This window comes from Bufo gargarizans, chromosome 1, assembly GCF_014858855.1.
Source record: "Bufo gargarizans isolate SCDJY-AF-19 chromosome 1, ASM1485885v1, whole genome shotgun sequence".
In the NCBI taxonomy this organism is placed as follows: Eukaryota; Metazoa; Chordata; class Amphibia; order Anura; family Bufonidae; genus Bufo; species Bufo gargarizans.
The window spans coordinates 274,181,860-274,428,942 of NC_058080.1; the positions used below are offsets into that span (position 1 = coordinate 274,181,860).

The 247,083-nt window shown below is 44.1% G+C and overlaps 3 protein-coding genes across 18 annotated transcripts; 1 reads left to right on the forward strand and 2 right to left on the reverse strand.

Annotated features, from left to right (window-relative positions):
• Positions 1 to 48,713: 48,713 nt before the first annotated feature.
• Positions 48,714 to 49,112, reverse strand: LOC122926380 (uncharacterized mitochondrial protein AtMg00860-like). The gene has a single exon (XM_044277758.1). The coding sequence runs from the start codon at positions 49,110 to 49,112 to the stop codon at positions 48,714 to 48,716; it is 399 nt and encodes a 132-aa protein (XP_044133693.1).
• Positions 49,113 to 55,942: 6,830 nt separating this feature from the next.
• RUFY3 (RUN and FYVE domain containing 3) lies at positions 55,943 to 186,758 on the forward strand. Of its 14 annotated transcripts, none has more exons than XM_044303377.1 (19): positions 55,943 to 56,580; positions 116,075 to 116,248; positions 116,370 to 116,487; positions 117,534 to 117,635; positions 121,642 to 121,765; positions 122,865 to 122,926; positions 127,567 to 127,632; positions 133,445 to 133,514; positions 134,154 to 134,234; positions 134,598 to 134,681; positions 136,275 to 136,442; positions 139,381 to 139,478; positions 143,901 to 144,020; positions 154,383 to 154,509; positions 161,364 to 161,437; positions 168,373 to 168,406; positions 172,829 to 172,903; positions 183,090 to 183,346; positions 185,989 to 186,125. In XM_044303377.1, exons 1-18 carry the CDS (start codon positions 56,187 to 56,189, stop codon positions 183,288 to 183,290), a joined length of 2,172 nt encoding a protein of 723 aa, XP_044159312.1. In that variant the 5' UTR covers positions 55,943 to 56,186; the 3' UTR covers positions 183,291 to 183,346; positions 185,989 to 186,125. The 14 variants fall into 14 exon arrangements, with proteins under 14 accessions (XP_044159312.1, XP_044159320.1, XP_044159327.1 ...); XM_044303385.1 differs by having other exon boundaries at positions 183,090 to 183,342; positions 185,989 to 186,123; XM_044303447.1 differs by lacking the exon at positions 55,943 to 56,580 and adding an exon at positions 81,346 to 81,469.
• Positions 186,759 to 205,294: 18,536 nt separating this feature from the next.
• Positions 205,295 to 242,987, reverse strand: GRSF1 (G-rich RNA sequence binding factor 1). 3 transcript variants are annotated; one of them, XM_044303519.1, is made up of 11 exons: positions 242,593 to 242,731; positions 236,568 to 236,711; positions 235,240 to 235,393; positions 234,210 to 234,365; positions 231,423 to 231,611; positions 230,636 to 230,774; positions 229,038 to 229,219; positions 227,999 to 228,120; positions 227,758 to 227,896; positions 212,272 to 212,313; positions 205,295 to 205,977 (listed from the first exon to the last, which is right to left on the reverse strand). In XM_044303519.1, exons 3-11 carry the CDS (start codon positions 235,307 to 235,309, stop codon positions 205,949 to 205,951), a joined length of 1,068 nt encoding a protein of 355 aa, XP_044159454.1. In that variant the 5' UTR covers positions 235,310 to 235,393; positions 236,568 to 236,711; positions 242,593 to 242,731; the 3' UTR covers positions 205,295 to 205,948. The 3 variants fall into 3 exon arrangements, with proteins under 3 accessions (XP_044159454.1, XP_044159437.1, XP_044159445.1); XM_044303502.1 differs by lacking the exon at positions 236,568 to 236,711 and having other exon boundaries at positions 242,593 to 242,987; XM_044303510.1 differs by lacking the exon at positions 236,568 to 236,711 and having other exon boundaries at positions 212,230 to 212,313; positions 242,593 to 242,987.
• Between the last annotated feature and the right edge of the window lie 4,096 nt (positions 242,988 to 247,083).

Consider the following 247,083-nt stretch of genomic DNA (forward strand, 5'->3'; position numbering starts at 1 on the left):
CATGTCAGAGCTGCTGTATAAAGTGCGGGCCGTCTGTTCGCGCTTCCGGCGTTCACATCCTGCCTCTGCTCGCCTGTCTGCGCTACAGCGTAACTTCGGCCTTCCCGCTCACCACCTCATATGCGACGTGCCCACCAGGTGGAACACATGCTTGACAGACTGTGCGAGCAGCAGCAGGCCATAGTGGAGTTTCAGCTGCAGCACGCACGGGTCAGTTGCACTGCGGAACAGCACCACTTCACCACCAATGACTGGGCCTCCATGCGAGACCTGTGTGCCCTGTTGCGCTGTTTCAAGTACTCCACCAACATGGCCAGTGGCGATGACGCCATTATCAGCGTTACAATACCACTTCTATGTCTCCTTGAGAAAACACTTAGGGCGATGATGGAATAGGAGGTGGCCCAGGAGGAGAAGGAGGAGGAGGAAGAGGGGTCATTTTTAGCACTTTCAGGCCAGTCTCTTCGAAGTGACTCAGAGGGAGGTTTTTTGCAACAGCAGAGGCCAGGTACAAATGTGGCCAGCCAGGGCCCACTACTGGAGGACGAGGAGGACGAGGATGAGGAGGAGGTGGAGGAGGATGAGGATGAAGCATGGTCACAGCGGGGTGGCACCCAACGCAGCTCGGGCCCATCACTGGTGCGTGGCTGGGGGGAAAGGCAGGACGATGACGATACGCCTCCCACAGAGGACAGCTTGTCCTTACCCCTGGGCAGCCTGGCACACATGAGCGACTACATGCTGCAGTGCCTGCGCAACGACAGCAGAGTTGCCCACATTTTAACGTGTGCGGACTACTGGGTTGCCACCCTGCTGGATCCACGCTACAAAGACAATGTGCCCACCTTACTTCCTGCACTGGAGCGTGATAGGAAGATGCGCGAGTACAAGCGCACGTTGGTAGACGCGCTACTGAGAGCATTCCCAAATGTCACAGGGGAACAAGTGGAAGCCCAAGGCCAAGGCAGAGGAGGAGCAAGAGGTCGCCAAGGCAGCTGTGTCACGGACAGCTCCTCTGAGGGCAGGGTTAGCATGGCAGAGATGTGGAAAAGTTTTGTCAACACGCCACAGCTAACTGCACCACCACCTGATACGCAACGTGTTAGCAGGAGGCAACATTTCACTAACATGGTGGAACAGTACGTGTGCACACCCCTCCACGTACTGACTGATGGTTCGGCCCCATTCAACTTCTGGGTCTCTAAATTGTCCACGTGGCCAGAGCTAGCCTTTTATGCCTTGGAGGTGCTGGCCTGCCCGGCGGCCAGCGTTTTGTCTGAACGTGTATTCAGCACGGCAGGGGGCGTCATTACAGACAAACGCAGCCGCCTGTCTACAGCCAATGTGGACAAGCTGACGTTCATAAAAATGAACCAGGCATGGATCCCACAGGACCTGTCCATCCCTTGTGCAGATTAGACATTAACTACCTCCCCTTAACCATATATTATTGTACTCCAGGGCACTTCCTCATTCAATCCTATTTTTATTTTCATTTTACCATTATATTGCGAGGCTACCCAAAGTTGAATGAACCTCTCCTCTGTCTGGGTGCCAGGGCCTAAATATATGCCAATGGACTGTTCCAATGTTGGCTGACGTGAAGCCTGATTCTCTGCTATGACATGCAGACTGATTCTCTGCTGACATGAAACCAGATTCTCTGTTACGGGACCTCTCTCCTCTGCCTGGGTGCTGGGCCTAAATATCTGACAATGGACTGTTCCAATGTTGGGTGACGTGAAGCCTGATTCTCTGCTATGATATGAAGACTGATTCTCTGCTGACATGAAGCCAGATTCTCTGTTACGGGACCTCTCTCCTCTGCCTGGGTGCTGGGCCTAAATTTATGCCAATGGACTGTTGCAGTGGTGGCTGACGTGAAGCCTGATTCTCTGCTATGACATGCAGACTGATTCTCTGCTGACATGAAGCCAGATTCTCTGTTACGGGACCTCTCTCCTCTGCCTGGGTGCCGGGGCCTAAATATCTGAGAATGGACTGTTCCAGTGGTGGGTGACGTGAAGCCAGATTCTCTGCTATGGGACCTCTCTCCAATTGATATTGGTTAATTTTTATTTATTTTATTTTTATTTTAATTCATTTCCCTATCCACATTTGTTTGCAGGGGATTTACCTACATGTTGCTGCCTTTTGCAGCCATCTAGCCCTTTCCTGGGCTGTTTTACAGCCTTTTTAGTGCCGAAAAGTTCGGGTCCCCATTGACTTCAATGGGGTTCGGGTTCGGGACAAAGTTCGGATCGGGTTCGGATCCCGAACCCGAACATTTCCGGGAAGTTCGGCCGAACTTCTCGAACCCGAACATCCAGGTGTCCGCTCAACTCTACCCATATGCATATAAGTGGTGGTTGTGATTTAAAGAGGACTTTTCACCGGTCCTGACATTATCATATAACTAGCTGGCAGTGTAGGGCATACTGATGGCATGTTACAGTGCTCACTAGTTTCTTTCTGTGCCGCTCTGTTCGCCCACTGTGCACCCGTATTGTTTTCCAGTCTGGTAGGTAAATTCATACAATTGGTATGGGGAGGAAGAGAAGGCTGTCAGCTGCCCAGTGGCGTCTCTAGCTTTCAAATTTTGGGGGGGGGCACACTGGGGGCCAGGACAAAAGTAGGGGGGGCAGCTATAACAACGATACATTTACACAAGTACGCTTATAAAATGCTGCTATACTTTAACCAATACCTAAAACCGCAACAGGGAAGAAAAGTACAGCTGTCTGTGGATGACACTTTTATAGAGAGGGGGATCTGTGGATGACACTGCTATGGGGAGGATCTGTGGATGCCACATACCGTATATAGCATCTTATGCTATATGTGTCATCCACAGATCCACCCCATGACAGTGTCATCCCCATTTCCCTCTCCATAACAGTGTCATCCACAGATCTCCCTCCCTATAAAATGCCCCATATATCGTGCCCCAGTAGATGCCCTCAGTGTCCCCCATAATTTGCAAGTATAAAATACCCCTTCTTAGTGCCCCCGTAGATGACTCCATAGTACTCCTCTCCCCCAGGGATCCAATATTTGAATTCGGTCTATTTTTTGGGATGATACTAGGAAAAAGTTAAAATAGAAAGAACACGATTTAACCCCTTAAGGACACAGCCCTATTTCACCTTCAGGACCAGGCCATTTTTTGCAAATCTGACCAGTGTCACTTTAAGTGCTGATAACTTTAAAACGCTTTTACTTACCCAGGCCGTTCTGAGATAGTTTTTTCGTCACATATTGTACTTCATGACACTGCTAAAATTGGGTCAAAAAAGTTTATTTTTTTGCATAAAAAATACCATATTTACCCAAAATTTTGAAAAATTTGTAAATTTCAAAGTTTCAGTTTCTCTACTTCTGTAATACATAGTAATACCCCCAAAAATTGTGATGACTTTACATTCCCCATATGTCTACTTCATGTTTGTAGCATTTTGGGAATAATATTTTATTTTTTGGGGATGTTACAAGGCTTAGAAGTTTAGAAGCAAATTTTGAGATTTTTCAGAAATCTTCAAAATCCCACTTTTTATGGACCAGTTCAGGTTTGAAGTCATATTGTGAGGCTTAGATAATAGAAACCTCCCAAAAATGACCCCATTCTAGAAACTACACCCCTCAAGGTATTCAAAACAGTTTTTTCAAACTTTATTAACCCTTTAGGTCTTCCACAAGAGTTAATGGCAGATTGAGAAACAATTTAGAAATTTCTATTTTTTGGAAAATTTTCCAATATAATAAATTTTTTCCTGGAAAAAAACAAGGGTTAATTGCCAAACAAAACTCAAAATGGGTTTCCCTGATTCTGTAGTTTGCAGAAACACCCCATATGTGGTTGTAAACTACTGTTTGGCCACACGGGAGGACATAGAAGGAGGGGAAGACCATATGGGTTTTGCAAGGCAGATTTTGCGGGACTGGTTTTGTTTATACCATGTCCCATTTCAAGCCCCCCTTGCACCCCTAGAATAGAAATTTCAAAAAAGTGACTCCATCTAAGAAAGTACACCCCTCAAGGTATTCAAAACTGGGTTAACAAACTTTGTTAACCCTTTAGGTGTTCCACAAGAGTTAATGGCAGATGGAGAAACAATTTAGAAATTTCTATTTTTTGGGAATTTTTCCATTTTAACCCATTTTTTCCAGCAATAAAATAAGGGTTAACAGCCAAACAAAACTCAATATGGGTTGCCCTGATTCTGTAGTTTGCAAAAACACCCCATATGTGGCCGTAAACTACTGTTTGGCCAAACGGGAGCACATAGAAAGAGGGGAACACCATATGGGTTTTGTAAGGCAGATTTTGCAGGACTGGTTTTGTTTATACCATGTCCCATTTCAAGCCCCCCTTGCACCCCTAGAATAGAAATTTCAAAAAAGTGACTCCATCTAAGAAAGTACACCCCTCAAGGTATTCAAAACTGGGTTAACAAACTTTGTTAACCCTTTAGGTGTTCCACAAGAGTTAATGGCAGATGGAGAAACAATTTTGGAATTTCTATTTTTTGGAAAATTTTCCATTTTAACCCTTACTTTATTACTGGAAAAAATTGGTTAATAGCCAAACAAAACTCAATATGGGTTGCCCTGATTCTGTAGTTTGCAAAAACACCCCATATGTGGTCGTAAACTACTATTTGGCTAAACGGCAGGACATAGAAGAAGGGGAACGTTTGGAAGGCAGATTTTGCTGGACTGGTTTATTTACACCATGTACCCTTTCAAGCCCCTGATGCACCCCTAAAATAGAAACTCCATAAAAGTGACCCCATCTAGGAAACTACGGGATAAGGTGGTTGTTGTTTTGGGACTATTTTAGGGTAAATATGATTTTTGGTTGCTCTATATTACACTTTTTTGAGGCAAGGTAACAAAAATTTAAATTCTAAAATTGTTTCTACATTCGCTATTTAGTTTTGTGGAACACCTAAAGGGTTAACAAAGTTTGTAAAGTAACTTTTGAATACCTTGAGGGGTGTAGTTTCTTAGATGGGGGTCACTTTTTTGGAGTTTCTAGTCTAGGCTACATCAGGGGGGGCTTCTAATGGGACATGGTGTAAAAAAAAAAAAAACTGTCCATCAAAATCTGCCTTCCAGAAACCATATGGAGTTCCCTTCGTTCTATGCCCTACCGTGCGGCTATATAGCCATTTACGACCACATATGGGGTGTTTCTGCAAACTACAGAATCAGGGCCATAAATATAGAGGTTTTTTTGGGCTGTTAACCCTTGCTTTATTACTGGAAAAAAGGATTTAAATGGAAATTTTGTTTTCGCACGTTTTTATTTTATATTTTTAACGCTGTTCATCCGAGGGGTTTGGTCAAATGTTATTTTTATAGCGACGACTTTTATGCACGCGACGATGCCCAATATGTATGGCTCTCAGACTTTGGAGACACTAAGCAGGCATCCTAAAACTGCGGCCCTCCAGATGTTGTAAAACTACAATTCCCACCATGCCCTGGTGATGGCTGTAGGTTGTCTGGCCATGCTGGGAGTTATAGTTTTACAACATCTGGAGGGCCGCAGTTGGAGGATGCCTGCTCTAAAACTAATATTTTTTGGGAAAAAAATTGTTTCTGCGTCTCCAAAGTCTGAGAGACATAGTTTTTCATGTTCTCTAGGGGACTGTTGGGTAAATTTAGTACTCCATGAAAGTGTGATACTCCCTGAAGCAATCGATAACGCAGAGGCCCGGATGATCGGGGCACGTGTCACATTGAGTAGTGGTGTCCTTCCGTATCCCCCTCTTGTGACACACTCTGCATATTTTTTGGGTTCGTCCCTTCTTTCCAGTATGGGGGACCACACCTGGAAAGTGTTGGCCAGGGACGATCCGGGCGCCTCCAGTTCCCGAGGTACTCCGGCTTGCTCTTTCCCGGTCCGAAAAGATCAGGGCCTTGAGGACTGCCTCATAGAATTGGAGGAATGTCCCTGTGCTGCCAGCGCTTCGGGATAGTACAAAAGAGTTGTACATGGCAACCTGCACCAAGTAAACCGCAACTTTTTTGTACCATGCCCGGGTTTTGCGCATGGCGTAATATGGCTTGAGGACTTGATCAGAGAGATCAACTCCTCCCATATACCGATTGTAGTTGACGATACAATCGGGCTTGAGGACCGTTGCCGTGGTAACTCGCACAGAGACTGGGGTGGTTCTGTTACCGTGGATTGTGGACAGCATAAGGACATCCCTCTTGTCCTTATACCTGACCAGCAACAGGTTTCCACTGGTAAGGGCACGGGTCCCACCCCTGGGGATAGGTACCTGGAGGGGGTGGGCAGGGAGGCCGCGTTAATTTTTCCGCACGTTCCCACACATCGAACGTGGATCTGGCGGCAAGGGACCTGAACAAGGGAATGCTTGTATAAAAGTTATCCACGTAGAAGTGGTAACCGTTATCCAGCAGTGGGTACATAAGGTCCCACACGAGTTTCCCGCTAACACCCAGAGTGGGGGGACATTCTGGGGGTTGAATACGGGAATCTCGCCCCTCGTACACACGAAATTTGTAAGTGTACCCTGAGGTACTCTCACAAATTTTGTATAGCTTGACGCCATACCTCGCCCGCTTTGTGGGAATGTATTGGCGGAAACTGAGTTTCCCCTTGAACGCAACGAGAGACTCATCAACCGCGACCTCCCTTCCAGGTACGTAGGCCTGCTCAAATTTGGCCCCAAAGTGATCGATGACCGGCCGTATCTTATACAGACGGTCATAGGCAGGATCACCTCGGGGGGGACATGCTGCATTATCGGTAGTGGGGGGCTGGTGGGGGGGGCAAGTGGCAGGTGGGGGTCTGGGGTCTGATAGATGGATCAAAGAAAGTTCTTTTTTTTTTCCTAACTAACTTTTTTCCTAACTTTTCCCTTCCTAATGGTGCCTCTCCCTCACTGACCCTAACCTACCTGGGTGGCTATGGGTGCAGGAGGGTAATGGATTATTATTAGGGGGACGCAGGAGCTGGTGCTGGACGGTGCTGCCGGGTGCTCGTGCAGAACAGGAAGAGAAGGGGAGAGAGGAGCGCAGGAAGTTTGAATCTCGCGCCTCTCTCCCCTGCACCAATCAGCACCCTGGACAGCGGCGTTCAGCACCAGGGCCAGAACCGCCTCTTCAAATCTTCGTACTGTGATTGGTGGTGTATAATCACACCACCGATCGCAGTCTTTTTCCGGTTCATCAGGTCAACGGATACCCGAATGGACCGGAAACGCAGAAAACTGCAGGTCTGAATTGACCTGCGGTTTTCTGCGATCGCCGATACGGGGGGGTCAAATGACCCCCCCTGGCGTTGTTACAGGATGCCGGCTGAATGATTTCAGCCGGCATCCCGTTCCGATTAACCCCCGCGGCGCCGGAATAGCGATTTAAAGCCATGACGTACCGGTACGTCATGTGTCCTTAAGGACTCGGGAAACATGCCGTAACGGTACGTCATGTGTCCTTAAGGGGTTAAAGGGGTTGTCTCACTTCAGCAAGTGGCATGTCCATATTGCCATATTCATTTTTCCATCACATTATAAAGTGCTTGTTTCCATGGTTATGACCACTCTGCAATCCATCAGTGGTGGCCATGCTTGCACACTAAAAGAAAAAGTGCCAGCCTCTCTGGTGGTCGGAATCGGGGGAGTGCACATAGGCACGCAAGCAAGCACAGCACATCCTATCCACCTTGTATCTGTGCAGAAGCAGTGGTTTTAACCCTGGAAACCAACAGTGTATAATGTGATGAAGACATAAACCAAGCTAGGAAAGGAGACAAAATGGATAATAACAATACATTAGTAAGTGCCTTCTATTAACTTTCTCTACATGATAAATGCCATTTACTGAAGTAAGACAACCCCTTTTAACAAAATTGATCCACTGAGGAAAAAGTCCAATCTGACTTCGAAAAGTGTCTGGAGTATTTATTAATCTGTATCTGGTTGTCCAAATCTGAAGAAAAAGCCTACTGTTTATAATTTGATGGTAAAATATCAACTATAGGCAAGGTTCAAAGTAGTACTGCATCTAAGCAAGAAATGCAGACTAGACATAGGAACGCCGAATGGACTACAACTCCCCTCCACGGCAGGAAGCAAGAAACCAGCACCAACCATCTAAAGTAATCCAGAGGATTATACCAACTGGTCAGGTGGTGAGTGGTCTAAACACACTTTAGTAGTGGGCGCTGCATCTAAATAATAAGTAGACGTTACATTACATCGATGATTGTCATGTGAGCGCACATTATATGGATTGCTATGTTTGTAGCGCAATCTAAATGCTAGTTTAAAAGACATAAGTGCACTGGCTTGTTTTAAAACTCAACAAGCGGCAACTGATACAAACCTATGTGATTGACGGCTTCTTTACTGAGCATTTATTGACTGTTTTACAAAAAACTACTTCTTACTGAAAGTGGAACAACACCACAGATACAGTACAAACTAAATGACAGTGCAAGGGCCAAGTGTCCTAGTGTCCCAATATCCTGACATACATATACTTTTATTAATTAGTATCTATTTTTATACTATTAATATATATCCTTATTTTTTTTTATTATGTGCAATTTGTATGTATTTTCAACAATTGATATATTTCCATTAATAAACAGATTTAATGTGTAGCCTTAACCCCTTAAGGACCAGGCTCATTTTCACCTTAAGGACCAGGCAATTTTTTCCAAATCTGACCAGTGTCACTTTAAGTGCTCATAACTTTAAAACGCTTCGACTTACCCAGGCCGTTCTGAGATTGTTTTTTCGTCACATATTGTACTTCATGACACTGCTAAAATTGGGTCAAAAAAGTTAATTTTTTTGCATAAAAAAATACATTTTTTACCAAAAATTTTGAAAAATTAGCAAATTTCAAAGTTTCAGTTTCTCTACTTCTGTAATACATAGTAATACCCCCAAAAATTGTGATGACTTTACATTCCCCATATGTCTACTTCATGTTTGTAGCATTTTGGGAATGATATTTTATTTTTTGGGGATGTTACAATGCTTAGAAGTTTAGAAGCAAATTTTGAAATTTTTGAGAAATCTTCAAAATCCCACTTTTTATGGACCAGTTCAGGTTTGCAGTCATATTGTGAGGCTTAGATAATAGAAACCTCCCAAAAATGACCCCATTCTAGAAACTACACCCCTCAAGGTATTCAAAACTGTTTTTTCAAACTGTATTAACCCTTTAGGTCTTCCACAAGAGTTGATGGCAGATGGAGAAACAATTTTGAAATTTCTATTTTTTGGAAAATTTTCCAATATAATCAATTTTTTCCAGGAGTAAAACAAGGGTTAACTGCCAAACAACACTCAAAATGGGTTGCCCTGATTCTGTAGTTTGCAGAAACACCCCATATGTGGTCGTAAACTACTGTTTGGCCGAACGGTAGCACATAGAAGGAGGGGAACACCATATGGGTTTTGGAAGGCAGATTTTGCAGGACTGGTTTTGTTTATACCATGTCCCATTTGAAGCCCCCTGTTGCACCCCTAGAATAGAAATTTCAAAAAAGTGACTCCATCTAAGAAAGTACACCCCTCAAGGTATTCAAAACTGGGTTTACAAACTTTGTTAACCCTTTAGGTGTTCCACAAGAGTTAATGGCAGATGGAGAAACAATTTAGAAATTTCTATTTTTTGGAAAATTTTCCAATATAATCAGTTTTTTCCAGGAGTAAAACAAGGGTTAACTGCCAAACAAAACTCAAAATGGGTTGCCCTGATTCTGTAGTTTGCAAAAACACCCCAAATGTGGTCGTAAACTACTGTTTGGCTAAACGGCAGGACATAGAAGAAGGGGAACGCCATACGGTTTTTGGAAGGCAGATTTTGCTGGACTGGTTTATTTACACCATGTACCCTTTCAAGCCCCCTGATGCACCCCTAGAGTAGAAACTCCATAAAAGTGACCCCATCTAGGAAACTACGGGATAAGGTGGTTGTTGTTTTGGGACAATTTTTGGGGTAAATTAGATTTTTGGTTGCTCTATATTACTCTTTTTTGAGGCAATGTAACAAAAAAATTAAATTCTAAAATTGTTTCTACATTCGCTATTTAGTTTTGTGGAACACCTAAAGGGTTAACATAGTTTGTAAAGTAATTTTTGAATACCTTGAGGGGTGTAGTTTCTTAGATGGGGTCACTTTTTTGGAGTTTCTAGTCTAGGCTACATCAGGGGGGGCTTCTAATGGGACATGGTGTAAAAAAAAAAAAACTGTCCATCAAAATCTGCCTTCCAGAAACCGTATGGAGTTCCCTTCATTCTATGCCCTGCCGTGCGGCTATATAGCCATTTACGACCACATATGGGGTGTTTCTGCAAACTACAGAATTGGGGCAATAAATGTTTAGTTTTGTTTGGCTGTTAACCCTTGCTTTATTACCGGCAAAATGGATTTAAATTAAAATTTTGCCCAAAAATAGGTGTTTTGGCACTGTTTTTATTTTATATTTTTAACACCGTTCATCCGAGGCGTTTGGTAAAAAGTTATTTTTATAGCGACGACTTTTACGCACGCGACGATGCCCAATATGTATGGCTCTCAGACTTTGGAGACACTAAGCAGGCATCCTAAAACTGCGGCCCTCCAGATGTTGTAAAACTACAATTCCCACCATGCCCTGATGATGGCTGTAGGTTGTCTGGGCATGCTGGGAGTTATAGTTTTACAACATCTGGAGGGCCGCAGTTGGAGGATGCCTGCTCTAAAACTAATATTTTTTGGGGAAAGAAAAATTGTTTTCGTGTCTCCAAAGTCTGAGAGCCATAGTGTTTTATGTTCTCTAGTGAACTGTTGGGGATTATAAAAATTTAGTACTCCATGGAAGTGTGATACTCCCTGAAGCAATCGATAATGCAGAGGCCCGGATGATCGGGGCACGTGTCACATTGAGTTGTGGTGTCCTTCCGTATCCCCCTCTTGTGACACACTCTGCACTTTTTTTGGGTTCGTCCCTTCTTTCCAGTATGGGGGACCACACCTGGAAAGTGTTGGCCAGGGACGATCCGGGCGCCTCCAGTTCCCGAGGTACTCCGGCTTGCTCTTTCCCGGTCCGAAAAGATCAGGTCTTTGAGGACTGCCTCATAGAATTGGAGGAATGTCCCTGTGCTGCCAGCGCTTCGGGATAGTACAAAAGAGTTGTACATGGCAACCTGCACCATGTAGACCATAACTTTTTTGTACCATGCCCGGGTTTTGCGCATGGCATTATATGGCGTGAGGACTTGATCAGAGAGATCAACTCCTCCCATATACCGATTGTAGTCGACGATACAATCGGGCTTGAGGACCGTTGCCGCGGTACCTCGCACAGGGACTGGGGTGGTGCTGTTACCGTGGATTGTGGACAGCATAAGGACATCCCTCTTGTCCTTATACCTGACCAGCAACAGGTTTCCACTGGTAAGTGCACGGGTCTCACCCCTGGGGATAGGTACCTGGAGGGGGTAGGCAGGGAGGCCGCGTTGATTTTTCCGCACGGTCCCACAAGCGAACGTGGATCTGGCGGCAAGGGACCTGAACAAGGGAATGCTGGTATAAAAGTTGTCCACGTACAAGTGGTAACCCTTATCCAGCAGTGGGTACATAGGGTCCCACACGAGTTTTCCGGTAACACCCAGAGTGGGGGGACATTCTGGTGGTTGAATCCGGGAATCTCGCCCCTCGTACACACGAAATTTGTAAGTGTACCCTGAGGTACTCTCACAAATTTTGTATAGCTTCACGCCATACCTCGCCCGCTTTGTGGGAATGTATTGGCGGAAACTGAGTCTCCCCTTGAACGCAACGAGAGACTCATCAACCGCGACCTCCCTTCCAGGTACGTAGGCCTGCTGAAATGTGGCCCCAAAGTGATCGATGACCGGCCGTATCTTGTACAGCCGGTCATAGGCAGGATCACCTCGGGGGGGACATGCTGCATTATCGGAATAATGCAGACATTTCCGGATGGCCTCAAACCGGTGACGTGTCATGACCATACTGTACAGTGGGGTCTGGTATAGGACGTCCCCACTCCAGTATTGCCTGACACTGGGTTTTTGGACTAGACCCATATGCAGCACGAGGCCCCAAAATGTCCTCATCTCGGCTGCACTGACCGGCGTCCAGCCACCGGGTCTAGCCAAAACTGAGCCTGGGTTTTGAGCGACGAACTGTTGGGCGTACAGATTCGTCTGCTCCACCATCAAATTCACCAGTGGGTTACTGAAAAAAAAACGAAAAAAGTCTATTTCAGTAAACCCCACTGTGGGAATCTGGATTCCAGGATTCCAGGATTCCAGGATTGCCAGCTGGTGGTGGGGGGGATGCGGGGGGGGCAAGTGGCAGGGGGGGTCTGGGGTCTGAAAGTTGAAAAAAAAAAGTTTGGAATAAATGTGCTTTTTTTTTTTTTTTTTTTTCTAACTTTTCCCTTCTTTCCCTGCCTAACGGTGCCTCTCCCTCACTGACCCTAACCTACCTGGGTGGCGATGGGTGCAGGAGGGTGATGGATGCCGATTTAGGGGGACACAGGAGCTGGTGCTGGACGATGCTGCACGGTCAGGGTGCTGGACAGGAAGAGGAGGGGAGAGAGGAGCGCAGGAAGTTTGAATCTCGCGCCTCTCTCCCCTGCACCAATCAGCACCCTGGACAGCGGCGTTCAGCACCAGGGCCAGCTCCGCCTCTGCAAATCCTCGGACTGCGATTGGTGGTGTAAAATTACGCCACCGATCGCAGTCTTTTTCCGGTTCATCGGGTCACAGGACACCCGAATGGACCGGAAACGCAGAAAACCGCAGGTCTGAATTGACCTGCGGTTTTCTGCGATCGCCGATACGGGGGGGTCCAATGACCCCCCCCTGCGTTGTTACGGGATGCCGGCTGAATGATTTCAGCCGGCGTCCCGTTCCGATTAACCCCTGCGGCGCCGGAATGCAGATTTTAAGTCAGGACGTACCGGTACGTCCTCGGTCCTTAAGGACTCGGGAAATAGGGCGTACCGGTACGTCCTCGGTCCTTAAGGGGTTAAGAGCCAATCACTATCATGTTAATATATCTGCTGTGGATTTCACTCTTTGAAATGCAGACGGTGAAATCCAGTACGCCATGATTTGGTCCTTATTTTGCCACTGCCGACTTCAGCTGCCGACTTCAGCCAGATTCGCTGCAGATCACATGAGGCCGTACCCTTACGTCACCTGCAAACGTGTGCGGGTGAAGGTATATAAGATCCACACGAATTTCCATGCCTTTCTGCAGCATATCCTCATCAAAATCTGCGATTTCTAATTGCGGATTTTGGTGCGGATTAGATGCAGTTTTGCTGCAGATCTCACCCTTCCATTGAAAAGGGTGAAATCCGAAACTAAAACCGCATATATATTTGACATGCTGTAGATTTGGAAATCCACATGGCAGGTCAATTTCTGCACGGAAACAATCCACAAAGTGTACATCAGATTTGTGTACACAATCGCATACACTTTGCTGGTACTGGTACAAGTTTTAGGGGAAGGAATGAGGGGGAAAATGTTTCCCACCAGAGAGTAAAAGGGACAAAAATACAAATGGACAAATTAGAAACAAATGTAAAGAAAAAAATATCTGAAGAAACAATACTAAATTCCAAAACTCCTCAAAAAAGAAATCTGGCAGAGGCTGTAGAGGACAAAGAAAAATCGCACAGTCCAACAGCAAAAAGATGGAAGGAAATTTAAATGAGATCTTTAACCTTAGTTCCTATCCTTTGACTGAACTAGAAAGTGTAAGGCTGAGTTCACACGGGCGAGATTTCCGCGAGGGTGCAATGCAGTAGGTGAACGCATTGCACCTGCACTGAATCCTGACCCATTCATTTCAATGGGGCTGTGCACATGAGCGTTTTTTTTCATGCATCAGTTCTGCAATGCTTTAAAATCGCAGCTTGTTCTATATTCTGCGTTTTTCACGCAGCCCTAGCTCCATAGAAGTGAATGGGGCTGCGTTAATAACGCATTGCACCCGCGCGGAAAAAACTGAACAACTAAACGCAATTGCAGCCAAAACTGACTGAACTTGCTTGCAAAATGGTGCGAGTTTAACTGAACGCACCCTGAACGCATCCGGACCAAATCTGTCACGCTCGTGTGAACTCAGCCTTAGGGGCAAACATGAGGCCTTTTCCTAACAAAAAGTTTAATCAATTTCAAACATATCTAGATATACATAGGTACATACATAAGTTGAATATATGCAAATATTCTATATGTAATCCAAAAATGTAAATTAAACCTACCGGTGATTGCATTATACACTCCAACCTTAGGGAGAAGAGTAAATTCTAGCCCTTGAATAAGAACAATCAATGTATATAGGCTTTTAAAAGGGCAAATTACACCTCATCAGAGTAGACAGGGAAATTTAAATAAAGAAGAGAAATGAGTGTTGTGCAATTTGAAAAAAATACTAATATTATTATAAAGCAAGCAGATAAAGGGGGTGGTGTGGTTGTGATGAATAGGGAGGATTATGAAAAAGAAATGGAGCGTTTATTGGCAGATAAAAATACATGTAACATACTCAAAAGAGATCTGAGATGGAATTATTGCTGAATAAAGGCCTGAAAAATTGCATTCTTAATAAGAAAGAATTTGAGTATCTGAATATTCAATATCCGGTAGCACCAATCATTTCCCTAAAGTGTGCAAAAGTATGGACTTTTGGAAAATATGGAAAAATATGCCCATTCAGCTCAGCCTTTTCTGGAAGATCCAGAACATACATTGAAGGAGTTGAAAAATAAGGGAAAACTTGAGGCAGATACATTTGTAGTAACTGTGGATGTGACCTTGCTCTACACCGTTATTCCCAAAACAAAAGGGCTGGAGGCTGCAAAATTTCTTTGGGGTGAACCAGCCTCAGTGTGTTGCTGGGTTTAAAGCAAACAGGAATGTGATGTTTATTAAACCCAGCAACACACTGAGGCAACAACTGGTTCACCCCAAAGACCCAACGCCTAAACACAAGATGGACAACATTGTGTACGCAGTCCAGTGCAATGAGGAATGCTCAGAACTGTATATCGGCGAAACAAAACAACAACTACATCAGCGTATGGCCAGGGCCGGTGCAAGGATTTTTGCCAACACAAGCGAAGCTACATTTTGGCGCCCCCCCCCCCCCCCACGCTTCTCCTCTGTGTGGTCCTGGTATCTTCTCTCTGTTTCAGACAATGGCTGGTTTAAGGACCAAATTTTCGCCCTCTAAGACACACCTAGGTTTTAGAGGAGGATAATAAGAAAATGTTTTTTTCCATTATACCTCAGGTCAGACCAGCAATCAGACCCCCAATGTTAATCAGACCTCAGCTCACAGCCCCAATCAGACCCCCAATGTTAATCAGACCTCAGATCAGAACCCCATGTCAGACATCATCCCCCAGCCATCAGCCCCCAATGTCAGCCATCAGCCCCCCATGTCACATTTCTCCCCCTCCATGTCACATTTTTCCGCCCTCCCCCAGGGTGCGCCCTAAGGCGGCCGCTTGGTCTGCCTTATGGTAGCACCGGCCCTGCGTATGGCCCAGCATAGAAGAGCCAAAACCTCTGGTCAAGATTCAGCCGTGTACTTACATCTAACAGGAACAGGTCACACCTTTGAAGACAGTTAAGTACGTGTTTTGGATAAGGAGGCCGATTGGTACAAACGAGGCGTGAAGGAGGCCATCTACGTAAAAATGGAGAAGCCAAGCTTGAATAGAGGTGGGGGGGGTTAGACATCTATTGTCTGCCACATACAATGCTGTCTTGACACCTTTTTCTGGGAAGTCTTTATCACCTACTGACTCCAATTAGGATAATGGAATCAACACCTTTGACCCAATGCTGGGTCTAATTACCAGATGTGGATTCAGTTACATATTTATTCCCAGAATTTTTGTACAATCACTCAGAATTGAGAAAGCTCGTTGGAAGAACGAGTGAAACGTTTTCAAGAAATCTACAGTACGTCCAGTTGCCTTGATTTATTCTTTACAGATATATACCATGACCTGGATAAATGAGAATCTTCACAGACATATAAGGAATATAAAAAAAAAGTCTTATGATGCACAATGTTTCTCTACATTTTAAAGCCCAGCACAACAGCAAGGGGGTTAAAATTAATGGGGGTGGAACATGTAAGGATAAACTGGAGAGGTGATGAAACCTATTAAACAAATTAATTATAAAGAAATAGAGTGGACCTATCGGATGAATAGTTTACAACTAAAGGGACTTAATATCGCGATTTGAAACCGTGCCTCAGTTGAATGAGGTCTGCTGAATGAGGTATTGAAGGGTTTTTGGTTTGGTTTGATTAATAAGTTATGGTAAGACGGTGATTTCTATTTATGCATTATTTTTATCATTTGAATTTATTTATCATTTTTGCTATTTTTTATTAATGGTAGCTATTGCATTTATTATGCTGATTCCCTGTTGTGAGTGTATAAATTACCACCCACAGTAGGAGGGACTAAGCCCTTCAGGAAGCATAACACAAAACCTGGGTCGGGCAGTTTATGGCTGAATAGAGCTTGTTATTTATGCTCTTTTACCCTGAAAACTTGTGAGTATAATAAACATTTTCTCATATCCTGTTTCTCTCTGTACTTCACTATCCTGCCCCGTATTCTATGTTCTTAGAAGGGGCTGGACGAACGTTTTGGGAGACTATCGAGAGACAAAGTGGAGACTAGTGATTATCTGTGGCACATTTGAATAACCATCAACTTCATTTCTGATGTCTCACCTGCTTTGCTCTAAACCATATTGGGCAGCGCGAATCCCTCTTGTTTGTAACTGTCATATGCTGTGGTTTTTCCACAATGTGTGCCAATGGCCTAAAGCAAACGCTGTGGCCAGATGTTAATGGAAAGCTTATGGTAGTATATAAAACTCACTGCAAACACATATAAAAAAAACTTGTGTGAAAGAGGCTAAAGGGAAGTTGTTCATTTTGTTTTTTCACGTATCACACATACCCATTGATTTTATTGTGTTTATTCACACATACTTGAATATACTAGTCACGTTTACAAGGGGGCATGGTTTTGGGAGCGTAACGTAACACAAGGGTGGTTATTTGACACCAATCACTTGATCATATTAAGATTTTTGCTACCTAATTTTTGTTGTGTCAGTTTTAAATAAAATGTAGCCAAAAACGATGCACTAGCCTCATGTGTAACCAATGAGCTATTATGGAGAAGCAAATAACCACAAAGTCAGGAAAAATCCATCCCCTACACCAGTGTTGAGTGAATTGGGTTCAGACTGCTGCATCCGAACTAAACCTGATTAGTTTGAAAACTTCATTTACAATATAACCTCCATACTACCATTAAATGTATGGGCTCCTCGGAGGTATTTATGATCTTGCTGCAAATATTGCAAGACTTGCTACATTTTGAGTCTATGATGTGACATTTCGGTTATACACATAAATTACAGTGTCAAAATCTAAAGCTGAACTCTGATTCGTTAAGGAGGCACAAAGCCGAGTTCAGCTTCGGATTTTGACACTATAATTTAAGCGTATAACCAAAGTGTCACGAAGCAAGTCTTGCGATATTTGCAGCAAGGTCGCAAAGACCTCTGCGGAGACCATACATTTTACAATAGTACGAAGGCTATATTATTAACTACCTCCGGACCGCCTAATGCACGGATGTGTCCTGGAGGCGGTCGATTCATTCCTCCTGGACGCATCCGTGCGTCATCTTGCGAGATTTCGGTCTGAGCCAGCCCGTGCATGCGCATTGCGGGCCGGCAAAAGTTGAAGCACCATTTCGTCACCAGCCTGCCAGCCAATGATCATTGCTGGCAGGCTGGCGATTTTTAAAATCTCTAATCAGAAGCCATCCAACACATTATATTTGTAAATATAAGGTGTTAAATGGCTTCCCTTCTCCTCTGCTGGTCCTTTTCGTTGGTTGGTCTCAGCAGAGAAGCAGGCATCACAGTGAGTACACCAAACACTACACCTTAGCCCCAGATCACCCTCCAGCACCCCAATTAACCCCTTGATCACCCCTTCTCACCCCTGTCAATCACCTAGTGAAAGAGAAAAAGTGATCAGTGTAAACTGTCACTTTTTTTTCCACTGGTATTGACTGTTAGGTATTAGGATAGTTTAGGCCCCTTGGTTAGGTAGTTTAGCGATCGTTTAGCGCCCAGCCCACCGCACCGCAGTCACTGATTAGCGTATCGCTAATCAACATTTGTACTTTTATAGTATCTGTAAGTGATCAAAACGGATCACAGTCAGATCTATAATAGTATTAGTGTCACCTTAGCTCGCCCTCCACCCAAAACTGCAGTGTTCGCCCGATCAGGCCTGATCGGTCACCCACACATGCGTTCACCCACGCCCGTCCCGCCGCAGTGACAAAAAATATATATTTTTTTATCACTGCACAATCACTTTACAAGCGCTGCGGCGATAAAAAAAAAATCCGTTTTGATATTTTTTATCAATCGCAGCGGCCTCCGGTACTTTGCTAGCCTCCCATTTGTAAGACAGGCTTGCTTTTTTTCTTGGGTAGTCTCAGGGAATACCCCTAAATTTAGTAGTCCAAATGTCAAACAGGGGGTATTCTTCTGAAGAGGCCTACAGGCTTCTGACCCAGTCGGATGAGGAATGGGAACCCTCATCTGATGAATCTAGCGGGTCAGAATATGAACCTGTAGAAAGCAGTGGCAGTCTGACCCAAAGTTCGGACGAGGAGGTTGAGGTCCCTGATAGCACCAGGCGTACCCGGCCCCGTGTCGCTAGACCACAGGTTGTGCAGGATCCGCTTCAAGGGCAGCAGAGTGGGGCTGGCACTGTCGGATTACGTGGTGAGGCATACACCAGCAGCGCAGCCCATCCTGGACCTAGTACCAGCACTGCCGTACAACATGGTGAAGTGGCGAGCACCAGAAGGGCAGTTGAAGCTGGTATGGTGGCACGTGCAATAGTTACCCCATCGCAGCCACCGCACAGACAGGCCCGTAGAGGCCCTAGAATCCCTGAGGTGCTGGCAAACCCTGATTGGCAGTCCCCCTTTCACCGCCCAGTCTGGAATTCGGGTTGAGACAGATTTTTTGAGCTGTTCTTGACTGCGGAGCTCTTGGACTTAGTTGTGGCAGAAACAAATCAGTATGCCACTCAATTTATATCCGCCAACCCGGGAAGCTTTTATGCCCAGCCTTTCCGGTGGAAACCAGTCCAAGTTTCCGAAATTAAATTTTTTCTGGGCCTTCTCCTCAACATGGGTCTAACCAAAAAGCATGAATTGCGGTCATATTGGTCCACGAACCCAATTCATCACATGCCCATGTTCTCTGCTGCTATGTCCAGGACACGATTTGAGACCATCCTGCGTTTCCTGCACTTTAGCAACAACACCACCTCCCGTCCCAGAGGCCATCCAGCTTTTGACCAGCTCCACAAAATTCGGCCCCTCATAGACCACTTCAACCAGAAATTTGCAGATTTGTATACCCCTGAGCAAAACATCTGCGTAGACGAGTCCCTAATACATTTTGGTATGGGGTCAAATTGTATAAGCTCTGTGAAAGGGCCACAGGCTATACCCACAAATTTCGAATTTTTGAGGGTAAAGATCAGACCCTGGAGCCGGTCGGTTGCCCTGACTGGGGAGCAGTGGGAAGACAGTCTGGGACTTGGTGTCACCCTTATTTGGCAAGGGGTACCATCTTTATGTGGACAATTTCTACACAAGTGTGGCCCTCTTCAGGTATTTGTTCCTAGAACAGATTAGCTGCTGTGGCACCGCGAGAACTAGTCGCGCGGGCTTCCCCCAACGGCTCGTTACCACCCGTCTTGCAAGGGGGGAAGAGGGCTGCATTGTGTAACCAAGAACTGCTCGCGGTGAAATGGAGAGACAAGCGTGACATTTACATGCTCTCCTCCATTCACGCAGACACGACAATACAAATAGAACGGGCAACCAGTGTCATTGAAAAGCCTCTCTCAGTCCACGACTATAACCTTCACATGGGAGGGGTGGACTTCAGTGACCAGATGTTGGCTCCGTATTTAGTTTCCCGACGCACCAGACGCTGGTAAAGGAAGGTGTCTGTATATTTGATTCAATTGGCTGCATATAATAGTTTTGTTCTCTACAGTAAGGCTGGGAGAACAGGATCCTTCCTCAAATTTCAGGAAGAGATCATCGAGAACCTCCTGTATCCAGGAAGTTCCGTGGCCCCATCCACCAGTGTAGTTAGCCGTCTACACGAGCGACATTTCCCCAATGTCGTTGCTGGTACCTCAACCCAACCGTCACCCCGAAAAAGATGTAGTGTCTGTAGCAGGAGTGGAATAAGGCGTGACACCCGCTATTTCTGTCCTGACTGCCCTGACCACCCTGCCCTATGCTTAGGGGAGTGTTTCCGGAAGTACCACACACAGATACACTTAGCATAGGGATCACATCTCACAGGACAGGTACACAGCTGCTGCAAACCTCTCCTTTCACCTGGGACAAAGTGCATAATGCACTTCGCCACATCTTTGGGAGATTTGCGCTTTGCACATTGTCCCATGGGGAAGGAGAGGTTTGTCCTATAAAAGGTAAAAAAAAAAAAAAAACACCAGTAAGCAAAAAAGTTAACGTTCAGTTCCAAAAGTTAAATAAAGTTTATATGTTCTGTTCAAATGTTATTATAAAGTTAATAAAATTTATTGCATTGCGGCATGGTTTTTTTCTTTTTTGTTCTGTTTTTTTTACCTTCCAGGTGGACCAGCTGGTCGACTAGCTGCAGCACTGATGTGCATTCTGACAGAAGCATTGCGCTGCTGTCAGATTACACAAAAGTCGGTGTATGCGGCACTGCAAGACGAGATTTCTCCTCTGCAGTAAAAGATACGTTTGCCGAGGCATATGAGCTGAGGAGGCGGCGGTGTTCATATGCTTTGGCAAACACTTTGTATGTAAAAAAATAAATAAAAAAATCCCGGCAATGATTTAATCATCCACATCGATTGATGTGAATGGAGAAATCGGGTTTGCCAGGGCATACGAGCTAAGTTGGTATGGATGTTGGGCGGAGCTCCAATCTCCTGGCAGACGCCTTTCCCCTCCTTTTTTGTGAAGAAATCTGTGCCGTTCATTTTCATCTCATTACCTGTATGCTCAATATAAGGAGAATAGCAGAAACTCCTAATGCTGGCCACACATGTAATGATTGTGGAGACCCTCAAATGCCAGGGCAGTACAAACACCCCACAAATGACCCCATTTTGGAAAGAAGACACCCCAAGGTATTCGCCGAGGGGCATATTGAGTCCATGAAAGATTGAAATTTTTGTCCCAAGTTAGCGGAAAGTGAGACTTTGTGAGAAAAAAAAAAAAATCAATTTCCGCTAACTTGTGCCAAAAAAAAATTTTTTAGATAAACTCGCCATGCCCCTCATTGAATACCTTGGGGTGTCTTCTTTCCAAAATGGGGTCACATGTGGGGTATTTATACTGCCCTGGCTTTTTAGGGGCCCTAAAGCGTGAGAAGAAGTCTGGGATCCAAATGTCTAAAAATGCCCTTCTAAAAAGGAATTTGGGCACCTTTGCGCATCTGGGCTGCAAAAAAGTGTCACACATGTGGTATCGCCGTACTCAGGAGAAGTGCTAGGGCAGTATAACTACCCCACAAGTGACCCCATTTTGGAAAGAAGACACCCCAAGGTATTCAGTTAGGGGCATGGCGAGTTCCTAGAATTTTTTATTTTTTGTCACAAGTTAGCGGAAAATGATGATTCTTATTTTTCTTACAAAGTCTTATATTCCACTAACTTGTGACAAAAAATTAAAACTTCCATGAACTCACTATGCCCATCATGAAATACCTTGGGGTGTCTTCTTTCCAAAATGGGGTCACTAGTGGGGTAGTTATACTGCCCTGGCATTTTAGGGGCCCAAATGCATGTGAAGTAGTTTGAAATCAAAATCTGTAAAAAATGGCCTGTGAAATCCAAAAGGTGCTCTTTGGAATGTGAGCCCCTTTGCCGACCTAGGCTGCATAAAAGTGTCACACATGTGGTATCGCCGTACTCAGGAGAAGTTGGGGACTGTGTTTTGGGGTGTCATTTTTACATATACCCATGCTGGGTGAGATAAATATCTTGGTCAAATGCCAACTTTGTATAAAAAAAATGGGAAAAGTTGTCTTTTGCCGAAATATTTCTCTCACCCAGCATGGGTATATGTAAAAAGACACCCCAAAATACATTGCCCTACTACTTCTGAGTACGGCGATACCAGATGTGTGACACTTTTTTGCAGCCTAGGTGGGCAAAGGGGCCCACATTCCAAAGAGCACCTTTTGGATTTCACAGGCCATTTTTTACACATTTTGATAGCAAACTACTTCGCACGCATTTGGGCCCCTAAAATGCCAGGGCAGTATAACTAACCCACAAGTGACCCCATTTTGGAAAGAAGACACCCCAAGGTATTTCATGATGGGCATAGTGAGTTCATGGAAGTTTATATTATTTGTCACAAGTTAGTGGAATATGAGACTTTGTAAGGAAAATAAAAATAAAAAAAATCATCATTTTCCACTAACTTGTGACAAAAAATAAAAAGTTCTATGAACTCACTATGCCCATTAGCGAATACCTTAGGGTGTCTACTTTCCGAAATGGGGTAATTTGTGGGGTTTTTCTACTGTCTGGGCATTGTAGAACCTCAGGAAACATGACAGGTGCTCAGAAAGTCAGAGCTGCTTCAAAAAGCGTAAATTCACATTTTTGTACCATAGTTTGTAAATGCTATAACTTTTACCCAAACCATTTTTTTTTTACCCGAACATTTTTTTTAATCAAAGATATGTAGAACAATAAATTTAGCGAAAAATTTATATATGGATGTCGTTTTTTTAAAAAAAACTGAAAGTGAAAAATGACATTTTTTTGCTAAAATTTCGTTAAATTTCGATTAATAACAAAAAAAGTAAAAATGTCAGCAGCAATGAAATACCACCAAATGAAAGCTCTATTAGTGAGAAGAAAAGGAGGTAAAATTCATTTGGGTGGTAAGTTGCATGACCGAGCAATAAACGGTGAAAGTAGTGTAGTGCAGAAGTGTAAAACGTGGCCTGGTCATTAAGGGTGTTTAACCACTTCAGCCCCGCTAGCTAAAACCCCCTTCATGACCAGGCCACTTTTTACACTTCTGCACTACACTACTTTCACCGTTTATCGCTCGGTCATGCAACTTACCACCCAAATGAATTTTACCTCCTTTTCTTCTCACTAATAGAGCTTTCATTTGGTGGTATTTCATTGCTGCTGACATTTTTACTTTTTTTTGTTATTAATCGAAATTTAACGATTTTTTTGCAAAAAAATGACATTTTTCACTTTCAGCTGTAAAATTTTGCAAAAAAACCGACATCCATATATAAATTTTTCGATAGATTTATTGTTCTACATGTCTTTGATTAAAAAAAAAAAAATGTTTGGGCAAAAAAAAAGAATGGTTTGGGTAAAAGTTATAGCGTTTACAAACTATGGTACAAAAATGTGAATTTCCACTTTTTGAAGCAGCTCTGACTTTCTGAGCACCTGTCATGTTTCCTGAGGTTCTACAATGCCCAGACAGTACAAACACCCCACAAATGACCCCATTTCGGAAAGTAGACACCCTAAGGTATTCTCTGATGGGCATAGTGAGTTCATAGAACTTTTTAATTTTTTGTCACAAGTTAGCGGAAAATGATGATTTTTATTTTAATTATTTTTTTCTTACAAAGTCTCATATTCCACTAACTTGCGACAAAAAATAAAAAAATTCTAGGAACTCGCCATGCCCCTCACGGAATACCTTGGGGAGTCTTCTTTCCAAAATGGGGTCACTTGTGGGGTAGTTATACTGCCCTGGCAATTTAGGGGCCCAAATGTGTGAGAAGTACCTTGCAATCAAAATGTGTAAAAAATGGCCTGCGAAATCCGAAAGGTGCACTTTGGAATGTGTGCCCCTTTGCCCACCTTGGCTGCAAAAAAGTGTCACACATCTGGTATCGCCGTACTCAGGAGAAGTTGGGGAATGTGTTTTGGGGTGTCATTTTACATATACCCATGCTGGGTGAGAGAAATATCTTGGCAAAAGACAACTTTTCCAATTTTTTTTATACAAAGTTGGCATTTGACCAAGATATTTTTCTCACCCAGCATGGGTATATGTAAAATGACACCCCAAAACAAATTCCCCAACTTCTCCTGAGTACGGCGATACCAGATGTGTGACACTTTTTTGCAGCCAAGGTGGGCAAAGGGGCACACATTCCAAAGTGCACCTTTCGGATTTCGCAGGCCATTTTTTACACATTTTGATTGCAAAGTTCTTCTCACACATTTGGGCCCCTCAATTGCCAGGGCAGTTTAACTACGCCACAAGTGACCCCATTTTGGAAAGAAGACACCCCAAGGTATTCCGTGAGGGGCATGGCGAGTTCCTAGAATTTTTTATTTTTTGTCGCAAGTTAGTGGAATATGAGACTTTGTAAGGAAAAAAGAAAAAAAAAAGAAAAATCATTTTCCGCTAACTTGTGACAAAAAAAAAAAAATTTCAGGAACTCGCCGTGCCCCTCACGGAATACCTTGGGGTGTCTTCTTTCCAAAATGGGGTCACTTGTGGCGTAGTTATACTGCCCTGGCAATTTAGGGGCCCAAATGTGTGAGAAGTACCTTGCAATCAAAATGTGTAAAAAATGGCCTGCGAAATCCGAAAGGTGCACTTTGGAATGTGTGCCCCTTTGCCCACCTTGGCTGCAAAAAAGTGTCACACATCTGGTATCGCCGTACTCAGGAGAGGTTGGGGAATGTGTTTTGGGGTGTCATTTTACATATACCCATGCTGGGTGAGAGAAATATCTTGGCAAAAGACAACTTTTCCCATTTTTTTTATACAAAGTTGGCATTTGACCAAGATATTTTTCTCACCCAGCATGGGTATATGTAAAATGACACCCCAAAACACATTCCCCAACTTCTCCTGAGTACGGCGATACCACATGTGTGACACTTTTTTGCAGCCTAGATGCGCAAAGGTGCCCAAATTCCTTTTAGGAGGGCATTTTTAGACATTTGGATCCCAGACTTCTTCTCACACTTTCGGGCCCCTAAAAAGCCAGGGCAGTATAAATACCCCACATGTGACCCCACTTTGGAAAGAAGACACCCCAAGGTATTCAATGAGGGGCCTGGCGAGTTCATCAAATTTTTTTTTTTGCATAAGTTGTGTCCCGTAAATCCCGCACCTGTGCCGTCTCATTTAGTATTCGGCACAGGCGCAGTAGCGGAAACTGATTTTTTTTTTGTTTTTTTCTCACAAAGTCTCCCTTTCCGCTAACTTAGGACAAAAATGTAAATCTTTCATGGACTCAATATGCCCCTCACGGAATACCTTGGGGTGTCTTCTTTCCGAAATGGGTTCACATGTGGGGTATTTATACTGCCCTGGCTTTTTAGGGGCCCTAAAGCGTGAGAAGAAGTCTGGAATATAAATGTCTAAAAATGTTTACGCATTTGGATTCCGTGAGGGGTATGGCGAGTTCATGTGAGATTTTATTTTTTGACACAAGTTAGTGGAATATGAGACTTAATAAGAAAGAACAAACAAAAAAAAAGTATATATTTCCGCTAACTTGGGCCAAAAAAAATTCTGAATGGAGCCTTACAGGGGGGGTGATCAATGACAGGGGGGTAATCACCCATATAGACTCCCTGATCACCCCCCTGTCATTGATCACCCCCCTGGTAGGGCTCCATTCAGACGTCCGTATGATTTTTTCGGATCCGCAAAACACATGCGGACGACTGAATGGAGCCTTACAGGGGGGTGATCAATGACAGGGGGTGATCAGGGAGTCTATATGGGGTGATCACCCCTCTGTCATTGATCACCCCCCTGTAAGGCTCCATTCAGACGTCCGCATGTGTTTTGCGGATCCTATCCATGGATCCGTAAAAATCATGCGGATGTCTGAATGGAGCCTTACAGGGGGGTGATCAATGACAGGGGGTGATCAGGGAGTGTATATGGGTGATCACCCCCTTGTCATTGATCACCCCCCTGTAAGGCTCCATTCAGACGTCCGCATGTGTTTTGCGGATCCGATCCATGTATCCGTAAAAATCATGCGGACGTCTGAATGGAGCCTTACAGGGGGGTGATCAATGACAGGGGGTGATCAGGGAGTGTATATGGGTGATCACCCCCTTGTCATTGATCACCCCCCTGTAAGGCTCCATTCAGACGTCCGCATGTGTTTTGCGGATCCGATCCATGTATCCATGGATCCGTAAAAATCATGCGGACGTCTGAATGGAGCCTTACAGGGGGGTGATCAATGACAGGGGGTGATCAGGGAGTGTATATGGGTGATCACCCCTCTGTCATTGATCACCCCCCTGTAAGGCTCCATTCAGACGTCCGCATGTGTTTTGCGGATCCGATCCATGTATCCATGGATCCGTAAAAATCATACGGATGTTTGAATGGAGCCTTACAGGGGGGTGATCAATGACAGGGGGGTGATCAATGACAGGGAAGTGATCAGGAAGTCTATATGGGTGATCACGCCCTTGTCATTGATCACCCCCCTGTAAGGCTCCATTCAGACGTCCGTATGCGTTTTGCGGATCCGATCCATGTATCCGTGGATCCGTAAAAATCATACGGACGTCTGAATGGAGCCTTACAGGGGGGTGATCAATGACAGGGGGGTGATCAGGGAGTCTATATGGGGTGATCAGTGGTTCATAAAGGGTTAATAAGTGACAGGGGGGGTGTAGTGTAGTGGTGTTTGGTGCTACTTTAGTGAGCTGCCTGAGTCCTCTGGTGGTCGATCCAAACAAAAGGGACCACCAGAGGACCAGGTAGCAAGTATATTAGACGCTGTTATCAAAACAGCGTCTAATATACCTGTTAGGGGTTAAAAAAAATCACATCTCCAGCCTGCCAGCGAACGATCGCCGCTGGCAGGCTGGAGATCCACTCTCTTACCTTCCGTTCCTGTGAGCGTGCGCGCGTTCACAAGAAATCTCGGCTCTCGCGGGAGGACGCGTATATGCGTCCACCCAGAAGAGCAGGGCCGCCGGCAGGACGCAATCCTGCGTACGGCGGTCCTGAGCAGGTTAAGCTAGGGGGGCTGAAGTGGTTAATTAAGTTTTCAAACTAATCAGGTACAGCAATCCAAACCCGATTCGCTCGAAAAACACTACCCTACACCTACAGACGTTAATTTTTGTTTTACAGAACAAAGTATGTAAAACCAGGGCAAACTAGTCTCCTGCATAGTAACATAGTACATAAGGCCGAAAAAAGACATTTGTCCATCCAGTTCGGCCTGTCATCCTGCAAGTTGATCCAGAGGAAGGCAAAAAAAAAACTGTGAGGTAGAAGCCAATTTTCCTCACTTTAGGGGAATAAAAAATTCCTTCCCGACTCCAATCAGGCAATCAGAATAACTCCTTGGATCAACGATCCCTCTCTAGTAGCTATAGCCTGTAATATTATTACACTCCAGAAATACATTCAGGCCCCTCTTGAATTCCTTTATTGTACTCACCATCACCACCTCCTCGGGCAGAGAGTTCCATAGTCTCACTGCTCTTATTGTAAAGAATCCTCTTCTATGTTTGTGTACAAACCTTCTTTTCTCCAGACGCAGTCCTGGGGATAACCAGATGATGGGATAGATCTCTGTACTGACCCCTGATATATTTATACATAGTAATTAGATCTCCCCTCAGTCGTCCTTTTTCTAAAGTGAATAACCCTAATTTTGATAATCTTTCAGGGTACTGTAGTTGCCCCATTCCAGTTATTACTTTAGTTGCCCTCCTCTGGACCCTCTCCAGCTCTGCTATGTCTGCCTTATTCACTGGAGCCCAGAACTGTACACAGTACTCCATGTGTGGTCTGACTAATGATTTGTAAAGTGGTAGGACTATGTTCTCATCACGGGCATCTATGCCCCTTTTGATGCAACCCATTATCTTATTGGCCTTGGCAGCAGCTGCCTGACACTGGTTTTTGCAGCTTAGTTTGTTGTTTATTAAAATTCCTAGATCCTTTTCCATGTCAGTGTTACCGAGTGTTTTACCATTTAGTATGTACGGGTGACTTGCATTATTCCTTCTCACGTGCATAACTTTACATTTGTCAGTGTTAAACCTCATCTGCCACTTATCTGCCCAAGCCTCCAGTCTATCCAGATCGCTCTGTAGTAGTATACTGTCCTCTTCAGTGTTAATTACTTCACACAGTTTAGTGTCATCTGCGAAAATTGATATTTTACTATGCAAGCCTTCTACAAGATCATTAATAAATATATTGAAGAGAATAGGGCCCAATACTGACCCCTGAGGTACTCCACTAGTGACAGTGACCCAATCTGAGTATGTACTGTTAATAACCACCCTCTGTTTTCTATCATTGAGCCATTTACATACCCACTTACAGACGTTTTCTCCCAGTCCCAGAGCATTCTCATTTTTTATACTAACCTTTTATGTGGTACAGTGTCAAATGCTTTGGAGAAGTCCAGATACACGACATCCATTGATTCGCCGCTGTCAAGTCTAGAACTTACCTCCTCATAGAAACTGATTAAATTAGTTTGACATGACCGATCCCTCACAAAGCCATGCTGATATTTTGCTTATTTCCGTTAAGATGCTCTAACATAGCATCTCTCAGAACAGTGGTGGGCAACCTTATTAGTAAAATAAGCCAAATATCGACAAAACAGTGATTTTTTTTTTTTGGAGAGCCACATTTTTTAAACTTCAAATATATAGGAAGGTACATTGTTATTTACTTCATAAGGGTATTCCTAACCATCTGAACATACCTTTCTCAATCCTCGACACTACATCTTCTTTCACTCCACAGCGTTTTACCCTATAAGACGCACATAGGTTTTAGAGGAGGACAATATGGAAAAAAATATTTTTCATTACACCTCAGGTCAGACCACTAATCAGAACCTCAATGTTTGAAATCTCTTTTGAAATTTGAAAAAAAGGAACTCGGGGGTTCTGTACCAACGCAACGCTGTCTTAACAGAGTTTTCTTGAATTTTTATGCACTTGGAAAAGCCGTGCGAAGATTTCTGAATCCATTTACTGTCAGTGTCACTAAATTCAAGGTGGAGTTCTTTTCCCCACTCAGCAACCCAGGGCGGTACGCTAGAATAGCTCTCATTTAGAATCTGCCTATAAATGAGGGTGGTGCATTTATGAGGTAAATTTGGCAGCAGAACATAATTCTCCAACCATGATGGATCAGGGAGAGTGGTAAATTTGGAAATCATAAACTGCCTACAAGCATTCTCAAAGTCATTTCTTTGAATGAAATCTTTACCAAGGGCAGGTACACCCGAGAGGGCAGGATAGAAGTCGGAAGTGATCTGTAACCCTTTCAAATCTCCTAATCTGTGATGTGACATTGATAGCCAAATGTCTGATGGAGATTTAATTTGTGGGAACAGTAGTGTGGGGATAACTGAGATAGGAGCTAAGGGAGAAATCTTGTCCTGAGCAGATGTTAAGACCAAAGACTTATGGCAAATATGCAGCATTCCTCTGGTGAGTACGCTATCTACTTTGGTCCCTTCTCCTGTCCTCTCAGGTGTCCATAACCTATGGAACAATTCCTTACCCAACAGGGCCAATTCTAAATCTACATGCATACAGAATGTCTCTTGTCTGGCCAGTTTAAGCCACCTTTCCAAACTAATAGCCTGTATATAGGTTGATAGGTCAGGGAGGGAGATACCCCCATGTTTCTTTCTTCGGGAAAGAAGGCGAAAGGACATTCTAGTGTGCTTCTTATCCCACAAATAACTGCTCATGATGGATTGTAGTTTATTAATGAAACTAACAGGTACCGATATGGGTAGGGCTCTCAAGGTGTACATTATCAGCGGCAGGATGTAGGTGGTGAGGACATTTTTCCTGCCTAGCCAGGTTAGGAAAGGAGAGCTGCTCTTAGAGAGAATAGAGGTGACTTTGGAGAGTAGCGGGGGGAAATTAAGACAACAAAGAGACAATTAAGAAAACAACAACTTGGGGTCCATCGGGATCGTCACCCCCAAATATTTTATTGCTTGTGTAGGCCACTTGAATGGTGTGAGGGCTTTGACCTTAGTACGCAGGACAGCTGGGAGGGAAACGCCAAGGGCCTCCGACTTATCGAAATTTATCTTAAAATTTGAGATAACCCCAAAAGTTTCGAAAATCTGCATAACCTCCAGCAAAGCCTCTTCAGGATTTGACAACAGGAGCAGTAAATCATCAGGAGCAGTAAATCTGCCTAGTTTCACTCCTTTGATCGTGGGGGATTGGCGGAACTTAAGAAGAAGCGTCTCTAGGGTGAGTACAAACAAGGTGGGGGATAATGGGCATCCTTGACGAGTACCGTTTCTAATTTGGAAGGCGTTCGATAGGTTCGATAGGGTGCCGTTGACTAGTACTCTCGCAGATGGTGCAGAGTATAGAGTATAGATAGCTCTGATGAGGCCTTCAGGGAAGCCAAAGGCTTGTAGTACTTTCTCCATATAGGCCCAGCTAACCCTATCGAACGCCTTCTCCGCATCTGTGCCCAGGAGTACAAGAGGGGACTTAGATTTGATGGCGTGGGTGATCGCATGTATGACTCTACTGATATTATGCCTACCCTCTCTACCTGCAACGAAACCTACCTGTTCTTCACCCACAAGCCCAGGGAGCAACCCTGACATCCTGCTGTTAAGCAGTTTAGCCCACCACTTCAAATCGGTGTTCAGCAGTGAAATCGGCCTGTAACTTCCACATGCTTCCTTATCCTTCCCTTCTTTATGGATAATCGTTATGTGCGCTTCCTAGGCTTGTGGGGTCAGAGAGCCACCTGTAAGGAGGAGATTGCATGCCGTGACAAAATGTGGGACTAAAATATCTTTATACTTTTTGTAATATGAGCTTGGAAAACCGTCAGGTCCGGGACTCCTACCTGAAGGGATAGACATTAGAACCTTTTCTACCTCTTCCGTTGTAAACGGTTGAAGCAGCTGATGTATATCGACCTCAGAAATTCTTGGGATGTTAATAGAGCTAAGGAACTCTGACGTGCGTGTCTCGATTTGCTGGCTGGTGAGGGGTATTGGGAGGTTATACAGATTTGAATAAAAGGAGCAAAACTCCTGAGCTATCGCTGGAGTATTAATAAGTCGGGGGCCTGAGGCTGATTTGATGGCTTGAATAAAGGATTTATTTCTTTGGTTCTTAATAAGGTTGGAGACTAACTTAGAACCCCTATTCCCATGAAGGTATTGTTTGAAGCGCAATACGAACATTCAAAAAGTCAATGACCTTATGCCGTAAGCACTTAAGCAGAACCTCAATGTTAATAAGACCTCCCTGAGATCAGATGTCAGCTCAGACCCCAAAGTAAATGACCCCCTCAATCAGACCTCAGATAAGAGCCCCATGCCTCTCATCATCCCCATTATAAACCATGATGCCTCTCATCATCACCATTATCATCCATGATGCCTCTCATCATCCATGATGCCTCTCATATCCCCCATTATGATTCTCATCACCTCATTGCCTCAGATCAGCCCCAAGTTTCATAAAATAAAAAAGCACTTACCTCTCCGGCTCCTGGATGCCGCTGCTCCTCACCACCCGCGCTCTGTGTTCCTCCTGCTGTCGGCTGTGCTGTGAACTGGCGTGCACAGAGTGACGTCACAGAGCGCCTCACACTGTGCGCAGCCTACAACCGAGGACCAGGAAGCGGTGAGTACAGAGCTTTCACCGCTTCCTGGTCTTCACCCTCCTACCTATTTTTGCTACGGGCAACGAAAATGCTATCGCACTGTACATGTGAGCCCGCACCTGGAAGAGCCAATATCAGGGGGCTAAAGAGCCGCATGTGGCTCTAGAGCCGCAGGTTGCTGACCACTGTCTCAGAAAACCTTCAAACAGTTTACCCACAACAGATGTTAAACTTACCGGCCTATAGTTTCCAGGCTTTGTTTTTGGACCCTTTTTGAATATTGGCACCACATTTGCCATGCACCAATCCTGTGGGACATTCCCTGTCAGTATAGAATCTGCAAATATCAGAAATAGTGGTCTGGCTATGACATTACTTAATTCCCTTAGGATACTGGGGTGTATGCCATCTGGTCCTGGCAATTTGTCTATTTTAATATTTTTTAAGTCGCTGTTGTACTTCTTCCTGGGTCAGACAGGACACTTTTAATGGGGAATTTATTTCAACAGTCAGCATTTCATTTGACAGTTTATTTTCCTCAGTGAATACATTGGAGAAAAAAAATATTTAACAGCTTTGCTTTCTCCTCGTCGCTCTCTGCAACTCCCCCCTCATTACTCTTTAAAGGGCCGACACCTTCACATTTATACTTTTTAACATTTATATAATTGAAGAACATTTTAGGCTTAGTTTTACTCTCTTTGGCAATTAATCTAGTAGTCTCTAGTTTGGCCGCTTTTATTTGTTTTTTACATGTTCTATTTTTTTCCTTATAGTTTTTCAGTGCTTCCGTGTTACCCTCCGGTTTTAGTGTTTTATATGCTTTCTTTTTGTCATTTATTGCTTTCTTTACAGTTATGTTTATCCACATTGGTTTCTTTTTGTTCCTTAACCTTTTATTCCTGTACCTCTCACAATGAGATTTTAGGATGCTTTTAAAGATATCCCATTTTGTGGCTGTATTTTTATTTGTGAGGACTTTATCCCATTTAGTCAGGCCTATAGCCTCTCTTAGTTGGCTAAATTTAGCTTTTTTGAAGTTTGGTATTTTTGTTCCTCCCTGTAGAAACGCTCTTTTGAATGATAATTGAAAGGTTATTACTTTATGGTCACTATTTCCCAGGTGTCCCCCAACCTGCACATCTGTTGTTCTGTCAGGCCTATTGGTTAATACTAAGTCCAGTATGGCCGTCCCTCTAGTCGGGTCCTGAACCAGTTGGGAGAGGCAATTGTCTTTGGTTATTGCCAGGAACCTGTTTCCTTTATGAGATATACAAGTTTCAGTTTCCCAGTCTATATCTGGGTAGTTGAAGTCCCCCATAATAACCACCTCATTATGATTTGCCGCCTTGTCTATCTCATTTAGTAGTCGATTTTCTGTGGACTCTGGTATATTAGGTGATTTATAGTAAACTCCTATTAGCAATTTATTATTGTTTTTAGCTCCATGTATTTCTACCCACAGTGACTCCACATGTTCATGTCCCTCACTTATATCTTCACGGAGGGTGGGCTTTAGACAGGACTTTAAATAAAGGCAGTCCCTCCCCCTCTACGGTTTTGATAATCCTTTCTAAACAGACTGTAACCATGTACATTAACTGCCCAGTCATAGCTATCATCCAGCCATCTCTCAGTTATTCCCACTATGTCATAGTCCTCCTCACACATCACTAATTCCAGCTTAACAGTTTTATTAGTCAGGCTTCTGGCATTAGTATACATACATTTGAGAGGTTTATGTATATTTTTTACCCTACACCTTTCCTTCTGAACTGTTCTAGTCCCTCCTTCCATTCCTCCCCCAGTCCCACTACCTTGCCCCCGGTCTCTATCTGCACTATCTTCCCCTCCTATAATATAATTACCCTCCCCCCAGTCCCTAGTTTAAACACTCCTCCAACCTTCTAGCCATCTTCTTCCCCAACACAGCTGCCCCTTCCCTATTGAGGTGCAGCCCGTCCCTACGATAGAGCCTGTAGCCGATAGAGAAGTTGGTCTAGTTCTCCAGGAACCCAAACCCCTCCTTCCTACACCAGTTCTTGAGCCACTTGTTAATCTCCCTAATCTCCCGCTGCCTTTCTTGTGTGGCCCGTGGTACAGGTAGCATTTCGGAAAATACTACCTTTGAGGTCCTTGCCCTAAGCTTTTGACCTAAATCCCTGAAATCATTTTTAAGGACTCTCCACCTACCCTTAACTTTGTCATTGGTTCCGATATGAACCATGACCGCTGGATCTCCTCTAGCCCCTCCCAATAATCTGTCAACCCAATCCGCGATGTGTCGAACTCTAGCGCCAGAAAGACAGCACACTGTTCGGCGATCACGGTCTTTGTGACAGATTTCCCTGTTCCCCTAATAATTGAATCTCCCACTACCAGCACCTGTCTGGCCTGCCCTGCTCTCCTGCTTACCGGAGCTGACATTCCCCTGACCGGCAGAGGAAGTGTCCGGCTGCGGCAGTGCCGTCCCTGGACTGACATCCCCCTTATCTGCCAAACATGCAAACTTGTTGGGGTGTGTCAGATCAGGGCTAGCCTCCCTGGCACTCTTCCCTCTACCCCGCTTTCTAACTGTTACCCAGCTAGCTACCTTACTTTCCTCTACCTCCTCTCTGTAACCCTCCTCCTCATCTACCCCAAAGAGTGCTTGCTCGGTGAGAAGCAAACTCTTTTGCAAATTGTCAATGCCTCTCAGTGTTGCAACTTGCCCATTTAGAGACTCGATTTGCGATTCCAAACGGGTAATTTCCTCACATCTTGAACAAAGATATACACCCTTGAACGGCTGTTCCAGGACTGCATACATCATCCAAGATGTGCACTGGACTGCATTGTCAATTGTGCAACACATACTAAATGGTGATTATACCACAAAAGCGAAAAATACAATATAATGTAGTACTAAGAAACTGGCTAATTGTAGTCCCCCACTGAAGTCCCTGAATCTAAAGTCACTTAATCTTAAGTCACACACTTTACGCAACCACACTTAATCAACCACGTGTCGCGGTCAAACTCGCGTTATATATCTCCTTATATAAATATAAATGCAGCTCACTACACCAGCCTGGTTTGTTTTCCCTCTAGATTCAAAAAAGGGCTGGACAGTTCAGGAGCAGCACAGACATACATGTGCATATCAATAACTTAGAATATATTTGATAAGTTAATTGATTTCAGTAATTTAATTTAAAAAGCGAAGCTCATATACTCTATAGATTCATCTATTTCAAGAATTTTTTTCTTATAATGTTGATGGCTTACAGCTAATAAAAATCCAAGTTAGGATCTCAGAAAATTTGAATATTGTAAATAAGTTAAAAATTCAGTGGGCTACACAATCATGGGGAAGACTGCCGACTTAGCAGTTGTCCAGAAGACAGTCATTTTATTATTTACAAATGGCCACTTTGACCAAAATGTCCCTTGGTTGACACGTGCTGCTTATTTATTTCCTAAAATTTAACATTTATTGATATACTTTTAAAATTGAAATAAATCTCCTAAAGCTATCTAATTTAGTTAAAACTTTCAGTTAGGTGCATTACCGCTAGTATCCTAGTGGTGTCTGTGGATGAGACTCCCTGGCTCTCTCTTAAGTGTTTATTCAGTGCTCAGCACTTGACTCGTGTGCTCTCTGTTCATTTCACAGTGAGCTGCCTGTTAGTTTTGTGAAATACCTGTCTAACATCCACTTTGCTATAGTTAGCTGTCAGTCATGACTGGTACCGCGGCACTCTAACTGGCTAAAAACAATGAAATCACACTCTGCCCCCCGGCATGTTTCGCCAAGCTCGTTGGCGTCTTCAGGGGTATGGGCAGCAGTGTGAAAATGGGCGGGACCAGGCTTATATAACCTCCCTTTGCAGGCGTGATACCTCTTGTTGGCAAGTGTCTATTGATGTTGTTACTGTGTTGTGATTTTCCGCCTATCAGTGCCTGCCTCGGAGTGATGATGTCACTGCAGTACCTCCCATTGCATCCTCATCCAGTACCATCTCGCGACGTCACTGCTTACGTCGGTCTTAATGCGCATCGGGGTTGTTAGTTACTGCGCATGTACTGCGCCTGTCTGGACACTTAGATACTTTTTTCCTCTGATCTGGTCATGCAGTGCGCATGTGCGTCACGATTATTCATAGCTACTGCGCCTGCGCATCCTGTTAGGCTCCGGGGCTCGTCTCTTCTAAATATTGTAGGTACATTTATAGTTAGAATTTTTAGTTGGAAGTTTATAACTGAGGAAAGGTGTTCCATTCTTCATTAGTACCTGCTTGGAGGGTTTTTCGCCATGATTTCATTGTTCATTGACTACATGTTTCTACCTGGGTGGCTACGATTCTATCACTAGGGACGATTATTTTATATCTATAGATCTTACTGGCGCTCTGCTATAGAATGGCATATGTATATGTATGTCTAAGCGGACTATAGTCTGTTATTGTTATTTACAGGGTTTTTCCTATGCCATTCTGTAATATACCATATACGGATACAGTTCTTCACACTGTTGGAATAATGCTCTCTACATGTTACCACTCATCTACAATAAGTGGTATTGCCTCACTCTATATTGGATATGTTTCTTTCTTGTGTATTTAGATGGCTGTGTCTAATAATGGTTTCTCTCTGATTCATGCTTAACACTAGTGGATCTTTACATCTCTGTCATCCAATTATGTGAGCATTATTACCAACTGTTCTTTATTACCTAATATATTATTGAATTTATTTTTAGATGTATCCGGGTCATCCCGCCAGATTCCATCCTCCAAAGAGGCCCTGGTATATATTGTTTACAGTTTATTGCAGTTCTATACTATGATATTTCTATAGTCGCGAACCTGGTGTTTAACTGGTCATATCACAGGTTTGTCACGCCTGGCCTTCCGCCTCCTTATAACTCCTAATATAGTTTTAGTTCTATTTATGATTTGATTTATTTGTTTATTTATTCTATATATTATTCACATTATTCAAATTCCTGGAATTCCTTTTAAAGAAACGACGCATATGTAAAGCCTTTGTTTAGTCCATTTGGGGCTAGGCTGTCTAGTCGGTATATCCAACGGATTTTAACTAAATTAGATAGCTTTAGGAGATTTATTTCAATTTTAAAAGTATATCAATAAATGTTACATTTTAGGAAATAAATAAGCAGCACGTGTCAACCAAGGGACATTTTGGTCAAAGTGGCCATTTGTAAATAATAAAATATAGAAGTCTCAACACGTGCGAGTGGGTCTAATGTAAATGTAGTGAAGACAGTCATTGACACCATCCACAAGGAAGGTAAGCCAAAAGGTCATTGCTAAAGAAGCTGGCTGTTCACAGAGTGCTGTATCCAAGCATAATAATGGAAAGTTATTCAAGAGTGGAAATTAGAAGTGTGGCAAAAAAGCTGCACAAGCAACAGGGATAACCGCATCCTTGAAAGGATTGTCAACAAAAGGCCATTCAAGAATTTAGGGGAGAGTCACAAGGTGTGGGCTGTGGCTGGAGTCAGTGATTCAAGAGCCACCACACACAGACGTATCCAGGACATGGGCTACAACTGTCATATTGCTTGTGTCAAGCCATTCATGACACAGAGACAACATCAGAAGCATCTTCTATAGACTAAGAAGAAAAAGTACTGGACTGTTGCTCAGTGGTTCAAAGTCCTGTTTTCAGATGAAACAAAACTCTGTGAACAGCCAGCTTCTTTAGCAATGACCTTTTGGCTTACCCTCCTTGTGGATGGTGTCAATGACTGTCTTCTGGACAACTGCTAAGTCAGCAGTCTTCCCCCATGATTGTTTAGCCCACTGAATTTTTTACTTATTTACAATATTAAAATTTTCTGAGATCCTAACTTGGATTTTCATTAGCTGTAAGCCATCAACATTATAGATGAAAGTAAATTTAGCATTTCATTTGGAAATAAAGGTCTCAGTCTGGAGGAAGAGTGGAGAGGCACACAATCCAAGTTGTTTGATATCCAGTGTGAAGTTTCCAGTCAGTGATAGTTTGGGGAGCCATGTCATCTACTGGTGTTGGTCCACTGCGTTATGCACGCTTCATGCTTCCCTCTGCTGACACGCTTTATGGAGATGAAGATTTAATTTTTCATCAGGACTTGGCACCTGCCCACACTGCCAATACCTGGTTTAATAACCACAGTATCATTGTGCTTTATTGGCCAGCAAACTCGCCTGCCCTGAATCTCAGAGAGAATCTAAGGGTTTTGTCAAGAGGAAGATGATAGACCCCAGACCCAACAATGTAGAAGAGCTGAAGGCCGCTATCAAAGCAACCTGGGCTTCCATAACACCTCAGCAGTGCCACAGGCTGATTGCTTCCATGTCACACAACATTCATGAAGTGATTTGTGCAAAAGGTGCCCCGACCAAATATTCAGTGCATATACTACTGTACATACTTTTCAGTAGGCCATCATATCTGTATGAAAAATCATTATTTTTTTATTGGTCTTATATAATATTTACATTTTCTGAGATCCCGACTAGGTTTTATTAGCTTTAAGCCATAATCATCAACATTAAAAAAATAAACACTTGAAACAGATCACTCTGTGTGTAATGAATGTATAATATATGAGTTTCACTTTTTGAGTTGAATTACTGAAATAAATTACGTTTTCGATGATATTCTAACTTATTGAGACGCACCTGTATGTCTGTGCTGCCCCTGAACTGTCCAGCCCTATGCAGAAAACTAGTTTGGCCTGGTTTTACATACTGGTTTGTTCTGTAAAACAAATAAAAAATTTACGTTTATGGCTAGAGATGATCGAATTTCATATTTTGAAATTCGTTCACACTTCGTTTGTTGGTTACGGGTGAATTGCATTATAGATTCCATTACTACAGGGCATAATGCAATTCTATGATGGAATGCCTTTAGAGGAGTCCTCTGCTGTATAACGGAAAAGGGACGGATCCGTTTTGCAGCCCATAGACTTCTATTATAACGGAATAAATAAGGGAATGCCTCTAAAGGCACTCCGTTATGCATTCTGTCGTAGAATTGCCTTATGGTCTGTGGTAACGGAATCCATAACGCAATTCACTTTTAACCAACAAACGAAGTGTGAACAAATTTTATAAGCAGAAATTCGCTCATCTCTTTTTATGGCAACAGTCAGTAAAAAAAAAAAAGAGATAATGAGGGTCATGTACTAAACTTCTACACCTGTTTTTTGTAATAGAAAAGTCGCAGATTTTGATACTAGTGCCATTTTGAGATACAATTTGCAATGTTTAGTTTTTTTCCAACATCCTTGCTCACTTTTCCCAAAAGTTGATTGGGTGTGGAAGAAAGAGGTGGGGTGTAGGCAGAGCTCTGTAGCCCGACTTATTTAATAAAATGTGTGCCAGAAAAATCCAGCTTCTGGCTGGAATAGATTTCTGTTCTGTTTTTTTATTAAGAGGCAGAAGGGTTTTTCCTGAGTGTGAAATGTGGTCTATGGTAAATGACCCCCCCCCCCCCCCCCCCCCACCAATGTCTTTTCTGGCTGATGTAAACCTTTTCCATCTGTCAGAAATATATTTGATTCTAGATATACTAGGAATATATTAGATATCTTAGTATAGCTAGAAAATCGGTCCACATATTTTACTTGAAAGGGAACCGGTCATCAACTTTGTGCTGTCCATGCTAACGGCAGCATAAAGTAGATACAGGTGAGTTGATTTCAGCGGTCTGTCCTTTAAAAGTTAAAAGTAAGTGGTTGCCGAGAACCAACATCACAATCATTGCAGACTGGGCCTGGAAAATAGTCATGGCCTCCTGAGAAGAGTTATGGTTATTCATAAATTCCTGCTTTCCCTGCCGATGACTGACTTCTACCTAGTTTTCTTCCTTTCTCTCTAGGAGAGAACTGCCAATCATCAGCAGATGGGCGGGGACAGCAGGAGATTATGAATAACCATCACTCTTCTCAAGTAGATTTGACTATTTTCAAGGCTTGTGCTATAATGATTATAAAGCTGGCTCTCAGTGTTGCGGGCAGCGGATGTGAACCCACTGTGCTACGGACTGGCTGTACCCCGGAGGGGCATGACTAAGCAGCTACCTGGTTTTCGCCAGAGCCTTTGATGGTGAGGATAGACTTTGCTGTTAGGGTAGTTGCCAGGTACCAGTCCGGGGCAGTCCCAGAGTCAGTAGCAGCTGGACCAGGTATCTGCAAAGACAGGCAGGGTCGTTGCCAGGAGTAACAAAGACAAGAACTGGAGGATGAGACATAGTCGAGACAAGCAATAGGTCAGGGCAGGCGGCACAGGAACGAAGTCAGACAATCAGGGTCGGCAACAGGAGCAGCGATGCAAGCAGGCAGGGATCAGACGAAGAGCGTAGTCTAGGAACGAGGCACGTAGTCAGGAACACAAGTGGTAACAGGTTCAATTGCACAGGATAGGACCTTGACTCTGAGGCGCTTGAGTAGAGGGTTGAGCCACTTAACTACCTCCAGGAGAGCCAGGGTAGGTCAATAGAATCACCTGACACAACACAGCCCTGATGGAGTGATGTGTACAGCAGCAGAGACAGGGAAGCACAGATCATGATCACAGGTGAGCACGGCGTCTGGAACTGTGGCAGAAGGAAAGCGTCACACCGAGAACTCTGTTACAGTACCCCCCTTACGCCCCCTCTTCTTGAGTCCACGGCGAGACAGAAAACACTTGATGAGATCCGGAGCCTGAATGTTCTCCTGTGGCTCCCAGGACCTCTCCTCTGGACCAAATCCCTTCCAGTGCACAAGATAATAGGTCCTGCTGCCCCGTTTCTTGACGTCCAGGATGTCCTTGATTTCAAAGCCATTGTCAGCATTCTCAGCCACTGGAATAGGTCTAGAAGGAGCCTTTGAGAAGCGGTTAAGGACCACTGGTTTACGCAACGACATATGGAACGCAGGCGTAACTTATATGTCACCTCGTTGATCTTCTTCAAGACCTCAAAAGTAGGGATGAGCGAACCCGAACTGTATAGTTCGGGTTCGTACCGAATTTTGTGGTGTCCGTGACCCGGACCCGAACATTTTCGTAAAAGTCCGGGTTCGGTGTTCGTCGCTTTCTTGGCGCTTTTTGAAAGGCTGCAAAGCAGCCAATCAACAAGCGTCATACTACTTGCCCCAAGAGGCCATCACAGCCATGCCTACTATTGGCATGGCTGTGATTGGCCAGAGCACCATGTGACCCAGCCTCTATTTAAGCTGGAGTCACATAGCGCCGCCCGTCACTCTGCTCTGATTAGCGTGGGAGAGGTTGCAGCTGCGACAGTAGGGCGAGATTAGGCTGATTAACTCCTCCAAAAGACTCCATCCAGTGATCGATCTGCAGCTGTGGATCATTGAGCTGCTGATACTCAATTGCTCACTGTTTTTAGGCTGCCCAGACCGTTTGTCAGTCACTTTTTTCTGGGGTGATCGGCGGCCATTTTGTGTCTTGTGGTGCGCCAGCACAAGCTGCGACCAAGTGCATTTAACCCTCAATGGTGTGGTTGTTTTTTGGCTAAAGCCTACATCAGGGTGAAGCTGTCACACCAAGTGCATTTAACCAGCAATAGTCTGTTTATTTTTTGGCCATATACTACATCAGGGGCAAGCTGCGCCTGTCACCAAGTGCATTTAACCCTCAGTAGTGTGGTTGGTCAAGCTGTCACACCAAGTGCATTTAACCAGCAATAGTCTGTTTATTTTTTGGCCATATACTACATCAGGGGCAAGCTGCGCCTGTCACCAAGTGCATTTAACCCTCAGTAGTGTGGTTGGTCAAGCTGTCACACCAAGTGCATTTAACCAGCAATAGTCTGTTTATTTTTTAGCCATATACTACATCAGGGGCAAGCTGCGCCTGTCACCAAGTGCATTTAACCCTCAGTAGTGTGATTGGTCAAGCTGTCACACCAAGTGCATTTAACCATCAATAGTGTGGTTATTTGTTGGCCATATCCCAGTCTAATTCTGTCAGTAAACGTATACCTGTCACCCAGCGCCTAAATACTAGGCCTCAAGTTTATATCCAGCTAAATCTGTCGTTACTGCTGTACTGTTGTGGCTGGGCAAGTTATTTAGTGTCCATCAAAGCACAGTTTTTGTTCTGGGTTGAAATACAATTTTTTGGCCATATACTACATCAGGGGCAAGCTGCGCCTGTCACCAAGTGCATTTAACCCTCAGTAGTGTGGTTGGTCAAGCTGTCACACCAAGTGCATTTAACCAGCAATAGTCTGTTTATTTTTTGGCCATATATGTAAGGTACCTGTAAAAGGTAGTGTCCGAAGTGGAAATAGTGTGCTTGAGATCCAGGCAAAGCGTCGTCAGGCGAATAGTTCAGAATCAAAATCCGGAGAAGAGTCAGGCTGGCTAAGGTCATTCACGATCTGGCGGCAAGGTACAAAATCAGCAGGCTGTAGAATAGTCGAGATATCAGGCAGGAGTTCAATACAAGGAAGATCACTGAAGTCAAAACACCCAGGGAAGAAATCCAAATAAACGGGCACTGAGTGATGACCTCACTTCCTATTTAAAGGCTGTCCAGATTGAGAATTGTCCACAGCTGGCAGCAGGTGGAGCTAGAGAGTATGATGTAGTGTTGAACACAGTAAGGACATTCCCAAAGTCTAGATCTCTTCTGTAGCACAACAGGTAAGGCTATGGTTTAAGAGACCAGGAAGATCCCGGTTCGAATACAACCCGGATCATGACAATATACTACATCAGGGGCAAGCTGCGCCTGTCACCAAGTGCATTTAACCCTCAGTAGTGTGGTTGGTCAAGCTGTCACACCAAGTGCATTTAACCAGCAATAGTCTGTTTATTTTTGGGCCATATACTACATCAGGGGCAAGCTGCGCCTGTCACCAAGTGCATTTAACCCTCAGTAGTGTGGTTGGTCAAGCTGTCACACCAAGTGCATTTAACCAGCAATAGTCTGTTTATTTTTTGGCCATATACTACATCAGGGGCAAGCTGAGCCTGTCACCAAGTGCATTTAACCCTCAGTAGTGTGATTGGTCAAGCTGTCACACCAAGTGCATTTAACCATCAATAGTGTGGTTATTTTTTGGCCATATCCCAGTCTAATTCTGCCAGTAAACGTATACCTGTCACCCAGCGCCTAAATACTAGGCCTCAAGTTTATATCCAGCTAAATCTGTCGTTACTGCTGTACTGTTGTGGCTGGGCAAGTTATTTAGTGTCCGTCAAAGCACAGTTTTTGTTCTGGGTTGAAATACAATTCCCAATTTAGCAATTTCCTAATTTAGTGGTTTCTGCTGTATCAGAGCTATTTGAAATCTATCCCTAAAAGGGTATATAATATTCAAGGTGCACATAGGGTCATTCAGAATAACTTCACACACACGCTACTGTGCATTTCCAAGTCTAATTCTGTCAGTAAATCTATACCTGTCACCCAGCGCCTAAATACTAGGCCTCAAATTTATATCCAGCTAAATCTGTCGTTACTGCTGTACTGTTGTGGCTGGGCAAGTTATTTAGTGTCCGTCAAAGCACAGTTTTTGTTCTGGGTTGAAATCCAATTCCCAATTTAGCAATTTCCTAATTTAGTGGTTTCTGCTGTATCAGGCCTACTTTAAATACATCCCTAAAAGGGTATATCAGAATCAAGGTGCTGATAGGATCATTCTGAATAACTTCACACACACGCTACTGTGCATTTCCAAGTCTAATTCTGTCAGTAAATCTATACCTGTCACCCAGCGCCTAAATACTAGGCCTCAAATTTATATCCCGCTAAATCTGTCATTACTGCTGTACTGTTGTGGCTGGGCAAGTTATTTAGTGTCCATCAAAGCACATTTTTTGTTCTGGGTTGAAATCCAATTCCCAATTTAGCAATTTCCTAATTTAGTGGTTTCTGCTGTATCAGAGCTATTTGAAATCTATCCCTAAAAGGGTATATAATATTCAAGGTGCACATAGGGTCATTCAGAATAACTTCACACACACGCTACTGTGCATTTCCAAGTCTAATTCTGTCAGTAAATCTATACCTGTCACCCAGCGCCTAAATACTAGGCCTCAAATTTATATCCCGCTAAATCTGTCGTAACTGCTGTACTGTTGTGGCTGGGCAAGTTATTTAGTGTCCGTCAAAGCACATTTTTTGTTCTGGGTTGAAATACAATTCCCAATTTAGCAATTTCCTAATTTAGTGGTTTCTGCTGTATTAGAGCTATTTGAAATCTATCCCTAAAAGGGTATATAATATTCAAGGTGCACATAGGGTCATTCAGAATAACTTCACACACACGCTACTGTGCATTTCCAAGTCTAATTCTGTCAGTAAATCTATACCTGTCACCCAGCGCCTAAATACTAGGCCTCAAATTTATATCCCGCTAAATCTGTCGTTACTGCTGTACTGTTCTGGCTGGGCAAGTTATTTAGTGTCCGTCAAAGCACATTTTTTGTTCTGGGTTGAAATACAATTCCCAATTTAGCAATTTCCTAATTTAGTGGTTTCTGCTGTATCAGAGCTATTTGAAATCTATCCCTAAAAGGGTATATAATATTCAAGGTGCACATAGGGTCATTCTGAATAACTTCACACACACGCTACTGTGCATTTCCAAGTCTAATTCTGCCAGTAAACCCATACCTGTCACCCAGCGCCTAAATACTAGGCCTCAAATTTATATTCAGCTGAATTTGAATACAATACATTGGGCCAAATAATATTTTTGTTGTTGTGGTGAACGATAACAATGAGGAAAACATCTAGTAAGGGACGCGGATGTTTGGGGGACAGGCCCCACACCGCACAGGAGTTGTGGCGGGGTATAGAACAACAGACCGACGAGTGGTTGCTGCCGGTGAGCCTCAAGCCCGGCCTGGTGGTGTGCGATAATGGGCGAAATCTCGTTGCAGCTCTGGGACTAGCCGGTTTGATGCACATCCCTTGCCTGGCGCATGTGCTGAATTTGGTGGTGCAGAAGTTCATTCACAACTACCCCGACATGTCAGAGCTGCTGCATAAAGTGCGGGCCGTCTGTTCGCGCTTCCGGCGTTCACATCCTGCCGCTGCTCGCCTGTCTGCGCTACAGCGTAACTTCGGCCTTCCCGCTCACCGCCTCATATGCGACGTGCCCACCAGGTGGAACTCCACCTTGACAATGGACAGACTGTGCGAGCAGCAGCAGGCCATAGTGGAGTTTCAGCTGCAGCACGCACGGGTCAGTCACACTACGGAACAGCACCACTTCACCACCAATGACTGGGCCTCCATGCGAGACCTGTGTGCCCTGTTGCGCTGTTTCGAGTACTCCACCAACATGGCCAGTGACGCCGTTATCAGCGTTACAATACCACTTTTATGTCTCCTTGAGAAAACACTTAGGGCGATGATGGAAGAGGAGGTGGCCCAGGAGGAGGAGGAGGAGGAGGAGGAAGAGGGGTCATTTTTAGCACTTTCAGGCCAGTCTCTTCGAAGTGACTCAGAGGGAGGTTTTTTGCAACAGCAGAGGCCAGGTACAAATGTGGCCAGCCAGGGCCCACTACTGAAGGACAAGGATGAGGTGGAGGAGGATGAGGATGAAGCATGGTCACAGCGGGGGTGCACCCAACGCAGCTCGGGCCCATCACTGGTGCGTGGCTGGGGGGAAAGGCAGGACGATGACGATACGCCTCCCACAGAGGACAGCTTGTCCTTACCCCTGGGCAGCCTGGCACACATGAGCGACTACATGCTGCAGTGCCTGCGCAACGACAGCAGAGTTGCCCACATTTTAACGTGTGCGGATTACTGGGTTGCCACCCTGCTGGATCCACGCTACAAAGACAATGTGCCCACCTTACTTCCTGCACTGGGGCGTGATAGGAAGATGCGCGAGTACAAGCGCACGTTGGTAGACGCGCTACTTAGAGCATTCCCAAATGTCACAGGGGAACAAGTGGAAGCCCAAGGCCAAGGCAGAGGAGGAGCAAGAGGTCGCCAAGGCAGCTGTGTCACGGCCAGCTCCTCTGAGGGCAGGGTTAGCATGGCAGAGATGTGGAAAAGTTTTGTCAACACGCCACAGCTAACTGCACCACCACCTGATACGCAACGTGTTAGCAGGAGGCAACATTTCACTAACATGGTGGAACAGTACGTGTGCACACCCCTCCACGTACTGACTGATGGTTCGGCCCCATTCAACTTCTGGGTCTCTAAATTGTCCACGTGGCCAGAGCTAGCCTTTTATGCCTTGGAGGTGCTGGCCTGCCCGGCGGCCAGCGTTTTGTCTGAACGTGTATTCAGCACGGCAGGGGGCGTCATTACAGACAAACGCAGCCGCCTGTCTACAGCCAATGTGGACAAGCTGACGTTCATAAAAATGAACCAGGCATGGATCCCACAGGACCTGTCCGTCCCTTGTCCAGATTAGACATTAACTACCTCCCCTTAACCATATATTATTGTACTCCAGGGCACTTCCTCATTTAATCCTATTTTTATTTTACCATTATATTGCGAGGCTACCCAAAGTTGAATGAACCTCTCCTCTGTCTGGGTGCCGGGGCCTAAATATATGCCAATGGACTGTTCCAATGTTGGGTGACGTGAAGCCTGATTCTCTGCTATGACATGCAGACTAATTCTCTGCTGACATGAAGCCAGATTCTCTGTTACGGGACCTCTCTCCTCTGCCTGGGTGCTGGGCCTAAATATCTGACAATGGACTGTTGCAGTGGTGGCTGACATGAAGCCTGATTTTCTGCTATGACATGCAGACTGATTCTCTACTGACATGAAGCCAGATCCTCTGTTACGGGACCTCTCTCCTCTGCCTGGGTGTTGGGCCTAAATATCTGACAATGGACTGTTGCAGTGGTGGCTGACGTGAAGCCTGATTCTCTGCTGACATGAAGCCAGATTGTCTGTTACGGGACCTCTCTCCTCTGCCTGGGTGCTGGGCCTAAATATCTGACAATGGACTGTTGCATTGGTGGCTGACGTGAAGCCTGATTCTCTGCTATGATATGAAGACTGATTCTCTGCTGACATGAAGCCAGATTGTCTGTTACGGGACCTCTCTCCTCTGCCTGGGTGCTGGGCCTAAATTTATGAAAATGGACTGTTGCATTGGTGGCTGACGTGAAGCCTGATTCTCTGCTATGATATGAAGACTGATTCTCTGCTGACATGAAGCTAGATTGTCTGTTACGGGACCTCTCTCCTCTGCCTGGGTGCTGGGCCTAAATTTATGAAAATGGACTGTTACAGTGGTGGGTGACGTGAAGCCTGATTCTCTGCTATGACATGAAGACTGATTCTCTGCTGACATGAAGCCAGATTGTCTGTTACGGGACCTCTCTCCTCTGCCTGGGTGCTTGGCCTAAATTTATGAAAATGGACTGTTGCAGTGGTGGCTGACGTGAAGCCTGATTCTCTGCTATGACATGCAGACTGATTCTCTGCTGACATCAAGACAGATTCTCTGTTACGGGACCTCTCTCCTCTGCCTGGGTGCCGGGGCCTAAATATCTGAGAATGGACTGTTCCAGTGGTGGGTGACGTGAAGCCAGATTCTCTGCTATGGGACCTCTCTCCAATTGATTTTGGTTAATTTTTTTTTTTTTTATTTTAATTTTAATTCATTTCCCTATCCACATTTGTTTGCAGGGGATTTACCTACATGTTGCTGCCTTTTGAAGCCCTCTAGCCCTTTCCTGGGCTGTTTTACAGCCTTTTTAGTGCCGAAAAGTTCGGGTCCCCATTGACTTCAATGGGGTTCGGGTTCGGGACGAAGTTCGGATCGGGTTCGGATCCCGAACCCGAACATTTTCGGGAAGTTCGGCCGAACTTCTCGAACCCGAACATCCAGGTGTCCGCTCAACTCTACTCTAAAGGTCCAAAGAATCTCGGAGCAAACCTAAAACTGGGGACTCTTAAGTGCATGTTTTTGGAGGAAAGCCATACCTTTTCCCCAGAGGAGAACTGAGGTGGTTTCCTTGTGATAACCGGAAGAGAGGTCCAGATCTATTTCTAGAACACGACAGAGGGCTCTCTAGAGCTTGGACGTAAACTGAACTCCTCGATCGGAAACAATATGTCCAGGCAAGCCATGTAAATGAAATATATGTTTTATGAACAGTTTGGTGAATTCCGAAGCCGAGGGTAATCCAGTCAACGGAACGAAGTGCACCATCTTGGAGAAGCGATCCACAACAACCCAAATCACGGTACATTCAGCTGGAAAAGGCAGATCAGTAATAAAGTCCATAGCATTAGGAACGGGTAGAGGTAGCAACAGGCCTGGAAACTTTATTTTGAGCACAGACGGTGCAGGCCGAAACAAAGTCACGTACGTCTTTGGATAATGTGGGCCACCAGTAGTGGCGAGACACTAGTTCAGTGGTCTTGCGGATCCTGGTATGACCGGCTAGTTTGGAGTTGTGTCCCGATGACAGGATGCTTTTCCTTTTGGCAGAGGGTACGAATGTTCTCCCGGGAGGAATGTCTCTTACCAGGATAGGAGCCACCGTGATGAAGCGAGCAGTATCTATCATGTATTGAGGCTTCTCCTGCTGGACAGAAAAATCAAAAGATCGGGACAGAGTATCTGCCTTGATGTTTTTCTCAGCCGGGCAGAAGTGTAACTCAAAGTTAAAACGGGAGAAGAAAAGTGCCCACCTGGCTTGGCGAGGGTTCAGATGCTGAGCTGTCTGCAGGTATGTGAGATTTTTGTGGTCGGTGAAAAATATTACCGGATGCTGGGCTCCTTCGAATAGATAACACCACTCCTCCAAGGCAAGTTTTATGGCCAGGAGCTCTCTGTACCCAATACAGTAGTTCCTCTCAAACATCTTGCCCATGGAATTCTTTTGCAGTAAGACCGCACCAGCTCCTATGGAAGAGGCGTCCACTTCCACTAAAAAGAATTGGTGGAAGACATCGGGATGTCACAGAATAGGTGCAGATGCAAAGGAGCTCTTTAATTGGATGAAAGCGGCATCTGCCTCAGGAGGCCAGTCTTTGGCATTCACCCCTTTTCGAGTAAGGTCGGATATCAGAGATGTTAGGGAGGAAAAGTTCAGAATAAACTGCCGATAAAAATTGGCTAATCCCAGGAAGCACTGTATAGCGCGCAGCCCCTGTGGACGAGGCCAGTACTTTACCGCATTCAGTTTTTCAGAATCCATCTGTAATCCAGCATCCGAGATGATGTATCCGAGAAATGGTACTGTCATTTTCTCGAAGGTGCATTTCTCGAGTTTGGCATAGAGTCTATTCTCCCTCAGGCGCTGTAAGACGAGTCGTACATGCCTTCGATGAGTGTTCAAGTCTGGAGAGAAGACCATCCAGATACACAATCACGCAGGTATAGAGCAGGTCCCGAAAGACATAATTAATTAGCTCTTGGAATACCGCAGGAGTATTGCATAGACCGAAGGGCATGACGAGGTACTCGTAGTGTCCATCGCGAGTGTTGAAAGCGGTCTTCCGCTCATCACCTTTTCGAATGCGGACCAGATTATATGCACCGCGCAGGTCAAGTTTGGTGAAGACTCTAGCCCCCCGGATCCTGTCAAAAAGTTCAGAGATCAACGTTTATTAACTGTGATCTTATTCAGACCTCGATAATCGATACAGGGCCGCAAGGACCCATCTTTCTTCTGTACAAAGAAAAAACCGTCCCCAGCTGGTGAAGTGGACTTACGAAATAAACCCCCTCTCAAGATTCTCCTTGATGTAGTCAGTCATTGCCTGAGTCTCTGGGAGTGAGAGTGGGTAGACTCGACCACGAGGAGGGGTAGCACCGGGCAGAAGATCGATCGGACAGTCATATGGACAACGAGGAGGCAGAATTTCAGCATTCTTTTTACTAAAGATGTCCGCGTAGCCGGCATATTGCTGCGGTAGTACAGGCAGGTCTACTGGTAAGCGTAGGCGGGGAGGCCGGTCGGACCTCCACTAAGCATGTGGAGTGATAAGATGATCCCCATTGCAGAATCTGACCGGAGTGCCAGTCCACAATTGGTGAATGAAGACATAGCCAGGGTAGCCCAAGAATAATGGGATTCACAGAGACTGGCAGGACATAGGAAGAGATCACCTCTGAGTGCAGAACCCCAATTTGTAGTTTGAGGGGCACAGTAACAGTGAGTACTGGTTTAGAAAGCGGTAGTCCATTTACTGAAAATCACTGACAAAGGTCTCTGCAGCCGCATGGTGGGAAGCCGATACTGATGCTATTGGAAGGACTGGCCTCTGAAATGAAGGAGCCAGACGAGATGGTCTTCTGGTGCATGCGACCTGCTTAGAACATTCCCTGAAATGCACATCAATCCATGTAGCCAATGTAATCAGGTCGTTCAGAGACGACGGGCAGTCGCACCCAGCCAATTCGTCCTTAATATGGACACCAGAACACCGCCAGTTGAGCCTCATCATTCCACGCAAGTTCGTCCGCTAGCGTACGGAACTGGATGGTGTACTGACCCACAGTCGCAAAACCTTGACATAGATGTAGCAGAGCTGAGGCAGCCTAGGACGTACGAGCCGACTCCTCAAAGACCATCCGGAAGGTAGTCAGGAAAGACTGCAGATTAGTAGCCTCTGGACCTCTATGTTCCCAAAGAGGATTTGCCCAGGCGAGAGCAGGGATATTACGAATGCAACCTTGGACTGCTCCATAGGGAACCTCTCCCCATTTAACTCGAAGTGGATCAGGCAATGGTTAAGGAATCCCCGACACGTTTTAGGATTACCACCATAGCGGGTTGGCAGCGGGAGTTGCACTCCGGCGAAAGTCTGTTCCGGAATCACTGGTGGCAACGTAGCAGGCAGAGGAGTGACTGGAGTGCTTGCCGTGCCCGAATGAGAGACAGAATCCAAGCCAACAGCAACATTTTGCATAAACTGCATCAATATGTCTTGTCGTTCACTCTAGTATTTAAATTCCTGTAAGAGATCATGAACAGTGGTCTTGGGATGACCAGAGGGGTCCATGGCCTCAGATTACTGTCGCAGGCAGTGGATGTGAACCCATTGTGCTACGGGCTGGCTGTGCCTGGTTTTAGAGCCTCTGATGGTGAGGATAGACTTTGCCGTTAGGTTAGCTGCCAGGTACCACTCCAGGGTAGTCCCACCCTCAGTAGCAGCTGGTCCAGGCGAACCAGGAGGTACCTGCAAAGGTACCGACAGTACATGCGTGGTTAGACAGTACAAATTTGAAAACAACTACGATACGTCGTTATATATTTCAGCGCTGCAGTCCAAACTGTGACGTGGGTAAGTCTCACACTTTAAAGAGGACCGTTCACTAGAATAAAAAATCTAAACTAAGCATACAGACATGGAGAGCGGCGCCCAGGGATCTCCCTGCACTTACTATTATCCCTGGGCGCCACTCCGTTCTCCTGGTATAGGCTCCGGTATCTTCAAATGTTCGGCTCAACTGGGTGGAGCCTGTCGGCGTCTCCTTCTCCCAGGCTGTAGCGCTGGCCAATCGCAGTGCTCAGCTCATAGCCTGAGAGTTTTTTTTTCTCTCAGGCTATGAACTGAACGCTGCGATTGGCCAGTGCTACAGCCTGGGAGAAGGAGACGCCGGCAGGCTCCACCCAGTTGAGCCGAACATATAAAGATACCAAAGCCTATACCGGGAGAACGGAGCGGCGCCCAGGGATAATAGTAAGTGCAGGGAGATCCCTGGGCGCCGCTCTCCATGTCTGTATGCTTAGTTTAGATTGTATTCTAGTGAAAGGTCCTCTTTAAAAGCAATAAAGTCAAACAGACCGTGCTGCTGTACACCAATATGAATCTCCTCGTCAATCATAACAGGCTATTTTTCATCTGAGATTGAAAACACCATCTAGCTCCCCAGGAAAGTGTCTGTCCTCTTCCAGACTCTCCTATAGGGATCAAGGATTCGCCACAATTGTGAAGTATTGCCAGACTCTGTGAATATAAAAAGGCTTTATTCTACTTACAAACACATCCTTGTTAAAAGCACATCAAAGTCTTAAAACCGCATGCACATCAATGCCCTGAGACAGAGGAGGAGGTATTAAGGGTGGGCCAGAGGGCTGAAAGAGGTGTGTTTTTCTGGGCACATCGCCGAGGGGCCTGGGCACTTGCGGCAGTAAAGCCACTTCTGGGCACTTGCAGAAGCTCATTTGCATACATTTAAAAAGTGTCTTTTTTATGATCTCGACGAGGGACACAGAAAAGAAAGGTACCATTGCAATGAGGGTCAAAGAGTCTATAACTTGATCTGAGTGGTCTAAAAAACTCAGATTAGGTGACAGACTCCCTTGCTGGTGTTTTTTTTTTTTTTTGTTTAGATGACAGGTTCCCTTTAACATGGACATGTGAATAAGGCCTTACTGGTATAAATTTACACTACACAGTGTAAAGATGCGCCAGATTTATCACTCAGCATTACCCACTCGCTGTCTAACATAAGTTTTACACTGTCAGTATACGTAAATGTGCCCCAAAGTGTTTTGTTCTATGGCATTTTGTGCATTGCATTTGTGAATTTTTAGCATTTATGATGTCCCCCCCCCCCCCAAAAAAAGCAGCAAGAATGGTGTTTTCCATGCGGATTTTTATTCAGCAAGCGTAATACAATACCAGGAAAGTGAATGAGATTTGCCAAATCTCATGTACAATACAGACCAAAAGTTTGGACACACCTTCTCATTCAAAGAGTTTTCTTTATTTTCATGACTATGAAAATTGTAGATTCACACTGAAGGCATCAAAACTATAAATTAACACATATGGAATTATATACATAACAAAAATGTGTCAAACAACTGAAAATATGTCATATTCTAGGTTCTTCAAAGTAGCCACCTTTTGCTTTGATTACTGCTTTGCACACTCTTGGCATTCTCTTGTTGAGCTTCAAGAGGTAGTCACCTGAAATGGTTTTCACTAAACAGGTGTGCCCTGTCAGGTTTAATAAGTGGGATTTCTTGCCTTATAAATGGGGTTGGGACCATCAGTTGCGTTGTGGAGAAGACAGGTGGATACACAGCTGATAGTCCTACTAAATAGACTGTTAGAATTTGTATTATGGCAAGAAAAAAGCAGCTAAGTAAAGAAAAACGAGTGGCTATCATTACTTTAAGAAATGAAGGTCAGTCAGTCCGAAAAATTGGGAAAACTTTGAAAGTGTCCCCAAGTGCAGTCACAAAAACCATCAAGCGCTACAAAGAAACTGGCTCACATGTGGACCGGCCCAGGAAAGGAAGACCAAGAGTCACCTCTGCTGCAGAGGATAAGTTCAGCCGAGTCACCGGCCTCAGAAATCGCAGGTTAACAGCAGCTCAGATTAGAGACCAGGTCAATGCCACACAGAGTTCTAGCAGCAGACACATCTCTAGAACAACTGTTAAGAGGAGACTGTGTGAATCAGGCCTTCATGGTAGAATATCTGCTAGGAAACCACTGCTAATGACAGGCAACAAGCAGAAGAGACTTGTTTGGGCTAAAGAACACAAGGAATGAGTCCAAATTTGAGATCTTTGGTTCCAATCACTGTGTCTTTGTGCGACACAGAAAAGGTGAACGAATGGACTCTACATGCCTTGTTCCCACCGTGAAGCACGGAGGAGGAGTTGTGATGGTGTGGGGGTGCTTTGCTGGTGACACTGTTGGGGATTCATTTAAAATTGAAGGCATACTGAACCAGCATGGCTACCACAGCATCTTGCAGCGGCATGCTATTCCATCTGGTTTGCATTTAGTTGGACCATTATTTATTTTTCAACAGGACAATGACCCCAAACACACCTCCAGGCTGTGTAAGGGCTATTTGACCATGAAGGAGAGTGATGGGGTGCTGCGCCAGATGACCTGGCCTCCACAGTCACCGGACCTGAACCCAATCGAGATGGTTTGGAGTGAGCTGGACCGCAGAGTGAAGGCAAAAGGGCCAACAAGTGCTAAGCATCTCTGGGAACTCCTTCAAGACTGTTGGAAGACCATTTCAGGTGACTACCTCTTGAAGCTCATCAAGAGAATGCCAAGAGTGTGCAAAGCAGTAATCAAAGCAAAAGGTGGCTACTTTGAAGAACCTAGAATATGACATATTTTCAGTTGTTTCACACTTTTTTGTTATGTATATAATTCCACATGTGCTAATTCATAGTTTTGATGCCTTCAGTGTGAATCTACAATTTTCATAGTCATGAAAATAAAGAAAACTCTTTGAATGAGAAGGTGTGTCCGAACTTTTGGTCTGTACTGTATGTACACATTGAGTATTTTTCTATGCGCGGAAATTGACCTGCCAGGCGGATTTTAGGATCCATAACATGTCAACAGTTTGCGTAATTCTGCACTGTAGGGTACATTCACATCACTGTATGTACTTTACAGTCCGCAAAATATAGATGATATGCATGTTGCATTTTTTTTTTGCAGATCCATATGCTTCAGTCACTCCGTGAACCGCATTTTGCAGTCAAGTATAGGACATGCTCTATCTTTTTGCAGAATTGACATATGGATGCGAAAAGCACACGGATGATCCGTATTTCATCTGCGTTTGCATAGTTCCCAACTGTCCCGAATTGGCAGGGCCTGTCCATGATTTTAATTTCCAGCTCATAATTGGATGTTTCTAGGAAGAGTGTGGGCATTCCCAGGGGAGGGGTTTTGGATCCCCTTATTTTACCAACCTAAATGTTGGCAAATATGTGTTTTGTGGATCGCAAAGTACATACCGTGTGTGAATATACCCTTATGTATAGTGATTTCCCCCATAGACTTTAATGGGGTCGATAACATAAACAGAAATTCTGCACAAAAAAAGGGGTAAAAACTGCAATAAATGTGCATTTTTTTAGGGCCCCTGATGAAGTGGAGGCGAAACCCGGGTTGGGCGTTTGACAAGAGAACGTGCACATTTTAAATGAATGTTATTTTATGGATCTTGTGAGTACAATTAATTACTAGATTTATACTCAGCCGTACTTCACTATGTCGGGCCGTCTCTTCTTTTATTCTTAGGAGACTAGAGCATTGATTTATGTGAGAACCGAAGCTTTATACCTGAGGACCTTTATCTGAAGGACACTCTGAATGTGAACTCTACCTAAGCTTGAGCTGCGCGGTCTTCTTTCTTCTATACTCATTTTTAGGACCCATTCACACAACAGATTTTGATGCTGCCGGCGGCAGAAACCTTTAGATGCTACAGTCTAGTTTGTGGCTTAGGCCGAGTTCATACCATTTATTGAATCAGTTGCTTCCATAAGTTGGGTCCATTCACACGTCCGTAAGTGTTTTACGGACCGCACATGGCTGGCTGGTCCTATGATAGAAATGCCTATTGTCCATGATTGCAGACAATAGGACATGCTCTATATTTTTTGCTGGGCCACAGAACAGAACGAGTCCACATCCGTTCTGCAAAATTGCAGAACGGATGTGAATGCAGAAATACGGATGTGTGAATAGACCCTTATTGTGAGTCAAAGCCAGTAGTGAAGCCTCCACAGAGATAAGGTATAATGCCCCGTTCAGCGTTTTTGACCTGCACTTAGTTTTGGCTCGCACACCGTATGTATTTCGCGGTTGGGTGGGGGGGAGAGCGGACATGCGGAAATATAGACATGGAATGCACACAGTCATTTCCGTTTTTTTAAAAAGCCCCGTTGAAATGAATGGTTCCGCATACAGACCTGTAAAAAACTAAATGGAAGAAAAATATGTTTGTGTACAATACCCCTAAGAAATAACTGGTGTGAACACTGAATGTGTGACCCACTCAAGCGGCAGGGGTCCACACCAAGAAGGGTCGGCATGCCTCTTCTTGTCATGGTGGCAGCTTTTAACCGGGTTGCCCCCTACTGAAAACCAATGAGAGCCATACACCAAGCAGCTGAGTTTTGGCGCGGTGTCCACCCGTGTAGACGGGACCTTATTGCGTTTTTCATGCTTATTTACTGCATATAAATCCCCACCGTCTACAGGTCGCCTGGACTGGCTGCTCCTAGAAATAACCTTCGGTAATAAACCCCCACTGATCTCCACACACGGACACATCCTATCACTAGGGCGCCCGCCTCACATGACTGCTGCTCAGTGTGTGCGCTCTCCCCGCGGGAAAAGGCGGGACGACGTGCTCGCTGCCACTAAAGGGTTACAGCTTGAGGGAGGAGCGGCCGCTGAGGAAGAGTCCTGGCTCTGCTTCCTCCTCTGCCTGACTTAGCTGTGAGGGAGTTCCGGGCTACTAGTGGGCTGAGGGTGGCAACCAGGAGACTGGACGTGGTCACCGGAGCCATTGTCAAGCCTCATGTCTTGGGGTCAGGCGACACTATATAATGTGAAAGCCCTCATAAGCGCATAGGTCTGACTGAGGGGACAACTCTTTTCCCTGAAGGCTTTCTACACAAGTGACATTACTGTGAGGAAACATGGAAAAGCAGCAGCGTAGTAATGGTGGCCCCCAAGGCAAGGGTCTGCGGGACCTGGAGATCATCCCTCTACACCTGGACCAGAAGGGATGTCAGGAGCCTGAAGAGTCCCCTCCAGCATCTCCATTGCCACCACCCATATTCCTTTATCCAGGAGCCAGGAAGCAAAAGCAGGAAGTGAGGTCTTCTCCTGGAAACAGTCAAGGAGCAGGGGTCAGGGAGGAGTACTCTGGCACTTCTCCATCATCCTCATCCCAGCAGGGGTACCCTGAGCCAATGTCACCTGGTTCTGGGGGGCTTTCTCCAACGTCTTCTCTTCAGCTCATGATGCTGATGATGAACTACAGGGGAGCCAGCAGTGGAAGCAATGGCGGTGGGGACAAAGTCCAAAAAAGTGAGTAAAGTTGGTGTCGGGGAGGGTTGAGCAGGCATATAACTTGTAGGTAAAGATCTAAATAGTAGTGCATCCTTACTGACTCCCCATTAAAGGGATTGTGACACCGAGGGGTTTGGGTTTGGCTTAAAGGGTTTCTACCACCAGAATTTCACCTACTTAGCTGTCTGACACTAGCGATCTGCTAATGCCTGCTGTACCTAATCTTGTTCATGTATTACCATTGTCTGGAGCGGTTAAGCTTAAAAACGTAGTTTTATTGATATGCAAATGAGCCTCTAGGTGCTATGTGGGCGTCTTTTCAGCACCTAGAGGCTCCGTCTACTCACCATGTCTGCCGCCCATCTCGTCCCTCCAGCCCGCCCCTCTCCTCTAGATTGACAGCCTACTTCTCCCCATCTCGGCCAAATTCTCGCGCCTGCGCCGCGTGATTCTGTATTCGGCGCAGGTGCAGTGACTGTCGGACCGCTCCCTGCGCCGGCATCTTCACTGCGCCGATTACTAGCAGATCGCTAGTGTCAGACAGCTAAGTAGGTGAAATTCTGGTGGTAGAAACCCTTTAAGGTCCTTTTACACAGACCAATAATTAGAAAATAATATTTTCAGGGGTATTTGTAGATACGCTCCTTACCAATAACTGGTCCATGTAAAGGTGCCGGTGATCAAGCGCCCATTCGTCGGGTGCTCGTGTATTTCATCTGGCACCTAAAATCCTTGTCCCCGTGCAGCAGGTTGTGCTGTGTGAACAGGGATCTGCTGCTTATTTTCTATGGGCATGAGCTCGTCCCCATACAGCGGAGGTGATTGCTCACACAAGTGAGTTCAATGTGAGGAACTTGCAGGTGTCAGTGTGAGTTCTCCTCTGGCAGGATCGCACATAATTTTGATTTATAAGGCTTTGTGTCCCTGAGAGTCCTGAAATCGACAGAATTACACTGACCTAATGCAATATGACATAATATATATTGACGTATGACATAGTACAATAGATTCCTGGACTCTCAGGGTTACACATCATTATATATCGGTATGATGTTGTGCGATCCTGTCAGAGGTCAGGACGGGACCTCTCACTGACAAACTGCAAGCTCCTCGCTCGTGTGTGTGGTCTCAGTCAAATCTGCTGTAGATTTTTCAGAGAATCTGTGGCAGAAATACGAAGCAAAAACTTTGATTTATGCTTGCAGATAAAGCTACGTCTAAATCTGTGTTCGAGCTTTCCAGCACTCTATTCCAGCAGAGGAACAGAATACCTGAATTGCTGTATGCATTATAGCCTGACCCGGCCGGGTGCCTGTTCACTTGACCCGGCCGGGTGCCTGTTCACCATCATGGGATCCGTACGGTTTCTGGAACAGGTGTCCGGCCTTGCCGGATAGGCAATGCCAGTATTCTGTTCGTCTGCTGGAACGGCTCTGTCAGCTTAAAAGTTTTTTCGGGGATTTTGATGTTGAGAATCATCTATATTTGATCAGTGTCTGCCTCCTGGGAATACCACTGATCAGCTGTATGAAGAGGCCACAGAGTTCCGTGAGGGCTTAGGGCTCTTCCTGGGCCATGTGACATCACTGTCATCGGTCTCGTGGTGTAGGCCCAGTCTGCCCCATGCAAGTGAATTGGGCTGAGCTGCAATACCAAGCAGAGGTGCTATCCAATGGCCGGCACCGTATTTGTCAGGAGTGGGACCCCCGCTGATATTATATTGATGACCTGTCCTGAGGGTAGTCTGTCAATATGAAAGTCTCAAGGAACCCCTTTAAGATGCTATCTTGTGTAAGATCCTTACTACTGCTATGGTGCAGTTTGCCTACTAGCAGCACTTACAGAATAAACTGAACACATACTTATGAGTCCGGTGTGTGCATGATGGTGCCCCCCGCCTGTCAGGGTAGTGTTTGGTGGGCTGCTGGGTACAGGTGCAGTCAACGCCTCTGGGCCACTAGAAGTATAGACCTGTGGCTGAAATAGGCCACCCTTACATGGGACAGGAGAATACCACGTTAAAGAACATGACTGTATTACTGGCAGAATGTCTGTGCAAAATCCAGGCCCAAATCCACGAGTTTGTGAACATGGCCTAGAGATGCCATAAGAAATGAAAATCAGTGGGTGCCCATCACAAGCACCAAGGCGCTCCCTGTGTGTAAATATGAACACATAGGCACTAAGGGAGTGGGCACACAGGTTTGGAAGTGAGGGGATCATAAAAGGAGAGCTGTATAAAGGACAGAAAACACTTCTCCACTTTTCTGAATTCACTGCTTTGACTTTCAAAACTGCATTAAACCTGACTGTGTGGCCGCACCCTAAGGTGCTGTGGATATGATGTATCGCTGTCTTGATCTGTCATGGCACACATACATGTCTTTTGATATGATATGACATTTTAGGATTGCCCCCAAAAATGACCAAAACAATCCAACATGGACACTCAACTTTTCTGAATACCTGCTTTTGGTCTGTGCCTTTCAGGCTGCCCTGCCTCATGAGGAGGCAGTGACAGGCAGCAGAAATGCTCTAAATGTCCTGTGTGGGGTTAGCTAATCTGCAGTATTCACATCTCCATGTGAGTGAGGTGTGGTGGAAGTCCGCCTCCTGCCGATGGGGTCACGTCCACCCCACTGGTCGGTTATCACTGCAGACCTTCACCGTGTGCCTGAGATTGTGGGAACTCTCATTCTCTTTGCTGTTCTCATCTGCAATTCCATAGCTCAAAATCTCCAGCGTAAAGCCCTGTGTGAACACACCCTAAATCCTGATTAAGGATTCCTTCGAGGGCCGATTTGTATGCAGAACCCTGATAAAAAAAAAAAAAAAACACACCCAGATCCACACTCTTTATTGCATTTTTGAGCAGGTTTTCTGCTTTAAAGGGGTTGTCCAAGTGTTTAGAATGGATGACCTATCCTCAGGATAAGGCCTCTTTCACACTACAGTTTTTTGCGTTCCGTATACGGTCCGTTTTTTGCGTTCCGTATACGGTCCGTATACGGAACCATTCATTTCAATGGTTCCGCAAAAAAACTGAATGTGTTCCGTATGCATTCCGTTTCCGTATTTCCGTTTTTCCGTTCCGTTGAAAAGATAGAACATGTCCTATATTTGGCCGCAAATCACAGTCCGTGGCTCCATTCAAGTCAATGGGTCCGCAAAAAAAACGGAACACATACGGAAATGCATCCGTATGTCTTCCGTATCCGTTCCGTTTTTTGCGGAACCATCTATTGAAAATGTTATGCCCAGCCCAATTTTTAATATGAAATTACTGTATACTGTATTTGCCATACGGAAAAACGGAACGGAACAACGGAACGGAAACGGAACCACAACGGAAGCAAAAAACGGAACAACGGATCCGTGAAAAACGGAACGCAAAACACTGAATTCAACATACTGTAGTGTGAAAGAGGCCTAAGAGGCAGAAATACTAGTGAACATGACATTCGCCCTCCACTGGCACCACCTATGTTGTCTGGAGTGCAGGTGTCACTACTTTCTTGCCTATCCTCAGGATATGCATCACTATCAGATTGTGGGGGTCCAACTCTCGGCACCCCTGCCGATCAGCTGTTGGAAAAGCCCATGGCGCTCTAGTGAGCGCTGCAGCCTCTTCGTAAGCCAGTGATGTCACCGTACGTCAATCACATGACCTAGGCGCAGCTCAGTCCCATTCAAGTCAGCCGGTATACAATGCAATGGCGCTTTGGTGCAAGGAGGGTGCGGTGCTCACAACAGTGCTGCATCCTCCTTAAACAGCTGATCGGTGGGTGTACCTGAAGTCGGACCACCATTATCAGATACTGATGCCCTATCTTGAGCATAGCTAGCTCATCAGTATTAAACATTCATAAAACCCCATTGAAATACATTAGCCATGGAGCCACAAAAATAATTGACATGCTGTGGATTCTAAAAGCCCAAAGGGTCCGTCTCCTGGTAACCCTGCCAGTCAGCCCCAATGGATGATGAACATATGATGTCACGTACATCGGTCACATGGCCTGGATGCAGCTGTCCTATCCTCCTGTCAGTACTTGTCACCTGACTATTGATGGTGACAACTTCAGATTTCATAGGTTAAAAGGAAACAAGCGGATGGCATTTGCTCACTTGCAGTTATAAAATGGTTATTTTTAAAGAGCATATGTCAGCAAGATCAACCCTGTTAAACCAGGAATACTGTCTGGTAGGGTTGATTTTGCTGATCAAAATGACCCTTGGCAGGTGAAAATCAGTTGTGCTGTTTCAGAGAGAAAAAATACTTTTATTTATGCAGATCAAGGCTTCAGTGCACCAAGGAGTGCTCCCTAACCCTTTGGTGCACCTCGGCTCCTCCTTCTAGTGTTGGCCACTTCCTTTGACTGACCGGGCTAGGCATCATCATTGTTCTTTTGCCTGGCCATGCACAGTATATGCTTCTAGTTTCTACAGTTGGCGCATTCGCAGTAAATCTCCTTCAGCTTGAGGACTGCACATGTGCTGATAACACCACCCTCCACCTAGAAGGAGTCCATAGTGTCTTTCCTGTGATGTCAGTGATGGTTACACAGTAGTCATTTCAGTGGTGGAGCAAACTGAAGGAGATGTACCGCGCATGCACCAATTGTGGAATCTACAGCACAGAGTCAGAGTTACAGGGCCAGGCAATGATGTTGTCTGGCACCGTCTGTCGAGAAGAGGGGGATGTGGCCAACACTGGAAAGTAGAGAAGCTGAGATGGACTAAGAATGGGCTAGATGGGTATCCTTCTAATCAGCAGGATCAATCCTGCCAGGCAGTATGCCTTATTTAATAGGGTTAATCCTGCTGACAGATGCTTTCATTTGTGTCAACCTCTTTTATCTTCTAAAATCTCTTGACAGACACTTCTATTACAGCTTGCATCTTATGGAAGATAATAGAAGTAGATGAAATCCTACTTTTTTCCTGACGTTAGTAGGGTTGTTTTCATACAGACCCATAGCCGGCTGACATGTAGATGTTTTAAAGCCAACCTGTCATCTCAAAATGGCTTGGCATCAGGTGGCATCTCCTTAGGGTACAGTCACACGGTCAGGTTTCTTGATGCAGTTTTGGAAGCCAAAGTTAGAGGTGAATAAAAAAAAAAAAATAGGAGAAGCCATATCTGTCCTTTTATACTTTCCCCACTTTTATGATCTGCTGCAGATTTTGGCTTCCAAAACTGCATCAAGAAACTTGATTGTGTGGCTGTACCCTAATAATACAATAAATATGGTGGAGTTTTTAAAAAATTTCTCATTGACCAAGCAATAGGAACCTGCAGTTCTATGCGGCCCCCACACATCAGGACACAAGCATGCTCACCTGTCTCCAAACTGTTCAAAAAGACAACCAAATCTCTGGAAGCTCCATAAACCACAAGAATTTGGGTCCCCTGATCCCATTGGCGATGTGATGGATAGATGGCCACGCACACATTCTGCTCTCCGTTGTAGTTTATAGTAGTTATGAAGCAATCAGTTGTTTCTGGCATCTCCCAATAAGGGCTTGTTCACACCACCGTGTGAAGCCCGTGTTGTGGACCGCAAATTGCGGGTCCGCAATCCGTCCACTCCGCAAAAAGAGAGCAATTCCGTAGTGCTTCCGTGGGGTTCTGTTCCGCACCATTCCGCATCTCCGGATTTGCAGACCCATTTAAGTGAATGGCTCCGCATCCGTTATGCGGAATGCACATGGAACGGTGCCCTTGTAGTGCGGATCCGCATATGCGGTCCGTGTGAATGAGCGCTAAGTTGGAATCCCAAAAGTGGAGCCCCCACTCACGAGACCTTTATAGTATAACTGGTCAATGGGTCAGGAATAGCTCAAATGTTAATACCTTTTTAAGCTTTAATGTGGCCATTAGGGTTGGTACAACACAACAATTGTGTATCCCTGATATAGCACAGACCACCAACTCTGTCATCATCAGTAGCATCCTGGGCCCTGGCATGTGTCTAGCGTTCGCATAATATTAATTTCTTAAATTATCCATGCACCCTTACGTTGAAGACGAGTCCAAAGCAAGTGCTGAGGTTTTACATGTCCGTGTATTTATAAGCCATGCTACCAAGCAGGGGTCATACAACTTTTTTTCTGGAAGAGTAAAAATACTCCTTATACCATTTTTTTTAGCCGAGGAGGAGTACGAAATTTTCTGTAATTCATATACAGTATATATAATACGTAGGCCTAAATAATTTTCAGATGATGCTATTTCTGCAAGGAAACCATTACCAGTCTCCTCTATAATGTATTCCATGCAGAAATAGCTAATATTTACTATTTAAAATTTCTCTCTCAGAAGAGTAAATTCCTACCTTTCTTGAAGCACCAAATCTGTCACGCAGGGATTGGAGCGGTAGATTGTACAAAACTCAATGCAATAAGAATTGAACAGGGATGTCTGGTCGTTGTGGCAGGGAGCAGTGGGTGGGGTCTGGGGCGAATGCACAGGAGGCAGTTATAGGACAGTGTTATACACAATATATTGTACAGTATAGTGTACTTGACATCTCTGTACTTCATATCTATGAGCCCTGTGGCTTTCACTATAAGGTCTCAAGCACACGACTGTATCCGTTTTGCGGTACACAAATCACGGATGCGGTCCGTGTGCAATCCGCATTTTCTTGCAGATCCATTGACTTCAGTGGGTCCGCCAGAACAGGACATGCTCTACCTTTTGCAGCATGGAGATGTGGATGTCCATATTTTGTGGATCAGCGATTTGCAGACCTCAAAATGGATACGGTCGTGTACATGAGTCCTAATGGGGGCAAAATGGCTGTCCCTATATCTGGGACAATCTATTGCCTATTTGCCAACCCTCCTTGGTTTTTATGGAGTCTCCCTAAGGGTCCATTCACACGTCCGTTGTTTCTTTCCTGATCTGTTCTGTTTTTTGCGGAACAGATCTGGACCAGATCTGGACCCATTCATTTTCGATGGGTCCTGAAAAAAAATCTGACATTGTGCTGTCCGATTTTTTTCAGGACCCATTGGAAATGAATGGGTCCAGATCTGTTCCGCAAAAAATGGAACAGATCAGGAAAGAAACAACGGACGTGTGAATGGACCCTTAAAATGTAAGCCCTCTTAGATCCCAGCAGGACATATATAACATAACCAAAATTTTTGAAAAATTAGGAAATTTCTAAGTTTCAGTTTCTCTACTTCTGTAATACATAGTAATACCCCCAAAAATTGTGATGACTTTACATTCCCCATATGTCTACTTCATGTTTGTAGCATTTTGGGAATGATATTTTATTTTTTGGAGATGTTACAAGGCTTAGAAGTTTAGAAGCAAATTTTGAAATTTTTCAGAAATCTTCAAAATCCCCTTTTTATGGACCAGTTCAGGTTTGAAGTCATATTGTGAGGCTTAGATAATAGAAACATCCCAAAAATAGAAACTACACCCCTCAAGGTATTCAAAACTGTTTTTTCAAACTTTATTAACCCTTTAGGTCTTCCACAAGAGTTAATGGCAGATTGAGAAACAATTTCGAAATTTCTATTTTTTTTTGAAAATTTTCCAATATAATACATTTTTTCCAGGAGTAAAACAAGGGTTAACTGCCAAACAAAACTCAAAATGGGTTGCCCTGATTCTGTAGTTTGCAAAAAACACCCCATATGTGGCCGTAAACTACTGTTTGGGCAAACGGGAGCACATAGAAGGAGGGGAACACCATATGGGTTTTGGAAGGCAGATTTTACAGGACTGGTTTTGTTTATACCATGCCCCATTTCAAGCCCCCTGATGCACCCCTAGAGTAGAAACTCCATAAAAGTGACCCCATCTAGGAAACTACGGGATAAGATGGTTGTTGTTTTGGGACTATGGGTAAATATGATTTTTGGTTGCTCTATATTACTCTTTTTTTTTTTTTTTAGGCAATGTAACAAAAACATTAAATTCTAAAATTGTTTCTACATTCGCTATTTAGTTTTGTGGAACACCTAAAGGGTTAACATAGTTTGTAAAGTAACTTTTGAATACCTTGAGGGGTGTAGTTTCTTAGATGGGGTCACTTTTTTGGAGTTTCTAGTCTACATCAGGGGGGGCTTCTAATGGGACATGGTGTAAAAAAAAAAAAACTGTCCATCAAAATCTGCCTTCCAGAAACCATATGGAGTTCCCTTCGTTCTATGCCCTGCCTGCCGTGTGGCTATATAGCCATTTACGACCACATATGGGGTGTTTCTGCAAACTACAGAATCGGGGCCATAAATATTGCGTTTTGTTTGGCTGTTAACCCTTGCTTTATTACCGGCAAAAAGGATTCAAATGGAAATTTTGCCCAAAAATGGGTGTTTTGGCACCGTTTTTATTTTACATTTTTAACACCGTTCATCCGAGGCGTTTGGTCAAAAGTTATTTTTATAGCGATGACTTTTACGCACGCGACGATGCCCAATATGTATGGCTCTCAGACTTTGGAGACACTAAGCAGGCATCCTAAAAACTGCGGCCCTCCAGATGTTGTAAAACTACAATTCCCACCATGCCCTGCTGATGGCTGTAGGTTGTCTGGGCATGCTGGGAGTTATAGTTTTACAACATCTGGAGGGCCACAGTTTGAGGATGCCTGCTCTAAAACTAATATTTTTTTGGGGAAACAAAATTGTTTCCGTGTCTCCAAAGTCTGAGAGCCATAGTTTTTTATGTTCTCTAGTGGACTGTTGGGGATTATAAAAATGTAGTACTCCATGGAAGTGTGATACTCCCCGAAGCAATCGATAACGCAGCGGCCCAGATGATCGTGGCAGGTGTCACACTGAGTGGTGGTGTCCTTCCGTATCCTCCTCCTTGTGACACACTCTGCATCTTTTTTGGGTTCGTCCCTTCTTTCCAGTATGGGGGACCACACCTGGAAAGTGTTGGCCAGAGACGATCCGGGCGCCTCCAGTTCCCAAGGTACTCCGGCCTGCTCTTTCCGGTCCAAAAAGATCAGGTCTTTGAGGACTGCCTCATAGAACTGGAGGAATTTCCCTGTGCTGCCAGCGCTTCGGGATAGTACAAAAGAGTTGTACATAGGAACCTCCACCAAGTAGACCGCAACTTTTTTGTACCATGCCCGGGTTTTGTGCATGGCATTATATGGCTTGAGGACTTGATCAGAGAGATCAACTCCTCCCATATACCGATTGTAGTCGACATTACAATCGGGCTTGAGGACCGTTGCCGTGGTACCTCGCACAGGGACAGGGGTGGTGCTGTTACTGTGGATTGTGGACAGGATAAGGACATCCCTCTTGTCCTTATACCTGACCAGCAACAGGTTTCCACTGGTAAGGGACTCACCCCTGGGGATAGGTATCTGGAGGGGGTGGGCAGGGGGGCCGCGTTGATTTTTCCGCACGGTCCCACAAGCGAACGTGGATCTGGTGGCAAGGGACCTGAACAAGGGAATGCTGGTATAAAAGTTATCCACGTACAAGTAACCGTTATCCAGCATTGGGTACATAAGGTCCCACACGAGTTTCCTGCTAACACTCAGAGTGGGGGGACATTCTGGGGGTTGAATACGGGAATCTCGCCCCTCGTACACACGAAATTTGTAAGTGTACCCTGAGGTACTCTCACAAATTTTGTATAGCTTTACGCCATACCTCGCCCGCTTGGAGGGCACATACTGGCGGAAAATGAGTCTCCCCTTGAACGCAATGAGAGACTCATCAACCGCGACCTCTCTTCCAGGTACGTAGGCCTCCATGAATTTGGCCCCAAAGTGATCGATGACCGGCCGTATCTTATACAGCCGGTCATAGGCAGGATCACCTCGGGGGGGGGGGGGGGACATGCTGCATTATCGGAATAATGCAGACATTTCCGGATGGCCTCAAACCGGGGACGTGTCATGGCCATACTGTACAGTGGGGTCTGGTATAGGACGTCCCCACTCCAGTATTGCCTGACACTGGGTTTTTGGACTAGACCCATATGCAGCACGAGGCCCCAAAATGTCCTCATCTCGGCTGCACCGACTGGCGTCCAGCCACCGGGTCTAGCCAAAAATGAGCCTGGGTTTTGAGCGATGAACTGTTGGGCGTACAGATTAGTCTGCTCCACCATCAGATTCACCAGTGGGTTACTGAAAGAAAAACTAAAATAGTCAATTTCAGTAAACCCCACTGTGGGAATCTGGATTCCAGGATTGCCAGCAAAATCCGGAATCTCACAAGTGGCGGAAAGAAACAACGGACGTGTGAATGGACCCTAAGGGTGCCTCCTTCTCACTGTTCCTAACCTACCTGGGTGGCGATGGGTGCAGGAGGGTGATGGATAACGATTAGGGGGACGCAGGAGCTGGGGCTGAACGGTGCTGCACGGTGAGGGTGCTGGACAGGAAGAGGAGGGGAGAGAGGAGCGCAGGAAGTTTGAATCTCGCGCCTCTCTCCCCTGCACCAATCAGCACCCTGGACAGCGGCGTTCAGCACCAGGGCCAGCACCGCCTCTTCAAATCTTCGTACTGCGATTGGTGGTGTGTAATCATGACGATCGCAGCCTTTTTCCGGTTCATCGGGTCACAGGACATCCGAATGGACCGGAAGCGCAGAAAACCGCAGGTCTGAATTGACCTGTGGTTTTCTGCGATCGTCGATACGGGGGGGGGGGCACCCCATTCCGATTAACCCCCGCGGCGCCAGAATTGCGAATTAAAGCCATGACGTACCGGTACGTAATGGGTCCTTAAGGATTCGGGATCCATGTCGTACCGGTACGTCATGGGTCCCTAAGGGGTTAATAAGGAGCTTTGTTCTTGGTCATTTCAGGCACAGGCAGAATCGCTGCGCTGCCCGCACTGTTCACACCGCTCACTGCGCTGATGAAAGGCATGGAAAAGTCTAAGCCGTATCTGTACGCCTTAGACTTTTTTTTAAGGAGTAAAATTGCCTGAACACGCGTCTATGACGCTTGTACAGGCGTTATTGCGACCTCTGCTACCAAGATTGTTATATTTGGGGGCCCTTTAGAGCTGACTGGACACTGGGTCTCCACCCTGAACAGATAAGCAGGTAGTATAGTATCTCCTGAAATAAATTCTCCTTCACGTGTTGCCTCCATGTGTCCAGTAAGACCTCATGTGCACCACCATTGTTTGGGTCAGTGCCTGATCAGCCATCACACGGATGACATTCGTATGCTGTCTGCATCCGTTCAGCTTTTGGGCTAATTGTAGTACATGCCCTATTCTTGTCCGTTCAATTTGAAAAATACACCATGCACAAGGCTGGTATCCGTATTTTAGAAATCCGCGGTTTGTGGAAAATCTATCCAGTTGTGTGTGTGTATAAGGCCTTTGGCCTCATGCACACGACAGTATTTTTTCACGGTCCGCAAAAACTGGGTCCGTAGGTCCGTGATCCGTGACCGTTTTTTCGTCCGTGGGTCTTCCTTGATTTTTGGAGGATCCACGGACATGGAAAAAAAAGTCGTTTTGGTGTCCGCCTGGCCGTGCGGAGCCAAACGGATCCGTCCTGAATTACAATGCAAGTCAATGGGGACGGATCCGTTTGACATTGACACAATATGGTGCAATTGCAAACGGAGCGGATCCGTCTGCATTATATTGTTAAAACATTTCTAAGTGAGAAAGTAGCCTCAGACGGATCCGTCCAGACTTTACATTGAAAGTCAATGGGGGACGGATCCGTTTGAAAATTGAGCCACAGTGTGTCATCTTCAAACGGATCCGTCCCCATTGACTTACATTGTAAGTCTGGACGGATCCGCTTGCCTCCGCACGGACAGGCGGACACCCGAACATAACTTGAAGCGTCCCCATCACCATGGGAACGCCTCTATGTTAGAATATACTGTCGGATATGAGCTACATCGTGAAACTCAGATCCGACAGTATATTCTAACACAGAGGCGTTCCCATGGTGATGGGGACGCTTCAGGTTAGAATATACAGAAAAACTGTGTACATGACTGCCCCCTGCTGCCTGGCAGCACCCGATCTCTTACAGGGGGCCGTGATCAGCACAATTAACTCCTCAGGTGCCGCACCTGAAGGGGTTAATTGTACTATCATATCCCCCTGTAAGAGATCAGGGCTGCCAGGAGGGGGCAGACCCCCCCCCCCCTCCCCAGTTTGAATATCATTGGTGGCCAGTGCGGCCCCCCCATCCCTCTATTGTAATAAATTGTTGGTGGCACAGTGTGCGCCCCCCCTTCCCCTCCCACACTGGCCACCAATGTTGTTACTGCTATAGAGGGAGGGGGGCCGATGGGGGGCGCACACTGTGCCACCAACGATTTATTACAATAGAGGGAGGGGGGGGGCGCGATGGGGGTCGCACACTGTGCCATCAACGATTTATTACAATAGAGGGAGGGGGGGGGCCGCACTGGCCACCAATGATATTCAAACTGGGGAGGGGGGGGTCTTCCCCCTGCTGCCTGGCAGCCCTGAGCTCTTACAGGGGGATATGATAGTACAATTAACCCCTTCAGGTGCCGCACCTGAAGGGGTTAATTGTGCTGATCACTGCCCCCTGTAAGAGATCGGGTGCTGCCAGGCAGCAGGGGGCAGTCTTGTACACAGTTTGTAGTGTATTCTAACTAGAAGCGTCCCCATCACCATGGGAACGCTTCTGTGTTAGAATATACTGTCGGATATGAGTTTTCACGAAGTGAAAACTTAGATCTGAAAAAGCTTTTATGCAGACGGATCTTCAGATCCGTCTGTATGAAAGCAACCTACGGATCACGGACACGGATGCCAATCTTGTGTGCATCCGTGTTCTTTCACGGACCCATTGACTTGAATGGGTCCGTGAACCGTTGTCCGTCAAAAAAATCGGACAAGTCATATTATTTTGACGGACAGGATACACGGATCACGGCCTCGGCTGCAAAACGGTGCATTTTCCGATTTTTCCACGGACCCATTGAAAGTCAATGGGTCCGCGAAAAAAAACGGAAAACGGCACAACGGCCACGGATGCACACAACGGTCGTGTGCATGAGGCCTTATCTGTATGAACGTCTTGTCCAGGATTTCATTCTTCTAATGAATAAGCCTATTGATTAGATGTTGCTCTACGATATATTTTATTTGCTTTCTCTGCTTGCATGTTTTATGAGCCTCGTGAGTATTTTTTTGGATGAGAGGAAGTGTTTATGGTGTACTAGAAGTCATTCTCAGAACCGTTCTCTTTGGTCTTCCATCCACTATAATTCAAAATCAGCGCCATTTCACGATTAAACTGGATGTTGGGCACGCTTTTTTTTTTTTCTTCTAAGAAAGAATTTGTGTTGTATGCAAGTAAGGGTACTTTCACACTAGCGGCACAGGCTTCCGGCAGGCTGTTCCGTCGGGTGAACAGCCTGTCTGATCTGTCCTGCCGCTAGTGAACGTGTGCCCCCGGACTGCCGCTCTGTCCCCATTGACTATAATGGGGGCGGAGTTCCAGCGGCAGCACACGGCGAGAGGCAGCCGGACTAAAAGTACTTTTAGTCCGGCTACCTCTCGCTGTGCTGCCGCCGGATATCCACCCCGCCCCCATTATGGTCAATAGGGACGGAGCTGCAGTCCGGGGGCAGGACTGACTCGACAGGCTGTTCATCTGACGGAACAGCCTGCCAGAGGTCCGTGCCGCTAGTGTGAAAGTAGCCTAAGGATTGTCAATTATTGTTTTGGGCTCATGAATTTTGATCTCGGTAAAATATTTTTAGCAGAAAAGGTGATATACCAGTATTTCTACTTTGATTTGTTTGTACTTTTGAGTCCTCATTAAATATAGGTTTTGGTTGTGAACTGTGCATATTTTAAAGAGGACCTTTCACCTTGAAAAACATTGTGAACGAAGTATGCTGCCATGGAGAGCGGAGCCCCGGGATCTCACTGCACTTACTATTATCCCCGGGCGCCGCTCCGTTCTCCCGTTATGCCCTCCGGTATGTTCACTCTCTAAGTTATAGTAGGCGGAGACTGCCCATGTCCTGTGGGCGTCTCCTTCTCCTAGGCTGCAGCGCTGGCCAATCGCAGCGCACAGCTCACAGCCTGGGAGGTTTTTTTCTTCCAAGATGTGAATGCGGCCTTAGCTTTTCAGTCCCTCACCCACTGACCTCCATGACTCCCCAGCCCCCCCCCCCCCCCCCCCCCCAAAGGACTCATGCACACAAGTGTGTCCCCTGTGGCCATATTGCAGACCGCATACAGCGGGTCCGCAATACACAGGGCACCGGCTGTGTGCATTCCGCATCATGGATGTGGACCTCAAATCCAGAGTTGCGGAACCGAAGCATGGATCGGAACTCTATGGAAACACTATGGAGTGCTTTCGTGGGGTTCTGTTCTGCAAAAAGATAGAACTATCTTTTTGCGGGACGGACGGATCGTGGGCCCCGTTCAAGAGAATGGGGTCGCGATTCCGCATGCGACATCCCCACGGTCGGTGCCCATGCATTGCGGACCGCAATTTGCGGTCCGCAGCACAGGAGCAGCCAGCACACGTTCGTGGGGGGGATTTAACACAACGACCAGTGTTGTTCAGCAGTTATCACTCTTTGAACTAGTATCTTGTGTCTATATAGGATTAGCTGCTGTGACTTGAAGGTGTTATCCTGGAATTCGATAATAATGGCCTATCCTCAGAATAGGTCATCAATATCATATTAGTGGGGGTCCGGCACCTGAGACCGCCGCCGATCAGCAGTTTGAAGAAGCTGCTGTGCTCACCGGTTCCATAAATTTCACAGCTTGCCAAGCACAGTGCATGGTATTCAGCTGCACCATGTGACCAATGTACTTTGAGGTAAGTGGCCTACAAGAGACCTACAGTGGAGGAAATAATTATTTGACCCCTCACTGATTTTGTAAGTTTGTCCAATGACAAAGAAATGAAAAGTCTCAGAACAGTATCATTTCAATGGTAGGTTTATTGTAACAGTGGCAGATAGCACATCAAAAGGAAAATCGAAAAAATAACTTTAAATAAAAGATAGCAACTGATTTGCATTTCATTGAGTGAAATAAGTATTTGAACCCTCTAACAAAAAAAGACTTAATACTTGGTGGAAAAACCCTTGTTTGCAAGCACAGAGGTCAAACGTTTCTTGTAATTGATGACCAAGTTTGCGCACATTTTAGGAGGAATGTTGGTCCACTCCTCTTTGCAGATCATCTCTAAATCCCTAAGGTTTCGAGGCTGTCTCTGTGCAACTCTGAGCTTGAGCTCCCTCCATAGGTTTTCGATTGGATTAAGGTCCGGAGACTGACTAGGCCACTCCATGACCTTAATGTGCTTCTTCTTGAGCCACTCCTTTGTTGCCTTTGCTGTATGTTTTGGGTCATTGTCGTGCTGGAACACCCATCCACGACCCATTTTCAGTTTCCTGGCAGAGGGAAGGAGGTTGTCGCTCAGGATTTCACGATACATGGCTCCGTCCATTTTCCCGTTTATGCGAATAAGTTGTCCTGTGCCCTTAGCAGAAAAACACCCCCAAAGCAAAATGTTTCCACCCCCATGCTTGACGGTGGGGACGGTGTTTTGGGGGTCATAGGCAGCATTTTTCTTCCTCCAAACACAGCGAGTTGAGTTAATGCCAGAGCTCTATTTTGGTCTCATCAGACCACAGCACCTTCTCCCAGTCACTCTCTGAATCATTCAGGTGTTCATTGGCAAACTTCAGACGGGCCTGCACATGTGCCTTCCTGAGCAGGGGGACCTTGCGAGCCCTGCAGGATTTTAATCCATTGCGGTGTAATGTGTTTCCAATGGTTTTCTTGGTGACTGTGGTCCCTGCTAATTTGAGGTCATTAACTAACTCCTCCCGTGTAGTTCTAGGATGCTTTTTCACCTTTCTCAGAACCATTGACACCCCACGAGGTGAGATCTTGCGTGGAACCCCAGAGCGAGGTCGATTTATGGTCATTTTGTGCTCCTTCCATTTTCGAACAATCGCACCAACAGTTGTCACCTTCTCTCCCAGCTTCTTGCTAATGGTTTTGTAGCCCATTCCAGCCTTGTGCAGGTCTACAATTTTGTCTCTGACATCCTTGGACAGCTCTTTGGTCTTTCCCATGTTGGAGAGTTTGGAGTCTGCTTGATTGATTGATTCTGTGGACAGGTGTCTTTTATACAGGTGACTAGTTAAGACAGGTGTCCTTAATGAGGGTGACTAATTGAGTAGAAGTGTCTAACCACTCTGTGGGAGCCAGAACTCTTAATGGTTGGTAGGGGTTCAAATACTTATTTCACTCAATGAAATGCAAATCAGTTGCTATCTTTTATTTAAAGTTATTTTTTCGATTTTCCTTTTGATGTGCTATCTGCCACTGTTACAATAAACCTACCATTGAAATGATACTGTTCTGAGACTTTTCATTTCTTTGTCATTGGACAAACTTACAAAATCAGTGAGGGGTCAAATAATTATTTCCGCCACTGTAAGCACTCACTGAGCAGTGTTTCCTCTTCAAACAGCTAATTGGTGAGGGACAAAAATCAACTTATTATAATTAACTTGAGACTGACGCAGCGCAATGCAAGGAGGAGTCCTGTGCCACCTCCATGCTACTACTGCAAGCTTGTTTCTTGGAGTGGTATGTCAGTGCAGCTTGCCATCTGCTCCATGATTAACCTCTTTAGCCATCCATACAGTTACATCATTGTGATCATGTGACACAGGAGCTGACTGACAGCTGGGATAGTCAATAAAGCCCCTCCTCAGTGCAGATGCAGAGTTCTGCTGCATTACCATGGCAGCCTGGTACCTGCCATGACTGTGTGCCTTTGTCAGTCTTAAGGCAAAAAAAAAAAAAACGATGACATATTTTTTTTTATTTTTTTATTTTTTTTGCGGATCCGCAATTTTCAGACCACAAATCGCATACGGTTGTGTGCATGTAGCCTTACACAGTGGATCAGGCTGGATGATAAATGTGGTGCAGGGATAGACACGTTTGTCTAAAGGCAGATTTTGTGTACTTGCACATGGGTGCAGAAATTTAGCTTAGATTTTTTGTGGATTTCTGTGCGTTTCAACACCATGTGTTACTTGCGGTTTTAGATGTTAAATCTACACCAAAAAAGAATTGACATGCTGTGGATTTCTAAATCCACAGGGCAGGCCAGTTTTCACCCAGATAAAAAAAAAAAAACTAAGTTGTCTAATCCAATTCAGGCTACTTTCACACTAGTGTTCAGAGCGGATCCGTTCTGAACGGATCCGATCATATTAATGCAGACGGTGGCTCCGTTCAGAACGGATCCGTCTGCATTATATTGTCAAAAAAATGTCTTAAGTGTGAAATTTGCCTGAACGGATCCGTCCAGACTTTTACATTGAAAGTCAATGGGGGACTGATCCGTTTGAAGATTGAGCCATATTGTGTCATCTTTAAACGGATCCGTCCCTATTGACTTACATTGTAAGTCTGGACGGATCCGCTTGCCTCCGCACGGCCAGGCGGACACCCGAACGCTGCAAGCAACGTTCAGGTGTCCGCCTGCTGAGCGGAGCGGAGGCTGAACGCCGCCAGACTGATGCATTCTGAGCGGATCCGCGTCCACTCAGAATGCATTAGGGCTGGACGGAAGCGTTCGGGTCCGCTTGTGAGCCCCTTCAAATGGAGCTCACAAGCGGACAGCCGAACGCTAGTGTGAAAGTAGCCTCACTTTGCTTGCACTGTGGTATGCTGCGTTGTGTAATCTGCAATGTGTGCAGACACCGTTACACTGCCTGACAGAGCAGGCCATTATTGGGAAGGGCCCACTCCTGCTCAATAACTGCCTGCTCGTCACTGGAGGAAAGAGCAGTATAGACATACAGCAATCACCACCACTATATGTGGATGATCGTTGGTGATCGTTACTGCTAACACTCGACCTCATACAGATTTCATTGTTTCTGGGCAGCAAACCTCTGTTCAAAAAGCACAATTTGCTGAGTGCCGATGCACTGTGTTGCCTGAAAGATCATATCACCTGATGAACGAGCATTTTGCTCGTTCATCGGGTGATCGGCGGCACCTTTACACTGGCTCTTTATCTGGAAGAACATTCATAGTAATGTTTGTTCCCGATAATCGGCTGTAAATCTGCTGTCTCCTACTGTGCTTCAAGCAGTGCAGATTCACTGAGCAGCCATCGAGACCTGTCATCTTGTGCCTATGCTGTGTCTTCCAGTCTTAGCGCTTGCTCAGTTGGAATGTGTGCTGCTTGGAGAGCAGCAGGAGAAACACTGAGCAAACACAGAGACCAGAAGATACAGTTCAGGACGGTATAAGAATACAGGTCTCTGCGCTTGGAGAGCAGTAGGCATTAGAAGACTAAGGCTCTATTTACACTTCCGCAATTTCGTACAGAATTGCGGACCGATTCACTTCTATGGGGCAGCACGATGACAATCCAGAAGGCGGGAGGGGTGGAATAAAGAGGATGTAACAAACTGGTACTTCGAGGGCTCTGGCCGTCCCCTCGGTGCTCCAGTTAGGTCTTTTGCATATGTATAAAATATTTTTTTTCAGCAATGGGGCCATGAATAGTTCTAATAAGGGCATCATTTTTATCTCCTCAACCATTCCAGGCTATATTCCTGGTTTAATAGGGTCGATCATGCTGACAGATGCTCTTTAAATCTACAGCATTTCAATTTATGTTGCAGTTTCCCATTGCAATGCGTAAAACCTGCTGCAAATATGCAGCATTTACACATCAAAATCTGCAGCAAAATGCTATGACCTGTGGAGGAATTTCGGCATCCACAGCAGACCGATGTTACGTACCTTACAGGGCCTTATAAACTATTCAGCCTAACAGATCCAAACCTTACTAATTTACTGTAAGTAACCCCCACTCTCCACTCATTGCATCTAGCAACTCTCAGTACACAGATCTAGTACGGTAGACCATGATCATCTCTAGAGATGAGTGAATCAAAGTTGACAAAGTGGAATTCGATCCGAATTTCAGTTTTATTAGTTTTTAAATAATTGTCTTTTTATTAAAGCTTTCTTTTGAAGTGAAAAACGGCAATGAATAATGACATTTCTCTGTAAGAATCAACATGGTAAACACGTATATCTTAACGGATTTCAGGTTTTATTCAATTCGTACCGAATCCAAATTTCCTCACGCTTCGTGGCCATTTTTTGGCTTGTATTAGTGGGAAAAAAGGGCTCATTAGACATTGTGTGGTGAAGTACAAAAATTACAGCCTTTTTTTTGTCACTTATTAGTGGAAAAAAGAAAAATCTATTTCCCATTCGGCGGTGCAGTTATATGTTCGAAAACCTTTTTTTGCATGTATTAGTGGCACAAAAAAAGTATTTGCCGTTGTGTGGTGAAGTGAGAAAATTACAGCCCTTTTTGGCGTGTATTAGTGGGAAAAGGGCTTCTTAGCCGTTGTGTGCTGCACTCACGTTCCACTGTCATAGCTGCTGGGGAGGGGTGGGGTGGCAGGAGCAGTACCAGCTCCATTAGCAGCAGCCTGAGTCTACTAGAAGGGCTGATAAGCAGCTTTCTTCACCCGCATAGTGAAGAAACTACTCACCAGCAGCTAGACATAGAGCAGAACCTGAACCAGCAGGCTGTGGTATACTTGGAGTGCACCCTGCCAGCCATCATTGAAGATCCGCTGGACTACTGAGTACCCAAACTGGATTTGTGGCCGCAACTGCCTGAGTTTGCCCTGGAAAAGTTGTCCTGTCCAGCCAGCAGTGTGGCATCAGAGCGGGTGTTTAGTGCCATAGTTACCCCAAGAAGAACTCTCCTGTCCACCTAAAATGTGGAGAGACCGACCTTTTGTCAAGATGAATCGGGCATGGATCAGTCAGGATTTCCACCCACCAATGCCTGATGCATCAGACTAGATCATTCTTGGTGCCACACCAACACTTTGACAAAAGAGACCGGTTTCTTCTGGCTACCTGCCTCAGCTACTATTCTGATGCTGCCACCCGCCTGATGCCACACATCTGATGCCAAGCGCTCCTTCTTTCACCCACCATCTTCAGCTGGTACTCTTATTGCCACCCACCTCCCCACTCTGTCACCGGATCACTCTGGTCTCCTGATGCTGCTGCCACCTCCACACTATGTCACCTTGCCAGTCTGGTTGTCACGTTGGGGAAACCCTCCACTAGGCCTGGATACCAGGATAAGGGAAGCAGGTCACCTCCTAACGCCACCCTAATCCAATCCCTGACCTCCTAACTGTATGAGCCAGCCTTGATGGTAGGGGGGGCTCATTACCCGGATCTGGGCCCTTCTGACCCTAATGATCCCTGAAATAGGAGACAGGAATAAGAGACAACTGGTTCATCCACAACACGAATGAATCGGAGTCTCCCACAGGCCTAGCAACAAATGAAGGGAAAGCCAGTGAGCAAAAAACAGATTGGCAGGTAAGCACCCAGAGCAAACAACACACACTGGAACAACAGCACTTACCTGCCACAACAACTGGAGATGTGAACTAGAACCCATGCAAATGGACTGCAATCCGAACACCATCCCAGACTCGCTATGTACTGACACACATAGGAACCAGCACTCCAGCAACCGCTCACTGACTTGACTTTTGGTTCCCCCTGCGGGAAACCCTGAGAGCCCCTTCCAGAGGTACAACACACAGGGAAACGCCTTGCATTCATGCTGGACAAACAACACAAAAAGACCAGACATGAAACCACAACAAGACGTACACCACACCCTGAAGATAATCCCACACCAAACATCAACACAGATAAGGTAGGGAACACAGAGGATACAAAAGGAATGACAGACTATGTTCAACAAGGTGGCCCTTAAAAACTGTGATGGTAAAACTGTGATGCCCCGGCCCGACTGGTCATTCAATGCGCACGCGCTGATATCGCGTTCATCGCCGCATGCGCGGGATTACGGTCGGGAGGAGGGAGGTTAGAGCAGAGACTTCCTGAGATTGACTTCCTTCTGATTAGACAGGAAAAACACAGAGAGGTTAAAAACCCCACCCCCTCCCTTCATCGCCAGTGTTTTTCCTGTCCCATCAGGATAGGAAGCAGGGGAGGTGCATGGAGCTCTAGCGGGCTCACCTGGAAGGGAAAAAGGAAACTATAAAAACCCACAGGACCTTCAGAATGGCGCCCTGCACAGCGCGGCTTCTTCTTAAGAGTGCGCCCCTGGAAACGGTCGGGAGTCGAGATGAGTACCCCCCTAAAAGTGTTTTTCTGCAGAACGATGATAGCAAGGAACAAACGGTAAGCAAAGTTTTAATAGGGGGGATGCCGTGGACATAACACTGTTATTAGGTTAATAGGATGAATTGGCGTGAAAGACTCCCTTTAAGCTGGACACATGGAAAGGTCCAGGATGGCAGTATAACTCCAGCTCCACCAGAAGTTGAAATCAACTAAAACCTTAGGCTCCAAACACCAGTACTATAAGAGCCAAGAGGCCCCACCTAGCTCCACCTTGCTCACACCTTAACCCCATACACACCAGAAATGGGACGGGAACCAGACTTAAAGGGAAAGTGTCCAAACATGCTGCAGACTACACGTTGCCACCAGCAACAAGCATCCACGGCTAAAGTGTCACGGTCCACTACCACCAGACCATGACACAGCTGTGACAGTGGTCTCCTGATCCTGCTGCCACCTCCACATTATGTCATCTTGCCACTCTGTGGCCTCCTGATGCTGCTGTTGCCCCCTCAGCGCTGTCATTGTGCAACCCTGTGGCCTCCTCCTGGTGCTGCTGCCACTTCCACACTCTGTCATTGTGCCTCTCTGTGGCCTCCTGATGCTGCTTCCACCTCCAGACCCTGTCATTGGACCACTCTGTGGTCTTATGCTGCTTCCACCTCACCACTAGGTCATAGGGCCACTCTGTGGCCTCCTCATGCTGCTACCATCTCCACACTCTGTAATTGGCCACTCTGTGGTCTCTTGATGCTGCTGCCACCCCTGCACTATGTCACCTTGCTACTCTGTGGCCTCCTGATGCTGCTGCCACCTCTACACGCTGTAATTGGGCCACTCTGTGGTCCCCTCATGCTGCTTCCACCTCACCATGTCATTGGGCCACTCTGTGGACTTGTCATGCTGTTCCCACCCTCCCCACTTCATGACTGGGTCACTATTTTGCCTTTCTGCCTGGCTCACATCATAATTTTTGACCTTTTCTTCTGATCTGTCAGAACATGAGACGCACAACGGATCCTGTCTGTGTAACAGCTGTAAGGCCTGTATGGTCCCATCAGAATTGGCTTATGATTTGGTAGCCAAAAGCAGGAGTGGGTTCAAAACACAGAAGACATGCAAATATTCCTTTCACGTGTCATCTCTGTTTTGCATCCACTCCTATTTATTTATTTATTTTTGGCATTAGCAATACTGATGGATTAGGGCTGCATGATATGGGAATTTTGTGCGATTGCGATTAGGGCCCTAAAAATTGCGATAACTGTATGAGATGCAATATTTTAAGGGACTTGTGCTAGAGGTCTATTTGCTTGGATTTTCAAGGCAAAAGCACACACAAATTTCTGATAATGCTGAAGTGTAGTTATGCTTAACTCAAGAACTGAAATGCACAGTGTTTTTCAAAATAAAACCTCTTTTACTAAATTAAATAACATATTTGCATTACTGCAAAAGTACAAAATGCAAAACTTGCCATTTTCTTAATAGCACTGCACAGAACAGATAAATAAAATAGAATAAATAAAAGAACATTTGCTCATTAAAATTACGACTTGCCTCCAGCCCCTCCTCCCTCCCCATACTGTAACTGATGTATCGCCGGCCGCGCTGTGCAGCACGTAAAAAGTCAGCCATCACTTTATAAGGCGCACTGCCATTTCCCCCCCACTTTTGGGGGGGGGGGAAAGTTTGTCTTATAAAGCGAAAAATATGGTAATATAATTGCAGCATTTTTGGTTAGGCCAATTGGCGATTGCGATATGGCGATTAATTGCGATTGCTTTGGCGATATATTGTGCAGGCCTATGATGGATTATTGAGCAAATGCTGACTGAGTGAAGGCCTATGCTCCACAGATAGGATCCATTTTTTGTGTGTTATTGCTCTGACGGATCAGAGGAAAGGCAAATTATTCAGTGACGTCAACACAAACTTACTGCTAACACCCTTTCCACTCTGTCTAGGGGGGCTCTACTTGTATAAGCGTTTAAAAGAACAGGTTCTGTAGACATCTATGTGGAATCAGCTGGCGACTGTGTAAAAGGAGTGCGCTTCTTCTTGGCACTAACATCGACCTGTAAGGCTGAGTTCACACTTGAGTTATTTGGTCAGTTTTGGCCCCGTAACTGCCCAAATAAGTGAAGTGTGCAGTGATTCTAAGGCCTCTTTCAGACGGGCGTTGCAGGAAAATGTACGGGTGCGTTGTGGGAACACCCGCGATTTTTCCGCGCGAGTGCAAAACATTGTAATGCGTTTTGCACTCGCGTGAGAAAAATCGCATGTGTGGTTCCCAAACCCGAACTTCTTCACGGAAGTTCGGGTCTGGGATCAGTGTTCTGATTGTATTATTTTCCCTTATAACATGGTTATAAGGGAAAATAATAGCATTCTGAATACAGAATGCATAGTAAAATAGCGCTAGAGGGGTTAAAAAAAATAAAATTTAAAATTTAACTCCCCTTAGTCCACTTGATTGCGTAGCTGGCATCTCCTTCTGTCTCCTTTGCTGAACAGGACCTGAGGTGACGTCACTCCGGTCATCACATGATCCATCACCATGGTAAAAGATCATGTGATTGAACATGTGATGACCGGAGTGACGTCACCACAGGTCCTGTTCAGCAAAGGAGACAGACGAGATGCCGGGCAGCGCGATCAAGTGGACTAAGGTGAGTCAAATTATTATTTTATTTTAACCCCTCCAGCGCTATTTTACTAAGCATTCTATATTCAGAATGCTATTATTTTCCCTTATAACCATGTTATAAGGGGAAATAATAATGATCGGGTCCCCATCCCGATTTTCACGCACGGTTGCTTGTAGACAATCGCACCGCATCCGCACTTGCTTGCGGATGCTTGCGATTTTCGCGCAACCCCCTTCACTTCTATGGGGCCTGCGTTGCGTGAAGAACGCACAAAGAGGAGCATGCTGCGATTTTCACACAACGCACAAGTGATGCCTGAAAATCACCGCTCATGTGAACAAGCCCCATAGAAATGAATGGGTCAGGATTCAGTGCGGGTGCAATGCGTTCACCGCACGCATCGCACCCGCACGGAAAACTCGCCCGTGTGAAAGGGGCCTAAGAGTGACGCATGTCATACGAACTCACAGTATTATTTCACTACCACAGCAGACTCCATATGTGTGTAACTGTTTTACACCACAGTGTTTTACACCAGTATAAAGGCTCTCCGCAGCCAGGAAATAGCAGTTTTTAACACTATTCGCCACTAATAAATTTGGATCAATCTGAATCTTTTCGAAAAATTTGGCGAACCGGCCGAATCGAATTTTTGAGAAATTCGTTTATCTCTAATTATCTCTTTAGACCCTGTACTTCATGACTGTGCTAGTTCAGTGTCCATTATTGTGTTTTCCACTGCATTCCATGTTTTTATTGCTTTAGTGACTGATGCTGAGCATTTCATAGATGTTAGTACAGCACACAGTGTCGTACCTGGCGTATGGAGTGAGCTGTGTCTGCAGTACAGAGTTCAGTATTTGGCTGCTGTGCTGCTAGGAGTGGATCCGCCTGCTGCACTTTCCGGGTTAACCCCTGTAGTCCCAGATGATGGTGCTGTTTGCGTGCCATCTGCAGCTGGGTGTCACCGCGTCGGGCATGACAGTGAGCCGAACGTCGTCCTTTAGAAGGTTATAGAGGTGTGTATAAATGAAGGACTGTGGATTAAAGGCACAAGCTATCCTCCCTTCTTCCTTACGAGAGTGGGTGAGTCATTATGCCACCTCTGCCAGCTGTTGATAATGCTGTTTATCTCCAGAATAAAAGAATAAACATTTTTGTAAATATAATGATCGGATTTTGCTTCATATTCCAGTAATTCATTTCTCGACCTTATATGTGTCTGTGGACAATTATGAGCTTGTATTGATCATTTCTTTGTGTTCCTACGTCTCTGTAATCAGAGCGTTGTGCTGAAATAGCAACATCTGTGATAGTGTTTTTTTGTCTTGTGATCAATCATCATGTCCCTTGTGTATTCTTCAGTATTGATTTTTAGAGTATTTTTGTGTCTCTTCTAAAAGCACAGCTCACAAAGAACCAAATGCTTAAAGGGATTGTCCAGCCTTTAAGTGATGATGGCCTATTCTCAGGTTAGGCCATAATTAGCTGATTGGTGGGGTCTTGTACACTGCACCCTCACCAATCAGCTGTTCGAGTATAGTGTCTGTCGGAACTACACTGCACCGTCAACATTGCAGTGGATAGTGCTCGACACTGCAGTGCAGCCCACTACAATGTTGACAGTGCTCTGTAGCTCCAGCGCTGACCACGGTATCTGAGGAGGGGTTAAATGATCAGAGAGCCCCAATCCTGGTCACCTGCTGTGTATGGAGTGGACTCAGCTGCTGAGCCTACTTCACATGTGAAGAGTTTAGGGGTCCGACACCCGCGCCTCTGTGACTACCGTGACAGCTTACAGTTTTTCCTAGACCAGTGACAACACGTTCATCGGTCACGTGGCCCAGGTACAGCTCAGCTCTATAGAAGTGAATGAGGCTGAGCTGTGATACCAGGCACAGCCGCTATACAATGTACGGCGCTTTGCTTGGTAAGAATAGCGAAGGCCGCAGCGCTCACAGGAGTACAGGTGCCTTCTCAAACAGCTGATCAGTGGGGTTTGTATCAGTAGTTTGGAGACAGCACACCAAGGACAGCATATAGCTTTGAATTCAATCTTTATTTTACCAGTGGTACAATCTCATAGTAACATTTATTGCTTATTGCAACATTTCGGGCCCAATTTGGTGCCCTTTATCAAGCTGAGAGGCCGGTCATATCATTTCCACGACTCTTTGGGTGGAAGGAATCTGTAAGGGGACGTGCACCCACAAAAGCCGCTTAACAAGACGTGTGCTGAGGTCTCGTAGTAATTAGAAGCTGATCAGTGGGGGTCCCGGGTATTGGACCCCCTCGATCAGTATTAAAATCTTGGAAAACCCCTTTATGGTAAGTTGTCCAGGATTAAAAAATAAAAATAAAAGCCCATCAGTAGTTAATTTGATAAAGTAAAAAATAACCAGTACTCACCTGATAATCCACTCCAACAGTCCCTATCTGCAACCCGGTGTCTGCCAATCACTGGCCACATTGTCCTTGTGTAGTACATGCAAGTATCACCACTGAGTGACTGCAGCAGTCATATGGAGTGGCAGGGGACTTTAAGGGGCCTGTGTTTTTTTTTTTCTTTCTTTTTTTTTTTTTAACACTTTGCTGTTAGGCTAGTTTGGAAAACCTGCACAACCCTTAAAATATAAACTGCATAGCTGATGTTTGTAATGCTGTACTGTATGTATGGGAGGAGATTTTAGCTCTGAATGATGAGGCTCTGCTCTGAAACGCTGCTTTAAGATTTAATTAGCAGTTGTCATGTGATCCTGATAGTTCCGCTATGTGCTGATCTTTTGACCCCAGAGCAGGGGCTGAACTTCCTTAGGGACAGCAGTCCAGTGGAAAACACTCCATTCTCCCTGAATACTGATACAGTGGATAGATGTGAGCCATGGTAATGGGATGTAATGTTATCCCATGACTAATGTACATCATATAGTACATGACAACTTCTTTCTAACAAAGCTAGAACCAGCCCTGTACCTCACATGGATCCAGAGATCTCCCCATTCAGTGCTCTGCTAGATTGATATCCAGCTGGCAGCTCAAAGGGAGTGTCTTCTCTGCTGCAGCTAAGGGGGCGTGTCCATGCTCTCCCTATCCCAGCTCAAAGGGAGTGTCTTCTCTGCTGCAGCTAAGGGGGCGTGTCCATGCTCTCCCTATCCCAGCTCAGTGAGAGTGTCTTTTCTGCTGCAGCTAAGGGGGCGTGTCCATGCTCTCCCTATCCCAGCTCAGGAGCCAGTTGAAGGATGAAACTGAGCATGTGCGGCCATCTCAGTGAGCAGGTCAAAGAAATAAGAAAAAAAGCAAACAGCAGGTGACGCTACACAGACACATTTTATTGAATAACTCTGTGGCTTTGCTAACTTTTTAATTACATATGAATACAAAAGTATTCAGACCCAGGTGCTGGTTTGAAAACTGTAGAATATTTTTCGTGGGACAACTCCTTTAATGATAGTGCGGTACCCACAGCCCTCCCAGAACACAGCGATAACAGAAATGATCAGTAGAGAAGGTAAATGTATCCGAGCCAAACGATGGATGGCTTTACCTGCCCCTTTTACCAGGAGTGGCGTGAGGGGTTTACCATTCTTCAGTGGGTCACCCTGCTTTAATGCATAAAGTGTACCTGAATGTCAAATCACAGCAGACTTCAATTACATTTCTTCTATACTACCTGAACCCCTGCATTACGGATTGGCTATTGCTGGCACTGTAAATACCAAGTGGGCAGGAGAGACCAAAATGTAATGGTACAAAACTGTAAATATTAGCACCTTCCCTCACCCAGGGGAAGCTTGCATGACTCACTTTGGCAGCACCCATCTCCTTGTTTTATTAGGGTGCAAGTACAAGTCTGAAGCTAAAACCAGAAGTACATTTAGAAAAAAGGAGAATCTGTAAAGAATCTGTTCTTTATATGTTCTCTCCTCTAATGATCCTGACTGTGTACTGGCACCCTTCCAATTGTATTCTAAATTTCCTATACCATTTAATCCCTGGTATACGGTGTTCAGCTCTGTGCTTGGTAACCTGTGGGGAGGCCTCTTCAAACCGCGGATTGGTGCACCCCACCAATGAAATATTGATGACAGGCAGCACGGTGGCTCAGTGGTTAGCACTGGTGCTTGCAGTGCTGGGGACAGATGGACCCGCAGTTATACTGGTACTGTAATACAGTGAGTTTGGGTCAGCCGAGCTGCAGACACTTATGCAACTCTCATGTGATCCATGTTTTATGGACCAAATTGTCTGTAGCTAACCTTACATATATATTGAACATGACAGTAAGTAGATCTGTACATAATGAAGAGGCATTTAATTCTGTAGAGTGAACCTTGAAACGGTTGGGTATAGCGCAAAGCCAATGGCTGATATAAGGGTGAATGGGTATCTCTGGGATTCCTTTCCGCTGAGGAGGGGCGCTGCCCGATGTCACCCCTGTTGATGGAGCCTCTATCATCTCTTATTAATAGTTTTCCTAGAATAGAGGGGTAAGATTTTTCTGGAATTACCGAAGAATCATTGTATCCAGATGACCTGCTAGTGTATTTAGGGATCTTGGGACCCTCCCTTAAGGCATCGTACATAATTGAGGTAGAAGGTCACTTTTCTATATCTAGTTAATGATGTGCCTTTTTGCAGAACCTAAAGCTGTTGGTAGCTTACGAATTTACATATTTAGGCATTGTGGTACACAAACATATTCAGCAATTTTACTCTGTGTGACCTCTGCAATGGAGTCTGTTACCCGCATGGGTGGGTTCACCTCTTTTTCTCGTGGACTGTGTGGTATATATGGTTGGCCATGACTTTGCCTACGACTTACTTTGTTGCTCTTGACAAACTGTTGACTTCCTTCTTGTGACCTAATACCACTCAATGATTGGCCCTATATACCTTAGGGGCCATTCACACAACTGCTTTTCCAGCAGAAACTCGCCAGCGACCATGTCCTTTCTGCGTCCCATACATCTCAGTTGGAGGTAGCAATGAGGATCGTGGAGAGGTGGCGGCTTATAGCCACAGCTGGACCGAGAATGCCCATATCCCTTCTCTGTGCAATTGCAGCTTTAAGCTGCAACTCCGCAATACCCAGCAACGACCCCCTAAAGGTCATGTTCAAACAGGGTATTTTCTGCATTGAAAAAAAAAATTAAAAAATTTTGAATGTGGATTTCATGAGGTTTTTCATTCCTGCCCATTTTCAGGAATTCTGAACACAGAATCCCCATCAAGAATAGACGGGACATTTTTTTTCCCCGCTTTGCAGTTTATAAAACCTCTAGCAAGAATGTATGCGTTTATTTGCACAGAATCCAGGCCAAAAATATTTAGTGTGAACCTACGGCACACGTTGCAGATTATGCAGTTTTTCTGCATGGAGCAGCAAAGTTTAGAACACGTTCCTGTCTGATTTGAGGACAAGGATAGGACATTTTAACAGGAGTTTGAAAAAAATGGTGGCATGTACATGGCCAGGACCCGGGTTTCTCGGACTTGAGATTTGCAGACTGCATAACGGATACGGTTGTGTGCATGAAGCCTTATTTAGAGTCCGTTATTTGTGTCCGTCTTATTTTTATTTTTTTAGATAGGATGCGGACCCATTCATTTCAATGTGTGCTGTCCGCATCAGTATGTCCGTTCCGTAGCCCATCAAAAATATAGATCATGTCCTATTCTTGCCCGTTTTAGGCATTGTTACAACGGATCCGCAAAAAAAAAAAAAAAAACGGTTTGTGGACCGCAAAACACACAACGGTCGTGTACATGTAGCCTAAGCCTGATGGAAATCACTGACCGAACGCTGACTGTGTGAATAAGGCCTTACTATCTAAGGATAGACATTTACGCTATCTAGAGAACAGGGGTCCACCGATTCCCATCTTCATGCTGCTATGAAAGGAATCGGGTCCACTCATAGGTTGCCCACATAGAGAGAGCCACCCATGAGCAGCCATCACAAGAGGGGGACCCCGTTCTTAAAGCGAACCTTTCACCTCAATTTCACTTAATAAACTAGCAACAGTACCTTATAGATCATCTTCAGTGTGTTCTTATACATCCTTGTGCCGCTTTCATGCGCTGTATATGCCTGAAAAAAACGTCTTATAAAGTTATCATTTCCTGCTCCAACAGTCACGCTAGAAGTCAAGGGGGTAGCCCTTCCCTCACTTCAGGCTGTACCTCCCCTGCCCTAACCCCGCCTCTATGCACTGTAATTGACACCTGGCTCAGTCGCTGGGACCGCGCTTGTCAAGGCTGCGCATGCGCCGTCCTCCTCATTCGCCGCGCGATCCCGTCTATCGCGCGGACTCTAACGCGATCCTGTAATTCAGTTACAGGATCACGCTTAAGTCCGCAGGATAGACGGGTTTGCGCGGCGCATGCGCAGCCTTGACAAGCACGGTTCCGGCGACTGAGCCGGCTGTCAATTACAGTGCATAGAGGCGGGGTTAGGGCAGGGGAGGTACAGCCAGAGGTGAGGGAAGGGCTACCCCCTTGACTTCTAGCGTGACTGTTGGAGCAGGAAATGATAACTTTATAAGACTATTTTTTCAGGCATATACAGCGCATGAAAACGGCACAAGGGATGTATAAGAACACACTGAAGATGATCTATAAGGTACTGTTGCTAGTTTATTAAGTGAAATTGAGGTGAAAGGTTCGCTTTAAGAGAGATGGTGTACCACTTCCCGAACCTGCTCCTGTTGAACATTTATAGCATTTCCTGTCGTGAAAATAGGAATGACGTTTTTAAGTCTCTTATTTTTATTTTTGTGGGTTTGAACAATCTATATATATTTTTATGATGTATGCAGGACTGTATTATATCTGTTAGATTTATGTTTTACATACCAGTAATTATAATTTCTATGTGGAAAATGGATGCATATATGGATGGCTAGATGGACACCCAGCTTCTCTGGCTACCACAATGAAAGGTTCTCCTTTGCAGCCATCTTCCCTGCGTGCTCTGCAGAGTTAATGTCAAAAGCCTCATGGTGTTTAGACTGTTTGCTAGTAGAGTCTGAAGCAAGGAGGAGCCGCTGGTGGGGAGGGGGAGGCTGTCACTGAGAAGCCATCGGGGTTGGAGAGAGCTGGTTTTCATCGCTCTCCCTACATCAGCAGCATCCAGACAGCATCCTGGGACTTGCTTACGCTCCTAGCATCTCTGGTCACATGAGTGTGAATTTTCTCTTCTCTTCATTAGTCAGCCATTTTGGTCACCACCCTACTTACTGCGCAGAACCAATCCTACAAGATCACAAGTGCCTCTGTTGTGCAGACCTGCTGCCCTCTTTGAACCTCTTGGATTCCTGTTATTGCCTTTCATTGTCATTTATGTGCTTGGTGGGCGACTGCTTGGAATTTGCACAATCTAGCTTACTAGCTTTGACAAAGATAATCTTAGAACCTGGAGTTTGTGTTCTGAAAGGCAGGTTTGACGCATGACAATTGGCATCAGAGCAGCAGGGAGGCGGAAGAGGCAGGGACTGTCCTCAGGATTCCAGAGCGAACCAGAAAGGAAGAGCTTCCTTTCCGTATTGGTGGAAATCCAGAAACTGTAAGACCTTTCCTAGCTCTCTGCATGTTGATGGTGCCACTTTACGTCTGAGCTCATTGCCTTCCTAACTTGTGCGACCATCTTGGATTGTTGGACGCTGTTGTTTTCTTTTTGGGTGGCTTTTGTATCACCTGAGCCATTATGTCGGCTCTTACTCCTCAAAGCGACATGCCAACCCCCACCACAGACAAGATAACACAGGCTGCCATGGAGACCATCTACCTTTGCAAATTCCGCGTCTCTATGGATGGCGAATGGCTGTGCTTGCGCGAACTTGACGACATCTCGCTTACGCCAGACCATGAACCTAATCCTGAAGGTATGGGCCAAATTCCTGCCATAATTGGTGTGGAATATTTGTTTGTCATCAGATCCAAGTATTGCGTACGATTGATTGTTTTCTACTTACCAAGCCGTTATTACGCCAACAATTTGTCTAAAATGACTTCCGTTCCTTGGAGCAATAATTTCCCTTACAAGTGTATCCATTGTATTGTGGAATGTGCCATTCATTACTTTAGATGTGTCTAGTGACTTAACAGATTTAGATGCTGCTTGGCCAGTTACAGGACAGATTTGTGAAGGTCACGTGTCTCTTGGCTGTACACGATACTTATTGTGCATGCTTCCTGCACTATTGGAAGCAGAAGTATTGTCCTCTCTTGTAAGCTATTGTCCTCTCTACTGTAAGCTTTTTGTTTTTTTTTATGGTTTATAATTCCATAGTAAACCACATTAGGCCTCTCTCTCCCTGCTGTCGGTAACCTTCATATTACCTTTGTAATATGATGCAATAAAATACACCCGAGCCTTAAGAGGAGCTGTGTAGGCCAATTATACCTCCTGCACTGCTGGAGTTAACTGCATTGCTGGCCCATCTGGTTGCAGTAATCTTCTGATGCATGCAGCGGTGAAGTGGTTAAATGGTGTTCCCTATTCCCTTGTTGGAAGGCTCATGCCATTCTGCCTAAATAGTTTTTAGACAAAAGGCAGAGATCTGCTGTCTGCCCATAAAGCCCTGGTCCATTCTCACTGCCCTGTGACTGGTGCCCAGTCTGTAGGGCAGTTTTATACACACTGTTTACATCCATTGCATCTATTACATATGACTAGGGATCTGGATCTTGTAGTATTAGCACAGCAGAAAAGACTATTGGTTTGATCCTTGCCCGGACCATAAGATGCTTCCTCTCTGATGTTCTTGGTCATGTGGTCTTTCTCCTGGAAATCAGTTTAATCAAATTGCCTATTTAGCCTGGCCACCTGGTTGATAGCTATATTGTGGTTGCCTTCAGTCTGTAGTTATGAAGCAGTGTCACTTGTTTTCCGGTACGAGTTCCATCAAAAGAAATCTCTTCCAAGGTGGGGGAAGGACAAAGGGATGTAGACTTCAAGGGTCTGCATTAAAAGGCCTGGCAGTGCAAATCATGTAAATATATACCTTAAAGTACCTAATTTATAGGTTTGTTGCCCATCTGTACTTTATTATCCTTTTTAGGCCTCCACAAAAAGGAAAAGTACATAAACTAAAGTAAGAGATGTGTAACAAGGACAGTCATTGGCCGCAGCAGTCACGTGACATGCAGGTATGCAGAATGTCACTGCTGAGGACCGTTATTGGCTGCAGCAGTCACATGCCCTATCCAGGTTCGGCACCACTGCTGGAGACAGGGATGAGTGTAACGTTGTTTGTTTTAGGCTTTGTCGGAGATTCTATATATAAACTACAAATTGGCATGGTGATGAAAAGCAGGAAGTGCTCAACCCCATATGCAGTGCATCTATACAGGAAGGAGGGGGGGGGGGCCAGATCCTGGAATGTGGTCCGCTGCTAATGGCAATCCCCAGCAAAAATGCATACAACGGAGGATGCCCCCAGCGGACCACAAGTACCACAATGGACATCCTACACAGGATAGCAAATGTGTGGATGTGATAAACAATCGAACAAAATAACAATAACTTTTACAAAGACAGGTGCACTCTGCGGTCTTACTAAACCCTCATACTGATGTAAAATTGAGAATTAGCCAACATATCCTGCTTGGAGGACATGTCTGAGCCCGAGCACCGCGCCAAGGTTTCTCAAGTAGCTCGGGACCTAATGCTAAACCTACCTGTGCCGTATTGGGCAATACCAGAATCCAGTGGGCAAATTACAGGTGCGCAAGGTCTGACTCACAGCAAACTCTGTTACCTTTGTCGGAGATTGGACAACCCCTATAGGTCTACAGCTTGCTTGGTCTTCAAGTTGTCTTGATTAGGGGCTCATTCACATGACCATATGAATGAGTCCGCATCCATTCCACAATTTTTTTGCACAACGGGTGCATACCCATTATTTCAACAGGGCCGCAAAAGATGCAGACTGCACACCGTGTGCTGTCAACATCTGTAGTTCTGTTCCGCTCTCCCGCAAAAAAGATGGAGCATGCCCTGTTCTCTTCCACAATCGCTGACAATAGTCATTTTCTATGATGGCGGCAGCCATGTGTGGTCTGCAAAATGCGTATTTTGAGGATCTGCAATTTGTGGACCACAAAACACTTGGGGACGTGTGACTGGACCCTAATTGTATTATGTTAGTGTCTTATTGTGATGTATTGAAAAAAACAAAACTATGGGGAGCATTTATTAAACTGGTGTAGAGTAGAACTGGCTTAGTTGCCCATAGCAACCAATCAGATTCCATATTTAATTTTAGACAGCTCCTTTGGAAAATGAAAGAAGGAATCTGATTGGTTGCTATGGGCAACTAAGCCAGTTCTACTTTACACTAGTTTGATAAATGACCCCCTTATAACTGCTACTTCTGCCGTCATGATTATAGCTGAGCGAATTTCATGTTATAAAATTCGTTCACACTTTGGTGGTAAAAGCAGAATTCTGTTATGGATTCTGTTACCACGGACCATAATGCAATGCTATGACGGAATGCCTTTAGAGGCATTCCGTCATAATAGTAGTCTAAGGCCTGCATGACGGGTCCGTCCCGTTTCTGTTATTCAGGAGAGGACTCCAGCATAACGGAAACCGGACAGATTCGTTTTGCAGCCCATAGACTTCTATTATGACGGAATGCCTCTAAAGGCATTCCGTTATGCATTCCGCCATAGCATTGCATTATGGTCCGTGGTAACGGAATCCATAAGGCAATTCTGCTTTTACCACCAAACGAAGTGTGAACGAATTTCATAACATGAAATTGGCTCATCTCTAGTCATGATCAGAGTTCAACGTTTTGAATTCAGATTGGATTCAATATCTGATATCTTGGTGCCAAATCACAATTTGTATGGGCTTTCGAATCTGTTGCCCAGAGAGGCAGTTTCCTGTTAAAGGGTTTTTTAAGGAGTATAACGTTGAGGACCTATCCTCAGAATATGTCCTCAATATCTAATCGGTAGGAGTGTGACTCCCGTGACACTGGTGATCAGCTCTTTGAAGAGGCCTCCTCGCCGCTTACTGCAGTGCTCTTCCTAGTGTAGCGGTTGTGCTTGGTATTCTAGCCCAGGCCCATTCACTTGAATAGGACTGAGCTGCTCCTAGGCAAAATGTCCAGTGAATGTGACATCACAGGCCTAGGAAGAGGCCACAGTGCTAACTGGAGCCATGTGGTCTCTTTAAACAGCTGATCACCAGGGGTCCTGGGAGTTGGACTCCCACCGACCAAATATTGATGACATAGCCTGAGGTTAGGTCATATCCCAGAAAACCCCTTTAACCAGTTGTGCACAGGTTATTAACTAAAAAGCTTGCTGTTGTCCTCTTGTCAGCACTAGTAGCTTTTACGTCCTGTTTGTCACACCTAGGAATTACCATATGTTCGCCATGTATGCAGGGAAAATATATACCCAGGGTAAATGTTCCTATTATTGACTATGCATTCTGGTATGCCAGTGCGTACCACCCAAATGTATGCCTGTAGGACACTCTTGGCATACGCCAAGTTCATGGTTGCTGTATGGCTGTATTCAGCATATGCACCTGGAACATGCCCTGGCATGTAGGCTGAATGGAAACCCGAAGTGTGATGTGAACAGAGCCTAAATAGAGCATGGCTCTGTTTACGCTCACCCCAGGCGAAGAGTTTTCTACCCTAGCCCAGATTTTAAATATCCTGGCCAAGGATGAGTGACACCCTTTCCTACCACCTTGGAAATTTTCAACACTCTTGCAGCTTGTTTCCAGAATCCAACTCGGAAACAAAGGGTTAATGTTCATTTGGAAAATGTCGCTAATATCATGTACGCAGCATGTTCCTATACTGGAAGTGCCCTTATATTCAGCAGTTATACTACAGAAAGCAGCCAAGCCCAGTTCTTCACCGTGCGCATATGCCTACAGAATGCTAATGTCTTTAATCCCCTCACAGCCCCCAAGAACGTGTCTTGCGGATATTAGCTATGCCTTGCTCTGAGATTGCCTTGTATTCCCAGAAGTGGTTTAAACCAGCAGCAAGGTTTTAAAGTGATACAGCACATGGATGGCGACAGGAGAATGGATCTAGCGTCCCATGGGAACTGCAGGCCTTACTCAAATAGAAGCCGAAGATGGTACAGATGTCTTACCAAGATACTGTAATATATATTTATATATATTGTGTGTGTGTGTGTGTATATAATATATATATTTGTGGTCGTGGATAAAAATACGAACTTGGGCAGTGTGACTGCCTTGAACCTAAACCAGCTGGGGTGTGCCTGGAGCCGGGTACGAGACCAGCCTATAAGGGGGCTTCCCTAAAGGAGGACCCTTGGAATAAAGGGAATGGGTGGGTGGGTCCATGAACCGGAACGCCTACTAAGGTGAGGGAAGAGGCGGCTTATAAAGGCTAAAGCCCCTCCCACAAATGCAGGCTGAACTTCAGCCTTACCAACTTGTGGTTGTGGCTAAAAATACGAACTTGGGCAGTGTGCCTGCCTTGAACCTAAACCGGCTGGGGTGTGCCTGGAGCCGGGTACGAGAGCAGCCTATAAGGGGGCAAAAAGGAAACCAAGATACTTAAGTACAAGACTTTATTACCGTATAATACCAGTGACCGAAACGCCTGCGAAATCTCCACCTGGGGGTTAGGTATATATCTGGTGAAGCAAGACGAACGCCATCTTCCCATCTTTCGGATGACATGGGTGGGGACCCCATGCCGGGAAGCCGCTCCAATGCGGAAGGAATGGCCGTATATAGCGCCGGGGTCAAACCCCAAGCCAGCAGCAACCGTACGGATGTGGCTGATGAACTGCGCTGCGGTGAGAGCGCCATCGAGATGTGGTCGTAGAGGGCTGTGAGGGGGAGCATCCTGGATGGCGAGCATAAGCTGGCCAAACACCTGTACCGGGCACCGTCTATTACCAGTCGGAAAAAACTCAACCTCCATCGGGGGACCTGTTTGGCTGGTTTTGGTGGAAATTAACTTCAGCGTGTAATGGGCCTGATTCCGCACCAGCTGTTCTTTGTGCAGACTGCACCGTCCTGCCGCACTGCAAGTGAACTCGCCTGGCCTAAGGAAGCCGTAAAAGCCCAAATACATAGCTGCTTTAAAGACCAAGCTGGAGAAGGGCCCAAAAGGAGCACCATCCAGGGCTGAAGACAACCTCTGGAACATCTCCCCAGTGACGGGACGGGGGATTGGCCCTACCCTTCTGGACCCATCGCAAGGTGGCCTTAATCGCGTGCGCAGAAAAAAAAATGAAGCCACCCCCTGGGTTGCGGAGCATGGTGTGGTGTTGGACGCCCGCCTGGTACAACTTAATGGTATTGTAGGAGAGATGTAACTGGTGATGACAATGGGCAATGAAGGCCATGATGTAAGGAATGTCCGCCAGGCCACCCTGCGGGTGCAGACGCGAAAACTCCTGGAAGGTTCTTAGGCGTGAAAGATAGTTCCTGGCCGTATTGGGGGCGAGGGACTGCTGTGCCAGGTCTCTTGCTGAAGAGACGAGCATGCCTAGTCCATTGTCAGGGAACTGAAAGCCGGGGCGGGATATCTGAGCGGATCGGCTTCCGGCATGACCTGAAAAAAGAGGGTGAAATTAAACCGGGATAGTGCGTCAGCCGCCACATTTTGCTGACCCGGAATGTGGCTACAATGCACATGAAAGTTGTGTGACAGGGCCAGCCAAACCAGCTGGAGCAATAGTGCCATGATTTTGGAGGACTTGGCCCTGCCCTTGGCTAAGATGTCGACTAAGGCCGGATTGTCCGTAACGAACATCACTGGCAAGTTAGCCCAGAGGTGACCCCATGCCTGAGCAGCTGGGACAATGGGGTACAACTCCAACAGAGAGGAGGTGTGGATTGACTCGGCTTCCTCTAGGACTGAAATGGGCCAACGGTCAGCTAGCCAACGGGGACCCCAAACGGCCGCGTAACCGCAGGATGCAGCGGCATCTGAAAAAATAGGGCAGGAGGGTGACCATGGAGACACAAAGAAGGAGACGTCGTTCCATCAGGACAGGAGCAATTCCCACATGGCCAGGTCTGCCATGGCCTGGCCGTCCAACCGGATGACACTGTCCTGCTCGGGCGCTGAGGGAAGAAGCTGGAGCAGCCTCGACACGAAAGTTCTTCCCTGGGGCATGATCCTCGAGGCAAAATTGAGCCGGCCCAGAAGAGATTGCAACTCGACTCTAGTGAGGCACCCCGTGGAAGCCGCCTGGGAAATGACCTCCCGACACTGAGCGAGTTTCTCTTCCGGGAGGCTGGCCTGCAACAGAACCGAATCCAGGATGATGTGGATGGTGCAATCAGCGGGACGGATGCCGGGGGCGCCATGGGTGGCCGGGATTCCAGCTCCGATACCCTTGCCCGGACGTCCGCTACCGAGTCAACCAAGGAGTTTAGGGTCGATTGTAGCTGTACCAGTGATAACTGGATGGAGGCTGTCTCCTGCTGCACTGCCGAAGTGCTGGAGTTGGTCATGAGTAGCTTGTACAGCTCTGCCTTCCTTGCGGTGGCCGGGTGCGGGATGCCTCTTCGGTTCAGCTCAGCCAATAACTTTGGTATGGTCCAACTCCGAAGGGATAATGGACCCGTCTGGCCTGACATGACCGACCCGGAGACAGACAGGCTGTCCTCCATATCCGAAGCTCGAGACATAGCAGCGCTGTTTGAAAACAAAAGGCGTGACAAATAAAGGAAAAAAATAAAAATACGAGAGGGTGATGACGGAACAGTATTTGAAGTGGTGCACGATGGAGAAACACGTACCGGAATAAGAACCCGTAACACGGCTTAGTAGAACCTGACCTAGCCGGACAGACGAAGGGACAAATTAAAAACGGGAACATAGATCTGATAGGTACACCGACGGAGTCAGTGTGAACTTACTTTTATTTTCAGGGTTTTCCTATTTTCCGTTACTATCGGTCCTATACAAGTAACAGGTGAAATTTGAAAGCGCAGAAAAAAACGGGTGACCCCATACCTGTTAGAATCAGGCGAACTGGCCAGGATGGGGCACACCCCTAGGCCAAGTAAACCATCTGAGCGTATCAACAGCGCCACCCACAGATCCCCCCTCTCCATAACAGCGCCACCCACAGATCCCCCTCTCCATAACAGCGCCACCCACAGATCCCCCTCTCCATAACTACGCCGTCCACAGATCCCCCTCTCCATAACGACGCCGTCCACAGATCCCCCCTCTCCATAACTATGCCATCCACAGATCCCCCCTCTCCATAACTATGCCATCCACAGATCCCCCATAATAGTGTCGTCCACAGATCCCCCATAATAGTGTCGTCCACAGATCCCCCATAATAGTGTCGTCCACAGATCCCCCATAATAGTGTCGTCCACAGATCCCCCATAATAGTGTCGTCCACAGATCCCCCATAATAGTGTCGTCCACAGATCCCCCATAATAGTGTCGTCCACAGATCCCCCATAATAGTGTCGTCCACAGATCCCCCATAATAGTGTCGTCCACAGATCCCCCATAAAAGTGTCGTCCACAGATCCCCCATAAAAGTGTCGTCCACAGATCCCCCATAATAGTGTCGTCCACAGATCCCCCATAATAGTGTCGTCCACAGATCCCCCATAATAGTGTCGTCCACAATTTGTTTTAATATGGCCTTTGAACATAATTTTTCAAGTAAGATCATATAAACCTCTCTGTTTTGTAATTTTGTTGTTTTTCCCGATTAATCGATTAATCGTAGAAGTTAATCGGCAACTAATCGATTATTCAAATAAACGTTAGCTGCAGCCCTACTGCAAACTCGTGTTTTATAACCTGAAGTAATCCCTGTTCTTTCTGCCCAAGGGGCGGGGTTTCAGCTTCTCTTGTGCCCAGAGAAGCTGAAACCCTGCCCCTTGGGCAGAAAGAACAGGGATTACTTCAGGTTATAAAACACGAGTTTGCAGTATTCATAATGTGGACAGGGGGGATACTTATATGTTTTAAATGCACATTAGAAGACCTGTGCATGGATATGTACAGCTAATTATGGTTATTGGGCCTGTCAGTGTCCCTTTAAGCTGGCCATACACATAAGATTATGGTCAGCCAGAATTTGGCTCATCATTCATCTATCGTATTTTTTATATGAACACAAACTGCATGCCAAATCATGGAGAAAGCAAAGTGCCAAGTGATCGGCTGAATTTGGAGATCAGGCCATCCATGTATCCACCAACAGCTGAAGCCAGTCATTGGCTGCAGTGGAACAGATGACCATGCTCATGCCCAGACTGAAGTAAACAGGCCATAGACCGTAAATCTGCCAGTGTAAATGTGTTGCTGTTCACCTAGGTGAAATGTTCTTTCATGCAGCACATTACACAGGGGTGGTCTCACCTCCTCACTTCTGCACTTTAGGCCAGAACTTCCGGCACTTAAGGGAGTGGTGCCTGCAAATATGACTTGCAGCATCGGCAAGGAGCACTTGAACGCTGTAATCCCGCCCCTTACCTGTGCATGCGCGGCCCCGAGGCCCAGCAGATCAATGGCGGCCTTGGAGGAGATAGAAGGTGGCCGGGGATGGGAGTTACTGCTCATGCGCTCAAGTCTATGTGCGCTTACTCCTCTATACCGGACACCAGCAAGGCCGGTGCTATTTCTGTTTATTGCAGTTACTCCTTCAGACAATAATAGTATAAAGTGAAGCAATGTTCAAGATACCAAGGGAAGGAGCCATTATTGACTCATAAAGTTAATTAGCAGTGATTTATATTAGTGTTTAACACATAATAAAAGTCACAAATCATCATCTGGGCAGCAGATTGTGCAGTGTGCACAGCGATCTGCTTCCCAGAAACAATTAATCTGTATCAGGACTAGGACTGCACGATAAATCGAAAAAATAATCGAATCGCGATAATCGGCAAATGCGATATGGCGATTTGGCCGACCCGAAAATGCTGCGATTATATATAAAGGGGCCCTGCGCACATAACTGCCTTTTGCGTGTAAAGTGTTTTACTAGTGTGTGTGTGTGTGTGTGTGTGTGTGTGTGTGGGTGAAACAATCTCTCTCCTAATAGGTCCGGCCTCTGTACTCACTATGAATGCAATGCACTGCAGCGAGCGTCAGCGAGCTGGCCGGCCGGCGCGTGACTGACGTCACTTAGTAACGCTCCTCCCACTTCAGGAAGCAGGAGCGTTACTAAGTGACGTCAGTCACGCGCCGGCCGGTCAGCTCGCTGCAGTGCATTGCATTCATAGCGCGTACAGAGGCCGGACCTGTTAGGAGAGAGATTGTTTGTTTGTTTGTTTCACACACACTAGTAAAACACTGTACACGCAAAAGGCAGTTATGTGCCCAGTTTAGGACACATGAGGGGGACCAGCATAAGATGCTATATGTCTTAAGCTGGCCCCCCTCATGGCCCTATGTGTCCTCCACACATCCCCTATAACAGTGCCATCCACAGGTCCCCCATAACAGCGTCCTCCACAGGTCCCCCATATAACAGCGTCCTCCACTGATCCCCCATATAACAGCGTCCTCCACTGATCCCCCATATAACAGCGTCCTCCACAGATCCCCCATATAACAGCGTCCTCCACAGATCCCCCATATAACAGCGTCCTCCACAGATCCCCCATATAACAGCGTCCTCCACAGATCCCCCCCCATATAACAGCGCCCTCCACAGATCCCCCCATATAACAGCGTCCTCCACAGATCCCCCCCATATAACAGCGTCCTCCACAGATCCCCCCCCATATAACAGCGTCCTCCACAGATCCTCCCCCCCCCATATAACAGCGTCCTCCACAGATCCCCCCCATATAACAGCGTCCTCCACAGATCCCCCCACAACACAGCGTCCTCCACAGATCCCCCACAACACAGCGTCCTCCACAACACAGCGTCTTCCACAGCGTCCTCCACAACACAGCGTCCTCCACAGATCCCCCACAACACAGCGTCCTCCACAGATCCCCCACAACACAGCGTCCTCCACAGATCCCCCACAACACAGCGTCCTCCACAGATCCCCCACAACACAGCGTCCTCCACAGATCCCCCCACAACACAGCGTCCTCCACAGATCCCCCACAACACAGCGTCCTCCACAGATCCCCCCACAACACAGCGTCCTCCACAGATCCCCCCACAACACAGCGTCCTCCACAGATCCCCCCACAACACAGCGTCCTCCACAGATCCCCCCACAACACAGCGTCCTCCACAGATCCCCCCACAACACAGCGTCCTCCACAGATCCCCCCACAACACAGCGTCCTCCACAGATCCCCCCACAACACAGCGTCCTCCACAGATCCCCCCACAACACAGCGTCCTCCACAGATCCCCCCACAACACAGCGTCCTCCACAGATCCCCCCACAACACAGCGTCCTCCACAGATCCCCCCACAACACAGCGTCCTCCACAGATCCCCCCACAACACAGCGTCCTCCACAGATCCCCCCACAACACAGCGTCCTCCACAGATCCCCCATAACTATGCCATACCCAGCCGCGTCAGCGGCTCATATGGGAAAATCCAAGCAAATAGACCTCTAGCGCAATTCCTTTAAAATATCGCATATCGTTATCGCAATTTTTAGGGCCCTAATCGCAATCGCACAAAATTCCCATATCATGCAGCCCTAATCGGGACCAGTGATGGCATTAGCGATCACTCCTTCCCATACAGCTCTTTACCTCCACTCATGAGCAGGCAATTATCAGGATGGAACGGATGGGTGAGGGTTAGGCAAGTATGAATCTTTCAATAGCGGAGGAATGCTGCAGGTATCACTTACAATGTAGTTATTCCCGGAAAACCCCTTTGAGGATGTGTTACGTTATTCACGTGCTCCATATATTTCCTTTCACACCATATGCATATAACACTGGTACTATATGTATTTTTACCCTAAGGCCTCATGCACAAGACCGTTGTTTCATTCCGTGTCCGTTGTTCCGGTTTTTTTTGTGATTTTCTGCGGACCCATTGACTTTCAATGGGTCCGTTGAAAACTCGGCTAATGCACCGTTTGTCATCCGCGTCCGTGATCCGTGGTTTCAGTCCGTCAAAAAAACATAACCTGTCCTATTTAGGTCACGGAAAACGGAGACTTTTTTTTACTTTCCTTCATGTCTGGTGATCCTCCAAAAATAAAGGAAGACACATGGAAACTGATCACAGAACAACGGAACCCCATTTTGCGGACCGAGGAAAAACAACTGTCGTGTGGATGAGGCCTTACACTGGAGTAGTTTTTTGTGTCCCGATCGGCTGATGAAACAAGTTTCATATGATTTGAATTGGAATAGCTAGAACATCTGCACAGTGTAGCAGCGATGAAATGATTTATATTTAATGCAGTGACCTGGTCTTAAGTGCATGACATGAAGTTATTGTGCTTCTTTTTTCTTCTTTTTTCCATTGTTTGCTATTTGTAAAGACTCTTGGGAGGATTTGACAGAGTTGGTGGAGAAAATGCGTCCTGATCCAGAAGGTGTGTTCCTCACCACCACAAGCACTTCAGTTTATGTCGTCAGATATTTGCTTTAGTGCGCAGTCTCTCACTAGAACGGATAGCATAGTAGACCTTATAAGACTATAATTCCATTAAACCCTCACATATTACTGCATGATGTCAGCAGCTCACTTCAATGCTGCTGGACTGATGATCAGGACGTCTAGTGTGTTTGTCCAATATTAAATGCAGAGGTTTGAGGACCTGTCCGCTCCCCTAACATTATCTGTCTGAGTAAACACTTGATAGAAATTTAGGAATAAATTGCCATCTTGGTGTTTTTGTTACCATAGGGGCTTGTCTCTACACAATCTGATAGTCTGTCAGCTTTGACTGAACACTGCCAGACTGTAGGGACACAGTTGTCCGTTTATTCATTTATTTTTAGGAGGATTAACAGTGGAACAGCACAACATAGAGTTTTAAGGCTACTTTCACACTAGCGTTCGAGCGGATCCGTTCTGAACGGATCCGCTCATATTAATGCAGACGGTGGCTCCGTTCAGAACGGATCCGTCTGCATTATAACTTAGAAAAATTTCTAAGTGTGAATGTAGCCTGAGCGGATCCGTTCAGACTTTACATTGAAAGTCAATGGGGGACGGATCCGCTTGAAGATTGAGCCATATGGTGTCATCTTCAAGCGGATCCGTCCCCATTGACTTCCATTATAAGTCGGAACGGATCTGCTCGCCTCCGCACGGCCAGGCGGACACCCAAACGCTGCAAGCAGCGTTCAGGTGTCCGCTCACTGAGCGGAGGCTGAGCGCTGGCAGACGGATGCATTCTCAGTGGATCCGCCTCCACTGAGAATGCATTAGGGCCAGACGGCTGCGTTCAGGGCCGCTTGTGAGCCCCTTCAAACGGAGCTCACGAGCGGACACCCGAACGCAGGTGTGAAAGTAGCCTAAGAAATTGTAAATTCCTGAAGAAGACCCCTAGGAGACATGGTAAGAATCCTATTAATCGCACCCAGTGATAGACAGCCTTCTGGTACATACACTGATACAGGGAAAGCTCTCAGTCACTGTGGGTGAGGTGCGCAGGACCGTCAGGACTTATTCTGCGTTTTACTCCAAAATGCTGCTCCACATCACATACACTTGCATATCACAGCTCTCTGCTTCCCTCCTTCTGTCATATGCAGATCCACAATATTCAGTCTGGTTCACCCTGTGTTTTAGGCTGGGGCTACCGTGCAACTTTCCATCTAGGGATTGCCAGTGGGGTCGTGATGCCAGGCAACTGCGGTGGGACAATCGCTGAAAACCCAACACTCTGCAGATTTGCCACCATAGACTACAAAGCAAGTCGTGTGCAACTATTCTGTAATTTGGTTATGTTTTACAGCAGAAACATAGCTGTAAAATAGTCATGTCACAGCAAGTTGCAGCCAAGACGCTTGTTTTTGGTCACTTGACTTTTCTGGGACAGGCTGTCTTGTGACCATATGATGTCACGTAACTTCAGGGTGAGAACAGAGAAGACATACACAGTTATGTCAGTAGCATTAAGGTTGGGATGACAGGTATCACCTATATACAGTATCTCACAAAAGTGACTACACCCCTCACATTTTTGAAAATATTTTATTATATCTTTTCCTCGGACAACACTGAAGATATGACACTTTGATACAATTGCAAGATGTACACTGACTACGGTACTTTACATTGTATCAAAGTGGATTATCTTCAGTGTTGTCACAGGATAATATAGAATAAAGTATTTACAAAAAATGTGAGGGGCGTACTCACTTTTGTGAGATACTGTACATATAACATAGGATCCACCATTCAAAAGGTGATATCACAGCTTATCTACTCCCTCCTGACCTCTGTACATGTCACGCAGCTGCCTGGAAAACTCTCCCATAGAAGTCAATGAGTCCGCTCCTGTCCATTGTGTCTATGGCCCATGATGACTGCTGCACAGCATGTCTCTACCTCCGTAATTATGTCCAGGAAATAAGAAATGAAGGCATTTTAGCCAATATGAGCTAGGTACAGTGTATTTTTCTAAGGCTAGATGCATCAGGCTTAGTCTTCTTTACACATCAGTAAATCATGGATGTCTGTGGTCTCCACGGACAGCACACGTATCCCTAAATTTTAATGTGTTTATTCACACGTCCTTGTTTTACCATTGACCGTACATACACACAGACCAACAAACAGCCCCATCACAGACCTCTTCATGGATGAAACATTTGGGATCCGCTCGTGTGAAAGAGCCCTGTGTGTGGAATCCGCTGCGTGAAAGAGGGCAAAGCCCCGCTCCGGACAGCAGACACACCGAGCATTAACATGATTGATAATGCTCTTTGCTTCTGTGATCTTTTTACTACAAAATCACAGTGAGATATAGTTGTCACTGTTATTTTGTAGTAAAAAGGTCAGAGAGGCAAGGAGCATTATCAATCATGTACTGCTCCGTGTCTCTGCTGTCCGGAGCGGACATCCGTACGGCATCCGCTCGTGTGAAAGAGTTCTTATCGTCTTCTCATGGAGGTGTGAAAGAGGCCTAAGGCTGTTGCAAGGCTTGATTTTTAATAAAGACTTAGGCCCCTTTTACACGGGTGGGTTTTCCCGCGCGGGTGCGATGCGTGAGGTGAATGCATTGCACCCGCACTGAATCCGGACCCATTCACTTTAATGGGGATCTGCATATGAGCGGTGATTTTCACGCATCACTTGTGCGTTGCGTGAAAATCGCAGCATGCTCTATATTGTGCGTTTTTCACGCAACGCAGGCCCCATAGAAGTGAAAGTCGCAAGCATCCTCAAGCAAGTGTGGATGCGGTGCGATTTTTCATGCATTGTTGCTAGGATGAAAGTCTATTAACTGTATTATTTTCCCTTATAACATGGTTATAAGGGAAAATAGCATTCTTTTAATACAGAATGCTTAGTAGAAGGTCAATTGAGGGTTAAAAAAATAAAATAAAAAAAATTAACTCTCCTCCTCCAATTGATTGCGAAGCTGCCGGTCTCCTGTTCTTTCTTTAGGACCTGTCAAAGGACCCGTGGTGACCAGAGGTCGCAATAACGCCTGTACAAGCGTCATAGACGCCTGTTCAGGACATTTTACTCCCTCGAAAAAGTCTAAGGCCTCTTTCACACTTGCGTTGTCCGGATCCGTCGTGTACTCGATTTGCCGGAATTGCACACCGGATCCGGAAAAACGCAAGTGAACTGAAAGCATTTGAAGACGGATCCGTCTTCAAAATGCGTTCAGTGTTACTATGGCAGCCAGGACGCTATTAAAGTCCTGGTTGCCATAGTAGTAGTGGGGAGCGGGGGAGCAGTATACTTACCGTCCGTGCGGCTCCCGGGGCGCTCCAGAATGACGTCAGAGCGCCCCATGTGCATGAATGACGTGTCCATGCGATCACGTCATCCATGCGCTGTAGGGCGCCCTGACGTCACTCTGGAGCGCCCCGGGAGCCGCACGGACGGTAAGTATACTGCTCCCCCGCTCCCCACTACACTTTACCATGGCTGCCAGGACTTTAGCGTCCTGGCAGGCATGGTAACCATTCAGAAAAAGCTAAACGTCGGATCCGGCAATGCGCCGAAACGATTTAGCTTAGGACAGATCCGGATTAATGCCTTTCAATGGGCATTAATTCCGGATCCGGCCTTGCGGCAAGTGTTCAGGATTTTTGGCCGGAGCAAAAAGCGCAGCATGCTGCGGTATTTTCTCCGGCCAAAAAAACGTTCCGGTCCTGAACTGAAGACATCCTGAACGGATTTCTCTCCATTCAGAATGCATGGGGATAATCCTGATCAGGATTCTTCCGCCGACGGAACTCTATGCCGGAACAAACGAACGCAAGTGTGAAAGAGCCCTAAGGCGTACCGATACGCCTTAGACTTTTCTCTTCAATTCAGCAGCGCAGTGAGCGCTGTGAACGGCACAGGCAGCGCAGCGATGCTGCTGCTGCCTGAAACAACCAATAACAAGGCTCCTTACAGTGAGGAGGTTTGTTATTGGTCAGTTTGAGCGGGCTGCCGGAGCTTATGGCACACCGCTCTGAAATGATGGAGGTGGCGCGCGATCCTCACTGGCGGGGTTTCGTACTCCTCATCGGTGAAAAATACTCCTCAAAAATGGTAAGAGGAGTATTTTTACTCTTCCAGAAAAAATGTAGCGCGGCCTCTGGTGGTGACATCACTGTGCTCATCACATGATCCATCACCATGGTGATGGATCATGTGATGAGCTCAGTGACGTCACCACAGGTCCTGAAGAAAGAACAGGAGACCGGCAGCTACGCTATTAATTGGAGGAGGCGAGTACATTTTTTTTTTTTTACCCTGTAGAATGCTATTATTTTCTCTTATTTTCCCTTATAACATGGTTATAATAAAATTTACAAAATACTGAACCCAAACCCGAACTTCTGTGAAGAAGTTCGGGTCTGGGTATCAAACATGCAGATTTTTCTCACGCGCGTGCAAAACGCATTAAAACGCTTTGCACACGCGGGGATGTTCCCGCAACGCACCCGCATCTTTTCCCGCAATGCCCGTGTGAACCCAGCCTTAAAGTTTGTTAAAAGTTATACCCGCAGGATTTGGGATGACTATTAGATCTGTTGAGGTCCAACCATGGGGGGCTCCAACTGATCATGAGAATTTGCCCACATACCCCTCAGATCCCCCCAAAATAATAGGAGCAGCCAGTTGGTCATGCAAACTGCCGCTCAATTTATCATTATGGGAGTTCCAGAGATAGGGGACCACTTATTCCTGTTCCCTGAGAACGTCTTTAGGCTGATGTCACACATAGTTTGTCTTTTATTTGTGTGTTTTGCAGCGTTTTGTGCTTTCTTTGGTGCATGTTATTTAGGCAAAAGTAGTGTTTTTTTTGTCCACATTTAGGCCTCATTCACACGAACATTGTTTGGGTCACAGCTGGTATATAAATGCTCCGACTCCAACTCCTCAGTTTTTGGTACTTCCGACTCTGTATTTACGGTAATATGCAAATATTTTTTTTTTTCCCATTCCTTGAAGGAAAGAAAGGCAACATATGTCATTACCACAGAACTACTGGCTAGAAAGCTGCTGCCTTCTCCTTTGTGTGCCGATCTTCTGCTGAAGACAGGGCAGTGGGAGGATCCAGGAAGGGGCATTTATTGTACAACATGATTTCCCTAGTAGAATCCCATAATCATGTTTAAAGTTTAAGCTAACAATCTGAGTTTACAAGTTTTTATAGCCTTAGCTGAATGAGAGCAGTTTTTCAAATGGTTTATTTACAGCTTCAGTCTTGAACTATTGACTATCCATTAACTTCACTTATACAAGTGTCTAGTCCTGCAAAAAACATATTTACTTAATCAGTTATCAGTGAGAGGCTAGGTTAACCATGGGCCTGCAACAGTGGAACACAATGCAATGGAAAGTATAAGTATTGCCGCTCCTTAACTGTGCGTTGCGTGCCACATAGTGAAGCATATGAAAAGCATGCTTCTTCATGGTCACATAATGTGTTCGTTTTGCGGTAACGTGACACACTGCATGCACTGACCTTTATTCTTACAGTAGAGAAGTACCGTATTTTTCGCAAAAGTGGGGGGAAAATAGCAGTGCGTCTTATGGGGAGAATGCTGCGACCGTCTGGTGAATAGGGTCCGGCATCTGTTTCTGTAATGGCAGCGGGGCCCTGTGCAGTCACTGTATTCTACTACACGGGCCCTGCTCACTGTAGTATACGGTAATCATATCTAACTTGTGGGTATTGTTAAAGTAAACTGGATTCCAAAAAAGTTGGGACACTAAACAAATTGTGAATAAAAACTGAATGCAATGATGTGGAGATGGTAAATGTCAATATTTTATTTGTAATAGAACGTAGATGACAGATCAAACGTTTAATCCGAGTAAATGTATCATTTTAAAGGAAAAATACGTTGATTCAAATTTTCACGGTGTCAACAAATCCCAAAAAAGTTGGGACAAGTAGCAATAAATTTGAGCATAACGAAGAGCTGGAAGACCAATTAACACTAATTAGGTCAATTGGCAACATGATTGGGTATAAAAAGAGCTTCTCAGAGTGGCAGTCTCTCTCAGAAGCCAAGATGGGTAGAGGATCACCAATTCCCACAATGTTGCGCAGAAAGATAGTGGAGCAATATCAGAAAGGTGTTACCCAGCGAAAAATTGCAAAGACTTTGCATCTATCATCATCAACTGTGCATAACATCATCCGAAGATTCAGAGAATCTGGAACAATCTCTGTGCGTAAGGGTCAAGGCCATAAAACCATACTGGATGCCCATGATCTCCGGGCCCTTAAACGACACTGCACCACAAACAGGAATGCTACTGTAAAGGAAATCACAGAATGGGCTCAGGAATACTTCCAGAAACCATTGTCAGTGAACACAATCCACCGTGCCATCCGCCGTTGCCAGCTGAAACTCTACAGTGCAAAGAAGAAGCCATTTCTAAGCAAGATCCACAAGCTCAGGCGTTTTCACTGGGCCAGGGATCATTTAAAATGGAGTGTGGTCAGACGAGTCACTATTCAAAGTTCTTTTTGGAAATCTGGGACGCCATGTCATCCGGACCAAAGAGGACAAGGACAACCCAAGTTGTTATCAATGCTCAGTTCAGAAGCCTGCATCTCTGGTGGTATGGGGTTGCATGAGTGCGTGTGGCATGGGCAGCTTGCATGTCTGGAAAGGTACCATCAATGCAGAAAAATATATTCAGGTTCTAGAACAACATATGCTCCCATCCAGACATCATCTCTTTCAGGGAAGACCCTGCATTTTTCAACAAGATAATGCCAGACCACATTCTGCATCAATCACAACATCATGGCTGCGTAGGAGAAGGATCCGGGTACTGAAATGGCCAGTCTGCAGTCCAGATCTTTCACCTGTAGAGAACATTTGGCGCATCATAAAGAGGAAGGTGCAACAAAGAAGGCCCAAGACGATTGAACAGTTAGAGGCCTGTATTAGACAAGATGGGGGAGCATTTCTATTTCTAAACTTGAGAAACTGGTCTCCTCGGTCCCCAGACGTCTGAGTGTTGAAAGAAGGGGAGATGCCACACAGTGGTGAAAATGGCCTTGTCCCAACTTTTTGGGGATTTGTTGACACCATGAAATTCGGATTCAACATATTTTTCCCTTAAAATGGTACATTTTCTCAGTTTAAACTTTTGTTCCGTGATTTATGTTCTATTCTGAATAAAATATTAGAAGTTGGCACCTCCACATCATTGCATTCAGTTTTTATTCACGATTTGTATAGTGTCCCAACTTTTTGGGATTCCGGTTTGTATTGCAATCATCTTAACCCCTTAGTGACCACCCATACGTGTTTTTACGGCGGTCACTAAGGGGCCTTAGGCTGGGCTGCCGCGTTTTTACGGCGGCCCGGTCTAAGCGCTGCACGGCTCCCCCGTGCAGCGGGGAGCACGGACCCGGCTCTCACATGAGAGCCGGGACCCTGCTCTAACAGCCCGGACCGGCAGGAGTGCCGATCCGGGCTGTTTAACCCTTTACATGCCGGGCGCAATGGCGCCCGCTGCATGTAAAGTGGTGACAGAGGGAGCGGACTCCCTCTGTCTCCCATCAGCACCCCGAAAATAAGATTGCGGGGTGCTGATGTGTTCGGAAGCTTACCTCACTTCCGATCAGGGCCCCGAGCCTGTCTTCAGTTATTTCCAGCAGGCCGTGCCTTATAGAGATAATGCATTACATTTTAAAAGCAATCAAAATACTGTATATTATAGTCCCCTTGTGGGACTTTTAAGTAGTAAAAAAATAAATAAATAATAATACACATTTATTAAATAAAAAAAATTCCATAAAATAAAAAAATATGCTTTTTTTTTCATTGAAAATACGCTTTTCAATGAAAAAAATTGCAAAAAGAAAATATCCCCCATATGTTTGGTATTGCCGCGTCCGTAACGACCCGGACTACATAAATATTACATAAATTATCCCCTATGGTGAACGCCGTAAAAAATAAAAAAAAGAAAGAATTTCTAATTTATTCTTAGTTTCCACCGAAAAAAAGTAATAACAAGCGATCAAAAAGCGCCATTTACTCCAAAATGATACCAATGAAAAATACAAGTTGTCCCTCAAAAATCAAGCCCTCACACAACTCCATAGAAAAAGAAAAAAAAAAGTTATGGGTCTTGTGAAGTGGCAATGCAAAATCATTTTTTTGGTTAATAAAAGGGGTTTTATTGGAAAAAAAAAGTAGTAAAACGTAAAAAAAATTATAAGTATTTAGTATCACTGTAATCGTACTGACCCAGAGAATAAAGATATTATGTTATTTGTACCGAAAAATGAACGCCGTAAAATTTATAATGTAAAAACGCAGTGGCAGTATTGCTATTTTCCCCCATCTCCCTCCCAGAAAGAGTTAATAAAAGTTAATCAGAAAGTTATGTGTACTCAAAAATGGTTCCATTAAAAACTACAACTTGTCCCGTAAAAAACAAGCCCTCATAAAGCTATATAGACGAAAAAATAAAAAAGTTATAGCTCTTGGAACGCGACGATGAAAAAAGGAAGAAAAACGCTTGGTCATAAGGGCCCAAACAGGCTTGGTCACTAAGGGGTTAAATCTAGCGCTGTACTACTTACTACTAATTTCTTGGCAGTCAGGAGGCCAAGTGGGCGCTTGTAGCGTAGCTCACTACGTCACGCGCCTGCTCCGCCCACTTTATGAATGAAGCAGGCACTGGGCCCCGCTGCCATTACAGAAACAGATGCCGGCCCTATTCACTATACAGGGACACTGTTATGGGGGGGGATCTGTGGATGACACATAAGATAAGATGCTATATATGTGCCATCCACAGATGCCCCCATAACAGTGCCATCCACAGATGCCCCCATAACAGTGCCATCCACAGACCACCATTAGTTCAAAACCCACCAAAAGCACACATTTTGGTTCAAAATATATTTTTTCTTATTTTCCGCCTTAAAAACCTTGGTGTGTCTTATGGGCGAAAAATACAGTAATTAATTATAACGTTTTGTGAATTGGGACATTTAAACTTGCTTTTTTAAAAAAATTTTATTCCAATTTAAATCTAGTAGGAGTCGGAGTCGGTTCATTTTTTGCCGACTCCGACTCCAGGTACCCAAAATTGCCTCCGACTCCTCGACTCCACAGCCCTGGTTTGGGTCAGTGTCCGATCACTTCAATAGGTCCACTAAAGATGCGGACATCACTCCGTGTGCTGTCTGCATCTGTTGCTCTGTTCCATTGCCCCGCTAAAAAATAGAACATGTCATATTCTTGTCCATTTTGCGGACAAGAATATGCATTTCTATTATGGGCGGCCTGTTCCGTTCTGCTAATTGCGGAAAGCACACAGGCCACATGCACACGACCGTGCCGTGTTTTGCGTTCCGTAATATGCGGATCTGCAAAACACTGATGCCGGCCTGTGTGCTTTCCGCTATTAACGGAACGGGCTGCCCATAATAGAAATGCCTATTCTTGTCCGCAAAAATGCCACGGAGCTGAAATTGTGAAGTGAATGGGTCCACATCCAAGCTGCCAAAAATGTGACTCAGATGCGTACTCAAACAATGTTCATGTGCATGAGGCCTTAGTGCGTTTTTGGGCAAAACACAGCATGGACTGAGTCCAAGTTTCTCTTATTGCCTGGGGTTTCTTCCATAGATTTACATTTGTTTTTTCATTTTTACCAATGACTTATTCCAAACAAAAATCTACAGAGAAAATGACATTATGGGGGGCACATAATGTCCTCTAAAAAACAAAACAAACACTAGTGTTTTATAGTGCGAAAACAGTGTATATGGGCAAAAATGCCTCATAGATGCTGATCAAGCAAGGATAGGCCAATAGTATGTGCTCACTGGGGGTCTGACGCCCCTGCACCCACGGCAGTCATCCCTGCACCCTTTGGCACTGTAACAAGTGCATAGAACTGGAATCGCAGCTCGGTTCAAAGTGTAATGACTGGTTACAGCAGCTCGGCCCTCATTCATCAATAGGAGCTGGGCTGCTGCACCCGGCACTCTGCATTGTACTGTGCTTCCTGAGTGTTAGACCATAACTGATCAGATATTGATGACCTATCCTGAGGATAGGTCATAAATATCAGGAGCCTGGAAAACCCCTTCAACTTTTTCCTATGAGCTTCTTTGACAGCTGGTAAAGGTGGCCATATGCATTTGTCTAATGTTGATCAAAATGGATAATTTCAACCAAAATGAACGTTCGTCGGTTGATATTTAACAACTATCTTTTTAGCCGACCGTTGACTGACCATTATTGTATAAAAAAAAGTCAGCCATGTTCAATACTTTCGTCCGATAGTCAGATGAAAGATTTTTCTTTGAGTGTTCCCAGAAAAATCCTTCGTCCATCGCCCAATTTCACTAAACGTGTACGGCCAGTCTGAACAACTGTAATGATATGGACTTAAAGGGGTTCTGCAGTTTGTTTAAACTGATGATCTATCCTCTGGATAGATCATCAGCATTTGATCAGTGGGGGGGTCTGACACCCGGGACCCCGCCGATTAGCTAGCTGTTTGAGAAGGCCGCGGCGCTCCTGCAGTGCCGCTGCCTTCTTAAACAGCTGATCGGCGGGGGTCTCTGGTGTCGGACCCTCTCTGATCAGATGCTGATGATCTATCCAGAGGATAGATCATCAGTTTAAACAAACTGCAGAACCCCTTTAAGTGTGTTTGGGCATTTCTGTGAAAGGAACGGTCACCAGATGATTGTTTATTCAACTGATGTTCAACCATCAACCAACTTCTATCTAATGTGTATGGCCAGCCTAAGGGCTCATGCACACGAAATCCATAAAACACAGATACCAGCCGTGTGCATTCCGCATCTATAGGCTGGCCCCTATTAGAACAATCCTGTCCTTGTCCATAACATAGACAATAATAGGTCATACGGACACGGAATGCACAAGTGGTCATTTTGCTTCTTTTTGTGGCCCCATTGAAGTGAATGGTTCCACATACGGGCCACAGAATGAACCTGTAAAAAAAAAAACGGTTTGTGTGCATAAGCCCTGACTGTTGACATTTTTATCATTTGCCAAAGTTAATCGGTAAAGAGACCCTCCAGTTTCTGGGCACACCCACCATTCTGTTTCATCTCGGCGATTCTTTATTAAAAATTAACTGGGAGTGAAGAACAGCAGACTTGTTCTTAACCAGTTTAATTGTCCAGATAAATAATGATAGAGATGGGATGACTGATCTGAGCTGATGGATCTCTTCATGGTCTTCAGGTTCTATAGAAGACTTCTCATTTATGTGTTATCTGTGTATTTTATGGTTGAGCTTTTATCTCTTAGCTGCTGTGATAAATGGTAAGATGCTTCTTTGTAACATGTATGTGATTACAGTGCTGTGACCAGTAACTGAATCTCTGGAATGCCAGTCCAAAATAATTCACTAGTTAACTTTTTGGACTTTACTCTCATTCTCCATCTTTCACCAGATTTTCCATTCCAGCAAGAGATGTGGTTCTCCGAGCGTGATTGGAAAACGCACACCATCCATACCCTGAATCTTAACACTAACTGCGCTTTAAGCCTACATTCACACAAACGTATTTGGTTTCCGTTTTTTATTTTTATTTTTTGCGGATAGGATGCAGACCCATTCATTTCAATGGGTCCGCAAAAAATGTGGACAGCACACAGTGTGCTATCCGCATCCGTATGTCTGTTCTGTAGCCCTCTCAAAAAAATAGAACATGTCCTATTCTTGTCTGTTTTAGGAATGCCATGTGGACGTCATCTGTTTTTTTTTTTTTTTTTTGCGGATCCGCAATACGGTCGTATGAATGTAGCCCAAGGGGAATCTGTCACCCTGATTTGAACTATTATCTACATTAGTTCTGCCGACAAGGAGTCTAAATCACTATTTTTTTTTATTTTCTACTGCCCTCTGTTCACTGTCAGCTCTCAAATCGTCATGGAAATATACAGTCTGGACTGCTGTGCTGTTCTAACATAACGGAGAGGACTCATGTGTGCATGAATGGCAGTCCTGACAATGTGTATTTCAGTGCAGCTCTGAGTACTGACAGCTGGACTCTATCTGCAGTACTACTCATGTATTACTGTAGATAATGGTACATTTATTACTAGTTAAAGGGGTTATCCCATGACTAATGTCATATAGTACATGACAACCTCTTTCTAACAAAGCTAGAACCAGCCCTGTACCTCACATGGATCCAGAGATCTCCCCATTCAAAGCTCTGCTAGACTGATATCAAGCTGGCAGCTCAAAGGGCGTGTCTTCTCTGCTGCAGCTAAGGGGGCGTGTCCATGCTCTCCCTATCCCAGCTCAGGAGCCAGTTGAAGGATGCAACTGAGCATGTGCGACCATCTCAGTGAGCAGGTCAAAGAAATAAGAAAAAAAGCAAACAGCAGGTGGCGCTACACAGACACATTTTATTGAATAACTCTGTGGCTTTGCTAACTTTTTAATTACATATAAATACAAAAGTATTCAGACCCAGGTGCTGGTTTGAAAACTGTAGAATATTTTCTGTGGGACAACCCCTTTAAGGAATTGTGTTGATTATAATGGTTAAGTTGATCTTTATTTAAGGCTGCAGTTTAGATATAGATAGCCTCTGTTCACACCAGCGTCGTGGCACCCCCCACAGATCCTTTCAGAAGCATTTGTTGTGCAACTTGTCCCAGGTCTGTTGGGGTATGTTCACGTGGATACGCCTTGTTTTCTGTCCAGATTTTAACCGACAAATCCAGAGAGTATTGCAGTAGCAGGAACATGGATGAGATTGTAGCATGTTGTGGGAATTGATGTGGCAATCTGCAATATGTCCGTTCTTTCTGTGGATTTTCTGCCGCGATATCCGCAACAAAATCTGCATGTAACACAGGTGGATTTTAGAGGGGTTTTGTTGTGGTTTTTGCCACAATTAGGAGGCAAATCTGTGGCTGAAAATGTGTCTGTGAGGTTTCTGTATAACAGTATGCTAACCTGAACCATGGCCTCCAGAGGGTTTGCTAACAGACATTTGTGGGAACTTGTGGATCCGTACAGTAGTGAAATATTGATATTTTCAGTCCAGGGCTGATAAAAAAATCTATGTTTTTTTTTGTTTTTGTTTTTGTTTTTTATAAAATGCTTTTTGAGGAAAATATATTACCATCCAAAGGTTATTCCATCATGAAATAAAGATTAGTTTTTTAAATATGTAGAATAAGGCTGTATATGTAAAAAAAAAATTGGTAAATAAATTCCATTAATCCATTCACAATGTCATGCTCTTCCAGAGGTTTTTGTAAGATTATTGGGCAGTTTCTCTGCCTACAAGATATTCTCACAGATGATTGGTTTACTTTTGCAGTTCTCGAAACTGAATTTGACTCAGCAGAGATCACAGGCCTCTTCTTCACAGCAAAAATGTTATAACATGAACAGAGTTGAGAAAAATACCTTAATCCTAACTTCTACAAACCTATTAATACAATATCAACCTAATCAAACTAATATGAAAAGTTATTCTAAAAATCTACTTGCATATTATAAGTTATACCAGCAAGAATTAGTCTTTATGTAGAAAACTATGATTTAAATCAAGCCTTACTGACTAGTGATTTAAATCAGTTTGATTTAAATCAAATCCACCCTGATCCAAAACGGCTGAACATTTGTAGTTGTCACAGTGGCGGTAACGTTTCCTTAAGTGATGTCAGAGGGTGTGCTCTCAGAAGTGGCCTTCCTTCACACCCAGATCCACTAAGACCAACGTTTCAGAAAACTGGTGTGGAATCCTTCATAAAATTCCTACACATTCTGATTTTGTGGCATTTTTTTCCAGGCTTGTAAAAAGTGCCATAAAATTTATGTAGTTTTTACAAGGACCAAGAGTTGAAAGAATTGAATGGGTTCACAGCTCAACTCACAAGTTACTGCGACCCCAGCAAGGTTGGATTTTCTGCAACTCTGGGGTCGCAACCCATTCATTTCTGTGGCTCTACTGCTACATTGCATTTTTTGGGTGCACAACAGCTGTCTTGCCCAAGATCGCCTTGTAGCCCCAAGAGCCATATGTCCATTTCGCTTCCCCACAAAAAATATAGTATATGTCCTAGTCTTGTCCGTTTTGCAGACAACGATCGGATAGTATTGAAAGAGAGAAAAGAAATGGCAGCAGGCCCTCGGCCGGTAACCGTGTTTTGCGGATCCGCAATCTGGACTGCAAAAACGGCCACGGCCATGTGAACTATAGCCATTGGAAATCAAATTGAAGCTTGCTGAAACTGTTATTTAGAGATGGCTACATATGTAAGTTTTTAAGCAAGTCACCAGATTTCAGATAAGTCATATCAATCATTGTAAACTGATATTAGTCTGATTGGATACACAATTCCCATTTAGTGAGAATCCAGCTTTCCACAGTGCAGTACAGATATTGGACCAGCATTTTCTGTGTGACACATTCCTAGTTTCAGAAGTTGTTCCACTGACTACAGTAGGCCCATCATTTGTAGAGTAGTAGAGCAGCCTTCTATAATATTCTGGGTATGAATGACAGTCAGAACCTGATTTAAAAAAAAAAAAAAGTGATTGAAGTGTGAACAGAGCTGTAGGCCATATTTTGACACCAAGGAAAATGTTCAGAAATGTTAGTCCAGTGTCAGTTGGCCGTGTGTAGTCCAGGAGAAGAAACTGTCTGTCTGGCTCATCTCACGCCTATCCACGGGCCTACTGTACTAAGTAGAGAACAGCACACCCGTGGTAAGGCATGAGCTACCATAAACCACTAGGATCTGTCAGTTTGGATCAGATGTGGCTGTCATATGGACTGTATTTCCTGGACCACACTGGCCGTCTGGTCTAACATGGATTTTGCGGTGGCTTTCCAGGTGCACATAAATATTGTAATCTAATTTGATTACATTTGCACTGGGACTCTGCAACAATTATGCCACATGTGAACATGGTGGATTTTCCCTTTTTACCATTTTTATTGCTGTTTCTTAGTTTATATTTGTGGTATAGTCAAATATTTTTGAGAATAAGTTAATTGTTATGAGGGTGCTTACACACTTAGGTGTTTGGCATCGTAAAAACACCTGCTGCAGATGTTAGCTGAGAGTCTATGGCAATTATGAAACGCAGGCCACACAAACGGTTTTCTTACAGGCACGTTTATTAATTAGGTGGGATTTTTTAGGCTTCTTTTCAAAAAGTCAGCATGCTGTAGTCCTTGGTATTTTTTTTAAGGCATTTTCACATCACTTTATAGTGGAAAAACACCATCAGGAAAACACTAGTAGGCAAGCACACATTTTGCAATAAGCACCACAAAAAAAACTTTACAAAAAAAAGCAGATGGCTAAAAGAACCCTGTTAAAAACTTGTATGTATTTCATGAGTGAGCTTGCCACGTAGCCTCCTTAGTTATGTCCTTTCAAAACTTTTAAATCTACTTTTTCTTCTATGTTAAGTAAGGCTGGTTTAAAAAGCCGCCTCACACACATTGATGTTTGGTTCTGATGATTTTCATTAAAATCATCCTCTGCCATGCCTTTAAGTACTTAACGCTTTGCTGGGCCGCCGACCTGTACTACTCACCTGTGACCCTCAGGTATAGAGGGGAACAATGGCCACCCTGTGAGTGATAAACATGAGTAGACACAGAGTACGTCTGTCCCTCACCAGTATATAATCCCAGCTGCAGAAGAAAACAGTCAGCTCTGATCCTGTGATGTCTGCTCAGGTCCTTAGTTTTGTCTTCTCTTTGATGAAACCAAAGTCTGATCTCTGCTGGTCGAGTATCCAGTGTGATATTCCAACGTCACGTACGAGAGTTGAACTGGCCGAGCTTGCTAGAAAAGGTACAGTACCCCGATTGTTCTCGCGATATGAGGCAGATTTATTAGGTCTACATATGTCCTGCCTGAATTGACTTTACTTTAATCTACGGCCCCTTTTACCGACATGCGCAGCAGGCTCCTATAGCCTTGATAATAGGGGCAATGGCTGCATGACGGTGGCACTTCTTGAGTTGCTAATGTAAAGTTTATTTCTGCACCCCACCACAGTGTTGGTATCACAAGCTTACCATAGTCACTCCTTATATATGCAAAGTGTACACAGGTGTTTTATCAAACATTTTATGTCACTTTCTTTCTAGATCCCAATTATCTCATGGCCAATGAACGGATGAATCTGATGAATATGGCAAAGTTGAGTATAAAGGGCTTGATCGAGTCTGCTCTGAATCTGGGTCGGACTCTGGACTCTGATTACGCACCTTTGCAGCAGTTCTTTGTGGTGATGGAGCACTGCCTAAAACATGGATTAAAAGGTGAGGACTCTGCCCCCCCTCTGATGACATTCTCTTGTAAAGGTAGCGGACCTGCTATCCAGTTTGCAGAATGTCTTTTAGAAAGCTGAGTAGATCTGGATTTTAATGCGCTGTTTGCTAGGTAAAAAGACGTTTCTGGGACAGAACAAATCATTCTGGGGACCCTTGGAACTGGTGGAAAAACTTGTACCAGAGGCAGCTGAGATCACCGCCAGTGTAAAAGACCTACCTGGCCTCAGGTAAGTGATATTAACTGCAGCATGTAGTGATAACCCACTGTGCAGGGAAAATAGGGGTAACCGGCCTCTTCACTCTGCAGATCTTTGGGGCCTACACCTCAAATGACTAGTAAGTGATGGCATATAAAAAATGATAGGTAATTAATTTAGTGGAAGGATCCTTTTAAGGGACTGCTATGGATTAAAGGGTTTATCATTCTACAGGCAGTTGTCCACTTATGATAGTTACTCAAATCCATATTATGTGATCTGTAGCAAGTGGTTAAGTGGCATTTGACATGGTCTTCTATATTATTATTATTATTATTATTATTAAGTTTTCCTCAGCAGTGTGTTTTCTGCATTTGTTCCATCAGAGAAGAATGGAAGAAGCTGTTTGATCCCTATTTGTTTGAAGGCGTTATTTGGAGAATCAGTTTGTATCAGTTCTGTCAGGTTTCAGTTATTGTCTGCCAGAAACACTCTCCATGTGATAGCGTGATTTCCCATCCTGGACTCTGCTCTTGTAACAGGACCTTACAGCATCATAATGATTTATAATGCTGTGTGTACCTGCCCGAAATCCATGTGGTGTGCTGACATAATGCTGTCAGGTATGGACACACAGCATTATAAATCATTAAAGCAGAGTTCAGGATGGCAAATCACGCTCCCATACAGAGTTGTTTTTTTTCCCCGCAGTGAACAGGATTGTCTAAAAATTTCTCCTGTCAAAAGGAACTGACACCCTGATGGACCTGACACATACTGATGCCCACAATAAAATGGATCCGTTTTTTGAGGAATGTGGAAAACACAACGCTTATTTGAACTTAGACTAAGGCCCCATACACATGACCGTTTCAGTTTTGCGGTCCCCAAAACCCTAAATACATCCACATCTTTTGTGGAGCCATTGACTTCATTGGGTCCAAGGTCCACATTTTTCAGACTAGTATAGAGGATGTTCTATCCATTTGTGGAAAGCACACGGCTCATGTAGTGTGCATGGGGCCTTAATGTGTATTTTAGTGCTGTATTTTTCATTGTCTGATCTTTTGTTACAGGACACCCGTGGGCAGAGGCCGGGCTTGGCTGCGTTTGGCTTTAATGCAGAAAAAGCTCTCTGAGTACATGAAAGCCCTAATTAATAGGAAGGATCTCCTGAGGTAACATTACAACTGAGCGTTTTCTTTCTAGATTAAGAGTGGTTGTGTGTTTGCAGGTTTGGCCTTCATGCCCTTGTGAATTTTTTATTTTTTTTGTATTGTTGGTAATCAGGTTCCCCAGTACAACTTAAATCAAGCAAATGACTTCCTGCTCTCTCTATGCTTGGGCTGCGTTCACATCTTCATTTTGGAGATTGAGCTGCCTGACTCGGCACAAATGCTGGCTGTTGGCCAGATCACCGCTGTACCTCATTGCAGACAATAGGGATCTGGCAGTAAAGTAGAGGTCTATGAACGAAGATGTGAACAAAGCTTTACTAGTCTAGTGTGTGGTCTTTCAGTGACAGTCTGGCTTCTATGACTGTTCATGCACAAATATCTGTCAGTCACTGTGTAGGATCTCCCGCATGACTACTAAGCATAGAATGAGTAAAGGCTATTGAAACCTTTTGGGGCAATTATTATATTTTTTTTTTAAATTGCATTTTACTTAATTTTTTTAGTTCTTTATTAAAAATCTTTTGCAGTTTCTGAGATACAAGGGTCAAAAATCAGTCTGTTTGCAAGCTGTCACAGTCTGTTTTCTCAGAATCTACTTTATCTGTCAGCTCATGTGTAGCTCTGATCTTCAAACTGATAAGACTATGGCTTAAATAAGTGTTTATGAGGTCAAAGGTAAGAGCTACAAATACGACCAGATGACTGGATTCAGAGACAACAGACTGACACCTTGCAAACAGACTAATTTTAGGTTTTATCCAATCCTGTAAACACCCTCCGAAATGCCTGGGTCCCTCATACAGAACATACTTGCACTAGCGTCACGTGTGACGTCACAAATGATGCAAGGGGGCAGGTCACCATCGTGGCCTGCTGTTGGCTGCAACCCTCGTCATCAGATGGTGTGACCTGCATGACAGGGAGATGCATCAGCAGCCGTGCAAGGATCCAGAGGCAAGCAGGTTTCGGGGACTAGGTAAGTATGTTCTGTTTGAGGGACCTGGGCATTTTGGGGGGCGTTACAGGATCGGATAACCCTTGTATCTCAGAAAGGGCTGAACAAAGCCCTCAAAGGTATTCATAGCCTTTAGTGAATAAAATAAAAGTTATGCAAAGAATGCTATGCAGGTGGCTCACTGTGATTCGACACGACAGGTGCACAGGTTCAAAGAAGAACCCCCTGATTCTGATCAATGTAATGTATACTGGATGGAACCGGCACTCAAAACAATCGGATTGCACGTGGAAGTTGAATAAAAATGTATTAAACAATCAACACTATATACTAGATGCACCAAAGTAAAATTCATATAAAATATATAAAAAATATAATAAAAAGCATATATCTCAATGTTAGCCAAGTGAGTGGAGTATTCTTAGGCACAGAGGTCTGAAGTGCTACGCACAGAGGGCTGCATCCGTGTCCCCCCAATTGGGTAGGCTATTGGATCACAGTCGTCCGTGACGGAGCTACACAGAGCTTGTTGAATATTGTGCTTGGAATAGTCGCAGGTATTAATCACATATAAATTTCACATAAGCTTAAATGCATGTAAATAAAATGCATGTAAATAAAATCTTATGCCACCGTATGGGGTAGAGAAAAGGTATTTGAAGGTGAGCTGAGTTCATTTATCCATCACCTATAGTGATCTCAATTTCTGAGTAAACTGGAGGTGAGAAAGTCACTAGTCCAGCACGTCTGATGTCGCCGTGCATATACCGCCTTGCGTACAGCGGTTCAGTATGGTTCCACTTGAGTTAATGTTACTCACTGTTTCCCGTGTGAATTCACTCGGTTAGGTCTGCGGGAGGTTTTCTGTCGTGGCGTCCCACGCTTCAGTCTGAAAAATAAAAGTTATATTGGATCTTTTACCACTACACTATATAGCAATCTGCTCAACTCTTCTGCTCTATAACATACTACCTGCAGATTGCACTGCCTTTTTAAGAGCAGATATGCCTGTTTTCACGTCTGCACAACATTTGGTGTGCGACAATAAGTTGCAGTAATGTTGCACAACATTTTTTATAATGACAGTCTATGGTGTCGCACTGCAATCGCGACAAGTTGTATTTTTGTGCGACTGTCGTGTCGCAGTTGCAGGTCAACTCCATAGATTATCATTACAAAAAATGTTGCACAACAAATGTTGTCATGTTGACATACCCTTAGATAGATGTTAACCTAGAAATGAATAATCAATAATCTCTAGTTCAGCTATCCAATGTAACATAGTAACATAGTATATGAGGCCAAAAAAAGAAATCTGTCCATCCAATTCGGCCTGTTATCCTGCTAGTTGATCCAGAGGAAGGCAAAAAAAACGAAAAAAAAAAACCTGTGAGGTACAAGCCAATTGTCCCCACTTTAGGGGAAAAAAAATTCCTTCCCGACACCAATAAGGCATTCAGAATAACTCGCTGGATCAACGACCCCTCTCTAGTAGCTATAGCCTGTAATATTATTAAGCTCCAGAAATACATCCAGGCCCCTCTTGAACTCTTTTAGTGAACTCGCCACCAGCACCTCCTCAGGCAGAGAGTTCCATAGTCTCACTGCTCTTACCGTAAAGAATCCTCTTCTATGTTTGTGTACAAACCTTCTTTCCTCCAGACGCAGAGGATGTCCCCTCGTCACAGTCACCGTCCTGGGGATAAATAGATGATGGGAGAGATCTCTGTACTGACCCCCTGATATAATTATACATAGTTATTAGATCTCCTCTCAGTCGTCTTTTTTCTAAAGTGAATAACCCTAATGTTGATAATCTTTCAGGGTAACCCCATTCCAGTTATTACTTTAGTTGCCCTCCTCTGGACCTTCTCCAGCTCTGCTATGTCTGCCTTGTTTACAGGAGCCCAGAACTGTACACAGTACTCGATGTGTGGTCTGACTAGTGATTTGTAAAGTGGTAGGACTATGTTCTCATCACGGGCATCTATGCCCCTTTTGATGCAATCTTTTATCTTATTGGCCTTGGCAGCAGCTGCCTGACACTGGTTTTTACTGCTTAGTTTGCTGTTTATTAAAATTCCTAGGTCCTATTCCATGTCAGTGTTACCCAGTGTTTTACTATTTAGTATGTACAGGTGACTTGCATTATTCCTTCCCATGTGCATAACTTTACATTTGTCAGTGTTAAACCTCATCTGCCACTTCGTTGCCCAAGCCTCCAATCTATCCAGATCCATCTCTAGCAGTATACTGTCCTCTTCCGTGTTAATTACTTTAAACTGTTTAGTGTCATCTGCAAAAATTTTACTGTGTTTTTATAAATGTCTGCATGTGTATCGTTTTATTACGTATTTAAGTAATGATTATTTTTATCTCGTGCATATTGGCTCGTTGCCATTGCTGTTCAGATTTGGTGGTGATTCATTGTAAATCTTTGTTTCCAAATGCAACATTTGTAAATGGCTTTAAGGCATATTACAAGGAAGCAGGTGCACAAAGCAGTACAGTATATCATCTTAGATAGATCTGGCAGCACAGCAAATGTTCTCACATATTGATCATGAATTGTTTACTGCCAGGCTAATGAGAGAGCCTCAACTAACAGTGGGGTTTAAGAGAACCGCATGGCCTCTCACCGTGATCTCTCATGCACAATTGGAGGTCAAAAAGGTAATTATGTGCTGTATACTGATTGATCTTACTGTGAGGATGCAGCTTTTATAGCTAATATAATCCCTTTATCAAACAATAGGCTTCATTCTAAAGAGAAGCAATGTAAAGCTTTCCTAATGCCATCACAGACCTCGGTCTCACTATCCATTTGACGTTTCCAGCCTAAAATTGGAATTACAATAATACCATATTCTGTACTTGGTGTTCATGTGTGGTGGTTACGGGTTCCTGTGACTTTAATTGTTTGATATCGAAATTAATTTTTTGATGATCATAGACTTGTGCTGTAGAGCAACACATCAGTATCATTGTGTTTGCATCACACTTCATCAGCCATGTTAAACCTTGTGCGCCAATGTCTCCTTGTTGTTGCAGTGAATTCTATGAGCCCAATGCCCTAATGATGGAAGAGGAAGGGGCGATCATTTCTGGCCTTTTAGTTGGACTTAATGTGATTGATGCAAATTTTTGTATGAAAGGGGAAGACCTTGATTCACAGGTATGCATTCCAGTAAAAGCAAAAACAATCATTGCAACAGCACTCTATTATTTGTGTGTTGCAGAGTAAATACTATCGTGCCATACTCACTATTGAAAATGTACTAGTGCTAATGCTAGGTTATAAATGTGGGATTCTTGGCAAATACATTTCTTACAAAATCATTTGTGCTTGCCCACCAGCGTCAAGGCGATCTCTTTAGGAAAGGGACCTACACTAAATACTACCTCCGGTGGTGCCAGGCTGGTCTCTATTAAATTCTGGGAATGCAGGGTCCACATGCATGCTGAGCTCACTCTGTATATTACCTCTCCTAATACCAAATGGCCTCCGATAAATACAGGGAGAGCAGGCTACAGCTTGCACTAATTAAAATCAGCCTATGGGGCGGACAGATTAGTTAGGAGGGCATGGCCAATGAAGTCAGCCACACCTCCAATGCAAACAGCAAAGAAAGAAATGGGGGTTAGTCACCACATCCCAGTGCACTGGGATGTGCTGACTAATCCCAATATCTTTTTTTTGCAGTATGCATTCCAATAGCCTCATATTACAGAATAGCAATCTCAATATTGCAAGCTGTTAGATCTCTCCAAAAAGTTGTAAACTTACTTAAAGGGGTTGTCTCACTTCAGCAAATGGCATTTATTATGAAGAGAAAGTAAATGCTTGTTTAGAGGGGTTATGACCACCCTGCAATCAATCCATCAGCGGTGAACGTGCTTGTACACTATAGGAAAAAGTGCCTGCCTAGGGGCACGTCCGCTGTCCCTGGCCACCAGAGAAAAGGGGGCCTTTTCCTATAGTGTGCAAGCACGAGCACCAGTGCTGGATTGCAGGGTGGACATAACCATGGAAATGAGCAGTGTCTATTGTGACTGAAAAATGAACCCAGCCAGCAGAGGAAGCAATATGCACAATCACAATACATTAGTAATTGCCTTGTATTAACTTTCTCTACATGATACATGCCATTTACTGAAGTGAGACAACCCTTTGAAAAATGTGATAAAAATTATTTTGTGTGGTTTTTTTTGAAGCACTTTTGTTAAGACTCAATCTCTAAGAACTAATATGCACAGTTTCTGTTCACTTTCAGGTTGGAGTCATTGATTTTTCCATGTACTTAAAAGAAGGTCCTATTGCCAAATCCAGTGAAGAGTAAGTGAAAATAAGGCAGCTAAGAATATGATGATTTAGTTTCCACAATTATTAATAATGGCGTATTTGGAAATGGCTGCCTGTTTGAACTTCTTGAGTTTTGTGAATGCTTATTAATACATCAGTACCATATACAAAGACTCATAGATTAATAGAAAGGTGGGTAAATCGAGTTATAGCGGGTATTATATATCAGAGCTGCATTCACATTTCAGCTGTCATTAGAACTATTCTACATGGACATACACTAGGAACACTGGATGGGCGATACACGATCAGTCTGCAGGATTTCCGGCATGTTCCTGAAGTGACCAGTCTTATAGAAATCTTATAGGGAACACAGGAGTTAATTCCCTGCAGATTTCTTCCATTTTATGCTGGCACTGGGGGCCAAGCTTAACTGTCTTCGTATCCTATTGCAGACAGAACAGAGGGAGAGGCATCCTGCTTCAGCCAGTTGTCTCATAGCCAGACACAGGATTGTAAGGAGGGGGACAATCTGATCTCCTAGGAGACACATATAGAAGAAATGGGACAACATGGATTAAGGAGGAGATGCAGGCAGTTTGTGCGTGTACTTAATGTTCCTTTAGAGGCACAAGAATATCTCAAGCCCATCATGTCTGCAGTAGATTCTCTTAATAGCAACCTATCCCATTTTTAGCTATTGATTTTTTTAAAGTGGGTGATCACTTTGCCTTCTTATGTGATTGAAAGAATTAAATATTCATGTGTAAATTGGAAAATTTGTATGCTCATTTGTTAAAAGAAATCTGTCACCACATACCTCAAATAGTGATCCAAGTGAAGTGTTAGATGCATCCTGGTCTCCTTTTTCCATTTTGTCCCCATCCTGATCGGTGACTGCATTGCAGAGAAATCTTAGATTTTTTTTATTTATTCATTTCATTGACCTGAAAATTAACAGTTTGGTGCCACTAGGGCATCACAATTACACGGAAAGCCACTGAGTTACGGAGCGTATTGCTGCCTGCTCGGTTCGCCCAGCTTTAGGTGACAGGACCAGGCAGGGGATTGTTCTCACGTGCACTGAGTTTCAGGATTCTGCAGACACGCAGTACAGGCTTGATGCTTGCTAGGGCTGTGTAGTACAGATGACTTCAGGCCTGTACTGAGCGTGTGTCGACTCCTGAAGCGCCGGGCCCACCCTAAAGCACAAGGTCAGGCTAGATTACATCTCCCTTGCCTGGCTCTGTTACTCAGAGGTGGGGCTGGCAAAAATAAGGAAGGGAGCTTTAGGTGCAACGATGACGCCCTCGTCGCGCCAATAGCTAATTTGCTTATCGCAAAATCTGAGATTTCTCTTGTAATGCAGGCACTGATCTAGATGGGGACAAAATATTGGAATCAGGAGCCTATGGTGCGTCTAGTACTTCCTTTGATTACCGTTGAATAGAATAGGGCATCAATAGCTAAGTACTAGAAAGCACCTTGGTGAAGATAGATTACAATTGCTAAATTTGTGACCAATATTTATCTGAAATATTTTGAAAGAATCAGCTTTAGTGCTTCTTAACGTGCTCTGCACTTTTGGGTATAATTGGCTTTTCCGGCATTCAGAGTACGTATCCCATATGCTTTCTTTGAATAAAAACTCGAAGGAGAAGAGTGCTCAGAGAAGATGTGATTTTGGCAAAGGTTTAGGTCCCCTTAACTTTAGTATCAGAGTTTAAAATGTAGGGTGAAACGAAGAGCAACACTGACTACACTGTGCTGTCTTTGATATCCTTTTTTTCGACATTCATGATGCAAATGTGACTTAATTTACTATCTAGCAAGTAGGGCTGTCCTTTCTTTACATTTTATTTCCAATTTAGTAACATAGTACATAAGGCCGAAAAAAGACATTTGTCCATCCAGTTCGGCCTGTCATCCTGCAAGTTGATCCAGAGGAAGGCAAAAAAAAAAAACTGAGGTAGAAGCCAATTTTCCCCGCTTTAGGGGAATAAAACATTCCTTCCCGACTCCAATCAGGCAATCAGAATAACTCCCTGGATCAACGACCCCTCTCTAGTAGCTATAGCCTGTAATATTATTACACTCCAGAAATCCATCCAGGCCCCTCTTGAATTCCTTTATTGTACTCACCATCACCACCTCCTCAGGCAGAGAGCTCCATAGTCTCACTGCTCTTACCGTAAAGAATCCTCTTCTATGTTTGTGTACAAACCTTCTTTCCTCCAGACGCAGAGGATGTCCCCTTGTCACAGTCACAGTCCTGGGGATAAATAGCTGATGGGATAGATCTCTGTACTGACCCCCTGATATATTTATACATATTAATTAGATCTCCCCTCAGTCATCTTTTTTCTAAAGTGAATAGCCCTAATTTTAATAATCTTTCAGGGTACTGTAGTTCCCCCATTCCAGTTATTGATTTAGTTGCCCTCCTCTGGACCTTCTCCAGCTCTGCTATGTCTGCCTTGTTTACAAGAGCCCAGAACTGTACACAGTACTCCATGTGTGGTCTGACTAGCGATTTGTAAAGTGGTAGGACTATGTTCTCATCACGGGCATCTATGCCCCTTTTGATGCAACCCATTATCTTACTGGCCTTGGCAGCAGCTGCCTGACACTGGTTTTTGCAGCTTAGTTTGCTGTTTATTAAAATTCCTAGATCCTTTTCCATGTCAGTGTTACCGAGTGTTTTACTATTTAGTATGTACGGGTGACTTTTTTTCTTCCCATGTGCATAACTTTACATTTATCAGTGTTAAACCTCATTTTGGCATAAAAAAAAATAGGTGACGTTCAATTTGTGATGGCAACTTCTTTACGGTCTATGGGTAGTTTTCAAAAATCACCTGTAATGTGTGCATCCTGCTAAATTCACAGTTGGTGCATTCCCAAAAGCTGTATGATTAGTTTATGAAATAGCAATGATGCTGCACCAGTAACCTAATTGTTCCCTAGTAACAACTTAAGAGGAATTTAGGTGATTAACATGTAGAAAGTAACAAACAAGCGGTTTTTGTGCTGCCCTAACAAAGTTCTTAGTCTTTTCTGTGCCTGTGATTTAGGAATTTTACTGTAACTGGAAAATGCATTTAAAGGAACACTAAACGTAATTCACAAAAATAACAATGTCCTCTCTTCATCTCCTTTCCTTTGTTCCCTTTTGTATCATACTTCAATGAAAACTGAGAAATACATAAAGAAATCTTCTCAATGTGTCCCAAGAGGTGATCCATGTTCCCCTTCTCCTCGCTGTCATATGTCCCTGCCCCCACCCCACTTCTGTATCCGCAGTAGGACAAAAGCGTTGATAATCCCTGTCCTTCCATCCTTCCCCAGCTGAAAACCGCACAGATCAGCAGGTGATTAACCCCAGTGTTCTCTGCTGAGTTTTCCAAGCCAGTGTAGAAAGCTCTTTATTTCAGGAGCTCCTAACGAAATCTCTTAAAGAAGACTGTATACTGTTACTGGAATTCTTATTAAAAGGGCAGTAGACAGGAGCATTGTGAGGGTACACGTTATGTACAGTAATGTGGTACATTTGCCCACAGATGTGGCAGCTTGGCCTATACATCCTGCACACTTGTAGGTTGCCGAAGCTTGCTTCTGGGCAAGCCAAGTAAGTGTAGCAATATGTTGGAGCATTATCCTGCTGAAAAATGCTAGTTGGAAGACCTGCCATGAGAGGAAACGTGGTCACAGGATGTCCTGCACATATCTCTGAGCTGTCAGTGTCCCTCGTATCACTACTAGGGGTGAGCGACTGTCATATGCCATGGCTCCCCATATAATCACATCAGCAGTTCAAGCAGTGTGTTGCTCCACAGCAAAAGTAGGATTGAAGTGCTCACCATGAGGCCTCTAGATCCTAACCTGACGATCGTCGGATCCCAAATAGAACCTGTATTCGTCGGTTAAAATGATACATTTCCGCTCCCATATCAGTCCAGATTTCTCATTTGCGACAACACTGCAAACAAAGGGGACAGTGGCTGGCTCTCAATGGCAGGACTTGTAATGGGCACCGTGACACCAAAGTTATTTTGTTAAGTGCCTGGAAATGGTGTGGGCAGAGACAGGGGTGTGTATGAGAGTGCCACGACGTGTCTGGACGGTGGACAACAAACTGTGGGAGCTGATTCTGCTTGCTGGCAGATCAAACATGGTGGTTTGTCTGGGTCATCTGGAGCCTGTTCGCTTTGTGTGTGTGCCCTTACATAACCACTGCTCCCAACAACAGCCAGGTCAGAATGGCCTAGATAGCGGGCATTTCCTTGAAATGACAATCCTGCTTCTCTTCGTCTAATAACGTGCATCCTCTTAAAGTCTGTCAACTGGGCAAAATGTCTGTGTGTGTCATGTCTAGCAGTCAATGATCTCTCACCGAGAAGTACACTACCCAAAAGTAGTTTGTAGAGAGTCTTTTTATAGGGCAGCAGGGAAAGAACCTTTATGCCCTGAGTGTGTAATCAGGCTGCACGTGTAATCATCTACATATCTGCCTGAGACATAACTGCATGCAGAGTTTTGCAGCAATCCGACATTTGAGTGCGTTATTACTTTTTGTCAATGAGTGTATACAGGTAGCGAACAACTGTTTTCTCTAGTAAATCTATCCGTTTGGCTTCTGCTTGTATATAACTTTATTTGTATTTTCGCTCTAGAGATGTCCAGATAACGGCTATTTTAGATCAGAAGAATTATGTAGAGGAGCTTAACAGACAGTTAAGGTACAGTATACATATTTAACAATTCACAATAAAGGTTATTAAAGGGATTCTGTCACCTATTTTTACCCTATAGAGATGCGGACATGCACGGCTAGATCGCCGCTAGCATGTCCGCAATATACTTGTCCTATATCATCGTTTTATTTAGGGGAAAAAATTATTTTATATACATGTAAATCAGCCTGGTGAGGTGCCCAAGGGGCGTACTAATTGTTCTGGAGCCCAGGCACGCCCCCCTATGAAGGAGCCCAGCATCGCCTGTAACCAGGAATCTCCTCCTTGCTCAGAAAGTCAGATCGCCGTAATCTTGCGCATCACTAGATTACGGCGATCTGACTTCGTGAGCAATGAGAAGATTCCTGGTTACAGGCCGTGCTGAGCTCCTTCGCAGGGTGCGTGGCTTGGTTCCAGAACGATTAGTACATCCCCTTAGGCTCCTTACCAGGCTGATTTACATATGTACTCACCTAAAGAATTATTAGGAACACCATACTAATACGGTGTTGGACCCCCTTTTGCCTTCAGAACTGCCTTAATTCTACGTGACATTGATTCAACAAGGTGCTGATAGCATTCTTTAGAAATGTTGGCCCATATTGATAGGATAGCATCTTGCAGTTGATGGAGATTTGAGGGATGCACATCCAGGGCACGAAGCTCCCAGTCCACCACATCCCAAAGATGCTCTATTGGGTTGAGATCTGGTGACTGTGGGGGCCATTTTAGTACAGTGAACTCATTGTCATGTTCAAGAAACCAATTTGAAATGATTCGAGCTTTGTGACATGGTGCATTATCCTGCTGGAAGTAGCCATCAGAGGATGGGTACATGATGGTCATGAGGGATGGCCAATTTCGGACTCTACCATTTGAATGTCTCAACAGAAATCGAGACTCATCAGACCAGGCAACATTTTTCCAGTCTTCCACAGTCCAATTTTGGTGAGCTTGTGCAAATTGTACCCCCTTTTCCTATTTGTAGTGAAGATGAGTGGTACCCGGTGGGGTCTTCTGCTGTTGTGGCCCATCCTCCTCAAGGTTGTGCATGTTGTGGCTTCACAAATGCTTTGCTGCATACCTCGGTTGTAACGAGTGGTTATCTCAGTCAACGTAGCTCATCTATCAGCTTGAATCAGTCGGCCCATTCTCCTCTGACCTCTAGCATCAACAAGGCATTTTCGTCCACAGGACTGCCGCATACTGGATGTTTTTCCCTTTTCACACCATTCTTTGTAAACCCTAGAAATGGTTGTGCATGAAAATCCCAGTAACTGAGCAGATTGTGAAATACTCAGACCGGCCCGTCTGGCACCAACAACCATGCCACGCTCAAAATTGCTTAAATCACCTTTCTTTCCCATTCTGACATTCAGTTTGGAGTTCAGGAGATTGTCTTGACCAGGACCACAATCCTACATGCATTGAAGCAACTGCCATGTGATTGGCTGACTAGATAATCGCATTAATGAGGAATAGAACAGGTGTTCCTAATAATTCTTTAGGTGTGTGTGTGTGTGTATATATGTATGTATATATATATATATATATATATATATATATATATATATATATATATATATATATAAAATATATTATAAAAAATCCTTTTTTACACTCAATAAAACCACACAGAGCTATGAGACAAGTATATTGCGGACATGCTAGCGGCGATCTAGCCGTGCATGTCCACATCTCTATAAGGTAAAAAGAGGTGACGGAATCCCTTTAACTTGTGTAAAGAAAAGTATATTGCCTGCAAAGAAGGCACTTTTACAGAACTTCCGGATTTGCTGAAATTTATTGCATCAGTCCTGGAATTTGTTATTATTAGGGTTGGCCCCTTTCTGGCTACTTGTGACCAATGTGTATGTAAGATGACTATATAGAACTTTCTAATATATCATGTGTTGATATTCTGTGCTGTTTGCTACATTTCATAAGCCATGTCCCCTTGTTGGGCATAGAGGTCCTATCCACAAGATGGCCGCTGATGGAGGGTCCTGTGACACATTACTCAGCCTCCTCCATTTAGACACCCTGCACCCGCACTAAACTCCCAACAGGATAAATGCAGATAGCAGGTGCAGTGTATTTGAATGGAGGAGACATCACATGGAGGTGATTTGCCTGGTCCCGTGACCCTCCATTGGTGGCCATTTTATGGACAGGACCTCCGTGTGGACAGCACAAAAGAGGTGGCCAATATAATCAAAAGCTATATTAGTAAGGGCCTTAGAGAGGGGAATTTTTCAAAACTGGTGCAAAGGGAAATTGGCTTAGTTGTCCATGGCAACCAATCATCCCATCTTTCATTTTTCAGAGCTCGTTTGGAAAATGAAAGGTGGAACCTGATTGGTTGCTATGGACGACCACGTCAGTTTTCCTTTGCACCCACTTTGATAATTCTCCCCTATAGTAATCTTACATACACATGGATCAACAGTGACCAGAAAGAGTCAACCCCTTTAATATGAGGTCATTGCCTTGACTGATTGTCACTCGGTTACTGTTTATAGACCTGTCCACGCACTGACCAGCAGTACATTTATTTGTAATGTATACAGCTGTGGCTCCTGCACCACTGAGCATACCTAATTGAAGGGATAATTAGTACTACGGACAGGAGAAATGCATACATTGCCCCAAGCAGACCAGTAATTCTAATTTACTCCATTCAGCCCTTTATCAGTGCACTGCGTAATATCGGCCTATATAATTGGTTTGCTGTGATGATACCCTCTGTTTCCAAAGAGGAGCTGCTATTATACCTCCAGGTAGTGTTTTGTAATGGGATTTTTCAAAGAAAAGCAGTGTATAATAAAATATTTTGAACAAAAATGATTTTAACCCATGAGGGATGCTTGATGTCTTACCCCCCATTATTAACTGTTTACACTCCACTGCTGTATGTTCAGCCACTTGATTCTGAAATCTGTAATGACATCATTGATGGCTTTGTATGTTCAGAGGCAAATAGAAATTAATTCGATTTGACTGTTGGGATAATGTATAAGAGAGGTTGTCAGCCTCTTGTGGTTTGTAAGCTGCTTCCAATGCAAAAATCAGTTCTGAGGCACACTAATCAGTGTAATCATCTGCTGAGGGGGGGCACTGGCTTAGTCACCGAAAGCAACCAAACAGATTAATCCTTTCATTTTCCAAAGCAGCTCTGAAAAATGAAAGGCTGAATCTGGTTGCTGTGGGTAACTAAGCCAGTTTTCCTTTACACCAGTTTTGATAAATCTCCCCATATGTCACCTAGGCCTCATGCACACGACCTATGTATTTCACAGTCCGTAAACTGCATATCCTCAAAATACCGATACTGGCCACATGCATTCCGTAATTTTCACGGGCCCCATTGTCCAAATGCCTATTCTAGCCTGCAAAATGGCCAAGAATAGAACATGTTCTATTGAAATAAATACGTCCACATCAATCCGCAAAAAATGCAGATCAGACGTTAACTGCCAATGATATGGTTTGGCCCTAGTGCCAATTTCTAGTAGTTACCTCTCTGAAAAGTATCTGCAGTGTCCAACAGCTGTGGGTCCAAATGGAGGTGGTTCCAGAACCACAGGTGGATCCTAGTAGGAACAATGGCTTATAGTTACTTGTTCTGTGCTATAAAACTGCTGCTCTATATTCGTATGTATAGCATTCCTTAAAGGGGTTATCCCATTACTAATGTAAAAAATTCGAATCAGACATCATATTGTACATGACAACCTCTTTCTAACAAAGCTAGAACGAGTCCTGTACCTCACATGGATCCAGAGATCTCCCCATTCAATGCTCTGCTAGATTGATGTCAAGCTGGCAGCTCAAAGGGAGTGTCTTCTCTGCTGCAGCTAAGGGGGCGTGTCCATGCTCTCCCTATCCCAGCTCAGGAGCCAGTTGAAGGATGAAACTGAGCATGTGCGGCCATCTCAGTGAGCAGGTCAAAGAAATAAGAAAAAAAGCAAACAGCAGGTGACGCTACACAGACACATTTTATTGAATAACTCTGTGGCTTTGCTAACTTTTTAATTACATATAAATACAAAAGTATTCAGACCCAGGTGCTGGTTTGAAAACTCTACAGGTGAAACTCGAAAAATTAGAATATCATGCAAAAGTCCATTTATTTCAGTAATGCAAATTAAAAGGAATTGCATTAGTGCACCTTACAGTTAGAATTTTGTGAAATGGCTCAATAGTCCAGGCTCAACGTATCAGACTCTAGTCAGCTAATTAATCCATATCCCCTGAGCAAAGGGTACCTCAAAATTGTGACTTTGGGGTTTCATAAGCTGTAAGCCACAATCATCCAAATTATAACAAATAAAGGCTTCAACTATCTCGAGTCTATCTCATATGTTAGTTTCACCTTTTAAGTTGCATTACTGAAATAAATGAACTTTGCACGATGTTCAAATTTTTCAAGTTTCATCTGTAGAATATTTTTCAAGGGACAACCCCACTTTCCGTCCGCCCATAGGATATAAACGTCCTATGGGTGGATCTCTATTTCTGAATGGACGTTTTAAAACGTCCGTTCAGAAACTGCAGCTGCACGCTAATCGTGCAGCTGCTGATCGGGTTGCCCGCTGTCAGTGACAGCGGGGCAACCCAGAGAGAAGGCAGGGACAGTGCCCAGGTGTCCCTGTCTTCTAGATTGCTGCATACACAGCGCTCACCGAGCGCTGTGTATGCAGAGCAGGAAGCGCTGTGCACTTCCTGTTCCGGCCCGGCGGTCTTGTGACCGCCGGGACCGGAGAGTGCAGGAGCTGTGTGAGGTCTTTCACAGACCTCGATCAGCCCTGCACTGAGGCTGTATTGCGCTGTACAGCCTCTCTGGAGGGTGTATTTTTCCTGTAACTGGGGCTACTATGTCAGCCCCAGTTACAGGAGAAATCAACAGTGAAAAAGAAAAAGTGAAGTAAATGTCCCCCAGAGGTCTTGTATGACCTTATGGGGGATGAAAAGTGTAAAATAACAAAATAAATAAAGGGTTGAAAAAATAAAAGAAAAAAAAGTTTCACATGTAAAAAAAAAAAAAAGTCCCCAAGTATGGAATAAAAAAAATAAATGGTAAAAATTGAAATAAATAAAATAGACATATTTGGTATTGCCGCATCCGTTAACACCAGCTCTATAAAAATATCACATGACCTAACCCCTCGGGTGAACACCGTAAAAAAAATTATGGGGGTATCCACTATGTAAGCCCCACAAAGTGACTTCAGACCTGAACTGGTCCTTAAAAAGTGGGTTTTGGCAATTTTCTTAAAAATTTGAAGAATTGCTTCTAAACTTCTAAGCCTTCTAACGTCCTAAAAAAATAAAATGACATTTCCAAAATGATGCCAACATAAAGTAGACATATGGGGAATGTTAAGTAATAAATATTTTATGAGGTATCACTTTCTGTTTTAAAAGCAGAGAAATTGAAATTTTGAAAATTGCGAATTTTGAAAATTTTGGGGTAAATTTGGGATTTTTTTCATAAATAAAGGTGAAATATTTGTACTTCATGATAGTCATAAATTTGAGTCCAATGTGTCACGAGAAAACAATCTCTGAGTGACTTGGATAAATAAAGGCGTTCCAAAGTTATTACCACATAAAGTGAGATATGTCAGTTTTGCAAAATTAGGCCTGGTCAGGAAGGGGGCAAATGGCCCAGATGGGAAGTGGTTAAGATAGGCAGATAATTTACTGCAGAAGTTCAGGAATAGAAAAGCGTAACCAACTTGTGTTGGTATATTCTACCTAAAATATATATGTCATCACTGTGTAAGATCAGATCTTTTTCCGAAATGTGTTACAGTGCCACCGTCAACAACCTGCAGACAAAGGTGGACGCATTAGAAAAATCCAACACCAAACTAACGGAAGAGGTATGTTCATTTCTGATGAAACAACACTACAAACCAGAAATGTAAATTTTTAATAACTTTTTCTAGTAAAAGATATTCCTTATTGTACTATATGCATATATAATTGTAGCAGCTTTTACACTGACCATAGCAAAAAGATTGTGACAGGGCGGAAATCCATTTGTCATATTCAATGAATCTCATGTAAAGCATAAGCTCTCATGGCATGCAGAAGGAAATAAAAGAGCATAGTAATGACTAATAAAACCCATTAAAAAAACACATTGATGGAGTCCAAAACCACCAGTGACAAATGGGGACCATTGATTTGAATGTCTGTTTTGTTGAGGTTCGCTCCTTAATTTAGGATATTATTTGAACTCATCTGCCCCATGTTGTAATCTATAGTTTCAGTGGTATGGTATGGATTTCCCCTTCAACTGTTCTAAATTTTGTAAAACGGTCAAATCCAAAAATATAGTAAATATTATGATATATAATATTGCAAATAAAAACAATAAAGTATATTATAAAAATGAGTTTCAGAGCATTTAGAATACTTTGAAATAAACTTGTCTAAAAGGTTAGTTACCCTTTAAGCAATGTTTCCGAATACACAGATGAAAAGAAAATTCACAGTTAGTTTCTTTCATTTTTCAGCTTGCCGTGGCAAACAATAGAATCATCACCATGCAGGAGGAAATGGAGAGGATGAAAGAAGACAGTACATACTTCTCCAAGGTCAGCTTGATTTAGTAGTGGATCAATGTTCTTATCCAATTGAAGACCACACGCCACAGTTGCAAATAACGGCTGGCCTGCACACACGTGCATCTACAATGCTTGATAAAGGGCTCTGCATTATAAGCCTGAAATGTTTACTACATATGATGCATTCTATCCTGGGCGGAAGAAATTAATTAATATGTTATTTGCAACTGTAGCATGCTGATTTCAGTTGGATAAGATTACAAGTAGGATCCCTTGGTGGAAGGGAACTAAAAAAAAAAAGAGTGCTTTTTCCATTAGTATATAGTGGAGCAATAGTCATGTTCTTTTTTCTTTTTTTCTTTAATTAAGTTTTATTTTCCATGTGTTTTTAAGGGTAACAAACAAGAGAGAACTGCAGATGGACAAACTTTTACTGAAGTCAAGAAACATTTGAAGGAAGAAACCCAGTTGAGACTGGTAAGTTCACATTTCCATGGCACGAAAATGGTTCAAGAACCTAGATTGTCAGATAGATAAATCTTTACGAACACTGAAGTATGTACCTGTATCTTTCTTTCTTTTATTTTTTTCTAAATGAGTTAAAATTCTGCATTCTATTCAAAACATGTGTGTTGGGGTTTGAGCTTGGAATTTTTATTACAGTTTAATGTGTTGTACTCTTTTCCTGCATCCCTTCGAGGAAATTTTTATTTTATTTTTTTACCCTTTAAAAGGTTTTCTAGGACTCATTGAGCCTGGCAAACCCACCTTTAATTACTATTGCCTGTAGTAGAAAGTTTATAGTTACAATTCTGAAGTTGCATGGATCAGCTTGTCAGGAACCTTGACGCTCCTCTTCTGAAAATTAATCTTCTGCAGACATCACATCCTTTACTAGGTTTCGGACTTGTGCTATGGACAGGACATCACCTGCTGTGGACGGGGCCAGAACTATCCCTCTTCCCTGGTGCATACACAGATGAGGTGAATTCAGGAGTTTGCGCATGTGCCAGGGAGAGAAATAGCTCTGGCCCCATCCACAGCAGAAGTGACATCCCATCCGTAGCATAGGCCGTAAACCTGGTAAAAGACATAGGGGGTCATTTTATTAGACGCTAGTCTTAATAATCCCTATACCTGTTGGTGGATGTGCAGCTGTTGTGAAGAGGCGCAGACCTCTAAATAACTTTGCTTTTAAATGTAAGACCGCTTTCTAGCTGTCTTACATTTAGACCATTTTCTATGCCTAAACCAGGCGTAGAAAATGGTAAAGGAGACGGGCCTGCCGGCTCTACCCCGCCCACCTTTTTTTTTAGACATGGCGTGAGCAGGTAAAAGTCTCAATCTGCGTCAGAATTAAGCCTAATATAGGCGTATTTCTGGTTAGTAAATGATCCCCATAATGTCTGCAGAAGTTAGGCCCCTTTCATACGAGCGTAACGGATTGGCTCCGGATGCTTTCAGGGTGCGTTCAGTGAAACTCGCACCATTTTGCAACAAAGTTCAGTCAGTTTTGTCTGCGATTGCCTTCAGTTTTTACCACGCGGGTGCAATGCGTTTTTCATGCGCGTGATAAAAAACAGGTTTACAAACAACATCTAGCAACCATCAGTGAAAAACGCATTGCATCCGCACTTGCTTCCGGATGCAATGCGTTTTTCAGTTAAGCTCCATTCACTTCTATGTGGCCAGGGCTGTGTCAAAAACGCAGAATATAGAACATGCTGCGTTTTTGACGCAACGCAGAACTGATGCGTGAAAAGAACACTCATGTACACAGACCCATTAAAATGAATGGGTCAGGATTCAGTGCGGGTGCTATGCGTTCATGTCACGCATTGCACCTGCGCGGAAAACTCGCTTGTGTGAAAGGGGCCTTAGGAGGAGCGTTACGTAACCAGGTTCCCAACAGGCAAACTTTGGAATGGATTATAAAATGTTCTCCTATAAGCATGTTACATCTAATTAAGGTGGGTTTGTGAAAAGATCTTAGATTTTATTTAGGAAAAAAAAAAATCCAATATTTACTGTGAAATAAAATGTATGTAACTAATGTATTTTATGTCTTAGGACATAGAGAAAGAACTGGAGGTCCAAATAGGAATGAGACAAGAGATGGAAATGGCTATGAAGATGCTGGATAAAGACGTCTGTGACAAGCAAGATGCTTTAGCAGCGCTCAGACAACAACTTGATGATCTCAGGGCTTTAAAGCACGAACTGTCCTTTAAACTTCAGGTAGGAAGAATTACTGAGGCATTAAAGGAACGGTGCAGTAAAAATACTTCTATTATTGGTAATATAGTCTGCTTTATTTTTTCAAAAAGGGCAGCGTTACACTTGCATGAAGGGTAAGCACTGGATTTTCTACAGCAAATTTTCTGCATTTACAGCAGCAACAATGAATTTAATACTGGGGAGGGAGGGGAGGCCCCACTGGCCACCAATGAATTTAATACTGGGGAGGGAGGGGAGGACCCACTGGCCACCAATGAATTTAATACTGGGGAGGGAGGGGAGGCCCCACTGGCCACCAATGAATTTAAAACTGGGGAGGGAGGGGAGGCCGCACTGGCCACCAATGAATTTAATACTGGTGAGGGAGGGAGGGGGGGACGCATTGGCCACTGATGAATTTAAAACTGGGGAGGGGGGTGGGTCTGGCCCACTGCTGCCTGATCTCTTACAGGGGGCTGTGATACACACAATTAACCCCTTAGGTGCGGGGGTGATTTTAATTAGGAAGGGGGGGAGAGGGGGGCCGCACTTGCCACCAATGAATTTAATACTGGGGAGGGAGGGCCGCACTGGCCACCAATGAATTTAATACTGGGGAGGGAGGGGAGGCCCCACTGGCCACCAATGAATTTAAAACTGGGGAGGGAGGGGAGGCCCCACTGGCCACCAATGAATTTAAAACTGGGGAGGGAGGGGAGGCCGCACTGGCCACCAATGAATTTAAAACTGGGGAGGGAGGGAGGGGGGTACGCATTGGCCACCAATTAATTTAATGCTAGGGGGGGGGGGGGGCCGCACTGGCCACGGATGAATTTAAAACTGGGGTGGGGGTGGGTCTGGCCCCCTGCTGCCTGATCTCTTACAGGGGGCTGTGATGCACACAATTAACCCCTTAGGTGCGGGGGTGATTTTGATTAGGAAGGGGGGGAGAGGGGGGCCGCACTTGCCACCAATGAATTTAATACTGGGGAGGGAGGGCCGCACTGGCCACCAATGAATTTAATACTGGGAAGGGAGGGAGGGGGGGAGGGCCGCACTGGCCACCAATGAATTTAATACTGGGGAGGGGGGGGCCGCACTGGCCACCAATGAATTTAATACTGGGGAGGGGGGGCCGCACTGGCCACCAATGAATTTAATACTGGGGAGGGGGGGCCGCACTGGCCACCAATGAATTTAATACTGGGGAGGGGGGGCCGCACTGGCCACCAATGAATTTAATACTGGGGGGGGGGGGGGGGGGTCTGGCCCCCTGCTGCCTGGCAGCACCTGATCTCTTACAGGGGGCTATGATACGCACAATTAACCCCTTAGGTGAGGCACCTGAGGGGTTAATTGTGCGGATCACAGCCCCCTGTAAGAGATCGGGTGCTGCCAGGCAGCAGGGGGCAGTTATGTACACAGTTCTTAGTATATTCTAACTTGAAGCGTCCCCATCACCATGGCAACGCTTCTGTGTTTGAATATACTGTCGGATCTGAGTTTTCACGATGTGAAAACTCAGACCTGAAAAAGCTGTCTAATGCAGACGGATCCGTTCTGAAAGGATGCAAGCGTTTGCATTATAGGTGCGGATCCGTCTGTTCGGATACCAGACGATTCCGTACTGAACGCAAGTGTGAAAGTAGTCTTAGTCAGCGGATTTCACCCATTGTGAAGGGTGATATATGCAGAAAATTTCTGCACCATAATCCACTGCAAAATCCACATTATGTGGTGCAGGTTTTGGGTAGGTACTCTGTGGATATTTGGACCCCGCTATGTATGGCTGGAGGGAAATTGTAACACCCAGCAGCCAATTTAGTCAAAAATGAAGAAGCTGCTCCACACTTTGTATTTTTGGGGGGAATAGATGTATCTACTAAAATAGACAAGTGAGGTAAGGGGCAGATCTACTCTAACATGAACCTGTCAGGCTCTTTAGGCCCCTTGCAGTTGAGCGTTTGTCACGCTGCGAGTCGACAATATAATGCTGTGCTACTCTGTCAATGCTGGGAGGTCAGGCCGGGAACTGCTCTGCGTGACACCCGCTCGTCTGCAAGGGGCCTTACCCTGCCCACTAGGAGTGCAGCATAAAGTAATACAAAAACACAGATTTTAGAGGACTTTCTGCAGAATAATTGGAAGAAAGCTGTCATTCAGAGGCAGGTAGGTAAGATGAGCCTGTATCTCTTGAATATTTTGGACTTCTGGCTTACAGCACTTGTAGCACATTCTGTAATAATTAACCTTAGTTCTCCAAAGCTGCAGTATATTAACACATAAGTGACAGACCTATGAACTCATTGTGTTAATCACTAATTTATGGTGTCCTCCGAAAGCTTCTCTTTCAGGGGGTTGGCCACATTCTGACAACTGTTGATTAGTGGTTTGTAAATTGGCTGCTGATGGAGAGTCATGTGACTGGGCATATCACTAGGTTTCCTCCCTGCTAATACTTTGCAGCTGCTGAGTTTGAATGGAGGAGTGATGTGTCTGATCACATGATCTTCCATCAGCAGCCAATTTATGGAGAGGACCTTCGTGTGGACAGCACAAGAGATTTGTCCAACAAGGGGGCATGCCTTATGAAATAAGAAAATGGTGCAGAATATCAACAAAGGCTATATTAATTAGTGCAATATAGTCATCTTACATACACATTGATCAGCAATTCTCTGACCAACCCCTTTAAGTGCTTCAAATCCTAAATGTCACTTAAAAGTAGAGTCAATCAGCTGTTCTTGAAAAGGGTAGGCTCTTCAGCTAAGCATTAGTTTAACAAAGTATTGTAACGGTGGGGCTTTTCTTTAAAAAAGTAATATATTGCAGTTGGATAAAAGCTGCCCTCTATGTGTGAAACTGATGTGCACTGTAGAGTAGCAACTGATTTGTGCAATGATATTAAATAATTTCCTGAGAGACATTATTTTATTACTGATGGTAAACTTCCATGCAGAGCTCAGACTTGGCTTTGAAACAGAAGACGGAGTTAAACAGTCGCTTAGAAGAGAAAACCAATCAGATGGCCGCCACCGTCAAACAACTGGAGCAGAGGTAACACACGCAGAGTGGAGACTGCCTGATATAGCGTTTACTGAGATATGAAGACTCCAGGCCTAAAAATTCAAAAATGCAATACATTTCATTTTTTTTTTTTCAATATTTTCAGTTTTCATACATTCAAATGTCCTCTTAGTCTCATTTTTGCTGATTTTCAAGGCTTTTAAGGGAAATCATATTTTACACAACCTTCACAGTAAATAGAGATTATAATTTTTTGGTCTTATTTAAAGATTTTTTTTCTGAACATATAAAGACCTGTGCCAGATTTATTCGTAAGTGTTAGTAAGTTGTGGGCACACATACTTATCACATTTTACACTGTGTGTTCCTTGTGCATGCATGCTTTAGTTAAAAAGTTTAAAAGGGTATTCTAATCTTAGACATTTATGTCATATCCTTGGAATAGGTCAGTGGTCTTTTTTTTTTTTTTTAGATCTCTCATAAACTTCACATTAGAGAATGATGCTACAGAAGTGCTACTCTCATCAAATGAGTCACAACACCAAATGCCTAAGCAGAAAAGTTGTGTTGGATGTTTCTATATTTCTACGAGGGTAGTATACAGTAGATTGGCTCCATCTCCCTCATGTCCCAGTAAAAATTGTCCTTTTATTAGAATGTGGTTAAACCAGGGGCATACAGGGAAGTTATGGCCCTAGAAAAGAACCTAAAAGTGGCCCCAAAGTTGTAGGTGGGGCAGCACAAGTAGATAGGGCCAATACAAGTTGTCAGGGTCACTAATTCCACAGTGCTGCACAGAATACCTCCCCGAAGCTGTCCTTTTGTGGTGGCCATTAATAGCTGCCATGTTCTGTCCTCTTCCTCCAATTGTCTATAATAAAGATATGGAGAAGGGGGCTTAGGAGATGAGATGTGGGCCACAACACCAAGCCAGCCCTACCTTCAGCATGCTGCCCGGACTTCTTCTAATAATGACCCCTATAGTTTCCCCAGTAGTATGTACCTGGCCATTGGCAGTGAGGAGGGCTTGGTGGCCCTATGAGCAAAGGCCATTCCGCCCCTGGGTCAAACAAGCGTTGGTATTCTGAGAGTCTGGCTCCAACATTCTGTGCTGGCATATTTAATTTTTTTTTTTTTATGGGGAGTTTCACCGGGGCGTCATTTTGAGGGTCTTTCATACAGCAGCCAGACGATCCAGATGGAGCTCAACTCTTTTATTTATAATCCACTAGACAGCGGGTGCACAGGCGCGAGATCTCAGTGCTAGACCAGAAGTCTAGTGCTGTCAATCTAAAGGGAGGGAGGCGTGATTTGAAGGAGAGGGTCGTCAGTATGGAGCACCAGAGGCGTTGCTGGAGTGGTGCTCGAACCGCATAAGCCCACCTCCTGCTCATTAGCATATCTTTACACGTTCAGATTTCTCCACAACAGTACTACCTACAGATAAAAGATAGGTTTCATTTTAATCAGCGTTAGCTACCCTACCAGGCTATATGCCTGCTAGTATATGCCAGGTGACAGAGCCGCTTTAAAGGGTTATGCTGGAATACACTCCCGCACAATCTGGCATCAAGAGACTCAACTGTACGCTGGGCAGGACAGATATGGAATCAACCCAGTGAGTATTGTGTACAGGCCCACAAACTAAAATAAATGTTTACATTATCGAAGCTAAGAAACCTGTAGAAAACGATGTCTTAAAGGAAACCTGTCACCATGATTTTGCGCATAGAGCTGGGGACATGGGCTGCTAGATGGCCACTAGCACATCTGCAGTACCCAGGTCCCATAGCTCTCTGCGCTTTTATTGTGTTAAAAAACCGTTCTGAGTGATATGCAAATGACCTGATATGAGTCTTGTAGCCGGAGATGAGTCAAGCGGAAAGGAGCCCAGCACCGCCCCGCGTCCTCCGAATCTCCTCCTTGCTGGCTGACGTCACAGAGCTGGAGCGCCGTGCGCAGTGTCGGCATCATGTTCATTCCCTGTGGGAACGAACTACGCATGCGCTAGCTCGCGCATCGCGAGATTTCGGCGCTCCAGCTCTGTGACTGCAGATGTGCTAGTGGCCATCTAGCAGCCCATGTCCCCAGCTCTATGCGCAAACTCATGGTGACAGGTTTCCTTTAATGATTATGAACTTACTAATAATAGTCAGTTGGGCAGTATTATTGAAAATAAACTGGAAAATGGCTCTGAATACCTGCATCAATACATAATACTTTCTATAGAAAATGGAGAGCTTGTCAGCTTTGTGTAATTTTCTTACTATTGATGCTTATAATCTATGATAAAGGTGTTCAGTTTCCCATTCTCCTTAGATTTTGATAAGGGCTAATGCATTATATAAGTGTGAAGGTGTTCAGTACTAGCAGATACATAATGCTGTGTCAGCCCCTACTGTTACTGTGGACAGATCTTGTAGCTGATTCTTACACAGACCGGACACGTTCTCTTTATTGTATTGCATATCTGGATAAATCTCTTAATTGATCTTTTCCTTTTGATGTTCTCTGTTTTTATTAATCTTCCGCCCTCAACTCTCATTTAACTTTTCGGTTTTCCTTCCATAATAAACAAACTAGTGAAAAGGATTTGGTGAAACAGGCAAAAACCTTAAGTAGTACAGCCAGTAAACTCCTACAGAAGCAGCACTAGACAGCTGACACAAAGCTCCTCACCACCACTAACAGAGCAGCTTGGTAGCAGGAGGAAGTCGGCCTTGTAACAAGCTCCTACATAGATGTTAAATGTTGCCTACTGTTAATTTGAGAATTGCTGCATTTTGAAGCCATGGCTCCTCCGTTCTGTTCTCCTTCTTTTTCCCACTCTCTCACTATAGATGGAATCTTTGTTAGAACCCCCCGCCCCAAATATTTGCCAAATAAACTTTTTAAAACCATGCCTGTGTGATGCTTTATCCAACTATCGGCCTGTAGAACTTTTACCGCCTAAGACAGAAATTGTGAGGTGTTGTTACATTCTAACTTAAATGGGTTCTCTGGGAATTTAGAAAATGAAAATGCTTAAATATTACTTTATTATAAATGTATTCCCAAATACCTTTTTATTATTTATAATTGCTCGTAAGGAGAAATAAATTGGCCACCGTCCTATTCATATTCACAAAACCTGTCCTAACCACGTCCTAAACACAAATCAGCAAGTCCTGAATTAGCAGCATAGGGCTGAGAAAGACAGGAGCTCATGAATATTCAGGACCTATCAGCATGCGCTGGAGCTGTTCAGTACAAGATTTTAGCAAAAGGACTGAGTCAATTAAAGAAAGTGACCCAGCATTTTGCTAAGGGAATCTGTCACTATTTTATATTGCCCTTAGTGAGGACACCATAAAACTGGCAACAGATTCTCTTTACACAGCTCCCAGACCTTAATACATAAAAACGTTTGACATGTCACTGACGTCAGAAGATTTCTGAGATTGGAGGTACACTTTAAAACGTACTAAAAGAAATGCATACCTCCTTAGACCAGGAATTGATTTAAATAAATATGGCGAGCCTCATCATAGTTTTAAGTCAAGGATCACTACTGGTATGCCTTCATGTGGCTTTCAATTAAGTGAAAGTGTATGTTCCACAAAGCACATGTATCACCTGTTCACAGGATTAGTGATAAATGTCTGATCACTAGGGGCCTCACCTCTGGGACCACCTATCTTGTGAATAGTAGTTAAACATCTTTTTTGGGACATCCTCCTTTAAAGAGGACCTGTCCAGACAGTGCCTGAGCACGTGGAACAAAAGTCTTTTGACAAGGGGAATGGAAAGGGCCAATTATTCTCTTGTATAATACTGGTGATGGTAGTGTATAAGGCCTATTTCATTAATGCAATGTATATTCAAAAATGGGGTCTGCCAGTTCAGTAGCAGAGTAAAAAAATTATTTGCAGCCTAAACAATCTAGAAACTGTTCAACCTTAGTTGACAATATGTCTATAAGAGGAATTTATCATGCCCTACACTCCAAAACTGTGGTTTCAAAAAGTCACAAAATAAGGCATTTGTGACTTTTTGGCCTCACTTGTGCAAAATTTTCACTCCAGTTTTGAAATGCAATATGCGACTTTTGATAAATTTGAACGCAGATCCAAGCATAATTGACTTCAAATATTCACTTAATAAATTACTCCCTAACATGTCCTTAAGTGATGGAACCCATCACATGTAACCTTTTAAGATTATATATATATATATATATATATATATATAGTCAGTTTTTGCCTGCTTCACCTTCAAGTTTCTGTAAATATAGGTTTCCATCATTTTCTTCTTTTTTTTTTATTTTTTATTATTCTGTCCATTCTAATTTTCCACCCTTTTATACTTTTGTTCTTTCGGTTTCATATTTTACTATGGCCTCTTCCTTACCCCCACCACCTCCATTTTGTTTTGTTTTTTATTTTATTACCCATTCATGTGACTCAAATCCAGATTGAGAGTGTCAGAACGAGATCGACTGGAGGCCGAGGATGCCAACAGACTCTTCAAGCAAGAGTTTGGTGACAAGATTGAGAGTCTGCAAATAGAAGTGGATCAGCTCCGAAAGCAGTGGTGAAGAAATGATTGCTTGGTGTAGTTCTAGTCAGAAGCAGTGGTGATGCTCTCTGGGTGTCTATGGTGCCAGACATTTCCTAACCTCTTGCAGGTGGTGATATCTTTCATTGTACCCACATTAAAAGATTTTAGGATATTGTCTCCAACCTTTCAGGATTATCTGAACTCCTCTATCTAGTTGTTAAACTATACATGATAATGTTGGTATTGTAAGTAAAAGTTGTCACAACCTGCAAAATACAAAAGACTATTAACATTTAATGGTGTTCCAATATAATAAATCAGACTTTCAATGGCTGCAATTGGTGTACATGTCACTGCCAATTATAATCATGCAGGTTAGCTAATAATTGCCTGTGCAGATATGGGACCTGTACATTCATATATTCAGCAACAGTTGGTGCCCTTTATCAACCAATGTAAAAGGGCTCTTTCAGCATTTCCTCCTTTACTCACTTAAATGGCCACTGACTTATTCTTAGTGGTCACTTTAGGTGAACATGAACAAATGTGCAAATTAAAGGGGTTCAGAGCTGAACCCGGACATACCTCCATTTTCACCCAGGCAGCCCCCCTGTCATGTCACTAAATCGCGCCGGGCAAAGGCATTTTCAAGAGTTCCGGCTCTCCATGGGGCTGCCAGGAAGCCCAGTGATGTCACCGACACGGCTAGGGCAGCGCTAAAGCACGCCCATCAGAGCCTGTGATGTCACCGAACACACTGCCGGGCGGAAGCTTCCGCCCGGCAGTGTGTTTATTGTAAACAAAAGAGCCTGTGCCCTGCGCGATCTAGCGCAGGGCAAGGGAGCGCATCGGAGCATGAGATGCTCCAATGCTAACATAAGGGGTGCTGCCTGGGTGACAATAAGGGTATGTCCAGGTTCAGCTCTGAACCTGGACAACCCCCTAATTTGATTTAAAAATTTGTCATGTGATTCACCCTAAAAACCTTGAAATCTCTGCTACTAGGAGTCTTCCTTCTAGTTATTTAGCAGTAAATTCCATCCTTGGCAGAAAGGAGGGCTAGACAGAATGAAGGAAGTGGGCTTGCTCTCCCGCTCAATCAGAATCTGGTCTCTGTGCAGAGGCCCTTCTGCCATGCAGAACACAGTGCTGGAGCGCTGACCACTCCTTAGAATCTCAGACTAAATGTCATCGGAGGGAAGAAATTAACTTTATTTCTGAACCATGTGTGTCTGGGAGACTATCTCCATTCTCTTCAGTCTGGTTACAAGTTTGGGAATGGAAGTCTGGACCAGTATAGTACTGGCAGACTGCCTGCATATGGAGACACCCACCAGCTCTGAGATCAAAATGCTGCTTTACAACAGCAGCCAAAATCACATCTGAATTCTTGGGCAGGCTTGATTGGGATCCAAGTCATAGTCATGTCCCCAGCCAGAGCTTTTTTTAAAATGGTATTACCATACGAAGCAAAACATCCAAATTATTTCCATTTCTTGACCCGTTACCCCCCCCCCCCCTAAATTCCCTCCCAGACCCCACCCCGTTGCGATGTGTTGTGTCCCCCCCCCCCCCCCCCCCCAAAAAAAAAAAAAAACAACGGATAATGAGGCAGGAAAATTAAAATTCCATTCTCCCCAGTTTCTTTGTTCACATAGAACATATTCATACCTTTTGATATTAGATGAAAACCAAGCCCGTGCAATCAAGAGTCTTGCCAAAGACATTATTTTAAAATTCCTTTTGTATTTATGGAACCCAACCATGGAAAGATCACTCAAAATCCAACACAATTGAAATCACCACTTTCAGTTTTTGGGTAATATAATTATGAATTTCCCCCCAATATTTCTTTTAGTTCTAGACAAGTCTAAAACACATGTAGATAATCTGCATCAGGAGACTCACACTGTGGGCAGTTAGAGGTGTTTCTCAAACCCCGTTTGTTAAGCCATAAAGGTGTAACGTAAATTCTGTGTAAAATATTAAATTGAACCAATATGTGATTAAAATTATAAGAAACTAATCAAGAAACATTCACCAATATATTGTCCCAATCATCCGATTGAATCATTGGGCAATCCCTTCTCCGGGCATTTTGCCCAGGGGAACATATATTCATAAATCCTGCTTTAAGTCAATATTTATAACATTGAGAAATTTTAACCCTCTGTGCTGTCTTTACTATCAAATGGTGCAAAAATATAGAGGTGTCTATATCGAAAAGCGATTTTTCTTTTATACTAGAAAGTGCTGAATGTAACTGAACATACCTAAAGCAAGATAAATTAGATATATTTTCTCTTTGTGCCAACTCCAAAAATGAAAAAATATGACCATTCCCAACCATCTGTGCAAGATAGTAAATATTTTTTTGCCAATACTGATCCCCAACAAATTCATCTAAGGCCTGTAGATAAGAATTATGCCAAAGGGTCGTACAACAGAGGGATCCCTTTATTCCCAACTAATCTCTAGTGGTACTCCAGGACTTAGTACCTTCACAGCAACTCTATAGTTCTGTTGGAGATTGATTAACCGCTACCCGACCACCTAACGCAGGATTGCATCCTGCGGGCGGCTGGGTTATTCCTCTTTGACGCGCCGGCGCGTCATCTCGCGAGAGGCGAGATTTCCTGTGAACGCGCGCTCACAGGATCCAAAGGTAAACAAGCTCATCTACAGTCTGCCAGCGGCGATCATTCGCTGGCAGGCTGTAGATGCGATTTTTTTTATTTTATTTTTTTTAACCCTTGAAAAAAAAGGGGTTTTGTTAACAGCGTCTGATATACCTGCTACCTGGTCCTCTGGTGGTCCCTTTTGCTTGGATCGACCACCAGAGGACACAGGCAGCTCTGTAATAAGTAGCACCACACCACACTACACTACCCCCCCCACTGTCACTTATTAACCCCTGATCACCCCTCTGTCATTGATCACCCCCCTGTAAGGCACCATTCAGACGTTCGTATGTGTTTTGATGATCCGCAAAACACTGACACCGCGGATCTGCAAAACACGCACATTGCCAGAACTATATAGAAAATGCCTTTAAGAATAGGACATGTTCTATAGGTTCTAGAAAAAACGCAGTGTTCGCCCTATCAGGCCTGATCTTGTGCGCACACTTGTCCGCTCCACCGCAGTGACAGAAATTTTTCTGATCACTGCAAAAACACCGTAAAATCACTGCGGCGCTATAAAGATCACTTTGGAGGGGCATGGCGAGTTCATAAAAGATTTATTATTTTTTTGGCACAAGTTAGCAGAATTTTATTTATTTTTTTCTTACAAAGTCTCATATTCCACTAACTTGTGACAAAAAATAAAATCTCACATGAACTCGCCATACCCCTCACAGAATCCAAATGTGTTTTAGACATTTATATTCCAGACTTCTCACGCTTTAGGGCCCCTAAAATGCCAGGGCAGTATAAATACCCCATAAGTGGCCCCATTTTGGAAAGAAGACACCCCAAGGTATTCCGTGAGGGGCATGGCAAGTTCCTAAAATATATTTTTTGGCACAAGTTAGCGGAAAAATGTTTTTTTTTTTTTGTTTGTTTTTTCTCTTACAAAATCATTTTCCGCTAACTTGTGCCCCAAAAAAAAAAATTCTAGGAACTCGCCATGCCCCTCACCGAATACCTTGGGGTGCCTTCTTTCCACAATGGGGTCACATGTGGGATATTTATACTGCCCTGGCATTTTAGGGGCCCTAAAGCGTGAGAAGAAGTCTGGAATCCAAATGCCTAAAAATGCCCTTCTAAAAGGTACTCACTGGAATTTGGGCCCCTTTGCGCACCTAGGCTGCAAAAAAGTGTCACACATGTGGTATCGCCATACTCAGGAGAAGTAGGGCAATGTGTTTTGGGGTGTCTTTTTACATATACCCATGCTGGGTGAGATAAATATCTCTCTAAAAGACAACTTTTCCCATTTTTATATACAAAGTTGTCATTTGACAGATATTTCTCTCACCCAGCATGGGTATATGTAAAAATACACCCCAAAACACATTGCCCTAGGTGCATAAAGGGGCCGAAAGTCCTACGAGTACCTTTAGGCTTTACAGGGTTGCTCACAATTTAGCCCCGCCCAAAATGCCATAACGGTAAACACACCCCACAAATGACCCCATTTCGGAAAGTAGACACCCCAAAGTATTTGCTGAGGGGCCTATTGAGTCCATGAAAGATTGAACTTTTTGTCACAAGTTAGCGGAAATGGAGACTTTGTGAGGAAAAAAAATAAAAATCAATTTCCGCTAACTTGTGCCAAAAAAGAAACAAAACTTCTATGAACTCGCCATGCCCCTCATGGAATACCTTGGGGTGTCTTCTTTCTAAAATGGGGTCACATCTGGGGTATTTATACTGCCCTGGCATTTTAGGGGCCCTAAAGCGTGAGAAGAAGTCTGGAATCCAAATGCCTAAAAATGCCCTCCTAAAAGATACTCATTGGAATTTGGGCCCCTTTGCGCACCTAGGCTGCAAAAGTGTCACACGTGGTATCGCCGTACTCGGGAGAAGTAGGGCAATGTGTTTTGGGGTGTATTTTTACATATACCCATGCTGGGTGAGAGAAATATCTCTGTAAAATGACAACTTTGTATAAAAAAAAAAATGGGAAAAGTTGTCTTTTAGAGAGATATTTATCTCACCCAGCATGGGTATATGTAAAAATACACCCCAAAACACATTGCCCTACTTCTTCTGAGTACGGCGATACCAAATGTGTGACACTTTTTTGCAGCCTAGGTGCGCAAAGGGGGCCAAATTCGAAACAGCACAGTTAGGATTTCACAGGGCATTTTTTACGCATTTGGATTCCAAACTACTTCTCGCGCTTTACGTCCCCTAAAATGCCAGGGCAGTATAAATACCCGACAAGTGACCCAATTTTGGAAAGAAGACACCCCAAGGTATTCTGTGAGGGGTATGGTGAGTTCATGTAAAAAAAAAAAAAATGTTGTCACAAGTTAGTGGAATATGAGACTTTGTAAGGAAAAATCATTTTCCGCTAACTTGTGACAAAAAATTAAAACTTCCATGAACTCACTATGCCCATCAGCAAATACCTTAGGGTGTCTACTTTCCGAAATGGGTCATTTGTGGGGTGTTTCTACTGTCTGTCTAAAGTTATTTAATCTATTATACACCCTGATCAAAACAGGTTTATTCCTAACAAGGGTACCCATTATAATTTTCACCGCCTTTTCGCTAATATTCAACACTATAACTTTTACCCAAACCAATAAATATACACTTACTGCATTTTTATTTTATTTTTTTGCTAAAATTTCGGTCAATTTTGATTAATATCAAAAAAAGTTAAAATGTCAGCAGCAAAGAAATACCACCAAATGAAAGCTCTATTAGTTAGAAGAAAAGGAGGTAAAATTCATTTGGGTGGTACGTTGTATGACCAAGCAATAAACAGTGAAAGTAGTGTAGTGCAGAATTGTAAAAAGTGGTCTGGTCATTAAGGGGGTTTAAGTTAGGGGAGCTGAGGTGGTTAATTGACCAGATTCCAATAAAGTAAAGATGTTACCATGTGAATAGATCTTAACCAAGGTTCTATAAAATGGGCTTTTCTCCCATTCATAATACTGCCATAACTGTGATGCTATAAAATTGGCCTTGAAACAGTGAAGATTTAATCCTCCCCATTCCATCAGCTTATAGTAATACTCCAATTTAAGCCTTACTCGCTTTCTCCCCCAAAGTAGGTCATTATTATTATTTATTATTAAAGCGCCATTCATTCCATAGCGCTGTACATATGATAAGCGGTGCACATACATAACACAGACAATTGCACTAATCATAAACAAGATGAGTTACAAACTGGTACAGAAGGAGAGAGGACCCTGCCCGTGAGGGCTTACAATCTACATGGTATGGGAGAAGGACACAGTAGGTGCGGGTTAAGTTGGTCATGGCGGTATAGAGGCAGCAGGGTCACTGGTTGTAGGCTTGTCTGAAGAGGTGGGTTTTCAGGTTTCTTTTGAAGGATTCCACTGTAGGTGAGAGTCTGATATGTTGGGGTAGCGAGTTCCAGAGTATGGGGGATGCACGGGAGAAATCTTGGAGTCGATTGTGGGAAGAGGCGATAAGAGGAGAGGAGAGAAGGAGGTCTTGTGAGGATCGGAGAGTGCGTGTGGGGATGTATCGGGAAAGTAGCTCAGAGATGTAGGGAGAGGACAGGTTATGGACGGCCTTGTATGTGTTTGTTAGTACTTTGAAGTGGATTCGTTGGGCAATGGGAAGCCAGTGAAGGGATTGGCAGAGGGGAGAGGCAGAGTAGTAATAAGGTGAGAGGTGGATTAGTCGGGCAGCAGAGTTGAGGATAGATTGGAGGGGTGCGAGAGTGCTAGATGGAAGGCCACAGAGGAGAATGTTGCAGTAGTCTAGGCGGGAGATAATAAGGGCATGTACGAGCATTTTTGCAGATTCAAAGTTAAGGAAAGCACGGATGCGGGAGATGTTTTTGAGTTGGAGGCGGCAGGTGGTGGAAAGGGCTTGGACGTGCGGTCGGAAGGAAAGGGCAGAATCTAAGGTCACTCCAAGGCAGCGGGCTTTGTTGACTGGGGATAATGTGAAAAAATCTGAGATCTTCAAATTACTAGAAAACTCCTCAGTGAAAGATTCTAATCTATCTAAAGGCATAAGAATCATCTTAGACCAATTAATATTAAGACCCAAGACCTCGCGAAAGGAGTTGACAACTCTAATAACTTTCCAGAGCATGGTATTAGTATGTTGTATATAAAACAAAACATCATCGGCATATAAGGAAATACGATCTTCTGTTCCCAATATCCCAAACCCTTCAATCCTGGGATCCTGCCTGACCCTAACAGCGAGAGGCTCAATATAGACATCAAATAATAGTGGAGAGAGTGGACATCCTGGGCGGGTGCCTCTTCCCAAAGAAATACAACTTGTAAACATCCTATTGATATTCAACCTCGCCTTAGGGGATTTATATAAGCTTTATCATATTTATGAACTGAATCCCAAATCCCATCCTCTCTAATACCTTCCAGAGGAATCTCCACTCCACCCTGTCAAAGTCCTTAGAGGCATCCCAAGACAGAATGGAACGAGAGACCCCCCCCCCCCCGGGAGGACTGAATATTAGCGAAAAGGCGGTGTAAATTATAATGGGTACCCTTGTTAGGAATAAACCTGTTTTGATCAGGGTGTATAATAGATGAAATAACTTTAGACAACCTAGTAGTAAGAATCCTTGAGAGAAGCTATGCGAACCAATATTTAAGGGGTCTTTTCCTCTTTTTAAAATTAGTACTATTACAGCTTCAGTCATTGATTCTGGGGAGGTTACCATCCTCTATTGCCCCAATAAATACCTTCAGGGTCCATTCACGCGTCCGTAGCGTGTTTTGCGGATCCACAAAACACGGACACCGGCAATGTGCGTTCCGCATTTGCGGACAAGAATAGGACATGTTCTATTTTTTGGGGGGAACGGAATTGCGGCCCCGGAAGTGCGGGTCCGTAATTCCGTTTCCGGGCATCACATCGCGCGGCCCCATAGAAATGAATGGGTCCGCAATTCCGTTCCGAAAAATGCGGAAAGAAATTGCTGACGTGTGAATGGGGCCTCAGTCTGTCAACTCTTAAAGGGGTTCTCTCTAGTGATGAGCAAATCGAGCTTCAGATCCAAGATTTCAAGTCAATTAGCTCATACCTTTATTTAAATTCTGTATGGAGTACTGACGATTGAAATTCGTTATCACTGAAGTATCATGGGACTTCGGTAAATAACTTCGTCATTCAATTTTAAAACTTGGATCCGAAGTGGACTTCGGTACTGAGGTACCAGACTTCGGATTCCTGTTTTAAAATGGTTTTCAAGTTTAAAAATCGAATGCCAAAGTTGTTAACCAAGACTTCAGTGATAATGAATTCAGGCTTGTTGGAGGCCATACATTTTAATGCTGTATGGGGACGGGTCTCTATGCATTATTAAAATTAAGTTTTGAGCGAATCGACTTCGGATCTTGGATCCAAAGCTTGATTTGCTCAACACTAGTTGTCTCCCTTTATAAAGTAGCCTTCACCATGTAGAGAAAGTTAGTACAAGGCACACACTAATGTATTGTTGTCCATATTGCTTCCTTTGGTGGCTGGACTAATTTTTCCATCACATTATACACTGCTCATTTCCATGGTTACAACCACCCTACAATCCATCAGTGGTGGTCGTACTTGCACACTATAGGAAAAAGCGCTGGCCTCTCTGGTGGCTGGGACTGTGGGAATACACCGTCTGCAAGCACGGCCATCACTGCTGAATTATAGGGTGGTCGTAATCATGGAAATTAGCAAATTATAATCTGAAAGAAAAAAACGAATCCAGCCAGCAATGGAGGCAATATGGATAATAACACTACATTAGTAAGTGCCTTGTATTAACTTTCTCTACATGATAAATACTATTTTCTGAAGTGAGACCACTCCTTTTAACATCAACATTGGCATACGATAATGAGGTAATATCTCTATACTAATGTAAACCCTATGCATTTGGAATAAAGGGTCCCATACCTGTATTGTAGATCCAAAGCTTTGCTTTCTGCTGCTTTTATAAAAATTTAGATTTAAGCCTCATTCACACGTCCGTGTCCGTGCTTAAATCCGTGAAAAGGTGGTCAGTAATGCCTCCATGAAGATGTCCGCGATGCATCCGTGTGTCATCCGTGTTTCACTGACAATGCACAGCTGAAAAATAATTTTCAAAGCATCTCTTCCTAATGATCTGTGAAACACGGATGGCATCTGTGTTGCATCCATGGATTTCACATACCCATGGGTATGATGGATCTGTGAATACTGACAAAATAGAGCATGCAACTGTGCTAAAAACACGGACCGTGGTAAAAAAAACTGATGCGTGAATACAAATATTAAAATGAATGGTGGGGGGGGGGGGTTGCTGTCTGTGGAGAACATGTACAGCACAATGACGTGGAACACTGACTTGTGAATGAGGCTTTAAAATATCCATAAATCATTTGCATTTGTGCCATAAATTGGTCTCCTTTTTTATTTATTTTTTGTTATGAGAAATAAAGCCACACTTGCCCATTGGCTATGTCTGGAATTGGTCCTGCTTCATTCAACCAAACGTAATACCAGCCACAGCCCATGGACTAGAGTGGTGCTGTTTCTAAAAATAAAATAAAATGTGCCGCATGTCATACAGAGACGTGGTAAAGTGGTGACGGCTACACTGGTCTTCAGCTTCCTTCAACTTTCATCTTTTTAACGCAATTTCTCAGCAATATTGTATCCAATGATGGGTGACTTGCTGCTTTCTGTGCTTCTAGAACACATCATTGTCACCCTGTGAGCTGCCCTGTTATTCAGTAAGCCTGCAGTGTAGTCGTGTATTCTCATTTAGTCAAGAGAGGACAGTGCTGCTTCATGTGTGTTCACGTGACTCGTGTAGATGCTCATTATTCCTTCTAACAGTGAATGAACAACTGTCTAGCGATGCTACAGGTCTTGAAATTGGAGTGTACATTATACTGCTGTGATATAATATACTACTTCTTTCCCATTCCTATGGGCAGGACCTAAGCATTCAAAGCTCCTTTGGTACTAATATGGAAATGAGTAGTTTATCAAGCAGGGGCTTAAAGGGAGTCTGTCATCAACCGGTTTTAAACAGATCACATTGTTTAGTGGGACACAAAGACATGACACAGATGTCACCTGTGTTTAGTTTTTCAGATCCTTCAAATCGCCCAAAAAGTTTATTTTATAATATGCTAATGAGCCATCGCAAGTGCCAGGGTCGGAGAGTTTGCTGAAAGTGCCCAAGTTCCTCGTGCCTCACTCCGCCCCTCAGTAAACTCCGGCCAGCCCTGTGGCTCTGTGATGTCATATTTCCCTATATCCCCTTCGCTCATCACTGCCGGGCCCAGGCATGCGCAGTTTTCTGCCCACAGTGTTATCTTTTATGATAATACGTGACACTGGAGTAGCACTGTCTTCTGTAGAAGTGAAAAGTAGCATTGTGTTCTTTAGGTATGGAGAGAGCTCTCCTGCATAGTTGTGAAGACAATAAAATGCTATGCTAATATTTTAATATTTTAAGTTGCTATTGGATAACCTGTGGTTTTCCAGGTTATATGAAACCTCAATCATTAGGAAGACCTAACAAGTCGCATTGCAGCAGCAATAGCAGCGTTTGGGGTTTCTTAAAGGTGGTCTGGTGTATATACAGCAGTAGATAACAAGAGTGCACCAGCAGATACACTGTAAGGTCTCATATCCTTAGCTTGTCTTAACTACACCACCTAGAAAATGCATCCTGTGGGTGATGTCGCCTAAAATGGTCTCTCTTCTGTTCATGTTTTAGCTCTCAATATGAAGTGGAATTGAAGAAAGAACCAAAACGAAGGGCTTCTGGCAATCAAAAAGAGAAGGAACTGCCGGAAAATAAATACTCGCCATTGAGAATACCACATCTTCTACAAAAAAACATGGTGAAAATGGGAATTCCTATAATAGTAAAATATTAGTACAGGTCGGCTCACCCCTGATTCCAGCTGGTAAGGTGCTCCACCCTGATGTCGTACCCGGATCACCAGAAATAATGTAGTAGTTAATAATAGGGTGGGCACTCTAATATCTGGGTCACAGAGTAGGCAACGCGGCAGTATTTAATTATTAGTAGTTTATTTTAGTAACACCCAAACAGATCAATTTGGCTAAAATACGCAAATAATGCTATATCTATAAAATTGATAAAAATAAATATACTTGATAAAATATGTAGTACGTCCACTGATAATGATATAATCTGGCCTGGATGTGCTAGCCAAAAAGCATATGTGCAAGCTATATTAGCAAGTATATTTATTTACTGGAAAAGCAGTCTCCTTTACCTCCACATAAACAAATACTTATAATAAGTGACCAGTGCATAAAATATAAAAAGCAAATTAAGTGATAAATATACAAAAAATTTTGTTAAAGTGCATTAAACTAAAAGTGTTCAATTAGTTGCAATATTGTGCATACGTGCAAAATATCTGTGGAGATTTGTCCTCAGGCTCAATCTTTCTAGATGTGACAAAAGGATTGTAGCAAAAGTTCTGAGAGCCGGCTTGTTAATCCAGCATATATACTCTGTTATGCAGTATGTCAGTCCGGCAGATCTCTAGTTAATAGTGCTAAAAGCACAGCAGCAGTAGTTGGTATAATGTATCAATCCGGCCAATCTCTAGTTGATACAATATCTAAGTCCGGCGAAAACTCTAGTTGGTGCCGCTATAGAGCGCAGCAGTGATACTTAGTTATTTCCGCTGTGGAGCTAATCGAGCGATGTTATGTGCACATATAGTCATTTATTTTGTTATGTTGTTACTCACATGCAGGCTTTCAGCCGTCTTCCCCGTGGCGTCCCACGTGGTGGAGGTTCTGAGTAAAGTTTAACGCTGAACCCCAAGCAGCATGCGGCCTGGCTCTTTTGGATACAGGATCCTCTGGTATGTTACCGTATTTCTACCAGGTCCTGGTTGTGGGTAGCAGTGCTCGTAATGTTCGGTCAGCTCCGCTGCAGGTTCACCTGGATGTCCTTAATTGGGATACGTGCTCCACCTTCCTTTTGGTGCAGTCACGTGCAGAAGTGTCTATTTAGTGTCCATAAGGTTTTTGAAATCCTGGAAAGCGCTTTCTTCTGTCCAATATCAGGGGGCAAACTGTTGCGGTTTTTTAGTCAGGTCCAATTGGTCCACGCCAGACGCGTTTCGAAGGGTATCCACCTTCTTCCTCAGTGGCTCCGTTGGCTCTGACTAGTTTGCCTTCTTTTTATTCCTTGTGGTTAACGAGGATTGCTCTAGAGAAAACCTGGAGAGGATCAAAAGGATCTGAATGTCTCAAATCCAGGTTGACATTAAATGCGGTATTGGTGCGGTTTATATGCGTTTTCATATAAGGACCTGCGTTTTCTTGTCCAATACATGCCGGAATTCTTATCAGCCATTGACCATACATAATATTGTGCATACTTGATTACATTATCCTTTTATATTATTAAAATACATAATTTACTGCAGTATATAAAAGAACTGTAGAAACCTATTGTTATTCAATTTTAAATACAATTCTAATAATTGTGTATTCATACAGTATTTTATAAATGATAATAATAAAATAAAATATAAAAATAGGTATAAAATAAAAATATATAAATAAAAATATAAATAAAAATATATAAAAAATTTTTACATTTTTAATAAATGCCCTAACTCATGGACAACTGTTTTGGGTTAAATTAAAAATATTTTTTGTTTAAAATTTTTTATAAATTAAAAATATTTGCTTCCATATTCACCATATTCAGTGAGATCCATCTGAAAGACTTTTTAGCACAGAACCATTAGCACAGAACTTATTCTTTGAGGGACTCCTTGTGTGACCCCAAAAGTTCTTTATACAGAGGAGGACACTAGAGATGGGTAACAATCAGATTGAGTGATGTCAGAGACCTTTGGTGGCTAGATGGTATAGGAAAGGAGACCTGCAGCCCAGGAGGGGTCATAGTGCTGATAGACAGCCCAACTAGTACCCCTCGTGGACCGGAGGTGTCCAAACCCTCACAGGAATCCGAATATTTCCAATTCGGCATTGAGCCCAGCCGGAGCCAGGCTGCCGAATTCAAAAATTCTTCTAGATTCGGCCCTAGACATTCGGGCAATATGGTTGCCTCCCCTCCAATTACGTTCTATCTGTTCAAAGGCCGCAAAGGTCAGAGTTGTAGGGTCTTGATTGTGTACTATTTTGAAGTGTTTAGATAGTACATGTTTTTCATACCCCTTTTTGATGTTGTTTATGTGTTCCGCTATCCTAATTCTTAAAGGTCTTTTCGTCCTGCCTATATATTGTTTCGCACATGCACATTCTATGATGTAGATGACGTTTGAACTGTTACATGTGAGGAGAGTTTTTATCTCAACTTCAAAGGCATTTTGTGTTGATTTTACCCGTTGGGTCTTCTTTGTAAAAGATGTATTTCTGCAGTTCACACAGCATCCACATCTATAGAACCCACTCCTATTTAACCATTTGTTAATGGAACCGGTTTCTCTTATTGGTTGTTTTATTGATGGTGCTACCTTCAGACCTAGGTTAGGGGCCTTCGTGTACACTATCTCCGGTATTGGTGGGATTAGTGGACCTATAATTTTGTCTTTTTGTATTAGGTGCCAATGGTTTTTAATACTTTGCTCAATTTTCTTGTGCTGTGAGTTATAGGGCAGTATAATGCGGAATTTGTCATCTTCTGCGGGCTTATCAATATTCTTTTTATTAGTTTCAAAGAATTTTCTCCTATCCATCAATCTGACCTTTTTCAGAGCATTCTCTACTGCTGTCTCAGGGTAGTCCTTTGACAGAAATTTCTCTTTCATATTAAGGGCCTCTTCCTCAAACTCTGACTGGTTAGTACAGTTCCTCTTAATTCTTCGGAATTGGCCAGTTGGTATGTTTAGTAGCGGAACACATAAACAACATCAAAAAGGGGTATGAAAAACATGTACTATCTAAACACTTCAAAATAGTACACAATCAAGACCCTACAACTCTGACCTTTGCGGCCTTTGAACAGATAGAACGTAATTGGAGGGGAGGCAACCATATTGCCCGAATGTCTAGGGCCGAATCTAGAAGAATTTTTGAATTCGGCAGCCTGGCTCCGGCTGGGCTCAATGCCGAATTGGAAATATTCGGATTCCTGTGAGGGTTTGGACACCTCCGGTCCACGAGGGGTACTAGTTGGGCTGTCTATCAGCACTATGACCCCTCCTGGGCTGCAGGTCTCCTTTCCTATACCATCTAGCCACCAAAGGTCTCTGACATCACTCAATCTGATTGTTACCCATCTCTAGTGTCCTCCTCTGTATAAAGAACTTTTGGGGTCACACAAGGAGTCCCTCAAAGAATAAGTTCTGTGCTAATGGTTCTGTGCTAAAAAGTCTTTCAGATGGATCTCACTGAATATGGTGAATATGGAAGCAAATATTTTTAATTTATAAAAATTTTTAAACAAAAAATATTTTTAATTTAACCCAAAACAGTTGTCCATGAGTTAGGGCATTTATTAAAAATGTAAAAAATTTTTTATATATTTTTATTTATATTTTTATTTATATATTTTTATTTTATACCTATTTTTATATTTTATTTTATTATTATCATTTATAAAATACTGTATGAATACACAATTATTAGAATTGTATTTAAAATTGAATAACAATAGGTTTCTACAGTTCTTTTATATACTGCAGTAAATTATGTATTTTAATAATATAAAAGGATAATGTAATCAAGTATGCACAATATTATGTATGGTCAATGGCTGATAAGAATTCCGGCATGTATTGGACAAGAAAACGCAGGTCCTTATATGAAAACGCATATAAACCGCACCAATACCGCATTTAATGTCAACCTGGATTTGAGACATTCAGATCCTTTTGATCCTCTCCAGGTTTTCTCTAGAGCAATCCTCGTTAACCACAAGGAATAAAAAGAAGGCAAACTAGTCAGAGCCAACGGAGCCACTGAGGAAGAAGGTGGATACCCTTCGAAACGCGTCTGGCGTGGACCAATTGGACCTGACTAAAAAACCGCAACAGTTTGCCCCCTGATATTGGACAGAAGAAAGCGCTTTCCAGGATTTCAAAAACCTTATGGACACTAAATAGACACTTCTGCACGTGACTGCACCAAAAGAAAGGTGGAGCACGTATCCCAATTAAGGACATCCAGGTGAACCTGCAGCGGAGCTGACCGAACATTACGAGCACTGCTACCCACAACCAGGACCTGGTAGAAATACGGTAACATACCAGAGGATCCTGTATCCAAAAGAGCCAGGCCGCATGCTGCTTGGGGTTCAGCGTTAAACTTTACTCAGAACCTCCACCACGTGGGACGCCACGGGGAAGACGGCTGAAAGCCTGCATGTGAGTAACAACATAACAAAATAAATGACTATATGTGCACATAACATCGCTCGATTAGCTCCACAGCGGAAATAACTAAGTATCACTGCTGCGCTCTATAGCGGCACCAACTAGAGTTTTCGCCGGACTTAGATATTGTATCAACTAGAGATTGGCCGGATTGATACATTATACCAACTACTGCTGCTGTGCTTTTAGCACTATTAACTAGAGATCTGCCGGACTGACATACTGCATAACAGAGTATATATGCTGGATTAACAAGCCGGCTCTCAGAACTTTTGCTACAATCCTTTTGTCACATCTAGAAAGATTGAGCCTGAGGACAAATCTCCACAGATATTTTGCACGTATGCACAATATTGCAACTAATTGAACACTTTTAGTTTAATGCACTTTAACAAAATTTTTTGTATATTTATCACTTAATTTGCTTTTTATATTTTATGCACTGGTCACTTATTATAAGTATTTGTTTATGTGGAGGTAAAGGAGACTGCTTTTCCAGTAAATAAATATACTTGCTAATATAGCTTGCACATATGCTTTTTGGCTAGCACATCCAGGCCAGATTATATCATTATCAGTGGACGTACTACATATTTTATCAAGTATATTTATTTTTATCAATTTTATAGATATAGCATTATTTGCGTATTTTAGCCAAATTGATCTGTTTGGGTGTTACTAAAATAAACTACTAATAATTAAATACTGCCGCGTTGCCTACTCTGTGACCCAGATATTAGAGTGCCCACCCTATTATTAACTACTGAATTCCTATAATATGCAGTTCAAAATGTGCTCATTGTGATGCTAATTTGTAATGCTCATTTAAAATGGCTTCCCCTTTTTGATTTGGACACGATAACGCAAGTAGTTTTAGGAGATAGGGGTGGGGCCAGGGTTATGGATTGACTCAGTGGCGACCGTTTTATATTATTAGTATTTTTTATTTTATTTTTCCCCAATGGATCAGAAAAGACCTCCAATGTATATTACGTTTTCTCTGTAAGTGGGACTACCCAAGCTGCTGTGACCATGGTCTCGAATAGAAGCAACAGCTCTCTCCTGCACTAAGCAATCATGGGATCAGTAGAATTTATAGACGGTGTTACACATTGTCTCTGTTTTATACAGTGATTAGTTTACAATACTCGGCAATGAGAGGCGACAAAAGTGATTAGAAACCATATCTGTCCTGCTCTTGGATCCTTGGAAGTGTACGATATCTGAGACCTTACGGGTGTCTGCATGATTACTCATACAGTTACTATGGGGCAGGTATAAAGACCAAAACCATGTGCCATACTTGACACACTTTCTTTGTGGCACAGTATCAAGAAGGGAGAAGCCCGGAAATGAACTGAAACATTGTATCTGTGAAAGATCTGGTGTAATGATATAGTATTTCTTCTCGTTGCGGCAGTGGTAGAAAACTTGGCTTTGAGAAAAGATTTTCTAAAGTTGAAATGATTTATCTGAAACTTTCAGCAGCTGACATTTATCAGTGTGTGTGCATGGGCAGCTATAGTAGTCCTGGTCTGTGTTCATTTACTATATTGGTTTCTGACCAGCATCGATTGGGGGCATTTGCAGACTGTGACTGGGTATTTCATGTTATTAGAGGGTTATGCATACTAATACTGCACAACGCTGCCACTGAGGAGATATTTTCTTACACTGTGGTATCTAAGCAGATAAAAGTTTGCAAGCACATACAGTATAACAACAGATATACAGTTTTAGCCTTCAAGATGACCACAACACCACAAGGGAAATTAAGAATTACATGGTGTCCATGGAAATCTGTGATCTTTCTTTGTATATTCATGGCAAGCGAGGTTCTCCAGAGAGAGGGAAACCCTTTGTAACATCTCCACTACAGATAACTGATGGAAGTTCTATCTCCGTTAGTTGACTCAAAATTCTCTAGCGGGGTATTTAAAAAGAGGATTTTCTAACAAAGCTAGTTGCACACTAGTGTTAAATTCTTCCAGTAGGCTGTTCAGGTAGAGGAACAGCCTGTCGGAAGACATCGCATCTAGCATAGCCGGATACTACTGGAGCCCATTGACTATAATAGTCGGCAGGGATCTGGCCTGTTTGGACGGACAAAAAAAACGCTGCTTGCCAGAAACAGGTCAGGTCCCTGCAGAGTACCATTATAGTCAATTGGGCCTGGCGGTGCTCTGTCCTTTTCTGGTTATGTTGGATACGATGTCTTCTGACAGGCTGTCCTCTGCTGGAATAGCCTGCTAGAAGGATTTATGGCTAGTGTGAAAAGAGCAAACAATCCCTTTAAGATTGCTTTTATTTAGGCTTGGTTGTTTTGGGAAGGTTGCAAAGTAACTCTCTTATTTCTTCAGAATACACAATTTAAAGTAGCTGATGAAAATGTGAGACAAGCTGTGAGCGAGACAAGCAGCACCACACAAAAGAAGTATGTAATGCTTGCAACTGTTCTCCAAATGACATCACATAAAACGCACCGTAATCTAATTTTCTCTTATTGTTTTTTATGTTCTTAGGCAGTATAGAAAAGAAATTTTGAGATCTTTACCTCAGTAGTACACCAATTTATTCTGAATATCAGAATCGGTAAAGAGAACGGAGGTGCTAGGTTGCTAAGTGAGTTGAATGAATGCACATGCTCTGTGACATGCTTGTGATTCAGCACGTCCTAAATATGACATCACAGACAGTGGCGTATTAAGCGCCAGGCCCCCCTCCTCCTTTACCGTAGCCCCGTCTTACTGTATGCAACTGCCATTGGTATCCATTGACTTTTTTTCACCCCATGTGTTTATTTTTTTTATGCTGTATGGAATCGCTTAGTCTGCTTTGATATTCAATACAGAGTTATTCTGTACATACTGCTGAGCATGTTTTTTGTAATGAGGAGTTTTCTGGGTGTTTATGGGCGATGTATGCAACAATATATACACATATACATCTATATATACACATAGACACATACATTTATATGTATACCTATGCATACACAGCCATATACACATCAACAGTATATATACACACAGACAAATACACACACACACACACTCACATAAAAATAAAAAATATATATATATATATATATATATATATATATATATATATATAAAAGAAAAATAAATAACTGGCAGCACCACCGACCAAAATAAAATAAGGTAAAGCGGGTGCAATATCCGGATATGGTAACTGGTGCTTACCCACTAATACAAAGATAGAAAAACGGACTGCACTCCCAAGGATCTTCAGTGAAAAAAAGGTTTATTCACCCATAGGTGGCACAAGCGACGTTTCGGCTCTCACATGAGCCTTTCTCAAGCATTGATAGGAAGTGCATATGTTACATATAAAGGTGTATCAATCAAAACAATCAGTGCTTCAGCTTAATTGACAATTTACAGAGTAAATAAAAAAAGACATATTACAGTGTGAAAAATACGCATACAATTTGTTAAAATGAATAAAGTGACACGTGCAATGAATACTTGAAATACATGATATAGCAAAATCTCATATAGTTCTTCTAGGTCCATGATTATTCTCAGCTGTGTTATATCTCACGTGTTAATCACATACATCTTAATAATATACATGTGAAGAAAAAAAGGAAAAGGGGAAATCAGTTGATTACTACCTGGTGTGGTACTGGCGACCCCATAAACCATCGTGCTGTACAGCGCGTTCTTGTGATCACACTGCGCATGTCCCGATAGGCTGCCTCGTCATATTCAAGCGCCCGCTATGGTAAATGCGTGCGTCGTAAGGTCACTAGTCAGTGACGTCAGCGGCGCACTCCGTGATGACTCACGGCATCCTGTGCGTCTATCAGAAGAGTGCAGCGCATGCGCAATAGGTCCTTGTATATAAAGGAGCCCATGTCTGATATGGGAACATTGCCCTATTATTGTCACATGTTACTATATGTTCAGCCGTTTTTTTTGTTCTACATGGGTCACTCTGGGTCAATCCCATACATCAGCAGGTTGGAAGAGTCTTCACCTTTTCCAAGTAGGAGGCTCAATTCCAATAGTTACCCAAGCTCTGTGGGCACGTCAGTACCACCAGCGCTAGGGTCCCAATCCTGCTGAATACCGTGACTCTGAGGGATTCTCCTCATTATATGTATCAGAACAACCTCTTATTACAAATCGGCAGTAAAGGATTCAACCGTATATTCTACCCTGTCTATAAATAAAAAACAGGGGAAACAAAAAATAGAGAGCAATTGTCTAACACGCGCCCTCGGGACATATGCAGAAAAATCACAAGAAAAACAATTTTGGGAGGAAAACAATAAAGTTTTTCTACATGCAGGTCTCTCTCCCACCATCCAGGTCCATCAACTTTACAAGACCCCTTTCTCCACAAGTGTAAGTGCACCTAAAAAAATAGAAAAGAATTGAGAGTGATGCATCCTCAAAACCCTATATATAAAATACTGTGGTTTATTCCACATTTTTTTAAAGAAAAGGGGGGATAGATATCCTTATCAATAGATCCGTCTACTGCAAGTGAATTACTTCACACACAATCAGAACATAACATGGCAAACCAACCTACTCATAACCCACCGACGTATTTATAGTCAATATTCAAACCATTGGGGTATAGACTATTTAGGGTTTGTATCCAATACATTTCCCTCTTTTTGAGTAGGGATACTCGATCACCACCTCTCCGTGGCATGTGCACCTGGTCGATGATCCAGCACCTAAGATCCTTTTCACTGTGCTTTTTCAAGCCAAAGTGCCTAGGTACTGGAAGTACCTAGGCACTTTGGCTTGAAAAAGCACAGTGAAAAGGATCTTAGGTGCTGGATCATCGACCAGGTGCACATGCCACGGAGAGGTGGTGATCGAGTATCCCTACTCAAAAAGAGGGAAATGTATTGGATACAAACCCTAAATAGTCTATACCCCAATGGTTTGAATATTGACTATAAATACGTCGGTGGGTTATGAGTAGGTTGGTTTGCCATGTTATGTTCTGATTGTGTGTGAAGTAATTCACTTGCAGTAGACGGATCTATTGATAAGGATATCTATCCCCCCTTTTCTTTAAAAAAAATGTGGAATAAACCACAGTATTTTATATATAGGGTTTTGAGGATGCATCACTCTCAATTCTTTTCTATTTTTTTAGGTGCACTTACACTTGTGGAGAAAGGGGTCTTGTAAAGTTGATGGACCTGGATGGTGGGAGAGAGACCTGCATGTAGAAAAACTTTATTGTTTTCCTCCCAAAATTGTTTTTCTTGTGATTTTTCTGCATATGTCCCGAGGGCGCGTGTTAGACAATTGCTCTCTATTTTTTGTTTCCCCTGTTTTTTATTTATAGACAGGGTAGAATATACGGTTGAATCCTTTACTGCCGATTTGTAATAAGAGGTTGTTCTGATACATATAATGAGGAGAATCCCTCAGAGTCACGGTATTCAGCAGGATTGGGACCCTAGCGCTGGTGGTACTGACGTGCCCACAGAGCTTGGGTAACTATTGGAATTGAGCCTCCTACTTGGAAAAGGTGAAGACTCTTCCAACCTGCTGATGTATGGGATTGACCCAGAGTGACCCATTGTAGAACAAAAAAAACGGCTGAACATATAGTAACATGTGACAATAATAGGGCAATGTTCCCATATCAGACATGGGCTCCTTTATATACAAGGACCTATTGCGCATGCGCTGCACTCTTCTGATAGACGCACAGGATGCCGTGAGTCATCACGGAGTGCGCCGCTGACGTCACTGACTAGTGACCTTACGACGCACGCATTTACCATAGCGGGCGCTTGAATATGACGAGGCAGCCTATCGGGACATGCGCAGTGTGATCACAAGAACGCGCTGTACAGCACGATGGTTTATGGGGTCGCCAGTACCACACCAGGTAGTAATCAACTGATTTCCCCTTTTCCTTTTTTTCTTCACATGTATATTATTAAGATGTATGTGATTAACACGTGAGATATAACACAGCTGAGAATAATCATGGACCTAGAAGAACTATATGAGATTTTGCTATATCATGTATTTCAAGTATTCATTGCACGTGTCACTTTATTCATTTTAACAAATTGTATGCGTATTTTTCACACTGTAATATGTCTTTTTTTATTTACTCTGTAAATTGTCAATTAAGCTGAAGCACTGATTGTTTTGATTGATACACCTTTATATGTAACATATGCACTTCCTATCAATGCTTGAGAAAGGCTCATGTGAGAGCCGAAACGTCGCTTGTGCCACCTATGGGTGAATAAACCTTTTTTTCACTGAAGATCCTTGGGAGTGCAGTCCGTTTTTCTATCTTTATATATATATATATATATATATATATATATATATATATATATATATATATATATATACATACAGTGGGATGCGAAAGTTTGGGCAACCTTGTTAATCGTCATGATTTTCCTGTATAAATCGTTGGTTGTTACGATAAAAAATGTCAGTTAAAAATATAATATAGGAGACGCACACAGTGATATTTGAGAAGTGAAATGAAGTTTATTGGATTTACAGAAAGTGTGCTATAATTGTTTAAAGAGGACCTTTCACCTAAAAAAAAAATGTAAACTAAGACCATAGCTTTACTTACATGCCCCCATGAAGTGTTGATCGTTTTTTCTTTTTTCAAACTGTGCCCCCGTTTGTCCGCTATGCCCCCCCGGAATAATTCCCGCCGTCTATGCTAATGAGCCAGCCTCAAATGGGCTGGCTTTAAAAGTTCTCTTCGGCGTGCCTTCTCTCTTCTCCCTGGCACGGAGCGCATCCAATCAGCGCGCTCCGCTCTTAGCCGGATAGACGAAATCGCTCCAGTTCTCTGAAGTCTCGCGAGAACTGGAGCGTCTTCTCCCTGGCTAAGAGCGGAGCGCGCTGATTGGATGCGCTCCGTGCCAGGGAGAAGAGAGAAGGCACGCCGAGGAGAACTTTTAAAGCCAGCCCATTTGAGGCTGGCTCATTAGAATAGACGGCGGGAATTATTCCGGGGGGGGGCATCGCGGACAAACGGGGACACAGTTTGAAAAAAGAAAAAACGATCAACACTTCATGGGGGCATGTAAGTAAAGCTATGGTCTTAGTTTACATTTTTTTTTTAGGTAAAAGGTCCTCTTTAAACAAAATTTAGGCAGGTGTATAAATTTGGGCACCACAAAAAAGAAATTAAATCAATATTTAGTAGATCCTCCTTTTGCAGAAATTACAGCCTCTAAACGCTTCCTGTAGTTTCCAATGAGAGTCTGGATTCTGGTTGAAGGTATTTTGGACCATTCCTCTTTACAAAACATGTTTAGTTCATTCAGGTTTGATGGCTTCCGAGCATGGACAGCTCTCTTTAAGTCACACCACAGATTTTCTATTATATTCAGGTCTGGGGACTGAGATGGCCATTCCAGAACGTTGTACTTGTTCCTCTGCATAAATGCCTTAGTGGATTTTGAGCAGTGTTTAGGGTCGTTGTCTTGTTGAAAGATCCAGCCCCGGCGCAGCTTCAGCTTTGTCACTGATTCCTGGACATTGGTCTCCAGAATCTGCTGATACTGAGTGGAATCCATGCGTCCCTCAACTTTGACAAGATTCCCAGTCCCTGCACTGGCCACACAGCCCCACAGCATGATGGAACCACCACCATATTTTACTGTAGGTAGCAGGTGTTTTTCTTGGAATGCTGTGTTCTTTTTCCTCCATGCATAACGCCCCTTGTTATGGCCAAATAACTCAATTTTAGTTTCATTAGTCCACAGCACCTTATTCCAAAATGAAGCTGGCTTGTCCAAATGTGCTTTAGCCCACCTCAAGCGGCACTTTTTGTGCCTCTGCATCACTCTCGCATACAGCATCTCCCTGTGTAAAGTGCGCCGAATGGTTGAATGATGCACAGTGACTCCATCTGCAGCAAGATGATGTTGTAGGTCTTTGGTGCTGGTCTGTGGGTTGACTCTGACTGTTCTCACCATTCGTCGCTTCTGTCTATCCGAGATTTTTCTTGGTCTGCCACTTCGAGCCTTAACTTGAACTGAGCCTGTGTCTTCCATTTCCTCAATATGTTCCTAACTGTGGAAACAGACAGCTGAAATCTCTGAGACAGCTTTCTGTATCCTTCCCCTAAACCATGAGGGTGAACAATCTTTGTCTTCAGGTCATTTGAGTTGTTTTGAGACCCCCATGTTGCTACTCTTCAGAGGAAATTAAAAGAGGAGGGAAACTTACAATTGACCCCCTTAAATACTCTTTCTCATAATTGGATTCACCTGTGTATGTAGGTCAGGGGTCACTGAGCTTACCAAGCCAATTTGAGTTCCAATAATTAGTTCTAAAGGTTGTGGAATCAATAACAAGACAACAGTGCCCAAGACAATTGTTTAAACAATTATAGCACACTTTTTCTGTAAATCCAATAAACTTCATTTCACTTCTCAAATATCACTGTGTGTGTTTCCTATATGATAGATTTAACTGACATTTTTTTATAGTAACAACCAACGATTTATACAGGAAAATCATGACGATTAACAAGGTTGCCCAAACTTTCGCATCCCACTGTGTATGTGTGTATGTGTATATATATATATATATATATATATATATATAGTGCACACAATTAAATCTGCAATTATTCTATATATACACATACAGGGATCTTCTGCCCAGAAACAATGAATCTGCATGAGGACAAATGACAGCAGCAGCCACATCGCTCACCTCATGTAAATGCAGCTTTTCACCTCTAATGATGAGCAAGTAATTGTTGGGAAGAAACCCTTCCTGACAGTCGCCTGCTCCATTGGTCTGTAAGGGGATTTTACTTTGTTGGCAGGAACCTGCGGTCTATATAGCTAGCTAAAAGGCTTGGGACTTCCCCCAACTGCCAAAAGAAAGCAACTGCTGCTCTTCTCGGCAGCTTTCTACAGCAATTCCAATATTGATAGGCACTTTGGGTGGACATGGCCCTCCAGGATCCTGGTGCCCCAGGCAGCCACCTAAAATTGCCATATTGTAATTCGCCATTGGTCACAGCAACATCCTACGAAAAAAGAAAGCTACAAAATGACATGCACCACAATTGAATTAATGCTAGGTGGACCTCCCAATGGTGTCATGTAATTTCAGAAGGCAGTCTGAGATTGTATATTACACTTTCCTATACAGTGAAACAAAAGGTAGACTGGCTTATACGTGCCCTGAAGAAGAATTGGCATACATCAGGAAATTGGAGCCTATGCACTAGGATCTTTCCTAGAGTATTATCTCAATGTTAATTCAGCCTTACTGTTCCTTAGTGTTATCATGTTCTTGCCACTTTGAATATTCTGTTTTAAAGACTTACTTTGTCATTTCTTATTTTAATTTTTTTCAGTACAGGATCACCTTCAATAAACACAGAGAGTGAGGTTTGTGCATACTGTAATGTTTATTCACTTGATTTACAGCAAGCAATGCTTTTCTACAGCTTCAGCACTACATTTATTAACAATGTGATTAAAGGGAAATAAAAAATGAGACTATCACAAAGAAGGTGGTCAGGACACTGGACACGTTATCAAGAATACATTTGTGATTCTATAACAATAGTTTATTTAAAGGTGCTTGCCCACAATGAATCTTTATCTCCTATTTACAGTCTAGGTCATAAATGTCTGATCACTGGGGGCCCCAAAATTGGTCCTGAGCCCAGAATTTCTGTCTCACTATGAAGTTTGAATAGGGCAGCCTTTAAAAGGGTTTTCTGAGATTTTGTTTTACTGATGACCTATCCTCTGGATGGGTCATCAGTATCTGATCAGCGGGGGTCCAACACCTAGGACCTCTGCCAATCAGCTGTTTTGAGAAGGCAGCAGCACTCTTGTGAGATGGCAGTGGGGCTCACAGCGCTGTACATAGCATAGCGGCTGTGCTTGGTATCACAGCTCAGCCCCATTGATTTTAATGCTCCTAGGCCATGTGATCGATGAATGTGACCTCACTGGCCTAGGAAAAGCAGGCAGAAGGCTGCAGCACTCTTGTGAGATGGCAGTGGCGCTCACAGCGCTGTACATAGCATAGCGGCTGTGCTTGGTATCACAGCTCCGCCCCATTGACTTTTATGCTCCTAGGCCATGTGATCAATGAATGTGACCTCACTGGCCTAGGAAAAGCAGGCAGAAGGCTGCAGCACTCGAACAGCTAACTGGAAGGTGTCCCGGTGGTTGGACCCCACCGATCTGATACTGGTGACCTATCCTGAGGTTATCAGTTCTTTTCAAGAAGGGGGAACTCTTTGATGCTGGTTGGTAGACATGAAGGCTCCCTTTCTCTTTTGTTTTCTACAGCAACTGGAATGAGCACTGTAATGTGCATTGAGTAGCTCAGAGTTGCACATCCCGGAGAGCCACGGTTTGTGGCATCCGTCCTCCTGGAAAGAAACATTGTATTTTCTGCCTTGGCGAATTACTGCGTTTTTACCTCAGCGCTGCACTGTGCTGGATTGCTGCTTCTGCAGTCTAGAGGTTGGTTAGGGGATCCAGCGGAGAAGCAGTTAATTAGCACTTCTCCTGTGCTCACTGCGCTCAATGAAAAAAAGTGTCAGTGTCCCACAGAGATCTTTGGCCTCTTGGAGAAAATATTATGTGCCAAAAATAAATGTAAAAATAAGTTAAAAAATATAGCAAAGTACAAACAAAATGAAAGTCGCTTTCATTTCCTCATGTGGGACGTGTCAAAAATAAATGTCAAAAATATAATAAATAAAATAAAAAAACATGCAAATTGAAACAGTTGCCGTTATTGCTTATTGGCTTAAGTATAATGTGCCAAAAATAAATGCAGAAAATAAGTAAAAAATATATATATTAAAGTACAAAGAAAGTAAAAACTTCTACTCCATACGAAAGTCACCATTATCGACTCTTGGGTGACACATTATGTAACAAAATGTAAATGTCTAAATGTAAAAAAATTTAAATAAAAATATCAAAATGACTGACACAATATAGGGAACCAATTTTTATAAAAAAAATTTAGTGTCTGCACATTTAAAGAATAAGGAGCTATAGTTTGCAAAGAATAGCTGCCGTTTTCCCCAAATAAATCTAAAAAATAAAATGCAAAAAAAAAAACATTAAAAAGCCCTGTGTCATGTACAAAAAGTGTTAGGCTCCTTTCACACCTGCGTTCAGGTGTCCGCTCGTGAGCTCCGTTTGAAGGGGCTCACGAGCGGCCCTGAACGCAGCCGTCTGGCCCTAATGCATTCTCAGTGGAGGTGGATCCACTGAGAATGCATCCGCCTGCCAGCGCTCAGCCTCCGCTCCGCTCAGTGAGCGGACACCTGAACGCTTCGGGTGTCCGCCTGGCCGTGCGGAGGCGAGCGGATCCGTTCCGACTTACAATGTAAGTCAATGGGGACGGATCCGCTTGAAGATGACACCATATGGCTCAATCTTCAAGCGGATCCGTCCCCCATTGACTTTCAATGTAAAGTCTGAACGGATCCGCTCAGGCTACTTTCAGACTTAGAAAATTTTTCTAAGTTATAATGCAGACGGATCCGTTCTGAACGGAGCCACCGTCTGCATTAATATGAGTGGATCCGTTCAGAACGGATCCGATCGAACGCAGGTGTGAAAGTAGCCTTACAATAGCTAAACCACTATATGTGTTAAATTTACCAAAAAAAGTGCTCATTAAAGGCTATGTACATCTTCAAAGGCAGTCATTTTACTCCTTTTTGGCTAAAAATCTTTTTTTTCAATTGGCCTTTATTAAAAATATTAAGCTGTTCTGTCACAAAGGGTTAACTATTTATCTTGTTGTGTGACTAGTACTTTTACTTTCACTTTGTTCTGGTCATCTAAAATACCTGATCTCTAAACTACTGAAAGGTCATAAACATACCACATTTTTATCGGTAAGTTAAGAACTGAGCTATAATGAGTGTTTAAGTGGTCAGAGAGATAAGGAGTCTGTCAGCTCCTGGAGTGACAGAAAATCCAAAGGGTGCTACTAGAGCATCTCGGCTCTGTACGGAAAAAAAGGTTTCCATATTTTTTAATAAAGACCTATTTAAAATATATATATATATAGCTCAAAATGAGTGCACGGGGGGGTGCCCCTGAGGTGTACTTTAAGTCCTTAACCAATTAGCTTAAGGGAAAGTGCTTACTGGTTATTGCATCCATGAAAAACTAAAGACAGCACATATAATTATGGCACACCTCAAAAATATATGAATTTGATTACTTATTGAAGCAGATGACAGCAACAAATGTTTAATATACTGTATCTAAAAACATTCCAAAAAGCAATACATAGAACATTTCCCTATATATAGTGTCATCCCTAATAGGATGAGAATCTCAAAGAAGAATGCAAACCGTTCCCTCTACACATGATTAGAAAGTACCCAAAGAAAAAAACAATCCCAATGTAATACATGATCACAATATACTATAAAATCCTGTACTGTGACATCCAACACAAGAAGAATAAATAAGGTGCTCAGTCTATGCCTATGTGGAGGGAGATTGTTAAATACACCATGTTAAAGAACCCCAAGTGTATCTCCACAATTTGCAGCTTCCTCAGGATAGAGTCACTACTTATATACCTAAATATTAATTAGAATTAACATATGCTCACATCTTAGGCAATGTCAGGACCAGCATAAGACCAAGATGGCGACTAGAAATTATGTAATATGTTAACCCTTCTTAAACCGTATTTTGAATGACCAGCTCAAATCACCATCCAAATATTTAGACAAACGCATCAAAAGTATCAGAAGTGTATATTGCGCTAATCAAAAATAATAAATCCATTAAATAATGTTTTGCGCATTTAATTTAGCATGCATTCACTTATACATCATGCTAAACATGGCACTGGCTGGTCACCAAATCACACACAATATAGTGTGCACTCGCACTGTAAGTTTTGCTCTTCAATCAGCATTGCCTCGTACTGTAAAAACATATATCAAAAAAAGTTTGTATAATAGCTGTGCTTCTTTGTAAGGAACAGTTATGTTTGGTCTTCCCTAATGTTTTTTTCAGCCATATTCCCTGTTTCAGATGCACAGCTAAATGTATTTCACTAAGAAGCAGGGGACATATATCCCTTCTGTGAAATCTGCAAGCACTGTACTGCTGTGACATCCTTTCCCTTACTTCCCACTATGTTTGTTTCCAGCTCCGGAGCTGACAGAATAGATAAAGTATGGGAGATCACAGTGTTCAGAAGCAGTTCTTTTATAAGGCTCAGGATCTCAACTAGTTCTGACACGCCCCCAACTCCTCTGAGCCGTGTTCTGAGTCTCTGTTACAGGGACTATTCTCTCCAGACAACAGGCAGTGAACCCCTAGTGGCCATGACTTTACAGTTTATTTCCCCCCCCCCCCCCAAGTACATTATTAATAAAGAAGTGTTAGCGTTAATATATAAAAGAAATGTACATGTTCCTGTACGTCTTGCCCTGAACACTGCTTAACACAAATCTGAAAAATATATAACTATCAAAAAGATGTGTCCAAAAATAAATAAATGACAAAAATCAATAATAAATCAACATTTTATAATTGTCTACAAAATCTGAGGGTTGGAGCCCACATATGGTAGTAGCAACAACCCCATGATAGAATTGGAACAAGGTTCTTCGCTATGTCTGTGTTCACATTATTCAGTGTTGAAAAATGACCAAACAACCTGGGGTTGGAGGTTGGAAACCATAGTCACTGGATCATGATCTAAATTCTGCCATGGTTGTTTATTTTATTAATATATAATATACATAATGAAAAATAAACAGGTATACTGTAAAAATTCTCTTAATCTTGTATTAGGAGCAGGATGGTGAAAGGACAATCCTTCAAATGTGTCAGCTGTGTCGAGAAGAATCCAGCATTTTGCTTACCAAGGTAACCTTTGGAAGGTTCATTTATACTTTATAAAGGCATAGAAAAGGGGTCCAGACACCTTTTAATGTAGGACACACTTGATTAAGCATAACATTAGTGTTCTTTATTGCTACAAAACAAGCTTCTAGAAAGCATCCATTAATTAACCGCCTCCGTACCGCCTAATGCAGGATTGCGTTCTGGCGGCAGTCGATCTGTTCCTCCTTGACGCTCCGGCGCGTCATCTCGCGAGACGCGAGATTTCCTGTGAACGTGTGCACACAGGAGCGCGCGTTCACAGGATCGGGAGGTAAACGAGTGGATCTACAGCCTGCCAGCGGCGATCATTCGCTGGCAGGCTGTAGATGCGTTTTTTTTTTAACCCTTGAAAGGTATATCAGACACTGTTTTGTTAACAGCGTCTGATATAACTGCTACCTGGTCCTCTGGTGGTCCCTTTTGCTTGGATTGACCACCAGTGGACACAGGCAGCTCTGTAAGTAGCACCAAACACCACTACACTACACCCCCCACCCCCCTGTCACTTATTACCCCTGATCACCCCATATAGACTCCCTGATCACCCCCCTATCATTGATCACCCCCATGTAAGGCTCCATTCAGACGTCCGTATGTGTTTTGCGGATCCGCAAAACACGAACACCGCGGATCCGCAAAACACGGACACAGGCAATGTGCTTTCCGCATTTTGCGGATCCGCACATTGCCAGAACTATATAGAAAATGCCTTTTCTTGTCCGCAATTGTGGACAAGAATAGGACATGTTTTATAGGCTCTCCAAAAAACGCAGTGTTTGCCCGATCAGGCCTGATCTTGTGCGCACACTTGCGTTCAGTCCGCCCCACCGCAGTGACAGAAATATATTTTTTTCTGATCACTGCAAAAACACCATAAAATTGCTGCGGCGCTATAAAAAGATCACTCTTGAGGGGCATGGCGAGTTCATAGAAGAATTTTTTATTTATTTTTTGGCACAAGTTAGCGGAAATTATTATTATTATTTTTTTCTTACAAAGTCTCATATTCTACTAATTTGTGACAAAAAATTAAATATCACATGAACTCACCATACCCCTCACGGAATTCAAATGCATAAAAATGTTTAGACATTTATATTCCAGACTTCTTCTCACGCTTTAGGGCCCCTAAAATGCCAGGGCAGTATAAATACCCCACAAGTGACCCCATTTTGAAAAGAAGACACCCCAAGGTATTTCGTGAGGGGCATGGCAAGTTCCTAGAATATTTATTTATTTTTTTGCACAAGTTAGCGGAATTTTTTTTTTTCTCTCTTACAAAATCATTTTCCGCTAACTTGTGCCAAAAAATATATATTCTAGGAACTCGCCATGCCCCTCACGGAATACCTTGGGGTGTCTTCTTTCCAAAATGGGGTTACATGTGGGGTATTTATACTGCCCTAACATTTTAGGGGCCCTAAAGCGTGAGAAGAAGTCTGGAATCTAAATGCCTAAAAATGCCCTCCGAAAAGGTACTCATTGAAATTTGGGCCCCTTTGCGCACCTAGGCTGCAAAAAAGTGTCACACATGTGGTATCGCCGTACTCAGAAGAAGTAGGGCAATGTGTTTTGGGGTGTATTTTTACATATTTCCAGATACTCTTTAGAATTTGGGCCCCTTTGCGCACCTAGGCTGCAAAAAAGTGTCACACATGTGTTATCGCCGTACTCAGGAGAAGTAGGGCAATGTGTTTTGGGGTGTATTTTTACATATACCCATGCTGGGTGAGAGAAATATGTAAAAATACACCCCAAAACACATTGCCCTACTTCTTCTGAGTACGGCGATACCACATGTGTGACACTTTTTTGCAGCCTAGGTGCGCAAAGGGGCCCAAATTCTAAAGAGTATCTTTACGATTTCACAGGGCATTTTTTACGCATTTGGATTCCAAACTACTTCTCACGCTTTAGGTCCCCTAAAATGCCAGGGCAGTATAACTACCCCAAAAGTGACCCCATTTTGGAAAGAAAAAACCCCAAAGTATTCCGTGAGGGGTATGGTGAGTTCATGTAAAATTTTATTTCTCGTGCTTTTTTCCATTGGGGGACACAGACCATGGGTATAGCTTAGAGGTATTAGTAGGAGGGACACTATGCAAATGAAAGAGCTCCTCCTCCTCGGGCTATACCCCCAGACTCCACCAGGAGGAACCCAGTCTTTGCTTAGTGTCTGGTGAAGGAGGTTGACACTCTCTGATTCTACTCCTTTTTGTTATTTTTATTCTAGATGGGGACACAGGTCGGCATGGCGCCTTCCTGGTCCCCCGTGGAGTGCCCGCCGCCATCTTTGGGAAGTTGCCTGGCTGCCTCCATTTCCCCCCAAGAAGATAAGTGGATCCGGGCTCGACCTGTTAGCTCCGGCATCCCACCAGCTGCTGGGACGCCTGCTGCCTACCCTCCTCCAGAGCACTGTTCTCCTGGATTGGAGTCAGAAGTCTGAAGAGGCGCATCCCTGCTGGTCTGGACATCGAGGGAGCATGCTGAGCAGATAAGTGTTGCACAATCCCTCCCCCTCCCTCTGTGTCTATTTGTCTGTGGCTGCCTGGGTGAGCTTGAAGAAGGATCCTGATGGGGCACTTTCTTCATTTTGGCACTGGAGTACTGGCATCTCTTCCCCTTAAACTGTGGGCTTCAGCGCTTCTCTCGTCGGGCCTTGGCTGCTGCGCTCCCTCAGCGCCCGCCGGCAGGCCGCTCCTCCACGTGGTGCGCTTATTTTCGCGCATATTTTCGCGCGCGCGCATATTTTCGTGCGCGCGCTTATTTTCGCACGCTTTTTTCGCGCCATAATGACGCGTTAGGGGAGGCGGAGCCTCGGCATGCCGCTCTGACTCTCCTTACACCGGAGACTCTGTTTGCTCATGGCCGTGCAGCTCCTCATCACTCTACTCCGTTTTGTGCCAGGCAAGCTGGTAGCTCAGTGGTACTGCTGCTGTTGCCCCATGTCCAGGCTTTCTGAGTTCAAAGCCCCTTTCAGCCTTCAAAAATTGTTTATATTATTCTAGATGGGGACACAGGTCGGCATGGCGCCTTCCTGGTCCCCCGTGGAATGCCCGCTGCCGTCCTTGGACGCTGCCTGGCTGCCTCCATTGCCCCCCAAAGAAGACAAGTGGATCCGGGCTCGACCTGCAGCTCCGGTATCCCACCAGCTACTGGGTCTCCTGCTGCCACCCTCCACCAGAACACTGCACTCCTGGACAAGGAGTCAGAAGCCTGATGAGGTGCATCCCTGCTGGTCCTGGAGTCGAGGGAGAAGTTCTGCAGGAGCAGATAAGTATTGCCTGCATCCCTGCCTTACCCCCCTCCTCCACCCCTCCTCCACGTCCCTGGGGGCCTGCGGTCCCCGCTTGGGCATCTGCCATGTCCAGCGCGGCCGCTAAATTGGTCTTAGTCACCAAGGCAACCATGTCCTTTAATCCTGTGGCGCTAACGACTCCATCTCTCTCAGTGGTCCCCACAGTGGGTGACTGACTACGAAGAGGCAGCGTGAGCGGCAGCATCCCACCTCGGATGTCTCTGTCTCTCCACCCCCCTCACCTCGCCGGTGGCGCTTGCGGACTGCTCTTCCCCCTCCCTAGGGAGAGTACTCCGAAGGAGAATTATCCGGCTCGGACGAGCCACGTCCTTTTTGGACTATAGGGCATTTTCAAATCCTGTGACGCCAACCACCTCTCTAAGTGGTTTTCCACAGAAGACGCCCGAATACTAACAGGGAGCGTGAGCAGCAGCATCCCTCCTCGGATGGCTCTGGCTCTCCCCCCCCCCCCCCCCCCCCTCGTCTAGAGGCGCGTTCGGGCGACTCTCCCCTCCCTTAGGGAGCGCAAGTCTGAAGGAGAATTTCCGGCTCTGATTAGGTCATGGAGCGGGACCCCTCGCCTAAGCTCTCCACCAGGGTGGCTGACTTAGTGGTGACTGTCCGAGACACCTTTATTCTCCAAGGGGATTCTCCTCCTTCCACTGGTCAGGAGTTCCCCCTTTTTCCGTCCAGGCAGTCGGAGACTACCATGTTCCCGTTCCATGAGGGATTTTTCCGCGGTCATGTCCAGGGCCTGGGGTGGTCTTAATAAGGTTCTCGACCACCCAGCGCATGAATATACTTTCCTTTCCCTGCTGACGGCGAGGAGAGGTGTCTCCTCCCCCTAAGGTGGATCCTCCGGTGGCCGGATTAGCCAATTATGTGGCCCTTCCTGTCTTAGTCAGTTCCTCTTTCCAGGATGCTGTAGACAGACGCATAGACTCTCTTCCAGGTCCTTTTTTCGCTGGCAGCGCGTCCCTGTGACCTACCTTTCACTCAGCAGGGGTAGCCAGTGCTCTCTCGGTGTGGTTACAACACCACCACCAGGAACTGGCGGTACGAGATGCGGCTACTAACACACTGGAGTTGGTTCTCCAGATGTCTCAGGCTTCTAACATTCTTTGCGAAGCTTCTAGGGACATTGTTTCCCTCTTTGCCCGCAGGTTGGCCATCTCTGTCACTCAGCGCGAAGAGATCTGATTGAAGGTGTGGGACGCTGACGCCTCCACCAAGCGTTCCCTTGCTAATCTCCCCTTTGGGGTTTCCAGGCCTTGTGGGGATCAGCTGGACGAGTTCGTCTCTGCATGCCTTTTGCCGTTTCTCATCTGGTAGGCCGTCGCCTGCTTCCTCCGCCGGGGGTCTCAGGTCGCCCGCAAAGAGGCCTTCCTTTGCACCAGCCTTCCCGGCACTAGAGGGCCCAGTCAGCCCGCCCTGCTGCTCCTAGGCCTATCACATGTCCCGATTGCGGAATCCCACCATCGATTCCTGCGCTTCGCCATTATGGGTCGACACTGTCAGTTTGTCGCCCTTCCTTCGGGTTGGCGACCACCCCGCGGGTCCTTGCCACGGTCCTGGACCGCTCATGGCGCTTCTTCGTACCAGGGGCATTCCTTTGCTGCCCTGTCGGGACGATATCCGGATAGAGGCCCCCCTCTCTACCGCAGACCACGGACAGCGTCCGGATCACTGTTCAGACCCTGGAACGGTTCGGCTGCCTGGTAACTTTCCCAAACTCCTGCCTCTTCCCGTCCCAGAGGCTCTCCTTCCGGAGGGTGATTTTGGACACCTCGGCTGCCAAAGTATTCTACCAGCCTTCAAGTCCTCCCAGGTCCAGGGGGCAGTGTCGCATCTGCTGCGCTCCCCGTGCCTCTCCATTCGGGAATACTTGCAGGTCCTGGGTCTTATGGTAGCCTCTTTCGAGGCCTTTCCATATGCCCAGTTTCACACTCGCCTGGCGCAACAGGAGATCCTTTACCTTTCAGCGGGTTCGGGCAGTTCTCCCTTGGTGGCTGTTCCCAAAGAACCTGAGGTCGGGGAGTTCCTTTCTCGCATTCTCCTGGACGATCGCCGCCACCGATGCCAGCATCCTGGGTTGGGGGGGCGTTTTCCAGTCTCGCACGGTTCAAGGAATTTGGCCGGCGGCAGAGTCTCGCCTTCCAATCAACTTTCTGGAATTGAGGGCGATTTTTTCCGCTCTCTCTCTCCTATTGGACCTCTCTCCTTGCGGGCCTCCCAGTGCGGGTTCAAACGGGCAATGCCGCGGCCGTGGCCTATATCGACCATCAGGACGGGACCCGCAGCCGGATGGTGATGCAGGAGGTGAAGTGAATTCTGACGTGGGCGGAGACTCACGTTCCGGTGTTGTCAGCAGTTTGCATTCCAGGAATGGACAACTGGACAGCGGACTTTCTAAGCCACAACACGGTGGATCCAAGCGAGTGGTCTCTGCATCCAGAAGGGTTCGAAGAAATCTGCCACAGATGGGACCGTCCGGATGTGGACTTAATGGCGTCCGGGTTCAACAACAAGATCCCAGTGGTCCTGGCTCGCGCCCGTGATCCGGAGGCGTACGGATGGATGCGCAGGTGTCTCCGTGGCAGGACTTCAGCCTCCTCTGTTTTCCTCTCCTGCCAAAGGGTCTACGCCAGTTCGAGGCGGAAGGGACTCCGACCGTTCTCATCACCCCAGAGTGGCCTCGCCGCGCGTGGTTTTTCGGACGTGGCTCGGTTGCTGGCGGACGCCCCATGGCCTCTTCCCGACGGACAGGACTTACTGTCTCAGGGCCCGTTCTTCCGCCGGAATTTGCGGTCTCTTCGTTTACCGGCGTGACTGTTGAAACCGCCATCCTGATAAAGATGGGGTTCTCGGATTCAGTGGTTAGGACCATGATCAGTCCGGGGAAGTCTTCTTTCTCCCGGATTTACTATCGTACCTGGATGGCCTTCCTATCCTTTTTTGAGGGTTCGGGGTTCCCCCCCCTTCGGTTTTCCATCTTGATGGTACTGTCTTTTCTTCAGTCTGGGCTTGTGCAGGGACTGTCGCTTAGTTCCCTGTAAGGTCAGGTTTCGGCGCGGGCCGTCAGAGGTCCCTTGCTCTTAAGGGTCCGGTGGTGACCTTTCTTCGGGGGTGGCGCATTCGGTTCCCCGTATGTTCCCCCTTTGTCTCCTTGGGATCTCAATTTGGTTCTGCGCGCTCTGCAGTCGGCTCCCTTCGAGCCTTTGAGGAGGGTCTCTCTGACTGTTCTCATCTGGACTTCCTTGTGACCATAGCTTCTGATACAGCTACATAGCGTAGTGATTAAAGTTCTGGGCTATTATGCAGTGGCTGTGAGTTCACGTCCCATCACGAGCTTTTAGGTCAGACTGGTGTCGAAGCTGGCCGCTCTTTCCTGTCAGGAGCCTTAATGGTTTTCCTCCAGGATTAAGTTGTGCTCCGTCCAGTCCCCTTCTTTTTGCCCAGGGTGGTCTCTCCCTTCCGCCTTGATGAGGATCTTGTCCTGCCTTCCTTTTGTCCTTCTCCGGCTAACCCCAAGGAACGCACTCTGCATTCCCTGGATGTTGTACGGGTCCTGAAGGTGTGTCTCGCGGCTACTGCTTCCGTCCGCCGTTCTTGGCGCTCTGGATCTGCTTGGCTATTTCCGCGGCTTGTCACGCTTGTGGTGGAGTTCCCCCGGCTAGAATTGCCGCTCACTCCATTGGGGCGGAGGGGCTTCCTGGGCAAGACGCAGTCGTGCCTCTGCGTCTCAGCTGTGTACGGCGGCCACCTGGTCGTCCTTGCATACCTTTGCAAATTTTTGTCAGTTGCATTCACTGGCTTCGGCTGATGCGGCTTTGGCCGCAGGGTTTTGCAGGCTGTGGTTCCTGTTTGACCGTTGGGGCGTTCCTCCTGGCGGTGCTGATATTTTTTCCCACCCCATGGACTGCTTTTGGACGTCCCATGGTCTGTGTCCCCCAATGGAAAAAAGCACGAGAAAAGGAGATTTTTGTGAAACTCACCTGTAAAATCTTTTTCTCGTCTTTTCCATTGGGGGACACAGCTCCCACCCATTATTCCTGTTGCAGGAGGGGTCTTTAGTTCAGTTTTTCTGTTTCTGGTTGGACCTTATGGCTTGGTCCGATGGTTTCCATGATTTTTTTCTTGCTCCTTCTCCTACTGCTTGTGCAACGCCTGAGTTCCTCCTGGTGGAGTCTGGGGGTATAGCCCGAGGAGGAGGAGCTCTTTCATTTGCATAGTGTCCCTCCTACTAATACCTCTAAGCTATACCCATGGTCTGTGTCCCCCAATGGAAAAGACGAGAAAAAGATTTTACAGGTGAGTTTCACAAAAATCTCCTTTTTTTGTCACAAGTTAGTGGAATATGAGACTTTGTAAGAAATAAAAAAAAAAAAACATTTTCCGCTAACTTGTGACAAAAAATAAAAACTTCCATGAACTCACTATGCCCATCAGCGAATACCTTAGGGTGTCTACTTTCCGAAATGGGGTCATTTGTGGGGTGTTTCTACTAGTCTGGACATTGTAGAACCTCAGGAAACATGACAGGTGCTCAGAAAGTCAGAGCTGCTTCAAAATGCGGAAATTCACATTTTTGTACCATAGTTTGTAAACGCTATAACTTTTACCCAAACCAATAAATATACACTTATTGCATTTTTTTTTATTTTTATGAAAGACATGTAGAACAATAAATTTAGAGAAAAATGTATATAGAAATGTAACCGAAAGTGAAAAATTTCACTTTTTTGCAAAAATTTAGGTAAATTTCGATTAATATAAAAAAAAAGTAGAAATGTCAGCATCAATGAAATACCACCAAATGAAAGCTCTATTAGTTAGAAGAAAAGGAGATAAAATTCATTTGGGTGGTACGTTGTATGACCAAGCAATAAACAGTGAAAGTAGTGTAGTGCAGAATTGTAAAAAGTGGTCTGGTCATTAAGGGGGTTTAAGCTAGGGGGGCTGAGGTGGTTAAGAATTTTTTTTGGGCCATATTCACACAATACTGTGGTAAAATAAATACTGTAGCCTGGGTGCTTTGTAAAAAAAAATGCAGCATTTTTTTTTTTTATTTTTTTTTTCATGTTTTCAATAGAAACTTTTTTTTTAAATAGAAATGTACATAACAATCTGAGCATATAGATGTTATAGGACCCTCATTGTGACTCATTATGTTAGAGTAGCTTCCTCTCTGCTTGACATGGCCCCTTCATGCATTACAAGGCCTTCCATTCACTTGAACATCTTGCATTTGTTTTTAGAATTCTGGGGTTTAAAAGTGCAACATTTTTACATTGTGTAAATGTCGCCTTGAAGGACATTGGTTTAGTTCTACAGCTTCTGTGCATACCTATGTGTCTCCATGATAACAGACTACAAATGTTATGTAGTCTGATCCTGCCATTACATTCTTCTAACAGTCCCCCAGTATTTGCTGATATACATGCAGTAGGGTAACAGTAGCCAAGGGAAACATTGGGAGAATGACTACAGCAACACAGCGCACTGTGGTTTGTTCAACTCCTTCCTTCCCTGTACTGTCATTGAACATTGTGGCTAAAAAGATAAATGTCGTGAGATACCATACTATTATGCCTTTTTTTTTGTAAAAGATATAGCAACTCTAATAAAACCACATTTACTCATGTAATAATGAGCAATTTATTCAATATGGTGAACAATATATAAAGACAACTCTGGGTCACTTATCTCTCCAGGATCGCCGTCTTCTAACCTTAGATGGTTGGGACCAGTGATGGCCAGTTCGCTTTGTTCGCCTGCGAACATATGCGGGCTGCCATCTTTTTTCACAAGTCTGGCGAGGCACAGGTAAGCCCTTGCCTGTGCCGCGAGCTGGTCTGAAAACAAATGCGGTCACCAGGAGCAGGCAGTTCCGAGAACTGCCCGATGAAGGCCCCTAGTGGCTGTTCTCAGAACTGCCTGCTCCCGCTGACCGCACTTGTTTTCAGACCGGCTCGCGCACAGGCACGGGTAAGGGCTTACCTGTGCCTCGCCGGACTTGTGAAAAAAGATGGCAGCCCGCATATGTTCGCGGGGGAACAATGCGAACTGGCCATCACTGGTTGGGACACCTCAAGAAGCCACTCCAACACTGCAGATTTGGGTGAAAACTGTCCACAACCAGCTTTATTGTCACTTTTACAGCAGTCCAAACAAATCCTAAACACAAATCCTTGGCCGTCTGGCCACTGACTACATAGTATTTCTCTCTCTCTATCAGGATCTGGGTCTGCCACCCAGCTCCCCAAAACCCTACACAGCGTCAGAGGGTCCTGGCTCCCACAGGCCTTGGTGCAGCCTGTTTCTTCCCCAGACCGGGATCCCTGGTTGAGGAGCTCAGACCACATTTACCTCAGCTGGCTGCTAATTATTTAAGTTACCAGCCTAGCTGCTGCAGACAGTGGAAAAAACACTATTTTCCCAGCCATTCCTGTTCTCACCCAGGCTCCTCTGGGTGAGATAAACCATTTCAATGGACCTCTGGCAGCTCCACTGCCACAATATATATGGCAGCACAGCAGGCTAAATATAAATATGGATCCTGCAACAAATCCAGGACAATATAAGAAGAAAAATAGCAGCACTCACAACATGGGTGAATGAAGTATTTTTCTTTAAACTAATTTTCTCGCTCATATCATTGGGGGACACAGGACCGTGGGTATAGCTTGCTGCCACTAGGAGGCGACACTAGGCTGAAAACTGTTAGCTCCTCCCCTGCCAGCTATACACCCTCCAGTCTGGAGAGAGCATATCAGTTTTTAGCTTAGTGTTGTAGGAGGCAGACTTCCCTGCTTAGCAGGGTGGCTCTGTGGTTTATTTTCTTTTAATTTTATTCTTTTTTTTTCTCAGGTCTTGGGGATACAGAGTTGCAATGCTGCTCTGTATCCCCAGGAGGCTGGCCGGTGTCTGTTGTCCCACCGCCTTGCCTCCCCCAAGAAGACAAGTGGACCAGGGCAGCCTAGCTCCTCTGCTTCCCACCAGCAAGAGGGCCACCTGCTCCAAGCCCTTTTACTGCCCGGTCCCCTGCCACTTCTGTGCCAGCGGCCGTAGAGGTGGCACTACTGTTCTGTCTTGGAAGGGCGAAGACCACAGATGAAGACATGTGAGTATGTACCACCAGTAGCTTCCCCCTTCCTTTCTCTCACAAGGCCCAGAGGGGGTAACATTCCTGGCCATGTCTCCCAGTCATGCGGAGGTTAACTGCGGCAGCCGCGACAGCGTCCCTCCCATCTTCTTCTCGGCTCTCCTCTGTGTTGGTGTGACACAGGACCTGGGTCACAGACATTCTGGTAGGAACATCGCTACCCCCTCCAGCCTAGAGTAACTGTGGCACTCATATCTAAACCAGCCAATATCTCCTCTCAGGCACCCTGCAGGGCCACCTACTATGCCTGCACTTCGTACAGAGTTAAATTCCCTCATGGACAGGCAACAACTATGTGTTCTGCATGTCATGCACCTGCACAGAGCCATCATCCCCCCCCCCCCCCGCCACCGGTGCAGTCTACAACCCAGGAGCAGGCTTCCCAGAGCAGGTCGCCATTCCTCCTCTGACGCATCAACATCCCCACCTCCTCCCGGTTCCCATTCACAGGCGTCCTCCCTTGGCGACGCGCTGTCGGAGGGGGAGATTGTGGATTCGGATGCGAAAATGGATCCGGAGCAATCTTCTCAGATTGCATCCATGGTGGATAGTCTAGTATCTGCTATCCGGGATACTTTTCAGGTACAGGAGGACCTTCCCTCCACCAGCCATCAGGGGGTGTCTTTTTTGCGTGTGAGGCAGGCCCCTAAATCTTTTCCCTTGCACAACGATTTTTCTGTGGTTGTAGCAAAAGCTTTGTATGTGCTTCCTGGTTCCAAAGCGGCTGGACCTGCTCTATCCTTTTTTCAGCCAATTGCGTGGCGAAATGGTCCTCTCGCCTAGCAAAGAACATGGCCATTCCGGCGGATGGCTCCTCTCTCCAAGACCCGGCGGACTGTCGCATTGAATTGCTGTTCAAGTCCGTTTTTACGGCCAGTGGATCTGCCCTGCGACCCATTTTCGCCTCTGCGTGGGTGGCCAAGGTGGTCTCTGAGTGGGCCCTCCGCTTACACCAAGACCTGGCAGCGGATCTCCCTATTGCGGAGCTCCAATCCTTGGCAGGCCAAATCTCTCAAGCAGGAAAGTACCTCTGCGAGGCGGCTTTGCATGCTGGTCGCCCGCTCTTCTGCTCTTGCAGTCTCTATTCGCCGGGATCTCTGGCTCAGAATTTGGGCGGCAGATTCCTCCTCTAAGCGCTCACTTTTGAGCCTCCCTTTTACCGGGTCTCAACTCTTTGGTTCCCGGCTCGACGAGATCATATCTGAAGCGACGGGTGGGAAAAGCACTCCTCTTCCACAACCCAAGGCGAAACGTACCTTTTGTCCCAGAGCTTCGACCTCCCGTTATGGGTCCTTTCGGAGGTTCTCTGGCACCCGTCCTGGCCAGACCGCCCACACAGGACCAGCGAAAAAAGCCATCCTTTAAGCCCCAGCCGCCCTGGTGTCCGCGGGCTCAGCCACCACGTTCCTCTTCAGGAAAAGTCTTCTGCATGAAGGTGCACCCCACCCCCTCGCGGGAGGGGGGGGTCGTCTCCTCCTCTTTCAGGACACTCGGACGCATATGGACACTCGAGGTCGTCACCTCGGGTTACAAAATAGAATTCAAGTCCATCCCTCCCAACAGTTTTTTTTCCTCTCACAATCCCCCAGGGATCCAGTTCGGGCTGCAGCATTCTTTCAGGCAGTTCAATCCCTTCTCACGCGGGGGGAGAGGAAAGAATTTACGGGTTTCTATTCAAACCTGACATTAGGGACAAGGCACCTCCTCCTGGGATCACGGCTCACTCTACCAGGGACGCCAGGGCTTCTTGGGCTCACCTACACCACGCTTCTACGTCCCAACTGTCTAAGGCAGCGACCTGGTCCTCCTTACATACCTTCACAAAATTTGACTGGGTGCATTCTCTGGCCTCGGCGGATGCTGCTCTCGGCTGCAGAGTCTTGCAGGCCGCAGTGTAGTGCCTTCTATGAGGGAGTTGTTTTCTTGGAGATGTTGTCTTCCCTCCCTGGGGACTGCTTTAGGACGTCCCACAGTCCTGTGTCCCCCAATAATATGAGCGAGAAAACAAGATTTTTGTGAGCTCACCTGTAAAATCTTTCTCACTTTATTCATTGGGGGACACAGCACCCACCCATGGTTCTTAGTACGGCATGTGGGGTCCATGGGTTGCCAGTTGGGACCTTGTTTTTGTTTGGTCTTATGGCAGTGTGCAGTTCTTGTTTGGTTTTCAGTTTAATTCTTCTTCTCCTACTGCTGGAGCACAAACTGATATGCTCTCTCCAGACTGGAGGGGTATAGCTTGGAGGGGAGGAGCAAAGAGTTTTCAGCCTAGTGTCTCCTCCTAGTGGCAGCAGCAAGCTATACCCACGGTCCTGTGTCCCCCAATGAATAAAACGAGAAAGAGATTTTCAAAGAGTTCACAAAAATCTTGTTTTTATAAATATATTGTGTGTGTGTATATATATTTATACACACACATGCCACTATTGTGTTTTTTCTTCTACCTAAGAAAAAAAAAGGGGAGGGGGGGGAATGTTAAAAAGTGGTATGTGCCACAGATTGGCACCACTGGCATACCCTCTAGCTGTGGAGTTTGATTTGTTATTTATTTTATATTAATATCTTCTCATGTCTCATTTTTTGTTTCTTTCTTTTGTACTACAGAATGAATGCAAAAATTGTGGTGGGATATTCTGTTCCACTTGTTCGTCAAATGAAATTCCTCTTCCATCCTCCATTAATCCGGAACGAGTGTGTAATCTCTGTTACAAGAGACTGATACAGCAATATTCAAACAGCCCATCTTAAAATCGAGGCTTCATGTAGATTTGCATCGCAACTGGAAATTACCCCAATCCTGCGCACACTAAAAGATGAGACAACATATCAGCTAAATTAATGTACCTGTCAAACTGGAGTATCGATGTAAATTTTCTTAGGAAGATGGGTATGAGAGCCCCCATCTTCAAACTCTTAAGGAGCTTCCATTGCTTATCAGGACAAGTTTGGCACTCTGCTTGAATGTTGTGGAACGCTGTTGTTCTTCTGACTTTATAACGGTGATGGGGATTTCTTTGACATAAAGTTGGGGGCTAGCGGAAGTCAGATTGAGGACTAAATTAGACTAGCTAATGTCAGATTCATCACTGTGAACCAATCTGAGAAAACATATGCTGCTGAAATGTTATATTAGAATATGTACAGTTGTATATTTTTGGTAAAAGTGAATTGTGTAATCTATGGGGTGGGGGCCACTTGAACATTACCATCTGGCAAAACACAAGGCTTTTCTCTGCTTCTTTGGATAGAATAACTCCATAAACTGCCCCTACACATGAATGGACTGCTGTTATAGGAAACTGTTATGCATAGAAATACTTCTTTGCTGGAGAACTTGCACAACTGTTACAATGAATAAAGTGAAGAGAACCTGGGGAAATATGTATGGGAAATTACTATTCACATTGAAGCATGTAGAAAGAAAAAAAAAAAAAAAAAAAAAAAAAAAAGATATTTGTGACTTTGAATGATAAGACAAATTAGCTTTTTTAATTACTGTTAGGCCCCTTTAACACAAGTGTGACATATTGGCTCCAGATGCGTTCAGTGAAACTCGCACCATTGCGAGCAAGTTCAGTCTGCAATTGCATTCATTTTTCAGCGCGGGTGCAATGCATTTTGATGCGTTTTTCACGTGCATGATAAAAAAACTGAAGGTTTACAAACAACATCTCCTAGCAACCAACAGTGAAAAACTTATTGCATCCGCACTTGCTTGCGAATGCAGTGTGTTTTTCACTGAAGCCCTATTCACTTCTATGGGGCCAGGGCTGCGTGAAAAACCCAGACTATAGAACATGCTGAGATTTTCATGCAACGCAGAACTGACGCATTGAAATGAATGGGTCAGGATTCAGTTTGGGTGCTATGTTTTCACCTCACACATTGCACCTGCACGGAAAACTCGCTCGTGTGGAAGGGGCGTTAAAACATTTATTACATGATCAGAATTGAGACTACTCCTATAATTTCAAGAGCTTGTTTAGACAGACGTAATAACGGACAGAGATACAACCCTCTTTATTTATTGTACTCCCAAACACAGAGGAAAAGCAGGCATATCAAGAGCATAAAATCCATGCAGATTTCTAATTTACAGGTCCAACTCACGTTTTGCTGAAAAAAGCAGTGTGGAACGGTATCTTTTACTGTTAAAGGCTATGTACAACTTCGGAGGCATTTTTTTCATGATTGCATGTTACTCATTTAATTTGGCTTTTATTAAAAATATTGAGCTGTTCTGTCACAAAGGGTTAACTGTTTTTCTAGCTGTATGACTGGTACTTTCACTTTGTGCCAGTCATCTAATAACCCTTATCTCTAAACTACTGGGAGGTCAGAAACACTTATTTAAGCGTATTCTTATCAGTAAGATAAGAACTGAGATATAATGAGTGTTTCTAATGTAACAGAGCAGAGATAAGGAGTCTGTCTGCTCCTGGTCTGATGGAAAAGCCAGAAAATCCAAAGGGTGCTACTACAGCATCTCAGCTCTGTACAGAAAAAAGGATTCCATATTTTTTATAAAGACTAGGGTAATTTAAAAAATGATTTTTTAGCTCAAAATGAGTACAATGCAATAAGAAAAAAAAAATGCCCTCAAAGGTGTATATAGCCTTTCAGAGCTTGTTTAGACAGTGAATTAAAGGGAGGTTCCACTTTTTATGTAATTTCACAGACCATGCTCTGACAATACACTTTTTCAGTATACAAGTCATAAGAGTTGGGTGCATAGAGCTTGTCTGGTGCAACCCAACGTATATGTGTGCTTTGTTGAAAGCTGTATGTACAGATATACACCTCTATACATAGGGCTTTAGATGGAGCTAGCCATATTATTATTTTTTTGGCCAGATTCATACAGAAATCCTCAGTATCTGAATGAAGATACAGTAGAGGCCTTGTGCACCTCTATAGGAGCCTATTACATTTAATTTGAAACCATAATACAGCAGTTTGGATGAGGTGTTAAAGAGAATAGGTCTTAAGAATATGACCTAATGCTTCAATCAGTGTTTGTGAAATATATTTTTAAGTTTTTTGTTTTTGTTTTAATTTCTATGTTAAAAAAATAAAAAATAAAAAAATATTGATATGTCATAGAGACACCAACCTCTAGAACAAGGAAAGAGAAGCAGGTGCATATAACGCTCTCTTTCCTCGCAGCCGAGGACGGAATCAAAATGGGCCCGCTTTTATGGAGTCCGTCTTTTACAATGAGAAGAGAGGATGTAATATGCACATGCTTCTGTCCCCTTATTATAGGGATCGGTGGGGGTCTCGGCACTCAGAACTCCACCGATCTCTGCATATCAAAGATTTTTTGAAAATTGAATGACTCTTTAAAAAAAATAAAAAAAATACTAAAATCTTTCTGTTTTTCCACTGCCATCTAAGCCTGAATAGACCTGTTCAGATCACGTTTCAGGAGTCATCTCATATCACAGGTAGGATTACAAGATAACACAGGATCGACTATTCACAAGAGGTGACTATCGCTTATCTACTATTTCCATGTACAATGACCTCTGCACAGGTCACAGAACTTTCCCATAGAAGTCATTTTTGAAGACTCACTATGCCAAGTTTTGAAGAAAAAAAAAAACCGCACAGGCCCATTATGCAACTTTTAAATGCCTGTGTGCATTAGGCACATGCAGCATACTCTTAGGGCAAATTCACTAACTTGTAGGCCAGGAAACTTTAGTCAGACAGGAGTAGATTTCAATCTAAGCACACAGACTGGCAGAGGATATCAAAGACTGTGATAAAACACTTTGATAAAGGACCCCCTTCCAGTCTACTGTGTCTGTGGCCCATGGTGGCTGCTGTACAGCATATCTAACTGCTGTTATCAGCAACTCAGGCAAGATGGCTGCCCCATAATCATGTTCTGGTAAGTCACAGATACCCTTTAATCAACTTGATCAGCTCATCATACAAATATATAAAAAGGCAAGCTATTTTGCCAACGACTCACTTCTTCTCTGAGGTGTAGCGGCGGTCACATAGTGTAAGCACTTCAGCCAATCAGTGGCAGGTTGAAGTAGACATACTGCTGAGGCATGGCTTCTTAGCCTGTCTCATCTACCTCCATGGACCAATCTAATAAATGGGCTGTTTTACATGTAAACTATATTTAGTGGGGCAGATTTATCACAACTGTCTAAAAGAAAAACTGGTGCACATAGCAGCCACCATACTGCTTTTATTTTACAAAAGCAGCTTAAGAAATTAAAGCTGAGCTTGATTGTCTGCTATGGGCAGCTTTTTTTTTTTAAACGTAAGTCCACTACTCAATACAGGTAGAGTAATATTAAGTAGTGGACGGTGTAGAGCAGGTTTGCCCCAGTAGAAGCATATTGAGTGGTGGACGCTTTTGTCATTGGTGAAGTACAGGTTGCCTTGCACCCATCATAAAGATAAATCAGCAGTGTAGTGTGAGGATTTTCCATGCAGATTCTGTTGCATTTCTGCACCAGAACACACAAGTGTATTTGCTCCAGATCTCACAAGTCTGTGTGTATGTGTCTCTCTGTCAGCATAATAGATATAAGTGACCCAAAAAAAAAAAAAAAACACTGAAAGGGTTCCACAACTTCTGTTATTGTGAGGATTACCATCCTGTAAATGCTTCTGCTTTTTGTACAGTAGTGTTTCATGAAAAATGACCAATAGTCTTCTGTTTGCACACTGGACATACAGGAGACAGATTGGTGGCAGTGTTTTATAGAGCTCATTATATTTTTTCACACAATGTGCTTTTTTTGCTAGTAAAATTACTAATTCATGTACTCACTCCTCACATACTGTACACTCCCTACTTTGAGTGAGTCAGAAGAACAGCAAAGAGAAGAATGGTTATCTCGCATTCTGTTCCTCAATGGAAAATAATGTTGCTTTCCATTAGACTGGCAGAGGGCCAGGAAAATTAAGGGTTCTGAGCGGCTCTCTTCCTTAATTGTAGTTTAGGCCAGGAATGAAGATGGAGAAAAAGCTTAGTAGTTCAAGTGACACACTTTTATCGAGAGTTTGCTGGTGGTAGGGTCACCATGAAGACCCCCAGAACATTACAACATAGGCTTGGAATGTGGCATCAGAAATGCAATGACTTAATATGTAACCAATGACAAATATTTTGTTACACTTAGATGATTGCTTGCTGCTCTGCTGGCTTCATTTATATGTAATGTATATATTGAGTCTGTAAAAATAGATGACGCTAACAAAAGTAAATAAAACCAAAACTGTGAAAGGTATTCATCAAATATGTCTAACTCACTGCTGAAAAACAATAGCATGACTTCTACCTCAGAACTTAAAGGGGTGAAAAGTTATCCCCTATTACAGGATAAGGGCTAACAACTAGGGATAAGCGAACTTCAGTTTTTGAAGTTTGGGTTTACACTGAATTTAGTTATGGATTCCGTTGCCATGGACCATAATTCAATTCAATGACGAAATGCCTTTGAGGCATTTTGTCATAACAGAAGTCTATGGCCAGCATAACGGATCTATCCAGTTTCCGCTATGCTGGCCATAGCCTTCTATTATGACGGAATGCCTCTAAAGGCATTCACTCATTGAATTGCGTTATGTTGCGTGGTAGGGGAATCCATAACGCAATTTAAAGTAAACCCGAAAAAAAAACTGAAGCTCTTTTAACCCTAATAACTACTAGATTAGTGGGAGATCTTGCACTGGGACCTTTACTATCAAGAGAACTGGTACCTCATACCTCTCAGAGCCACTGAAATGGAGCAACAGGTTGGGTATGCACACTGCTGCTCTCTCTGCAGGAGTTCCAGAGATGGCACAGTACAGTGTTCAGCTTTTTTCCATAGAGATGGAGGGGCAGTTTGCATGCCTGATCTGCTGTTCCGTTTGGTGGGGGTCTTAGCGGTAGGACCGCCACAGATTTAATGGGAATCCCCTATTGTGAAAAGGGGATAACTTAACCAGATTACCCTTTTTAAAGGAATTCTTTCAGCCAGATTTTCGATACAGAGCTGTTCATATCATATCAGTCGCCTTTATCCAAATAAAAATTTACTAGTTTTACCCCCACCTGTCCTTTCATTTTTGCTAAAAATCGCTTTTATTTATATGCCAGCACTGCCCCGCTATTAATTATTCACTCCTGCCCTTGGGCTCCAACGGCCAGAGAAACAGCCCCTTGGGCACCTTATGAAGGTAATTAGCATATAAATAAAAGCGATTTTTATCAAAAATGAAAGGACAGGTGGGGGTAAAACTAGTATATTTTTATTTAGATAAAGGAGACTGATATGATATGAACAGCTCTGCATCGAAAATCTGGCTGACAGAATCCCTTTAAGGGGTTTATCCAGGAATAAGGGGTTGTGCCAAGTTTATAAGTTATCGGGATACCTAGCTGGGGGTGAGACCACTTGAACCCACTCCGATCCCGAGAACCCAAGCTCCACTCCATTCTGTGACCAGTGCTTTGCCACTGCTTGGTTCTGACAATCAAAGCAGCGAGGGAGGAGCAGGCCACAGAAAGGAGTGGAGCTTGGGTGCAACAAGAGAAATATTGATGCCTTCATTGCACACAGCCTAATTTGCATATTAAGAAAAATATCAACTCAAGAACGGAGCCTCAGATCAACAAAATAATTTATTTTTATTTTTGTACCCACCATAAAATCCATTTCTCATTCAATTCATTGGGGGACACAGCACCATGGGTATACGCCCAGCTACCACTAGGAGGCAACACTAGATATCAAAAAGGTTGGCTCCTCCCAGGTGGGCTATACCTTCTCCACAGACACTAGGCTAATCCGTTTGTACTAATAGCAGTAGGAGAGAGAAAAGCAAAGAACCAACATGTCCTGGACTGGGGAAGAAAGTAGAGCAGCAGCCCAGTGACAGAAAGAGAATAAAAACAAAAGCGTGGGATCTTACGGTGAGTACAAAAATCCAATTTTCCCATTAATGTCATTGGGGGACACAGCACCGTGGGATGTTCCAAAGCAGTCCCAGAGGGTGGGTAGGAAATCTCATGCAAAAAGTTGGACACACAGGTGCAGGAGAACCATGTGACCCAACAGGACCAGGAGAGGCCATAGCATGAAATGGTAGCTAAAAAACTAAGGAAGTGAGCCGAGAGGCTCCAGGACCAGGAAGAGTCCAAAGAATAAAATTATGGGAGACCGCCAGGATCCCAAGGACAAGTGCCTGGGAAAAAGGCCATATGCAAGAAGGGAACAAGGTGGAAAAATAAGAAGCTAGAGAATAGGGACCAGGGCTAGGTGTCCTGTGCAAGAACCAAGAGTTGAACAAGTGCACACTAAAGAGCCCGAGAAAAGATCTGGAAGAGCCAGGGCTCCCCCTGAAGAAACAGGAGAGCAGTACAACCGGAAGGCGTCTGTTCGTAATAACCTTGCGCTCTGCATATAGAAGGATGCTCCAGGAGGAGGATGTATAAGAGGACAGACCCCCCCCCCCCCCCCCCCCCCCCCCCAAAAAATAAAAATTAGACTATGAGGGGACCAGGCGGGAGAGAAAATGCCTGGGAAAAGGACAGGCGCACTCCTGAACCGGAAAAAACTTCCTGGAGACAAGCAAAAGTAAGACCCAGTGGACCGCTGCTCGGCAAAAGGAAGGCGATACCATAAGGCCTGGAAGCAAGGGAACCCGACCAGTAAGAGGATCCGGCAAGGAAAAAACTAAATTGTCTCAAAAACATGGCCTGTCTGTGGCAAACGCCAGGGGAAACACTGGAGGCTGAACGATTGAGAGAAAGGATAGCAAAGACTTACCATGGGGAAGGAAGCAAGCCTCCTTCCACTGCAAGGCAGGTGGGAAAAGAGAAACACCCTAGGAGAAGGTGGAAACTCCATCCTGCCAGAGAAAGCAGCCAACCTCTGGGGAAGAAGGGGGTCCTCGGTAATGGCCAGGAGAAGGGAACCAACTGGTTACAGAATCCGTTAAAGGGCACGTTTAGATGTGGCAAATGTGCCTGCAGTTCTATCAAAAAGGGCAGCACCTTTACAAGTACTTCCACTGGCTGATCCAATGGGATTAGAACATTCATTGATTGTAAGATCATGGGACTGGTGTACTTTGCAACCTGTACATGTGGTATGCAGGATGTAGGCAAGACCCTGAGAGAGTTTAGGCCGCACATAGGTGAACATCTTGGAGATATATGCAAAGAGGCTGATACTCCAATTGCGCGCCATATCGGATGACACGGCCAGCCTGAGCTTCCAGGGCATTGAAGTGGTCAGATCATCACCAAGAGGCGGTGATATAGACAAGTGTCTGCTTCAGAAAGAAGTGTCAGTATGGCCTAATGGACCTTTCTCCTCAGAACAGTTCGTCCGGAGGGTTGAAATGATCACATTTCCTACAGTTGTTTTTTATGTCATATGATGCGCAAGGAACCTCAGTGTCCTGTTTATGCCCTTGATGGAGCAAGGGCATAAACGGGACACTTGATTCAACAATTCTTTTGGTACCTTTACAGAGTTCAATACCAACTAGGACATCACACTATTGAGGGCAGTAACATCAGGACAATGTGTCAAGGTATGCTAGAATGAGGTAGGACCATGGTTTTGATATATTCACCTATAGCGCCCATTCAACCTTGATACCTAAGGCGGCATGTATTGTGCGGCCCTCATCACTTAATATTGTGATATCCAGGTTATCAAATTACATGTACAGGTCCTTCTCAAAAAATTAGCATATTGTGATAAAGTTCCTTATTTTCTGTAATGTACTGATAAACATTAGACTTTCATATATTTTAGATTCATTACACACCAACTGAAGTAGTTCAAGCCTTTTATTGTTTTAATATTGATGATTTTGGCATACAGCTCATGAAAACCCAAAATTCCTATCTCAAAAAATTAGCATATCATGAAAAGGTTCTCTAAACGAGCTATTAACCTAATCATCTGAATCAACTAATTAACTCTAAACACCTGCAAAAGATTCCTGAGGCTTTTAAAAACTCCCAGCCTGGTTCATTACTCAAAACCGCAATCATGGGTAAGACTGCCGACCTGACTGCTGTCCAGAAGGCCATCATTGACACCCTCAAGCAAGAGGGTAAGACACAGAAAGAAATTTCTGAACGAATAGGCTGTTCCCAGAGTGCTGTATCAAGGCACCTCAGTGGGAAGTCTGTGGGAAGGAAAAAGTGTGGCAGAAAACGCTGCACAATGAGAAGAGGTGACCGGACCCTGAGGAAGATTGTGGAGAAGGACCGATTCCAGACCTTGGGGGACCTGCGGAAGCAGTGGACTGAGTCTGGAGTAGAAACATCCAGAGCCACCGTGTACAGGCATGTGCAGGAAATGGGCTACAGGTGCCGCATTCCCCAGGTCAAGCCACTTTTGAACCAGAAACAGCGGCAGAAGCGCCTGACCTGGGCTACAGAGAAGCAGCACTGGACTGCTCAGTGGTCCAAAGTAGTTTTTTCGGATGAAAGCAAATTTTGCATGTCATTCGGAAATCAAGGTGCCAGAGTCTGGAGGAAGACTGGGGAGAGGGAAATGCCAAAATGCCTGAAGTCCAGTGTCAAGTACCCACAGTCAGTGATGGTCTGGGGTGCCATGTCAGCTGCTGGTGTTGGTCCACTGTGTTTTATCAAGGGCTGGGTCAATGCAGCTAGCTATCAGGAGATTTTGGAGCACTTCATGCTTCCATCTGCCGAAAAGCTTTATGGAGATGAAGATTTAATTTTTCTGCATGACCTGGCACCGGCTCACAGTGCCAAAACCACTGGTAAATGGTTTACTGACCATGGTATTACTGTGCTCAATTGGCCTGCCAACTCTCCTGACCAGAACCCCATAGAGAATCTGTGGGATATTGGGAAGAGAAAGTTGAGAGACGCAAGACCCAACACTCTGGATGAGCTTAAGGCCGCTATCGAAGCATCCTGGGCCTCCATAACACCTCAGCAGTGCCACAGGCTGATTGCCTCCATGCCAGCAGTCATTTCTGCAAAAGGATTCCCGACCAAGTATTGAGTGCATAACTGAACATAATTATTTGAAGGTTGACTTTTTTTGTATTAAAAACACTTTTCTTTTATTGGTCGGATGAAATATGCTAATTTTTTTAGATTTTTTAGAATTTTGGGTTTTCATGAGCTGTATGCCAAAATCATCAATATTAAAACAATAAAAGGCTTGAACTACTTCAGTTGGTGTGTAATGAATCTAAAATATATGAAAGTCTAATGTTTATCAGTACATTACAGAAAATAATGAACTTTATCACAATGTGCTAATTTTTTGAGAAGGACCTGTATGGTGATGTGGGGGCATTTTGGTTGTTCCATGGTGCTTATAATCAGTCGTACTCTATGCCATCCCTATGTTATCTATCCGTTATGAGGTTGAGATAGACACCTGCGGATAATAGTAATCATATTGAGAGTTATGCGCAGCCTAAACAGGGTTAATATCTTGTTGTGGTCTCTTTATGCGCCGATCCCTGCTCTCTGTATTTTGGTGTCTGTTTAGGAGAATTGTTTATTGTACTTTGCGGTTGGCAATTCTCTATCTACATGTCATGACATATATTTATATCAATATAAGGCCTCATGCACACGACAGTATTTTTTCACGGTCCACAAAACGGGGTTCCGTTATCAGTTTTTTCTTCCGTGATTTTTGGAGGATCACCAGACATGAAGTTTAAAAAAAAAAAAAAGTAGTTTTGGTGTCCGCCTGGCCGTGCAGAGCTAAACGGATCCGTCCTGACTTGCAATGCAAGTCAATGGGGACAGATCCGTTTAACATTGACACAATATGGTGCAATTGCAAACGGATCCGTCCCACATTGACTTTTAATGTAAAGTCAGGAGTCAGTATCGGAGTTTTCTCCAATCCGATGGTATATTTTAACTTGAAGCGTCCCCATCACCATAGGAACGCCTCTATGTTAGAATATACCATCGGATTTGAGTTACATTGTGAAAACTCAGATCCGACAGTATATTCTAACACAGAGGCGTTCCCATGGTGATGGGGACGCTTCAAGTTAGAATATACTAAGAACTGTGTACATGACTGCCCCCTGCTGCCTGGCACCACCCAATCTCTTACAGGGGGCTGTGATCCGCACAATTAACCCCCCTCCCTCCCCAGTTTTAAATTCATTGGAGGCCAGTGCGCCCCCCCCCCATCATTGGTGGCAGCGGAGAGTTCCGATCGGAGACCCAGTCTCATTGCTTGGCCTCTGATCGGTAACCATGGCAACCAGGACGCTACTGCAGTTCTTGTTGCCATGGTTACTTAGCAATATTAGAAGCATTATACTTACCTGCTGCGCTGTCTGTGACCGGCCAGGAGCTCCTCCTACTGGTAAGTGACAGGTCTGTGCGGCGCATTGCTTAAAGCACAGATCTGTCACTTACCAGTAGTAGAGCGCCCGGCCGGTCACAGTATAATGCTTCTAATATTGCTATGATGGGGGGAAAGGGCGCACTGGCCACCAATGAAATTAATACAGTAGAGGGCCGCACTGGCCACCAATGAAATTAATACAGTAGAGGGAGGCCGCACTGGCCACCAATGAATGTAATACAGTAGAGGGAGGGAGGGGGGGTCGCTTCAAGTTAGAATATACTACGACCTGTGTACATGACTGCTGCCTGGCAGCCCCTGATCTCTTACAGGGGGCTATGATACGCACAATTAACCCCTCAGGTGCCGCACCTGAGGGGTTAATTGTGCTGATCACGGCCCCCCTGTAAGGTGCTGCCAGGCAGCAGTCATGTACACAGTTCGTAGTATATTCTAACTTGAAGCATCCCCATCACTATGGGAACGCCTCTGTGTTAGAATATACTGTCGGATCTGAGTTTTTACGAAGTGAAAACTCAGCTCTGAAAAAGCTTTTATGCAGACGGATCTGTGATCCGTCTGTATGAAAGTAGCCTACGGACACGGATCACTGACGCGGATGACAATCTTGTGTGCATCCGTGTTTTTTCATGGACCCATTGACTTGAATGGGTCCGTGAACCGTTGTCAGTCCAAAAAATAGGACAGGTCGTATTTTTTTGACGGACAGGAACCACGGATCACGCACGCGGATGAACGGTGCATTTTGCGAGTTTTCAACGGACCCATTGAAAGTCAATGGGTCCGCAGAAAATCACAGAAAACGGACACGGATGCACACAACGGTTGTGTGCATGAGGCCCAAGTCATTATTTTAAGGTTTTCCCTTTCAATAGGGAATCTGGCATTATATTGCCTCTAGTGGTTGGATCGCCTGATATGTAAATAAATCCGCCGTATTAGATCCCTATAAAAGAAAGGTTTTGTACCTGTGTCCACGGCCGGCCTCCATATAGTGCGTCTGCCCAGGGGAGTGTCTCAGGGAGCGTTCCTGCCTTCAAAGTAGCGTTCAGCTGATTGGACATGCCAGCCATCAGTGGGCGCAGACGCATGGTTAAAGTATCCTGGTTTCAGTGGCTGTACTGCCACGTGAGAGGTGGCGTGCTCGCTTCATGTCTGTCTTTTATAATCACGACAATCTGGCATCAATAACATTTAGGCTCCTGGGTTTTACCAGAAATGCATCGAGCAAGCGTCAATCCATAGCCAGTGTGAGCAGACAAATTGAATATGTATTAGGCAGCATCAGTTTTATTATAATGTGAACCAGCAGTGAGTGAGTTCAGCATTGCAGTAGGGGGGTTGGAGGATAAGGAGGCTGCTTAGGTATTATGCTGAAGGTGAGAGCAGTGTTTACCATTAGTTATCAATCACATCCTATACCTCACCCCCACCTCCTTACTTTAGATATTATACAGGAGCTACAGATTTAAATATCATAGGTACCCAGGCAGACCTACTGTGTGCACTATAGGCCTTTTGATTTTATTACAGCACTCAGTCTTTTTGGGTATGAGTCTATCAGCATGGCACATTTTGAATTGGCAAGATTTGCCCACTCTTCTTTGCAAAAACACTCCAAATGCGAGGGCATCTCCTGTGCACAGCCCTCTTCAGATCACCCCACAGATTTTCAATCTGATTCACGTCTGGGCCATTCCAAAACTTTAATCTTCTTCTGCTGAAGCCATTCCTTTGTTGATTTAGATGTATGCTTTGGGTTGTTGTCATGCTGAAAGATGAAGTTCCTCTTCATGTTCAGCTTTCTAGCAGAATCCTGAAGGTTTTGTGCCAATATTGACTAGTATTTGGAACTGTTCATAATTCCCTCTAGCTTAACTAAGGCCCCAGTTCCAGCTGAAGAAAAACAGCCCCAAAGCATGATGCTGCCACCACCATGCTTCACTATGCATATAGTGTTCTTTTGGTGATGTGCAGTGTTGTTTTTGGGCCAAATATATCTTTTGGAATTATGGCCAAAAAGTTCAACCTTGGTTTTATCAGACCATAACACCTTTTCCCACATGCTTTTGGGAGACTTCAGATGTGTTTTTGCAAAATGTAGCCTGGCTTGGATGTTTTTCCTTCGTAAGAAAAGGCTTTCGTCTTGCCACTCTACACCATAGCCCAGACATATGAAGAATATGGGAGATTGTTGTCACTTGTACCACACAGCCAGTACTTGCCAGATATTCCTGCAGCTCCTTTAATATTGCTGTAGGCCTCTTGGTAGCCTCCCAGACCAGTTTTCTTCTCGTCTTTTCATAAATTTTGGAGGGATGTCACGTTCTTGGTAATGTCACTGTTGTGCCATATTTTGTCCACTTGATGATGACCGTCTTCACTGTGTTCCATGGTATATCTAATGCCTTTCTATTCTTTTGTACTCTTCTCCTGACTGATACCTTTTAACAATGAGATCACTCTGATGCTTTGGTTGGAAGATCTCTGGGGACCATAGCTTTTGCTGTGGGATGCAACTAAGAAAACTTTACGAAAGACCAACTAGAGCAGCTGAACTTTTATTAGGGGTTAATCAGAGGCACTTTAAATGATGGCAGGTGTATGCTGACTCCTATTTAACATGATTTTGAAGGTGATTGCTTAATTCTGAACACCGTTTTCTTCCCTCCACCTACAAGATTTCAGTTTGTTTTTCAATTGAGTTGTACAGTTTATAGGTCACATTAAAGGTGGAAAAAGTTCTGAAATGATTTAACAAGGTGCGTAGACTTTTTAGATCCACTGTATATAGCGGGAACATTTATTTTAGGTTTTTCTCTGAACTGATAGTTCGTTCAGAATGAATTTTAATATTAGTGTATTAAAACTTATTTATAGAAAAGTGAGTGGCTAAATAGGCTTAGAAAGTGATGACAGGTTTCCTTTAACCCCTTAAGGACTCAGCCCTATTTCACCTTACGGACTTGGCAATTTTTTGCAAAGCTGACCAGTGTCACTTTAAGTGCTGATAACTTTAAAAGGCTTTGACTTATCCAAGTCATTCTGAGATAGTTTTTTTCGTCACATATTGTACTTCATGACACTGGTAAAATGAAGTTAAAAAAATTCATTATTTGCAATTTTTTTAATTTTTTGTGTAAATCTGGTATTTTTTAAAAATACATTTCCAAGTCTCAATTTCTCTACTTCTAAAAATACATAGTAATACGTCAAAAATAGTTATTACTTTACATTCCCCATATGGCTACTTCATGTTTGGATCATTTTGGGATGTTACAAGGCTTAGAAGTTTAGAAGCAAATCTTTAAATTTTTCAGAAATTTTCAAAAACCCACTTTTTTAGGACCAGTTCAGGTCTGAAGTCACTTTGCAAGGCTTACATAATAAACCACCCAAAAATGACCCCATTCTATAAACTACCCCCCTCAAGGTATTCAAAACGGATTTTACAAACTTTGTTAACCCTTTAGGTGTTCCACAAGAATGGAAAAGAGATACAATTTAAAAACTTAACTTTTTGGGCAGATTTTCCATTTTTTTTTTTTTCCAGTTACAAAGCAAGGGTTAACAGCCAAACCAAACTCAATATTTATGGCCCCGATTCTGTAGTTTACAGAAACACCCCATATGTGGTCGTAAACTACTGTACGGTCACACGGCAGGGTGCAGAAGGAAAGGGATGCCATACGGTTTTTGAAAGGCAGATTTTGCTGGACTGGTTTGTTTGACACCATGTCCCATTTGAAGCACCCCTAGAGTAGAAACTCAAAAAAAAAGTGGCCCCATTTTAGAAACTACGGGATAGCGTGGCAGTATTTTTGGTACTAGTTTAGGGTACATAATTTTTGGTTGCTCTAATATTACAGTTTTTGTGAGACAAGATAAGAAATAGCTGTTTTGGCACCGTTTTTATCTTTTGTTATTTACAACATTAATCTGATTAGGTTAGATCATATGATATTTTTATAGATCAGGTTGTCACGGATGCGGCGATACATACATAAAAAAAAAGTATACATATTAGGTAAGGTTTACACAATGATTTATTTTTTTGAAGCAAAAAAAATGTTTGTTTCCATATTCTGAGAGCCATAGTTTTTTCAGTTTTTGGGCGATTATCTTAGGTAGGGGCTCATTTTTTGCGGGATGAGGTGACGGTTAGATTGGTACTATTTTGGTGGGCAAACGCCTTTTTGATAGCTTGCTGTTGTACTTTTTGTGATGTAAGGTGACAAAAAAATGGTTTATTTAGCACAGTTTTCACGGTGTTCATCTGAGGGGTTAGGTCATGTGATATGTTTATAGAGCCAGTCAATACGGACGCGTCGATACCCAATATGTATACTTATATTTTTTTGTCCCACTTTGGGACTTGAACTTTTGGGGGTCTAATCCTTTACAATGCATTCCAATACTTCTGTATTGGAATGCATTGGCTGTATGAGTAATACTGTGTGTATTACTCATACAGCGTCCGGCCTGTGAGATCCAGGGGGCTGGATCTCACAGGCTCGTCACCGGAAGGCATCGCGCTGCCTTCCATGCCATCGGGTACCCCCCACAGCCGATGTGGACCCGATGGTACTGCCTGCTGCCGCAACCGCAGATAAAAGCCGCAAACCGCAGGTCTGACTTGAACTGCGGACCTCCCCCGGGCATCCTGTTCCTATTAACCCTATGATTGCAGCGGGCATCCTGTTCCTATTATCCCCCGCCGCAATGTACTTTTAAACTTAGGACGTACCGGTACGTCCTAAATCCTTAGGGATTCGGCAAACATGGCATACCGGTACGTCCTCAGTCCTTAAGGGGTTGAGTGTAGTTTCCCCTAATTTTAAGTCAAGTAACAGAATAATGTTGGTTTGTTATTTTAGCGTCCCTACAAACAACTGTGACTTATTGTTGTGAATTATTGGCAACGTAATTGTGAATATCCATCAATACTTACGGTCCATCTCAGAAGTGGCCAAAACCGGAGCAACAACTCTGAGGTACAAGGACCTGAACCTGGGGAGACGGGAAGAGAGATTAGAATCTCAAGAGGGGACCAAGCCTATGGGGACCCAGGAGGGAAAATAACCAAATCGGGCCTAAAGAAGCAGCTGTCATACAGAGCATGTGCAGTCAGAGATGCCATGAGTAGCTAGATGGTCAAAGAACCATTGGGGCAGGGACTCCAAGCAGGATTACCCAGACAGAGGCTTAAGTAGGGTCTACAGAACTGGACCACATGATGACAATAACAGCCAGATTATCGAAGGAAAAATGAAATATAGCGACCATAGGGGGAAAAAAAGAATTTTGTAAAAGAATCGCCAAACATCCATCTCAGAAAAGGATGCAGAATTCATCAGGGGAATCTGGGAGAGACTACACTGACAAGTAGAAACCAGCTACCAGCAGAGCACAATGAAACCCCAAGGAAGATGGGGGAAGAAAGAGAAACTGACAGGTGCAGACAACGGCAAGGCCCAAGCGAACAGCAATTTTGTCATGTAGCACATTAATCAGAGAACACAATGGAGTACCAAGAATGCCCGGAGCATGGAAGAACTACAGGACCATGTCCGATACTAGAGCGAGCAGCGGAAAATTCCACCCACCAAGTAGGTGTGTGGCGTTCACTAGTCCTGTTACAGCCATATCAGAGAGAACATCAAGCAATGACCCGAAAACTGCAGTAGCGGCTGGTGTTCACAATGCTTCGTATCCCTGTAGGATAGAACATCCAGTGGTTATCCAGGTACTCTGCCAGGACTAGACCATGTAACTGTGAAAACAAAGCAGAGAGGCAGTAACAACGCGAGTACTCCATCCATGAAATGGGGTAACGCGGCAGCGCAGAATACAGTAGTACTTTATAGGGTTGACAAAGAACAAACCTAGCATGATAGCCAACAACCTGCCCACAGTGGAGAGTGTGTGGTTGTCTGGTGCATAACAGAAGTCTTGTTAAATAGTGCATCAAGCTATAACTAAAAATCATGCCTAGTACAGGGGCAATGAGAAGACTGGGTGCACTCAGAGGGCCTGGTTCAGGAGGTACTGAACCGGATGTCAGATCTGAACAGGCCAGCCATATACTGGATCTAACAATTGCAACTGTACTCAGCCCAAGAACGGGGGAAACATGGTTACCAGTTAAATACTACCACCAGGTTGGTTTGTTGAATACAGCGCATTGAGATAGTACAAGTACACCGCTGAGGACGACGGTAAAGGGTGCCAGATGCATACTATAACCAGATAAGAGTGATGAATACAGCGTCTGGGGATGGTACCATCACTCCGCATGAAGAGGGGCCACATGATTGCCTAGCACACATTAAAAGCCAGGGTAATGCAAGAGCTGTATGGGCCACAGATTGTACCAAAAGGGCACAGCACTTGGAGAATACTCTGCCTGAGAATAGGAGTAATCTGGCTGCATGATGCACACTATAATGGGAGTGGAGACATGGCTACAGCATCTGGAACTGGTATAGGTACTCCGCTAGATAAAGGAGTAATATGAATGCATGATGCACACTAGAACCAGACAGGCATAATGGCTACAGCATTTGTAGTTGGTACAAGTACTCCACTCAATAATAGAGTAATATAGTGCATGGAGCGCATTAGAACCAGAGGGGTGAAATGTCTATAGCATCTAAAGATGGTACAGGTACTCCGCTTCATAAAGGAGCAATATGGTTGCGTAGTGCACACTAGCACCAGGATGGTGTATTGGCTACAGCGTCTGGAGAAGTAATACAGTGGCCCGGAACACTCTCCGACTAGGAGGGTGTGTCGAATAAAGCCCCTGGTAATAGTAAAATTACTCCAGCTGAAAAGGAGATACATTGAAACCAGGAAAGTCTGCCAGATACAGCATTTGGCAGTGGTACGAGTACCCCCCTGTGAAGGGGGAGGAGTACGTACCTGGGACACAACAGGGCAGGGATTTCTGCCTGGAAGTGACCCGAGGACACACAGAAGGAGCAGGACCTATTTGAGACAACCCAAGGTCAATTACAGGACGTGGTATCTGAGTGTGAGCGTGCGCAGTTAGCAGAGGAGTCCCTGGGGGGGCAGAGGCGGCTGCATTTGGGCAGGCAAGTGGTCCAATAACTTCAACTTAGATTGGGAGTGTAGGGCTAGATTCCTTATGGCCTGGCACAGGGAAGGGGCCCACGCAGAAATGGGGAGGTAGGGAGCCTGGAGACCAGGCACTGCGCCCAAACAGGGTCAGGCTCACTGCATGGCGACTTTCTAGAGCAACAGGCGCACGAGAAATAGGTGGCAACCCCAAAGGTGGGCTGGGAATGGGGGGACTTCTCAGCATTGCCAGCCAGAAAGCTGGAAGAAAAAGAGAAAAGCATTGCCGAAGGGGTGCTGCAGAAGCGTGCAGGAAGGCTGTATGGGATGGGATGATCTTTGATGCTGGCAAGATGGAGGCCCCGAAGCCGGAGTTAAGTGAAACCTCCGCCCACGGGGCTAAAGCCTGAGCTTCAATGAGATGGGGGGGAAGAGACCCCTCCCAAAAGCCAAGAGGAGCAGGGAGGGGCCAGAGAAAAAAAGCCCGGGAAGCCAGATGGGGGCGAGAGAGGATGTCGCCTAGTCAAGGTAAAGGCAGGGGCCTCGATTAATGAAGCGGATGGAAAAAGTGAGCTGTCAGCAGGACGGAACCGCGGGAAGCGGGGGGCCCTCCGGAAAGGAAAAAAAAAAAAAAACAGGCGTGAGGGGATCCTGAGAAAAAGCAACGCTCAGGCAGAGGGAAAAATGGGGCAAAAGGCGCACCTGGGACAAGACAGAGAAGATGCGGCCTAGTCCCGGCAGAAGCCAAGGACTTAGGTAGAAGGGAAGGCATGGGTGGCCAGGAGGAGAAGGGTTTCCCAGGCCCCCCGAATAAAGTGAAACCTACCCCCTGGCTAAAGGAGGGGAACTAACACGAGACTCCGTGGGACAGGGACGCAGGGGGTAATACTTACCGTCCCACGTCTTCAGGCGCCGCAGGGTCACCCCTTCGGCAAACTCGCACTTACGTAGGATTACTGGCATGCCACTGCGGATACAGTAATGGGGGACTGGGTCACCAGCGAGGTACTCAAAGTACGTGCCCACAGAGGGTGCAACTAAATTGGATATCCACGATGGAGCCCCATCCTGCAGCAGGCAGAGACCTGCAGACAAAAAGAAAAAGGAATAAAATAATAAAAATAAAAAAGCAGCAAGACCTGCAAAAAAACAGCAGGTCATGTCTGCCTCCTACAGACACTAGACTAAAGCTGATTAGCCTAGTGTCTGTGGAGAGGGTATAGCCCACCTGGGGCGAAGCCAACCTTTTTGATATCCAGTGTCGCCTCCTAGTGGTAGCATGGTGCTGTATCCCCCCAATGACATTAACGAGAAAATGCATCTTTGCTTCCCACTGCTGTTAATGGGATGAGTATGATCTTGTGTTGATGAGTGCCACAGTTTCTAATCCTGTCAACCTTTAATACTTTGATAAAGAATCATGTAAGACCTGCTAGAGTGAATAGTCAAAAAAAAAATAATTAAGACTCAAAGACTGATCATAGTCATAGTTTATTCCCACCCAAAAATACTACAAATAAATGTAACTATTTTAATAAATTTAGAACCAAATACAAATCCACTATGCAAGGAGTAAACCCACCAGACATGGCCGTTCTTGAATGAGGAGTAAACAAGACAGCTGACCATTCAATGAACCACCTACCAGTGTCTGTCTAGACATCTAAAAGCCTATGTACATCCTCAAGTTCAGGGATGCCCAACCTGCGGCTCACCAGCTGTTGCAAAACTACAACTCCCAGCATGTCTGGACAGCCTACAGCTGGGCATGTTTGGAGTTGTCATTTTACAACAGCGGAAGGGCCGCAGGTTGAGCATCCCTGCTCTAGTTTTCTCTCATTTCCAAGAGAACTGTGTTCTCGGTATTATCTTAGGCACTTTGATGAAATAAGAACTTGCTGCTGGCTTCTAATTTGAATCCACTCCACTGAAATATTTCCTTCCAGGCCAATAAGTACTGTTGGATTGGTACTCTCTTGAAGAATCCTTGTGTCCGCTGAATTAGTACCAGTTATCTTCTTACATTCAGCAAGGTAACAAATATATAGATATAGGTATTTAAAATAAAGGTCCAATCTTTTAAACAGCCATTTAAAAGAAAATAGAAGTGTTTATACAGTCTAATGTCAGGAGGTGGAGAAATTATTTGAGCGTCCTAAAACAAAAAGACACAAGGGTGTTAACGCAACGGTACGAGAATGTGTAAAAGCATAGGACATAACTATCAATGAATAGTTTATCCACAGAGCAAGAATACAGTCTTCTGAATGCCATCTGTCTCAGCAGAGAGAAGCAAATCACTTTTTTCCACCGAGATACAATCTCACAAATTATTCACAGTCACTTCTATTCTCTTAAAGGGGTATTACCATCTCAGATGATGGGGGAATATCATATCTGATAGGTGAGGGTCCCACCTCTGGGACTTGCACCTACAGTGAGAAGAGATTGTGGAGGGCGCACTGCGCATGTGCAGTGGCCCGATTCCGGAAAACCCGGGGTCCTCTGGCCACCACCTTCCCCGCAAGTAGAAGAGAATGAGGGCATATCCTAGCGATATGTATCCATTGTCAAAGATGGGAATACCCCTTTAATATCACACGTATTTGGGATTTAAAAGGCATTTTATTTTCCTTTTTATCATCACATTTTTAAAACTTTTACGTTTCCATGTGGGAGCACTATTTTTAAAAGCAATTATAATGCTGTGTGTCCCTGCCCGACTTTGACTGTAATGAATTGTACCGACATAATACCGTATAATTCATTACAGCTGATGTCGGTCAGGGTCACGTAGCCCAATAACTGATGTGTGGTCTTTATGTGGTTAAATTTCTCCTCTTCTCAATGGGGGAAGTTTATAAACCTGCATAAAACTGGTACTGCCCGAAAATAAAAATAAAAAAAAGTGTAGGGTACAAAATATACATAAACTTCTTAAATGTATGTATGTATACTAATGCCAGAAGCCTGACTAATGAAACTGGGGAACTGGAATTAGTGATGTGTGAGGAGGACTATCACATAGTGGGAATAACTGAAACAAGGCTGGATGATAGCTATGACTGGGCAGTAAATGTACAGGGTAACAGTCTGTTTAGAAAAAAAAAAAAAATCACCAAAACCGGAGAGGGGGGAGGGGTCTGCCTTTATGTAAAGTCCTGTCTAAAGCCCACACTCCGAGAAGATAAAAGTGAGGGACATGAACATGTGGAGTCACTATGGGTAGAAATACATGGAGGCAAAAACAATAATAAATTACTAATAGGAGTTTATTATAAACCACCACAAAAAATCTGCTACTAAACGAGATAGACGAGGCGGCAAATCATAATGAGGTTGTTATTATAGGGGACTTCAACTACCCAGACTGGGAAACTGAAAGCTGTACGTCTCATAAAGGAAACAGGTTCTTGGCAATAACCAAAGACAAAAAACTTTCCCAACTGGTTCAGGACCCGACTAGAGGCCATACTGGACTTAGTATTAACCAATAGACCTGACAGAACAACAGATGTGCAGGTCACCTGGGAAATGATGACCATAAAGTAATAACCTTCGAATTATCATTCAAAAGAGTGTTTCTTCAGGGAGGAACAAAAAACACAAACTTCAAAAAAGCTAAATTTAGCCAACTAAGAGAGGCCATAGGTCTAACTAACTGGGACAAAGTCCTCAAAAATAAAAATACAGCCACAAAATGGGATATTTTTAAAAGCATCCTAAATTCTAATTGTGAGAGGTACATACCTTATGGGAATAAAAGGTTAAGAAACAAGAAAAAAAAACAATGTGGATAAATAGAACTGTAAAGAAAGCAATAAATGACAAAAAGAAAAGCGTTTAAATCACTAAAACAGGAGGGTAGTAATGAGGAGAAAGCAAAGCTATTAAATATTTTTTTCCTCCACTGTAGTCACTGAAGAAAATAAACTGTCAGATGAAATGCAGAATGTAAAAGTTAATTCCCTATTAAAAGTGCCCTGTCTGACGAAGGAAGTATAGCGGCGTCTTAAAAAGATTAAAATAGACAAATTGCCAGGACCAGATGGCATACACCCCCGTATCCTAAGAGAATTAAGTAATGTCATAGCCAGTGTTAAGGGAAATCTAAATTATTGATATTTTGGATAATACCAATAATTAATATTTATAAATAGGCATGAGTCATCTAGTGATGACTCCGCTTATTTATACCTAAAATAGTTAGATTCTCTATGTTAGCTAGCTAATTGCCTAACTACCTCTGTTGCCTATACACTCCACTGAACTTACACTATGTGCGACTTACTGCTACTACTACGGCGGCACAGAGGATTCAATCAGTGGAAGGGTTCACCGCCCACATGGGTGAATAAAAGGTGATTGTTTATTCATTTATTTCCTGGAGTGCTGCCTATTTTTGCCTATCCTTAGCAGTGGTTTCCTAGCAGATATTCTACCATGAAGGCCTGATTCACACAGTCTCCTCTTAAGGTTTGTACACGGCCGTGTTCCGTGGCCGAGAGCGGACCATGGAAACCCGGCCGGGATTCCTCCTGACAGTATGAGCGCACGGCGTCATTGGTTGCTATGACGCCGTGCGCTCCCTGCTGCCGCCGCAATACAGTAATACACTGGTATGATCTATACCAGTGTATTACTGTACTGTGGCGGCAGCAGGGAGCGCACGGCATCATAGCAACCAATGACGCCGTGCGCTCATACTGTCAGGAGGAATCCCGGCCGGGTTTCCACGGTCCGCTCTCGGCCGCGGAACACGGCCGTGTACATGAGGCCTAACAGTTGTTCTAGAGATGTGTCTGCTGCTAGAACTCTGTGTGGCATTGACCTGGTCTCTAATCTGAGCTGCTGTTAACCTGCGATTTCTGAGGCTGGTGACTCGGATGAACTTATCCTCCGCAGCAGAGGTGACTCTTGGTCTTCCTTTCCTGGGGCGGTCCGCATGTGAGCCAGTTTCTTTGTAGCGCTTGATGGTTTTTGTGACTGCACTTGGGGACACTTTCAAAGTTTTCCCAATTTTTCGGACTGACTGACCTTCATTTCTTAAAGTAATGATGGCCACTCGTTTTTCTTTACTTAGCTGCTTTTTTCTTGCCATAATACAAATTCTAACAGTCTATTCAGTAGGACTATCAGCTGTGTATCCACCGGACTTCTCCACAAGGCAACTGATGGTCCCAACCCCATTTATAAGGCAAGAAATCCCACTTATTAAACCTGACAGGGCACACCTGTGAAGTGAAAACCATTTCAGGTGACTACCTCTTGAAGCTCAACAAGAGAATGCCATGAGTGTGCAAAGCAGTAATCAAAGCAGAAGGTGGCTACTTTGAAGAACCTAGAATATGACATATTTTCAGTTGTTTCACACTTTTTTGTTATGTATATAATTCCACATGTGTTAATTCATAGTTTTGATGCCTTTAATGTGAATCTACAATTTTCACAGTCATGAAAATAAAGAAAACTCTTTGAATGAGAAGGTGTGTCCAAACTTTTGGTCTGTGGTATAATATAATTATATATATATATATATATATATATATATATATATATATATATATATATATATATATATATATATATATATATACACACATACATACACATACATACACACACACACACACATATACATATATACACACACATATACACCAATACCTGGGCCTATACTGGCCATACAGGGCGAATATATATTAAAAGGGCATATATACATATATTATCATAATACTCCTTCCCTCTACAGCCAGACCCTTATTTCTGATATTTGCGGACTCTATACTGACAGGGAATGTTCCACAGGATTAGTGCATAGCAAATGTAGTGCCAATATTCAAAAAGGGTCCAAAAACAGAGCCTGGAAAATATAAGTTTAACATCTGTTGTGGGTAAACTGTTTGAAGGTTTTCTAAGAGATGCTATCTTGGAGTACCTCAAGGAAAACAAGTAAATAACACCATATCAGCATGGCTTCATGGAGGGACCGGTCATGTCAAACTAATTTAATCAGTTTCTATGAGGAGGTAAGTTCTAGACTTGACAGCGGCGAATCAATGGATGTCGTGTATCTGGACTTCTCCAAAGCATTTGACACTGTACCACATAAAAGGTTAGTATATAAAATGAGAATGCTCGGACTGGGAGAAAACGTTTGTATGTGGGTAAGTAACTGGCAAAGTGATCGAAAACAGAGGGTGGTTATTAACGGTACACACTCAGATTGGGTCACTGTCACTAGTGGGGTACCTCAGGGGTCAGTATTGGGCCCTATTCTCTTCAATATATTTATTATTGATCATGTAGAAGGCTTGCACAGTAAAATATTAATTTTTGCAGGTGACACTAAACTATGTAAAGTAAGTGACACTGAAGAGGACAGTATACTACTACAGAGCGATCTGGATAGACTGGAGGCTTGGGCAGATAAGGTTTAACACTGACAAATGTAAGGTTATGCACATGGGAAGGAATAATGCAAGTCACCCGTAAAAACTAAATGGTAAAACACTGGGTAACACTGACATGGAAAAGGACCTAGGAATTTTAGTTAACAGCAAACTAAGCAGTAAAAACCAGTGTCAGGCAGCTGCTACCAAGGAGAATAAGATAATGGGTTGGATCAAAAGGGGGATAGATGCCCATGATGAGAACATAGTCCTACCACTTTACAAATCACTAGTCAGACCACACAGGGAGTACTGTGTACATTTCTGGGCTCCTGTGAACAAGGCAGACATAGCAGAGCTGGAGAGGGTACAGAGGAGGGTAACTAAAGTAATAACTGGAATGGGTGGACTACAGTACCCTGAAAGATTATCAACATTAGGGTTATTCAGTTTAGGGTACTTTCACACTTGCGTTATTCTTTTCCGGCATTGAGTTCCTTCCTAGGGGCTCAATACCGGAAAAGAACTGATCAGTTTTATCCCCATGCTTTCTGAATGGAGAGTAATCCGTTAAGGATGCATCAGGATGTCTTCTGTTCAGTCTTTTTGACTTTTCAGGACGGAGATAATACTGCAGCATGCTGCGGTTTATCTCGGGCCCAAAAAACTGAACACTTGCCTGAATGCCGGATCTGACATTTTTTTCCCATAGGAATGTATTAGTGCCGAATCCTGTATTCAAATTGCCGCATTGACGGATCCGGAATTCTGGTCTGCACATACGCAGACCTTTAAAAATGTTAAAAAATAAATACTGGATCGGTTTTGCCTGATGACACCGGAAAAACGGATCCGGTATTGCAATGCATTTTTCAGAATGATCAGGATCCTGATCAGCCTGAAAAATGCCTGGTCAGTCAGAAAAAATTACATGCATTTGCATACAGTTTGCCTGATCAGGCAGGCAGTTCAGGCAACGGAACTGCCTGCCAGAATCAAACAACGCAAATGTGAAAGTACCCTTAGAAAAAAAGACGACTGAAGGGAGATCTAATTACTATGCATAAATATATCAGGGGTCAGTACAGAGATCTATCCCATCAGCTATTTATCCCCAGGACTGACTGTGACAAGGGGACATCCTCTGCGTCTGGAGGAAAGAAGGTTTGTACACAAACATAGAAGAGGATTCTTTACGGTAAGAGCAGTGAGACTATGGAGCTCTCTGCCTGAGGAGGTGGTGATGGTGAGTACAATACAGGAATTCAAGAGGGGCCTGGATGTATTTCTGGAGTGTAATAATATTACAGGCTATAGCTACTAGAGAGGGGTCGTTGATCCAGGGAGTTATTCTGATTGCCTGATTGGAGTCGGGAAGGAATTTTTTTATTCCCCTAAAGTGGGGAAAATTGGCTTCTACCTCACATTTTCTATTTTTTTTTTGCCTTCCTCTGGATCAACTTGTAGGATAACAGGCCGAACTGGATGGACAGATGTCTTTTTTCGGCCTTATATACTAAGTTATACTTACTGGCTAAAACCCGCTCTGCTCGAGCACCACCACTGCAGTCATTATGTCATGTTCTTGGCTGCGGCGAAACGTATACTGTACACTGCACATGACTGCTGCAGCCATCCGCTGGCCTCAGAGGTATATGGAATGTGATCAATGAAGTCAGTGAATGGCTGCAGCAGTCATGTAAACAAATGGGTTTGAACCAGTTAGCATAACTTCAAATTAATGCCTTCCGTTTAGTCTTGAAAAAAAAACTTTTAAAGTGGATTTTTGTTGCAAATATTTCACAATATGCATTGTATATCGCAGACTGCAAGGTCCATCCACATGTACCGTACAGCCAGTATGAGCAGTTTTCATAAATGAAGCGGTTCAGGTGAATGTCTGCCTGACAAATATTTTCCAACCTAGTGCAGGTAAGAAAATAAAAGCAGCACTGTGACTTCGGTGGTGTACATTGTACACAAGGAAATAATCTAAATATTAATGTTAGTAATACCTTTTTAATGTGCACAACACTGTCAAAACAGATTTCATTTACCATCTGGTGACGAATTCAGGAACAGTTCTAAGTATCCTTGTTCTAGAATGGGAAAATAATATATGGTAGTTACAAGTTGAATATATACACATTTTTAATAAATACTAGTGCATCTCAATAAATCAGAATCTCTGAAAAGTTAATTTCTGTAATTCCGTATAAAAAGTGAAACTCATATATACAGTGCCTTGCAAAATTATTCACACCCTTGACTTTTTTTTTCGTGTTTTGGTGCCTCACAACCTGGAATTAACATGGATTGTTTGAGGATTTGCATCATGTAATTTACAGAACATGTCCACAACTTTGACTTTTTTTTATTTTTATTGTGAAGCAAACAACAAATAGGACAAAATAACAAAAAAAAGTCAATGTGCAGTAGAGCTACCTTTTGCAGCAATCACAGCTCCAAGTCGCTTTGGATAAGTCTCTATGAGCTTGCCACATCTTACCAGTGGGATTTTTGCCCATTCCGCCTTGCAAAACTGCTCCAGCTCCTTCAAGTTGGATGGTTTGCCCTTGTGAACAGCAATCTTTAATTCTGACCACAGATTTTCTATTGGATTGAGATCTGGGCTTTGACTAGGGCGGCCATTTACATTTACATGTTTCCCCTTAAACCACTCAAGTGTTGCTTTAGCAGTGTGTTTGGGGTCATTGTCCTGCTGGAAGATGAACCTCCGTCCTAGCCTCAAATCACGCACTGAGTGGTACAGGTTTTATCCCTGTATTTAGCACCATCCGTCTTTGCCTCAACTCTGACCAGTTTCCTAGTCCTGGCTGCTGAAAAACATCCCCACAGCATGATGCTTCCACCACCATGTCTCACTGTGGGGATGGTGTTCTTTGGGTAATGTGATGTGTTGGGCTTGCGCCAGACATAGCGTTTTCTTTGATGGCCGAAAAGTTCAATTTTAGTCTCATCAGACCAGAGCACCTTCCTCCATATATTTTGGAAGTCTCCCACAGGCCTTTTTGCAAACTCACAATGTGCCTTTTTGTTTTTAGGTGAAAGCAATGGTTTTCTTCTGGCCACTTTGCCATAAAGCCCAACTCTATGGAACGTATGGCTTATTGTTGTCCTACGTACAGATACTCCAGTCTCTGCTGTGGAACTCTGCAGCTCCTCTAGGGTTACCTTAGGTCTCTGTGCTGCCTCTCTGATTACTGCCCTCCTTGCCCAGTCCGTGGGTTTTGGTGGGCGGCCATCTCTTGGCAGGTTTGCTGTTGTGCCATGTTCTTTCCATTTGTTTATGATAGATTTGATAGGGCTCCTGGGGATCATCAAAGATTTGGATTTTTATTTTTATTTTTTTTATAACCTAACCCTGACTTGTACTTCTCAATATTATTGTCCCTTACTTGTTTGGAGAGTTCCTTGGTCTTCATAGCAGTGTTTAGTTAGTGATGCCTCTTGCTTAGGGTACTTTCACACTAGTGGCAGGACGGATCCGACAGGCTGTTCACCCTGTCGGATCCGTCCTGCTGCTATTTCGCCGTGCCGCCGCTCCGTCCCCATTGACTATAATGGGGATGGGGCGGAGCTCCGGTGCAGCACAGTCGGTCGCGGTGAGAGGCCGCCGGACTAAAAAGTACTGCATGTCCGACCTTTACAGTCCGGCGGCCTCTCACCGCGAACTGCTGTGCTGGAGCTCCACCCCAGTCCCCATTATAGTCAATGGGGACGGAGCTGCGGTCCGGCGAAATATCGGTAGGACGGATTTGACAGGGTGAACAGATCCGTCCTGCCGCTCAGGTGTTTTTCAAAACAATTATTACTTACCGGTAGTTTGATTTTCCTGAGCCCATGACGGCACCACAAGAGAGGATCCGCCCCCAAAGACAGGAAACCTGCAGAATAAAAGGGCGGACACTCTCTTCCCAATTTAGTGTGATATCAAAGCATCGGAGGAAGTCTGCCAATATAGTGTTAGATGATGAATCATAATTTTTATTTTTTTTAATGCAACACCCCTGCGAGTATTAAAGAACCAAGATAACCCAATAGGGAGAGAATATAAGGGTGCTGTCATGGGCTCTGGAAAATCAAATTACCGGTAAGTAATCATAATTTTTCCCTTCGTCAATGGCAACACTACGATAGATTTACTGGAGGAAAAATCAGGGTGGGAGAGTAGAAAGAAGCATCTTTTACCCAAAGGACGAGCCCGAAGGAGAGGAGTTCATATCAAGCTGATATGAAGTGTTTGAAAAAGGTTGAAGGAGAAGACCAGGTAGCTGCTCTGCAAATATCCTCTATGGGAACAGAGGATCTTTACGCCCAGGAGGTAGCAACTGCCCTGGTAGAATGTGCCTTAAGACCCACCGGAGGAGACAACCCAGAAGCAACATAAGACAAAAGATATAGTAGAGACAATCCATCTAGCGATATAAAACTTTTTGTGGCCGCCTTTTACTTATTCACTCCTTGAAAGAGTACAAAGAGTGAAGAAGATCTGCGTCAGTCTTTAGTGCGAGATAGGTAAATAATTAATAATGTCTAGGCAGTGAAGAGATTTTTATTTTTCTGACCCAGGGTTTCTAAACAGTGAAGGGAGAACAATCTCCTGGGACCTATGAAAATTGAAAACGACTTTTGGAAGAAAAGCCGAATCAAAACTTTATCCTCTAAAATAGTGGTATATGGAGGATTAATGGAGATGGCCTGAATCTCATTAATCCTACGAGCAGATGTTAAGGCTATTAGAAGGCACAACTTCAAGGTGAGACATTTAATGGATATGGTCTCTAAAGGCGGAAATCGAGGTCGAGTTAGAGCCCTTAACACAAGATTTAAATGCCAGGGAGGAGGTCTAGTGGAAGTTGTTGGGGTGAATCTGGCTACTGCTCTAAAGAACCTGGACACCCATGGGACCCCTGCTGTCCTGATCAAACAAAGCTGACAGAGCCGAAACGTGTACCTTCAAAGTACTACTTGCTTGCAGGGTGGATAAAAAGCATCGGATTTTTGTATATAAAATGCTTTTTGAGGAAAATATATTAGCATCCAAAAGGTTATTCCATAATGAAATAAAGATTAGTGTTTGAAATTGCAGAAGGCCTTGATGGTAAGGTGTGTCTTTTTGCTGATGACACAAAGCTTTGTAAAAGGGTTGATGTTCCTGGAGGGATACACCAAATGGAAAAGGATTTAGGAAAACTAGAGGAATAGTCAAACATCTGGCAACTAAAATTTAATGTTGATAAGTGCAAGATAATGCACCTGGGACGTAAAAACCCAAGAGCAGAATATAAAATCAGTAATACAGTCCTAACCTCAGTATCTGAGGAAAGGGATTTAGGGGTCATTATTTCAGAAGACTTAAAAGGTAGGCAGACAATGTCACAGAGCAGCAGGAAATGCTAGCAGAATGCTTGGGTGTATAGGGAAAGGCATTACCAGTAGAAAGAGGGAGGTGCTCATGCCGCTCTACAGAGCATTAGTAAGACCTCATTTGGAGTATTGTGCGCAGTACTGGAGACCATATCTCCAGAAGGATATTGATACTTTGGAGAGAGTTCAGAGAAGAGCTACTAAACTAGGACATGGATTGCAGGATAAAAAAAAACTTACCAGGAAAGATTAAAGGACCTTAACATGTATAGCTTGGAAGAAAGACGAGACAGAGGGGATATGATAGAAACTTTTAAATACATAAAGGGAATCAACAAGGTGAAAGAGGAGAGAATATTTAAAAGAAGAAAAACTGCTACAAGAGGACATAGTTTTAAATTAGAGGGGCAAAGGTTTAAAAGTAATATCAGGAAGTAATACTTTACTGAGAGAGTAGTGGATGCATGGAATAGCCTTCCTGCAGAAGTGGTAGCTGCAAATACAGTGAAGGAGTTTAAGCATGCATGGGATAGTCATAAGGCCATCCTTCATATAAGATAGGGACAAGGGCTATTCATAGTATTCAGTATATTGGGCAGACTAGATGGGCCAAATGGTTCTTATCTGCCGACACATTCTAGGTTTCTATATGTGTAATTTCTTCGGTAAATAAATTCCATTATCTATTCACAATGTCTTGCTCTTCCATAGGTTTTTATAAGATTATTGGGCAGTTTATCTGCCTACAAGATATTATCACAGATGATTGGTTTACTTTTGCAGTTCTCAACACTGAATTTGACTCAGCAGAGATCACATGCCTCTTCTTCACAGCAAAAATTTTATAACATGAACAGAGTTGAGAAAAATACCTTAATCCTAACTTCTACAAACCTATGAATACAAAATCAACCTAATCAAACTAATATGAAAAGTAGTTATTCTAAAAATCTGCATCTACTTGCATATTATAAAGTTATACCAGCAAGAATTAGTCTTTATGTAGAAAACTATGATTTAAATCAAGCCTGACTAGTGATTTAAATCATTTTGATTTAAATCAAATCCCCCCTGCTTGCTAGCCCTAAATCCAGTCCCTTCTGAAGGAACTCTAAAATTCGACGAATAAGAGCAGAAGAGGGGAGGTCATTAATCTGGATCTAGGAATTTTTGCCAAACCCTAGCATAAATAGCCACAGTCACTTTTTTTCCTACTTTTATTTTTATATACTAGGCCTTGGCTCTATAGATTCCAGAACTCAGGAAGAACCCAGGGATCCAATATTGACATGATTCTGAGCCAAAATGAGGCAATGAGAATTACACTCGCCCCATCTTCCCCGATTATCCGTAAAACACAAGGAATCAAGGGAAGAGGAGGAAAGGCGTAAGCTAGGGGGAAAATTCCAGTTCTGAAGGAAAGCATCTATCCCACAAGAGGATCCCGCAGGGTCTAGGGGGAAGAATCTCTTGACCTTGCTGTTATGGTAAGTAGCAAAGAGGTAGATGTCTGGTTGTCCCCAGAGGGCCGTTATTTTCTTGAAAATGAATTGGTCTAGAGTCCATTTGCCCCGAGAGAAAAAAAAAATAAATGGCGACTCAGGAAGTCTGCCTGTCCATTTTCCACACCTTTGATATGTACTGCCGAGATCGAGGCACAGTCTTTTTTTGCTAATAGGAGGATTTTCTGAGCTTCCTGCATCAGAGTTCTGCACCTTGTGCCCCTGTTTGTTCAGATACGAGACTACTGTCTTGTTGTCTATCATGACCCCGAGATATTTTCCTCTTATTCTTGTGAGGATAGAGCTCATTGCAAGGCGTACCGCAGTTAGTTCTTTTAGGTTGGAGGATCCTCTTACATGGATATCCCTCCAATGACCCCACCCCCAGGGGCTTGCGGCTGTAGTTAGTAAAGCAAAATGTTAAAGGTAACCCCCTATTCTCACTGCAACTCTTTTTGATGCTCTAGAAAGATTGGGACATGATAATATGCATCTTTGAGATCGAGTACTGCCATGAAACAGTGAGGAGGAAAGAGGTTTATGGCTGATTTTATAGTTTCCATTTTGAACTTTATCTGTAAAAACCCTCAAGGACCCGTCGTTTTTTTTCACTAAAAACGGGGGAAGAGTAAAACCCCTCGCCTTCTTCCGCTTTTGTTACTGGCACTAAAACAGATTTTTCTACTAATTTTAGCACCTCGCTTTCCATGGCCGAATTTCCTAGAGCCGAGGCCTGATCTTTTGTAATTAAGAAATTCTAGTTTTAATCCGTTGTGAATGGTGTCTAGTATCCATGAACTTGAAGAAATCTGGGACCAGGCAGGGAAAAAATGTTTTCAATCTGCCCCCTACCCGACATCTGGTGTCATTGCTGGTCTTTCTTTTTGTCTCCAAAGGATTGGTTGAAAAGGAATTACTACCTCTCCTTTGGTTCGAAAATCTGTCCTCCCTGGATTTGTCTCCTAAAGGGACAAAAAGGAGGTTGGACCCATTTTGGGGGGGGGGGGGGGGGAGATTGGGAAAATTCTTTGTCAGCCGCTTTATCTAGAAAGTCATCTAGAGTTGGTCCAAAAAGGTACTACCCTTCACAAGGGACCCCACATAGTTTATTTTTAGATGGTAAGTCTCCCACCCAATTTTTTTGCTGGAGTGCTCTACGGGCTGAGTTAGACAAAGTGGCAGATCTGGCCGCCAGTCTAACAGAGTCAGCTGAGGCGTCCGCCAAGAAGTCATCTGCTCTTTTTTTTTTTTTTATAGTTGGCAATGCTGATAAAATTTATTCCCCGGGGCATCTATTTTTAAATTGATTTTCTAATTCAGAGAGCCATACTATCAAAGAAAGGGCCGTACAAGTAGAGGCTATGCTCAGTCTGAACGAAGAAGTAGATGCTTTCCATGCTCATTTTAAAAAGTTATCAGCTTTTTTTTGTCCAGTGGGTCCTTTAATATCCCCATAACATCGAAGGGAAGAGCCATCTTCCTAGATACTTTAGAAATGGCTTTAGAAATTCTTGGTGCTTTATCCCATGTGGCACACTCTCGCTCTTTGAAGGGATATTTACATTTAAGATTTTTAGATATGTAAACTTTTCTGTTAGGTTTTTTCCATTCTCCTTTGATTAAAGCTAAAACATTTTTATGAACCAGAAAGGTGCTATGGTGTCTAGATTCTAGCCCCCCCAAACATAATATCCTGGATGGACCTGGGTTCTTTTGTCTCTTCAATGCATATTAGTTGAATGTACAGCTTTTAGGAGTTTCTCTGTGTCTTCTATAGGGAAACAGGGTCTACCACTTATTTCACCTTCTTCAGAAGACAATAGGGATGAATCATCAGACTGCCCATATAATGAGGAATGTATGTCGTCTTCACCAGAATCAGACTAAATATGTTCCTGCACAGTATTATGTCGTCTTATTTTGGACTCTTTTTAAATAACGTAGAATTAACTTCCTATTTGACTAGTGCCTGAAGACATTTGTAAAAGGATGGCGATTCTTCTGCCACCGTTTTATCAATACATGGCTGACACATCCTCTTCTCCCATTCAGATGACAACCCAGTTTTACACAGAACACATTCCTTGTGCTTCTCTCTGCTGATTAGTATATATCAGCAGAGAGAAGCACAATATTATGCCCAGAGCACTCACCCCTTCAGAGGTACCAAGGCTGGAGGGACTGCAGACTCTTCCATGCGCTTATCCTCCTCCATGCTGCTTCTGTTACTACATCAGAGCGCTGCTAAGACGTCGGCTTTCCATCCACAGTGCGCCCTCATAGGCGCTTCTTTGATGATGTCACGTCCGAAGCGCGTGCTGGTCACATGACACATGCCTCTCTCCCTGGCCTAACTCCTTGCCAGAATCTCCTCCTCCTCCCCCTGGGTTCCGGAAGTCCGTGCCTCAAATGCATCACCGATGCCGCCAGGCACGGCATGCTCCAGCACACAAAGTACTACCCTCTCAGGAGTTTTGCTGTGCCTCTGCCCGGCAAAGATGCCGCAATATAATCCCGGGAATGGCAGGTACGACGGGGAGAAATTCAGCCCACTATAGGGGTCAGGGGTCCCCACCACCAGAGGGAGGGAACCTGAAAGTAAAAAAACTGCAGGCTTCCCCAGAGACAGGAAACCACACTGAATTGGGAGGAGAGTGTCCACCCTTTTATTCGGCAGGTTTCCTGTCTGTGGGGGGCGAATGCTCTCTCTTGTGGTGCTGTAATGGGCGAAGGGAAAAAAGGTGTGTGTATATGTAATGAGAGATCATGCGAGACTTAGATTGCACACAGGTGGACATCATTTCACTAATTATGTGACTTCAAGGTAATTGGTTGCACAAGGGGTGAATACATATGCACATGCCAATTTTCTGTTTTCTATTCCTATACAATAGTTGTATTATGTATTTCTCTCATTTCACTTCACCAACTTAGACTATTGTGCTCTGATCCATCACATAAAATTCAGATTAACAAAACATTTAACTTAATGTAACAAAATACGGAAAAAAAATACGTTTGCAAGGCACTGTAGATTCATTACAGAGAGAGTGATCCATTTCAATCGTTTATTTTTAGGTTGATGATTAGGATGGCCTACAGCTAATGAAAACCCAAAAGGCAGTATATCAGAAAATTTGAATATTGTGGTGTCATTTTCTAACACAAAACACCTGCAAAGGAGTCCTAAGCCTTTAAATGGTCCCTCAGTCTGGTTCAGTATGCTACACAATCATGGGGAAGACTGCTGAGTTGATAGTTGTCCAGAAGATAGTAATTGACATCCTTCACAAGTGCTGTATCTAAGTATTTTAATGGAAAGCTGAGTGAAGGGAAAACCAAATTACGTACCGGTAATTCCCTTTTCATGAATCCTCCATGACGGCATACCATGAGAGATGACCCGCCTCCAACCAGGTAGGGACAGGAAGTATAAGTTTGACTCTCCTCCGGCTCCTCCTCAGTGTCTTTCTGGATCGACAGCCTAGAGAGTGTTCTTTCGAATCTTTTTTTTTTTTTTTTTGCACACCATCACACACACCATCACCTATGTGTAGGCCTATCATATTCTTATGAACGTATATATATTATATATATATATATATATATATATATAAATAATAAAAATATATGTATTTTTTTTTTTTTTTTTCTAAGGGTGGGAAACCCCTATGCAGTCATGGAGGATTCATGAAAAGGGAATTACCGGTACGTAATTTAGTTTTTCCCTTTCATCCTCCATGACGGCATACCATGAGATATAACATATTAACAACTTAGGGGGGGATTATAGCTTGAAGGACTTTCCTCCCAAAGGCTAGATCTTGACCTGCCTTAACATGGATTCTGTAATGTTTAATAAAAGTATTAGGGCTAGACCAGGTGGCTGCCCTACAAATTTGCTCTAAGGAAGCGTTTGCCCTCTCTGCCCAAGAGGCCGAAACCGATCTCGTAGAATGGGCTGTAAAGGCTTCAGGAGGTGATTTCCCTAGCGCTTTATATGAATCTGAGATCGCCGTCTTAATCCATCTTGAAATGGTATTTTTTGTTGCTCTCTGCCCTTTGTTTATGCCATGAAACTGAACAAACAAGGAGTCCGTCTTTCTGAAAGCCTTCGTGGCCTCTAAATATATAAGCACTGCTCTCCGCACATCCAATTTATGAAACCTCTCCTCCCCTTCTGTTTTCGGGTCGTCGCAAAACGAGGGAACCAATATCTCTTCTTGCCTGTGAAAATTAGACACAACTTTGGGAAGGAAGGAGTTGTCCAATTTAAACGTAATTCTATCTGCAGAGATAACACAGAAAGGTTCATTAATTTTCAGGGCCTGGATTTCACTAACCCTGCGGGCTGATGTAATTGCTACTAAGAACAGGGTTTTAAGTGTTATATATTTTATAGAGACGGATGATAAAGGTTCAAAGGGGCTTTCTGTTAAGCCTGATAAAACTAAATTAAGATCCCATGGTGGAGTCATAGCTTTCAATGACGGTCTCAGTCTATCTGCCCCTTTAAGGAATCTGACAACCCAAGAATGATTGGCAATTTTTTCATCGAAAACTGCACTAAGGGCTGATACGTGAACCCTCAGAGTATTGGGACGAAGACCTTTCTCCAGCCCAGACTGTAAGAAACCTAGAACTGAAAGGACTGAAAATTTTTCAGGGGATACTTTTTCTTTTACACACCAGGTATTAAAAGCTCTCCAAACCTTATTATAGATCTTAGAGGTTGTCTCCTTTCTACTGGCCGACATAGTATTGATGACGGGATCTGTCAGGCCTTTAGCTTTTAAGATCAACCTTTCAGGTTCCAAGCTGCCAAATGCAGCTTTTCCACCTCGGGATGGAGAAGTGGACCCTGCGACAACAAATCCTGATCCCAAGGAAGGATCCATGGACTTTGGATTGACATGATCTTCAAAAGAGGAAACCATGATTTTTTGGGCCATAAGGGAGCTATCAAAATAACATGGGCATTGTCTTGCCTTATCTTCTTTATCACTCGGGACATTAGTTGCAGGGGGGGGGGGGAAGGCATAAGCTAGATGGAACCTCCATTTTATTGAAAAGGCATCTATGCCTTCGCTTTTGTCTCTTGGATTGAGGGAAAAGAAGCGGTCTACTTTTGCGTTTGTGGCTGAAGCAAAGAGGTCTATTTGGGGAACTCCCCACTTTTGGGTTATTTGGAGAAAAACTTCTTCCTTTAGACTCCACTCTGTTCGACATATCTTGACCCTGCTTAGGAAGTCTGCTTTCACATTTAAGCTTCCTTTTAAATGGACTGCTGAAAGGGATCTTATATTTCCTTCTGCCCAGGAAAAAATCTTTTCTGTTATTTGGCTCAGACATAGGCTTCTTGTTCCGCCCTGATGGTTTAAATACGCTACCACTGTGGTGTTGTCTGATCTTATTTGGACATCCTTTCCCTCTATGTCTTGCCTCGCCACTTTTATGGCCTCCCAAACTGCCATCAATTCCTTTTGGTTTGAGGACCAAGTCTTCTGGTGGTTTACCCAAGCCCCCTGGAAATAGTGATGAGAGTAATGCGCTCCCCACCCCCAAGGACTTGCATCTGTAGTGATGAAAACCTGTTCCTCCGTGTTCCACGGAATTCCCTGGCATAGGTGGTTTACTTGCTTCCACCACTGAAGACTCTGGTTCACCGAAACAGGAACCAGAACAGTCTGTTCCAACGAGCTCTGGCTTCTGTCCCAGCAGGCCAGTGTCCACTGCTGTAGAATTCGAGAGTGGAACTGAGCCCACTTTACTGCAGGGATGCAAGAGGTCAGGGTCCCTTGTAGTCTCATAGCCTCTCGTATCGAACAGGATGGATGACTCTGAAACCGTGAGACCTTTTCTACCACTCCAGAGACTTTTTGTTCTGTAAGAGACGTCTTCTGACAAGTGGTGTCTAGGGAGAGACCCAAGAAAATTATTTCCTGGGACGGGACTGGCTTTGATTTTTCCCAATTTATTAGCCATCCCGCCAGATACAGCGTCTGGCAGATCACAAAGAGATTGTTCTCTAGTGACTGTTTTGACTCGCCTACTATCAGTAGGTCGTCTAAATACGGAATGATCAAGATATTCCTCCTTCTCAGGTGGGCCACTAGTTCCAGCATCACCTTTGTGAAGACCCTGGGGGCCGAGGTTATCCCAAAGGGTAATACCTGGAACTGAAAATGGAACAGAACTTTCCCCAAATAAACCGCTATCCGCAGGAATTTTTGGGACTGTTAGCACCGGAATGTGGTAGTATGCGTCTCTTAAGTCTAGGGAGGCTAAGAAGTCTCCCTTTTTCAGCAGATTCACGGTTGATCTTATTGTCTCCATTTTGAATTTGTTGTACTGTATGAATTTGTTTAAGTTTTTTAGGTTTATTATTAACCGAAATTTCCCGTCTGGTTTCTTTACTAGAAAAACGGTTGAATAATATCCCTGACCTTTTTGGGAATAGGGAACCGGAATTATGGCCTTTTGAGCCAGAAGCTTCCGAATCCCTTCTTCCAGATTTGTTTGGAGAACAGTTGTCTTTTGAATGGGAGTTACCCTGAAAATATTTGAGGGAGGAGGAAGACGGAAAACTATTTTGTAGCCTTCTGATATCGTATTTAAGACCCAAGGGTTTGTTGTAATTTTTTCCCAGTAGTCTAAAAAAGAACTTAGTCTCCCTCCTACCTGAGCACTGGCGTCATTGCTTTGACGGTTCCGTATTCTTTGTAGAAAAGAGGTACCCTCTACTCTTCTGGTTTCTTCCCCTTGACCAGCCTGAGTCCCTGTTCGTTTTCTTTGCTTGAAAGGGGGTCCCTTTTTTAACTCTCCGAAAGGGAAATTTCCTCTTCCCGGAATCTCTGGGAAAGGTCTTCTTAGAATCGGAAGCCTTTTCTAGGATGGACTCTAAATCCTCTCCAAACAATAAATTACCATGAAAAGGTAAGGTACATAATTTTAATTTTGAACTGACCTCACCTGACCAGGATTTTAACCAGAGGGACCTTCTTGCCACGACCGCTAACCCAGATGCCTTAGCAGCTATCCTGACAGATTCCGCAGTGGAATCAGATAGGAAATCCACAGCTTTGATTAAGAGCGGAAAGGAATCTTTAAGATCACCATATGTACTACCGCCTTTCAGTAGGGATTCTAACTGTGTGAGCCATTTTTTTAATGATCTGGATACTGAAGTTGCAGCTAGGTTTGGTTTAAACAGGGCCGCACAAGCTTCCCATGTTTTTTTAAGAGTCTGATCTGTCTTTTTATCCATGGGGTCCCTTAATGACCCCATGTCTTCAAATGGTAAGGCGTTAGGACCCTTCACTAATTTAGATAGGGAAACGTCTATCTTAGGACAGGTAGTTAACAAGGCTTCATCTTCGCTAGAAAAGGGGAGTCGTCGCCTTATTGTCCTAGGAATGAATAGTTTCCTATCCGGGGACCTCCATTCTCTTTTAATTAGATCGTGCATGTTTTTATGCACCGGAAAGCCTCGGTTAGACCTCTGCTCAAATCCACTGAACATCTCGTCATGGACTGATCTACAGATTTTTTCATCAGAAAGATCCATAGTGGCTCTAACTGCCTTAATTAATTCTCTGGTATCCTCAGATGAAAAGAGATAGTTTTTAAATTCGGAATCTGAACCAGAATCTTCAGACCCGAGTTCACCTGATTCTGAGTCCTCCTCTAATTCTGAATCAGATGCTTTTGTCGCTGGTCCCTGCGCCTGTTTGGAGCAGGAAGGGATTAATGAGGTGTCTGACATAACAGCCCTGATTTCTTCCCTAATTGTGTTTTTAAGTTCTTCTTTTAGGGACGGAACTAAATCCTTAGAAATGTTGTCCGTGCATTTTTTACACACTTTCCTAGCAGAAGAATCAGAAAGTTTAATAGAACAGAGACTGCACTTTTTTGCCCTCTGACTAGATTTTGCTTTCTGAGCACTCTCTTTCTCGCTCTGCACACATACAGAAAGAAAGAAAATACATAAGGGTTAATCTAACAGAATATACTGCCTTTACCCATGTCCTGGTAAATTACTCACTGGTACGGATCCCTGAGTGTTCTCCATAATTTCACCTGGGTCCAGCATCTTTTTTAGGGTAACAAAGGTCACTGTTCCCCCCTTAAGTAGTTTTACCTCAAGACCTCAGATCAGAGGACGACCTCCGCCATAATCCTGCGCGTTTTTTTTAATTTTCCCGCCGCCGCCGGCATGCGATCCACCGCCCGGAAGTGCTCTCAGGCCCCATACCGGAAGTAAGCTGTGGAACGCTTCGTGGAACGCATGGCGCGCGTCCACTTCCGGTGACGACACTGTGAGCGCCGGCCATGCCGGATCGCAGTGTGGAGTTTAAAGAAACCGACCGGAGGGACTCCCTGAGTGTCCGGCCCCACGTGGACCTGTCTGCCCGCGCCAGCAGCAGGTAAGAGACAGGTCTTTCAGAGCCCGACTTCCCCAATGGGGAACGGACTCTGCTGCCTCCTCACATGGCATTCACTTTTTTCTTCATGGTCGGCGACCATAAGAGAAAACCTATCTCCTACCTGGAGGGACAGGAAGACACTGAGGAGGAGCCGGAGGAGAGTCAAACTTATACTTCCTGTCCCTACCTGGTTGGAGGCGGGTCATCTCTCATGGTATGCCGTCATGGAGGATGAAAGGGAAAAAAGTGTTTTAGAAAAAGGTGCACAAGCAACAGGGATAATGGCAGCCTTGAAATGATTGTCAAAAGGCCATTCAAAAATATGTGGGAGATTCACAAGTTGTGGACTGTGGCTGGAGTCAGTGCTTCAAGAGCCACCACACACAGACGTATCCAGGACACGGGCTACAACTGTTGCATTCCTTGTTTTAAGCATTTTCTATGGGCTAAGGAGAATAAGGACTATTTTAGAGCACTTCATGCTTCTTTCTGCTGACAAGCTTTATGGTGATGCTTTTTTCGTTACACTGGTTAGCAGGTAGACCATTCTGCCTACACTGCCAAAAGTACCAATCCTTGGTTTATTAACCAGAGTATCACTGTGCTTCATTGACCAGCAAACTCGCCTGACCTAAACCCAATAGAGAATCTGTGAGGTATTGTCAAGAAGATGTGAGACAACAGACCCAACAATGCAGACGAGCTGAAGGCCGCTATCAAAGTAACCTGGACTTCCATAACACCTCAGCAGTCCGCAGGCTGATCACCTCCATGCCATATTGATGGAGTAATTCATGCAAAATGAGCCCTGACCAAGTATTGCGTGCATGTACTGTACATACTTTTCAATAGGCCAACATTTTTGTATTAATCATTTTCTAATTGGTCTTTATAATATTCTAATTTTCTGGGATACTAACTATTGGGTTTTTATGAGCTATAAGCCATAATCATCAACATTAGAAGAAATAAGTGTTTAAAACATATCACTCTGTGTGTAAGGAATCTATACAATATATTTTCACTTTTTGAAGAGAATTACTGAAATAAAATTAAAGGGAACCTGTCACCCAAAAATCGCCTATTAAGCTGTTTACAGTACCTTATAGTGCTGTATACTCGTTTCTTGATGCACTTTTTGTTCGTTTTCCCGCATGTCTGCTCATTCAGAAATCGATGTTATATTCAGCTGCTGCCCCGTGCTTCAAGTCAGGCTTGAAGTCACGGGGGCAGCGGCCTCGGCGTCTTACATGGCCCTCTCCCCGCCCCCTGCCTCTGTTACTGACAGCCGAACTCCGAATCCGGGACCGCGCTCAACGGCCGCATGCGCAGTAAAGGGCGGCAGGAGCGCGGTCCCGGCTGCCGCGCGTACTACGCGCCGTCTTACTTTCGCCGCACTGCGCATGCGCCCGACATCCTGTATCAAACGCGCCCGCGCCCAGATGCCGGGCGCGGGCGCGTTTGATACAGGATGTCGGGCGCATGCGCAGTGCGGCGAAAGTAAGACGGCGCGTAGTACGCGCGGCAGCCGGGACCGCGCTCCTGCCGCCCTTTACTGCGCATGCGGCCGTTGAGCGCGGTCCCGGATTCGGAGTTCGGCTGTCAGTAACAGAGGCAGGGGGCGGGGAGAGGGCCATGTAAGACGCCGAGGCCGCTGCCCCCGTGACTTCAAGCCTGACTTGAAGCACGGGGCAGCAGCTGAATATAACATCGATTTCTGAATGAGCAGACATGCGGGAAAACGAACAAAAAGTGCATCAAGAAACGAGTATACAGCACTATAAGGTACTGTAAACAGCTTAATAGGCGATTTTTGGGTGACAGGTTCCCTTTAACCTTTGAGGATGTTCTATATTATGGAGATGCACTAGTACTCATTAATCTGAATAATTTAACAACTAAACTTAACATGGTTTGTTGATGACGGCAGATGAGACGTCTATGTTGTTTTACCAATTAGAGAAGTCTGTATAGAAGGACAAGATTTGATTTATATATAATCTAGAATAATCTGAGTCGTCAATACCGATCCTGAAATACAGCCTGTAGACACAGTACTCTGTCTTATATATGTGAATGGAGCAGCGGAAGGACATGCACTGTCCACTGCATTCAGAAAGGGGACATGGGGACTGTGGATAATTTTTGTTGGATAATCCCTTAATATTTTCTTCCTAGAAAATGAGGGCAGGCATTCGCCAATGGGAATGGCAGCAAGACTTACGCATGTGGCATCTGTTTTTGGCCATGGCAGATACAGCATCCTCGTGGGTCAAAAATCTTACTACTGCTTCCCCAGAAGTACCTCCTGCATCTGCACTGTATTCAATATTTATCTTCAGTGGCATCACAGGGTGGAAAAACTGTGGGGAAAAAAGTAGTATTTACAGCAGTATCCTAAAGGCTACTTTCAGAGCTCTTGGCAGAAGTGGACATTCATTTTTAACTGCCCATCATTAACTCACATTTGCAATATCTTGCCCAGAAGCATGGAAAGGGAGACCTCGAATGTGGATATCATGGGCTGGTGATACAACTGTGAATTCATTAGCATCCACAACCTTCCCAGACATGTCCTTCCCATAATCTGCAGGAGGAGAATAACAATGCAAATTAAGTTCCCTTATTCATCAATTTGTACTCCTTGTATTAATACAATTCTATCCTCCACCAGAGCAGATTACGGTATATCTCTTTGTATATTGGTAACGTAATCCGGTCCAGAAAAATTCCCAGTCAGTGGGATCATTTATCACACAAGACGTTTCAATTTGCTTTACACTGATCCACTTTAAATGACCCACAAGGTCCAGTGAGAACCATATTGGACATACAATAGTAAATGTACAATGGCGAGTGATCCACTTGATGCTCATATCTAAATATCCTTACATATTGCAATTTTTATTTATTTATACTCTTTCCTATCTACAAATGTAAAGTAAAAAAAACTGTAGGTCTCTACGGACCGGTTTTCTCTGACACAATAGAAAACGGATCCGACCCCCATTGACTTTTAATGGTGTTTATGACGGACCCGTCGTGGCTATAAATGACAAAATACAACCGGATCCGTTCATGACGGATGCAGACGGTTGTATTATTGTAACAAAGGTGTTTTTGAAGATCCATGACGGATCCGCAAAAAACGCTAGTGTGAAAGTAGCCTTAACTGTAGGTTCACACAAAATTAGATTCAAAATAAAAAAAAACATCCAGTAGATCATCATAAGGACAAGCCAAGTTCCATTGAGACCTATTATAGCCAGCTCAATGAAAAGGCAGCTTTTCAGGACCTGCAGCAGCCCTGACAGCGTCCTACTCCCCTGTACATGTTGGAGCTACCTGCAGAATCCTAATGTATGTCTCTTGACTTGCAGGCGGTTTGTAACAATATAAATGTCATGCGGGAAACTCAGCCACATGACGGTTTACGTTTAACATGTGCAATTAGTCAGGTCCAGAAATGTGGTAAAATGGAGACTAAAATATCCAGTATCTCACCATTCATGTGATTGTTCTCACTGGCTAGGTCAGACTGCCGCTCTTTATTTTCATTATTAATGGAAAGGTCTGGGTCATAAAGTTCTTTCATCGTCGGGGCAAAAGTGACTCCTTTCCTTTTTCTAACAAGGAAGCGAGCATTTTGAATTTCATTTTTTCGGCTTGGAAAAATTTCAATGTACCTTAAAAAAGATAGAAGAGAAAGATAAAAATGAACACATAGTATGCCAAAAATGTATTCATATCTGAGAAACAAGGAATGTATGCATATCAAATTACTGTTCAGCACAGGAGGTCATAAACAAGTACTTCAATAACAGAGCAAACATTTGCATCTTTTTATGATATGATATCAAACATAATTTTCTAATTACACAGTGAAACCTTTGAGACAACTATTCAAAATGTCATTGAAAAAAGTGGTTTGCTGGGGGTGGTCTTCTGAAGAGGGGGTCTTTTTGAGAGGTTTGCTGGTTATAGATAACTGTAACAAATCTGGATCTTCTGAAAGATTACATTTCAAGTTTAAACCAGCCAATATCAACTGATACGACACATGCCACATTATGTGCCCTGTGTTTCAGATTTAGGGATACTTTAGGGGGTTTACATGCTCAGGTACATCCTTCAACTGCCTCCTGAGCTGCGATAGGGAGGAGCTGTAGGGGACACTGCCCCTGAGCCACCAGCTTGAATGGGGAGATCTCTGGATCCATGTGAGGCACGGGGCTGGTTCTAGCTTTGTTAGAAAGAGGTTGTCATGTACTATATGATGTCTGATTAATGTATAATAAAAATTCTAAAGGGGTTATCCTATGATTAAAAGGTGCTACTGATCACCCCATGAATGATCTCATTTATTGGGTGAAAGCATCCTTGAGTCAGCATCCAAAAATTATCATTTCAAAGCAGCATTCCTTATAACTGCCTCAGTCAGTCCATGAAAAGGGGCCTTTAGTCCTTTGTCTCGGGTTTAGAAACAATGGGGCACCACCATTCTCCATATCAAACGCTGAATAAACCGTAAATGCCTTGAAAGGGTTATCCCATGATCCCAGATTTCATACAGTACATGACAACCTCTTTCGAACAAAGCTAGAACCAGCCCTGTACCTCACATGGATCCAGAGATCTCCCCATTCAATGCTCTGCTAGATTGATATCAAGCTGGCAGCTCAAAGGGAGTGTCTTCTCTGCTGCAGCTAAGGGGGCGTGTCCATGCTCTCCCTATCACAGCTCAGGAGCCAGTTGAAGGATGAAACTGAGCATGTGCGACCATCTCAGCGAGCAGGTCATAGAAATAAGAAAAAAAGCAAACAGCAGGTGACGCTACACAGACACATTTTATTGAATAACTCTGTGGCTATGCAAAATTTTTAATTACATATAAATACAAAAGTATTCAGACCCAGGTGCTGGTTTGAAAACTGTAGAATATTTTCAGTGGGACAACCCCTTTTAAATGTTATTTGCCAGGACATTCCTTTAAGTGATAGAATGAACAAGTATACCCTATAACTGATATAATGAGATGCAATACTAGTATGCAATGCCAATGGTACATGAAAGGGAAAAGAAAAAAAAAACACGCAAATTACCTGCTGCCTATTTCCTTCTTGTGTCTCAAAAGTGCTTGTTCTGCATGTTCTTCAGAAATAAACTGTACAAATGCCTCTCCAGACTTGCGCCCCCGGTGGTCAAACACAAATGTTATGCCTTCATCGGCTATACTCAGGCCTGTAAAGACATGGATTTTCATAAAACAAAGACGGGTGTACTGAAAATGTGAACTTACCTTTTCCAAAGCAGGGCTGTGTAACTAGCAACTTACAGAGTGAATGTGTCCCCACTGCATATAGTAGCTAGAGCTGTATGGAAAAATGACGGACCCTGATGGGTGCACTGCCACCACTTACAGCATCAGAGTTTAGCCTACTTGCAGAGCTATACAACCATTGAATCCTCAGATTTAGTATCAGCAATAAGGCCGGTCATACAAGAGAAAGTATTAGGCTGACCATAGTTTTAAAAATTGATGCACACAACCATTCATGATGGCATGTGATCACTAGGTTTGAAAAAAACTTTGGCTGCTGTGCGCAAGGATCAGGAAGTCCGTTTTATGGATTTTTCTTTTTAAAGCTGACTCCCTGGTCGGCCAGGTTTGTCTGCCATGTTGCCAGTAGGATTCTTGGTAAGTAGTTGTCTTTGGGTAAGTCCCAAAAGACAACCGATTGGACGTCATGCGATATGAGAGCCTCAACTTTTTATTTTATGTAAATGCAACATATTTAAAGGGGTGTCCAGGTTGAGAGCTGAACCCGGACATAAGCTCCCCTTCACTCATTTGTAGCTGCAACGCTCCCTCCTACCAATGAAATTTACCTGAAAAGAAATTGACAATATCCTGTTCACTACAGCTGTATGGAAGACCGCGGAGGCGCACCGTGCCGTCGCTTGGGGCACCAGCCACTGACTGTGCAGCTTGAGACACAGAAGAGGACGTGGTGGGTGACATGGGAGCCTGCAGCCTCTGCAGCAATGACTCTGCATCTTTCTGGCTCATTTCAAACACTGCAAAACAAGTACGGGTTAGAAAAAACTGTTTTAAACAATATTATATAATCAATATAAACTTAAAGGATAGCCGCCTTACATCTGGTGCCACTAGAGGCAGAGATTGTAAAGAGCCCATTTGCATCCCTTTCTGTCCAGAATTGCAGAGGAGCCTGTATGGCCTATAAGTCTCCTCACGCCGATTAAGGTGTAGTACCCCCGTTTAATGAAAATTACATGTTATTTCATTTTACCCTTAAAAAGGGGTTGTCCAGGGTTTTTCATTGATGACATATCCGCAGGACAGGTCATCAATATCAGATTGGCCGGGGTCCAACACCCAGCACCCCCGCCGATCTATGGTCTACCACTGCTGCCATCTATGGTCTTTGCCATAGACAGCAGCGGTGAAAAGGAAGAGAGACATGGGTACCGGGTGTCAGACCCCCACCGATCTGATATTGATTACCTGTCCTGAGGATAGGTCATCAATAGTAAAAGCTTGGACAACCCCTTTAAAGGGTTTGTCCGCACTACAGGTACTAATAAGATATCCTATCAGATTGATAGGGGTCAGAGTCCCGACACCCCCCCAGCTGTTTGAAGGGGCTGAGGAACTTGTGAGCGCTGTGTCCTCTTTAGTGTTTATCTGCACGCTGTCTACATTGTACCGTAATTACAGCGCTTCCTCTCCCATTCTTTTTATTAGAACCTCCCCTTTAAACACCTAATCGGCAGGGGTGCCAGGCGTCGGACTTCCATCGATCTGATACTGATGACCTGTCCTGAGAGTAGGTTATCAGTATCTGTAGCCCATATTAAAATTCATTAGAAGTGCCTTCACTTGCCATTCAAGACTTTTGGCGCCTTCCTTCCGTATTAGCATTACACCATAGGAGCTGGAGTAAACCTGTACCCTAGGGTGAGTATCGAGTTCTGTCCAACTTTTTTTTTTTTTTTTCTAAATGTATTCTGGGGTCAGTACAATAAGGGTAAAAAGCAGTTTTTTGTTTTTCTACTTTCACAAAAAAAACGAAAAAAAAAAACTGTCATCACACTCAAAGACCCATAACATTTCCTTTTTCCATTGACTGAGCTCTCCGAGGGCTTGTGTTTTTGTGGGATAATTTGGGATTTTCATTGTGCCATTTTCAGGTCCATATGACTTTTTGATCATGTTATTGTGTATTTTTAGGGGGTGGAATGAACAAAAAACAGCAAACTTTCAATTTTTTATGATGATGTTCACCGTAAGGGATAAATCATGTGACTAGTGAGGAGTGAAGCGAGCTTCGTATGGTACATCCCAAGTCGCTTTATTCAAAACTTTAGATTAATACTGCACAGAGATCCATCTCTGTACAGTATTAAAATGTATGGGCTCTGATGAGCCAAAGTTAGTTATTTGCAAAGTCGGCTACTTTAACAGGGTTCAGCAAAAAAGCTTCCGTTACTGATAATACAACCATCTGCATCCGTTATGAACGGATCCGGTTATATTATCTTTAACATAGCCAAGACGGATCCGTCATGAACTCCAATTAAAGTCAATGGACGACGGATCCGTTTTCTATTATAGCACATTGTGGCAGAGAAAACGGATCTGTCCTCATTGACTTGCATTGAGGGTCATGCCGGATTATTCCATCATGTTGCGGTTTGCTCTCCGGTCTGGGAACTCAACTAAATGGAACGGAATCCATTTTGGAGCACTCCGTTCTGTTCAGTTTAGTCCCCATTGACAATGAATAGAGACAAAACTGAAGCGTATTTGTTTTTTTCTGGTATTGAGCCCCTATGACGGAACTCAATACCGGAAAACTAAAACGCTAGTGTGAAAGTACCCTAAGACTTCGTTGAATAATTTCGCTAGTTGATTTTTAAAGTGTAAAAACACTTTAAAACTTGGAACCAAACTTGGCTTTGGTTCCAAATGGGCAGGACGAACACACTCCGTTTTAATCTTCAACTGTCACCTGCTGTAACCTCTGTTAGAAGCTGTGGCAGTTACAGGGAGAATTCTGCAGCAGAGAGGATGCACCCCCTGAGACAGGACATGTCCCCTGTCCTCAGACAAATAAATCTAGCAGAACAGTTGGAGCAGAATGGGGAATCTCTGGATCCATGTGCAGTACAGAGCTGGTTCTAGCTTTGTTAGAAAGACATTTCCAAAAAGGTACACTTCCAGCTCACCTTATTCACAAATGGTCCACGTGCTCAGAATGAACAGCTAGTCCTTGAAACATCAAAAAGAAAAAGTTTCCGGCGCTGTAGTGTTTTTCAGTAAAATCTTCCTCTTTATCAACGTAACATAAATCCATGTACAGACAAAATCGCTAAACGCGTAAACTATCGCATGGTTTAAGGATTTGTCTGTACATGGATTTATGTTACGTTAATAAAGAGGACGTTTTTACTGAAAAACACTACAGCGCCGGAAACTTTCTTTTAGAAAGAGATTGTCATGTACTATATGATGTCTGATAGCATCACCCGTTTAACTCGAGTCCTGGTACTGATCTTTCTTTTCAAAAATATAACAGAAATTCAGCAAGCTGTAAAAGCATTTAATGTATGAAACCAAAGACAGCAGCACGGGGTACTGAAGTTGCTCACCTTCTACATAGCGCTGTCCCAAGTACTTTTTGTGTTGTTCTAATGCTTTTACCAAGTCATCGGCCGTCTCAAACTCAATGACTGCATCTCCCCGCGGTTTTCCATCCCTATTAAATATGAAGTGCACCCCGTCTATGCCATTCCGCACATTGCAACCTGAAAAATTCCAGCAACAGCATTCTAGAGTCACATGCAAAACTACAAATATTACTTCCCAGAATTAGCATTATTTTAATTTATAAATATTTTATTTTAATGCTATAACAAGTAAACCTGTGTAGCCAATTACAAAATATATTAAAAAAAAAGGGGTCCTAATAGGTTTCGGTTTATCATAGTATTGTAGGGTAGAGAACCATCCATAAGAAAACCTAAAGTGTTAACAGAATCTGTCCAGTCTTCAGCTTTTGGAGCTGTGGTGACATTATACTGCAGTGGCGGGCTGAGAACATATGCAGGATAAAAAGGACTGTATGTAAAACATTTAAGGGGTTCTCCGAGATTTTGATACTGAACGCCTAGGTCATCCATATCTGATCGGTGGGGGTCAGACTCCCAGCACATCTGTCAATCACTGGAGCACTGCAGCCGCTTCCTAGGCTAGTGACGTCTCGTACATCTGTCACATGGCCTAGGAGCAGCTCAGTCCCATAGAAGTGAATGGAGCTGAAGCAATTTACAGCGCTGTGCTTGGTAAGCGGTCTTCAAACTGCTGATCTGTGGAGATGTTGGGAGTTGGATCCCCCACTGACCAGATATTAATGACCCATTCTGAGGATAGTCCATCGATATGAAAATCTTGGACATCCCGTATAAAATCATTCCCTTAGAGTTAGTTGTACCCCATTTGTTAATAGTACCGATATCTAAAAGATTATTGTGCATGTGGACTAATGTCATTTGAAAACCTTCTAGATACCTGTAAGCCTGTATTGGTCTTTGACATGAATTTTGAGATAAATTTCATGAAAGTTCATATTTTAAGCGGTAGCTCAAGCATTCCTCATAATTAAAAGGTATAAAGACATACCAGAGAAAAAACTGAGCACATCCTCTGCAGTGCAAGACCATGGCAGCCCTCTAGCACGCACAATGAACATCTTACTTGGTCCTGTATTTACAGGCCCTGGTTCATACTCTGGTAAATCAAAGTAGTCTTCAGTTTCATGTGAACCGTACGGACTCTGCCAAAACAAAAAGCAGAAAACATGTCACAAAATACACCAGACACTGGGCTGGGGAGAGGCAGGTGCTCATGAATAGGAGGGCTCCCAAGCTTGCGCAGCGTACTGAGCAGACTCTAGGGCTTTGCTCCTACTGGCGCAACTCAGTAGTGATCATAGCAAAAGTACTGGGTTACTAAGAACCTGGAGATGATCGACACATCCTTGTGATCTCTGTCTGGAGCAGAGCTGTCATGTATGCCCTCCAACTAAGGATGTTGATGTCCTGACATATACAACTGCCAATATAAAAGCTAGGGAGGAGGTGGCCTTTGGCCAAGATTTACTAATCCTGTAGACGGTGGAAACTTAGACATCAGATCATCACTATCTGGATGATAGACATGGTGCAGGGATAGACGCTTTTCTCTGACTCTGTACCAACTATTGGTTGGCTCACTGTGCAACAGAATTTTATGCCAGAATTGTGGTGCACAATGGTGCATCTTCGGCACCATCCCTTCAAACGTTTTCACATAAGGTGCTCTAAAAGGGCCTTCTTCTGAAAGGTCTCTTTCACAATGACAATTTAGTTGCATACATCACCACCTTCAGGGTGGATAAAAATCTATGATTTTTTTTCATAAAGAGATTTTTGGGATTTAAATCAGATTATTTTTTTATTTAAAATCCGATTTTTTTAAATATAAAATGCTTTTTGAGGAAAATATATTACCATCCAAAAGGTTATTCCATCATGAAATAAAGATTTTTTTTTTTTTTATTATGTAGAATAAGGCTGTATATGTTTAATTTTTTGGGTAAATAAATTCCATTAATCCATTCACAATGTCATGCTCTTCCAGAGGTTTTTGTAAGATTATTGGGCAGTTTCTCTGCCTACAAGATATTATCACAGATGCTTGGTTTACTTTTGCAGTTCTCAAAACTGAATTTGACTCAGCAGAGATCACATGCCTCACAGCAAAAATGTTATAACATGAACAGAGTTGAGAAAAAGACCTTAATCCTAACTTCTACAAAATCTACTTGCATATTATAAGTTATACCAGCAAGAATTATTCTTTATGTAGAAAACTGTGATTTAAATCAAGCCTTACTGAATCGTGATTTAAATCAGTTTGATTTAAATCAAATCCACCCTGACCACCTGCTTATTTGCTGACCTTATTACCTCAGTTCAAGCTCTCAGTTCTTCTCTTTGACAACTGCCGCAGGTCTAGTCTCTCTACTTCCTGGCCTGCTGCTGAGAATAAGTCCTCTTCTAGTGCCCAACGCTTAGTGCTCCGTCTCCAAGCTGCTTCTGTCACTTGCGTCTCTTAAAGGGTAACATTTGACAGAGAACAATAAATGAGAATAAGAAAGGAGCAGAAGACGGAGCAGAGAAGTGTCAGCGTAAAGAGAAGAGGAGATTTTACCCACCCCAATAAATTGCACTGCTTGCTGTTTTCTAATGTGGGATGTAGAAAACAGACACACCCCATTACCCCACTGGCATCTACTGGCAAGGTAGGGTTGGAACTGCATCCACATTAGATAGATGGCCAGTGCATGCAAAACTGGCTCATTGGACTGGCATGCATCTAATGTGTTGAATGCGTTGGCCACATCATAACCATTTTTCCTACATACCCGTAAAGTGCATACTGTGGCACAATACATCCGTCTACAAATGCTGTCCGTTTGCATGCAGATTGCCGGATCACTCTGCTGCAAGTGTAAAATGGGCCTAAGGGTCCATTCACACGGCCGTTGTTTCTTTCCTGATCTGTTCCGTTTTTTGCTGAACAGATCTGGACCAGATCTGTACCCATTCATTTTCAATGGGTCCTGAAAAAAAATCTAACATTGTGCTGTCCGTTTTTTTTCAGGACCCATTGAAAATGAATGGGTCCAGATCTGTTCTGAAAAAAACTACAAAAGGTCCTACCACTCTGGAGTGCCAACTATAGGGACACCTACCGCACTGTCAAACAGACCAGTCAGAAAGTGAACTGGTACAAGGATGGGATACGCTTGATATGAAACTTTAGATCTAGGAATTTATTAGGAGGTAGGCCTGCACAATATAAATCGCCAAAGCAATCGCAATCAATCGCCATATCGCAATCGCCCGACCCAAAAATGCTGCAATTCTATTACCATATTTTTCTCTTTATAAGACAAACTCCCCCCCCCCCCCCCCCCCAAAAGTGGGGGGAAAATGTCAGTGCGTCTTATAAAGCGATGGTTGACACGGGTGTATCGCCGGCCGCTATGCTGCACAGCGCGGCCGGCGAAACATCAGTTACAGTATGGGGAGGGAGGAGGGGCTGGAGGCAAGTCGTTATTTTAATGAACAAATGTTCTTTTATTTATCTGTTCTGTGCTATTAAGAAAATGGCAAGTTTTGTATTTTGTACTTTTGCAGTAATGCAAATATATTATTTAATTTAGTAAAAGATGTTTTATTTTGAAAAACACTGTGCATTTCAGTTCTTGAGTTAAGCATAACTGCACTTCAGCATTATCAGAAATTTCTTTGTGCTTTTGCCTTGAAAATCCAAGCAAATAGACCTCTAGCACAAGTCCCTTAAAATATCGCATCTCATACCGTTATCGCAATTTTTAGGGCCCTAATCGCAATCGCACAAAATTCCCATATCATGCAGCTATATTAGGAGGATAAAATTTGAAGTCAGTTTTGCAGTAGTCTATGTTGGCATACTCTAGGCCAGTGATGGTGAACCTTTTAGAAGCAGTGTGTCCAAACTGCAACCCAAAACCCACTTATTTATCGCAACGTGCCAACCTGAAATCTACAGTCTAATAGGGCTGCAACGATTAATCGATGTAATCGATTATATTCGATAACTGGATTCGTTGTCGACGAATCCAGTTATCGAATAATCGCCGATTCGTTGCTATTCGGGCGGGCGGGCGGTCGCTGCATCTTTATTTTACCTTTTTACAATGACGCTCCCAGTCCTGTAACAGCCAGGCAGAGCGGACGGCGGCGTAACGTCACTCACTCACGTGACACGCCTGCTCCGCCTCCTTCATTCATGAAGTGGGCGGAGCAAGCGCGTCACGTGATTGAGTGACGTTACGCCGCCGTCCGCTCTGCCTGGCTGTTACAGGACTGGGAGCGTCATTGTAAAAAGGTAAAATAAAGATGCAAGCACCGGGGCCGGGGCTGTTAGGGGGAGGGGGGATCTGTCTATGGCACTGCTATGGGAAGGGGGATCTGTCTATGGCACTGCTATGGGAAGGGGGGTCTGTGTATAGCACTGCTATGGGGAGGGGGGAGGCTCTGTCTATGGCACTGCTATGGGGAGGGGGGTCTGTGTATGGCACTGCTATGGGAAGGGGGGCCTGTGCACTGTTATGAGGAAAGGGATCTGTGCACTGTTATGCCCATAACAGTGCACATATCCCCCTCTCCATAACTACGCCGTGCACATATCCCCCTCTCCATAACTACGCCGTCCACAGATCCCCCATAATAGTGTCGTCCACAGATCCCCCATAATAGTGTCGTCCACAGATCCCCCATAATAGTGTCGTCCACAGATCCCCCATAATAGTGTCGTCCACAGATCCCCCATAATAGTGTCGTCCACAGATCCCCCATAATAGTGTCGTCCACAGATCCCCCATAATAGTGTCGTCCACAGATCCCCCATAATAGTGTCGTCCACAGATCCCCCATAATAGTGTCGTCCACAGATCCCCCATAATAGTGTCGTCCACAGATCCCCCATAATAGTGTCGTCCACAGATCCCCCATAATAGTGTCGTCCACAGATCCCCCATAATAGTGTCGTCCACAGATCCCCCATAATAGTGTCGTCCACAATTTGTTTTAATATGACCTTTGAACATAATTTTTCAAGTAAGATCATATAAACCTCTCTGTTTTGTAATTTTGTCGTTTTTCCCGATTAATCGATTAATCGTAGAAATTAATCGGCAACTAATCGATTATTCAAATAATCGTTAGCTGCAGCCCTACAGTCTAATATACTATATCTTCCATGTACTTTATCATTTAGGTACAATATCCTGCCTGCATTCAATGCGCTGCAGGAAAAGTCTAAGGCACATTGGTACACCATAGATTCTTTCCAGGGTGCGGGTGCCCACAGAGAGGGCTCCGAGTGCCGCCTCTGGCACCCGTACCACCACCATTGGTATAGACTAAATTTATAAAATATTGCTATATCTTTGTTAAATTTCGTGCCCCATTAAATCTAACACTTTTGTCCAGTAATGCTACTCCGGTTTTATATGTCTGCCCCTACTGATAAATTGGGAGTTAAACTAATTAACATAGCTAACCACACCCACTAAACTGTAGCGGGTGATGGTACACAGCTAACCCCAAAAAGTCACAAAGCCCTATTCTGAGACTTTGTGAAGCCAGCATTCTGGAGGGCAGGGTGTGATGAATTCCCCTGTGTGTTATCATTCGGGGAAACCGCCAGCATGTCCATGTGATAGTGTTCCTTTGTAAGTGGGAGCAGCTCTAGTCATATTAGGGCTATGGCTTCATTTAACAGAGCTTGTACAGGTTTGATGGATTGCTGTGAATTGAATCCTGCTGCCCAGGATAGCTCATCAGTATCAGATTGGCGGGGGTCTGGCACCCGGCACCCTTGCCGATCCGGAGTTTGAAGCGGTTGTGGCGCTCCACAAACACTGCTTGCGCTTTAAAATTACCTATGCGCGTCACGACCCGGTGAAGGGAGTCAGATCCCCGCCGATCTGATGCTCATGGCCTATCCTGAGGACAGGTAACCAATGTTTTTAAACTTTTTATTAACATAGAGAATTTAACATCAGCATCATACAGTTCTGTTACATGTCATAACACAGACATAGATAAAGAATCTACACTATCAATTTCTTCAGTTACCCACTGCACTATTACCGTCTCATAGGACAGTAAATTAATTTATATTATATGACACATTCGGATGATCCCACTAAGCCGATTAACCCAAAGTTCCTCGAGCCGCCGTCTCGAGGCTGAATACCAAGTGTGAGGTGACTCGCACCACAGACCCCAGACCTTGTCAGATTTTTTAGATTTGTTGCGGTGTTTAAACACTAACACAATATATACGGTAGTATCTGGTTTATTTGCAATTTCCACATGGACAGGTTTGGCGTATTGGGGGTCATTCCATCTGAGAGCAATACATTTACGTGCCATGAAAAGTGATTCTCTCAGAAATGTTGTCGTGTAATGATCCCATATACCCTCATTCACTATTCCCAGCAGGCAAACCTCAGGGGCGCCATCCACCCGAACCGGTAATAGATTGGAGAGAAATGCTGTCACTTCCTTCCAGAATACGGCAATCAGGTTCATCTCCATATCATGTGCCAGAAGTCCGCTTCCAGTGCCCTGCATCTTGGGCATGCTGTGGATGATGCTCTGCCCATTCTATATTATCTGGTTGGCGTGAGATATGTCTGATGAATATTGTACAGTTGGATTATTTTGTTATGGACTGCTGGTGATACTGGTAGAGGAGATTGTAATAAATCAGTTAGACTCTTCAGTGAGTGTGGGTATCAATCTTTTCCATTTGTCCATCACCCTGAGGGGACTGGTATTAGCAGTCGCATGTACTAAGTCCGAGTAGGTTACTGACACTAGTCCTCTAGGTCCTTGGGTTTTCACGACTCCTATGAGTGGGTACTTCTAGATCGTTTTGCTAGTATTCGGGAATGTACCCTGTATGGCAGATCTAAGTTGTACAGGTAACCAATATTAACCCCTTTAAAGAAAGAATAAGATCAGATTTTTTTTGTTTTTCAAAACTCAACGGGGGTTGAATTATAAAGACTGATGTTTTCTATGCTGGTCTTGGTATCCCTTCTGCCACAGGAGGACCTGCGTAACTTAGGCCTCCATTCACACATCAGTGATGAAATTTGTGATAGGGGAGCAGTGATTCATCCGTGCAGATGTCCGTGTTTGGTCCACATATCCGTATTTTGCTCTCCATGTGTCATCTGCGTTTCAGTGACACTGAACAGCGGAAAACAAATTTTCATAGCATCTTTTCCTAACGGTCTGTGAAACACAGTTTGCATCCGTGTTTTTCATGGACCCATATACTATAATGGGCGTGATGAATCCGTGAACACAGACAAAATAGAGCAGGCTTCCTAAAAACACGGACCGTGCTAAAAGACTGATGTGTGAATACACACATTAAAATGAATGAGGACGTGAGCTGTCCGTGGAGAACGTGTACAGCGCACATGCGTGGAACACTATCATGTGAATGAGGCTTTAGGATGAGGAGTGCACCTAGTCATAAATTAGGATACAATAATGATAACCCATCCTTAGGATCACATCGGCAAGGCGGGTGCCCAACCTGTTCTAACAGTTGATTGGTGGGGGTCCTGGGAGTCATACCACCGCTGATCTCATATTGATGACCGATCCAGAATATAAGTTATCAATATTATTTTGAGGATAACCCCTTTAAGCGCATCCTCCAGCAATCCATTCACCTAAAATTAAATGTATTTCCGGCATCTTTTAGGCCACACAATTAATCTGCCGGGGTTATAGCCTTGCCCACACCACCTTTTCAGAAAATAGCAAGGGCAGCATAAGACCATCAGAAAAAAATGGAATTTAAAAAAGGTGCAACCCATTAAAGGGACCCACCAAGTTTGGGATCCATCAGTTAGAATTATGGAATACATAAATTCTACACTGACATGCCATACCAACACGTGACCCAACCGGCCAATCGCTAGCAGTAAGAATGCTGTATGATCGCTGCAACCGGTGATCAGAGAGACCAGCGGGGACTCTGTAAGCGTCAGAACAGGAACAGCGAAGAATTGGTGAGGAGAGTATCCCCCTTTTTTTTTAATGACGCTATACCACTCTGAGTCTATGTAATGAATAAATAATCAGGGTGATGATAACCCTTTAAACCCTCATGACTCCCACCGGTGTCCGCCATTCACTTGTATCAGGTTCTTTGCACATCTGCATCAAGGTTTCTGATGGATCAAAATCGAAGCCTAAGGGTATAGTCACACTTGCAGGTTTCGATCATTCTATATTTTAAATGATATTTCTGAGGACACCCCACAGACTTCTAAGCAATCCATCCTGGATAGAGCAGATCAGAAGCCGCCCAACCCCCCTCACTGACCACACACGTCCCTGGGCTCGTTACCTGGTAGCTGCGGGTGCAGAAGGACCTCTGAAGCCTCCTGCTGGCCTGCGCTGGAGCCCACAGCCTCCCTGCCGGCCACACACAGCTCTGCAGCTCGGGCGTTGCTCTCCGCAGCACTGCAGCTCCCTGGCCCCTCAGCAGAAGCTGAGCTATTGAGGCGCTGATGATTCTGCAGCTCCCGGCCATGCAGAGGAAGGGCAAACACCGCACCCGGAAACCCAGGAGGAGCTCACCAACGATCAGCGACGACTGCCCGGCTCCGAAACAGGAAGAAGAACTACAGCTCCCAGCAGCCCCTGCTTCGCGTACAACCAATGGGGAAAGGAGAAAAGCTATAGGAACTACATCTCCCAGCGACCCTCGCTTCATCCCGACCAATCAGTGAAAACGTGCAAAACGTGACGTAGAACGGCTACTTCCGGTACGTACGTTCGGCCAATGAATGGGAGCAGCAGGACAGAACTACATCTCCCGTCATGCAATAGTGTGCGCAGCCTGTAGATAGTGCCGGTGTTCCGGAATTTACTGCTACCCGGAAAATTTTGCTACCCACGTCACTTCCGGTAGTGACGTGGAAGGTGTGTCACCTACCTCGGCTCCTCATTGGCTCTGCCGGGGGTTGGTGGCGCAGGCGCAGAGGATTCCCAAGTAGCGTGAACGCGCCGAAGGTAGCAGAAAATTCCGGGCCACTGCGCATGCGCGAAAAAGACGGCCGAACGTAGCAGAAAATTCCGGCTTCGCGCGTGCGCAGTGGGCCGGAATTTTCTGCTACCTTCGGCTCCTACTGCGCCTGCGCCGAGCCGTCTTGTTTAGCAAGCAGAAGGTAGCAGAAGATTCCGGTCTACTGCGCATGCACGAAGCCGGAATTTTCAGCTACCTTCGACACCTACTGCGCCTGCGCCCAGGACCAATAACATTTGAACTACTTTAGGCGTGCATGCGCCGTGGCCTGTCATTTTAACCTCAGTACAGAAAGCGAGCCTGTTATACTCGCGCTTGCGCATGGACATGTACAAATTTGCAAACCATTTAATTGACTCGGCGCTACTGCGCCTGCGCCAAGTCGTCTTTTTGGCGCAGGCGCAGTAGCGCCGAGTCAGTTAAATGGTTTGCAAATTTGTACATGTCCATGCGCAAGCGCGAGTATAACAGGCTCGCTTTCTGTACTGAGGTTAAAATGACAGGCCACGGCGCATGCACGCCTAAAGTAGCTCAAATCTTATTGGTCCTGGGCGCAGGCGCAGTAGGGGCCGAAGGTAGCAGAAAATTCCGGCTTCGTGCATGCGCAGTAGACCGGAATCTTCTGCTACCTTCCGCTTGCTAAACAAGATAGTTCGGCGCAGGCGCAGTAGGAGCCGAAGGTAGCAGAAAATTCCGGCCCACTGCGCATGCGCGAAGCCGAAATTTTCTGCTACCTTCGGCGCGTTCACGCTACTTGGGAATCCTCTGCGCCTGCGCCACCAACCCCCGGCAGAGCCAATGAGGAGCCGAGGTAGGTGACACACCTTCCACGTCACTACCGGAAGTGACGTGGGTAGCAAAATTTTCCGGGTAGCAGAAAATTCCGGAACACCGGCTGTCACGTGGAGAAGTGGATTCTGGTGACATTGTGTGAGACACCTGACCTTGTCACCTACTTGTAAAATCATTCTAGGAGCTAGTGTCCCAAAACAACCTTTACTCTACTCCTACATGCCTCCCAAGGAGGGGCAACAGCAGCCTCAAATGATTGTTTTCACTAGCTCCACCTAATCTCTAGCAATAAAAGCCCAATCCCACCCAGTCCTCTTTCTCTGCACACAGTAGTTATTCCCTCTTAGTGCCCCCTTCACTGTAGAATGTCCTCACATAGTAGTAAGCCCCCTTAAAGAGGTTGTCTGGTCCCAAAATCAAAATTCTTTTTCTGTGCTCCTAACACCCCTCACCATTAATGCATATGCCCCCAATACCTGTTTTTCCCTCCTCCCTGGATGACATCACATCATCCTGACAGATCTGTTTAATTTCTCCCCTTCTTGTTTTGTTGAATACATAACTTTATTGATACACAAACCTGGCTGCACTGCACAGTGATGAGTCACAGGCTGGCCACGCCCCCACACTGTCTGTCTGCAGCAGCTACACTCACTACAACTCCTGTGTCCATCTTTCTACACCCAGACATGAATCTGCTTCTCACTCAGTGTCTAAATCCCATCACTGACAGTCCACGGGCTCTGCCCTCACATGTGTATCTAATCCTATACTGTGTGATACAGCCTGCTGCCCTGTGTATCTAATCCCATCACTGACCGTCCACAGGCTCTGCCCTCACATGTGTATCTAATCCTATCCCGTGTGATACAGCCTGCGGAGCGGTGTATCTAATCCCATCACTGACCGTCTGCAGGCTCTTCCCTCACCATCTCCAGAGTGTGATAAACACATCATATCCAATCACATCTGTATCTAATCCTATCCCGTGTGATACAGCCTGCGGAGCGGTGTATCTAATCCCATCACTGACCGTCTGCAGGCTCTTCCCTCACCATCTCCAGAGTGTGATAAACACATCATATCCAATCACATCTGTATCTAATCCTATCCCGTGTGATACAGCCTGCAGAGCGGTGTATCTAATCCCATCACTGACATTGCTAAAATGTGTATCTAAGCCTATCTTGTATGATCCTGCCTGCTGAGCTGTGTATCTAAACCCTTATGCACACGACCGTATCCATTTTGTGATCCACTTTTTGCAGTCCCATTGAGTTCGATGGATTTGAGGTGCTCATTTTGAGGACCAGAATAGGACATGTTCTGTTTTTACTGAAACTGACATTCAGATGTAAAAAAAAACCTGATGACGTCCATGTGCTTTCCACATCCGTGTGTCAGTTCTGTGAAAGATAGAACATGCCCTATTCTGGTCCTCAAAATGCAGATCTAAAACCCATAGAACTCAATGGGACTGCAAAAAAATGTGAATCCCACATGGACAGTAACCACATTTAGTGGATCCGCGACTTGCAGACCGCAAAACAGATACGGTTCTTCTGTGCACAAGCCCTATCACATACTAAGCGCCCATAACAGTGACGTCCACAGTGCCCCCGTAACAGTGACATCCACAGATCCCGCATAACAGTTTTATCCACAGTGCATCCATAACCGTGACGTCCACAGTGCATCCATAACCGTGACGTCCACAGTGCATCCATAACCGTGACGTCCACAGTGCATCTATAACAGTGTCATCCACAGTGCATCCATAACAGTGTGTCATCCACAGTGCATCCATAACAGTGTGTCATCCACAGATCCCCCCATAACAGTGTGTCATCCACAGTGCATCCATAACCGTGACGTCCACAGTGCATCTATAACAGTGTCATCCACAGTGCATCCATAACAGTGTGTCATCCACAGTGCATCCATAACAGTGTGTCAGAAAAATAGTAACTATACTGTTACTGGGGTACTCGGAAATATCAATAAACACCCTTAATAAATGAGTACAATGAAACCCATATCATCTTAAAATTTATATAGTCTTTATTAGAAAATCAGAATGAACATGATTACATAACTTTATAACAATATTTCGTAAAAGTTGTACCAAGCCATAAAAGTGAAAGTAACTAATTGCTACAGAGCCGGTTCATATAATGTGACTATTCTCATAGAAAGGGATCATCTGGGTCTAAAACACTGCACAATGGTGGACTCTATTAGGAATTGTATCTGGGGTGTACTAGAATCTGTATACTAGTAGCAAACACCCATTTAGCTATATAAAAGAGACTGACACCAGGGCGGTGGGCAAAGTGCTAATTAGTAAAGCTAAAATCTAAAGCTACTAACCGTAAGATGAAAATGTGAAACCAGTCAAGAGGGGTCAAAGAATGAGGCTCTGGATCTCCCCGACGTACGTTTCGCCGTTCTGCGTCCTCAGGAGGAGTAAATTAATGGGGCTAGATGACCAGTTTATATTGATATATGTTATCCAATGAAATGGGGCGTTTGGGATCACATGTGTCGACTAGGACGAGATGGGCAACGCTGGCGCATGGCGCGTCACTTCCGGCCGCTGCTGTGACTGCTTCCGCCCGTCTCCCGAGTCCAGGCGGCGGCGAGGGCAGCCACGCGTCGCGTACGGCACGGGCTGACGTCACCGGCGTCCGGTCTCCTTGGAGACAGAGGGAAGTCCGCTGGCCACAGGACCGTCATGCGCACTGTGCCAATCTCGTCTCATGCTATGCATGCCTAAGTTAGTAACTAATACGGTTGTATGGGGCATGCTGGAGGAGCAAAATGTTATTTGAAAAAGGCTTATTATAATTGTGTAATCATTGTTAAGGACTCTACAATATATAAAACCTGGGGATAAATATGATGGATGGTGTAAACAAGGAAATTAATAATGAATAATGTTCAACAACCACCGTAACTGATTTCTATAATATTAATATGTAGTTGGAACTATTAATTAATATCAAATTTAAAAATGAA

Bases quoted from the DNA above. Each gene is read 5' to 3' on its own strand.
- RUFY3 (XM_044303377.1), top strand. From the start codon at position 56,187: ATGGAAAAGCAGCAGCGTAGTAATGGTGGCCCCCAAGGCAAGGGTCTG. The intron at 121,766-122,864 runs GTATGCATTCCA...GTTCACTTTCAG, and splicing joins GGGAAGACCTTGATTCACAG to GTTGGAGTCATTGATTTTTC. The intron at 122,927-127,566 runs GTAAGTGAAAAT...TTTTCGCTCTAG, and splicing joins ATTGCCAAATCCAGTGAAGA to AGATGTCCAGATAACGGCTA.
- GRSF1 (XM_044303502.1), bottom strand. From the start codon at position 242,961: ATGAAGCGAGGGTCGCTGGGAGATGTAGTTCCTATAGCTTTTCTCCTT. The intron at 234,366-235,239 runs GTATGTCTTTAT...GGAATTTTTCAG, and splicing joins TGTGCTCAGTTTTTTCTCTG to GTTGCAATGTGCGGAATGGC. The intron at 228,121-229,037 runs GTGAGATACTGG...CTCCTCCTGCAG, and splicing joins TGAGAACAATCACATGAATG to ATTATGGGAAGGACATGTCT.
- LOC122926380 (XM_044277758.1), bottom strand. From the start codon at position 49,112: ATGGTCTTCTCTCCAGACTTGAACACTCATCGAAGGCATGTACGACTC.